At 43.9% G+C, this 275,701-nt stretch overlaps 6 protein-coding genes, 2 long non-coding RNA genes and 1 pseudogene across 13 annotated transcripts; 1 reads left to right on the top strand and 8 right to left on the bottom strand.

Moving 5' to 3' along the window:
* Window positions 1-5,310: 5,310 nt before the first annotated feature.
* Window positions 5,311-16,088, bottom strand: LOC120066064 (rho GDP-dissociation inhibitor 1-like). Its single transcript, XM_039017155.1, has 6 exons — window positions 15,998-16,088; window positions 10,235-10,426; window positions 9,442-9,525; window positions 8,516-8,592; window positions 7,479-7,542; window positions 5,311-6,120 (listed from the first exon to the last, which is right to left on the bottom strand). The coding sequence occupies exons 2-6, from the start codon at window positions 10,422-10,424 to the stop codon at window positions 5,921-5,923; spliced, it is 615 nt and encodes a 204-aa protein (XP_038873083.1). The 5' UTR covers window positions 10,425-10,426; window positions 15,998-16,088; the 3' UTR covers window positions 5,311-5,920.
* Window positions 16,089-17,080: 992 nt separating this feature from the next.
* LOC120066057 (THO complex subunit 4-like) lies at window positions 17,081-20,028 on the bottom strand. The gene is made up of 6 exons (XM_039017143.1): window positions 19,653-20,028; window positions 18,306-18,467; window positions 18,047-18,194; window positions 17,857-17,926; window positions 17,538-17,733; window positions 17,081-17,374 (listed from the first exon to the last, which is right to left on the bottom strand). Exons 1-6 carry the CDS (start codon window positions 19,884-19,886, stop codon window positions 17,360-17,362), a joined length of 825 nt encoding a protein of 274 aa, XP_038873071.1. The 5' UTR covers window positions 19,887-20,028; the 3' UTR covers window positions 17,081-17,359.
* A 462-nt stretch (window positions 20,029-20,490) lies between these two features.
* On the top strand, window positions 20,491-22,946 carry LOC120027417 (anaphase-promoting complex subunit 11-like). The gene is made up of 3 exons (XM_038972349.1): window positions 20,491-20,549; window positions 20,761-20,880; window positions 22,589-22,946. Exons 2-3 carry the CDS (start codon window positions 20,772-20,774, stop codon window positions 22,732-22,734), a joined length of 255 nt encoding a protein of 84 aa, XP_038828277.1. The 5' UTR covers window positions 20,491-20,549; window positions 20,761-20,771; the 3' UTR covers window positions 22,735-22,946.
* Window positions 22,947-24,064: 1,118 nt separating this feature from the next.
* Window positions 24,065-27,109, bottom strand: LOC120066048 (protein phosphatase 1 regulatory subunit 27-like). The gene is made up of 3 exons (XM_039017130.1): window positions 25,873-27,109; window positions 25,431-25,581; window positions 24,065-25,026 (listed from the first exon to the last, which is right to left on the bottom strand). Exons 1-3 carry the CDS (start codon window positions 26,102-26,104, stop codon window positions 24,897-24,899), a joined length of 513 nt encoding a protein of 170 aa, XP_038873058.1. The 5' UTR covers window positions 26,105-27,109; the 3' UTR covers window positions 24,065-24,896.
* Window positions 27,110-27,223: 114 nt separating this feature from the next.
* Window positions 27,224-41,883, bottom strand: LOC120066041 (protein disulfide-isomerase-like). The gene is made up of 11 exons (XM_039017117.1): window positions 41,567-41,883; window positions 39,363-39,569; window positions 37,379-37,512; window positions 36,932-37,069; window positions 35,324-35,428; window positions 34,901-35,026; window positions 34,425-34,625; window positions 33,649-33,769; window positions 32,535-32,716; window positions 31,141-31,257; window positions 27,224-28,865 (listed from the first exon to the last, which is right to left on the bottom strand). The coding sequence occupies exons 1-11, from the start codon at window positions 41,703-41,705 to the stop codon at window positions 28,797-28,799; spliced, it is 1,539 nt and encodes a 512-aa protein (XP_038873045.1). The 5' UTR covers window positions 41,706-41,883; the 3' UTR covers window positions 27,224-28,796.
* A 14,396-nt stretch (window positions 41,884-56,279) lies between these two features.
* On the bottom strand, window positions 56,280-59,439 carry LOC120027412. The gene is made up of 4 exons (XR_005473300.1): window positions 59,322-59,439; window positions 59,099-59,155; window positions 58,276-58,301; window positions 56,280-57,307 (listed from the first exon to the last, which is right to left on the bottom strand). It is a non-coding gene; the product is annotated as an uncharacterized LOC120027412 (long non-coding RNA).
* Window positions 59,440-60,969: 1,530 nt separating this feature from the next.
* Window positions 60,970-63,920, bottom strand: LOC120066036. Of its 2 annotated transcripts, none has more exons than XR_005478727.1 (2): window positions 62,867-63,920; window positions 60,970-61,714 (listed from the first exon to the last, which is right to left on the bottom strand). It is a non-coding gene; the product is annotated as an uncharacterized LOC120066036 (long non-coding RNA). The 2 variants fall into 2 exon arrangements; XR_005478726.1 differs by lacking the exon at window positions 62,867-63,920 and adding an exon at window positions 62,149-62,855.
* A 289-nt stretch (window positions 63,921-64,209) lies between these two features.
* On the bottom strand, window positions 64,210-67,332 carry LOC120022753 (annotated as a pseudogene).
* Window positions 67,333-70,002: 2,670 nt separating this feature from the next.
* On the bottom strand, window positions 70,003-265,045 carry LOC120066011 (regulatory-associated protein of mTOR-like). 5 transcript variants are annotated; one of them, XM_039017056.1, is made up of 36 exons: window positions 264,603-265,045; window positions 262,869-263,043; window positions 247,525-247,627; window positions 237,748-237,830; window positions 201,635-201,793; window positions 200,719-200,865; window positions 193,855-194,030; window positions 158,052-158,111; window positions 132,033-132,133; window positions 129,529-129,673; window positions 127,222-127,297; window positions 123,538-123,639; window positions 118,812-118,895; window positions 118,259-118,369; window positions 113,679-113,753; window positions 113,317-113,382; window positions 111,623-111,814; window positions 109,659-109,799; window positions 109,364-109,484; window positions 108,942-109,082; window positions 107,583-107,738; window positions 101,463-101,581; window positions 96,458-96,588; window positions 96,070-96,262; window positions 95,556-95,666; window positions 92,331-92,436; window positions 89,492-89,606; window positions 88,458-88,582; window positions 86,796-86,897; window positions 84,051-84,101; window positions 77,221-77,327; window positions 75,800-75,927; window positions 73,546-73,632; window positions 73,203-73,319; window positions 72,787-72,916; window positions 70,003-72,516 (listed from the first exon to the last, which is right to left on the bottom strand). In XM_039017056.1, the coding sequence occupies exons 2-36, from the start codon at window positions 263,034-263,036 to the stop codon at window positions 72,448-72,450; spliced, it is 4,098 nt and encodes a 1,365-aa protein (XP_038872984.1). In that variant the 5' UTR covers window positions 263,037-263,043; window positions 264,603-265,045; the 3' UTR covers window positions 70,003-72,447. The 5 variants fall into 5 exon arrangements, with proteins under 5 accessions (XP_038872984.1, XP_038872992.1, XP_038873001.1 ...); XM_039017064.1 differs by having other exon boundaries at window positions 96,458-96,561; XM_039017073.1 differs by lacking the exon at window positions 84,051-84,101.
* Window positions 265,046-275,701: the final 10,656 nt, after the last annotated feature.

Here is a 275,701-nt window from a genome sequence, read left to right as displayed (position 1 = left end):
TGACTGCACTGAACTTTTCAAGAGGAATCTTAGTAGGTAAAAAGAAAAAGTCAAGACCAAGATACATTAATAATTACATCACAATCAGTAATGACTAAACAGCTGAGTTCTGAGTTTCCTCTTTTTTCTGCAACACTTGCAAGTGTATCATTTTACAACACAGGTGTCAAACTCATTCCACGGGGGGCCGAGTGTCTGCGGGTTTTCGCTCCTCCCTTGTACTTGATTGATGAATTAACATCACTAATTAGTTAGGAACTCCCCACACCTGGTTGTCTAGGGCTTTATTGAAAGGAAAAACCAAAAACCTGCAGACACTAGGCCCTCCGTGGAATGAGTTTGACACCCCTGTTTTACAACATACAACCTATCCACTAGATCAAGGCTCTCCAACCCTGTTCCCAGAGAGCTACTGTCCTGTAGGTTTTCACTCCAACCCTAATCTAACGCACCTGATTCTAATTAGCTAGTTGATAAGCTCAATCAGGTTAGTTACAACTGGGGAAAACCTACAGGTGGGTAGCTTGGTCGGAGAGTCCTGCACTAGATCAATGTATCCACTTTCATAAAGTAGTCACATATCCACTATACAGCTTCACATGGAATAAAGCATATAGAGCTTAATTTTATAAAAAATGTTGCTTGAATGTGCTACCAAATCTAAGTTCTTAACTAAAGTAACTGTTAAAGGGATCATTTGAAATAAATAATGAATAACAAATAAACAGTTTCTTATAATACCCTTCGGTTCTTTCATTTATATCATGGTACTACTATGGTACTTTCACTTATTCCATGGAAATGTACCATGGTTTTAGCCTTGAAGTATGAGGGTCTACCATGGTACTGCACAAACTGTCAGAATTTCTGCACAAATTGTCAGAAACTGTCTCAGGGAAGCTCATCTGCGTGCTCGTCCTCACCAGGGTCTTGACATGACTGCGGTTCGGCGTCGTAACCGACTTGTGGGCCAATGCTCAGCTTCGATGGCCGCACGCTGGAGAAGTATACTCTTCATGGATGAATCCTGGTTTCAAATGTACCGGGCAGATGGCAGTCTGGGCTAGCAGTTTGCTCATGTCAACGTGGCGGTGGGGTTATGGAATAGGCAGGCATAAACTACGAACAGAGAAAACAATTGCATTTTATTGATGGAAATTTGAATGCACAGAGATACTGTGACAAGATCCTGAGGTCCACTGTTGTGCCATTCATCCTCAACCATCACCTCATGTTTCAGCATGATAACGCAGAGCCATGTCGCAAGGATCTTTACACAATTCCTGGAAGCTGAAATGGCCTGCATACTCATCAGAAATGTCACCCTGTGAGCATGTTTTGGGGTGCTCTGGATTGACGTGTACGACAGCATGTACCAGTTCCCGCCAATATCCAGTAACTTCACAAAGCCATTGAAGAGGCGTGGGACATCATTCCACAACATTCCACATGCTACAAGCAACAGCCTGATCAACTCTATGCGAAGGAGATATGTGGTCACACAGATACTGATACTCCCTACCTTTTTTTAATGGTATTTGTGACCAAGTCATGTGAAATCCATAGATTAGCACCTATTGCATTTATTTCAATTGACTGATTTCCTTATATGACTGATTTCCTTTTATTAAAATTGTTGCATGTTGTGTTCATATTTTTCATCCGCTATGGTCCATTTACACACGCTTAACTCAGGTCAGAATTGGGCCCTCTTTTTATTTGTATGTATGAATAACTAGGTGACTACTTTCAGCATTTACTTTGCATCATTTCGGTAAGACAGCTGTGTGTATGGCTCCATTCACATAGTACGGTTTATAATAGGTGAATTACCCTATCTATCTTGTAGCCTATATTCATTACTAAACCCCCCCCCCCCCCAAGAAACAAACCTGGCACCGGATCTGTAAAGAGGTGACTTAAGAGCCCAATCCTGGAGGGGCAAGATACCACAGTGGGGGAAAGTTGTAGAGATAGAGAGAGGTTGTTAGAGTCCAAGATTCTCTTTCCTATAGTTGGAGCCTCCCAGATGCCTCATTGATCCCCAAAGAGGCTCGTGACTTGGAATACTTGGTGTTCGAATGACAAGCAGTCTGCTGCCTTTAAATATATATATATATATATATAACCAGACAAAGGTGTTTGACTGTATATGGTGGGCATATTGGATTCCAAACATAGTTGAAGTACATAGAAATTGTCTTGAGTACAGGTCATAAGCACAGCACACAATTTTTTTTATTAATACATGTACATATAATGGTAATAAAACGACCATTTAATGGTAATGTGGCAGCCATATTGGATTTGGAGTCAAATCTAGGGGGACCCCCTAACGTAATTGCAAGAGTAGTGGCTAAACATATAAAATTCACAGAGGGACCTTTGACTGGAAATAAATTCCGTTTTCAGTGCCTGGCCACTATACATTTTTGTCAGACTGGACCATACAGAACTGAATGACAGTAAATTTGACATGGAAAGCTGTCGATTGAACAGCTACCAAAAAAGTGAAGTTTATTCATCATAAATATTCATGATTGACATGTCGCCCTATTGTATCTGTGTGCTTACAGGTCTATTTCCTACATGCTTTAAGATATCCTAATGCTCTTGATTTGTCTATGAAGAGCAGACAATTGATTACTTGTATACCAAATTTGAGCAATATCAGAGCTTGCAATTTTGGGTTACATGAGCTTAGGTGGCCCACTCCCCCTCCAGCCAGGCATTATTCTGCACTGTTTGAGTTAAGGGTGTCTGTCACCATATCTTTCAATTTAACCAATTTTGCAATTAGATTTTTGTATATAACCATCCATATATGGGAGACCTTAGAGACATGGAAAAACATGGTTGTGCTTAGTTATACCTCAGGTAGGGTTCTCTCAAAACCGTAAGCCTATTTTTGAAGATTGGCCACTAGCCTAAAAAGATCATGTGACTAGTAAAAATCTTTTGAGAAGTTGTCAAATGTGATTGCTGAATAGATCAATACTGGAAATAATGGTTTCACTTATTTTACCTACAAATCAACTTCGCTACTTTGAAAACCAGAGACACTCTGTACACAACAGGCCAAGTTGAGCAACATCTTTATTGTCCAAGAAGAGCAATCACAAATGATCAAATATTTATACAACCCCACCAGCATGCCAGCATCTTCATTGAAACTGTACAATGTGTGAAGGAATGTATGGGAAAGCATAAGATCATTCACAATATCTGAAACACTTTTACATCCATATGCTTAGGGTACAGTACATGTCAATTCCACTTTCTGATCCAAAATCCCTCCCTCTTAACATACTCAAACAGTATCCCGCATTTTCTGCTAGCACATCCTACTCTGTGCAAACGCTACAATTTTTCCATCAACGTCTCTTTTCGTCAATATGTCATTGGGCAAAGGCTGGGGCCTGACTGTGGAGGTGTACATCTTAACCCTACCAGCTCCTGTTCCTAATGAGAGCTGAAACACCGTCAATGTCTCCAGCAGCAGACGGTGAGTCATTCTCTACTCCTGTGCTTTCTCTGGTACTTGTCATCTCCTTTGACCTCCGACAGCAGGCTCTAAGTGTCGTAACAAAATGTGAGTGAGGGGGAGGAGGGAAATCGGACTTGGGATTGATGTACATTAAGGCAAAAAAAAATACAAAACCGTGGTCTTTCTTTTTCACACGACCAAAGTCGACAATAAGGCCTCATGGCTAAGGAACACAAGTGTGTTATCAATAATGATGACGTGGCCTGCTGGGGTGGGCAAGGAAAAAAACACATCGGTAAATTCTAGGTGGTGTATTCTATTCTCATTCTAACTACCATGTTAACTTGTGTTTACTAGCGGAGGTTGAGTTTAGACAAAACAAGCCAGGAGCAGCATGTGAGTAAACTTTACAGGGAGAATCACAACTAGCAAAGAGATTAAGATGGTGAACAGTTGATAGTACAATATGCCCTTGAGTGAGTCTACCTGATGGCAAGCACCACATGAAATACACAACATACAGCCCAAGTCATGCACCATCTGTTAGTGCACCACCATGATAACTGCGCAAGAGTAGTAAACTGATTATTGGTGAGTTAAACTGATTATTTTGATATTTCAGTATAAGGCAGCACTGGGGCTTACGCCCTTTTTTATCCAATGTTATAATACCTTTCACTTCCTTGGCCCTAGCCTCTGCCGAGTCCCCAAAACAGGAACTTCCAGTTTTTCAGGGGAAATGGACTTCCGCTTTTGGACGTTAACAAGGCGACACGCCACTTTAACGCCTCCTCCACAGACAACCAGCAGGCTGCGGACCTCGTAGGGTAAGAGTTGAATACCCCTTACGTAGGGGATCTAGTTTGTGTTTTTTTTTTTTTTTTTTTTTTTTTACACCTGCTACATTAGGTTACCTTGGCCCCAATCCCCATGTAAGAGAAAAGGGTTAATACATTTAAGGGGGGTGGGAGGAGCTGAAGTAAAGCAGCTCATTATTAATTCACTGTATGCTTAAAAGACATGCTCCAGAACTTTTCCCCCTATATTTACCCCCACTTGGGCAAGCCCCTTAGTAATTCAAGTTTCAGCCAATGAGCTTCTGCCCCTCACCAGTGACGGCTAGCAAGACGCACACACAGTAGAGCGAGAGAGCAATGACGTGGTGCACATATCTGCACATTTGTGACACGTGCAATTTTTGGGGACTACTTTTGGCTCGTGGGTGCTACTTTCAGAACTACTGGCAAAAAAGAATACAAAAGTTCAGGAGAATATCTTTAACAAGGCAGGTCTTGGTAAAAAAATTAAATAAAAAATAGCAAGGAGGCAAGCAAAGGAATGCTAAAAGGGGGCAGAACAAGATGGCGGGGAAGGAATGACCATAAAAGCTGATTAATATCAACAGTGACATGAACAAAGCCACAGTATACTAGTATTCATACAATTATATATATTAAAAAAAAGGCAAAATGAAAAGTTGATTGTACACTTGCTTTTCCACATGTACTTCTTACTGACAGGAAGACCATTTAGGGAGCAAAGGGGGGGTTTAATCTCTTCAAGCAGGACAAACCATGAGGGGTGGGGTTGGAGGATAGATCCTGCACAGTACAGCTATGAGAGACTTAAAAAGGTCCAATGCAGCCGTTTTTATATATCTATTCATTTCTGGGTAACAATTAAGTACCCTACTGTGATCTTAATTGAAAACAATGGTCAAAAATAAACAAAAAATTTATATATCTATTCATTTCTGGGTAACAATTAAGTACCTTACTGTGATTTTAATTGAAAACAATGGTCAAAAATAAACAAAAATAGCTTCTTAGCAGAGAGCAATTTCTCAAGCAAGAATTTGGCTAGGACTGTCTGGGAGTGGCCTCAGTGGGGAAGGGAAAACTAGCTGTTATTGGCAGAGAGGCCCGGAACAATTTTTATTGGTCTACTAACAAATTCACTGACTGGTGAAGTCACCAGGGGGCCAAAACTCCATCCCACCAAGGCAGTCTTTTCAAACAGCTCCAACACTGAAAGGGCATTATCATAATTCTAACAATATTACTCCAAACTCACAGCGTGGATACATATGTACATACAAAACACGGCAAAATCTCATTATTGACTGCACTGGGCCTTTAAGGTTGCATGGATGGCAGGTTGAGGACAGTGAATCAATTATGGTGGACTTTGTGCAACCAATGAAAGCAGAGGGGGGATGGACGGACAGAGGGGGCCGTTGCTTCTGCTGCTGCTACTAATGCAGACGGATAAATGGGGAGAAACGTGGGAGACGAGAGAGGGATGGAAAGGTCGGAATGAAGAGGAAGGGTCGGAATGAAGATTGAAGACATGAGGATGGAATGAAGTAGAAGAACATAAACTCATGGAGAAATGGGGACATGGTTGTGGGGTTTGGTTTTGAAGGCCTCTTTCTTAGTCTTTCCAGTCTTTCTTGATGTTGAGGTTCCACTCCCAGGAAAGGTGGTCGTGCTTATCGTCGTCGGTGAACTTGGACTTGATGTTGTAGGTGCCGCGGGCCAGCATGCCTTTAGGAGCCTCCTCCAGCGGGGTCAGGAAGTCGTACTCGTTCGGCCTCGGCCCATAGCTCCCCACCATGTAGTCTGACTTGTCAACTACAGAGACAGAGAGAAAAGAAGGGCTGTTTGAATCACCAGGGAGGACAAAAAAATACAGGGTGGTGTTCATTAGGCACAACAGAAAAGTGAATGAAACGAGTAACTAGTAACTACTATACTAGCTCTCTGGGAAGAAAGTTATCAATAAACAGGACTAATGAAAAACATGACTAATGACTGTTTTTCTCCAATTTATTGATTTTTTTTTGTACTTTTACCCCCTTTTCGTGATATCCAATTGGTAGTTACAGTCTTGCCCCATCGCTGCAACTCCCCTACGGACTCGGGAGAGGTGAAGGTCGAGAGCCATGCATCCTCCGAAACACGACCCTGCCAATCCGCACTGCTTCTTGACACAGCTCGCTTAACCCGGAAGCCAGCCGCACCAATGTGTCAGAGGACACACTGTCCAGCTGGGGATTGAAGTCAGCTTGCAGGTGCCCAGCCCACCACAAGGAGTCGCTAGAGCGCAATGGGATAAGGGAATCCCAGTCGGCCAAACCCTTCCCTAACAACACTGGGCCAATTTCGCGCCGCCTCATGGGTCTCCCGGTCACGGCCGGCTGTGACATAGCCTTGGATTGAACCCGGGTCTGTAATGACGCCTCAAGCACTGCTTAGCAGTGCCATAGACAGCTGTGCCACTCAGGAGGCCTGCTCTAATTTATTTTTAATCTATCGATTTCTCAATAAGCCTCACAAACACGACTCACTAATAAAGCAATTGACACAAGGCTGTTTTGTGCCTCAACTTGCATCCAGTTTCAAACAAACATATTTCACACCCTGCCCCTCTGCCTTTTTCTGCTCAGGAAAAATGTGAGATGAAAGCCTTAAAACTATTTCTCAATAATATCCCTATTGACAGTGTTGAGTCTGTTTTTCAGCCTTGACTTGTGCATCCGGTTTCAAACAATATCTCAATTTCAGTCCCTGGCCATTCTGCCTGTTTCTCTTGGCAGATTAAAAAGGGAAGGCAGTGTGTGGGCCGGGGCTGTCTGTCAACGTCATTAAACAATGGTAGTCTCCACAGGACTTAAGTGTTTACAGCTCTTCATTGAACTAATTCATTTAAACTGATTCCCTTATTGTCTAAAGAAACGGCGTTGATGTGGCATCATGCCACTTATCTCTTCAATTCTGCTAGGACCAACATTTGGAAACCATGACAATGTATCACCTAGTACATTCCCATAACAGAGAAATCTGCAGAAACTGATGGTGGTGGGAAACTTCAATGTTGATGTCAACATTCGCTTGAGTCTAGGGCATAATTTTCCACAGTTAGTATGGGAGGAAGGCCTGTGCGGTCAGGAGGGAACAAACAAGAGGGATAGGAAGCAGCAAGCACTCACTTCTCACTCCTTTCCTGTGGGTCTGCTGGACATACTTGAGTCCCGAAACAATCTCCTTGTTCACCTACAGAGAACGAGACATTGTTAGTGGCATGGAAAATCAATTTAGCTTATCGCAAGCTCATCTGACAGAAACAGGCCATTTAAAGACCTATGGAACCATGAAATCTGGGAAAAAAACAATACCTACAGGTAAGCCAAGTTCATTAACAGCACAATCTGAGTGTTTGATTTCTAGTGGGGGAGAAAAGTATAGTCACCACCTTGTTATGGGGAAAGTGAAAGGACAATACCTGGCCAGTTGAACAATAATGCATTCAACTGAAATGTGTCTTCTGCATTTAACTGATGGGGTCTTCATACAAAGAGCTTTCATTCACGTAAATTTAACTACATTGATTCTCTTTCGTTATATTTCAGGTCAATTCAATCAAATATAACAAAAAGAGAATCAATGTAGTTCAATTTAATTGTTTTGTGCAATATCTTACATATTGTACAGGTAACTGACAAAATAATGGAAGCACTTCAGTAAATGAGGGATATAAAGTATATTGAAAGCAGGTGCTTCCACACAGGTGTGGCGCCTGGTTTCAATAAGAAATTAACATCCCATCATGCTTCGAGTCTTGCATAAAAATGCTGGGCGGGCGATTATTTTGGCTACCATGGCTATGCCCCTATAGGATGACAATGCACCCCATCCACAGGCCACGAGTGGTCACTGAATGGTTTGATGAGCATGAAAACAATGTAAACTATATGCCATGGCTGTCTCAGTCACCAGATCTCAAACCAATTGAACACTTATGGGAGATTCAGGCGCGGCACCTGAGACAGCGTTTTCCTTCACCACCAACAAAACATAAAATGATGGAATTTCTCGTGGAAGATTGGTGTCGCATCCCTCCAACAGAGTTCCAGACATTTGTAGAATCTATGCCAAGGTGCATTGAAGCTGTTCTGCCTCGTGGTGGCCCAATGCCCTATTAAGACACTTTATGTTGGTGCTTCCTTTATTTTGGCTGTGCTCTCACTTTGAAGCTGATCTTTATTCTGTACTCCACTCCCTCCTTCAGGATAAAGGACTGCTTCTTAAAGGCCTCCAGATCTCCTGTTAGAAAGACAACGAGGGGAAAAAAACAGTAAGGTTTCTCCAACACACACACACACTAACTAGGGCATGCAGCAGGGGACTGCCATCCACAAGGCCCCAGTGTGGAGTGTGAAAGCAGGATGTCTTTAACAGTCATGTAGAGTCCTAGGCAGCTCTGACACCTCAGCGGGGGTCATTATCTCAGCCCAGCGGTGGCACTGCCTCATTAGCACACTTAATCAGGGGTTTTAATACTGCCTTCTAGCTGTGCTGCAGCACTCTCCCTCAACATCTAGCAGTGTAACACACTGGACTGGGGAAACAGAAGCAATACAGTATTCTCCTCTTTATTCCCCCCACGATGCATGCGTCGAACCAGTTTTTACCCGAGAATTTGCAATACGTGCTATACATGGAAAGACCATGAGGGAAGGCTTTGAAATGTTCAAAAGACAACCAATTTATTCCTATCCATTCACCGTTTAGTGCATGTTACCGCTGACACGAGCGGCTGTGTTATACTGTTCCCCAGGAACCCTTTCTCTGTGTTAGTTTATGACCAACCAGTCATCACTACAAGTACATACACGAACGAGTATGATGCACGCATTTTTTACTGGCACTGGCCTGCGTCATTCAGGATGACTCAGGTCATTCTGTTCAGCAGCACAAGGTCTCTTGCTCACCTCAAGAGAGTCAGGTGACAGTAGCAGGTCTTTTCTTTGAACACGGGCTAACAGATCAGTTTGTCAACGCCAGTTAGTTACACACTCGGAACCATTTCCCCCATGTTTTGAGACGCTCGTACGATAAGATGTCAATTTCTGGGGATTACAGTAAACAAAGTACTACAGTATTATAGCTCACCTTGCAGGTCCAGGGTCAGTGGGTTCGGGGCAGTCTCACACATCAGTGTCAACCGTGTCACCTGGACGTTGGGAACACTGGGATCTGTAACAAGACCAGACAAAGAACATCCATATGGATCACGTAACTGACCCACAGCAACCTTGACACAGTTACACCCTACTTACTTAACCATAGGTTTGCTGATATGTAATGTTTGTAAATGGTTGGTTTCAGACCTTTAAACTTTATAGGTCATTCGATGTGAAAATACATCACAAACATATTTTATAATCTGACATTTAGCACAAAGACATCACTTAAATGTATTTTTATATAATTCTGCATTTGTGTCTGAATGACAACTGAACTGAATACATCCAAGTAGGGATATATGTGAACTTCTGGCCCTTACCTAGGCTTCCATTTAAACATTACAACTTTTAATCGATTGTACAGACCAAGACTTCTTAGAGGCCCTTTTCTTAGAAGCAACATTTAGGAACGAGGACTGCATGTATACTATCAGTAATAACCAGCTGTCCAACGGTCTGCCCCAGATGAGAGCTGAAATCAGGACAGCTATCCATTATTTGGAAGGGCCCCAACATTAAAGAAACATTAGTTTATTCTGAGATAAACCCTGGGCATTACCTATAGCCTTTTCTCAGAGCTAAGCAGTGTCTTATTGACCCGTAAAGACACTAAGCAGGCACCAGGCAGACACGCATACAAACACACACACACACGTATTGAGAGAGAAATGACACACACACACACACACACACACACACACACACACACACACACTCACCAGCGACAGCAGCAGCGCCGGCTCCTAGCAGAACCTCCTTGTACTTCCGGAGGCTCTCGTCATCCTGGTCCAGCTCCTGGATCTCCTGCAGGGTCTTCTGGGCCGGGGGCTTGTAGTTGACCGTCTCGCCCACGTCGTTTTCCGCAGCGATGGCTGCTAGCTGCTCCGGAGTCAAATCGTCCTCAGCCATGTCTGTGGCGAGAGAGAGAGAGAGCGGGGAAGAGGAAGAAGAGGGAGAGAGAGGAGGAATGTTACGACCAAGATTATTGGCAAATAAATAGGTCCACTAATCGCTACTCCTCCCATGTGGCTTCTTCTCAGAGGATGTAGAATATTCTACTCAAATAAAAGGATGACAGCATCTCATCAATTACTATGAAATGCTGCTATGACATCACACAAGGCAACAAACAAAAAATCTGGGCACACTGAAACAGCGTCAGCACTGGTGGGAGACCATCACCATCGAATGAGGTCATGTGTGAAAAGTCGCATGACATGGGCCCCTAACACACACAAGATTGAGGTCAGAGGACCAGGGGCTGTGTTCCTTAGCATTGAGGGATAAATAAAGACCAATCAAACACAGTCAGTCTCTCACAACCATTGGTCTCCAGGGGCCTCTTAGCCTGACAAGCTCACACCAATCTACTTACACTGCCTGTCATGTGTTAAAGAATGAAAGGAAGACATCACTGTATCAAGTAAGTTCAACTACACTGACAGGTGTGGTCAAAACGATGTTGACATACAGAATTCACATGCCCCTAAAATAGACCACATGTAGGTTACATTCTTTAGATCAATGCAATCAATGAACATGGTCCTTAGATGTTGTTGTTGCCTGTTTGCCCCAGATCTGTAATGGCCAACTCCTAAGGTCATTGTAATGACAAAACTTATGTTTGGATCTGGGCCAACTTCCAGGCTTAATTTGTGGGGCTTTCCTCACGTAAAATCTGAATGAAACTGTTCTTGAAATTGCTTCTCAAAATTCAACCTGCCCATCTCTGTCCTTTGAACTCATGCCGACTTAATTTGATGCTAACTAAAACCGTTTGACAGCAAGCCTAATAGCATTCACAACAAACAAGATGGCCAATAAAATACACTCCAGATGCATCATCCCCATCCAGGGGTTATAATTGAAATGAGAGGCCTCTCCTCAATATACTCGAGTCACGACAACTGGAGGGGCTCACAAAAGCAGGAAGAGCTGTGTTTATGCCAAGAAGCGTCCAACATTCCCAATAAGGCGTTCTCTCCCACAATAGCCTAATCATGAATCCTCTGTCTGTGTCTGCCACTACTACTGCAGCGCCAGCGCTCGGAATGGAGCTTCAGTTCCATCAACGTCCATGTGTTTTTAGACTAATAAAGTTATTTTCCACTTGATGTTGGTGATCTATCATTCTTTGCTGGGGCTTGGGGGAGGGAAAGTATTTCAATGTTGGCATTTAGTCATAAGAGTTAAATGCACATCTGTATCCTTGTTAATCAAAGAGTGTAAGACTTAAAAATCTGACTAGCAGCCTGGTGTGGGACTTTGATTCGGAGGAAAATGGAGCAGGGAGAAAGAATGATGCAGTTCGTTTTGGAGTTTTGTATGGTGTACAGTGCATAGTACAAGTATTAGATAACGAATCACTCACTAAAGCCAATATACAGAGGAACAAAGACATAAGGACAAAAAGTACATCATAAAACAAAAGAAAAATAAATCGGAAATAAATAAGTACTGCTTCGTCAGGGTTTCCCGGCTTTTGGGAGATACATTTTTTTCTCTCGAAAAGCCAATGAATACAATTGGCACTGGCCAATTGTCCTGAAGGAGGAAATAGAATCCCATTGCAAAATAATGCTTTTTAGCCTATTCATTGATGGAAATACCAGTCATTTTAAATACATTTGACTGGCCATGCTTATCGGTCTATAGGTTAATTTACATAATTTAACTGAATTACATTTCCGTGTGTGTATATTTGTTATGCATCTCATTTATCACACTCGCACAGCATACAGCTACAGAGCCTTTAAGTGGAAAATCTGCAAGACAGCGTGAGAGCTGCCGATACAGCATCTCAAACAGCAAATGCATAAGCAATAGAAGGCAGGCTTCATCAGGGCTTCACACACCACTTTGCAATCAGCTGGAGGCAGTATGCATTTTGAAAACATATACTTCCTTTTTGGAGTCCTGAACGTTTTACTAAATATCTTACCATGCTTCAAAGTAGCCTAGTCAAAATCAGACCATATCCGTAAAGGCAATTATTGTATATCAACTTTCTATCACTGTCCAGTAGCCAAAGGCACAATCATTGTTATATTAGCAACCCATGCTAGTTGTTGCATATTAGATCTCCCCTCTTTCACATTTCTAACGGATATTTTCATCTCTGTCACATTTAACTGCTTGCTTTTGACAACGCTGATTACCCGCTAATTGCACTATGGAACGAACATTCACGCGTAGCCTACTGCCTTGTGCGCTGAAAAATCTGAAGAAATAATAGTTGATCGACTTTTTAAGGATAAATGTTCTTATCGGTTGCAACAGACTCATGGCTTTTTAACGTTTGTTTTATGTAGCCTAGGGCTACTGGTTGTATGAATTTGGGATCTATCGTCCCACAACTGTCCCAGAGTCTTATTGGAATAGGCTGTTTCTTTCTCAACAAGCTGAACAATAGAATAGGTCAACTTTTACACCATGGGGGATAGTAAATTAACATAGGCTAGTGATTTTGCTGTTCGTTACTCGTCTTATTGGCTGAGGAAACGTATATGCGGGCATCGGAATTAAGGAACATCGTTGCATTCTCGACTTGCATTTTCTGTTGAAATGAATTACCATAACCTAAACGGGATTTGTGTCTTACTGAGCACCGTGGGTGGACGCCCTAATTAGGTTACGCACCCGATGCATATGGGTCCAGTAAATCAAAATGCTGCCGGTCAAACGTCAGGCACACATTTTCCTAACGGAAACCTTGTGCTGAATTTAGAGTTGTTTCTAGTGTGTTTATGTGAGCTGGCCTCAAGAGTTTCACAGAAGCCCACCCTCCATGTGACAGCGACGTAGTTCCACCATTGACCTAATGCCAGTACTTTACCACCGCCCATATACAAGAGCCAAAGTGGCTAATGGGCCGGTACGACAGCAAGACAAACCGCCCGAGTCTGCAAGTATGATTCAGGCCTAATATGAAAGGCGTGTCATCTTATCTTGAAGACAGCGTGGAACCTTGACAGCAAACACTCCAACTAATTGGACGAATGCATTTTACTTTGGTAAAAAAAAAAAAGCCACAGAGATACCGTGACGAGATCCTGAGGCCCATTGTCGTGCCATTCATCTGCTGCCATCACCTCATGTTTCAGCATGATAATGCATAGCCCCATGTAGGAATGATCTGTACACAATTTCTGGAAGCTGAAATATATCCCAGTTCTTCCATGGCCTGCATATTTACCAGACATGTCACCCATTGAGCATGTTTGGGATGCTCTGGATCGACATTTACGACAGCGTGTCCAGCTCCTGCCAATATCCAGCAACTTCACACAGCCATTGAAGAGGAGTGGGACAACATTCCACAGGCAACAATCAACAGTCTGATCAACTCTACGCGAAGGAGATGTGTCAAACTGCATGAAGCAAATGATGGTCACACCAGATACTTACCGCCAATAAAAAGAAAAGATTAAGAAGGGCAAAAGAACACAGACACTGGACAGAGGAACTCCGCCTAGAAGGCCAGCATCCCGAAGTCGCCTCTTCACTGTTGACGTTGAGACTGGTGTTTTGCGGGCACTATTTGATGAAGCTGCAAGTTGAGGACTTGTGAGGGGTCTGTTTCTCAAACTAGACACTAATGTACTAGTGTTCTTGCTCGGTTGCGCACCGGGGCCTCCCACTCCCTTTTCTATTCTGGTTAGAGACAGTTTGCGCTGTTCTGTGAAGGGAGTAGTACACAGCATCTTCTTGGCAATAGCCTTCATTTCTCAGAACAAGAATAGACTGACGAGTTTCAGAAGAAAGATATTTGTTTCTTGCCATTTTGAGCCTGTAATCGAACCCACAAACGCTGATGCTCCAGATACTCAACTAGTCTAAAGGACAGTTTTATTGCTTCTTTAAATCAGGACAACAGTTTTCAGCTGTGCTAACATAATTGCAAAAGGGTTTTCTAATGATCAATTAACCTTTTAAAATGATAACCTTGGATTAGCTAGCACAACGTGCCATTGGAACATAGGAGTGATGGTTGCTGATAATGGGACTCTGTATGCCTATGTAGATAATCCATTAAAAATCTGTCGTTTACAGCTACAATAATCATTTCCAACATTACAATGTCTACATTGTATTTCTGATCAATTCGATGCTATTTTAATGGACAAAAAAAGAATTATGTAGAAAACAAGAACATTTCTAAGTGACCCCAAACTGTTGAACAGTAGTGTACGAGAGATTGTTTGTCAAGGGTTGATTATTAATTGACAAATAATGAGAATTTAAAGCAATTTCCAAGTAAATGCTAACTTTATGGATGCTCCATTTAATGAGCCGTGATGTTCCATCGTACAGGGCTTAATCAATGTTACCCTGGCTTCTATTCTGAAGGGTCCACTACACCCCGCCCAGTCTGAGAGGAAGATGTCAAATCTTTCCAAGCAGACAGGATGTGGTACTTAAAATTCAGGTCGACAGAAGACACAAATCTAACTACGCTAATGAATTTCCTTCATCACATTCACCAACTAGAATTTGCATCAGTAAACATCAACGGTTGAAATTGATTATAATTTAAATAATGACTAATAATTTATTCAAACTTGTGAACAAAATGTATTGTGCTCTGCACAGGTGCAGAACAGTCAGAACAGTCCCCTGTGCAATCACTGACAATACTCTACACAGCCACCAGCTGTAAAATTATAATTTGTGTTGCAATGAAACTGGGTATGCAGTGTGCACTACAGATCAATATAGTACGTAAATACAATTGTTATCTTATCAACATCGCGTTATGCACCTGAGTTACTTCCTGGAAGGGAAACAGCTAACAAAGAAATCTCATTTCCATTCTTTTGTTGTCTGTAGGTGGCTAGATAGCTTGAGCTTTAGCTTGCTGCAAAGAAAGACTGTCCGGTTACTGACAGGGACAGGTGCCGACTTGGGAGAATCCCAACGAATAGCTAAATAATTAGCTAAACATGTGTTAAACTATCTAAGAACAAAGGTTGCCTAATCGTCGAATTTAACACTGTTTCAGGCGACAAAGTAATCAAACGTCAGACAGCCAAATAGCTAGCTAATGTGTCAACTGGCTAACTAGTCTCTGACCGGCTAGACACTGCCGCAAGTCACCAAGCTGCACGAGGATTGCTAGCTGGCTAATTAGCAACATGGGTGTTGGACTCCCTAGCTACCTGCCACCCAATTAAACTAAACTATGCTACACATGTACTGTGCTTTTACATAATATTTTACTCTGCTGCAGTGGAACTTAACAGTAGACCAAGGTTTATTTCATGTTTCGTATGCTACAAATTGGCACTGTTGCAGCCAGGGTGTGAAGTATGTAGATACGTTGGCAGGCTAACGTTACCGTGGTTGGCATGCTAGCACAACTCAGCAAATTGCTCGCAAAGTTGGGAGGAAATGACACCAGATACAAATTAAGTCTAAAACATAATGAACCGTCATATGCTTGATTGTTAACTATTGTATAGGTTGTGAAAGCATGTCTTTACCGTTTTCCTGCTGTTTTTTCCCCAGGCGCTTGTAGAATAAGTGCTTCTGTCGCTCTTCTCTGTGCAAGTATGGCGAACAAGGAACGGCGCCGCCCCATACAACTCGTTTCCGGGAACTATGCCGCGGCGCGCACGCTCTATGCAGGTGGCGTGCAATTGCTGGTGACGCGCGCCCTGAATAGATTTTAGGTGGGGCTAGTTTGAAGTCTTGAACAAGTAGTGCTAGTGTATTTAACACTTCATTTGAATAGTTAAAATTATATATATATTTTTAGGTCAACTTATCCCCTTCCTTCATTGCTAACAGAATACTAATCAACTGGTCCATCTAGTTATTTGACCATTTCAAATACTAATCGAACAGGTCAGTGATGTTAGTTTGAAAATTAATGTAATACCTTACATTTTAGTAACCACAATAGTATGAAATGGTATTATTATACATTGTGTTTGACAATCTCACAAGTGTTGAGCATGTTATACATTTCTTTAGCTTTTTACAAGCATTTGATATAGCAGTACAGTGACCTACCATTGTAAATTCAATAATTTCCACACATCTTACATGATACACCTCGAGGTCTAAAAGCCAATTAATGCCTGAGGTGAAAATGTGGTCGGAGGCACCATGTGGATGGTGTGACATAATTGGAGCCTCCAGAGGCACGCTGCGGCCAAATTGAGCTCTGCACCACATCACAGTCCGCCTCAAATTTTGTAACAATGCAGAAGGCTCCATACAACTCCTAATTGACATGATTGTTTGACAGTTGAGGGCGGAAGGTCCTGTAAAAACCAACTCACTTCACAAGAGCTCTGCACCACAAAGCGCAAGTAGCATGAATGCCCCAACTTCTGCAGAGGCTGTATCACCACAAATGATGCACTGCCAATGCAGACATCATATTGACCATAGTGCCTCAGGCTTTTAGGACCGGTTTCCTGGGCACAGATAAAGCCTAGTCCAGGACTAACATAAGCTCTTTGGAGTATCTACACCAAAATAGTTTTAGCCCATGACTAAACTTAATGTGTGGGAAACCAGCCCATAGTGTTGTACAGACCTTCAACAAGAGGCAGATGCACTGGAACAGTTTGTTTTGTAGGTTTATTACAACTATGCACAAGGAGAAGGGGAGGCAAAGGACCAAAAAAAGTATAATACTCCCCCTCAAAAACCTACAATTGTCCCAAAACAGTACAAAAAGTGTTCATAATATTAAAAAAGGGAATAAAGCAAGATCCAGCCACACATTAAAATGATGCCAAAGAACAGTAAGTGTAAAAGATCTGGTCCATTTCAGGTCCACAATAACAAGCTTCAGATCCGACAGGATGATGAGGGGATTCAAATGAGTAATTCTAACTGGTCTCCATCTGCAATAAAAAGCAAGTGAAAATTAGGACCGTATTCCAGCTACAAAGATAAAGCCACTTGCATTGAATAATTTATATTTCTATACTTTCATACCGTTGTCAATGTAAATAAGATTTTTTTCTTAACTGACTTGCCTAGTTAAATTTAAAAAATAAGATGTACCTTAGCATTGTAAGCATCCAACTGGGCATCCAGCTCTTCAGCAGACAACTGCTGCGGTTTGCCTACACCACCACGTCCGCCTCTACCCCTGCCCCTGGAGCCTCTGCCGGCCCGCCTGTCTCCACCTCCCCGCCTGTCTGAGAAATTGGGGCGTCCAATTCTGTCTCTGTTGAATCCACCACTGCCTCCGTTTGAACTGCAAACAGATTCAAAGACAATCAATGAGCTACAACTGGTATTAACTAGATTTAAATAAAGAAATATATATATATCACATATCATACATGACAAAATAAAGAAAGCTTATAGAATCACATACCTCTGTGATGGTCTTCTCTGGTTATCGTCTCGAATTTGTGACGTGACATGCTGAATGCTCATGGCGCGGCCTGTGAGCAAAAGGAAAACAAGATTATGCATCTTTGTTCAGAAGAGTTCATCAATGACTACATTTCATGACAAACAAGCTTCAAAATAATAGCAATCAACTAATTCAAATTAAAACTCACCATCGAGTGGTACATTGTTGTACTGTTTCATGGCTTTGAGTGCATCAGCCCTCCTCTCAAAGTGGACGTCAGCGGTTCCCTGGCTGCGGCCAGACCGGTCATAGTGCACAGCCGCTTTCTTTAACGTACCGAATTCCGCAAACAACTCCTGGAAAAAACATAACACATTAAGAAACATGACCGGTACAATTCATGTTTAACGTCAAAACAGTTTGGCGTAAAGGCCAACATCTTTGTAGCGATTGACTGTAGAAATTACCTGGATATCAGCGTCAGAGACACCGAAGTCAAGGTTTGAGACAAGGAGCTTGCCGCCAGTCTCCACACCGCCACCTCCTGCTCCCCCACCACCACCACCAGCATTACTGCTGAAGCCACCTTCGAACATGTCGTGTTGCCATTTGTCCGGCAGCTCTCTGGGCTGTAAAGGTACAATGAGAAAAATGCAGCTGCTGACTTCTGGTTCCCCTGCTCCTGCTGATCAGACTGAGCACATTTGAGTCAGTTCCTTAGGCAGGCAGGGGAATCTTGCTTCATTACTACCATTAGACACATTGGTCTATGGTGGATTCATGGTCAGTGTAACAGCACACATGATTTAATAAAAACAATTATATTAATATAGGAAAGAACCAAAACTAAGCTAGTAGGACAGATGGCAGGACTTCCAACTCAAAATGGCTCCTGCCCTACAGGTGGTTTGAAGAATGTGTAGGTAATTAGAATGGCAGCGCAGGCAAAAAAACTGACTTGAGCGCGATGGCAAGGACAGCATCCAGATTCTGATTCAACTCCAAGTGTAGAAAAAGTCCATCCAAAGAAAAATCCTTGATTCAAAACGTGTTAAAGTCATTTTGACATGCTCCCTTAACCGACCATGGAAAGTTCAATAAAGTTCTTTGGGGTGTTGTGCTTTGCAGTCTGGGTCAAAATATGAAAGAAAAAAAAAAAAAAAAAAAAAACTCAGTTGACTGAACATCCATTTTGAGTGTCGCCATTTTGTTAGCTTCGTTGCATAAAACAGTCCAATTCTTGATAATTAGACAAATCTTGAACTTAATTTAAGGCCAACAATGCGCCAGTCGACAAATGAGATTAAGAATTTGTGGACTACTAAAAAACCCACGAGGTACACGTTAAACAGACCAAAAGTGAATATCTGGGGCAGCTCGCATTCACACTACAAACAAGTGTTAACTAGCTAGTTCATGAATGCGGATCAACTCCGTTTTGAAGTGGCCCACGAGGGTGAACATGTTAGCTAGCTAGTTAACGTTCACTCCCAGAAACGTAGGACATGACCAGTAACATTCAATAGTGCTGGCTAGTAACTGTTTGACCTGAAGCGGAGAAATGCAATGTAGACCATGGGCCCACAAACACGACTTTGTACGTCATTAAATGAATAAACGTTTGCGAACAGTGGTTTCTTCTTTGAGTTGTGCCCTATAGCGCACTTCCCGTTGATAATTCCACATCCATCAGCAACTTTGTGAACTACCTGGTACGTGTCGCAGCACATTTAACAAGATCAGCTAAATTATTTAACATTCGTCGTCGTCGCCTCTGCCATGCCTCCTTTTTCTGTGATCCTCCGTGTTCCTACCCTGCTGTATGGCGTGGGTCTGCTGTCACTTCGGTCTCCACTGAAGTTCTGTCGACTCCTCATGGGCCCGGATCCGCCGGTCCGGCCTCCAGAGCCAGCTCCACCGGGTCGGCCTCCACTCCCACCTCGACCCGATGATCCTCGGCTGCGGCCTCCACGATTTCCGCGGCCACCTCCGCCTTTCTTACTTTGTTGAATAATGTCATCCAAAGACATATCCATCTTATCAGCCATGGTGGCACTTGTCGTATTAGAGATCAACAAATAAATGGAAAATTTACTTTAAGAATGACGCTTTTGATAGCAAAATCTAGCCGCTTTCCTCGGTGCTGATCAATGACGAATAGCTAAAGTTTGAGTGACGTGAGTGGGCTTAAAATAATTGTAGTAAGTGACGTAAGTGTATTCTTACTACCATTTCCGTTCGATTTTGCGCTTCTTTCACCACCAATGTCCTCTCTGCTGCTGTCTAGTGCCTCTATCCAGCATTGCAATCACAAAGGTACCGTTGCAAATAAACCAAAGGAAAGTACGAGACAGGCTCCGGAGTGGCGCAGCGGTGCATCTCAGTGCTAGAGGCGTCACTACATACCCTGGTTCGATTCCAGGCTGTATCACAACCGGCCGTGATTGAGAGTCCCATAGGGCGGCGCAAAATTGGCCCAGCGTCGTACGGGTTAGGCCATCATTGTAATAAAGAATTTGTTCTTAACTGACTTGACTAGTTAAATAAAACAAATAAACATCTCTCTGGATGGCAGTATTGTACCTCTTTTGAAATACCTATTTTTATCCTCCACAGGCGTGGGTGGCGATATTTTCCCCGATTCGAGGATGTGACGTTAAATGTGTCGGAACTCTCAGGAAATGTTTTGTGTCTTCATTTTAAAATCGAAGGTAGGATTTTAGAATTGCAATACATTTGCCATGTTACTTACTAGCTAGTTATTACAAATGTCAACAGCGAAGTAACATCATGTGGTGCACCATCTTTCTAGACGAGCAAACATTAAATTAACTACTGTGTATAGCTAGCTAGCTACTAAGCTAACGTTAGTAGTTAGCTAGGTTAGCCACCTTGAACATTCATACAACGTGTGCCCATCAGGTACACGGGAGATGAAGGTTCAAATCAAGCAGTGGAACGGCGTGGCATCCTGGCTGTGGATGGCCAATGATGAGAACTGTGGGATCTGCAGAATGTCTTTTAATGGCTGCTGCCCAGATTGTGAGTTTATATAAAAAGCTGCTTACTAACTAACTACTGAGTTATTCGAAATGTCTCATCACCATTTGACTAACTCCCTGAAATGAATGTATGCACAAACTCAATATGCTTCTTAGTGCATGTACATTGCATTCGGGAAGTTTCCAGACCCCTTGACTTTATTCCATATTTTGGTAAATTACAGCCTTATTATAAAATGGATAAAAACATGTAAAAAAAAATCCTCTGCAATCTACACACAATACCCCATAATGACAAAGTGAAAACAGGAATAAAAAAACAAATGCCTTACTTACATAAGTATTCAGACCCTTTGCTATGAGACTTGACATTGAGCTCAGGTGTCCACCTGTGGTAAATTCAATTGATTGGACATGATTTGGAAAGGCACACACCTGTCTATATAAGGTCCCACAGTTGACAGTGCATGTCACAGCAAAAACCAAGCCATGAGGTCGAAGGAATTGTCCGTATAGCTCCGAGACAGGATTGTGTCAAGACAGATCTGGGGAAGGGTACCAAAAAATGTCTGCAGCATTGAACGTCCCCAAGAACACAGTGGACTCCATTCTTGAATGGAAAAAGTTTGGAACCATGAAGACTCTTCCTAGAGCTGGCCACCTGGCCAAACTCAGCAATCGGGGGAGAAGGGCCTTGGTCAGGGAGGTGACCAAGAACCCGATAGTCACTCTGACAGAGCTCTAGAGTTCTTCTGTGGAGACAGGAGAACCCTCCAGAAGGACAACCATTTCTGCAGCATTCCACCAGTCAGGCCTTTATGGTAGGGGCCAGACGGGAGCCACTCCTCAGTTAAAGGCACATGAGTTTGCCAAAAAGCACCTAAAGGACTCTCAGACCGCGGGAAACCAGATTCTCTGGTCAAATGAAACAAAGATTGAACTCTTTAGCCTGAATGCCAAGCGTCACGTCTGGAGGAAACCTGTCACCATCCATACTGTGAAGCATGGTGGTGGCAGCATCATGCGGTGGGGATGTTTTTCAGCGGCAGGGACTGGGAGACTAGTCAGGATCGAGGCAAATATGAACGTAGCAAAGTCCTTGATGAAAACCTGCTCCAGAGCGCTCAGGACATCAGACTGGGGCGAAGGTTCACCTTCCAACAGGACAACACAGGAGTGGGACAAATCTCTGAATGTCCTTGAGTGGCCCAGCCAGAACCCGGACTTGAACCCTATCGAACATCTCTGGAGAGACCTGAAAATAGCTGTGCAGCAATGCTCCCCATCCAACCTGACATCGCTTGAGAGGATCTGCAGAGAAGAATGGAGAAACTCCCCAAATACAGGTGTGCCAAGCTTGTAGCATCAAACCCAAGAAGACTCGGGGCTGTAATCGCCGCCAAAGGTGCTTCAACAAAGTACTGAGTAAAGGGTCTGAATACTTATGTCAATGTGATATTTCTGTTTTAATTTTTTTTATAAATTAGCAAAAATGTATAACCTGTTTTTGCCTTGTCATTACGGGGTATTGTGTGTAGATTGTAGAATACGGCTGTAATGTAACAATGTGGAAAAAGTCAAGGGGTCTGAATACTTTCCGAAGGCACTGTATGTCTATTGATGCCTTCATATCTCAACGGTTATGCATAAATTGTCCTTTGATATCACGACGTGTTCAACATTGTGACAGCATGGACACTTATCCTCTATTGAGGGGAGACCTTTCAGCAACAATGTCTACTTTCCAGGTAAGGTTCCTGGAGATGACTGCCCATTGGTCTGGGGCCAGTGCTCCCACTGCTTCCACATGCACTGCATCCTCAAATGGCTCAACTCCCAGCAGGTTCAGCAGCAGTGCCCCATGTGTCGGCAGGAGTGGAAGTTCAAAGAATGAGCTCATCCGGAGAACGTCCACTTGAATGCCCTTTCAAAGACTGAGACTGATGCGTCACAATCAGAGGATTGTAGTGTTTCGGGATACATATGCTTCTGTTTTTTGTTGTACATTTCCAGCTACTTTGTTTTTCTCTGAGGCTGTCAAAGTTTGTATTCTGTGGAGGGGTGTGTGAATAACAATGAGTGTGAATAAATGTGAATAGGATTTAATCTTGAGCTGCTACTGATTTACATTTAAATATCGTGGTTTTCTCAAACTCGGTATTTACATTGAATGAGTAACTCTCCTTAACAAGCTGACCAATGATTCATCAATGCAAATTCATTGAATTGGTATCGATAGCCCCTGAGATTTACAGTGTACAAAACTTTAGGAACACCTCTTTCCATGACAGACTGACCAATCCACTTCAATCAGTGTAGATGAAGGGGAGGAGACCGGTTAAAGAAGCCTTGAGACAATTGAGACATGGATTGTGTCTGCGTGCCATTGAGGGTGAATGGGCAAGAGGGTGCCAGGCGCACCGGTTTGAGCGTGTCAAGAACTGCAGCGCAGCTGAGTTTTTCACGCTCAGTAGTTTCCCGTGTATATCAAGAATGGTCCACCACCCAAAGGACATCCAGCCAACTTGACATAACTGGGAAGCATTGGAGTCAATGTAGGCCAGCATCCCTGTGGAACGCTTTCGACACCTTGTAGAGTCCATGCCTGACAAATTTAAGCATTTGAGGGCAAAAGAGGGTGCAACGCAATATTAGTAAGGTGTTCCTAATGTTTTGTACACTCAGTGTACATGTCCTATTGTTTTGACAGTCAGGACCACGCAGAACAAACCAAAAGTGGAGCCCCACCCGAAGTACATAGAAACTTCTCTCAAACCACTCAACAGTATCAGCTACATACAGCCCACTAATATGGTAGACGTGGTGTACGGGAAACTTCCACTCCTAATACTGATGGGTATTTTCTTGTGGCTAAAGCACAATCCTGACTTGGCTTTAGATTTCCTCAGCCGCCCTTTCCCAAACTCTACTTGTCTCTCTTAATCCATCAGAAACCAGCACCTCAGCCATTACTCATTGTGCAGAGGCATGGATAATCACCTTCCTGCAGAGAGCTGGTCCAATTAACAAGCATTAAGTTGATCCCCGGCCAGAGCCATCTTACTTGGAAAGCCTACCAGGAACTGTACCTTGCTTCAATGTTGGAAATGCTTCTCAGTCCACCAAGGTTGATTGGTTACTGTAGTTTGAAAAAGAATACATTTTCTTTCCCTTCAAACAGTTTTGTCAAGTTGATGAAGACCAAATAGATCACCAAGTTGTTTTTGTATGAAACGATTTTAATGAAAAAATTTATAAAAAGGCAATTATTTACAAAGCCGTGTAACCACAATTGATTGCACACGGTTTCAGTTACAAATGATTGTAAAAGGAATTGTGAACACAATTAACCATTCCAGTGGTGTTTGCAAAAGTATAGAGGTAAAGCGTTAGACTAACAACATTCATGTGGTACATTTTAGAGTACATACAGTATGCAGGGTACATATTCATGTGGTACATATGCAGGGTCTTTGTTTCAAATTGAAAAGTTGTATGATACAAATCTTGAACTATAAATGCTGTCAGTGGGTAGAGTTGACCTATCACATTGGTTTACTGCGCTGGGCAGTAAGCCCCAAATTCAGAGTGGCCCTACGAGTCAGAGGACAATGACAGATCCATGTTTCACAACTTCCAAAAAAGCTTTAACACATCAACTATAAAGTAATTAGAAAAACTCATTACCATACTGTTATCTAATTCATTTCAGTGCTGCGTTCACCCTCAATAAAAAAAAAAAAGTACAAAAGCTCAAACTTACTTCTGCACCTGCAAACAGCATTACAAAGCGATGCCTGCTGAGATTGCCTGGGAGGAGCCCCTTTCCAGCAACAGTTCAGTTCACTCTCAAAGGCAACCATCTACTGTTGGCTGGCCGCCTTCCTCCCACCAGACCAGATATGTCTCCAGGACGTCTACAAGAGAGGGAGGGCACAGAATGACGATGTTCTACCGATCTGCCCATTTCATTCCATTGTGGAGGGTCAACCGGGAGGCCTGGGCGAGGAAGGAGACTGAAGTTTCAGTGACGTTTTAAGGTTAGATGACGAGAGCTCAGTCGTCTTCCACACCAAGCAGCCCCTGCAGCTCACGAACCCCGGTGCACTCTGGGTCGATGAGATCGGCAGGTGTCTCCCCACACTCGTTCTCCGCCTGAGGGTCGGCGCCAATAGAAAGCAGGTACCTAGTGGGAGAAGCAGGGGGGGAAAAGCATTAGAGGAATGTGGCGGATCCTCAGCGTAGCTTGCTGCTACTGGCGTATGAGTGATACTCAAAATTCAGCCAAAGCGTGTTTTGGTTTGTCTTCCTTGCAAGCACTTGAAACTGTAAACCGGCAGTGTGAGCTGCGTCCTAGTAACATAAAAAATCTGAATCTTCCCCTATCCTGAAGTGCAGGGATGATGCATTGACATGGTATGGCCAGCAGCATAAATACGAGTTAGTCAGAGCATTCAAGGCTTCAAGTTGCTGTTAATAGTACATCAGCTGAAGTCCCACTTGTGCGAGACCACTGACCTATCTTAATGTGTGTGGATAAAAAACTAAAGCTAGTGACTAGATGTGGGTATGCTATGTGCGTTGACTCACTTTGCAATGTCAGGGAATCCGTCACTGCAGGCCATGTGGAGAGGTGTCCAGCCCTCCTCGTCTCTCTGGTGGACGTCTGCTCCGTGCTTCACCAGCAGCTTCACACACTCCAGGTTCCCAGAGAGGACAGCCTCATGGATCGCTGCCATACCTGCAGAGCAGTCAATGGGAATGGATGGCAAATAGCATCAGTACAGGTTCATTTTTAGGGACAATGAAGGGAACACTCAATGATCAGTTTATACTGAGGCATTATTCCATTACTGCATGTTCCACAGAGACAAGTCATTGCATCAATACTAGAGGGATTATAAATGACCAAGTCTTTGGAACTGTTACGCCCAGTTGAAATCTAACCAGAGTCTGAAGATACTTCTGATGCTTCAAGCTCTTGAATGGCTTAAAATGGTTTCCATGTTGTTCTGATTTCATGGTGACTCACCGGAGTGGTAGATGGTTTCCAAGCTGACCCTCCTCTTTCTGATGAAGAGTCCGATCCTGTCCAGCTCGCCCTGCCGGACGTAGTCCTGGAACACAATGTCGTTGGGGAAGTGGACGCTGCGAACTGGTTTGATCTGTGGAGGAGAGTGGGTGCAAGAAGTGCTGCTGGATTCCTTAGGGCCATAAGCCTTGATGCCCATGGACTGGCAGACTGGGTCCTGGTAGTACTTCATCCGTATGAAAGTGTTCAGGCTTGCTCAAAGAAAAAGAAAAATCTGTTGAAAATCTTCAAGCCTTTTTCAATGGTAAAATTATAAAGCAGAAGGCAGTGAAATTATTGAATTAAGATATGTCCTTCAAAAAAAAGGCCTTTCCTCTTCTGTCAACGTCTCTCGTGGTGCAGTGTCCTGTATGTTTCAGACAGCGGGGCAAGTCCTGTTCTGAAATCCAGGGCCTGCGTATAGACCTCTATATACTCTCTGCAGGGCTATTTTAGGTTCCGTCACCTGACAGGTCAAGTTCTAGAATTGGATGAGTGACCCTAAGAGGCGGGACACTCCTACCATCCTGTCACAAGCACTGGACGCAGCTCATAGTGCCAGTCATGACAGTAGCAGTAACCACAGCTTCTGTTTTCACCCACAGCCTATTAGACCCACTCCCCCCCCCCGCTTTTGAACTTGACCCCTCCAGCACCCAGATGCTCACCATTCAAGATGCATGACAGCCACTGGTCACGCACCACCGAAGGGGGAGAACCTTCTCGTAAACAGGACATAGAAGCCAATGCTAGGCATCGGGCCAAGTGTGTGTGTGGGGGGGGGGTCAAGTGTAATGACTGGGCTGTTGAAAATAGCAATGTTGATAAAGCGTTTCAATTAGACTTCGGCCAATGAGTCTGTCAGTCATATACTATGCATCCCTTTAACATTACAGAAGTGTAAATCAGTCAATTTGGCTTTAGTTTGGTTGTCGTGGGAAATCTAATGCAAGAGACTAATCCAGTAAGCATGACTTAAAAATTGGCACTTTTTCTTCATTGAATCATAGTTCCAGACAGGAGTACTTACTGTCCATGTGTTATAACCATTAGAAGCATTGGGCCCTAGTTACAGCCTATTTCAAATACATTTATTGGTTACATACGTTATTGCGGGTGTAGCGAAATACTTGTGGGAGCTAGAAGCACGGCTGCCCTATCTGTCAGCGCCATCTTAATAGCATAAGTACTATTTACTGGCATACATATGTTATCATGGTAGGCAATCCAGTTGAGATAGTCTCCCTTTAAAACTCCACAGTATTGATATATTGAAGCAATGTGCTAAAAAAGTGCAAGAATAAAAGCCAAGTTATTTTTCATATTTTTATTTATTTGGCCACCAGTTTTCACTTTTCCACGTCAAATTCAATGTGATGGAATGCGTTTGTTTCTAAGTCATTTCCCCCACCCCCTTGAACAGCTGCTGTTGAACCTCACCCCGGTCTGCCCTACTCAACCCTCCCATCCCAGCCAAACATCACAAAAACATTCACAACCTTGTCCCTGGACGTAAGAAGAAAAAAAAGCAGACTCACGCAATCACGCTTACACACCACCAGGCACACAAACATCTCCATGGGGACAAGAGCGTCAGTTAGAGCCAAAGCAAGAGGGATGGGGGCAGTACAGGTACGGTGGGGGTAGGGCTGTTGCACTGTTCCCCACCTCCCCAAAGACAACCAGGACAGAGACCGCTCTCAAGAGTCCCAAAACACAGTTCCTTTTAAGTATCCAACCCTTCCCACAGTAACCATGTGGAATCTGACGGCATAAACACAGTAGCCTGGTCTCAGATCTATTTGTGTCGTCTGGTCAAGACTATAGGAGTTGGCGAGACTGCACAAACAGATCTGGGTCCAGGCTATGAACACAGTGATACAAACAGAAACCGTCCTGGGCCTCCCCACAAATCCCAGGTTTAACAGAGTCAGAAGGCCAACTCTACCCCAGCTTAAAACTTTAGCTGGGCATTACTGGTATACACAGATTATTTAATGACAGATTTTTAAAAATATATATTGAATGAAAATACAATTAAATAAAACAAGCTAATTCCAAAGTATCTTTTTTCTTTCTTTAAAAAAAGTAAGTCAGTAGCCATGCTGAAATGAGGGAAACTGAACTGAAAAGCATGATTTGCAGACTTAGAGGGAATGAAGGCAGAGAGAGAGAAGAATACAGTGACCCTCAAGATTGGTCTCAGCTACAGATGCATATATTGCTTTCCAGGGGCCTCTGCTACATGGAACACATTGCTTCTTTATTTTGTTACTCTTTACAAAAAGACAATAGGATGGCCCCAAGTCCCCTGAGAGATCAGTCCATACATCCCACCATATAACACCTCTGGCCCTCAGAAAGCCTAGCAGAGGAACAAGAACATAAGCAACCCCCCCCCTCCCCCAATCCCAAAACTAAAAACCAGCTACACCACAAAACTGCACCATCCTCACTGCGGCAGACTGGGGGAAAGTAATTCGACAAGAAATGACAGGTACATAACCCAATTTGTGGATCCAACTGGATATGTCAAGCACAGTATCTTAATGCCATTTTTAACATTTTGGCAATCAACGCCATCGTTTGATTGATGTGGAACGTTGGTAATGAAAACAGCCATTAAGACCACGAGGTGCCGTTCTGCTCTGTTGAGTTCCCATGACAAGGGGACAGACGAGTCCATGTGGTCCAGCGGGAGGGAGAAAGGGGATAGAGGTTGTCGAGGTGGCTTCAGGAGGGGGGCTGGCCGAGGGTCCTGCACACATCTGCAGACTGACTGAGGAGCAGTTAAAGGAGAAGTATTAGTGTTCACAGAACAGGGGTGGAAGTGATGGTGGTTGGTTGGTAAAAGGGGTGGGGGTTCGTCTCTCCTTCGCCGGGTCTTATAACTCGTCATGGTCGCCACCGTCGGCGTCAGAATCACTGTCCTGTTCGTCCAGGTCTTCCATATCCTAGGAGGAGGAGAGAGGAGAGGGTCTTTAACACCTGCCTGGAGGAAGCCGCTCTCTGAGTCTGCCCTGACTGGGCATGCAGTTCTTGGGAGTAGAAAGCTTGGATGCTATACTGAACATTGTGGTGGGAGGATACTACGCAGCTCATTTTGTGTGGCTGTCCTGACAAACCATATATGCTCAAATTAAAAAATATGGGCAACATGACATGCTTGAAAGGTTGTTGGAGAAACATATGTACATTTGAAAACAACCTAAGTACAAGACATATGTGGGGCACTGAGGTTGAACTGAAATGCCCTTTCATCACTTTTGGCAGACTGCATGAACAAATACAGCATGGTAACCCAAACAGTATGTCATTAAAAATGAATAACACTTACTGTTTTTCTAACTTCGTATGTATATACTGCATTGTAGACAAGGCATATCCTATTTAACTAGTGCTGTACATATACTATTCTTCACATATCCATTTATCCAGCCATCTACACACAGTGTATTCAAACCCCTTTAACTATATTTTGTTACATTACAGCCTTACTCTAAAATTGATTAAATTGTTAGTTTTTTTCAACAAAGTACTGAGTAAAGGGTCTGAATACTTACATAAATGGGATTTCAGTTTATAAAAAAAAAAAAAAAATTGCAAACATATCTAAAAACCTGTTTTTTGCTTTGTCATTATGGGGGGGAAATTATGTAATCTATTTTAGAATAAGGCAGTGATACAAAATGTGGAAAAGTCAAGGGGTCTGAATACTTTCCGAATGCACTGCACATTCTATCCACGTTGTCTATACATCACACAAACACTTCGGACTCAGACATTGCTCATCCTAATATTTATAGATTCCTTAAATCCATTATTTTACCTTTTAGATGTGTGTATTGTTAGATATTACTGCACTGTTGGAGCTGGGAACAAGCATTTTACTACATTCGCAATAACATCTGTTAAATATGTGTATGCAACCCAAAGAAATTTGAAATGACAGTCTTGCAAAGAAGCAATTCAGTCACAGCTGCCGGGGGGAGGGATACTGTTGACTGAGGATGTGGGGGTGAGGAAGGTGGGGTTGAGGATATTGACTTGCACGTTCGGACATGAGGTCTGGTCCCAAGGGAGAGCCTGGTAAACAGCGGCGACAGCTGCAGTGGGCATTAGCGACCGCAGTCGGGGAATGGTCTGCAATTAGACTTCTGAGAAGGGGGTGTGGTAGGTGGGGTGTGTGGTAGTGGGATGAGGGCATTCAACTAGTTTGAGCTGGATCTCCAGTGGATGTTGGATGCAGGCCCTGGTCTTAGCACCCAGCTATGTGCCAGGGAAGGAGCGAAACCCCAACCGCATCTCAAAAAGCCACTAGGCTTTATTTTTATTTTTTAGAAGCATTAGATAGAGATTACTGGCTCTTGTCATTTGGCTTCAAAATGGAGAGAAAAATCCCATCATTCCCTTGTGCAAGAAGTCTTGGATGATGGCATCATAAGGAACATGATTCAATTTCTCAAAATATCTTACTCCGTTTCGTGCATTACTTCATACACCTGGGCATTAGGGAATATCCTGGTATAAATTCTATTAGTCAGAATTATTACAATCTCAGGTCAGGATTTTGAGTGGGTAAGGTTTGTCATCTCCATCATTGATGACATGGGCTGCTGGACTAATGACTGTCTCTGCCTTAATGGGTCATGTATTGAGCATGTCTGTCTGGCTGTCTGCTGTGCTTGAAGACTGAGTTCATGGAAGTCTTCGTCAGCTTGACCTACATCTCCACTAGACCCAGTGTCCTCCAGGTTGGATTGGAAAGTGAGATGGGGAAAGACACCAGACTTCAACACTGACAAATAAATACGTTTCTGGGGAGAATTCAATTGATCAGGATGCGTTGCACCAAAAGTTAAACCTCCAACATTGCTGCATTCTCCTGCCCTGTCCAGCAATGCATTACTCTTACTGGATAGGGGTTGGCTGTAATTCAAACGCATCATTTTTTTGACACTTTGAAAGCGGCCTTGAGCAACATTCACATTTCAGCGTGCACTTAGCATATGACCGTGTAAAAAATAAGTAATTGTGAAAAAGGTGGGCGTTTTCAGATCAAAACTGCAAGTAAAACGAATGGGCTTTGAAACGGTTTGCACGATTTCATTTTGACCGCATAGCAATGCCTTGCGGTTTAATGCAAATCTGTTATGCAAACATAATTGTAGTGTCTGCTTAAGCATGAAGACAAACCGTTTATCATACCAATCCAAGGCGTGTACTTACATCAATCCCCTCATCCTCCTCTCCTTCCTCTCCAGCCGGTGCTCCGCCATCCTTGCCTCCGCTCTCCAGGAACTTGGTGAAGCCCTCCAGTGTCCTCTCACCATTGTAGTCGACCACCTGCATGGAAGAAAATCCCATGCATCAAATTTCTATAGGGATTCAAATACAAATTGATCATTCTCCTCTGCTTTTCCATGAGAAGAAAATGCTCTAACCAAGCAAGACTGACTGCATGCACCACCAACTATCAAATGTGGCAAAATTGGAGCTTTAAAACCCCAAGAAAGTCCAGTGGTCCATTTGTCAAATAACTACTGAAATCTTATCCAAATGTCTAATTATTCAAATCAGCCTGTGGGGTCCCTCAACAACACGTGCTAATTTGAATCTGGAGCCAATAACCTTTCAGGCCTCCAGCCATGTTTAGATCTGTACCAATGAGCAGTCAAGAGGCGATACACAACTATTGATGGATGAGAGAAGGCCAAAGGTGAAATCTTAACCCTAACCACACTGGTAAACCTATTGCCTAACCTGAAATTAAAAAGCATTTTTTTTAATATAGCCAATTTTGACATTTCAGCTGGCCTATCTAATGGGAAATGCTCAGCTCTGCCTCCAAGACAAGACTCATGACAATAAATGCCAACCTGCTCTTTAAGAGCTGGGGTGAGGGTCTCAATAGGATCCCAAGAACGCGAGGGCATTATCGGGCAGCCATAAAAAGAGGGGTTGGGTAGAAGTGGTAAACACCACCACAATGGCAGAGTCACTCAGAGGGCCAGCAGGCTTGGGTTTCTGTGCGGCTGGCGCTGCTAAATCAACCCTCCTAGTGAGTGTGACAGCTACTTAACCTGATCATAATAACCGCACACCCACCTGTAATGCTGTGAAATGAAAGATGATATTTCAGTAGGGTGGATGGATGGGTGGGTGGCCAAAAGCCATGCTTCTGAGATGTTTACCGAAAGAGTCAAAGCCCAGAATGGTTGTGCTACTAACCGACGGGGGATTCAATATTTCTCTTGCGAGGGCTTGGTTTTCAAAAGTGAGACCCGTGCTCAAATGCCAGGCAATTTAACGCTGGCTATGTTGGGTAAATGAGCCAATTAAAAAAAAAAAAAAAATGGTAATGTTATCCAAAAGTGGAATTAGACCTTGCCAATTCCAAAATGGGGTTGTAGTGATGCAATAATCTCATCACATTTGGGTATATAGCAGAGCCCCTCCGTCTCACCTCAAACTCCATCCCCTAGAGTGGGACAGAGGAACTGACCAGCCGAGGACCATGTCAATGAAAACGCTGTCATGATATACATTTGGGAGTCAACTGCCAACAGTTACAAATGGCTGCTAACACTGACAGACATTCCACCTCTTTTCAGTAGACTTACCTTGTGCTCATCGCCTGCGGGGAAGAACTTGAGTGTGGGGAAGCTGTGTACTTTGACTGTCTCGATCTCGTTGGCTGTGGAGTCCATCTTGGCCACGACGATATCGGCGCTGTCCTGGTACTTCTCTCCCAGTTTGGTCCAGATGGGGTCAAGCTGTTTGCAGTGGCCGCACCAGGGTGCATCTGCAGTGGGGTGAGCAGAGGAGCAGTCAGGGATAAGAACATTTTCATGTCCCATACAAGCTCATTGATCATCACCTGAATGCTTAGGCTGGTTATTGTATTGCATGATGTTACTTTCCCTTCCATCTGTATCCACAGTAGAAGTATCACGACATTGCAACAGCATGAATTATAAATACTCACTGATGCAGATACACCTGCGTGGAAAACATAATGCACAGCTGTATCGGATCATTTATACAATGGAAAGTGACAGGAATAGGGGAATGGCTTGCCAACGGCTCATTAATTCAAGCCTGTGGGCTGTAGTTGCCGAGGTTGGCAGTTAGGTTTACGACAGCTGTGCCTCCCTACAATGCCATCCTGCCCCGGCAACCCAAACACTGGGACACTTCAAACATGCAGAGAGAGCATGGCACATGCGCCCCCAGCTAATCGCCCTCGCTCCCCTCAACCGGCTAGGAAATACCCTCCACAGTCGTACGAGAACCTGACTACCCCCCACGTCAGTGACCGTAAGCGACATTATATTAAAGCCCAGGGATGGAAAATTCCTCACTCTGGCTCACCACAACAGTGGAGGAAAGTTTAGTAGTTGTGAGCTATAAAATCTCCTCCCGGGACTAAATTTATCCCAATGTTTCCTTACTCAGTCTTGGGTTACACATCGATTCGTGTGGAGGGCTGATGGAATGATCTTAGGTCCCGGTCTCTTGTACATCTGCTGGGGCTTAGCGCAAAGGTGCAGGGCTAGGAGAAAGACTCCGGTTTCAGACTCAGGATAGCTTCCCACCTCCCGTCCTCCCTCCACGTGGGCGGTGTAATCAAAAGAGCGCACCTCAAAATATATCAGGGCCATCGACCTCTGAAAAGTGAGCCTGTCGACCACCTGGGGCTTACATATGGTATTGATGAGAGAGGGTAGTACTTACAAAACTCAACGAAGACGTTCTTTTTGGGGTCGAAGACGACCTCCTCAAAGTTCTTGCCGACCAGGACTCTGACAGGGTTCTTGTCCCAGTCTTCAGGGATGTCCTGGCTCATGAGGTGGGGCTGTGGGGGGGGGGGGGGGGAGACACGAAGAGGAGAGATTTACGATGGATTACATGACTTTTGCAAAACTAAGAATGAGCTGAATTATGTTAGTTCCAAACGAAGCAACACTTGATTCCCAAGTCATGAGGCAATCTCCTATAGAATGGGAATGATGCAAAACCTGCACAGGGCAGATACTCCCTCACACCACTAAAATAAATATAGAGTCTAACCAATACTTGCTAGTTCAGGTTTGTGATGCAGGCCCACAATTGGTTGTCTCCCTAAAAGTCCTAACAACTGGCACTAAACCTTATGACCTGACAATTGTCATTTGTAACACTTTCTGGCACAGCATGTTAGCCTACATCTGCACTTTCAAGCCACTGCCATTGACGCCCAGCCATCGAGGCATGACGACTGCACTGTAGTGACCTAACAGTAAGAGAGACTGGTTCATCAATGTCTACAGTAGGGCACGGCTGTTCTCACCGTCTAGGCTGGGCTGTGGCCTACTGTACTGAACTTATCAGCAGTCAGGGGGCACCCCAATGATCTAAAGCCCAGTAACAGCATAACCCTGTAATCTGAGTAACACTACGTCCTAAAACACACACACAGAGCATGTACACTTGGAAAGTCTGTAGTCGTTGTTAGGCCAACACACACACACCTTGAGTTTTCCCTCGGTGAAGAGTGTGCAGAAGGCGACGATGTTGTCGGCAGTGATGGCCTCGCTCTCGGGCCTGTACTTGGTCATTTCATCCTCCAGCGTGATGAGGCGGATGGCAGGACACTCCTCCTTCTTCAGCCCAAAGAACTCCAGGATGCGCTGGTTATCGTCCACCTCGCTGTCGATGAAGATGAACAGGATCTGGGGGAGGCGAGGAAGAGGATGAAATACGAGGCTTATGTATCTAGCTATTTAGTCTAGGTAGGTATTCTATGTACACGCCAGTACAGTCTCAATGGTACATACCGACACAGTGCTGCACATGCAGTAAATGACTTTAAAGGCGCTGGATAAAAAAAATAACTCCCTTTCTCATAATAAATAGATCAGGAATAACGAGCACACTGCCTTTACTGGAGATAAGGGACAATGAATGAAGGTCGTCACTTTGAATCCGTTCAGTCTGGTCCACCCACCTTGCCCTTGAATCCCTCTGATGCCTTCTTGAACTCGACCATTTTATCGTTGAAGTCGGCGGCAGTCTTGGGCACGAACATGAGGATGTGAGACTTGATTTCTCCTCCGAAGATCTTGGGGGCGGTCTGCAGAGAAAACAATGTCATGAAGCGCGAGTGTCATACACGGGGAACAGAGCTCAGGATATAAAACGCTTGTATTAAAGTTGTGGGAACGGCACTGAAGGTTCTCGCGACAGCCGTCATAGGGCCTTGGTGGGGATGAGGCTGTCGATAGATTCTGTAGCTTAGTGTGACAGAGGAGAGGGAGTTAATCTGGAGAAAGGAGTCTTTTCTGAGTGCTTGAGTGAGTGAGTCAGTGAGTGAGAGGATATTTGAGAGCACATCGGATTCAGTATCAGCGGTACGAAGCACGGCCAATACCTGTTCGGTAAACTCGATGACCAGGGGCAGCTGGTTGGCCTTGATGAAGGCCAGCAGGTCAGCCTTGCTCAGCTCTCCGTCAAAGGTGTTACGACCCTCATCGAACTGTAGAGGAGAAGAAAGAAGGAAACATTAGTTGGAAGCCAAACCCGTTAATACGTCACCAACTTTCCAGTTTAGTCCCATTTTATTATATTCTGCCTGTGAACTCCCCACAACCCAAACAGATTTACCAAACAAGCTCATTTGAATCCCTTTGGTAACACCAGCTGAAGGAATCAACGTTAGGCTAAATGGGGTTTTATTGAGTGTTAAGAATAGCAGTACAGTGCCGGTCGGCCCTTACTGGTACACAAAGGGAAAGTTGGGAGACCACAGGAGTGTGTGTGTCAAGGTTGAATTACACACACACAGAGAGAGAAAGCAGACAATAGTGGGGTAGTATGATGACTGATGAGCAGGGGGCTTACCGGGCGATAAGATGGAGGAATCCCATCTATGTCTCATTAGAGATGGAGGGTTAAGCCTTTAAAATGACAGGCAGAAATCTAATGAATTGCGACGTGTAAAGGCCTGCCGTTAAGCTGGCCCTCCCTGACCACTAAAGGGCAATGATATAAAAAAGTAGGATAAAAAAATATTCTCAGCAGATAGAGATGGAAACAGGTTGACAAGTGTGGTCTGGTCTACTCTTGTCCAGCCATGAAAATCCAAAGGCTTTTGGGTGGCATCTGTTTTCAAATGTCAGATGGAATCTTACTTCTGCTGAATAGGAGCCAAATCCTAACTTGAGATCTAACACACATTTACTCCCATAGACATCGGTGCCTTATTTCTCAAGTTTAATATTCAGCCATATGCCTCATACTGGAAGACTTTCAGACCATGTTTACAACTACTCAACCCAAACCCCCACTAGCGGCTGGCTTCTTTCCTTGTTGACCAGTGATGACTTATCAGGTGAAAGGAAGAATGTATTTGACATAACGTCTGATATCTATGAAAAGGCAGGAATGTGGCCATAACATGTCGCATAACAACTAATGGAAAGTCCATGTGGACTGTGACCTAGTTCAGCCCAGGTCCGTTTAATCTGACAAGATGTGGCTTGGCTTCGAAATACAGCTATCCAATTACCACATCTGGTCCTTTTAAGTATCATTGTCATTTGAGGGAGGGGAGAGGTTAAGACCATTACATGTCGGAGCCAAATTTAATGACCAGTTGACCTTCCATGTAAAATCTGAATGAAGAGGAATCCCTCATCTTGCTATTACCGGGGAAATGCTTGTTCAAATGAGTGTTCAAATTCCTTGCTCAAATTCCTCAGACAGAGACTTGAGTATGAAGGAAGAATCTCAGGGGGGCTATATCAAAGAAAATAGCTTGCCCCTTCTTTTGAACTGTAAAGCACTGCACTTTATTTTAGAGACCAGCCAATGAGACTAGCAGGGAAACCCTATGACCTAATACAGTGGCTGCCACTAACCCATCAGTGATCATCTAGGCATGTCTAGCTCGATGATCATGGTTACACCATGATCAGGGTAGTAATTTTGAAAGAGATGCGTGATTACGTCATAATGAATCTAAGTATTCGCTCCGTACCTTCTTGAAGAGGACCACGCCATCCTTGGACACCTCGAACTTGGAGAAGACGGCGTCGTTGGAGGTGATGCCGAACGGAACATCATCGACGGCCTCTGCAGCATTCAGGAAAGCCTTGGCTCCCTCAGACTCGACATCCTGGAAGACGAAGAGACGCTTAGCTTAGATGCCATCATACATGAACCGTAAGACTCATTAATGATTAACACATGCCCATCTACGCCTTAACTCATTTGAACTGTGAGAATGATTTGTATGTATTTTTATTGAAAATAAGCCAAACCCATTGATTAGTACTGAAAAAGTGTGAAACTAGCCGTCTAGTGGGAAATGGGACTTAGTTGGCACTAAACTTTCCTTCAAAGAATTCCTACAGATTGACCTTGTAGTAGCACAGTGACCTTGCGCAGCTAGGCCAGAGTAGTAGGTCAGAGGTCATCGTCTCACCTTGAAGAAACCGATGACTGCTACCTCGTTGTCGACGATCATGGACTCCACCTCGGCGACTTCCCCCAGGGTGGTGGCGGCTGGTCCAGTGCGCTTCCTCAGCCAGTTGACGATGTCATCAGCCTGTCTGCCAGCTGCAGGAAGGGAACAACAGTTCTAGTAAGTCACTATGGCAGCGTTCAAACATTAATAATGTATGAGATTGATTCCCTACTTCCATTGTTTATTGTACTGTAATGTATTCACTGAGCAGACAAGGTTGGCCATGGTAAACAATACAAGAGAATGGCAAGCCTGCCTTCATGTTTCCTAATCATGTACAGATCAGAGATGACGGCAAGGGCGGACGCAAGGTTGCATTTTGAATATTGGAACAGGGCCCAGGTCACATGAGCAGGGCTGGCTGAATAGAAACTAATGCTACGGGCCGCCACGGACAGATCAAACAATGCTTCAGGGTGAACAGGCAGAAAAGCAAATTTACTCTGCCACGACAGTGGTGTACTTGAGTAAACACAGCTACAAGTATTGCTACAATTATTCTACTTGAATAGTCGTTATGACGGACAAAGGACCATTTAAGACCTCTCATTTAATAAAGTATTTCTTAACTGATTTGGTCCCACCAGCCTTGTTACTGGCAGACAAAGGAAAAAGGTAGCTAGATTAGTTTGCCCCACCCGAGAAGACTTAAGCTCTCTAAGAACCAACGTGTCCCAATTAAGTGGACTGACTCATGATTAACCTGCACGTAATTCCAAAAAGAGCCAATGACGCAACAGCGGAGCAACACCGCTGAGTGACGCTGTAGCCAGGCCAGACAGACACAGCTGGAGAAGGGATACTGTGGCCTTGTGAGTGCTCTGCTTTTAGCCCAGAGAGAGCGAGTGCTGGAAGTTAGGGCTGTCTCCCCCACCCCCCTTAAAAAAGAAAAGAAAACGCAGCCAGTCAGTGAGCAAACGTGAGGAACTGCACATTGCCTGGCTGGGGGGATGGGAGGGAGAGAGCATGGATAGAATGTGTGGAGGAGGGAGGGGCCCCTTCATTTAGTCACAGTTATATGGGGAAGAGTGAATGGGCCATTGGCTAACACACACTTGGCTGATAAGGTCACATTACCAGCATAAGAAAAGGCAATACTTAGTGTCTGAGCCATCCTTCAGAAAATAATTATCTGATCATACACATGATCTATGCCTGATGATCATAACCGGACTACATGACACAGCTTATCACTTTGTTGGTAACAGTTCTCCCAGTCCCTGAGGTACTTAGGCATTGAGTAATTAGGTTGCTCCAGATTTAGTCGTTGAGATCAATAATTTACAATAGAATCATTTGGCAGTTGATAATCTTATTTGATATAATTGGTTATTTGAAAATCAAAAGAAATTTAGGGTAGAGCCTTGTCCAATTGACTTGAGAAAGTGAAAAACTGGGCTAAATTTGTAATGGCTATCCAAGTACACAGAAATAGCCCAGTTCTGCCTATGGACTCAGTCCACGATCATGTCAAGCGCAGTATATGGTGTAACTAGGGCTGTGACGATTATGGAATTTTAGGTAACGATTAATTGTCATGCAAAGACACGGTTGTCATAATTTAAATTTTTATAAAAATAAAAACTGTAGCTTATAGACCAATGCATTATAGGAAAATGAGTTAAAACATACCTAATGAAAACACAGCTTTCGTGAACCCCCCCAGTCTGAAAAGCAAATGGTTTTGACCGCTTGGAACTTTTGGAAATAAAGCTTCATCCCGCACGTGACATTCTGCTCATAAAATGATTAAACTTTACCCACTTCATGTAAAAATGAACTGCTATTGGGTGAACTACATCTCCTTAAATATGAAGTTGAACCCCATCCCTTCTCCTGAAATTAACGGGGTACGACGATTCTGATTAGTACTTTCTTTAGTTCACAGTTATACGACAATCGTGCCAGCCCTAGCTGTAACATACATCACTCCACTACTCACCAGAGTACTCTTTGGGCGACTCCTTGTCTCCCCCCTTGAAGAACTTGATGGTAGGGTACCCCCGGACACCATACTCCTGGGCCAGTTCTGCCTCCTCTGTGGCATCCACCTTGGCCAGGCGGATCTCTGAGCCCTCTGCCTTCAGCATGCTGGCAGCTTTGGCATACTCCGGGACCAGGGCCTTGCAGTGGCCACACCACGGGGCATCTGGAGCAAGAAGGAAATCGTAGAAATAGAATTAGACCACACAGCTTCAGAGCCGAGAGATTCACACCGACGGGTGAAGTAGATGCAAATACTGTAGTGACTCTGTTGATATACTACGTTAACATGTGAGTGTTGCTAGTTTGGGCCGAAGGGATGATTTCTAATTACTAAATAAACACTAATATTGGTACAATGTTTGTATGGAGGGAGACATTCGTATTTAGAATTTCCAGATAAGTGAGCAAAACATTTACTTACAGTAGGCTATTTAGAGGGCGTGGAAAAACCTAATCCGGCAAGTTAGTTTTCAATGAGCTTACTGAAACGACTAGTCTTGGGCTATAACTAAAATAGTGAAAATGTTGCCTGAGAAGAGGTGGATTTCTAATCTGACTTCTTATGGAGGACATAGAATGGCTTGTAAAGGTTCTGAATGTATGAACCCTATGAAAAAACCCATGAAAGTTTGAACAAACTTAACCCATTGACTGCCTGTGATGGTGTGACTAACGGGACTTGAGATGTCAAGATATCACCATAAGCTTGACAAGTCTATTAAGCTTGGTTTTAGGTTCAAAGACCAAAGGATATTTCCTCAAATTATAAAACAGTCCTACAGCAATTACTTTAACTAAATATTATGTTTATCATAGTTTCAAAACTTAAATAAAAATGAATTGGTGCGTTTTCATTGCAGTGTTTCTTAGTTTCAGTGGAGAAAACCCCCAAGTTCCATCAGCCAGGAGAGTTAAACAAAAGTTGAACAGATGATTGAACTTTGAAGTACACGTCAACTGAGCATCTCATCTAACCCTTCAGGTCCAGCCAGTCCGTGAGACACGTGAGCGAACCGTTTTTAGCCCTCCCCCACGTCGCTCATTGGAATGTCCGAGTCGTGGAGTTCTCCGATTGGTCTGTAGGCTTGTCAGCTAAAAGTTCAGAATAGCTCAGAGTTTGACAGTTGTAGCAGGACCGGCCTGCTGGTAACATAAACACTATTTATTAAAGAAACCCATTGCACTTAAGAAAAAGTGGAAACAACCAAGTTCATAAGCATTTAACAAATGTGTCGCAAAACCACTGCAGCAATTTATGTGAATGTCAGTAAACGTACATCAAAACTCAAAGCTCCTAACTGAAACCGGAGTAGAAAGTCTGCATGACCAGGAAACGATATCTAGCAATTGAAACTCAAGTGGTGAATGAATCAAACCATACACGTCACTCTTACAACTAATGGAGTCTGCTTGATGTATTCACACGACTGAATGGTGTCATCACTCAAGAGATGCTTTGCATGCACTGTTGCACATCTAAATCGTGCATGAAGTATTCTCGAGGGTACACAGAAGCACAAGCCATCCTTTGTAAGCTAAACAAACAATAAGCTGTAGTCACGTTTATAAACTTCTAGATCTATGAAACAACCAAGGCTGGTAAAGAAACCGGCACTTTCACCAACAAGAGAGGTCAGACGAATGTGACTCTCGGTTTTTTATTTATCAGTCCTGTGACGGCTAGATCGGGATTCACTGAATGTTCAATTTACCTGTGTGCCAGGTACACTAGCTAGATAGTTAGCTAAATGCAACAAAGTCCCGTACTAGTAAGGTTAATCAAATGTGCAGTAACTAGTTACCTAGTTAACGTCACTAGTTACAGTTAGCTAGCTGGGAATGACATTGCCTCAGATTCCTTCAAAACATGTAACGTTACTACTTGAAATTCAACGGCCAACAGTGCAATCAACAGTTAATGTATGAGACAGGCCTAACGTTAGTTAGTGAAATTGGTCGCTAACGTTTGCCCAGATAACAAATCAGGAACGCTAGCTAGAAGACGTTGGTATGCCATTCCACCTTCGCCGTAACTGAAGTGAAGCTGATAACACAGCGGCAAGCGAACTCCGCTAGCTAGCATAGATGCGTGAACAAATTAGCAGGCAAGCAAACAAGTTATGTTGTCTAAGCCTTTATATGATCAGGTAGTTTACTTACAGAATTCAACTAGGATGTTTGGGTGAGCTTTCAAAGCCTCCTCGAAATTACTTTTCTTCAGCACCAGAACATCATCTTCTTCGCCGATATCAGCCCGGCTTAAAACCGCCAGTGTGCATAGTAGGAACAACTTCAACATAGTTGCTGTAGACTGCGGTTTCTTACAGAGAATGTGTTCGTGCTACACGTGAATGGGCTACCGACTGAAAGTGGTGTATTTATGTATTTTATCGTCTTACAGTTAGAACTGTATCTTGTATGTTGTGTCTACCGCTACTAACGTCGTGGCATTACGCGCAGGAACCAGAAGGGTCAGCCGTAGTGCGCAGGCGCATTTATCAGCTTGAAAGCTGCTCGTGTTGAATTGTGACTGGACCACAGCTGAAGGTACCTGGAAGTGAATCCAATTTGTCAATGGATGTGTATTGAAATCGATTGCATTTCTTTGCGGTCACATTCCTGCTGATATTTCTGAATATGTTAACACAAATAACTAAAATGCCTTAGAATGAAGGCTTAAGGTTTTATGTAGAAAAGGTGTTGAAACAGTATAATATTCATGAGAGGAGATGGCAGATGGAATGGCGAATGATACCTTGCCGGTTATTAAAGACTGCAGTACATTTGTTTTCAGTTTGCATATTGTTTTGATATTCGGAGTTTGCTCGACAATACCTCTTCGACATAAGGTTCTAGGATGATTATGGTGATAGAGAGCAAGGTACAGAATTTATTCCTTCAATGGGGAAATATTAAGGGCGCTATATGGTCAATTCGTCATCTGCATTCGCAATGCAGCATTTACGGTGATACGGCCTCTGCAAAAGTCAGGACATTCATACTTCTTGCGCTTTGCAGAGCAGCATGGAGCTGTTGTGAAGGAAGTAGTCAAGGAAGTGATTTTGTCTTTATTCAGGACTTCCCGCCCCCACCTACAGTCAACCAATCATGTCAATGCTTGCCTTTGGAGGCTCCGAATTGCGTCTCACCCTCCACAACCACATTTTTCAGATCAAGCATAAATTGGCTTTAAGAATGCCATGAACTCGACATAGGCTGTATCCCCTTAATAATGCAGATGTCAGGTTGAGCATGGAGCGCCTTTAAGGGGCCGTCTTAAAACTGCAATCAGCCAAACTTGGTGTTTACAGAAACACTTAATTGTCTCAAATGATCTAGAGATCTTAGTTCCCCCCCACAACAATTAGATTTTTTAATGATTTTACATTAATATTTCTTGTGATAGGTCTAAATTTCAATAGCTCACTGTCCATATGAGCTATAGATCTAGACAAATGTGGTTGGTTCCTTGGCACCCCCCCCCCCCAATGTTCCCCCCCTTTGATTTCCAAAATTATATTTATCATTAGAATTGTACATTTTTTATCTAACTGATTTCACATTCATATTTCCTGTGATGTCTAATTTTCAGTACCTTCCTATCCATATGAGCTACAAGTCTACAGACAAGTTCCTTGACCTTTCTTATCAATGGTACACTTACAATAAATATTCATGCCCTTGGTCCTACTGGAAATATTTTTTTCAGATTACCGCTTTGGTTACTAAGTCACAAACAGATCTACTTTTATGTCCAGATGGTTCTGAAATCTAACTGAAAATACTCTCTGATTCAGAGGGGTTGGGTTAAATGCGGAAGACACATTTCAGTTGAATGCATTCAGTTGTACAACTGACTAGGGTATCCCCTTTCCCTTTCCAATATTATACATATTTAAAGTCACCAGTTTATTAGGTACACCCATCTAGTACTGGGTCTGACACCCTTTTGCCACTAGAACAGCCTGAATTATTCAGGAGATTCTACAAGATGTCATGTTCCAGTCTACGTTTTTCCACTCCTCAATTGTCTGGTGTTGGTGATCGTGTGCCCACTGGAGCCACTTCTTGTTTTTAGCTGACAGGAGTGGAACCCGGTGTGGTCGTCTGCTGCAATAGCCCATCCGTGGCAAGGATCAACGAGTTGTGCGTTCTGAGATGCCACACCACTGTTGTACTGCACTGTTATGTCTGTTTGTGGCCTGCCTGTTAGCTTACTCATTAATTGCCATTCTCCTTCGACCTCTCGCATCAACAAACTGTTTTCGCCCACAGGACTGCCGATGACTGGTTTGTCGGTAAACCCTAGACACCGTCGTGCGAGAAAAGCACAGGAGGGCAGCCGTTTCTGAGATACTGGAACCGGCGCGCCTGGCACCGATGATCATACCACACTCAGAGTCGCTTAGGTCACTTGTTTTGCCCATTCTAATGTTCAATTGAACAGTAACTGAATGCCTTGATGCCTGTCTGCCTGCTTTATATATCAAGTTACGTCCACGTGACTCACTGTCTGTAGGAACGATCCATTTGTGAACAGGTGGTGTACCTAATAAACTGTCCGGTGAGTGTATAGCGAATGCTAAAAGATTTGGGGAAATTTTCTTTGTATTCAAATCAAATCAAGTTTATTTTATATAGCCCTTCGTACATCAGCTAATATCTCGAAGTGCTGTACAGAAACCCAGCCTAAAACCCCAAACAGCAAGCAATGCAGGTGTAGAAGCACGGTGGCTAGGAAAAACTCCCTAGAAAGGCCAAAACCTAGGAAGAAACCTAGAGAGGAACCAGGCTATGAGGGGTGGCCAGTCCTCTTCTGGCTGTGCCGGGTGGAGATTATAACAGAACATGGCCAAGATGTTCAAAATGTTCATAAGTGACAAGCATGGTCAAATAATAATCATGAATAAATGTCAGTTGGCTTTTCATAGCCGATCATTAAGAGTTGAAAACAGCAGGTCTGGGACAGGTAGGGGTTCCATAACCGCAGGCAGAACAGTTGAAACGGGAATAGCAGCAAGGCCAGGTGGACTGGGGACAGCAAGGAGTCATCATGCCCGGTGGTCCTAGGGCTCAGGTTCTCAGAGAGAGAGAAAGAAAGAGAGAAGGAGAGAATTAGAGAGAGCATACTTAAATTCACACAGGACACTGGATAAGACAGGAGAAGTACTCCAGATATAACCAACTGACCCTAGCCCCCCGACACATAAACTACTGCAGCATAAATACTGGAGGCTGAGACAGGAGGGGTCAGGAGACACTGTGGCCCCATCCGATGATACCCCCGGACAGGGCCAAACAGGAAGGATATAACCCCACCCACTTTGCCAAAGCACAGCCCCCGCACCACTAGAGGGATATCTTCAACCACCAACTTACAATCCTGAGACAAGGCCGAGTATAGCCCACAAAGATCTCCACCACAGCACAAACCAAGGGGGTGCGCCAACCCAGACAGGAAGATCACGTCAGTAACTCAACCCACTCAAGTGACGCACCCCTCCTAGGGACGGCATGAAAGAGCACCAGTAAGCCAGTGACTCAGCCCCTGTAATAGGGTTAGAGGCAGAGAATCCCAGTGGAGAGAGGGGAACCGGCCAGGCAGAGACAGCAAGGGCGGTTCGTTGCTCCAGAGCCTTTCCGTTCACCTTCACACTCCTGGGCCAGACTACACTCAATCATATGACCTACTGAAGAGATAAGTCTTCAGTAAAGACTTAAAGGTTGAGACCGAGTCTGCGTCTCTCACATGGGTAGGCAGACCGTTCCATAAAAATGGAGATCTATAGGAGAAAGCCCTGCCTCCAGCTGTTTGCTTAGAAATTCTAGGGACAATTAGGAGGCCTGCGTCTTGTGACCGTAGCGTACGTGTAGGTATGTACGGCAGGACCAACTCGGAAAGATAGGTAGGAGCAAGCCCATGTAATGCTTTATAGGTTAACAGTAAAACCTTGAAATCAGCCTTTGCCTTAACAGGAAGCCAGTGTAGGGAAGCTAGCACTGGAGTAATATGATCAAATTTCTTGGTTCTAGTCAGGATTCTAGCAGCCGTATTTAGCACTAACTGAAGTTTATTTAGTGCTTTATCCAGGTAGCCGGAAAGTAGAGCATTGCAGTAGTCTAACCTAGAAGTAACAAATGCATGGATTCATTTTTCTGCATCATTTTTGGACAGAAAATTTCTGATTTTTGCAATGTTACGTAGATCGAGGTCCTTCACAGTTTTGGCAAGTGTCGAGGTCCTTCACAGTTTTATTTGAGACGACACTGCCCTTGCCTTTGAATGAGGACTCGACACTTGCCAGTTCACCTATTATGTGGTCCGAGTACTTTTTGCATTCACATTGCTACTTTTACTAAAGAACCAAGATCTTTTTCCAACATTTACTCAATGCACTCTGGGTTTTTACAAAGTGCAGGACAAGCCATTCCATCAGAACGTGTTATCGGACAGCTAAATATGCCTACAAATAACTAATAAATCACATTTAGTTAAAAGATGACATAATAATTGTAATCAGAAGATACTATTAAAGTAAATATTATCAGTAACAGAATAAATCCAATGTAGGCTGCTGGCCCTTTAAGAGACATTTTGTACCCTATGTTGTGATTCTCACCAAATACCTCATCTTCTCACACTATTGAAACCCCACAATTGAATAAACAGCTTATGAAGCTGTTCAGCCTATCGATCACATATTTCAAACAAAATCTGAACTAAAAACTCCACACATATTTTGACATTTCTGTTCATCCTTAACAATCACTACTCAATATCCAAAAACAGCACACGTTTTTTTCGGGCAAACCTGTATTATGGCAGGGGAAACGGTGTTGCAGTAGTGTGTGGTGCGGGAATAATGAAAAGCGAACATAGGGAGCTTTGTATTCACATTGCTCTAAAAAAGGTAACCAGAACAGTTAGCTTCAGGGGCTCATTTGGAGTGTTTACACTGCACCAAAAACATTATGTAAACTGCACAGAGTACACAAAAAATGGCTGAAAGGGACCAAGTGTAGAAACACCCTTAGACCATTCCTCCATACATAACCTTTCCATATCCTTGATATCCTTCATCTGCGCTTCAATTCAAACCACAAGTTTTCAATGAGGTTCAAGTCCGGAGACTGAGATGGCCATTGCAAAATGTTTATTTTGTGGTCAATTTACCATATATTTGTGGATATTTTTTTGTGTGCTTGGGGTTATTGTCTTGCTGGAAGATCCACTTCCGGCCAAGTTTCAGCCTCCTGGCAGAGGCAACCAGGTTTTTGACTAAAATGTCCCAGTACTTGGCAAAGTTAATGATGCCGTTGACCTTAACAAGGACCCCAGGACCAGTGGAAGCTAAATAGCCCCAAAATATCAAAGATCCACACTAAATTTTACAGTAGGTAGGAGGTACTTTTCTGACCATAGCACCAGTTCCAATTCAAGTGCCAATGCCGTTTAGCATACTCCAGCCGGTGCTATGGTCCGATGACATAAAATAGAGCTCTTTGGTCACACACACCAGTGATTACCTCATACCTACTGTAAAATATGGTAGTGGATCTTTGATGTTATGGGGCTACTTTGCTTCCACTGGTCCTGGGACTCTTGCTGAAGGGGTTACTGCACATGCTGATTTGGTCTCATTTTTTGGCTTGCTCCTCAAGAAATCCTGGCGGCCATGACCAGTGGTGTAGTGCAATTAAAACATGTAACCTTTATTTAACTAGTCAAATCAGTTAAGAATAAATTCTTATTTACAATGACGGCCTACATCCGCCAAACCCGGACGATGCTGGGCCAGTTGTGCGCCGCCCTTTGGGACTCCCAATCACGGCCAGTTGTGATACAGCCCGGAATCGAACCAGGGTGTCTGCAGTGACGCATGCCTCTATCACTGAGATGCAGTGCCTTAGACCACTGCGCCACTCGGGAGCCTAAATGAGAGCAATATATTTTTTTAGGACCTCATAATTCCTCAAAGTTTGTATTGACAGATGTGGCCTATTGAATATCGTTGTAGAATAGGCATAAAATGCATCCTCCAATCGCAATGTCTGCCTATGCACACACAGGCCTATTATCTCAAGAAAATGTTCAGTTTTTAATACCCTCAAACACCAAGTTAGGCATACAGTGGCAAGAAAAAGTATGGGAACCCTTTGAAATTACCTGTATTTCTGCATAAATTTGATCTTCATCTAAGTCGCAACAATAGACAAACTCAGTGTGCTTAAACTAATAACACACAAATTATTGTATTTTTCTTGTCTTATTGAATACATAATTTAAACATTCACAGTGTAGCTAATTGGAGTCAGGAGTCAAATCAAAGACACGAGATTGGAGATTTTGGTTTGAGCTGCCCTTGCTCATAAAAAAATCACAAAATTTGAGTTGGCTATTCACAAGAAGCATTGCCTGATGTGAACCATGCCTCGAACAAAAGAGATCTCAGAAGACTTAAAATTAAGAATTGTTGTCTTCCCTAAAGCTGGAAAGGGTTACAAAAGTAACCTCAACCCGATTGAGATGCTGTGGCATGACCTCAAGAGAGCGGTTCACACCAGACATCCCAAGAATATTGTGGAACTGAAACAGTTTTGTATAGAGAAATGGTCCAAAATTCCTCCTGACCGTGTGCAGGTCTGATCCGCAACTACAGAAAACGTTTGGTTGAGGTTACTGTTGCCAAAGGAGGGCCAACCGGTTATTAAATCCAAGGGTTCATGTAACAGTATAACTTTAGACCGTCCCCTCGCCCCGACCCGGGCACGAACCAGGGACCCTCTGCACACATCAACAACTGACACCCACAAAGTGTCGTTACCCATCGCTCCACAAAGGCCGCGGCCCTTGCAGAGCAAGGGGAACCACTACTTCAAGGTCTCAAAGCGAGTGACGTAACCGATTGAAACGCTATTAGCGCGGACCACCGCTAACTAGCTAGCCATTTCACATCCGTTACACTCACCCCCCTTTCGACCTCCTCCTTTTCCGCAGCAACCAGTGATCCGGGTCAACAGCATCAATGTAACAGTTTAACTTTATGGCGTCCCCTCGCCCCGACCCGGGCGCGAACCAGGGACCCTCTGCACACATCAACAACGGTCGACCACGAAGCATCGTTACCCATCGCTCCACAAAGGCCGCGGCTCTTGCAGAGCAAGGGGAACCACTACTTCAAGGTCTCAAAGCGAGTGATGTAACCGATTGAAACGCTATTAGCGCGGACCACCGCTAACTAGCTAGCCATTTCACATCCGTTACATTCACATACTTTTCCCAACCTGCACTGTGAATGTTTACACCGTGTGTTCAATAAAGACATGAAAAGTAATTGTTTGTGTGCTATTAGTTTAAGCAGACTGTGCTTGTCTATTGTTGTGGCTTAGATGAAGATCAGATAACATTTTATGACCAATTCATGCTGAAATCCAGGTAATTCTAAAGGGTCCTCATACTTTTTCTTCCCACTGTACCTCATTTCAAAATAGTCCAAGAATAATTCTTCCCGTTTTACCGGTGAAAATGTCCAAACTGCATGCCAATCATTTGATCTCAATCAGTTTCATGGGAATATGCATTTAGATCTTCTTGAATTACTGTTTCATCAGCAAATTAAAGCAGATAGTGTTGAACTATAAGCCTTTCTTGCAGGCCTATTGTCAAAGCATTTTTCCTGCATAGTAGTGTGCGCTGCTCAGTTTTGGCCACATGAGGAAAAACGTGACTATTCAGTTTCAGACAAGAAATGACTGAGGTGTTTTTGGTGTAACATATTCGTTTTATTTAAACTTTATTTAACTAGGCAAGTCAGTTAAGAACAAATTCTTATTTACAATGACGGCCTACCAAAAGGGAAAAGGCCTCCTGTGGGGACTAAAAATAAATACAATATAAATATAGGACAAAACACACATCACAACAAGAGAGACAGCACTACACAAAGCGAGACCTAAGACGACAACATAGCAAGGCATCAACACATGACAACACAGCATGGTAGCAACACTACATGACAACATGGTAGCAGCACAAAACATGGTACAAACATTGTTGAGCACAGACAACAGCACAAAGGGCAAGAAGGTAGAGACAACAATACATCACACAAAGCAGCCACAACTGTCAGTAAGAGTATCCATGATTGAGTCTTTGAATGAAGAGACTGAGATAAAACTGTCCAGTTTGAGTGTTTGTTGCAGCTCGTTCCAGTCGCTAGCTGCAGCGAACTGAAAAGAGGAGCGACATTTATGTGTGTGCTTTGAGGACATTTAACAGAATGTGACTAGCAGAACGGGTGTTGTATGTGGAGGATGAGAGCTGCAGTAGATATCTCAGATAGGGGGGAGTGAGGCCTAAGAGGGTAAAGTTAGATCAAAGCTGAATCAATGTCTCACAAGATCACATAATGATTAATAAGTATTTGACATAACAGAACTGTATATAATATCATATACTGTAATATAGTAGGCCTATCTGGGACGGCAGGTAGCCTAGTAGTTAGAGCGTTGGGCCAGTAACCGGAAGGTTGCTAGATCGAATCCCCAAACTGACAAGGTAAAAACCTGAACAGGGCAGTTCTGTTCCTAGGCCTTCGTTATAAATAAGAATTTGTTCTTAACTGACTTGCCTTGTTAAATAAAGGTTAAATAAATTAAATTAGCACCATTGTGAGAAGTGAATCTATTTCTAATAATAATAAGTGATGAGCAGACTATTAGGAGTAGGCAACAGACACATATCTAGATGAGGGTTATTTTAAGCGATTTGAGCACCCTTCGAATTGCGGCACTGAAAGGACAGCACCCTAACCAAGTGGTCACATACTCTACTGTTCTGGGTTCCACTGGCAAGAGGGGTCCATGCATAGCCGCGGGAAGTAGGGGCGCTGAAGCACCCCCTGAGAAATATATATATATATTTTAATTTTAATTAAATTTTTCACAAAAGTTGTGCACTGGGCCTTCAATATTCATGTATTAGCAGACTGATATAGCCATCTACAGTGATGACATAGCACCCCCAAATTACTTTCCGAGGCTATGGGTCCGTGGAGTTTAATGAACATCAAGGCCTACACCCGGTGATTTTATTTTCTTATATTTTTGTTGTTGTACTTTTACTCCTTTTTCACCCCAATTTTGTGATATCCAATTGGTAGTTACAGTCTTGTCCCATCACTGCAACTCCCCTATGGACTCGGGAGAGAGCCATGTGAGAGCCATGCGTCCTCCAAAACACGACCCTGCCAAGCCGCACTGCTTCTTGACACACTGCTCGCTTAAGTCAGCCGCACCAATGTGTCGGAGGAAACACCGTACAGCTGGCGACCGAAGTCAGCTTGCAGGCACCCGGCCCACCCCAAGGAGTCGCTGGGAAACGGGCGCGATGGGAAAAGGAAATCCCGGCCTGCCAAACCCTCTCCTAACCTGGACGACGCTGGGCCAATTGGGCGCCACCTCATGGCTCTCCTGGTCACGGCCGGCTGTGACACAGCCTGGGACACTCGGGAGGCCCACACGCGGTGAATTTGGAACCTAGATCTTGCTGGTGTGATAAGGTTCACGCGGTGTATCAGTTTGTTTCTGTAGCACTCTGACAGTAGGGTTAAAGTGCATCGTACATGAGCCCTAAATCCATAAAGTGTTTTGAGGACAGCCATTCTAGCAACCCCTGGTATATTTTTATGTCTGCGGCTGTTCTTATTACATTGGATTTGGCCCGCTCAAAGTGCAAGCCTCCGACCTCTGCACACACGCCTACAGTTATTCATCATTCGCGCCACCACCAGAGAGAAGAGAAGGAAGAAACCACCATTTACCTACCTAGAGGCTGCTTTTGCCTACATATGTATTTCGTTTGTCATTCTACCATAGAGTATTTATGGTAATTAAATATCATTTATTTAGAATTGATCAGAATACATTTTACAGCAACATCCCTGGCCATGACAGAAGCCAAACATGAGTTGGATTGGGGGTGTGGTTTGATGTGGGTGTTTCATGGTTGTGTCCATGGTACCACCAAGACACAGCCATCTGCCGGAACCTTGCCCGCAGGTGTTTTCCCCCACTCAGTCAAACAAACAAACCTCCTGCAGGTTGAATTCCGGAAGAGGCTTTGAATAGGTCAGTAGCTTACAGAGTAATATGAGAATAATGCAATTGCTGAATTTATGTAGATATTCTAAACTAAGTGTTTTGATAACTTTCAAACATAGTAACAGGTCCATGTAAAATAAACAACCTTTTACATCAGGGGTGTCAAACTCATTCTACGGAGGGCAGTGCCTGCGGGTTTGAGTTTTTTCCTTTCAATTAAGACTTTCACAACCAGGTGAGGGGAGTTCCTCAATCAAGTACAAGGGTGGAGCGAAAACCCGCAGACACTTGGCCCTCCAAGGAATGAGCTTGACACCTGCTTTACATAATACCATAGAAGCGGTGTTCTGCTAATATAACAATGTGCACATTTCACCTTTCATTGTTATTCCCAGCCAATACAGACAATGTGCCTATCGGCATTTTGTCTGGTGGTAATGGGGCTACTTTGGCAAACAGAGAGGTCATACCTTCCTGTGTGGTGTGTCCCCTATCAGTAATTCCCTGATCCTGATGCAGAATAACAGGGTTTCTTCCTCCCCATTCCATAATAAAAAAAGACAATACAAGTAAAAGTTTTGTCAAGTAAAATGTTTATGCCGAGTGCCAGGTCTCTCTCCATTCAGAGACATCAGTATCAAGGCCGTAGGGACCTCATCACATCATCTTGCAAGTCCCCATGTGCTGGCTCCATACATGTTTCTGTGAACACATACACACAGTCAATGTTCTATTACCAATGGAAGCTAGGGATGGGTGATATCTGACACACAAACATATACTATGTTGAAGTTTGAACAGGTCATTCTAAACCTACCTAATTCTGTTCTCCCCATTGACGACCATTGGAAAGCAGGCACGAGGTGAGGTCTTTGCCAGCGCCCCATTGATGGGCATAGTAGCATAGATCAGCTCCTGTCCTCTGAAACCTGGCCACAAGTGGGTCTTCCAGCAAGACAATAACCCCAAGCACACATCAAAATCCACAAATATATGGTAACTTCACCAGAAAATCTCTATTTTTGCAATGGCCGGCTCAGTCTCCTGTGGTTTGAATTGAAGAGGGCAGTCCATACACGCAGACGAAGGATATCAAGGATCTAGAAAAATTCTATATGGAGGAAAGGTCTATTGGGAAATAGCCATGACAACTGGTTAATCAACGTATTCAGTGCAGCGTCAGCATAGTGATAACCATGAATAGGAAAAAAGAATTATGATGTGTGCTGATGGCTCCTTATTTGGGATGAGCTAGCTCCTGTGACCTAACCGTCGCAGACTTTGTACAGTATTTCCTGAACACGTCACACAACACTTACTCATACCAGGTTGGTATTATGGCCAGCAATGTTGTAATTAATTAAACTCAACACTGTCAGTTTCAATTTCATGAATTGAAAATAATAATGAACATTTTTCTAATTCATACATGGTGTTTCCATTCAGTAACCCTGACATTTGATGTTATACAGTACAATATAAAATGAGGTAACAAATAATATAGTATTATATTGTTTACATTTACGGTAAGCTAGCATAAAACCTTTTACACAATTTTTGATACTGTCATTGTAAACCTGTTTCTTAGACTTCAAATCAAAGTTTACTTGTTGTCTACACAGATTTGCAGATGGTACAGCAGGTGCAGCGAAATGCTTGTGTTTCTAGCTCCAACAGTGCAGTAATACAAAAAATAATACACACGTAATTTTCTTTAAATTAAGAAATATCAGAACGAACAATGTCAGAGACCAGAATAAGAATATAGAGCATATATAATGGTGTGTATAGACAATATGGACAGTATATGAATAGATAATTGACCCTGTATAGCTTCTTACTTTTTTGTTCTTATTTCCTATTTTTGTGTTTTTGTTCTACCTTATGTTATTTTTAGTGCTACATCATATTGATTACTGCATTGCTGGGTTTGGTGCTTGCAAGAAAGGCATTTCACTGTACTTGTGCACGTGACATTCAAACTTGAAAAGCTGTACACAGCAGTAGCTATATAGGTTGCGTGTTCCGAGATGTGTCTCCTCGTCCATAGTAGGCTATTATAATTGAAATGTTTTATTTAACTGATTTTGGATGAATATTTCCCGTGATAGGTCAAATGTTCTATATCTACAGACAAGTGCTGTGTGCTCCTTGACCTCTCTTATCAAAGGGACACCTTTTATTTATTTTTTATTCCTCACCTTTGATTTTCGACAAATACACTACTCTACACTGAGCCTTTTAGACCTAAATTGTCTTGTGATCTTTTAGGCATGAATGTGACAGTGTGCTGGTGATGACTAACAGAACCTCTGCAGCTAATTGGCTATGTATCATCCTTGAGTGCACTAGAAGCCGGTCACAGTATTGGTCAATACTGAAACACTGATGACATACATACTCTACAACCGAGTCAGTCATAAACTGTGCATTTTCAGCATATATTTAATAAAGATGGCTTAGGGCAAATAAAGCTTACACAAAGTCCATTTTAACAGCTGAGCTGCATAAAGGCCAATAGACCAGATAAGGACGAGCAAACAATCTAACTGCCAGCATACCAGTGACAAACTGGTATTCTTTCTCTGCCCTATGGGCAAGAGCAGACAGGGCACTTCTTTCAGACAGGTTTCAGCCTATGTTAAGTTCTTGTATTCATTGCTATTGCCCAGAATTTTATTTTGAACCCAGATGACAATACTTTTCATCACCCTTTCAAAGAAATAACGTGCATGGATCTAAGAGGTGTGATTCACACCTTAGTTACAGTGCACGATAGGCCATTTAATTGCATTCCCGTGCTTCCTTTCAGATAATAGAATTCTTAAATGTTTGGCACCATAATGCTGTTTACATAGATGTGTTTTCCTTCCAAACACAGACAGATAACACAAATTCACAACTTTTCTGCTTATGTACAAATACTAGTAGGTGTCATGACTAACATCGCATTAAAGGGTGCCAGCTCTTCTCACAGTCATCTAATCTGTCACACGATTGGCTGATGAACTGATTTGACAGTTGCTCCGCTCACACTCGGTTTGTCCACACCATCTCAACTACTGTCATGCGAGTTAATTATTTTCCGCGCTGTTTTCACAGTCAGTCCAATCTACTTCCATTAATATAAACACACTAAGTACTAAGTCGGCTACTCTGTAATGACAGATAGACAAAACAAATATACAGGTTTCTCTCCACACCCAATCACCACATGCCCGTATTAGCAACACTCACAGTGCCTGCAGGGCAGGAACAATAGTATTGGGCGTGAAGGGTGGCAGGATGTTTATCTATTGTTTTATTTTATCTGTAAGTCAATATGCAAATTATATTTCAAATAGAAGGATGTATGAGCACTAACTGTTACCCTGGTCCCCGACATTTCATTAGGCCAATGATGCTATATGTTTGAGCTATAAAACAATGCTATTTGGCTACATAAGTTATATTACTATCATATTATAGGCTACTCTCATCTTGTCTGATCCAGCAAAACATATTATTCCACTTCCCAATCTAGATGTGAAAAATGGTGCGCACAAATTAACCGAATTTATTCATCCAAAAGCACAGCGTCATGATTCCATTAACACAGGCCAACAATCGAAGCACTCAAGCGATGTTACGGCCATTCCGGTAATTTCCTTTAATTAGTCTTTAACAGGCTTCTGACCACGATATATATATATGTGAGTGAGTGAGTGAGTGGGTGTGAGAGTGTGAGAGAGAGAGAACTGGGGACATTATGTAAATGGCCCTTAGATCGAAGAGAGTTTATTTGTGGTTGTCATGCCAATCCTGCCATTACAGTTCCACAATGGCCTTGAGGTTATCAAAGAGAGGAAATGACCATTTAGATAGATAATTGACGGTAGGTTCTGTTGTCGAGACAACGAGAGATGATTACGAGGGTATGTCTCGGTGTTAGCTGACATGTTCGTAAACAACGCAGGATAGACATTATGCACCATACTCGAGGAAGCAACACTCAGTGGAGGGAGGGCTACGAAGACGTCACAGTTGTATGAACGCGTTTTTAAGGTGTGAAAATTGTGTTTATCTGTTTCTAAGAAGACAGTTAGTTACTCTGCAAGTGCTCTAAGTTTAAGATGGCATAGGCCTACATTTATTATAGTTTCACAAAAACAACCAAATAGGATTCTCCTCTCCAAAATAAACAAAAACAGAATCAGGGTTATGTATTTGAAACGCGTCTCAGAGTAGGAGTGATGTCTGATCTAGGATCAGTTATAGCTTTTTTAAATCATAATAAATAACATTATGGACACCCTAGATCAGCACTACTAAGCTGAGAATTGGAGATATGTGCTCTTATCGCTCTTATGATTCAAAACTATCTGACACATACTACTTTTAGTCACAAGATGGCGGAACCCACACAACAATAACTCCCCACAGCGAATGTCTGTGTGGAGGATAAGGCAGCAGTAACTTTCTTGTATACGCGTCACTGTATTTTTAAGAGGATGCTGCCCTCTACTGGCCATGCTGAATATTACAACAATCATAGACCACTATATTAGATATTGGTTACTTTTTTATTTAACCTTTATTTAACTAGGCAAGTCAGTTGAGAACAAATTCTTATTTCCAATGACGTCCTACCCCAGCCAAACCCTAACCCGGATGACGCTGGGCCAATTGTGAGCCGCCCTATTGGACTCCCAATCACAGCCGGTTGTGATACAGCCTGGAATCGAACCAGGGTCTGTAGTGATGCCTCTAGCACTGACATGCAGTGCCTTAGACTGCTGCGCCATTCGGGAGCCCTTACAATGGTGTTGTAATTTACAGGACGATTGTAACCATTCTCTATTACTATAACGTATTGCATAACACACCGTAATAACGTAACATACGATACTCAAAGTTTAGAAAGATAGATTTTTAAATATTTTTTCATAACATTACCTTGACTTTACTTGGATAATTTTGTGTGTTAGAAAAACAGTAACTGCAGTAAGAAGGTAATTTATAACCATGTACAATTCTGTATGTCTGAGTCACTTCAGGCCTGACACTGTTCTCCCTCCAACTTTCGACACACTTGGACACAGCCTGTCAGGATGTGACATCACAAACACCATATACCATCAGGCTGAGCAGCTGGTGACAGGCAGATCCTCTGTTTACATTCACTCTTTTTCCCCCATAGTTATTGCCATAGTGTGATTCAGGGATGGCCCTACAGGAGTGTGCCCTGGTTTGGGTGTGGACCCAGTCTAGTGACAGTAGGGAGGTTATCAGCCCACTCACACTGCCCTGCAACGGAAGTCTGAAAGGGGGATTTTTTTAGCCATCATGACGTAGCATAACTGTCATGCTGTCCATTTAGGAGATCAAAGAGAACTGCGTTGGAGGGAGGGGCCAGGCTAACTGAACTCTGTACCAACCTCTATGGTTATGAGACACGATGAAAAGGTAAACAAAGATAAGAGTCTACAAGGTATGATAGAACTATACAGCAAGTCCTAATTAGGATTTGTGATTTTACTTGGCTATAAAATTATGCAAAATATCTACAGCTTACATGAGTCAACAATTTTCCTTGTAGGGAAAAGGTACAGAATACAAGAACAATATGAAAATAAGGACTGTGGTTAAGGTCGGGGGCAGAGGTGGGGAGAATTTAGTTTGTGGTCCTAGTGTGAGGGGTCGCGAGGGATCAGAGGTAACCTTTACTCCAGGTCATGGTGGTCCTGGTGATTGACCTCCAGCATGTCCTGGTTGACCTCCGGTTTGGTCACCGTTGAGATAGGCGTACTCCACTGAACCCTGCTGAGACAACAGAGATCCATCTCACTGAATATTGACACACTGCACTGCTCAACAGTGTCAATTATGTAAACACGGTCACAACCAAAGTCAACAGCGTAACTAACCTCAATACCATCACACACAGAAAAGTCTACACCGTAACGCAACCCAAATCAAAACTATTACAGCACAACTCTATACCATCACATTGGAACACAATCCGATTTTCTCAAGGCAGGCGAAAAATCCATCCGCAACTGTTGAAAGTGGTCCTCACAGAATACTACACCGTATTTCACCAAGGCTTCACAGAATACGAAACGATATTTCTCCAGGGGTAGCTGCACACATTCAAAATCACACAATGAAATGCCTTTATTGCTAAAAACCACCTCACCACAATCTTGGCTGCTCCTCCTTTTCCATCAAGGAGTGAATTAAGTTTAGACCATGTCATATCCTGACTCATTATGTCAAATTCCCCTTCAAAACAGATAACCCGGCCTTAGTCCCAAGTAAGAGAAAACAGTGTGGACTGTAAGGAGCTGTCTGTAAATCACTGATGTGTCTTGGTGAGTAGCCAGAGGAGGACAGTGTGGTGGTTGAGGTTGAGCTGTGCATGGAGGTATAATTTGACTGGGCCTTTTGGCTGCTGATCTCACTGGGAAGGAAGCCCTAGCCCAAATTCCCTTTGTTCTTGCCTGGAAACTCTGACCACAGCTTCCCTCTCCTGCACAGGGAAATTACTAGTACCCAAGAGCCTCAGCCCACAGAGTGACTGGGGCTGGTTGGGAAAGGGAAGGAGGGAGGGAGGGAAGGAGAAGGTGTGCCCTGTGGCCTTGATTATGTCACTCCTCACCCTTTTTTGTCGGCTGGAGGAAAGGTCAGTTGCTGTTACTGAGTGTGTTAGCCGTGTGCGTTTGTTTTCACAGTGCCTCAGTCACAGACAGTAAAATGTAAGACACGGAGCCTCAAACTGTACTTACATAGTCATAATGGTCACCAGGTGCACCTGGGAAAACAAGACACAGGATCAGGGAAGAAGGACAACCTCTAGTCCATTACAGAGATGACATAGTGTATAACCTGTGTCTCTGTGTGTGTACTCTTTCATTTGATAAAGGAATGAGGGACTCCCATTATGTGTATTGTTTCTCATCCCAGCACCAGTATTTTCAAGTTCAGGATGTGCATATCACCCTCCCTTTCCTCTTTCATTAGACCACATTCGGAGGGCATTGAATAACAATCATTCTCTGAATGTATTCATCATGATGACTCATTTGACAGTTATGACGCCCAGGCCTAGTTGCTGACTCATTGGTTCCCTTGAAGCAGAGCCCCTTTTTTTTATCACAGCAGGGGTATAACTATGCCAAAAAGCAACAAGTGCAGTCCCTGCCCTCTTCCTAAACACTCACCCTTATCCTAAACACGCACCCTTATCCTAAACACACACCCTTATCCTAAACACTCACCAATTCACCAGAGATGAGAGTTACAAACAAAAGGTATGTTACGGGTTTTATGTTAAATTTGGGTTGATAAAAGGTACATTTCCACATGGACTGCTTCACTGACAAATTCAAATTGGATGGTGTCTAAAAACAGGAACTTCCTGCTAACAGCAAGAGGAAATAGTCACCTTCAAACAGGTCTGGATACAATAATGAATACCTCACCTTCTACCTCCTTTTACTCACTGCTGGTGGATGAGGTGAGTTATCCCTATGGCAACATCAAGTGTTTTGAGACCTAGTTTAAAGCACTTTATAAATGTAACCCATATTTACAAGGCGTTGGGCTCACCGGATGGGGAGTTCTGGACTTTACTGCACACCGATTCGGTGCCTTTTCTCAGGGGAACTGCAAAACATAGAAACAAAATAATGTAACAATGTTTATTACATAATTGTAATATGTTTAATTGTTACATAATTGTACCACTTAAACATTGCTCATGGGCACACACACATTAGATAACCATCATCACATATCCCCTTCATTACAACTGTTTGTAACGAACATTTACTTGTTAGTCTCTTAGCAGATACTCCATCTCTTGGCAAATCATTGTACTGGATACTTAAGGACAGGGGAGTAACCTTCACTGGGGATGGAGAGGGGGGGCATGTCCCCCCACCCCCCACATTCTGAAACAAAAGGAGGCAAAGGTGTGCTTTAGGACCATGTGGACGTCTCCGAGCGGTCGCATAGGCTGTTTAGTGTTTATCCAACTGGATAATAATAAAATAAATATTATGTCCCCCCCACTTCTAAAACCAAAGTTGCGCCCCTGCTTAACGATAAGCTCAACCAACTGCCATAGCAAACCCATGGGGGCCAACAGAGTATACTAATCGAGGGGGGTTGGTACCATAGAGAGTAGCCTGGCAATTAGTTCAGCCCTTCCTGTTTATTCGCCAGAAGATGTTTCTGGAAGCCTGATCGCCATGGTTATCACACAGGTTACTGTGGAGACGGCTTAATTGTGGCCAATTAGACCCCCCCCAGGGAAATGGCACTGAGTCTTATAAGCTGAAATAATGATGGCAAAGCAAACTCGTCTGTGATGATTCGGTATGAGTGCAGGTACAGAATGAGAGAGGGAAGAGGTAGAGAAAGAGCTATGAGAGGGAGGGAGAAAAGGGGAGCAAGATAAAGGGAATATGAGGGAGAGATAGCCGGAGTGAAAAACTGGTGTGTGTGTAGTCACCTCTGGCAGGGTCCACAGGTTGACAGTGTACCACTTCAGTGTACTCCACATCAGGCTCATTATTAGACACTGCACTGCTCTCCCCATCATAGGCGATAAGCAGTAATAAGGGAGTACTAACTAACTCTCATAGTAGTGGATGTGAGTTTCTCTTTCAAACAATCCCCTGGCCTTGTACACAGATAATAGCTAACATTCGCCAAAGCAAGCTAGCTACTGATAGTGTAACCCTAGTAACAGTACAGATGAAAAATGATCAGGCCTACTGTACATCTTACTGTAGAAATTGTTGAAAACTAGTCTAGGTTGGAACTGTTGCTGTTAAAATACAATAATAATTGTTATTCTTATCTGGAATAAACTGATTGAAGCAAGATGTTTTTTGGGGCAAACACACCGTTCTGGGTGTAAAATAAAATGCAAATTAATTACTTAAAAATCATACAATGTGATTTTCTGGATTTTTTTTTTGATTCCGTCTCTCACAGATGAAGTGTACCTAGGATAAAATTTACAGACCTCTACATGCTTTGTAAGTAGGAAAACCTGCAAAATCAGCAGTGTATCAAATACTTCTTCTCCCCACTGTATGTTTTTAATGGGGGAAAATAAACATTAATACATATTTATATGGATATTTAATTTAATTCTTATTTGTTTTAGTCTATATTGCATTTGTTTTAGGCATAAGGGCAATGAAATGTACGTATAGTTGCATATTTTCCTAATCTTGGGTCCCAGGAAAACATAGATTTTCTCATTTGGGTCCCAGGCTGAAGAAGTAAGAGCCCCTGATCTACTCTACTGATTTGAAGTGGATCATAGCTTTCACCATGATTCACCTGGTCAGTCTATGTCACAGAAAGAACAGGTGGTAAAATTTGGTATACTCAGTGTAGCTATACAGCATTATAGACATTCATTGGTATCTCATAAAACAAAATTTGCGCTATTGACACATTGCTAAAAAAACAGTTTTATTGTAGAAGTGCCTCTTTAAAATCAATCAATTAACCAAACCCAAAATATATACACACATTTCTATTGATAGACTAGTGTACTGTACATACAGAATCAGATCTATACATTTAGACACGCACACATTGTTTTTGGACAAACAGACTATTAGACAAATGGGCTAGTTCCATCATTCGATAGACATGCAGTCAGACAGGCAGACAGACACAATGAGGTGAGAACACAGGACAAAGACAGTATGTTGATAATGACAGGAAAGTACAGCTCTTCCAGACAGCAGCAGGAGAGGAGAGGGAGCAATGGGGCCAGTTCAACTGTCTGTCACTGGGACTGATGTTGACAACAAGCCCCTTGGTGTCAGCCATATTGTGTCCACTACACCTGTACCTTCTGAAATTACATCTAAAACACATAACAAAGTAGTAGTATTTTCTCATAGGAACACATTTTGGCCATTTTTCCCTCTCTAAAATGTCTGTGGGGATTTTGTTTTTTTGAGCCATTGTTCCAATTGTTATCCTTGGTTTTCATCCCATATATTCCTTTATTCAACCAAGTGGTGCAAAATGTTTGTTCTTTTTTGTCTCAAACCAAAAAAGTCCCTCCCTCTGTGGGGTTTCTCTACACTGTTGCTGGGAGACTGTTGCTGATGCAAGCAGGAAGTGATGCCACACTATCTCGCGTCCCATTGGTCGCTCTCCCCTCCATGCCGTCAAAGGGTGGCGCTGCGTCTGTAATAAGATGATATGGCCACTCAACACCTGACACAATCACTACTGAACACAGCTGCCCTGTAGCCAGCTACATCCTGCAAACCACTGCAGAATCTGCACATCTAATGAGGCATGTTTGCTGAAGTAAAACATCAAATTGTTAAGACCTGTATCGATTTGTATATAAGGAACTAAGCAACTTTTCCCGTCTAAACACGCACGCGCACACACACACACACTCACACACACACACACACCAAGCTTCTCTGCCATGTCCTCTCTCTCATGCATTCTAAGTTGCACAGGATGTCTACAGCTGGACGGTAAGACAATACATTTTTGTTCCTCTAACAGGAAAATATGAGAGGAGATGCAGAGAGTTAAGAAGTCACCTAAGGTCACCTCAGAGACCCCTACATGCACACCGTATGGGTGTCATGGTATGGACTGACCTTAGGATGACGACTTCTGACACCAACATGCTACAAGCAGCTAGCATGCTAACGGCTAGCATGAAATGGAACACATGAATGGGGGGTGAGACAGACGGTGGCAGTTGAATGTCGGTTATGGTTCGAAGCATGACGATAGGTCAAGATGGAACACACAGGAGAGAGTAGGAAAACGGGCTCCCTTCGGGTGGGTTATAAACCTCCATAGTGCTGTGGGTAAGACTCACTGTTAGAGTCATCGGATTTAGGGCTCGAAGGATTTCTGAGAAATGGTGAACATAAAGTCAACGTTGGCAGTGACACAACAGGAGATCATTTCTTAATTCTAGGACCCTTAAAGCTTATTAAAGGGACAATCAAAGGTTGTTCAATTTTTTTCAGATCACACCTAAAATGAAATGGTGCTTATCGTTCACATTTATTTGGGAATGAGGCATATAGCCGGATCTACATAACAGATACCATGGGACATGGTTGAATCTCGTCAATAGACCACTTTCAAGATCTGAAAACATCTGACAAACTTTTCATTTTGGAGTGAACTATCCCTTTAAGGCCCTTTGGCTGTGCTGTATGTGGCAACATGGTGCTAAGCACTGACCAAAAACCATTGGCGCCAGCTAATGCTATCATCCTAGATAGCCACTATCACAGAAAACTACTTAGGAAATAGGCAAGCCAACTCACACTGACAGTTCAGTTGCGTTCTCTCTCTTACCTATACAATAAGAAGAAGGGGATGAGAGAGAGAAGAGGTTGTTCATTCATAGTCAGACACCAGCAAAGGCCTGTGTTGCTGGGGGACTGTAGGTCTCTCTACCTCTCTTGGAATTGTAGCGCAGCACACAGGCGAGGACCAGGACAGCCATCACTAGCAGACAGCAGGCCACGATCAAACATTTCTTCCACATTGCCATCTTCACTGTAGAGAGATAGAGGAAGGGAGGAAGAGTGGGAGAGGTAGGGAGAGAGATGCAGGGAGAGGTAGGCAGGGTGTTTGTGAGAGGAAAGGGTAAAGGTTGAAAGACAGTTAGGGTGGGTGGAGATGAGGACAGAGTGGAGAGAGGGGACAGAGAAGGATGGTTGAAAGAGAGAGAGAAAGTCAATCTTAAAGTTCAGAGTCAAATGTCCATCTGCTTCCTCCTCTTGGGGTCTGAACTTAAGTGTCCCCTTCATTCCCCCTCTCCTCCTCATCCCCCTATCTTCTGCCTTGACACTGTAGCTGCCGTAGTGCGAATATGGGGGGAAGCAGGCTGGGTCTAATTGCTCTGGCTGATGAGTGCTAGCCATGTCGTGCTGAGGAGTCACAACCCATGGGAGGTTATTGCGTTGCCACTAGCATCCGGATTGACTGTGCTCTCGCGTTAGCCGTCGGCACTAACCACACCACAGGACATAGAGGGCAGAGTGGCTACGGGCCAAGGTTAGCTTAGCGGCGGGGAATTTAGCGTGGCTCATGCTAATCAACGCCACAGCAGAGGAGCTCATTGGGGTTCGTTAATAGTGGGTCAGATAACCTTGCTGGCAGGCACTGGGGTGGAGGGATCAGATCAGATGGAAGTAAACTTGTCAGATGTCACTGAAGCAGCCCCTGAACAGTCTTGTGAGAAGAGCAAAACTGTCGATGCTGGTCCAAAGAGGAGGGTCTTTCGTTTCTACACAAGTGGTACTGTGAACGCAAACTAATCTAGACTGGTGCATCCAGTACGAGCAGTAAACAAATGTGTGTCTATGGTGGAGTGTGTGGACTCCCGCTGTGTGTGCTGTTTGCCTGTCTCTCAACCTATTGTGATAAGTACAGCAGGGCCTTGCTCTATCTTCTCAGAGTGTGTGTGTGTGTGTGTGTGTGTGTGTGTGTGTGTGTGTGTGTGTGTGTGTAACTCTCCCCATCTATGGTGACAGGCTGACTCTGGACCATGGTAGTGTAGTTGAAGGCCTTGCAGTAGTAGGTGCCACTGTGCTCATTCCCCACTCCCTTGATCCGGTGGGACGCACTGGGTTGGGTTGAGGTGGTGAACAGCGGCTGGACGTTCCCACTTCGGTACCACTTAAAGGTGACGGGCGGGGAACCTTCCACCCCACAGATCAGGTACATCTCATCTCCCTCTGCGACCCCCGACAGGTCTGGGGTGATGATGAGTCCTGGATTGGATAGAGGCACTGGGAGAGGGGTATTTCTGATGATTAAATAAGAAGTGTGCAATAATGCTACAATCCAATGAAGCATGAATGTGCTTAATGTTGTATACCATTCCACACTTTAACAGGCTCAGCTATGAATGCAGTGTTTGTTGCTGACCAACGTGTCGACTTTGGGGTTGTTCTGTGCCTCGCATTTATAGTCCTGTGTGTCGCTGTAGTGCTGGACGGTGATAGGGAAGATGGCCTGATGGTGTGGCTGCTGCACGGTGGTCGAGTTAACCTCAGAATACTTCTTCCACAAGGTGTAGTCGATGGGTAGGCTGCCTCGGTCTGAGTGACAGCGCACCTGGAAGGGCTTTCCCACGATCACTCTGCCAATGGCCGTTATCTCCGGTTTACTGTCAAGAACTGGGGAATGAATAGAACAAGGAAAGTGACTGAAATTACAAAATGGACTGTTAATGTGGAGAGGTTACCTTCCAATGACATCAACATTACTTAGCAGCTACACGCATAGCTACACTTAGCGGCTACACGCATAGCTACACTTAGCGGCTACACGTATGACTACACTTAGCGGCTACACGTATGACTACACTTAGCGGCTACACGTATGACTACACTTAGCGGCTACACGTATGACTACACTTAGCGGCTACACGTATGACTACACTTAGCGGCTACACGTATGACTACACTTAGCGGCTACACGTATGACTACACTTAGCAGCTACACGTATGACTACACTTAGCAGCTACACGTATGACTACACTTAGCAGCTACACGTATGACTACACTTAGCAGCTACACGTATGACTACACTTAGCAGCTACACGTATGACTACACTTAGCAGCTACACGTATGACTACACTTAGCAGCTACACGTATGACTACACTTAGCAGCTACACGTATGACTACACTTAGCAGCTACACGTATGACTACACTTAGCAGCTACACGTATGACTACACTTAGCAGCTACACGTATGACTACACTTAGCAGCTACACGTATGACTACACTTAGCAGCTACACGTATGACTACACTTCGACTCAAAGGTTGTATCTGAGTCAAGAATGCCATTTAAAACAGGTGTTCACCTAAAAAAGCTATTTCCCACATTAACATTTTTGATTGGAGTTCCCCTTTAATATCATATTGTTGTGACAGATACTGCATCAATACATGTTCTCAGCATATCCTTATGAATATCCTTATTTTACCAGGTAAGTTGACTGAGAACACATTCTCATTTACAGCAACAACCTGGGGAATAGTTCATAGGAGAGGAGATGAATGAAACAATTGGAAGCTGGGGATGATTAGATGGCCATGATGGTATGAGGGTCAGATTGGTAATTTAGCCAGAACACTGCGGTTAACACCCCTACTCTTATGATAAGTGCCATGGGATCTTTAATGACCACAGAGAGTCAGGACACCCGTTTAACGTCCCATCTGAAAGATGGCACCCTACACAGGGCAATGTCCCCAATCACTGCCCTGGGGCATTGGGATATTTTTTTTAGACCAGAGGAAAGAGTGCCTCCTACTGTCCCTCAAACACCACTTCCAGCAGCATCTGGTCTCATATTCCAGGGACCGATCAGGACCAACCCTGCTTAGCTTTAGAGGCAAACCAGCAGTGAGATGTAGAGTGTTATGCTGCTGGTGATTAACTAAATGAATTTATTCAAAGACAAGCGAGATTGACTTACTTTGGGTCACACATAAAAGCCTTATGGGCTATAGTCGTACCTTTTGCTTGGACAGGCAGCGTTGCACTGTACTTGGAGATCATCCTGGCGTCTGCTTTACATGAGTAATTCCCATTCGTGCTCCGTACCCCTACGGCGACATATATACCATTGAAGCTGCCTGGCGTCAGTGTGTAATTGTCCTTGTAAATGGAGTATTTCACATCCGAAGCGCTGATTCTGTCAGAGGAGTAGTTGATTCTCTTGCAGGTTGACGTGACTTTTCAAACACCTCTGTCAGATACATGGTCAGAACTGGCTGGGAAAACAGTTCTGTTTGGTGGATTAAAAAAAACATTGATTACTCAACACTCTTGGAGGCTGAGTACATGTAAGAACATTCACGAGGAATGTTGTGACGAACATTGATAAGGTAATAGATGTGAATAGGGTTGCCCAGGTTTTTTCAGAGATCCTGGTTGGAGGATTCTGGATTTCCTGTTTATTCGCTCCTGATTCCAGGAAACTTCCAACCAGGATTTCTGGAAAACCTAGGAATTTAACGGAAAGTTCTCCAGAATTTAACCCTAGCCTGGACTTGGTTATACACTGATAGAACAGATAATAGCTTTTTTGATAAGCTTTTTTCAACACCACATTCTACCGTACATTTCAGATTCCTTGAAAATCCATTCACTCACCTGTAATCGTTCACGTTTTCCATTGCTTGCTTGACAACATTTCCATCTCCAAACTGGACTCAAACTCCCCAGAGTGCTCGGCCAGGGCTCTCATGCTGTGGTTGGCTTTACTTTGACCAGTACTCAGCAGAATCAGTCCCTCCCTTGCTCAGGTAGACTTTGAGCCCGGAGCTGTTACCAATGACACTGCAGATGTCCAGATTTTCCCCTTCGATGATCATTGATCCGTGTGGTCGGACAGAGATTACAGGTGTGATGAACAGCTCTGGAGGACAAAACGAGGAAAATTGGTCTGGAAGCTGAAGGTTGAAACCAAGAGACTTTTCCCCAGACACATTCTATTAAGTTTCAGACATGGTTAAAATGATTAGAGATGAATTGAGATTGAGAACAACAGTAGGGTCCTGGACTAAAAAGGTATTTCAACTGAGAATCTCCACTGAATGTGTGTTTCAGTCCAAGACTAGGTTTAACCTGTGTCTTGGAAACCTGCCCTAGATGTTCACCGCCATGTTCTGTTTTTGGGCTCCACTCACCTTTTACAGTGACCACCACATTGCTGCTGGCAGTGGACGGGACCGAGTCTGGCAGCAGTATGACCCTCTAGTCACAGTGTAGCTTTTGAACGCCAGCGTTGTTGAATCACAGCCTAGTCTCCACCTGGTTGGTCATAATAATACAACAATGTTAACTAGAAAAGCAAACGTGTGTGCTTGCTACTTGAAGTATTGATGTTTGTGAAATAAGTTGTAGTGGGGGTAAAAAAATATTGGGTGTGCTTGCTAAGGTTAACACACAAGGTTGACTTTGACCTTCTCCTCAAAGGTCCTTGGAGTCCTTGTAGAAGTAGAAGACGATAGCGCCGGACTTCTCGGGGGCCTTACACCAAACGGTCACCTCCTCTCCCTCGCTGAACACACGCTTGTCGACGCTGAGGACTGGCGTCTGCAGGCCTGGATGGACACGAGTACGAGTGAAAGCACGTGGTCACACAGATAAAAATCACATGCCATAGACAGAGTTATGCTTAACTTGCAAGCTTTTCAGTCCACAACAGAGAAGAGTTGACAGAGTACTAACCTGTCACAGTCAGTTTCTCAGAGTTGGTGCTTGGCTCCTTGCCCTGTATGTTCACCTTGCATTCGTACTTCCCAGTGTTGGCCACTCTGGCCATGCGCAGAGAGTAGAGGAGGTCCTCTGTGGTGGTGCTGCTCTTCGTGTACACCATGGTGTTGTACTTGTAGATGGTGTATTCACGGTTCAGGAACCCAGAGCTGCTAACTAAGGCCTGGCAGCGTACCGTCACGTTGGTACCTTGGGAGACAGCGTTGCTGGGCTCGAGAGACGGGGTGACACTTCGGATTGTGAACACTGGAGAAAGAACTCAACGTCAATGCTCCGACTGATCAAACGCTCTGTATAACAAAAGTTCTAGAAAACCAGCCTTTATTTAGTGAATTCACACTTGGTAGTGGCATTAATCTTTTCACTGTTTTGGAATGTTCTCTTTCTGGGCTGTGTGTGTAGTCATAGACACTGCTCAGCATGGTTAGGGTGCAGTAGGAAGGAGCCAACCTTTGCCCCCCCAAGTGTCTGGGCCTCTACAGGTACTATGGGGTAACATGGAGTGGGGCACCCTTGCTTTTGTGCTCAGGAGAACCTGTTTCCTGAGGGTAGGATATCACATTGTGCTCGTTCGTTACAGTTTACACCGTCGTAAATCCCAGCATGCCCTTCAAAGCTGTCAAACTACTGTTAGCTTAAGCTCCTAGTTACGATTGTTTGTTTTAACTTCTACTGAGCTACCTACCGCCAGACATATTATACCTTATTGGATGAACTTATTAGAGGAAAATAAACAGTTTGACTATGATATACCACTCTTACCTTTGTACCAATATGAAATAAAAAATAATATTAAAATGTATGCACTCACTACTGTAAATCGGCTCTGGTTAAGAGCATCTGCTAAATGACAAAAATGTAAATGTACATTTCTTAAGGGCAGGGTAAGTTACTTTCAAAATGTAATCCGTTATGGTTACTAGTTACCTGTCCAAAATTGTAAAAAGTAACTACATTTTTGGATTACCATAACTAACGTGATCGTATTACTTACTTTCGGATTACTTTCCCTTTAAGAGGCATTTGAAGACAAAAAGGATACATCAAACGCATTTGGTATGTCATCATAGTGGTCTCTGACTCGCTCAGGTTGAATAAACTTGCATTTTATTCAATGCCGACTTGAATGTCATTGAGAAAACAGAAAGGTGTCCTTGTATTTTTTCACTTAAGAACCAGCAAACTCTTTATACCCCCTTAAGCAGGGTTGGGGACTAACTGATTACATGTAATTTGATTACAAAACAAACTAATATTTTACACTACCAACAAAATTATTATAATCAGATTACTTTACAATTTTTGCCTGATATCCAACTGGACAAGACAGTGTGAGACTGGACTTATCTTAGCTCCTGCCCTGGCTCCAGTTAAGGTAAACTTATCTGTACTTCCAGACCAGTAGGATTCTATTCCATGTCTAAACTCAGATAGGGGGCTGCTAGTTGGCAAGTATCATTGGTTGTTATCAATTAAACTGTCTCTCTTTATACTGAGGCTTTGTTGACATTTAACCATAGACAAACCAATGTCACGGCAAACAGAGAAACAGTTAACAAAGGCCTTCTATTCAATGCGTCTCGCTGAAGTGTTACAGATTGTACGATAGACATGTGAAGGTCATTTCCTATTGAGCCGAGATATGCAGCATTTATGGTGAACGCAGTGTCCGCTAAAGTAGAAAAATTGCCATATAATATCAATCGCTCTGTAACTTCCACGATACGGATTGGATAGAGCCCTAAATCTGCTTTTATTCAGAACATTCACGAAATACCAAACAAAGAATAAATATAAGGATTCCGAATGAAAAACTAAAACAAAATGTAGCAAGCAGCACCTTGAATATCAGGCTTAATTAAGTCCATGAAAAATATTTGAATCATCTCCTTGCTATGAAATTATACCAGGACTGATTTTCACATCACAGACACTCACTCCTCAGGGGATTCTTTTTGAAGCGGTCTGGTGAGAAGGATAATATGCCTGATGAAAAAAGTGTACTTTAAAAAAAATGTTTTTAATTCCAGATCAATCGATATGGTAATGATGACATGAATATTGTGACGCAATAGTAGATACATTTGTCTTACACAATACATGTAGAACTTCATAATGAGAGCACGAACATTAACACAAACATGAAAACACACACCAAAAACAAAAAAACACCAGGAAAACCAGCGCTGTTGTGTATTTGGTTTATTTTACTGACTTCATCTCCTGTCCTATAAACTAGTCAGCAAAGCAGTCTTCCGTCACAGAGAAACACCCGATTGCTTTCATTTCTCCTAAGTATTCAAAGTTTATTTTTGTTTCCATATCTAAAATGTTAAAACTCAAAGCAGGATATCTAGAGATGTGATTCTGAGCATGGCTGAGGTGTCAGGGGTTTTGCTGTAGGTGTCAGTGAAAGCAGTGGAGGCTGCAGTACCTCCTCCGTACCCTAGAGGGTGAGCTACTGAGCGTAGTGGGGCTTGGTTATGACCGCGAGTGCAGCCGCTTCTACAGAATGCATGGCATGTGTTACCGGTTACCCTGCCCGGTTCAGTCCACAGGCAAAGCATTATTGTCCATTCCTTTCTAGGGTGATAGCCAAGCTGAGGACTTGAGGCAAAAAGGTGAGGGTAGGGGGGAGTACTGTATGAGGAGAGACACCGTGTGGGTGAGAGCGTCTGTGAAAGGGGGAGAAACAGTCCTCTCCCATCTCTCCATCCCACTGAGGTCCAAGGCAAACAAACACCAGCAAATAAAAAAAAAAAATTACAAAAAACTGAGCAAAAAAAAAGTTACGAAAAACAGGAAGGTAATACAGAACAAACCAAAAAAGCGACCCCTAATAGAGGCACATTAATGGCGATACCGCACTTGGAGCGAGTGTTGACCAGAGGTGTAACCCTTGTTAAAAAAAAGGCACCTCAGGACTCACTGAACTGATTTTGACCTTCTTAGTTCGTCACATCAAGAGTAACAGCAGACCTTATGGCAGTCAAACCTCCGTGAGTCTACCATGCAGAGACGTCGTGGTATTATGTGGCTCATGAGGTACCTGAGCTAGTGTTGGAGGTTGACAGGAGGAGCTGTGGCTTTTGACAAGGACACTGAACTGAAGAAGTGCTATGGATCGTTACTGTGTATTTACCAGTGGTGTACAAGTCTGAAGTCACTCTTGTTTTTCGACCCAACTTCTCTATCCCAATCTTCTTGAAACTCCCTTTCTGCTAAAGAAACCAAACACGGCTGGCACATAAAACCAAGGTTAAAAGAAAAAAACTCAAATAGAAGAAAATTGCCGCAGAATATTCTCCAAAAAGGGTAACGGATAGCAGGGTGGAGGTTGGTAGTTGGCACACAGGGGAAAGGGCTGCCTAGGGCTGGTGTGTGTGTTTCTGGGGACAGTCCATACACAGTTTATAAAGTCCTCATAAGCCTGTGTGCGAGGATGCAGCAAAGTAGCAGCAGAACCCCATTCCCTCTTCCCCATTGGTGTCAATGGGGACGAGGGGATGCAGTGGGCGCTGTGTTTCTTCTCGTCCAGCCTCGGGGTGCTTCTGGCTGGGGTTAGGTCTGTAGGAAAGACTGGGGATGGGCATGGGTCAAGCGGGCCTCAGCCAGAGCTCTGGAACTGATACTTCAGGCTCCACAGGCGGGTATGGCTCAGCTGATGAGTGGAGCTGGAGCAGCAGAAGCTTGGAGGCTGTAGAGAGCTCCTAGCTAATTCATTATTGCTTTGCAGGTAGGGCAGACAAGTAGCATCAGTCTTGGGATTAGAGCTGAGCAGTAGTCACCCATTGCGCTATGGACATGGGGTCAGCCTTTGGACATAGGACAATGGAGATGAATGGCTTGGTTGGTGAGGTTGGTGAGTTTAGCACAATTGGGTGAGGGTGCATGGATACAAGGTCTGGTTAGTCCTACAGTATAGCATGGTAGTGGACATCTGTATGGGCATCGGTTTGTGTCCAAGGCTGTGGGCCCACTTTGGGCTCATCTGTGCTCTGTTCTACATTTCACTTTCTCTCACACCAGACGTGCTCCGTCTGTCAAAGTGCCTGGCCGTTTCAGAGGAAGCGCCTGTAGTCCACCATCTTGTACGCGAACAGTGAGAGAAAGTCTATTAGCTACAGCGGGGGGGGGGGGGGGGCTTTTAATAAGGGTCGTGCGGGCGTCCGTGAGCCACGCCTTTCATGTCCAGAGTCGTGTGTGAGAGAGGGAATTGTCCATCTCTCGATAGCCTCTTGACCCCGATGCATAGAGGTCATAGAAAGGTAATGTAGAGGTCATTCCGAGTTCATTCAGGTAGCGACACCGCCTGTCTCCCCCAGCCAAGGCTGGAACCTTTAAAATAGACCTATTATTCATCTCTGTATACACGCAATTAAATATACACGCTCCTCAGCACTGCCAAGTCTACAATCAATAGCTTCATAATAAGAATATGAATAAAACGATCAATAATAATCAGATAAGTCAACATCATAACACGAGTTTGTCAGCAGCCATCACTATAGAACATTCAGGGGTGGTAACAATTGCATATGTACATTAGAAGTAATTTACATCCTGGCTCCGAGGGTGAGAGGTCAGGGGTCAAAGGTAAAGTTCGGGGGGGGGGGGGTTAACGCCGAGGGGTTATCTGAGCCTCTTCTCCGCTGAGTAGATGGACATGTAGTAGTCGTTACTGCCCACCGCCAGGTGGGGCTGTTGGGACACAGGGAGAGAGAAAGAGAAAGAATATAATGGACTCCTAAAGACAGGTGTAAAAACATTCATTTCCCAAACCATTTAGTGTAATTAGGTGTGATGAAAAGACAGGTTTTGCAGAGTATAGTTTAATAGACATAGGGATAACTCCTTGTACCCACGCAACTTATTCACTTTAATGCATTATTCACCCAAATCGTAGTTCCCATGTTACGTTATCCAGTTGAGATTCAGACTACTATGAAGAGAGTAAGAATGGCATAGTACCCAGTAGGGATGGAAGGCTAAACAGCTGATAGCCCCGATCCTTTGGCCCATGAAACCGTCATAATACTTGATGTTGCTGATCACGTCACCGTTGGAGTTGTACACGGCTATGAACTGGTTCATCGATCCACTGGGAGAGGATGGAGAGAACGAGAGAATGAAGGAAAGAGTGAGAAATTAGTTTCATAGCTGCTATACCAAATGTAGCAAACGTTGAAATCGTCAGACTGTCCCCCACCTTTATCCGTTGATATAGTATTGACCACATTTAATTCCTCAAAGTGAGTTTAGACCATAGAGTTTGATAGAGGGTTAAAAAAATGGGTTATATCCATCTGGAGTCCTCTATCAAACTCTATGGTTTAGACCAATTATGAAGGCCCTTTCTGCCACGTGCCGTAAACCTGTGAACCCACCAGGCAAACAGGTTGGCCTGCGGATGGATGTCCAGCGCCGTTAACCCCTTCACCGTCTGCAGCACGTTCACAGAGTCCGGCGACCGCAGCTCGAAGAACCGCACGTCTCCATCGACACTGGGGAGGAGGATGAAGGAGTCCAAACAGTACATGACATGTCATCACATCCATTTAGATCTACAGGAAGTAGGGCCGCTGGTCTTGGACCGAGCCACAGACAGCGAGGGAACTAGAGCGTGTGAGAGAGTCAAGAATAGTAGATTGACCAAATCTGGACACCCGACCGTCACAGAAATAATCCATCCATCAACCAACCGTTCAATCACTCATCAACGAGCACTACCTGACACTAATGATTCTGCCGTCCGTCTGCTTCTGCAGGTGGGCCTTGACCACCCAGGACGAGTGTTCCCGGTACGTCATCACACGACTGTGGGGAGACACAGAGGAAAAGCATCATCAACTTCAGTCCACCCACAACCATGTTGTTGTTCACAGGAGAGACAGAGGCAGATGTGAAAAGTAAGCGGCGTGAGTGGATGGACATCAACACAGTTCATCAACATGCAAGACGCCACACAGTGTAAAAGTGACCGGTGTATGAGAATTTAAAGCAGTGCCGTTGTGTTGAACAGAGTCTAAGTTATCAATCAATCAAATGTATTTATAAAGCCCTTTTTACATCAGCAGATGTCACAAAGTACTATACAGAAACCCAGCCTAAAACCCCAAACAGTAAGCAAGGCTGTATTGTGTGTATATGGCCACTGGGTGTCACCATAAGTACATGGGTATAAGCACTATTGGACAACCCATCTCCATGGTAACAGCATCCTTGAGTGACAAGACACTGTGATTGAAGATTGAGGAGGAAGTTGCCCCTAAGCACAGATCTAGGCTCTAGATGACCTAACCTCAAATCCCAGCTTTAAGAAGCAGAAAACAAACCTGACTCTGGGCCAGCAGTAAGAAGCAATCAGAAAGCCAAAGTGAGGACCAAAACCTATCCCTGTTCCCTTGGCGAAAATAGTTACAAACTCTGTAAGAGTGTGCATGATTGTGTGTTCGCCTGAGTGTGTATGCGATGCGTGTGTTTGCTTAGACCTCTACTGGTTTTAAAGGAGAGCACAAAGGGAAAGGGTTCTACAGTCTCAGTGCCTGAGGGGAAGCTCTTAAATGAACATTAGTTAAAGATTTATGGGACACTACGGCTTAATTGCCCTGTTTTCTCTTTGGGGTGAACTAAAATAATGTTTGGCTGGGGGGGGGGGGGGGGGGGGCATTTGAAGATGCGCACGACCGTGTAGACACAGGATGTGGCAGGAGAGCTGGGAGCTCCCAGGTGAGAATACAGCAGAAATCAGTGATATGAGTCTTCAAATAAACAGCCAGTTAATTAGGTACACCACCCCGTTCATGAAACTAGATCGCTCCTACAGACAGTCAGTCAACGTGGCTGTGACTCGCTGTATAAAGAAGGCAGACAGGCATCAAGGCATTCAGTTACAGTTCAGTTGAACATCAGAATGGGGAAAAACGAGTGACCTAAGCGACTCTAAGCATGTTATGATCGTCGGTGCCAGACGCTCCTGTATCTCAGAAACGGCCGCCTTCCTGGGCTTTTCACGCACAACAGTGTCTAGGGTTTACTGAGAATGGTGCGTCAAACAAAAAACATCCATTCTGTGGCAGTCCTGTGGGCGAAAACAGCCTGTTGATGAGAGAGTTCGAATGAGAATGGCAAGAATCGTGCAAGCTAACAGGCGGGCCACAAACAGACAAATAAATAATGGCGCAGTACAGCAGTGGTGTGCCAAACAGCATCTCAGAACGCACAACTCGTCAATCCTTGTCACGGATGGGCTATTGCAGCAGACGACCACACCGGGTTCCACTCCTATCAGCTAAAAACAAGAAGAAGTGGCTCCAGTGAGAACGTGATCACCAACACTGGACAATCGAGGAGTGGAAAAACATTGCCTGGAGCATGACAGCAAGTTCAGTTTACTTGAGTGGCCTGCGTAGTCCCCAGACCTCAACCCAATACAGCATCAGAACGTACCGATGTCCAATCTGCGTGTGGAGCGTTTTACGACGTCTTGGAAAATGCCCCGAAGAATTTAGGTTGTTTTGGAGGCAAAGGAGAGTCCAACCCAGTACTAGATTGGTGTACCTAATAAACTGTCCGGTAAGTGTATATGAGATGACGTAAAAAAAAAAACTTTTTTTTTTTAACCTATTTTGCTTTGCACATACGATTTTACATTGTGTCTGATGATAATTAAGGGGATAAAATATATCTGATGCTAATGAGAGTTTCATAAAACATTAAGACACAGAGCTTCTCTTTGTGCTACTGGGAATAAGAAACCCTATGATTAGTAAAGAATTAGGAAGATTAGAAGCCCATTCACGTTAACCTCAAGTCACATTTTAGACAGAATAATGTGACGAGGTACGTGTGCGTGCAGGGATGACTCATTGTTGAAGCCTTTATGAAAGTCAAGGTGTGGAGGCAGCATTAAAAGTGTGTGTCTGCATTTGGGTGAGCACACGAGCGTGTGTGCGTTTGCGTGTGTGCGCGTGAGACAACTCACCACTCGTTGGCACCCATTCTCCTGTCATAGAGGCGGACCGAGCCGTCGCCCAGCCCCGCTGCGATGAGAGACCGCTGTGAGTCACATGATAGGCAAGTCACACAGCTGTCTGCCCCCGTTGGGATGTCCTGGTAGACACACACACACACACACACAATTATTTCAAGCAATGTGGAGGGAAAAAAACGTAATTACATAGTCGTTGCCGTGACATAACGAACGTTGTGGTTGTCACGGCGCTCATTAAACATTGAGTAACTGGCTAACAACTCGATCAATCACGTCTACAGCTGACTGATGGAGAATGCCGTCTGGGCTCTGCCGTCAATACAGCCAGAGACAGGGCAGGGCTCGCATACTTCCCATACTACTGTCTCTCAAATAAAGGGTTAACAGGTTGAATGGAAATACAACCGATAATGTTGAGCCAGGTGCTGAATACCAGGATGCATACGGTGCCTTCAGAAAGTATTCATACCCCTGGCCATATTTCGCATTTTGTTATGTTACAGCCTGAATTCAAAATGGATTAAATATATTTTTTTCTCACCCATTACTCTGTACAGGCTTCCTTCTTTTCACTTTCATTTAGGTTAGTATTGTGGAGTAACTACAATGTTGTTGATCCATTCTCAGTTTTCTCCTATTACAACTAACTGTTTTAAAGTCACCATTGGACTCACGGTGAAATCCCTGTGCGGTTTCCTTCCTCTCCGGCAACTGAGTTAGGAAGTTAGCCTGTATCTTTGTAGTGACTGGGTTTATTGATACACCATCCAAAGTGTAATTAATAATTTCACCATAATCAAAGGGATAGGTCTGCTTTGTTTTTTTTACCCACCTACCAATAGGTGCCCTTCTTCGTGAGGCATTGGAAGACTTCCCTGGTCTTTGTGGTTGAATATGTGTTTGAAATTCACTGCTCGACTGATAATTGTATGTGTGGGGTACAGAGATAACGCAGTCATTCAAAAATCATGTAAAACACTATTATTGCACAGAGTCGATGCAACTTATTATTTGACTTGAGCACATTTGTACTCCTGAACTTATTTAGGCTTGCCACAACAAAGGGCAAGCCTAAATAAGTTGAATCAAGACAAATTTGTAAAAAATTCAAAAAAACATCCACTTTGACATTGGCTAGTGACACAAAATCTCAATTTAAATGCATTTTAAATTCAGGACGTCACCAATTTTTTTTTAAAAAGTCAAGGGGTGTGAATACTTTCTGAAGTATGTAAACCGACATGCAAGAAAGAAGGGGAAAGTACCCACAGTTCCACAGATTGTCATAATGCTCCCAATGGACCTATTGGTCAAAACTTGTAGAAAGGATTTGAGAATTGTCACCTGAGAAATCATGGATGTGCAGAGGCATTGATAAACAGGTTAGTTATGTTCAGTGTGTTTCTCTTCACCTGGACCTTCATCTCCCTCTCCGTGTCCCAGATCCTGATGACCCTCACGTCTCCAGATGTCATCAGTAGCCCCGTCTCCTGCTCCCAGTCCACCACCATGCCTGCACCTAAGAGAGGACGCTGGTTAGTAACACACACAGACAGAAAGATACAAGGGAACACACATAGGCGGAAACCCAGCTGTCAATGCCTGGGACTCGGGGGCATGATCTACCAGCTGAGCATGGGTTCTGGTAGCATCTGCCAAAAGTTCTGACACACTCAGACTGGCGGATGTAAACAGGAAACACACCATCTGAGTCAATTGTGGGTCTAATGAAGGGTCACTGTCATCAGCCGTCAGGATATCACTAATACCCTAGGGTGCTAGGGGTCGATTTGGAAGTGGACAAAAGCCTTTGAAACGGTTGCCAACCCTGTGACTCACAACAGGCTGAGGTTAAAAGACCCACTCCTCTAGGGCTGCGCACGATTGGCCCAGCGTCGTCCAGGTTAGGGAAGAGTTTGGCGGTGGGGGGGGTGCGGGCGCTTTACTTGGCTCATTGCACGCTATCGTCTCCTTGTGGCAGGCCGGGCGCCTGCAGGCTGACCTTGGTCGTCAGGTGAACGGTGTTTCCTCCGACACATTGGTGCGGCTGGCTTTCGGGGTTAGCAGGCGGGTGTTAAGGAGCGCGGTTTGGTGGGTCAGGTTTCGGAGGACGCATGACTCGACCTTCACCTCCCGAGCCCGTTGGGGAGTTTCAGCGATGAGACAAGATCAAAATTGGGAGGGGAAAAATGGGGGTCAAAAAACAAACAAACAAAAAGACCAACTCCTCTACCAGATGTTACTACTGGCAGGCTGCAGTGACAGGGTGTCACACCCAGAGAGAGAGAGAGACAGAGAGATTAGAGAGAGAAAGACAGAGAGAGATTAGAGAGAAAGATGTCCCGTTGACAATTTGGTTCTTATTATTTTCATATTGTAAATATCCAAAGTAAGCTTTAGTTACACCATGCCAATTAAGCAAATTGAATTGAATTGAAAGAAAGACAGAGAGAGAGAGAGAAAGAGATTAGAGAGAAAGAGAAAGACAGAGATTAGAGAGAGAGAGATTAGAGCGAGAGAAAGACAGCGAGAGAGAGAGAAAGACAGCGAGAGAAAGACAGCGAGAGAGAGAGATGAGAGAGAACGAGAGAGAAAGACAGAGATTGGCGAGAGAGAAATTGGAGAGAAAGACAGCGAGAGAGAGATGAGAGAGAGAAAGACAGAGATGAGAGAGAAAAACAGATTAGAGAGATGAGAGAGAGCGAGAGATTAGAGAGAAAGACAGAGAGAGAGAAAGCCAGCGAGAGAGATTAGAGAGAGCGAGAGAGATTAGAGAGAAAGACGGCGAGAGATTAGAGAGAGAATAAAACAGAGAGAGAGATTAGAAAGAGAGAGAAAGACAGAGATAGGTTAGAGAAAGAGATTAGCGCGAGAGAGAGAGCGAAAGTTAGAGATAAAGACAGCGAGAGGTTAGAGAGATGAGAGAGAGACAGCGAGAGAGAGAGAATAAGACAGAGAGCGAGATTAGAAAGAGAAAGACAGATTAGAGAGAAAGAGATTAGCGAGAGAGCGAAAGAGAGAGTAGAGAGAAAGAAAGAGAGATTAGAGAGATAGAAAGACAGAGAGAAAGACAGATTAGAGAGAGAGAGAAAGACAGATTAGAGAAAGATCAGCGAGAGCGAAAGAGAGATTAGAGAGAGCGAGAGAGAAAGATAGAGAGCGAGAGAGAAAGAGAGCGAGAGAACGCGAGAGATTAGAGAAAGCGCGAGAAGCCCTCGGCAACTCCATATGCTGCTACTGAGAGTGGGAGTCACAGAGCTAAACTGTAGTCGCGTCTCAACCGTACTTGATAAATCGCTCTGTGACACCTGGCAGAGGGCCGGGGGCGTAGCCTAACCTTGAGGCTAAGCCCCAGCGTGGCTAGCTCCGGCGTCACAGCTACGCGGGCTGTTAGCTAGCTCTGGCGTCACAGCTACGCGGGCTGTTAGCGAGCTCTGGCGTCACAGCTACGCGGGCTGTTAGCTAGCTCTGGCTCACATGCAGACGCGTGGGGGAACACTTCAGAGTGTACTCAGCCATGCACAGAGCTGGGACCCTCACACACACACGAACATCTGTGATTCCCCCGTTACACACACACACAGAAACAACATTCAAACAGACGCGTGCACACAAACAGAACGACTGGCCCCATTCAGAGACCAGAGACTGAGGGAGATGAGGAGGCATTCCTTTGAAGTCTGGAGCTCTGTGTTAGTGAGAAATTCCGATCTCATGTTGATGAGGAGAGAGGGAGAGGAAGAGAGTGCAGCAGAGAAACCCTAATCTTGTGTATTATAACTTTAACTATTCCAGGCAGATAGTACTAAAGTCAATGCTCACAAGCAAGGGTTGGAAATCCCAAAAATTTCCAATCGTTTCGTTCTTAACAGAAGCACCATTTTTTTTTGCTCAGGACAATAAGAGAACAAAATGGTCCACCCCATCTCTCATTCTTCCCATCCCATCTTTTTTCTTCTCCCACTCCTCTCTTTTTTCTTCACTCCCTCCATACAGTTCATCCCGAACCAACTCCAATCAAAAACATTTCTCAGGCGTTTAAAGATTTCCTTTGCTTCAGGTCACATCAGGGTCAATGCATTGAGTTCTTACACAGACTCAAAATGTTACTAGTCAACTTCCCTAAAATGAGAGAATCAGCAGCATAACCAGGGATCTTAGAAGTCCACACAAAACAATAGCGACATTATACACTGCTCAAAAAAATAAAGGGAACACTTAAACAACACAATGTAACTCCAAGTCAATCACACTTCTGTGAAATCAAACTGTCCACTTAGGAAGCAACACTGATTGACAATAAATTTCACATGCTGTTGTGCAAATGGAATAGACAAAAGGTGGAAATTATAGGCAATTAGCAAGACACCCCCAATAAAGGAGTGGATCTGCAGGTGGTGACCACAGACCACTTCTCAGTTCCTATGCTTCCTGGCTGATGTTTTGGTCACTTTTGAATGCTGGCGGTTCGCTCACTCTAGTGGTAGCATGAGATGGAGTCTACAACCCACACAAGTGGCTCAGGTAGTGCAGCTCATCCAGGATGGCACATCAATGCGAGGTGTGGCAAGAAGGTTTGCTGTGTCTGTCAGCGTAGTGTCCAGAGCATGGAGGCGCTACCAGGAGACAGGCCAGTACATCAGGAGATGTGGAGGAGGCCGTAGGAGGGCAACAACCCAGCAGCAGGACCGCTACCTCCGCCTTTGAGCAGGAGGAGCAATGCCAGAGCCCTGCAAAATGACCTCCAGCAGGCCACAAATGTGCATGTGTCTGCTCAAATGGTCAGAAACAGACTCCATGAGGGTGGTATGAGGGCCCGACGTCCACAGGTGGGGGTTGTGCTTACAGCCCAACACCGTGCAGGACGTTTGGCATTTGTCAGAGAACACCAAGATTGGCAAATTCGCCACTGGCGCCCTGTGCTCTTCACAGATTAAAGCAGGTTCACACTGAGCACATGAGCACATGTGACAGACGTGACAGAGTCTGGAGACGCTGTGGAGAACGTTCTGCTGCCTGCAACATCCTCCAGCATGACCGGTTTGGCGGTGGGTCAGTCATGGTGTGGGGTGGCATTTCTTTGTGGGGCCGCACAGCGCTCCATGTGCTCGCCAGAGGTAGCCTGACTGCCATTAGGTACCGAGATGAGATCCTCAGAGCCCTTGTGAGACCATATGCTGACACATGCACATTTGTGGCCTGCTGGAGGTCATTTTGCAGGGCTCTGGCATTGCTCCTCCTGCTCAAAGGCGGAGGTAGCGGTCCTGCTGCTGGGTTGTTGCCCTCCTACGGCCTCCTCCACGTCTCCTGATGTACTGGCCTGTCTCCTGGTAGCGCCTCCATGCTCTGGACACTACGCTGACAGACACAGCAAACCTTCTTGCCACAGCTCGCATTGATGTGACATCCTGGATGAGCTGCACTACCTGAGCCACTTGTGTGGGTTGTAGACTCCATCTCATGCTACCACTAGAGTGAGCGAACCGCCAGCATTCAAAAGTGACCAAAACATCAGCCAGGAAGCATAGGAACTGAGAAGTGGTCTGTGGTCACCACCTGCAGAATCACTCCTTTATTGGGGGTGTCTTGCTAATTGCCTATAATTTCCACCTTTTGTCTATTCCATTTGCACAACAGCATGTGAAATTTATTGTCAATCAGTGTTGCTTCCTAAGTGGACAGTTTGATTTCACAGAAGTGTGATTGACTTGGAGTTACATTGTGTTGTTTAAGTGTTCCCTTTATTTTTTTGAGCAGTGTAGATGGAGATGCCTGACTGAGGGAGTGGATGTGAGGTAGTGCTGGAGGCCCATTGTTCTCCTTAATAACGACTACAAAGGCGGCTAATGATTTAGTTAGCATTAGCATACTGCATAATGGAATGGATATTCGGGGCTGCCTGTGCGTGGGTGTTGCTGGTGCGTATAGGTGCTAGCTGCTAGCGCAATTAGGTTATCCCTATAGCTAGCGTTCGCATAAACTAGCGTTAGCGGTCTCCAGTGGCTACGATAGCCCCATTCATTCCACTATTCATTCTGCCCCTGGCTCTCTTCCCTAATACCCTTCTCTCTATAGCTCTCCTTACATATCCCTCAGTCTCACTTTATATTCCCATCACTCATTATTTCTCTCTAGGAGACCAGCACTGCCTCTGCATTCTCATTCCACACCATTATCACCTGTTGATGGACTGGCTCTCACACACGCCGCAGTTTATTAAAGACTGCGCCCCGACTTCAACTTCCCTCTCTCTCTTTGATTCCCTTAAATCGTGTTTGCTTTGAAAGTGTCCTCCAGGACCCCGGTGATGGAATTAACTAGGACTACGCTGCACAAGCCTGTAGTTAACGATGAGGGCGTCACCATGGATGGGGTTGATTTGATGGACACGGACACCGGTAGTTTATGAGGCTTCTGGCGCTAGGCTACTTGACCTGTGAGCTGTCGAGAGATATAAAACTCTAGAGTGGAGCCTGTATTTAACCTGTATTACAGGCTAAGGGAGTCTGAGTATTAGAGCAGTGATGACTAAAAACCTTGGCACAGTTATTTTGGTTGGGTCCTGAGTCGCTGAGACATCTGAGCCTTCTCTCATATTCAGTCTCTGTTTTAGTTTGTCCCCCTCTGTATGTTCCTCTCCTAGTCTCTCTCTCTGTCTAGCTGTCCGCCCCCCTCTGTTCCTCTCTCTCTGTGTACGTATCCTCTTTTAGTCCTACATCTCCCAGCCACTAGCTCCCAGAGGCCTTTTTAACAAGCCTCCAGCCATCCAGCGTATGTGGAGTAGGACAGCCCCAGGACTGCCCTACTTTCACTCAAACTTCCCCAGTCTAGTCAGAGAAAAAGAAAACTTCCTCAAGCTGCTGCAGGAGAATGAGAGTGAGAGTTGAGGGGAGTGATAGACGAGAGAGAATGAGAGAGAGAGAATGAGAGTTGAGGGGAGTGATAGACGAGAGAGAATGAGAGAGAGAGAATGAGAGTTGAGGGGAGTGATAGACGAGAGAGAGAGAGAGAGAGAGAGAGAGAGAGAGAGAGAGAGAGAGAGAGAGAGAGAGAGAGAGAGAGAGAGAGAGAGAGAGAGAAAGAGAGAGGGGGGAGAGCGCAAGATGTTATAAACGACATTTGCATGAAAACTTAATTAGGTCTGCGCTCTGTCTGTGTGGACGGGAAGTCGATGTGGGTCTCCCTCTCCGGAATGCTAAACAAACACTAATGATAACTCCATAGGGTGTAATGAGGGCTGAGAGGGAGACGGCGCTGCTCCACAACAGATAGAAAATAAACAGCACCCAAACAGGCAGGCAGGCTCTCTCTCCCCCCCTCTCCCCCCTCTCTCATATCTCTCATCTCTCTCGGTCAATCCATCACTTTCTCTCGCCTCTCTTTCTCTCCCTATCCCTTCCATCTCTCTCTCTACCCTCCTTCCCAATCTCTAGTCTTCTCTCTGACACACATTACATGCTAATTCAGCTGCAGAGGAAAAACCCAAGTCTGGATGAAGACAGTTTTAAGGCCCCTTGCTTGGCTGTGGAGGGAACTAATCATTGGTACTGTAGAGTCTGGAGTAAGGGCCTCAGGGCTAGAGGAAGGAGGTCCATTATTTCTACTATCAACATCCCACATTACCAGCAGGCCTCTAATCATACACTGTAGATGATTGAGGATGCCGTGAAAAATAATATAACGGGTGCCGTGTTGACAGTTGTAAGACTAATGGGGGTTCCCTGATTAGTGCACTACTCCCACTGGAACTCCTGTAATTCCAACCCTGCAACGATACTGAGCCGATAGACCCAGAAACGACACGTTCACATCGGAGTTGAAGCATTGCTCTAACTACGTCGACACAAACTGTTTTTATTATCATTTATTCATCAGGGTAAAACAAGTAACCAATTCATATAAACTAAAATGACAAATCTGAGTTTTTAATATATTAAAATATATATTAATATATTAATATATTTGTGAAAGCTTACAGTTAAAACTAGAGAGTTGTCTGGGCAGAGTTTGTCCCCCTCCATGTCTATTTTGTACATGACCACTGGTAGGAAGACACGGTACCAGCTTTGTCCTGTGGAGAGAGGGTTACTGACGAAAGGGAGGCCGGGGGGTGAGGAAGCATCATCGAATGGAGGGATGGACGGGTCAGGTTACAGGAGGAAGTAGTAGCGCAGGGGCAGACTGCTGGAGTTTGTGCAGCATACTGAGTCAGACGAGAGGAAAAGACGACGGCAGCACTCACCTCCCTGTCCCTTACTCCTGTCAAGACAGATGGAGACCCGCCTGGCCAGACCTGCGAGGGGAGGAGCAGAAAGGAGGAGGCAGGGAGATGGGGGAGGGAGAGTCAGAAGCACATCAGCCCCAGCACCTCACACTGTTAGCAAGTACCCCCGCATGCATGGACACACACACACTCACTCTCTGACGCATACATGCAGTCTCGCACACGCACGCTCTCTGTGTATTTGTTTGTGTGAGTCTGACTCCCACACAGACAGACACACAGACAGATAGACACATAAGCGCACACAGCCACACACACAATGAGCAGCGGAAGAACAAGGCTGCAGTTTCCCCAGCATGACATCTTCCAAATGAATACCGCTGATACGCCCCGATCAAAAACTAAGAGATATTCCACTACTCAACTACTGGCTGTGCATTTAAAAACAGGCTCCAGATAGCTACACTCCATCTTAAATCATATATGCACCCTACGGCCTTGGCCAAAAGTAGTGCACTATATAGGGAATAGGGTTCCATTTGGGAGGCAGGGCATATCTCATCTAAAAGCCTAGAGGGCAGAGGAGTCTAAATCCCTTGTACCACAGGGAAGACGAGTGTGTGTGCGCACCTCGTTGAATGCGTGTGTGTACGTACACATGTATGTATACCAAGTGTACAAAACATTAGGAACACCTTCCAAATATTGCGTTTCAGTCCCTTTTACCCTCAGAACAGCCTAAATTCATCAGAGCATGGACTCTACAAGGTGTCAAAAGCATTCCACAGTTGTGTCAAGTTGGCTGGATGTCCTTTGGGTGGTGGACCATTCTTGATACACACAGGAAACTGTTGAGTGTGAAAAACCCAGCAGCATTGCAGTTCTTGACACACTCAAACCAGTGCGCTTGGCACCTACAACCATACCCCGTTCAAAGGCACTTATATCATTTGGTTTTGCCCATTCACCCTCCGAATGACACACACACAATCCATGTCTCAATTCTCTCAAGGTTTAAAAATCCTTCTTTAACCTGACTCCTCCCCTTCATCTACACTAATTGAAGTGGATTTAACAAGTGACATCAATAAGGGATCATAGCTTTCATCTGGATTCACCTGGTCAGTCTATGTCGTGGAAAGAGCATGTTTTGTACACAGTTTATAACTGCATATAGCATAGTGATACAATTAACACCAACTATTACAGCGTAGGGGAGCTGGCAGCCTTGTTCTGCTAGAGGAAGATGAACATAAAACCAACCAAAGTCAACATAGCAGCAAAGTAGCAAGACAGAGTTGGAGGATCTCAATGAAATTAGACAAAATGAGGAGGAATTGCACCCGACAAGTCGTTACTGGATGGAGGGGAGAGCGCGTGTTATGGAGATAGGGGAGATTTGGAATGTGTGTGTGTGCTTCTGAAGCAGTTACAATCGGTGCCAACAATGATCTCACGATGGCATCTGTTCATTTGAAGTGCGCTAGCTGTATCAACGCAAGCTTGAGCTGTGCAGACCATCTCTAGCCCCTCGACCTCCAAGTTGAAGTGGTGGGTAGTTACCCTGATAAATCCTGATCGCTGAATACCTTGTTGTTGACTGTGATATCTGCCCTACTCTGAAATCTTCAGGGATGTGTGTGTGTATGACAGCTCTCCCTGTGACGCTAGTTAACTGTGTCACCTCTCAGCAGGCACCCTGAGCAGGGACGCTGCTCATCTTTGTTAAGGTGGGACACACACAGCTGGTGGTCCGCTGTACTGTCAGTCAGAGCACACATACACTCATTAGAATAGAATGAGTGTGTCTCATTCCATGATTCTACACAGGGCTGTCAGAGCTAACATCCTGCTAGCTAGCTCCCTTGCCTGTCCTCCTTCACACCCAGCACAGATAGTAATTGAAAGTGATTCAGCTATGTATTGAATGTCATACAACAGCACATCCTTGACCTGTATGTACTCACACACTTTTCTTCTACTGTACATTTTAGTTACACTGTTTATACTCACCGCATATTTATTTATATACTGGATTCCTGACTCACTCTTAATATATCTAGTGCTGTACATAGCATTCTTCGTATATCTGGTGTAAATCCATCCGGTGTACATACGTATAGATTGCATTTGGATTACTGTTACAGCGCTTTTTGGGTTGTTAATTAGATTCATCCCGACGTGTATTCATTTCTTTCTTTCTTTACCTTTTACTGCATTGTTAGGAGCTAGTAACCATAAGCATTTCACGGCACCCGCTATAACATCTGCTAAACTGTGTATGCGACCAATAAGCGTTGATTTGATACAATCTCAAATGAATGAATGAATTCAGTATGAAGTAGCCAATTTCCTGCACCTGCCATCCATAAGCATAGCCTATAGTTCTCTGAACGGTCACACGCCAGAGAAGTACAGGAGAGGAACATAGACAAGCAATTGGCAGATGTAGAGTGGGAAATATGCGGGGGTTGGAGAGTTGGTGGAAAGGGGACGTGGGGAGATGGTGGTCTGAATTCGAGCGGGTGGGGAGGAGGGGGGACTTGAATGATTGTGGACACTAGAACTAGTTGGATTGAGGGTTTGGGGTAGAGGGGTGGATGGGAATGGGGTAAAAGTTGTATTGTGTGGTGGTGGTGGGACGGGGGGAGGTAAAACTGAAGCCGACGGGGAGGTACACTGAGGGTCTAGGCTGATAAACGGAGGGGGTCTAGAGGGGGTAAATAGTGTGGTCTTTACTGTGGGCGCTGGAGGAGGGCTGACCTCGGGTGGTGGGGAGCATGTCGGACAGGCCCTGCCACGCCGTCACCATCTCGGGGTTCCGCTGGTCCGCAAAGTTCTTCCAGATACGCAGCGCCCCGTCATCTAGAGGGAGGGAGGGGGAGAGAGGATGGTTGGAGAAAGAAAGGAAGGGGGGTGACAGAGAAGGAAGGAAAAGTAAAGAGAAAAAAACAGATATCATACAAGGTTAGAGGTCACAAACAACTTCCACATTTACACTTGCAGAAACACGTCCCCCCCTCTGTGCCCATGAGAGACAACGCGTGTGCACATGGATTAACATTAACCGCTACGGCCTCGAGCGCGTCCGTGACCTAAGAGTGCTGAAAGAACACAACAGGAGCACAGTCTATGGCAGTATCCCAAACGGCACCCTATTCCCTACATAGTGCACTACTTTTGACCAGAGCCCTATGGGTGCACTATACAGGGAATAGGGTGCTATTTGGGAGGCATCCTATCCCTTAACATGCGTCTCTGAACAAATCTCTGAACAAAAGAGATAACGGACAAGTTCTTACGTCGGGTCGACACAAAGCAACTTTCAAGCAATTTGACCTCGTCTCTAAAGCCTCCAGCTTTACAAACTCATATGTACAATACAACGTGCTTGTGCCTCTCCTACAAGCCTGGTACCTTCCCACTGCTTTCAAGCCTACACACACAAATATAATACCATGCTCCCTGCCACTCATTGTACAAAGGCACCGCAAACTAAACTGAAACTAAGTTCAAGGTCGTGTTAACAGGGTCTTGTTTCTCTAGTCCTCCTGAACAGACTGCCAAAGAATCCCAGAACATTCAGTATTGAACCACTTATGTACACTCCTTTCTTCCTAGAAGTAATGACTGATCACGCTCGATCCTTCACGTCAAGGTAGGGAAGAACTTCAAATACGGATGTATTTTGAAAGTATTCAGACAGGGCTGCAAACCAGGGTGAATGAATGACAATGTTTAAAATGACAGACAAAACCACATGACTGTATATGACTTTGGAGCCGCAAAGCATTTTAACACAGCCCTGCGATAATTGGTTTCACATGAGAAATAAAGTGAACAGAATGGCGCTCTCCAGCAATTCAACATAATGCTGCCGACTTAATTCCTTTTAGAATTATTTAAGAGTGCATTTTTCACCCAGGGAACAATGTGTGCGTGCGCGTTCCTGTCTGAGGATGTGAGTCAGGCATTTGAGGCTTGCTTATTAAGACTTCAATGTCCAGGAGAGAGAAAACATGCACATTTATTTACTGCAAAATGATGGTGTCCTTGAATTGAGGCAATTAGGGTCTATTTAGTTTCTGCATTTAGTTCGATTGGGTGATGCTGAAGTGATTGACTGTTTGGGAGTTTGTTCTATTTTTTTTACGTGTGTGTGCTTGCATATGTTTGTGCAAGATAATTGAGTCTGGGTGTGTGTGCGTATTTTTGAGATGATCGCATGTATGTGTATTTATATTATACTTTATCCAGAGCAACTTAAAGGAGCAATTCGGGTTAAGTGCCTTGCTCAAGGGCACGGCGGCAGATTTTCGGCTCGGTGATTCAAACCGGCAACTTTTTGGTTACTGGCCCAACACTCTTTAACCGCTAGGCTACCTGCCTGTGTGTACAGTGTATAGGTGTGTGTGTGTGTCTGACCTGTAGCAGTGAGCAGCAGGGAGTAGTCATGTCCGTTGAGGTACTCCATAGCTGTGATGCGGGTGTAGCGAGGGTTCCCGTTGTAGAAATAGTCCAACCTCTCCGCCTTCTCCCAGTCCCAGAAACTACAGAACACACATACACTTCAGTCACTTCCAGCACTTGTCACTTCCAGCCACTTCCAGCCACTTCCAGCCACTTCCGCCACTTCCGCCACTTCCAGCCACTTCCAGCCACTTCCAGCCACTTCCAGCCACTTCCAGCCACTTCCAGCCACTTCCAGCCACTTCCAGCCACTTCCAGCACTTCCAGCCACTTCCAGCACTTCAGCCACTTCCAGCACTTCAGCCACTTCCAGCACTTCAGCCACTTCCAGCACTTCAGCCACTTCCAGCACTTCAGCCACTTCCAGCACTTCAGCCACTTCCAGCACTTCAGCCACTTCCAGCACTTCAGCCACTTCCAGCACTTCAGCCACTTCAGCCACTTCAGCCACTTCCAGCACTTCCAGCACTTCAGCCACTTCCAGCACTTCAGCCACTTCCAGCACTTCAGCCACTTCCAGCACTTCAGCCACTTCCAGCACTTCAGCCACTTCCAGCACTTCAGCCACTTCCAGCACTATATATCAAACCAGTGTAGCACTGCCAGCTATGTCTCTATGTGTGTCACTGGACTGTCATGGCCCTGATAGGGGACAGACTTTTCTCAGGGCTGCCACTACAGCATGTGTCTGAATGACCTGGTTCTGATGACTTTCAACTCTTTTCACAGAGATGAACACAAATAACCCACACCATATGGCTTGTTTCCACATATCCAGTCCTCTCAGATCAGCAAACAAACACAGTCAATGGACACATCTCGAATGGCTTTCTATTTCTCATATACTGCAGTGCTCCTTGTGTGAATAGTTTCTGAAGGCGCTGTTTGTCTCTGGCCAAAGTAAAGCATTATGTGCAGGGACAGAATCATATGAGACAGTCAATAATGTGCTTCAAATATAGCTGAGGCGTTGAGCATAAGTCTCTCACCAGATGCTGTCTTTGTCTGCCACGGCGATGCAGGGGTTGAAGGGGTGGAACTTGACCACGGAGGGAACGCCAGGGTTACGGTTGATGAAGATCTGGTCGTCCAGACGTGTCACGCCTAGAGGGGGAGGAGACACCGAGCACTATCAGTCACCTGTCACCTGACACCAGTCACCTGACACCAGTCACCTGACACCAGTCACCTGACACCAGTCACCTGACACCAGTCACCTGACACCAGTCACCAGACACCTGACACCAGGCACCTGACACCTGACACCAGTCACCTGACACCAGTCACCTGACACCAGTCACCTGACACCAGTCACCTGACACCAGTCACCTGACACCAGTCACCAGTCACCAGTCACCTGACACCTGACACCTGACACCAGTCACCAGTCACCAGTCACCAGTCACCTGACACCAGTCACCTGACACCAGTCACCTGACACCAGTCACCAGTCACCAGTCACCAGTCACCAGTCACCAGTCACCAGTCCAAAAAACACAATCCATATATATTATTTGGCTTCATCAATTTATGAAAATAAGTCAAGCGGTCTATATTTATATGGGCGTGTGACTGTGGTATCACGACAGTAAAGATATGTTTGGATGAAAACCCTCTTGTAACTCCCATAAAGACTGGAACATTTGATAGTGAGAGCCCTATTCAATAGTCCTTACAGTCGCATTACAATCCTTGTCTAAAGGTCTAGCTCTCGCTACGTAGCCATGACAACCATCACTTGTGTCGTTAAGGTGTCCTTCGGCTATCTGGGATTTCTCTAAGTGGACCACCAGGAATTTCAGAGAAGAAATACTAATTGAAAAATGTTTCATAAAGTCGTAACAAAAGAAATATTGGAAGAAAATGTTTTTAATCTAGCCTAGCGAGACCTTGGCAAGACCTTCGCCTCTGTACTTGTTGATCAAAAGCTGAAAAGGTGTTCATTAAAAGCTAGTCTTGTCTGTGTCGTTTTCTCTACCATGCAAAATTCAATACCGCGAGCGGTAAACCTTGTATTGTTGCTTTCAGCAAACTCATCACGTAATTTCATCACAAATAATACAGAAGAAAACAGACTTCAATCAGTTTTCCATGTCTCTGTTCCCCGGCTCTCTTCTTTCCTGTCTCTGTTCCCCGGCTCTCTTCTTTCCTGTCTCTGTTCCCCGGCTCTCTTCTTTCCTGTCTCTGTTCCCCGGCTCTCTTCTTTCCTGTCTCTGTTCCCCGGCTCTCTTCTTTCCTGTCTCTGTTCCCCGGCTCTCTTCTTTCCTGTCTCTGTTCCCCGGCTCTCTTCTTTCCTGTCTCTGTTCCCCGGCTCTCTTCTTTCCTGTCTCTGTTCCCCGGCTCTCTTCTTTCCTGTCTCTGTTCCCCGGCTCTCTTCTTTCCTGTCTCTGTTCCCCGGCTCTCTTCTTTCCTGTCTCTGTTCCCCGGCTCTCTTCTTTCCTGTCTCTGTTCCCCAGCTCTCTTCTTTCCTGTCTCTGTTCCCCGGCTCTCTTCTTTCCTGTCTCTGTTCCCCGGCTCTCTTCTTTCCTGTCTTTGTTGTCCTCCCTCTATTTTCTCCCCCACTTTCATCCCTATCATTTTTACTCCTCTGTTTCTTTACTCTCCTTTCTCACTCCCTCAGTCTCACTCTCCACCCTCCTACTCCTCCCTCTATTCTTTGTCACCCTCTAACCTGTCGTTCTCTCTCGCACTCTAACGTACCCATCCCTCCCTCTCTCTTTTCTCGGTCTGTCCATCTCCCAAGAGGCAGGAGAATGAATGAGGGCAGCCCTGATCTTTTAGTCTCTCAACTTTAGAGGATGGCAGAAAGGGATGGTTAAAAGGGGAGAGAGAGATGCATGCGTATGTGAGCCTCAGCTCTGACGCCAATGGACTCGTGAGCGCACGTGTGTGTGTGTGTGTGTGTGTGTGTGTGTGTGTGTGTGTGTGTGTGTGTGTGTTGTAGGAGCTGGCAGTGACGTGGGAGTGTTAGCCATTCTGTTTGAGCGGGCTCTTGACTTCACAGGGGGAGCTGTGCTGAAGCCTGGGGTCTTTAATGTGTGTGTATCATGTGTAGTGTGTGTATAATGTGTATAGTGTGTGTATAATGTGTGTGTGGGTCAGAGAGACCAGTCTGGCAGAGCTTTTGGAACGAGGGGGGTTTCCAATAGATCCTCGCTCCCCCTCTAGCCTCATATGCATACTCACGTTCCCCTCACTGGTGTGTGTTTCACTCTTCAAATATCCCCCTACCACGGTATGCCACGGTATGCCACGGTATGCCACGGTATGTGTGACCAAGTGCAGGAGCACATTTGTTTTTCTTCTATACTGTGGTGACAGCAAATCTACAACAGTGACAGCAAATCTACATAGTGTTTGTGTGTATTTATGTGTAGCTATACATAGTGTTTGTGTGTATTTATGAGTAGCAATACATAGTGTGTGTGTATTTATGAGTAGCAATACATAGTGTTTGTGTGTAGCTATACATAGTGTTTGTGTGTATTTATGTGGAGCTATACATAGTGTTTGTGTGTATTTATGTGTAGCTATACATAGTGTTTGTGTGTATTTATGTGTAGCTATACATAGTGTTTGTGTGTATTTATGAGTAGCTATACATAGTGTGTGTGTGTGTATTTATGAGTAGCTATACATAGTGTGTGTGTGTGTATTTATGTGTAGCTATACATAGTGTGTGTGTGTGTATTTATGTGTAGCTATACATAGTGTTTGTGTGTATTTATGAGTAGCTATACATAGTGTTTGTGTGTATTTATGTGTAGCTATACATAGTGTGTGTGTGTGTATTTATGAGTAGCTATACATAGTGTGTGTGTGCGTCACCTCTCTGCGTGATGCGTTGACTCTGTTTTCGAACGCGGGCGTTCCTCAGGAACCTCCACTCCCTCTCTTTCCTCACCTGGCTCTCCACATCATGCTCTTCTGGAATCTAGAGAGAGAGAGAGAGAGAGAAATACAGAGAGAGACATGTTTTATTTCTATTAGATTGAATAGGGTGGAAGCATGTCTAAACTGGAAGTGATTACAGAGCTAAGAGAAGAAGACACTTGCTTCCCTTCCTCTCTCTCTCCTCCAGTCATACTCCTTCATGGTATAAAGACAAGAGCTTTGTGCTACTGGGCTAAATGAAGAGGGTTGCTTCTCAGGCTGCTAAGTGTTCTCTCCCACGTTTCAACACTCCCTTATCCTCTTCCTGCCTATCTAACACTCTCTTATCTCACCCTCTCCTCTCCTTCTGTCATCCCATTCTTTGGAATGATGGGTTAATGAGTTAAATGAAGAGGATCCCCTCTTAGGCTCCAACTGTTAAAAGCTATATCCTTGCTTGTCCTCTCATCTCTCCTCCTCCCTCTCCATCCATCGCCTCTCTTTGAGGGCTGCCTCTCAGGCTGCGCTGAGGGGTTTTCTCCTCCCTCACACTCTCATACCCCCATCTTTCTCTCCATCCATTCATCCCTCTATTTCTGAGGGCTGCCTCTCAGGCTGTGTTGATGGTTTTCTCCATCCCTCAGTCCCTGACAGGGAGAGAATCATTAGTGAACATCAATGGCGGTCCTCTGGTGTAACTGCAGAGGGCAATGAAGGGATTGAGTTTGAGTGTTTTGGTGTGTGTACATGTGCGTGTGCGTCTGTGCATGCGTGCATTTCTCTGTAGATGTGTGTTTCTAAGTGGATGTGTGTGCATGTGCGTTTCTGTGCGAGCACACATTTCTATGTAAATGTGTGTGTGTGTGTGCATGTCCCTGTGTGTATAGCTGTAACCATTAGCATTATGGACAGGGCTGGTAATGTACAGAGAAAGACTGTAATGGAGTGTAATGGTGGAGTGTTGTGAGGCCAGAGTGTTGCTGCTTATTAAGTACATGCCCCACCAGGCTCCCTGCTCTGCCCTCTGAATACTTAACACTAACAGAGCAGCCACACACTGACTGTATCCCAAACGGCACCCTATTCCCTACGCAGTGCCCTACTTTTGACCATGGCCCATAGTGCGTTTAATAGGGAATAGGGAGCCATTTCGGACACAGCTATTGACTACTACTGCAGCTGCTAACTAACGCATGTGGATTCATATGCTGTGGTAATCACCACCAAGCACTCACAGTGACAAAACATAGAGGGGTGGAGGGAGGGACAGATGGAGGGGGGTGGAGCGAGATAGGGAGAAAAAAAGGAATGGAAGGGGGGAAGGGAGGGTGGAGAGAGAAAGAGTAGAAGGGTAGAGAGAAAGAGAGTAGAAAGGGGAGATAAAGAGAGTAGAAGGGTGGAGAGAAAGAGAGTAGAAGCGGGAGAGAAAGAGTAGAAGGGTGGAGAGAAAGAGTAGAAGGGTGGAGAGAAAGAGTAGAAGGGTAAAGAGAAAGAGTAGAAGGGTAAAGAGAAAGAGAGTAGAAGCGGGAGAGAAAGACTAGAAGGGTGGAGAGAAAGAGAGTAGAAGCGGGAGAGAAAGAGTGGAAGGGTGGAGATAAAGAGAGTAGAAGCGGGAGAGAAAGAGTGGAAGGGTGGAGATAAAGAGAGAAGAAAGGTGGAGAGAAAGAGTAGAAGGGTGGAGATAAAGAGAGTAGAAGCGGGAGATAAAGAGTAGAAGGGTGGAGATAAAGAGTAGAAGGGTGGAGATAAAGAGAGTAGAAGCGGGAGATAAAGAGTAGAAGGGTGGAGATAAAGAGAGTAGAAGGGTGGAGAGAAAGAGTGATTAAGTAAAGGACTCAAGGGAATAGTGTGTGCAAGTCACTGTTTGCTAGTACATCTCTACAGTGCTAAGACATTAAGGCCTGCCTCAGTCAGCGCTGATGAGTGTGTGTGTGTGTGTGTGTGTGTGTGTGTGTGTGTGTGTGTGTGTGTGTGTGTGTGTGCGTGTGTGTGTGCGTGTGTGTCTCAAGGTGAGAGGCTGTCATGATGCTGGGTCTCAGCTTGGGCTGCAGGATATGGGCAAATAATCTAATTGGCATGACAACGAATGAAAAAAGCCAGGTAGAGTAGAAGTTGTTGCGACAGAGTAGGAACCAAAGTGTTGGTCAGTTTCCCAGGGGACTCTTATTACAGTTGAATGCTAACATTCATGGTTTTAAAAAAAATGCAGCCTCTTGCGATATGGATATCTCAGCCACTAATGTGGGACATTACACACTGACTGTACAATGACCCTGGCTGACAAAGGACGGAAACACACACACACACACACACACACACACACACACACACACACACAAAAGGTGTAATGGTTATATACACACACACACCTCGGTCTGCTGACACATTGATATGATAACCTGTGTACAGACTTTTAGACACAACGGCTCTTTATGGGAGCGTTCCAGAAATTGCAAACACAGCTTTCTCATTTGTACTTCTGCAAAGTGCATACCTCTCCCTCTCTCCTCCCGCTCTCATTTTTCTCTCTCATCCGTCTCATCTCACCCCATCACCCCTTGTATTTCTTTCCTTCTATACCATATCCCCACTTTGTTCCTCCCTCTCTATCTCCTGTTTCTCAAGCCACTTCTCTCCTTCTCTCTTATCCACCTAGTGTCTCTCTCCATCCTTTTCTCTCTCACCTCCAGACCAGCGTCAGTTTGGCAAAGTCAAGACGAGCTGACAACGTTACTTTTTCTCTTTCTTCTTTCAGAGGATGGAGAGATGAAAGGCGGGTTTAAGAAAGTGTTGGAGGGAGTTTGCGGTTCCCCTAACGGCATTGCCAAGGTGCGTGTGTGTGAGAATGGGAGTGTGTGTGAGGACACAGCGTGTGTGTGTGTGTGTGCGCAAGTTTGTGTGTCGGAGTGAGTGAGTGTATGGAGACAGCCATACACATGACTCAGCTGCTTCCTCTGACCATCAAAGGAAGGTCAGGTGCTGTAACAGCCTAAACAGCTTCCTTGAACAGGTACTGAGACACACTACAGTAGTGTGTGCGTGCGTGTGTGTGTGTGTGTGTGTGTGTGTGTGTGTGTGTGTGTGTGTGTGTGTGTGTGTTTTTAAGAGAGACGCGAGAGAGAGAGAGAGTGTGAGAGAAAGAGGGATGAAAATAGAAGTGCAAGAAGTGTAGTACAGTACCTTCATAACAGGCTGAGCAAAGTACTTGGCGCTCCAGTCACACAGCCCTGTAGACAGGTTGGCATTCATGTAGGCCTTGTGACCTCCTGGGTCATCTGCATCATCCCCGGCCTGACACACACGCAGATAATTACAAAATATTCACATTTTAACACAGTAACACTAATACACACCACCACACTCTCAGAATTCAGTATGAAAGATAATCCAAAAATAAGTGTCTGGGAGTTCTTTCATAATGAATCAAACAGACTAAATTGACTAAAATTAAGCGTCTTAAGCAAGTTGGATAAAAACATTTCTCCAGAAGCCTTAATTGAGCAATTGAGGTAATTAGCATAAAAGTCTTGTTTAAATGGGATTTCTTCTCAACTACCACGTCTTCCTTTACTATAGACTTCGGAAGTTAGTTAAGGAAAGTTGCTATCCCTCAACATTTTTTTAGGTTATTTCTTATGTTTCTCCTTAATCTCAACCAGAAATGAGATTCTAGAAAACGAAGATGTCAGGGTACCTGTTCAGAGCCGGAGGGCCCCTTGTCGAACATCTTGCGCGTGCGGGGGAACTGGTGGGAGTGGGGGGCCTGTCCGCCCAGCGTGGGGGTGTAGGGGGGTCGCGTGGGGGGCTGTTCTCCTCCGCGTGTCGGGGGTTTGGGCACCTCGTTGGTCAGACTGGAGCTGCTGGCACTGGGCATGGGGGGAGAACCACTGGGGGAAGAGGCAGATATGGGGGGAGAGGGAGGTTAGTGTAGGGGGCAGGAGAGCATTGGTGAGAAAATGAGGATGGTGGACGTAAAGTGGTGTGTGTGTTTGTGTGTCTGCTACACCAATAATCCTGGTAGGGTTAAGAATATGAAGATTGTGTATAATATGAGTTGAGCGTGTGTGTCCGTATATCCTCACCCTGCCTGGTGGATGTGTGCCCCCTTGCTGGTGGGGCTGGCAGGGGCCGACTGGGTGAGAGAGCCAGAGTCCAGGATCCTCTGGGGCCGAGCGTTCATAGTGGCCTGGGGAGACAGAGACAGAGACAGGGCCTGAGAGACCGGCGACAGGAGGAGAAGAGAGATGGAGGGAAAAGAGAGAGCAGGAGTACAAAAAGTGAGGAATGATAATAGCCATTTAGAGCCTAATGTAATATCAAACACAAGTAGGCTAAAAACATACTTCATAAGGAAACCTACTGTACTGTGTTCTGTGACTCGAGCAGTTGGGTGAACTTCGACTGTATTTCAACATATTACCCTTTGATAAATGATCTATCCAACAACACCAGTAACAGCAAGGCACCTTGAAATCCTCCCGGTACTGCACCCATCAATAACAGAATCAACGCCAGTATACACTGTAACAGCTATTCACCAGAGAAGAGTAAAACTCAATAAGGGAAACCTGATGAATAACAGTGAGTTGTTTACAAAAGCCAGAGCAGAGAGAAAAACCTGGTTGGCTTTCGGAGAGCCAGTTAACACCAGCAAACACATTCTACCGTCTGGAATTGCCTTTTGATTAGATTTCTATGCTAATTGCCAGTAGTAGTGTGTGTGTGTGTGTGTGTGTGTGTGTCTGTGTGTGTTTTGGGTTTAAGAGTTTGTAACTACTATACGTGTGTGTGTGTGGGTTGCGGCAGCATCAATTACTAGTGTTTGCAGGCGAGCGCTTCATTAAAACAAAGCATAGAAATGACAGTCGTTACGGATGGGCTTGCCACTAATCTGAGAGGCTTCACAAACTGCAGTAGTAAAAGATGAATTAGGTGGGAGAAACCAAGCAATTCTCACAACACCACCACAACAAATACACTGCAATGTTCGTACTGCTAGTTACCTCACAAACTCAGAAAGCATTTTGACAAAAATCTCTTAACACACAAACAGACACCATCACATCGAGAGAGCGCTGAGAAGCAGTACTTCTTCTCACACTGGGAGTCTTCGCTAAGTGTTAAATCGACACGCTCACATCAACTAAGGAACAATGGAGATAGCTTTCCCTCTCTACAAAGAGAGTCCAGATATCATTATTAAACAACACAGCAAGAGGAAGAGGAGGAGAGAGAATAGCAAAAGGAGGAAGATGTGAAACTTGTCATTTTATCACAATCAGTAAGAGCTGGTGAAGTCAGTCTGACAGTGTAAGAAATTGAATAACCGGTATGTCATTTCCCATGCAACATACACAGTCATCAGGATTATTGCATGGTAGACAATAGGTTATCGTTACCCCACAGACTAAGCTTCCTTTATGCAAAACATACAATTGTTGAGTAATTGCGTCCCATAATTGTATGGTATAAAGTGCTTGGTTCGAACCGGCGCGTTCCACCATTGGTGCATAGTCATCATCGACGCATGGAAAACAACATGCGTATCGTTCTCCAATAGGCAACGTTTCCCAGCATAATGAACGCAGAACATTACATACAATTGTTACGTAATTGTGTCCCATAATTGCATGGCATTAAGTGCCTGGCTGGTTCAAACCAACTCGTTCCACCACCAGTGCGTACATAGTCATCTTCGCCATAGACAACGCTTCCTAACGTAATGTATGCAAAAACATGACATATTGTTGCATAATTGTATTCTGTTGAGTTCTTCGTTCGAACAGACGCGTCCAGTTCCGCCACTGGTGCACTTAACGGAGACGCCAATGCGGTGCTGTGGAACATCCTGTCACCCCCCCTACTTACTTACTTCCCTTACTTATTCATCACTTCCTAAAGCCATGCTAACAAAATACACAAAGCAAGAGAGATACTGAAGAGTATATAAACCCTGTTATCACAACGGGCTTCCCGGCGGGCCAGGAGACCTGAAACCCAACTGCTTCTGCAGCAGACAAATTAACAGCATCTAGGTCGCAAATGGCACCCTATTCCCTATTTAGTGCACTACTGGGCCTTGGTGAAAAGTAGTGCACTGTGTAGGGCACCATTTGGGATGCACCCAGCCAGCCAGCCAGTATCTCTACACTTGTGAGTGTTGAATTATTCAAAGGGGCGATTTAAATGTTCTGTGGGCGCACACAAGTACAGAACACCTCCCTGATCAACAATAATAGCCCCATGAAGCAGCCTCAAAGTGAGGTGTGATTGGTTGGAAGGGGATGTGGTCTGATGCAAGAAGCAATCTGATTGATGGAGGCAGTACCGAGGGGGAGGGATTGTGGAAGTGAGAGCAGTGATTTTCTGCTGAGTAAGGCAGTAAGGCCCAGAGATTGTGGGTTGGTCATGATCTCATGCAGTGGGTTTTAGAGCTTTGTCTACCAGTGTCTCCCCGAATGTGCAAGAGACATTCATCAAGCCTGGTCCCAGATCAGTTTGTGCTCTCTTGCTAACTCGTACTGTTGGTCTGTAGGAGTTGGCACAAGAGAAAACCAAAAAGGGGCATTCACTAGGAACCAAACAGAAGCAAATGGGCTGAAACGGGAAGGGACCTACCTGAACATGTGCAATAGTATCATCACAAAGTATGGACCACATACAAAAAAATAACCAGTTAACCTTTAGGCTTAAACCTCTTAAGGGGCGGCAGGTAGCCTAGTGGTTAGAGTGTTGGGCCAGTAACCGAAAGGTTGCTGGATCGAATCCCAGAGCTGACAAGGTAAAAATCTGTCATTCTGCCCCTGAGCAAGGCAGTTAACCCACTGTTCCCCGAGCGCCGAAGATGCGGATGTCGATAAAGGCAGCCCTCCGCACCTCTCTGATTCAGAGGGGGTTGGGTTAAATGCGGAAGACACATTTCAGTTGAAGGCATTCAGTTGTACCCTTTCCCCCCCATAAAAAATGCATTAAAATGTTAATTTAGAGAACAAAGAAGCTGCATGTGTTTCACACTTCCATCCTCCTTGGCACCTGGCAACTACACGCTAAAAATCCTAATTAAAACACAATTGGATTTGCTCGGTTGGACACTTAAACCAATGAGAGCATTTCTCTGCTTGTCAAGGGAAGGCTGTCGAGAGCTCTGGCTTTAACAGACGTGGGTTGCACCAACCTGTTACACACTCCAGTCAATATTGCGTTTAGCGCGAGACACTGAATACCTGGATTGACACTTGTTTTTAAGTGTGTGTGTGAAGATGTGGGTCGACCCTCTTTGTTCTTTCCTTTGAAGTGTTGCCAGGCTGAAGAGTGTGTGAGGACTAGGTAAGTGACTAGTAGATAATTACGGCATCCGTGTGAGATGGGCTTTTTCTTGTTGAGGGGAGTAAGGTTGAGGTTTCACGTTTTATTAGTCGCATGAACAGGATACACATTGTATACAGCGTCCAATGAAATGCTGACTTGCAGGTTCTTTCTCGACAACGCAACCATACGAAGAAATGACGATAAGAATATGAACATAAAGTCAGTGGCTCAGTGGAATAGAATGTGTTGCGTAAGCATAATACAGGAAGGCACAATTTACAGTCCAATGTTTGTTTGTGTCTAACATCACAGACACAGTTTAAGTCTTCTCCATCTCATTGCTTGTTCATGAACTTTCTTTTCACCAGGTAAGTTGTTAGAGAAAACCAACTCTACGGCAACAATCATTTACAGGTTAAATCAGTCAATTTGAACCTGGGGTAGAATGTATTGTGAGGGAGCGATGTAGGAAAGAAAACCTTTGGGAGATGAAACACCACTGCAATAGAGAGATGATAGTTCCTCCCAAGCTCATCTACAGATGGATCAAAAGAGCAGGAAACAACAGAGAGAGAGAGAGAGAGTTGCATCCCAAATGGCACCCTATTCCCTACGTTAGTGCACTACTTCAATATGAGGTCATTTTGGGACACATTCAGAGATTCACAGGGATTTCCACCTGGGCTTCCCCCTGTTTCTGTCTCAGAGAAGAGTTGCACAGGACTGTGGATTGTGTTGAGGAGAAAGAGTGAGTACACCGGAGAGGATACATTTACAAGCCACGATGTTATCATGGTCAAATGACCTTTCCTGAGACTGCAGCAGTGGCCCATATTGTATATTTAAAAAAATACTGCGGCATCATACATTAGTCTATTGCAATGTTTCATACATTAGAGTCTGTTGCAGTGCCTCATACATTAGAGTCTATTGCAATGTAATATCTAATAAGTCCTGTTGTTTTTTACGTGGCTTCAGTGGGGAGCCCTAAAGCTGAGATGAACAGCTCTGGGGATTGCGAAGAACTGAGACTGCAGCAGTGGCCCATAATGTATATTTCAAAAAATACTGCGGCATCATACATTAGAGTCTATTGAAATGTTTCATACATTATTCTCTTGCAATGTTCCATACATTATTCTATTGCAGTGTTCCATACATTAAATTCTATTGCAGTGTTTCATACATTAGATTCTGTTGCAGTGTTTCATACATTAGAGTCTGTTGCAGTGCCTCATACATTAGAGTCTGTTGCAGTGCCTCATACATTAGAGTCTGTTGCAGTGCCTCATACATTAGAGTCTGTTGCAGTGCCTCATACATTAGAGTCTGTTGCAATGTAATATCTAATAAGTCCTGTTGTTTTTTTACGGAGCTTCAGTGGGGAGCCCTAAAGCTGAGATGAACAGCTCTGGGGACTACGAGGAACTGATGGTGTCAGCAGCAGGAAATACAAGGGGGCTCTCTCCAGCGCGAGGGGCCAACAGTGGTTATTACACCTTAAGTAACGGCAGGCTTCTCCTCTCTGCAGTGGCAGGCCTGGGGGAGTCGTTTCGCCTTAATTGCATTTGCACAAAAGTAATGGTCTCGAGGTGGGGAAAATGCCAGGGAAGAGGGAGAGTGTATGTGAGAGAGTGTGTGTGTGTGTGTGTGTGTGTGTGTAAGAACAAGAGTGTGTGTGTATGAAACTACATGACCTTTTCAACGCATAAAACACACCTAAAGAAAACCAAACAGACACACAGCAGAAGGAGAGAGAACAGTGTGTATGTTTAGTACCTTGTAGGCGATGCTGTTGAGGACCTTCATGGCCAAGTCGGACACCTCTGGGAACGGGTCGGCCGCCAGGTGCAGGAGAACCCTCCAGATCTGTGTGTAAACGCTGTTGAACGACACCCCTGCAACGACACACAGCATGATTAACCATATACATAGTTATCCAACATTCACAGACGTGACTTACCGTTAATACACACAGGCACACAGCATCAATTACCATCAATACACACACACACACTGAATTACCATTTCACATAATGACCCAACACAGTGTGAACACCATCAATATACATTAGCGAACATCTACATTCTGTCTCCCATTCTCAACAAGCACGTAAACACAGCATGATTAGCATCAATATTTGATTAGCAACCATCAATAAGAGAGCCAACCTTCTCACCATCTCATTTTCTCACGTACGCACACAGCATGATTTCCATAAACACTCAACAACCTCTCTCTCTCTCGCACAAACACAACATGCTTAGCGATCACACTCAACCACTGAATTCTCCATCATCATCATCATCATCATCATCGCATACAAACGCTAACATCCAATTGATGCTAATCACCTGTCATCTAACGTCCAAAAACATCCACACTGACTGGCCGTTGTCTCACTTCTCCTTCACTCAGTCATCTGCTGAGGTGCTAGAGCCAACATGGCCGCCGTGTCAGGTAATGCAACTCATTAATCAACACACACAATGAAGGCAGCTGGCTTCTGCACCACTGCTGATTGTGAGAGGAACATGACTGCCAACTGTCATCATCATGCAGGATATGAATGAGCAAGTGCTCTGCTATTGTCTTTTATACCTACCGAGGGCGACAGGTCTGTGTGTGTTTGTGAATGAGAGAAAGTGTGTATGTTCACTTTGGCGATTATTCCCTCCCTTCCCACCCAGGACTATCTCCCCCCTCCAACTTTTATTTATCAATTTTCTTTCTCCTGTCGCTCTCTGCGGTGTCATCCCTCATTCCAAGTTGTCACTCAACCTGACAGAACACTGCAGTGCCGCTGAGCTGCATTTGAGAGAGACGGTCACTCACCGGGCTTGGCCACGAAGGCGCTGTCAACATCAGTTTGTTTTGCTCCGGGCCTAAACCTGCCTGTCACCTTTCTCTTTGTATTAGGAGTGCCCCCCTCTTCTTCTAGTTCATTATTCTGGCACATTGACTCTCACTTTGCAAGGAACACAGCACTCCCTCTCTCTAGTTTCCATGCTCTCTCCCTCTGTCTGATGCAATCTTCTGTTCGTCTCGACGGCCGGCAGTGAAGGTATCCAGCTGTTAATGCCCTTCTCCCTTTCCCCAGCACTTCACACTTGTAGACAGAGAACAGAATGAAAAGTGTCCTTAGGGAGTTGTCACTCTATACTGAGGGTAAGACAGGACACACTCACCCCCCTCCAGAGGCTGTAGAATGAGGGACGGGTGAGGGGAGGCGTGGCAGGCTATCACAAACTGTTGCGGCTAACCAGTGCATTTCATAGAGAAAATGCGTGGAGGCACATGTCGCAGCAAAAATTGTGAGCTCTGGTTAATAGTACTGCAGTAGATTGTAGTGTGGGCCGAGAGGGGGGTGAGAGCGGGGAGAGACAGGAAAGAGTACATGCGAGAGAGATAGCAAGGGGGGTAAGCAAGAGCGGAAGCATGAGAAAGAGAGAGAAAGAGAGCACGGGGAAAGAGGGAGTGAGAAAGTAAGCAAGCAATCAGGAAAGAGAGAGAGAGCAAGGGAAAAAGCGAGTGTGTGTAAGTGAGAGCGGGTGAGCGAGGTAAAGAGGTGATTAGGTTCTAGCCCGGGGGCATGAATGTGATTAGGTGCTGCGGTAAACAGCCCTGGTGATGAATGTGAAATACTGTTTCCCCTCCATTTAAACAGGGAAATACTTCAGTTTTCACTGGCATAGACACATTATCACCACAGCACCCTACACAGTTCAACATGAGAGTGTGACTAAAGATCATTCCCAGGCTGAATTGTGTTCCGCAAGGCCTGGTATGAGGACCTTTGCAACATCTGCACAATTTTACAACCATGTTAAATCCTAAACGATATTTCTCACTACAACAGCTACATTTGGAGCTTCCCCTGGCAGTATTCCAACAAGACAGAAAAATATGTCTCAAAGGTCATCTGTTAATGCATATTTAACACCCAATCCAATATAAGTCTTGGTCAGCCTCTGTAAGCTACGGTATATAACCCATTTCCTTCATTCAAACACGAGCATCTTAAATGCACTGACACAGGGAGAAGCTGAGCCAAGTTCTTGCTGTGGCCAAACAAATGTCAGGGAGGATATCAGAGCGCCTCAGAGTAGGTAGGTGTGCTCTGGGTGGTATTTTGCTGTGTAAGATATTTTCCTTTTTATTTTTAAGGCCAGATTCACTAAGCGTTTCCAACTGTTATTTTCTGGTGGGAATAGAATCTCCTGTTTCTGTAGCGTGAGGCAGCTTGCTGTACAAGTACACTCCCTGGACAGGACGCTAGTCTCGCTCAGGGCCTTAAAGAGGTAGCTCACCCAAAATTCAAAGTTGTAAGTCCATATTCTGTGCCATCTGTTGTGTTGATTTGGGAGTGAACTGTCCCTTTACGAAGAGCACTTCTATCAACAACCAGGTATTGCCCAATCAATTATATATTGAATGTGACTGACCAGTATTAGCTAACACAACCCAATTGGCTAGGCTCCCAAACAAGTAACATATCTAAATGTTTAGGCATCGAGTCAGCACTATGCTAAACCTTCTATGGTACAGCCCCATGGTGTTTGTTTATGCATGCCATGTCATGAGCTGCTAGCTGGGTCAGAATCAAGCACATAGGGAGGTAAGGACAATGGAAATAGAATGACTAAACCTATTCTATGGTACGATGCTAAACTGGACACAGCATAGTGGGCGAGGTGCCAATTTCATACTCAACCTGTTTAGAATGAATCAGACACCTTGATGGTGTTAGAGACCCCAGTGCAGCTTGGGAAGGTTTTAGATAGAAGCTGAATGAATGCTAAACGCACCGGTTAAAAGGGTAGCGACAGAAACGTCTACCAGAATGTGAATTCTTTATTTTATATACAAAAATATATTTGATATGCATTTCCTGGTAGTTTATTCGTCAGACTTGGTAAAGCGCATGCCACTGTGTCCTGAAAAGACCCATAGATGTGGCTGTGTTGGACTTGGCCAATCAGAGCTTCCTGTGGGAGTTGATTAATACCGGATTATTTGATGCATCTGAGTTAACGCAGCAGCGGTGTGTTCCCATGGGTCAGTGGTGCACTGGAGGGATTTATGGAAGTGGGGAAGCGTGTGTAGTGTACTTAGTACTCGTCTCACGCCACCCCCGTGTGTGTGTGTGTGCGTTGTAGCCGTGTCCTCATATTTTGGAGCAGTTTTTCCCAACTTTGGTCCTCCTGTACCCCAAACAGTACACATTTTCATTGTAGCCCAGACAACACACCTGACTCAACTTGTCAACTAATCATCAGGCCCTTAATGAGTTGAATCAGGCGAGTTTGACCGGGGCTACAACAAAAATATGTACTTTTGGGGGGGCTGGAGTTGGGAACCACTGTTTTGGAGTACTTTGTCAAATACAAGGGCAGTTGGTGTGTGAAGTGGGCATTTCTCAAACTGGCAACAGAAAGTAGGGAATCCCCATCTCTCTCCCCCTCTCTCCTTCGTGTTGTTGGTGAGTTAATGCTTTTTCTCCACACACACAAACTGAGTGTCAGGACGCATCAAGGCCTCTGCCAATCACCACAGCATAGGGGAAACAGAGCGGGGCCAGCCCTCAGTGAAACCAGGAAAAGCACTCAGTCTTTTGGAGCCAGGGGCACCCTCGTGAGTTGAACAGTAGAGGATGGCAGGTTGAGAACAAGTCATACCTACGGGTAAGAGGGAATTGAAGCAGGAGAAAGTATAGGAAGGCAGGGCTCCAGACTGCGACCGCTTAGTCGCATTTTGACTTGGCTGTGCAAGTAAAAAAATGTATTGGTTGCATCGGCACGAGCTGAACATTCATTACAAGGTCAACTCACTCAAGTTTCAAAACGTCCTATTTTTCTGGCGGCTAAATCCATGATTTGAACAAACAGTAGAGTGCATTATCCTCAAGATTCCTGTAATGAAAGTGTCTGCACAGCCCCTGTAACTGTTTTGCTGGTGCCTGCTGTGACGCGCGACGAACCACACGCTCTCCCACGGAAAAAATGGGTTCTGATTGTTTAACATTTAAAAATCCAACTGTGGGAAAAACACAGAGTTGGAAACAACAACTGTTGAAGAGAGGATGTTCTCAGCTTTCTGGGGTATACTCTTTATATTGAGGTCAATAGCAAATACTTTACAACCAAGATATTTTATACTGAACAAAAATATAATCTCAACATGTAAAGTGTAAAAGATCCCAGAAAAGTTCCATACACACAAAAAGCTTATGTCTCTCAAATGTTGTGCACACATTTGTTTACATTCCTCTTAGTGAGTATTTCTCCTTTGCCAAGATAATCCATCCACCTGACAGGTGTGGCATATCAAGAAGCTGATTAAACAGCATGATCATTACACAGGTGCACCTTGTGCTGGGGACAATAAAAGGCCACTAAAATGGGAAGTTTTGTCACACAACACAATGCCATAGATGTCTCAGGTTTTGAGATAGCGTGCAATTGGCATGCTGACTGCAGGAATATCCACCAGAGCTGTTCCCAGATAATTTAATGTTCATTTCTCTACCATAAGCCACCTCCAACGTTGTTTTAGAGAATTTGGCAGTACGTCCAACCAGCCTCACAACCGCAGACCACGTGTAACCACGCCAGCCCAGGACCTCCACATCCTGCTTTTTTCACCTGCGGGATCGACTTAAACCAGCCACCCAGATAGTGGATGAAATGTAGGAGTATTTCTGTCTGTAATAAAGCCCTTTTTGGGGGAAAAACTCATTCTGATTGGCTGGGCCTGGCTCCCAAGTGGGTGGGCCTATGCACTCCCAGGTGGGCCTATGCACTCATGTGAAATCCATAGATTAGGGCCTAATGAATTTATTTTAATTGAGTGATTTCCTTATATGAACTAACTCAGTAAAATAGTTGAAATTGCAATCTAGCTAATCTAGTTTCTTGAGTTTTAGCCCCAAATAAATTTGCCTTTGATATTAATGCAAAAAAAGATTTAGGCAAATTAATCTCTATTGAACAAAAGAAGTCAGAACATTCTGGAGCCCTATTTTAACAGTAACATATAAGGTGATTACTATTTCTGTTCTATTGCTTGAAGCCTTGGAAAGGAATGGTGCGACCAAATCATGGGCTTGTTCCACCAACTTAAAAAGAGAGTGTCACCAGTGCCACCAGACTAAATGTTAGTCTGGAGCCCTGAAAGGGGCGAATTGTAACTTCCACTTAAGTAAAATGTTTACTTTGTCTCCCATTGACATCAATACACGACTAAGTGAACATTTGACTTAAGTGGTAGTTACTACAACCCCTTACTACTGAGAGGAACAAGAGGTGATTTGGAATAAAGGAGAGGAGTAGAACTAAGATTAGGGTGGTAAGGGTAGTTAGTGTAGGTCAGTGGTAAGGGTAGTGTAAGCTCAGTGGTAAGGGTAGTGTAAGCTCAGTAGTAAGGGTAGTGTAGGCTCAGTGGTAAGGGTAGTGTAAGCTCAGTAGTAAGGGTAGTGTAAGCTCAGTAGTAAGGGTAGTGTAAGCTCAGTAGTAAGGGTAGTGTAAGCTCAGTGGTAAGGGTAGTGTAAGCTCAGTGGTAAGGGTAGTGTAGCTCAGTGGTAAGGGTAGTGTAGCTCAGTGGTAAGGGTAGTGTAGGTCAGTAGTAAGGGTAGTGTAGGTCAGTAGTAAGGGTAGTGTAGCTCAGTGGTAAGGGTAGTGTAGGTCAGTAGTAAGGGTAGTGTAGCTCAGTGGTAAGGGTAGTGTAGGTCAGTAGTAAGGGTAGTGTAGCTCAGTGGTAAGGGTAGTGTAGGTCAGTAGTAAGGGTAGTGTAGCTCAGTGGTAAGGGTAGTGTAGGTCAGTAGTAAGGGTAGTGTAGGTCAGTAGTAAGGGTAGTGTAAGCTCAGTAGTAAGGGTAGTGTAGGTTAGTAGTTTTCCTACCTATGAGGGAGTTGAGGGAAGAGTAGGAGGAGACTCGTCTCATCTTGTCGATGGTCTCAAAGGAGAGGATGTACTCGTCGTTGTCAGGGCTACCCAGGGTGCTGCTGGCACTGCTGCTGGTGCTCAGGTTACCTGGAGAGAACGCCACCGGACCACCTAGACATACAAATGACAGAATAGTAGTTACACAACAGAATCACTATACCCTGAAATATACTATATTATACCACAATAATTATATGCTGAAATATACTAAATGATACCAGAATAAATATACCCTGAAATATACCACATGATACCAGAATAACAATACTCTGAAATATACCATATTATACCAGAATAATTATACCACATCATACCAGAATAACTATACCCTGAAATATACCATATTATACCAGAATAACTATACCCTGAAATATACCATATTAATTATACCCCGAAATATACCATATTATACCAGAATAACTATACCCTGAAATATCCCACATTATACCAGAATAACAATACCCTGAAATATCCCACATTATACCAGAATAACTATACCCTGAAATATCCCACATTATACCAGAATAACTATACCCTGAAATATCCCACATTATACCAGAATAACAAAACCATGAAATATACCATATTATACCTGAATAAATTATACCTGAATAATAATACCCTGAAATGTACCATATTATACCAGAATAACTATACCTTGAAGTATGGAACAGTATCAAATGGAGCGTGAAAATAAAGTACTTGTTCTGCTCTGATTTGTCATGGTTGTTGGTGACAAGCACCGCTGCCAGTTAGAATGAGTGGACGATGTGGATTCAGAGAGGCTGTAAGCGGTAAGCTAACATGCTAGCGGCTAGTATTACTCAGCATGGCTATATTGCCTTTTGGCTTCAGCAAGAATGAGCTGACACCTGAGTCAGTCAGTACAGCGGGGGCTGAGAGAGGGTCAAGAGTGTAATCCTCCATTAATGCTGTGGGTGTATGATGGACATAGGCTCTCAAAACTGTGTGTGTGTGTTTTGTGTGCGCAAGCAGAGCAAGACAGCCGCCCCCCCCCCACACACACACACGCGTCAGCGTGGTAAGCCCGAGGATAATTATATTCTCTGTTGTGACTTTGCCATCATGACTATGATGACGATTCTTCAAATCCCCTCAAGTAATTCTTTGGGAAAGAAGAGAGGCAGTCAGAGGGAAGAGAAAAGTCTATACCCTTCAGTCGCTTTCTTTCTCTCCATCTCCCTCCTACACAGTATATAACCACATTTATCTCTCCATATCCTTTCCACGTCTCTTTTTTCAGTTCTCTCTCTCGCCAGCCTCAATGTCATCCTCTCCGTCTCTCTCTCCTACCCTCTTCGTTGAGGTTGAGGTTCTGCAGGCTCTTGTTGAGGTTGCGTGCGGTGGTGGCAGCTCTGATGTTGGTGTAGGAGTTGACTGAACGCAGCCGCGGGATGGCCGGGCTGTCGCGCACTGGAGTCAGGTTACAGGGCTCTGTACACAGGGGAAGGTCAATTAAACCATTCATTTGGCACTAAATGGAATACAGTAGCGACACTACAGTCAATATGAGAATAGGTAATAAAGGTCATTTTAAATATTGATGTGCTCTATCAAAACATGCTGCATATTTCATTCAAACTCCCTCAGATCCCCATTTCACATGTACAGTAGTTAGTCTCTGGGACAAGTCTGATGAATGATCAATGACTTCCTATTGTAATGATTATGACAGAGGTTGGAAGTGTGTGTATGTGGTGTGTGTGTGTGTGTACCTAAGGTGTTGGCAGGTGAGGGTACAGTGTAGTTCTTCTCCTCCTCCATGAACTGCAGGGCCACGGTGCAGAAGTTACTCTCGTACTGAACCACCAGGTGACTCAGCGCCACCACCAGCTCCTGAAGAACACACCGCCACCACACAGTCAACCAGAACCCAACGCACACACGGTCAAAACCTAGTCAACCACAGCAAAAGACCTAACACAGTCCATCGCCCACGGTAAAAATCAGTCAACGACCTCAGCAAGAACATTGGAAATAGTGAGGTGAGAAGTGTGTGTACGGGCCCACCTTGCGGACCACAGGGCTGCCGTCGTTGATGAGCTGTGCCAGCATCATGGCCACGTTGTGGTCGATGGTCGTAGAGTGGTCCGTCCGCTCGGCTGAGTTCCCCACAAACGTCCCCAGGGCAAACACCGCCGCACAGCGCACCTGAGGAGACCGGGGATAGTTTGGTACCAAGAGAACTCACTCCCTAATCACTTCCTGGTTGGATTCAGACCAAGTCATTGGTCAGTCATTGGTTAGATTGCTTTGGTGCTGCTTTTTAAAAAGGGGAATCAATACTAATACCCACTCCTTAATCCTCTCATTTCTAATGCAGCCATATTTACTGAGAAGATCAATGGTGTCTGAAAATAATAATTTACCATTGGTCACGCAATACCGCCCATCACACTAATTGACTGTGTACGCTAAATAACAATAACTCCTATTTCTAAATTGTTATCAATAATCGCCCCAAGAAGCCACAAAGGAAGTGCAGGTCCACATAATCTATTGTTTATTCTCAAAGTATCTCTCAGGGCAGTGCCTGTCATACGCAAAACTAACTCAAACCTGGCCCAGTGTGTGTGTATATTGCAGAGAGTAAATATGCATCTCCTCTTGAGAAATCCCCCCAACAGGCCTCAGCTGAAAATTCATTAAAAACTCTCACCGTAGTCACTGATCTACATTCCTCAGTCTGCCTCTCTCTGTTCTCTCCAGTCTCTATCTCACTCTATCCATCTCTCTCACTCTCTGTCTGCATTATATGGAGTACTTGACACACACACACCTTCATTTTAAAGAGAGGAACTGGGCCCAGATTCACCAAACACTTCTTACGCAAAAACTTAAGCTTCTTAAGAAAAAAACAAGTTCATAAGACTTGTAAGTGCAATTCCTCAACATCTTAAGATTTCATGATATTCTTACTAGCTTCTCAAATATCTTCTAACAAGTCTTCTTAAGATGCTTGTTGCTAGGCAACCGTTTTCGCTAGCTATCTAGCTAGCAATGGCAATCATGTTATCATATTTTCTACTGAGATTACTGTTCTAAAACATGTCCTTGGGTTTAAATAATCAATACAGAAACTTTCAGATTAAGTTTCTGCGAATAAAACATGTTCAATTGCGTTCATGAGTTTCTTCTCTCACTGCCCTGAGTTTAAGACAAGGGTTTGGCTATCTTGGAATTAACAACATCTCCAATAACTTTATGTTCAAGAATATAATTTCTTCTTAACTTCTTGCTTAAGGAGAAACATAAGAAATAGCGCAAGAACATTTCCAAGAACCTTTGAGGAATAGCAACTTTGCTTAACATTTTTCTTAAGTCTAGTTAAGGACAAAATGGCAGTTAAGAAGAAATACATTTTTATATTGTGGTTTGTGTGTGTGTGTGCGCTCAAATACCCAATTCTCTTCAGGCATTGTGAGTGTGTACATAAGGTTGTGTGAGATCAATGTGTGTGTGTGTGTGTGTGTGTGTGTGTGTCTACACCAGAGTGGATGTGGACCCTGGTCTCACCACTCAGCCACAGCAGCTGCCTGGCCTCTAGAGAGAGGTTGCCCTGCTAGGCTGCTGGCAACAGATGTTCCCTGTCCCAGTGTGTGTGTGTGTGCCCTGCATGTCACCCATGTGAGGTGGGCGAAATACAGCGCAAACTGACTTCACTGTCCCTCAGGTCCTCAAAATCCTAAAGGAGCCACTGAACCCTCAATCTGCTAGGTGTGACACACACACAGCCACAGAGTGTATGTCCCAAAGGTGTGTGTGTACATCTGAAAGGTGTGTGTGTGTGTACATCTGAAAGGTGTGTATGTGTGTACGTCCCAAAGGTGTGTATGTGTGTACGTCCCAAAGGTGTGTATGTGTGTACGTCCCAAAGGTGTGTATGTGTGTACGTCCCAAAGGTGTGTATGTGTGTACGTCCCAAAGGTGTGTATGTGTGTACGTCCCAAAGGTGTGTGTTCCTTCCCTCTCACCTCAGGTATGGGGTCGGACAGCAGGCTGTAGAGCTTCTCGTGGGCACTGTCCCTGACACCACACCAGCGGGCCGAGTCAAAGTTCTGCCAGATGCGTCCCAGGCAGATGGCCACCCACTGACGGAGCAGGGGATGAGGGTCAGAGAGCTGCTCCAGGCAGATGGCTATCAGGTTCCCCTGCAGACAAGCCTCCTGGGGGGGGGGGGGGGGGGGGGTTGAGGAGGAGGAGAAAGGAGTTGGATGGCAGGCAGGGAGGAGAGAAAGAGTGTTAGAGGGGCCATGTCAGTAATTCACACGCGCACATCCAAGGCCTTTATGACTTGGCTTTAGGCTGAGCTTCCCATCTGGAAGTGTATGGGCAAACCCAACAGGGAACTAACCTCTACCTCCCACTGTGAACCTGAAGGGTCGACGTCCAATGCTTGCCTGTTAAGAGTTCGTCACCTTTTATGTGGGGTTGTATTGGTTCCTGTGGCTATGAAAAGCCACCATTTGAAAGCCTATAACTATTTTGGCAGACTCTCTGCCTTGTGGCAGTATCAAACCATTCTCCATCAGACAACTAGAGTAGTACAGGGATTCAGTGTACAAGTTGTAACGTGATCACACCGGAGCTGAACCCTACCAGTAGGAGTACCATCACTCCTAACCCCTGAAGTTTAGGCCACGTGTTCCAACCAATCCAACAAATGGAAGGAATGATGAAGTGCTTGTTGAAAGGAAGGCAGAGAGGTAGAAATACAAGGCGGCGAGAACTTTGAACGAGCGGCACGTCTCTGTAATGTTGGAGCTCATCTATTATTAACACAGAGCCAATGGGAGATGGAGAACATTAAGTAAACAGAGAGAGAGGAGGGAGGGGGAGAGAGAGAGAGGAGTGTGCAAAAGATATGAAGAGCAAGATTAATAGATAGATAGAAAGACAGAGAGAGCGAGAGAGAGACCTAGCGACAGAGAGACACCGAACGCGCGAGAGCGAGCGACAGAGAGCGCGCAGGCGAGAGAGCGAGCGACAGAGAGCGCGCAGGCGAGAGCGAGCGACAGAGAGCGCACAGGCGAGAGCGAGCGACAGAGAGCGCACAGGCGAGAGCGAGCGCGCAGGCGAGAGCGAGCGACAGAGAGCGCGCAGGCGAGAGCGACCGACAGAGAGCGCGCAGGCGAGAGCGACCGACAGAGAGCGCAGGCGAGAGCGACCGACAGAGAGCACGCAGGCGAGAGCGACCGAGAGGTGCGCAAGCGACAGGAGAGCGCTGCGTGCGAGAACGACAGACACAGAGAGAGAGCAAAAGTGAGAGAGACAGGGACCGGGACCGAGACACAGGGACCGACAGAAAGAGAGGGGGGTTTGTAAGGCTATGTGGATCTATGATAGACTCAATAAACACCAAAAACCACGTAAAGAGGTCTGGAGCGTTTTCTGGGAATAGAGGAGTTTACGGTGACAGTCGCCATGATAAAGTGTTGTCAGGAGAGAGAGAGAGAGAGCAGAATGGGAGTAAATGTTGAAAATATGACTGATTATCTACTGAGAGTTGGGGAGAATTAAGAAGTGTGTCTGTTGAAGGGTTTTAATCAATGTGGGGCTTGCTTTATAATAGCGTCACCTTTAAAGGGATTTCTTCATCGAATCATTTACCACATTCTCCCCTAAAATCTCTCCTGTGTCCCCTTTCTCTCACAAGACACACACACACCTGGCCTGTGGTGTAGCTGTTGACAATCACAGCCAGGATAAAGACAGCCATGGTGCGGTGCTCAGCCTGAAACAGAAAACACAAGAAACACAGTCAACTGCCATGTATCAACTCAGTTCACCAACACCTCATTCATTACTGGGAGCTATGGATCACAGCACACAACATGTTTGAGTAGGTAGAAGTCACCACTAACCACTGATACAGGGTCAGATATATTCTCATCTATAATGGAAAAGGTTATGATCGGCGGTAAGGGCAATCTGATTCTAGATCTATGGTTAAGGGTAACATCTGTGTCGCACCCACAGGTGCCTTGTGGCGCTTTCGGTTTTCTCATGCTCTGATTGGGTGATACTCACAGGCATGTAGGGGTCGGCCAGGACAGACAGGAAGTACTTGTGTCCGTTGTCCTTTACCAGGTCTGCCTGACACGACTAGAGAGAGCGAGAGAGAGAGAAACAATCCAGTACGTCAGTCTAGTCATCTTGTCATTAATCTGCTGTTATTACACGAGTGATGAACAAAACACGACTCAGACACTTCACTGACAACAGTCTCCTGCCATCCTTACAGTAGAATCAACTCAGTCTAAATAATATATTTATTCTATTTAGGTAGATTACTTTATTGTGCTCCTTGAGGAAGTGTCATATGTTGCAGCGCGACAAATATGCAACTACTCAACATAATATTTATAACCAAGGTTAAAGACAAAGCCTAGACATTATTGAATAACGCAACTCAATACATGAGTCACACTACTAATCTGACAGAGGGAAAAAAAAGACTTCTCTTCCTGTCCTTTCATCTCAAAGTCCTTTGATTATTCTTAACCATTGACTAACACCGTGATGACTACTCGGGAGTCTGGATGCTAAAGAATCACTAGAATACTACAGACTGTCCTACTACATTAGGGTTATACGGTAAGTTCTACCATGTAAGTAAAAAGGCAATATGCTTTGTGTAAGTGAGTTTTAGGGCGGCCATTTGATTCAACAGCTAAAATGTGCCAAAAGGACAATGTTCTTTCTGTTACAGATAACCTACGAAGCGAGTGTGTGTGTATACTATAAACATGGCTATCACGTACTTATGGCATGGCCTCTATGAACATTACCCAATATTGATATCCAATATCTAGCTAAATACTTCTGTTGGTTGAGGAATCAGTAAAATAAGTAGCACAAATCAAATCTTATTGGTTACACACGCATGGTTAGCAGATGTTAATGCGAGTGTAGCGAAATGCTTGTGCTTCTAGTTCCGACAGTGAAGCGATATCTAACATGTAATATCCAACAATTTCACACCTACCACCTAATACACACACATCTAAGTAAAAGAATGGAATTAAGAATATATAAATATTTGGACAAGCAATAGAGAGGCATAGACCAAGACACAGTAGAATAGAATACAGTATATACATAGATGAGTAATGCAAGATATGTAAACATTATTAAAGTGGCATTATTAAAGTGGCCAACGATTTCAAGCCTGTATGTAGGCAGCCGCCTTTCACAACTCAATCTCCTGATGATGATTACTCTACATTAACGTCAACTAACGTTAAACTGATCGACTGACATTAACTGACTGAATGGGTTCATTTTCTGCTTTTATCTGGGACTGTAATTGACTTCATGGCAATCATGTCTCTGTACAGCTACACAAAGCTGATCCATGTGACAGATACGACTTGACTGTCCCTATATAGACACATATCAACTATTCTGTAGGGAGAGTGAAATTGGTTTAAAATAAAGTGCAATAATTAAAATGTAGCTTGCTATGATGGTAGGAGTCTGGTATGGTTTGGTTATTGTAATGGTGTACAGTGAGTGTGTGTGGTATGCACGTGTAGATACAGTTGAAGTCGGAAGTTTACATACACCTTAGCCAAATACATTTAAACTCAGTTTTTCCACAATTCCTGACATTTAATCCTAGTAGGTCTTAGGTCAGTTAGGATCACCACTTTATTTTAAGAATGTGAAATGTCAAGATAATAGTAGAGTGAATTATTTATTACAGCTTTTATTTCTTTCATCACATTGCCAGTGGGTAAGAAGTTTACAAACACTCACTTAGTATTTGGTAGCATTGCCTTTAAATTGTTTAACTTGGGTCAAATGTTTTGGGTAGCCTTCCACAAGCTACCCACAATAAGTTGGGTGAATTTTGCCCCATTCCTCCTGACAGAGCTGGTGTAACTGAGTCAGGTTTGTAGGCCTCCTTGCTCGCACACGCTTTTTCAGTTCTGCCCACACATTTTCTATAGGATTGAGGTCAGAGCTTTGTGATGGCCACTCCAATACCTTGAATTTGTTGTCCTTAAGCCATTTTGCCACAACTTTGGAAGTATGCTTGGGGACATTGTCCATTTGGAAGACCCATTTGCGACCAAGCTTTAACTTCCTGACTGATGTCTTGAGATGTTGCTTCAATATATCCACATCATTTTCTTTCCTCATGATGCCATCTATCTTGTGAAGCGCACCAGTCCCTCTTGCAGCAAAGCACCCCCACAACATGATGCTGCCACCCCTGTGCTTCACGGTTGGGATGGTGTTCTTCGGCTTGCAAGCCTCCCCCTTTTTCCTCCAAACATAACGATGGTTATTATGGCCAAACTGTTCTATTTTTGTTTCATCAGACCAGATGACATTTCTCCAAAAAGTACAATCTTTGTCCCCATGTGCAGTTGCAAACCGTAGTCTGGCTTTTTTATGGCGGTTTTGGAGCAGTGGTTTCTTCCTTGCTGAGCGGCCTTTCAGGTTATGTCGATATAGGACTCGTTCGTTTTACAGTGGATATAGATACTTTTGTACCCATTTCCTCCAGCATCTTCACAAAGTCCTTTGCTGTTGTTCTGGGATTGATCTGCACTTTTCGCACCAAAGTACGTTCATCTCTAGGAGACAGAACGCGTCTCCTTCCTGAGCGGTATGACGGCTGCGTGGTCCCATGGTATTTATACTTGCGTACTATTTGTTTGTACAGATGAACGCGGTACCTTCAGGCGTTTGGAAATTGACCCCAGAGATGAACCAGACTTGAGGAGGTCTTGGCTGATTTCTTTAAATTTTCCCATGATGTCAAGCAAAGAGGCACTGAGTTTGAAGGTAGGCCTTGAAATACATCCACAGGTACACCTCCAATTGACTCAAATGATATCAATTAGCCTATCAGAAGCTTCTAAAGCCATGACATTCTCTGGAATTTTCCAAGCTGTTTAAAAGGCACAGTCAACTTAGTGTATGTAAACTTCTGACCCACCGGAATTGTGATACAGTGAATAATAAGTGAAACAATCTGTCTGTAAATAATTGTTGGAAAAATGACTTGTGTCATGCACAAAGTAAATGTCCTAACCGACTTGCCAAAACTATAGTTTAACTTTATGGCTGCAGTGGCAGTATTGAGTAGCTTGGATGAAAGGTGCACAGAGGTGCCCAGAGTAAACGGCCTGCTCCTCAGTCATAGTTGCATATTATTATTAGTATTGGATAGAAAACACTCTGAAGTTTCTAAAACTGTTTGAATTATGTCTGTGAGTATAACAGAACTCATATGGCAGGCAAAAACCTGAGAAGTTCCACTTCCTGTTTGAATTTTTTCTGAGGGTGGCAGATTTTCAACCAAGCTCTCATTGAAATTACAGCGAGATATGGATGAGTTTTCACTTCCTACGGCTTCCACTAGATGTCAACAGTCAATAGAACTTTGTCTGATGACTCTAATGTGAAGGGGGGCCGAAGGAGACAGGAATGATTCACCACTGCCACGAGCTGACCATGCTTTGACCACGCGCGTTCACGTGATAGGCAGCTCCGTTCCATCTCTCAACTGATGTCAATGTAATTCTCCGGTTGGAACGTTATTCAAGATGTATGTTAACAACATTCTTAAGATTGATTCAATACATCGTTTGACATGTTTCTACTGACTTATGGAACTTTTGGACATTTCGTCACGTTATAGTGGACGCGCTTTGTGACTTTGGAATTGTTTACCAAACGCGCTAACCAAAGTAGCTAATTGGACATAAATAACGGACATTATCGAACAAATCAAGCATTTATTGTGGACCTGGGATTCCTGGGAATGCATTCTGATGAATATCATCAAAGCTAAGGAAACATTTACCATGTATTTTCTGGTTTCTGTTGACTCCAACATGGCGGCTAATTTTACTAATGTTCTGAGCGCCGTCTCAGATTATTGCATGGTTTGCTTTTTCCGTAAAGTTTTTTTGAAATCTGACACAGCGGTTGCATTAAGGAGAGGTATATCTATAATTCCATGTGTATAACTTGTATTATCATCTACATTTATGAGTATTTCTGTTGAAATGATGTGGCTATACACTATCACTGGATGTTGTTGGAACTAGTGAATGTAACGCGCCAATGTAAACTCTGATTATTTTTATATAAATATGAACTTTATCAAACAAAACATGCATGTATTGTGTAACATGAAGTCCTATGAGTGTCATCTGATGAAGATCATCAAAGGTTAGTGATTAATTTTAGCTATATTTCTGCTTTTTGTGAAAGCTATCTTTCGCTGGAAAAATGGCTGTGCTTATTGTGGTTTGGTGTGACCTAACATAATCGTTTGTAATGCTTTCGCTGAAAAGCATATTTGAAATCGGACACTTTGGTGGGATTAACAACAAGATTACCTTTAAAATGGTATAAGACACATGTATGTCTGAGGAATTTTAATTATGCTTTTTTGAATTTGGCGCCCTGCACTTTCACTGGCTGTTGTCATATCGATCCCGTTAGCGGGATTGCAGCCATATGAAGTTAACAAGAAATTTGTGGAGTGGTTGAAAAACGAGTTTTAATGACTCCAACCTAAGTGTATGTAAACTTCCGACTTCAACTGTATATGCTAGTGTGTATGTATGTGTGTTACTACTCACGCTGTCCACAGCCAGGATCTTAGCCCAGATGAAGACCAGCAGGGGTCGGAGCTCCCGCGCAGAGCTCTGTAGCAGCTTCAACACGTAGGGGAAGATCCCTACTGAGAGGGCCTGGACACACACAAGAGATATTATTCACTTTAAAGTTCCTACCCAAAGAAATCAGAACTGGCTTTAACTATTGTGTCTTTCTAGCAACACCTCTATAATAATGAAAAGACTCAGAGGCCCCTAAGGCCCTAAATCTGTGTCTATTTATTTTAAAATAAATATACCAAATATACCTTCCCTAATTGGAGTAAACTAATGGACGACAACACTTAGGCTTCTACTTCCAGCTTATACATACAGTACTATATACATTTTAAAGACACAGTATATTTTACATGAGTTATCTTATTTTTTGTGTCTAGTAGATGATATAGATTGTTTCAGACCTGACAGTAGATGAGAGCTTGTATATCTACAATAATCATCTATCTGTGCTAGCTAAACTTGTATTTTGGCTCTGTGTTTGTGTATTGGTAGACAAGAATGCTGCATAGTTTCTCACCAGACTGACAGCCCAGGGCCCCAGGTCCAGGAAGCGGCCAAGCAGGTCCAGCGCTCTCAGCCTGTGAACCTGACTCAAGAGGACCTGAAAGAGACCAGGGAGGGGGCAGAGGTCAATACCGTGGCGTGTTCAACGTGTTTAGTGGCATCGTGAGCAAATGGAAAGCGGGAGAGGTGGAACAGGTGGCTTACACCACTCACCAATATGCTGGCACTGGCAGTTGTTTGTCTCTCTCTCCGTATGTGTGTGTGTGTGTGTGTGTGTGTGAGAGAGTTTTGGCTGCTTCAGGTGTACATACCATATTAGCATAAGAGGTCTGTCTGTAATGAGGTGAATATGAATACATGTGTATTGGTGTGTTCCCGTCAGTGGAGGCTGGTGGGAGGAGCTATAAGAGGATGGGCTCATTATAATGGCTGTAATGGAATCAATGGAACGGTATCAAACATCTAGAAACCGCTTGACTCCGTTCCATTGATTCCATTCCAGCCATTACAATGAGCCCATCCTCCTATTGCTCCTCCCACCAGCCTCCACTGCAGTATATGACATTGCATTTGTGTGCATGTGGGTGGGGTGTAATGTTAACAGATTGTGCGTGTTTTTGGCACCACCAAGTCCGGACGTTGGCGTGTCCCCATGCGACCGTGTGCCGTGGGCGCGAGGACATGCGAGCACAGGGGGGGGAGTGGATTCCACACGGCCCACCCCCCCGATCAACTCATACACACTGCTATTTCTAGCATAGTTTTGTGTATTATTAGAGCAGTGTGACCTCAACCCAGCAGCTGTGAGCGAACGCAGGAGGAGACCGGGGTTGGACCGTGCCAGGGCTACCCCTCAACCCTTCAGGGGAACGTGTGAGAAAGGAGAGCCTGGGAATTTGTGGTCTGTCTGTTATACAAGAGGAGGAATATTCAGCAATTGAAGAGCGGTTGGAAGCGGAGGGATGAAAAAGTATACTTCTGAACGATGGGATTATATAAACAGCCACTAATGACACACACAGAATAGCAAAGTCGATCATCAATCTTGTCCCAACTGCTGAGACAAGTGACAGTGACAAATCAGAATCAGTGGGCACACGCACACACACATACATACACACACACGACTAAAGCGAACAGACCAAGACCAGCTCAAATGACAGGAAAACGAAAGAGCATTTTACTCTCTCATAGCGTGTGGGTGATCATCAGTAACACGTGTTACAAGTCATCAGGGTGTGAGTCAACCAGTACAGATGTTCAATCTGCAGCCACCCACTGATTCACTAGACTGTCGTAATAAAGAGGCGTTCTCTCTTTCTGACCCCTCCCCTCTATTACTCATTTTCCCAAAGCTCCTCTTCAATAGATCACACATAATCACCCGCTATATCTCGGAGAACGCAATGTCACAGCTTTATAAATTAGAGATCAACGTAAGATGGTCTGTTCTTACGTGGGTGTAAGAGCTTACGCAGGTGTGTACAACGCTCTACATGCGCACACCCACACAAATCACACACGCTCCGCCCCCACCCATCAAAAAAAGAAACCCCCTCCACACTATCCCTCCCCGATGGTTCTCCCAGACAGTCTCCTGGTTTTTTAATTTGCCTTTCTTTCCCCAGTGGACGTGTGAGGGAAAGCTGCAGCTCACAGCTCTGCTGAGTCAGGGGGAAATGATCACGCTGAGTACAGCACCGAGCCGTACAGCATAGGGGCTAGGCCAGCACAACAACACATGGGGCTACTGCTGCTGTGAAGTGCCACTTTAAAGAAAACACAGCCTGACTTTAAGGGGGTTAGAGAGAGAGAGTGAGGGAAGGCGAGAAAGAGCAGCGAGAACCAGAGAGAGAGAGCAAAAGAGGGGGAGTGCCTGGAGGAGCTAGCGAGGCAGATAAATGCATTATTTGTGCAGTTAGAGAGCAGGCCATGATTTAACTGAGCCAGGCTTACAGAGAGCATGCAACTGCTTGACATTTAAAGGGTAACTCCGCCACGCCACTTTAAACATTTGGAATGTTATTATAATTGTTTTGTTTTTTGGCAGTGGCCACGATTTAGCAGCGGTGGCTTAATACATATAGGGTAATTACTGGGGGAAACTAAATGTTCCCAAACAGATTGAAACGTGTGGGCATGTGGGAAACGTGTGGGCATTGAAACGTGTGGGAAATGTGGGCATAGCCTCTAGTTGTTTTAACGGAATAGCCTAAATGTTTAGCCAGCTCAAATTTACTTAAATTTAAGTTTACAAAGAGGTGTAGTTTTAAAAAATATTTTATTTTTATGTATCCATTCAGGTTCACAGTGCGGACGGAACCAAGGTTCCCATATCGAACAGTTTGAAAACCCATACGTGTACCGTTACACCCCTATTATGAAGTATTTAGTGATGTCCTACACAGTTTAGTGTCATTTTATGACTTCATGTCTATTGACTTCTCTGTGATGTTTTCAAGTAGATGACTGAGATGACGAATACATTTCATGAAATCATATTCAGCTTTCTATATGACCGTCTGTAGTTTTCTGATCATATTGGAACTTCCTGCTGTATGTTGCTCTGGTTATCTGTGTCTCATAACATCTAGAAAAACTTGAAATGGACACTCAAATCTACAATGACATTTAGTCAGCTTATGACAATACTTTTCTGTTGTTCAAAGGCTCAAACTCCCATGATTCCATTCGGCAAAACCACTCCCACCGTCAACGATGAAGTTGCAGCTCCAAAGCGTTGTTTCCTATTAAACACAGCCCACCAAACGCTGCGGAGCTAGGACAACCGCAAGTCGCAAATGGGCAAAAGGAGTCACTCGCACAAGATGGAATTCCACTCTGGGAATGGTGAAGCGTGTCCACAGAAACCAACAACCACTGTGAGATGCTCTGGCACAGCTGAACTGGAGAAACTGCAGAAGCTGGAGGCACTACTGGAGCCCTGCAGGTAATCTGTGTGTGTGTGTGTGTGTGAGAGTGAATTGTGTGTGTGTGAGTGAATTGTGTGTGTGTGAGTGAGAGCGAGAGAAAGTGTGATAGAGAGTATGTGTCTGTGTGAATTAGGGAATATGTCTGTGTATGACAAGTCTCTCATAATTGACTGAAGTGATTGTGTTATCTTCCACTGCAGGTACAAGACTGACTGTCTGGTAGGAGAGAAGTACATTTCCTGCTCAGTGGTGTAGCCTGTCTTGTGCCATTTCCTCTGGGTGATGGAGAGCTCCGATGATGACCCTGCCTACGTGGTAAGATTCAAGCTGACATTCACAACAGACCTGGAGAAACGCAAGGAAAACACCAACCTCACATGGCCACAGCACTAACCCGAGGTTTAAGGACCTGAAGTGCCTTCCCAGACGTGAGAGGGGTGAGGTGTGGGCTTTGGTCAGCAACTTGCTGAAGGAAGAGAGGCCTGCACAGCAACCTGGTGAAGCAACACAGTCAGAGCCACCAAAGAAGAAAGCTGCCCTCTTGTTGAGTTCTTCTGAGTCTGATGAAGAGGAGGAGTCCATTGAAAAATGTGTGGCGCGTTACAAAGCATCAGCATGGAGGACTGTCCACTACAGTGGTGGTCACAGCATGCAGGGGCACACCAGTTGGCCTGCACTGAACGAAGGTCCCTGGCAACGCCTGCCACATCAGTCCCTCGTGAGAGGTTGTTTTCACTCTCTGGGCATATCGTACAGAAGAAGAGAGTAGCTTTATCATCTCAAAATGTCAACAGGCTTGTTTGTCTCTTAGCAACTGGCTCAGTGAAAGGAAATAGGAGGATGACTGAAGTGTATGGTCACAGGTTTATGTTCTGTGGAATTCATGGCATTGTGGGACAAGTTTATGCTGTTTGTTCTTCGTATCCATAGGGCAAGTTATTTTTTCTTATAGCCAATCAGTAATTGGGAGAACAATAATTTTGAATGGCTAAAGCTTTAACTGTGTGTGTGTGTGTGTGTGTGTGTGTGTGTGTGTGTGTGTGTGTGTGTGTGTGTGTGTGTGTGTGTGTGTGTGTGTGTGGCGCCTACTGGGAGCATTAGTAAGTTACAGGAATTTTGTATTGCTTAACTTGTTTATGTTGAATATGCCATTAAGAAAATTCTGATACAGAATATTTTTTGTGTTTCAGTCTCTACACACCTACAACTCAATACACAGCTTTTGTTTTTAAATGGAAAAATCTTTATTTAGCACCAAATTTGAGCAAATACAACATTTGAAATTAATCGCGATTAACTACAGAATTTAATGTGATTAATTGCAATTCATGATTTTAATCGTTTGACAGCCCTAGTCGAAATGTTGATATCTTTAGTCCATGTCATTACGAATCACATACAATGAATCAGATTGTTCTCTACAATATTATAACCTTAATATGCTTACTGATTAAATAAGAACATTAGTTTGTTGGAACCGTTGCTAGTTTATATCTTCCATATTTCGGCGTTGGGAGGTGGTAAGATTAGGAGGCGTTTCCACACTCCGGACCAATCAAATTCAACTCGATACCCTTGTTATTCTCATCTCCAGATCCGTGACTTTCTATTCCTCGAAACCCAGTCAATCAACGTTGAAAGGGGATGTTGCTATGGCGATTTAAAGGGAAAGATTCCGAAAACTGAAAGATGTTTTTCGGGTAGGGTAGATATTTTATGCCCGTTGGTGTGTGTGTGTGTGTGTGTGTGTGTGTGTGTGTGTGTGTGTGTGTGTGTGTGTGTGTGTGTGTGTATATGTTTGTGCACCTGCAATACGATGGGGAGCTGTTCGGGGGGGTTCCTGTTCTCCACTCCCATGGTGAGCCACACCTGGAACGCTGTCAGCTGCTCTGCAAAGAACGGACTGTGCTATTGGGATGAAACAAATACAATCATTTTAATACAGCTATGATGAATATACATCTAAATACATACAGTACATAGCTGATACTGAGCTCAATCACAGAGTACATACACTATATATACAAAAGTATGTGAACACCCCTTCAAATGAGTGGATTCGGCTTTTTCAGCCACACCCATTACTGATAGGTATATAAAATCGAGCACACAGCCATGCAATCTCCATAGACAAACAGTGGCAGTAGAATGGACTTACTGAAGAGCTCAGTGACTTTCAAATGTGGCACCATCATAGGATGCCACCTTTCCAACAAGTCAGTTCGTCGAATTTCTGCCCTGCTAGAGCTGGCCAGATCAAGTGTAAGTACTGTTATTGTGAAGTGGAAAAGTCTAGGCGCAACAGCTCTGCCGCAAAGTGGTAGGCCACACAAGCTGTCCCTGGTTGCAACACTCACTACCGAGTTCCAAACGGACTCTGGAAGCAACGTCAGCACAAGAACTGTTCGTCGGCAGCTTCATGAAATGGGTTTCCATGGCCGATCAGCCGCACACAAGCCAAAGATCACCATGCGCAATGCCAAGCGTCGGCTGGACTGGTGTAAACCTCGCCGCCATTGGACTCTGGAGCAGTGGAAACATGTTCTCTGGAGTGATGAATTACGCTTCACCATCTGGCACGCCAACGGACAAATCTGGTTTTGGCGAATGCCAAGAGAATTTGACCTCCCCTGATGCATAGTGTCAACGGTAAAGTTTAGTGGAGGAGGAATAATGGTCTGGGGCTGTATTTCATGGTTTGGCCTAGGCCCCTTAATTAATTAATTCCAGCGAAGGGAAATCTTAACGCTGCAGCATTCAATTACATTCTAGACTATTCGGTGCGTCCAACTTTGTGGCAACAGTTTGGGGAAGGCCCTTTCCTGTTTCAGCATGACAATGCCCCTGTGCACAAAGCAAGGTCCATACAGAAATGGTTTGTCGAGATTGGTGTGGAAGAACTTGAATGGCCTGCACAGAGCCCTGACTTCAACCCCATCAAACACCTTTGGGATGAATTGGAACTGCGACTGCGAGCAAGGCCTAATTGCCCAACCTAACTAATACTCTTGTGGCTGAATGGAAGCAAGTGCCCACAGCAATGTTCCCACATCTAGTGGAAAACCTTCCCAGAAGAGTGGACGCTGTTATAGCTGCAAAGGGGAGACCAACTTCATATTAATGCCCATGATTTTGAAATGAGATGTTCGACGAGCAAGTGTCCACATACTTTTGGTCACGCAGTGCATCTTGACCGGCATACAAACACAGCTGTGACCTCTCAAACACACAACTCAACAATAGCATTATCCATTTAATAGTTTGATCTAGAACACCATTCTCTAACACACACAAATTAGGCTTAATGCATCGATAATGAACTGTACACACAATACCATACATCTCATTGTAGAACGAGCTTTGTAACAATGTTTGTTTATTTAGGTTGTGTGTGTAAGTTATATAAGCATGTGCATGGCAACTCAGCACGTCGATGTCTACAACGCAACACGCAGACACTAATCTTAACACAATCTGTAGCACACAGTAAACATGAAACGAATGCAGCACACCTCTGTCTCACCCCCCCCCCCCAACTGAACAGAGCCAAATCTTACACCGATCTGTCTATTACATAACACCCTTACATAAGGAAGCTTCTATTGTAGCCTTGACTACCAGCTGCAGTAGTGTGTGAGAACATGTGTCACTTCATTATGTACCACCCCTCTCTTCCCTGCTTCCCTTCAGCCCCACATAGAGCAGGGCTGTCATGACGATGTGTCTGCCGCTATTAACTGCGCCATGACCAGTTTCATCATCTTCGTCCCATTAATATAGCAGAGGGAATTACAACAGAGACTCTCCCGCTGCCGAGAGCAGAGGGAAATATTACCACTGGTTGAGGAAGTGAATTTGTGAATAATCAAAGCACCACCGCGATGCTCTCTCACACACTCAAACACGAGGAACGAACACTCGCGCACACACACAAACAAACTAACAGACAGAGGGTTTCTCTAAACTCTGAAGAGCGAGACAGAGAGGGTGAACGAGTCTCTTATCTCTCAAAAGGCAGACGGAGAGAGGGGGGAACATTTGTAGAGGACCCAGGTGGGTCAATTATAGTGCCATTAAGCATGCGGGGGTGAAGGAAGAGAGGGAAGAGAATGGAGAGAGAGAGAGAGAGGGAAGAGGGATGGTCTCTCAGAAGTGGTAGAGAAGAGGCACACCTCAACAGGCCAGGTGGAGAACTGATATGACTCGGAGGTAGGGAGTCACGCTCTGTAGAGATTCATTCAACTTTTTGCATACAAACTTTTGCAATGGCAGTGCATTGCTCTCTGCTTGATATGGTGTCTGAAATTAATTTCACCGCTACGTTTTGCGAGGAGAGACGGAGGAAGAGAGAGACAAGGAAAGAGGGAAAAAGACAGGGGTGGCAAACTAATTTAGCCGGCGGGCTGCATTCGGTCTTCACCGGGGTCCGGAGGGCTGCACTGGGCCATGGGCCGTATGTCTGACACCCCCGGAGTAAGAGTTCCAGGGAGAGTGGGAAATAAATTGAGGGAGTTCAAGTAAAGACGGCATAGATAGAGTGCGGAAAAGAGAGATGGAGAGTTCAGAAGATGACAGTAGACTGCTTAAGGAGCCCTTACACAACCCCTGGTAATAATCTGATGTTGTCACAATCGGCTTTTCTATCCCTGCCTGGCCCAGGGTTTTCCTCCAGAGAGATTGGGAATTCAATATTACAATCGCGGTGGATTATTACACCATAACGGGATGCTAAACTTTTGTAGCTCGTCTGGACAGACCGATTTCTACAGGGAGCTGCAACAATGCATCATTAATGACCATCTCAATCTCTATATTTTTGTAGAAAAGCACAGAGGATGGCGGTATATGGCAGGGCAGCATGTATTGTACTACACCATTCATACCACCCAAACTGACCCCAAAGATGATGCGTTAGCACTGACTATCACAGTGGGAAACTTTCAAGTGCGTGTGATGAAAATATCTTATAATGAATGATTGAGTTGCACTGACTGGACAAGTAGCCCCAGACGGGTTTAACAGGATGGAGTGATACACTGACCACAGCTACTATCACTGCTATTGACTCAGTGACACGTGGGTGTTTGTGATGTATCAGTGGAAATAAAATGGTATTTTAACTCATAGAAGTGCCAGGGTCAAAGTAACCAGGGTAAATACAATGAAAGTGAAAGAACTGAAAGCGTCAGACACTGAAGTGACAGACAGCCATCCGTCAGCTAGTGGGGTTATTTCTCAGTGAGGTGTCAAACACACAGAAATTGTATCCACAGCATACAGGGCGATATATCTTAGCGCCTGAGGGCTATTCAAATGAAGGGGAAAAAGCCTTCGGCAGTGTGGCCCCGCAGGACCTTGGTGAAGACAGAATTTGGACACCAGGCAAAATGAGTTTGAGACCCCTGACAGACAGACAGACACACACACGCCATGACTAAGTCCCAAAGCTAGAGGAACCCGCACTGATAAATGGAAAAAACACACACTCACCCTGAAGGCGGTGCCCTCCTCAATGATGGTGGGCAGCTGAGAGAGACAGATGTCCACAGCCAGGTCCCATGCCTGCCTGTAGAGGAACGATGCACACACACACACTAGGCATCAACAACCCAAATGTCCAACACACACACACACAGACAGTCCTAGAGAGGGCAGCATTGAGGCTTTGATCCATCCCAAACTTTGTTCTACCTGGTCATCATGTTGAATTCACACTGTTACATAACACACATCAAACCCCCTTTACTGCTGCACTCTCACACCAACCCCCCTTCCCCTCTTCCCCCCCCTCTTCCCCTATCCACCAACTCCTCTTCCTCCCTATTTACTCTGAGGCAGCACTTGGGGTCTGCAGCTAAGGGATTTGTCCTCTGGTTAGAAAGTGCATGCAGGAATTGAGCATTTGGTTGACGAATGCAACAATACGCAGCGTTACAGATTTGTTCCAGTCATTGAACGCAACTAAGAACACTGCCTTTGCCTATTCCATCCAGGTAATAGAGGAATCCAAGATAAATGACTAGAATACAATTCTCTATGGAGAAAGATATTTCCCTAGTCAAAGATTCCTAGATGCTAGTTATAATCTATGTAGAATACAAATAATAATATCCTTCACACAACACAGTGTGCACTCAATATTCATATCAGGTATAAATATCTGTAATCCCAGTGCATGAATATATCAAATATATGAAACATCTGGAATCAGTCGAAACAAGCAGACAAACATTTGTTTGGCGACAACAACAAAAAACATGTCACTCTTGTTGTTAGTATCAGTTTGGGAAGTGAGTGAAAAGTGACATGAAACGTGATTGGGATTTGATAGGAGTGAGGGGTGTGTGATGGCCGCAGGTAGCCTAGCGGTTAAGAGCGCTGGGCCAGTAACCCAAAGGTCACTGGTTCGAATCCCCGAGCCGTCGTTCAGAACTCTGACGCAGTTGTCAAGTCAACACATCTGTCATTGCTGCTGTGAACCGCATCACAAGAGCGATGACAAAGAAAATATGTATAAAACATTGACATCATTGATGCAACTTCAATGTTGCTTGAGATGATTTTACCGCATCCAGCGTTTCAAAGAGCTGTCAGTCAAGGTGAGCTCATGAATAATAAACTCCCCGCCCACAAAGCCTGTCTTTTCAAACTTTCTGAGATAAAAAGTACTTTTTCGCAGATTTCTATCCAAAACAAATATTATGGGTGATATTGTAGTCATTCAAAAGGCTATTTTACATGGAAATCAGAATGTCAGGTCGGGACCTTGGGAACTTTAAGTGTGTATGAGGGAATTTGTATCTAGTTGCTGACACTGCTATAGCTTCTACCTGCAGCAGAGCTTCATGCAGCCATAGCGCCATAGACCCCCATCACACTCATGCACACCTGTCCCCAGCCAATTTATATCCTAATAATAGCCCACTAATAAAGACAACATGAGCATTTTAATAACACTTGCTGATTGTGTATGGCCACCATCATCAATCAAAATATTTCCCCAAACCCTCACTATTTCTCTCCACCTCCACACTTACGTATTCTCCTACACTTTCTATTAGTCTCTCTTCCTTCTTTACTGCCATCTAGCTACCTCAACATTTCCTATCAGTCTCTCTCCCCAACTCATTCTTCCTTCCTTCTTTACTGCCATCTAGCTACCTCAACATTTCCTATCAGTCTCTCTCCTCCACTCTTTCTTCCTTCCTTCTTTACTGCCATCTAGCTACCTCAACATTTCCTATCAGTCTCTCTCCTCCACTCTTTCTTCCTTCCTTCTTTACTGCCATCTAGCTACCTCAACATTTCCTATCAGTCTCTCTCCTCCACTCTCTTCCTTCCTTATTTACTGCCATCTAGCTACCTCAACACTTCCTATCAGTCTCTCTCCTCCACTCTTTCTTACCACCCCTTGTTGTCCTTTGACCTCCCCCTTCTCCTCCCTCCACATTCTCTCTCTCGCTCTGTGCTTCCTTTCTTGCTGGCTCAAGCATCTCTTTAGAGCTGTGATGGGGTGTAGTAACAAAGGGAAAGTGCACCCCAGATTATTCAGTGCTATTTAATGTCTTCTCAAGAAGAGATAATGGAGGCAATAAGAGAGGAAAACAGGCGATCACTCACTCAAGAGGCTTTCAGCAAAAACACTCTCCCCCAACTAATGCTTTTAGCAACTGATGGTGGAAAAACACACAAAAGGATTTTGCAGACAGTTTAACATGAATTTAATGAATGGACAGACCGATACGATTTAATAGAAAAGGCCAACAGAGAGAGTGTGTGTGTGTGTGTCTGTCTTACCACATGGCGTGCATGTATGTAGGTGGCAGGCGCGGACTGCTGACAGGGGTGCAGTTGTATGACCTCATTATCCTCTCTGCCAACAGGAAGTTGCGGAATAAACTGGCCACCAACAGGTCCTGACGAAAGAGCTTCTGGAACAGATCTAGAGAGAGGGAGGATGAGTAAGAGGAGAGAAAAAAGGAAGAACGGACATGAAGGAATGGAAAGAAAGAAAGCGATAGGGGGCAAGGGAGCATGGTCGATGGAAAATAAGACAGCATCAAAGAAAGAGAGAGAAAGGGGAGAAAAAGAGAGATGTACAGTGCATTCGGAAAGTATTCAGACCCCTTGACTTTTTCCACTGTTACATTACAGCCTTATTCTAAAATGGATTCAATATTTTTTTCTCCCTCAATCTACCCACAATAACAGAGCAAAAAAAGGTTTTATAATTTAGCGAATTTATTACAAATATAACTTAAATATTTACATAAGTATTCAGACCCTTTACTCAGTACTTTGTTGAATCATTTTTGGCAGCGATTACAGTCTCGAGTCTTCTTCAGTAAAATGCTACAAGCTTGGCACAACTGTATTTGGGGAGTTTCTCCCATTCTTCTCTGCAGATCCTCTCAAGCTCTGTCAGGTTGGATGGGGAAAGTTGCTGCACAGCTATTTTCAGGTCTCTCCAGAGATGTTCGATCGGGTTCAAGTCCGGGCTCTGGCTGGCTCCAGACGTGACGCTTGGCATTCAGGCCAAAGAGTCCAATCTTGGTTCTCATGGTCAGAGTCCTCAAGGACATTCAGAGACTTGTCCCAAAGCCACTCCTGCGTTGTCTTGGCTGTTTGCTTAGGGTCATTGTCCTGTTGGAAGGTGAACTTTCACCCCAGTCTGAGGTCCTGAGCGCTCTGGAGCAGGTTTTCATCTAGTATCTCGCTATACTTTTCTCCATTCATCTTTCCCTCAATCCTGACTAGTCTCCAAGACCCTGCCACTGAAAAACATCCCATCAGCATGATGGTGCCAGGTTTCCTCCAGACGTGACGCTTGGCATTCAGGCCAAAGAGTCCAATCTTGGTTCTCATGGTCAGAGTCCTTTAGGTGCCTTTTGGCAAACTCCAAGCAGGCTGTCATGTGCCTTTTACTGAGGAGTGGCTTCCGTCTGGCCACTCTACCATAAAGGCCTGATTGGTGGAGTGCTGCAGAGATAGTTGTCTTTCTGGAAGGTTCTCCCATCTCCACAGAGGAACTCAGGAGCTCTGTCAGAGTGACCATCGAGTTCTTGGTCACCTCCCTGACATAGGCCCTTCTCCGCCGATTACGCAGTTTTCCTGTGCGGCAAGCTCTAGGAAGAGTCTTGGTGGTTCCAAACTACTTCCATTTAAGAATGATGGAGGCCACACTATTCTTGGGGGACCTTCAATGCTGCAGACATTTTCTGGTACCCTTCCCCAGATCTGTGCATCGACACAATCTTGTCTCGGACCTCCACGGACAATTCCTTCGAACTCATGGCTTGGTTTTGCTCTGACATGCACTATCATATGTGGGACATTATATAGACAGGTGTGTGCCTTTCCAAATCATGTCTAATCAATTGAATTTACTACAGGTGGAATCCAATCAAGTTGTAGAAATATCAAGGATGATCAATGGAAACAGGATGCACCTGGGCTCAATTTCAAGACTCATATGAGAGTCACTTAAGTAAATAAGGTATGTTTATTTTTAATACACTAGCAACAATTTCTAAAAACCTGTTTTCATTTTGTCATTATGGGGTATATTGTGTAGATTGATGAGAAAATAATTGAATCCATTTTAGAATAAGGCTGTAACATAACAAAATGTGGAAAAGTCAAGGGATCAATGCTTTCCGAATGCCCTGTAGGTGTACATGTATTGTGCATTGAATGCACTGTAGGTGTGTATGTATGTATTGTGTGTGTGTATTGAATGTGGACAGAAACGCAGAGTGGAGTAGCAGCGCCAGATAGATCAAGGCAGGGGGCGGTAGTGACATTTTCAACTCGTATTATTAATTCATGCATTATCTCATTTAGTTTAATTGGGCCAGGTTTCTCCAGTGTTTATCCCCAACTAATGATAATAATTGGTGTGTGTGTGTGTGTGTGTGTGTATGTGTGAGAGGGAGTGAGTCTGTCTGTGCATAAGTGTTTTGATTGTGGTGTGATTCGAGTGTGCGTGTTCACGTGCTTTTGTGTGCGAGTATGTCTGTGTGAGCGTAGTTTGTGAGAGTGAGGTGTGTGGTGAGGTGGATTAGGTGTGCCGTGCCTTCATGAAGGAGATTCACTGTGATGGAGGCTGATTAATGACTGGCAGTGCCGTATGGTTTCTGGGGTTTATCAGCCCATTACCACTGTTCTCCTCTCACATGAGTGTTTGTGTGCGAGTGACTTTCTACTTGTCTGGGCAGCCACAGGGGTATGAGTGTGTGCGGATGCATATATGCTCCCAAACTCGTGTGTGTGTGTGTGTGTGTGTGTGTGTGTGTGTGTACCTCTGGGCAGCACGTTCCAGGCGATAGTGTCAGTGATAGCAGTGAAGATCCAGTTGAGCTCTCCCAGTGGGGTACGTCTGTCATTCAGTCTCCCAGGTATCCTACACAACACCATAGGTTTGTCAGTAATATTAACATACTGGTAACTGTCAAAATAAAGGAAATCCCAACGTAGTGTCTTATGGCGTTGGGCCACCATGAGTCAGAACAGCGTCAATGCACCTTGGCATAGATTCTACAAGTATCTGGAACTCTGTTGGAGGAATGCGACCATAGAAATAAAGCAGTGTTCTATTTATATATACGGATGCAACACGATTCTTCCGCAAGAAAATTCATTTGGTGTTTTGTTGATGGTGGTGGAAAACGCTGTCTCAGGCACCGCTCAAGAATCTCCCATAAGTGTTAAACTGGGTTGAGATCTGGTGACAGAGATGGCCATGGCATCATACATCGTTTTCATGCTCATCAAACCGTTCAGTGAACACTCGTGCCCTGCTGAAGGGGGCATTGTCATCCTATGGAGGCATAGCCATGGTAACCAAAATAATGGCCTGCCCAGCATTTTTATACATTTGTAAATGTCTTAAGTCAGGAACCAAACCTGTGTGGAAGCACCTGTTTTTAATATACTTTGTATCCCTCATTTACTCAAGTGTTTCCAATATTTTGGCAGTTACCTGTATATTCCATATAAAATACACTGAGCGCACAAAACATTAAGAACACCTTCCTAATATTGCGTTGCACCCCCCTTTGCCTTCAGAACAGCCTAAATACGTCAGGGCATGGACTCTACAAGGTGTTGGACGCGTTCCACAGGGATGCTGGCCCATGTTGACTCCAATGCTTCCCACAGTTGTGTTAAGTTGGCTGGATGTCCTTTGGGTGGTGGACCATTCTTGATACACACAGGAAACTGTTGTATGAAAAACCCAGCAGCAATGCAGTTCTTGACAAACCGGTGCACCTGGCACCTACAACCATACCCCGTTCAAAGACACCGCAATCTTTTGTCTTGCCCATTCACTCTCTGAATGGCACACATTCACAACCCATATCTCAATTGTCTCAAGGCTTAGTCATCCTTCTTTAACCTGTCTCCTCCCCTTCATCTACACTGATTGAAGTGGATTTAACAAGTGACATCAGTAAGGGACCATAGCTTTCACCTGGTCAGTCTATGTCATGGAAGGAGCAGGTGTTCCTAATATTTTGTACACTCAGTGTTCAATATCTATAATACATCCATTACATCCGTCTAATTAACATAGAGCTATTCATGTCAGTGTCATCAAACTATATTAACACTTTAAAACTATCTGTCATTAGACTTGATGGGAAAGCACCGCAGAATGTATACACATATAAAGCACTAAAATAGTGCACTATATAGTAGTGCTAAGCGATTAACCCAAATTTCGATTATTAAAAAAAAAATTAAACAAGTAATTGACTGGCGTCCGTTCAATGACTTGAATTCCATTTTGTTGTGTTTTTTTTTTCTGAACTCGATGTGCAGTTTGTAGAGATTAATCACATCAAGTCTGAACTGTGTGATGTAGTAGGGAGTTGTATTTTCCAACAGGCCAATCTTCCATACTGAACAAAAATATAAGCGTAACATGAAACAATTTCAAATTTTTTACTGCGTTACAGTTCAAAATAAGGATATTAATCAATTAAAATTAATTAGGCCCAAATCAATGGATTTCACATGACTGGGAAAACAGATGTTGGTTACAGATAGCTTTTTTTTTTTTTTTAAGCTATGGGCGTGGATCAGAAAACTAGTCAGTATCTGGTGTGACCACCATTTGCCTCATGAAGCGCAACATCACCTTCTCATAGAGTTGATCAGTCTGTTGATTGTGGCCTGTGGAATGTTGTCCCAATCCTCTTTAATGGCCGTGCAAAGTTACTGGATATTGGCAGGAACAGGAATACGCTGTCGTATAGGTCGATCCAGAGCATCCCAAACATGCTCAATGGGTAACTGGGTTATTTTCAGCTTCCAGGAATTGAGTACAGAACCTTGCGACATGGGGCCGTGCATTTTCATTCTGAAACATGTGATCGCTGCGGATGAATGGCATGACAATTGGCCTCAGGATCTCAAATTACCATTGATAAAATGAAATTGTGTTCGTTGTCCGTAGCTTATGCCTGCCCATACCATAACTCCACCGCCACCATGGAGCACTCAGATCACAACATTGACATCAGCAAACCACTTGCCCACACAACGCCATACACGTGTTCTGCGGTTGTGAGGCCGGTTGGACGTACTGCCAAATTCTCTAAAACGACTTCGGAGGCAGCTTAGAGAAATGAACATGACATTTTCTGGCAACAGCTCTGGTGGACATTCCTGCAGTCAGCTTGCCAATTGAACACTCCCTCAAAACTTGACACATCTGTGGCATTGTGTTGTGTGACAAAACTGCACAATTTAGTGGCCTTTTGTCTACAGCACAAGGTGCACCTGTGTAATGATCATGCTGTTTAATCGGCTTCTTGATATGCCACACCTGTCACATGGATGGATTATCTTGGCAAAGGAGAAATGCTCACTAACAGGGATGTAAACAAAATTGTGCACAATTTGAGAGAAATAAGCTTTTTGTGCGTATGGAACATTTCTGGGATGTTTTATTTCAGCTCATGAAACCAACACTTTACATGTTGCGTTTATATTTTTATTCAGTGTACATTGTTTAGCACAGAAAACATGGAAATTAACTACAATGACCATAATCCGTTACGCGCCCGCTTAAACTTGTGTGGTCTGCGCGGAGCAAGACGGAGACTGTCGTCTTGCGCACGCGAGAGAGAGAGAGAGGAGGCTAAAGACTAGCTAGCAGAGTGTAGTACTGAACTAAAGGGAGAGACACTAATGGCTACTGGACTGGAGGGAGAGAGGGAGCAACGGGGTTAACACTAGAACTACTGTAGGCCAACTGCCACTCACATTTGATTTAGCTCCTTCCCTGATTTTTCCGAAATGTTTGTATTTTACACTGCTCATTTGTCAGAATTTGAAATCACCAACAGAAAAATATTTGCCGCCTTTACCAGTTTTTTCCCACACCTATTCCAAACTTAACCTGCCAAGACAATGTGCTGTAGAACATTGGTATCCACCCAGGTGCTAATGCGACTCTCTCCTCACTAAATGAATGACAAATGGATGAATGGGCGATAATTGTGCACCTTACTTCACAATTAAATTCAAATTAGGCCTAACTGAATGATGAGGGTGAAGATGTTGATTTAATTTAGAAAGACAATAGTGTAATGATGAGTTGGTGTTATGCCTATTTATCAGCAGCAAATCACCTAGGGGGCTGATACCGTTCTCTTTTAAGTTTTACTTTGTGAACATAAGCTGTTAAGGAACTGTTTTATTTACTATAAGGGAAACTAAAACATGCTACATGGTGCAGCAGGCCTTCAGAATAATGCAAAACATATCCTTGACTCTATCAAAGTTGATGAGCGGGAAACAACAATGCCAGTCAGCCTGTCCAGCCGGCCCATCGAAACTACACCTAAACTATACCCAAACTAATTTCACACAGATTAAGAGATAGACTACAGAAAAGATTCAATTGACAATAATCTGATGAGTGACAATATTAGGCCTATCAGTTGGCAAACTGTACATGCAGGGAAAGGAGCATCACTTTATCATATCCTCCTCCAGAGTCGCAAGTAAAACATTCACATTTCTAAATACTATCAGAAAGAGCATATTCTGCAGTTTCTATTACACTTACCTTTGTCAAATAACTCTCATAATTCAAGAGGTGCAGCTCTATTTCCAAACGTCACTTTTTCCAAGAACATCCCTGCTGTCCATGAATTCAGCACATTACCAATTACGCGGCAGCATTGCTATGCCTACTACGTAAAAACGAGTAACATAATACAATTAAAATATGCTATTCTGTCATCAATGGGCAATATAAACCAGATAGAAACTGATAATGGTGCATGTGACTTGAATGAACTGATTGATGAGGGTGATTGAATTGATCTGAATGATGAGGGTGAAGAGGATGATTCAATTTAGAACTATATTGTAATTTTGATGAAGAATTGTGGGCAGTCTATTTTATTATGAAAGGCTGCAAATGGTTTATCATTTCCCCTCTATGAGAGTCAAATTAGACACCGAGTACAACATACAGTGTGTAGTTCACAATGGCAAGCCGAAACAAATGAATGGACGCACTAACAGTATTGCAAATGCTGCAGAATTTAGGTGAGTTCGAGTTGGATGGAGGATCATATATTGAGCTTGAAATCGACATTGCTGATGAAGAGTCTTCATCTGATTCAGATGTTGACTTCCGCCTCCGATGCCTGAGCTTCGCCACAGTAAAAACTCAGAGCCAACAGACGGCGAGACAGGAGTCTGGGAGGGACGGCACGGCGAGGCAGGAGTCTGGGAGGGACGGCACGGCGAGGCAGGAGTCTGGGAGGGACGGCACGGCGAGGCAGGAGTCTGGGGGGGACGGCACGGCGAGGCAGGAGTCTGGGGGGGACGGCACGGCGAGGCAGGAGTCTGGGGGGGACGGCACGGCGAGGCAGGAGTCTGGGGGGGACGGAACGGCGAGGCAGGAGTCTGGGGGGGACGGCACGGCGAGGCAGGAGTCTGGGGGGGACGGCACGGCGAGGCAGGAGTCTGGGAGGGACGGCGAGGCAGGAGTCTGGGAGGGACGGCACGGTGAGGCAGGAGTCTGGGAGGGGCACGGCGAGGCAGGAGTCTGGGAGGGACGGCACGGCGAGGCAGGAGTCTGGGAGGGACGGCACGGCGAGGCAGGAGTCTGGGAGGGACGGCACGGCGAGGCAGGAGTCTGGGAGGGACGGCACGGCGAGGCAGGAGTCTGGGAGGGACGGCACGGCGAGGCAGGAGTCTGGGAGGGACGGCACGGCGAGACAGGAGTCTGGGAGGGACGGCACGGTTTGGGTAGAAAAGGGATTTTATGTGACATGCAGATGTTGCCGCACATCAGAGATGGTACTGTTGCTCATGCACATAGAAAAGGAAACAGTAGGTGGGACATGTATATGGATGAACTAAGCATTTATTCAACTCTTGTACGTTCGCGGGGCGTACAGCGGACAGAGCATGATGTGGAGTCCTTTTGGTCTGATCGGTATGGGGCGGACTTTTTCAAACTAATTACACTGGGCTGGATGCCGCACACTGATTACACTGGGCTGGATGCCGCACACTGATTACACTGGGCTGGATGCCGCACACTGATTACACTGGGCTGGATGCCGCACACTGATTACACTGGGCTGGATGCCGCACACTGATTACACTGGGCTGGATGCCGCACACTGATTACACTGGGCTGGATGCCGCACACTGATTACACTGGGCTGGATGCCGCACACTGATTACACTGGGCTGGATGGTGTCCAATACTGAGGTGATACTGCGGCAGGTGCACATGAAGCAAGGCCCATGAAAACTGTGTGCAGTGCAACCAATTTGTTTGTGAGGATTGCTCACACAAAGCCCCGAAGCTGTGCGCTGACTGTGGACCCCCCCAAAAAAGAAGAGGAAATTGATTAATGCGTAACGACACTCGCATAAGGGCACAATACAGTGTCCGATATAAAAACAGTAATTTGTTGATTGTATCTTGTCATGAATATATTTCCACATATATTTATTTATGCAATTCACCCTTTACAATTGCTGATGCACTGGTGACTGTTTAGGAATACAGCAAATATTCTATTTTTACTTGACTTAATTACTATAACTCTATTACTAATCAAATCTACAAATTAAGTTGATCAAATGGATTACACTGAATATTTCTTCACGCAATTAATCATTTACAATAGCTTATGCACTATTTATCAAGCATGTTTGCGCACCTTACAGGCTGATATGCATCTGATGCATATGCCAAAGAGTATGCCCGGCAACATTCTCTAGCGGGTACTGATAGGCTGAAAGGCCAGGCGGTTCTACCAATACAAACTTTGCCGGTAATCTAGATTAGGATCCATCTTCCCCTTGTGCCCTAAACAATAGCCTACACTAGTTAGTTCCCTGATGGCACTAGTTGGTCAGAACTTGGTCCCCAGATAGGACTTCCTGTTGATGTCAAATAAGGAGTTTCCTCTTGCCCAGTCATCACAATGTCATCTATCCTTATTTCAATAAATCAATTACAATTGTATTTATTACAGATTTTGTTGTTGATGTTTTCATCTTGTCTCTAGGCTGTCAGGAAAGTGGTGTCCCCAGAATGTGGTGCCAGAACAGGTGTCCCCAGTAGGTAGCGTGTGTGTGTGTGGCCTAGTCTGTGGGGCGACAGGTAGCCTAGCGGTTAAGAGCGTTGGGCAAGTAAAGGTTGCTGGTTCGAATCCCTGAGGCGACTACGTGGGAAAATTGGTCTTATTTGCCCTTGAGCAAGGCACCTTAACCCTAATTGCTCCTGTAAGTCGCTCTGGATAATAGCATCTGCTAAATGAACAAAATGTAAAACAATGTACAGTATGTGTGTGTGTGGTCTAATGATGACTCCTAACAGCCCCAGTGTGTGTAGTGTAGATCAATAGAGGCATGGCTGTGTTGATGGTGATGTGTTGACCGGGCCACCGCCCCCCCCATGACGCTTTATGACCCCCTCAGTGGGGGAGAGGAGTACAAGGAGGAACGGGGACAAATGGCTTCCCCCATCTCCCTGGGTATATCCTGAGACACACGGAGAAAGCACACACACATACTAAAGAAAGCTCACACACACACAGTGCCCAGAGTGAACGCTGAGGGGCTGCACTGAACCAACAAGGTATCGCTCATGTGAAAGAGCAGTGTGTCACAACATCAAAGAGACACCATTTCTCTTTCCCATTCAGAGCTCCTAAACCCCACAGGAGCTCACCCACCTCTCCCATTCATCTGGCCAAACATACATTAGCAGTCAGTACAGACAACACACACCCTCTCAGCTAAATGTATTAGAACGGAGGAAAAAGAGGACTACATGTTTCTGCCATAACCTTGACTCCGTTCGACTGGGGGCACTGGTGAGCAGCGACATGTAAAGACATGTTTTCTCAGGGTTCCTGCTTGAGGTAAACAATTTATTATCAATAATTCCCTCCCAGTATTATTCACTAACACGCCGACATGATTTCCAGAGCTTGTTTGGCTTGGGGAGAGACCTCTGAAGGACAAACAATACAACCTATAACATCCCATTACTGTTTAGATGAAAGGCTGGTGGCCCACTGAGTACTGGGTGTTCCGGTCAACAATGATTGGCAACACCATGAAGCACCAAAGAGGAAACATTACGCATTCCGGACAGGACAACCTGTGTACCAGAAAAGTGGCGAGGTAAATTGGTTTCCCTCTTTGTTCAAGGATTAAGAGGGGATACAGAGGTAATGAATGGATGGATGGACGGATATCCTGGTCAAAGTATAATATCCCTTGCCAACCCGAATTGTTACCCGTCATACAAGTGTTTTCCATTTATTAATGGATTAGTTTTCATTTATTTATTTCCCAGAAGGTAGAGTGCGCCAGTGTCACTGCTGAGTTTCCAAGTATTTCAGGTGACTATGTCACGTGAAATAATGACCCATAAGCCAAGTGACTAGGCATGATGAGCACAGCCCTACCCTACTCAGAGACCGAGCAGGGGGCTAGACTAGCACCGCACCCCTCCAGGGGGTCTGGGAGACACAGTATCAATAGGCTGCGGGATTGGAATTGGAATCCATGCTCAAAGCTCATAGGGTTCCCATGTTATTCCCATCATTCCCATGCAGTAGGAAAACAGTTCAGGGGAGATGAAAAGAAAAAAGACCTGTGTTTCTTGATAAGAAAGGATCATCCTTGATCAGGAGGCGGGGCTTGGCGGTGTGAAGTCAAAAGAGAAAATAAACAAATTCCATTATATTGCATCTGCGTGAAGTAGAGTATTAGTCATGATAACTGACATGGTTTAGAATCGTGACTCGAAATCTCTTATCTAAGATCCTTTTGCAATAAGTGTGTGTATGTAGGAGTGTGTGGGTGTGTAGGAGGGAGAGAAGAAGTAAATCATGTAATTACTGGTTGGTCCACGTTCTTTGCAGTGACTTAGTCTTATGTAATGGGGGTCGGCTGTCTATATGTAACGTCTTGGCCCTCTGAGCAGAAAGTGTGTGTGTGTGTGTGTGTGTGCGCGCGTGCGCGTCTCCATTATGGCCGGTTAACACTGAACACACGGAGGGAGTCATGGCCATGTGCTGACTGAGTCACAAACTCAGCTGGGAGGTAAATGTCACCATCTCCTGGGGCCCAGTGCTGAAACACACACCGGTGCACCTGGCACCTACAACCATACCCCGTTCAAAGACACCGCAATCTTTTGTCTTGCCCATTCACTCTCTGAATGGCACACATTCACAACCCATATCTCAATTGTCTCAAGGCTTAGTCATCCTTCTTTAACCTGTCTCCTCCCCTTCATCTACACTGATTGAAGTGGATTTAACAAGTGACATCAGTAAGGGACCATAGCTTTCACCTGGTCAGTCTATGTCATGGAAGGAGCAGGTGTTCCTAATATTTTGTACACTCAGTGTTCAATATCTATAATACATCCATTACATCCGTCTAATTAACATAGAGCTATTCATGTCAGTGTCATCAAACTATATTAACACTTTAAAACTATCTGTCATTAGACTTGATGGGAAAGCACCGCAGAATGTATACACATATAAAGCACTAAAATAGTGCACTATATAGTAGTGCTAAGCGATTAACCCAAATTTCGATTATTAAAAACAAGTAATTGACTGGCGTCCGTTCAATGACTTGAATTCCATTTTGTTGTGTTTTTTTTCTTCTGAACTCGATGTGCAGTTTGTAGAGATTAATCACATCAAGTCTGAACTGTGTGATGTAGTAGGGAGTTGTATTTTCCAACAGGCCAATCTTCCATACTGAACAAAAATATAAGCGTAACATGAAACAATTTCAAATTTTTTACTGCGTTACAGTTCAAAATAAGGATATTAATCAATTAAAATTAATTAGGCCCAAATCAATGGATTTCACATGACTGGGAAAACAGATGTTGTTGGTTACAGATAGCTTTTTTTTTTTTTTTAAGCTATGGGCGTGGATCAGAAAACTAGTCAGTATCTGGTGTGACCACCATTTGCCTCATGAAGCGCAACATCACCTTCTCATAGAGTTGATCAGTCTGTTGATTGTGGCCTGTGGAATGTTGTCGCAATCCTCTTTAATGGCCGTGCAAAGTTACTGGATATTGGCAGGAACAGGAATACGCTGTCGTATAGGTCGATCCAGAGCATCCCAAACATGCTCAATGGGTAACTGGGTTATTTTCAGCTTCCAGGAATTGAGTACAGAACCTTGCGACATGGGGCCGTGCATTTTCATTCTGAAACATGTGATCGCTGCGGATGAATGGCATGACAATTGGCCTCAGGATCTCAAATTACCATTGATAAAATGAAATTGTGTTCGTTGTCCGTAGCTTATGCCTGCCCATACCATAACTCCACCGCCACCATGGAGCACTCAGATCACAACATTGACATCAGCAAACCACTTGCCCACACAACGCCATACACGTGTTCTGCGGTTGTGAGGCCGGTTGGACGTACTGCCAAATTCTCTAAAACGACTTCGGAGGCAGCTTAGAGAAATGAACATGACATTTTCTGGCAACAGCTCTGGTGGACATTCCTGCAGTCAGCTTGCCAATTGAACACTCCCTCAAAACTTGACACATCTGTGGCATTGTGTTGTGTGACAAAACTGCACAATTTAGTGGCCTTTTGTCTACAGCACAAGGTGCACCTGTGTAATGATCATGCTGTTTAATCGGCTTCTTGATATGCCACACCTGTCACATGGATGGATTATCTTGGCAAAGGAGAAATGCTCACTAACAGGGATGTAAACAAAATTGTGCACAATTTGAGAGAAATAAGCTTTTTGTGCGTATGGAACATTTCTGGGATGTTTTATTTCAGCTCATGAAACCAACACTTTACATGTTGCGTTTATATTTTTATTCAGTGTACATTGTTTAGCACAGAAAACATGGAAATTAACTACAATGACCATAATCCGTTACGCGCCCGCTTAAACTTGTGTGGTCTGCGCGGAGCAAGACGGAGACTGTCGTCTTGCGCACGCGAGAGAGAGAGAGAGGAGGCTAAAGACTAGCTAGCAGAGTGTAGTACTGAACTAAAGGGAGAGACACTAATGGCTACTGGACTGGAGGGAGAGAGGGAGCAACGGGGTTAACACTAGAACTACTGTAGGCCAACTGCCACTCACATTTGATTTAGCTCCTTCCCTGATTTTTCCGAAATGTTTGTATTTTACACTGCTCATTTGTCAGAATTTGAAATCACCAACAGAAAAATATTTGCCGCCTTTACCAGTTTTTTCCCACACCTATTCCAAACTTAACCTGCCAAGACAATGTGCTGTAGAACATTGGTATCCACCCAGGTGCTAATGCGACTCTCTCCTCACTAAATGAATGACAAATGGATGAATGGGCGATAATTGTGCACCTTACTTCACAATTAAATTCAAATTAGGCCTAACTGAATGATGAGGGTGAAGATGTTGATTTAATTTAGAAAGACAATAGTGTAATGATGAGTTGGTGTTATGCCTATTTATCAGCAGCAAATCACCTAGGGGGCTGATACCGTTCTCTTTTAAGTTTTACTTTGTGAACATAAGCTGTTAAGGAACTGTTTTATTTACTATAAGGGAAACTAAAACATGCTACATGGTGCAGCAGGCCTTCAGAATAATGCAAAACATATCCTTGACTCTATCAAAGTTGATGAGCGGGAAACAACAATGCCAGTCAGCCTGTCCAGCCGGCCCATCGAAACTACACCTAAACTATACCCAAACTAATTTCACACAGATTAAGAGATAGACTACAGAAAAGATTCAATTGACAATAATCTGATGAGTGACAATATTAGGCCTATCAGTTGGCAAACTGTACATGCAGGGAAAGGAGCATCACTTTATCATATCCTCCTCCAGAGTCGCAAGTAAAACATTCACATTTCTAAATACTATCAGAAAGAGCATATTCTGCAGTTTCTATTACACTTACCTTTGTCAAATAACTCTCATAATTCAAGAGGTGCAGCTCTATTTCCAAACGTCACTTTTTCCAAGAACATCCCTGCTGTCCATGAATTCAGCACATTACCAATTACGCGGCAGCATTGCTATGCCTACTACGTAAAAACGAGTAACATAATACAATTAAAATATGCTATTCTGTCATCAATGGGCAATATAAACCAGATAGAAACTGATAATGGTGCATGTGACTTGAATGAACTGATTGATGAGGGTGATTGAATTGATCTGAATGATGAGGGTGAAGAGGATGATTCAATTTAGAACTATATTGTAATTTTGATGAAGAATTGTGGGCAGTCTATTTTATTATGAAAGGCTGCAAATGGTTTATCATTTCCCCTCTATGAGAGTCAAATTAGACACCGAGTACAACATACAGTGTGTAGTTCACAATGGCAAGCCGAAACAAATGAATGGACGCACTAACAGTATTGCAAATGCTGCAGAATTTAGGTGAGTTCGAGTTGGATGGAGGATCATATATTGAGCTTGAAATCGACATTGCTGATGAAGAGTCTTCATCTGATTCAGATGTTGACTTCCGCCTCCGATGCCTGAGCTTCGCCACAGTAAAAACTCAGAGCCAACAGACGGCGAGACAGGAGTCTGGGAGGGACGGCACGGCGAGGCAGGAGTCTGGGAGGGACGGCACGGCGAGGCAGGAGTCTGGGGGGGACGGCACGGCGAGGCAGGAGTCTGGGGGGGACGGCACGGCGAGGCAGGAGTCTGGGGGGGACGGAACGGCGAGGCAGGAGTCTGGGGGGGACGGCACGGCGAGGCAGGAGTCTGGGGGGGACGGCACGGCGAGGCAGGAGTCTGGGAGGGACGGCGAGGCAGGAGTCTGGGAGGGACGGCACGGTGAGGCAGGAGTCTGGGAGGGGCACGGCGAGGCAGGAGTCTGGGAGGGACGGCACGGCGAGGCAGGAGTCTGGGAGGGACGGCACGGCGAGGCAGGAGTCTGGGAGGGACGGCACGGCGAGGCAGGAGTCTGGGAGGGACGGCACGGCGAGGCAGGAGTCTGGGAGGGACGGCACGGCGAGGCAGGAGTCTGGGAGGGACGGCACGGCGAGACAGGAGTCTGGGAGGGACGGCACGGCACGGTTTGGGTAGAAAAGGGATTTTATGTGACATGCAGATGTTGCCGCACATCAGAGATGGTACTGTTGCTCATGCACATAGAAAAGGAAACAGTAGGTGGGACATGTATATGGATGAACTAAGCATTTATTCAACTCTTGTACGTTCGCGGGGCGTACAGCGGACAGAGCATGATGTGGAGTCCTTTTGGTCTGATCGGTATGGGGCGGACTTTTTCAAACTGATTACACTGGGCTGGATGCCGCACACTGATTACACTGGGCTGGATGCCGCACACTGATTACACTGGGCTGGATGCCGCACACTGATTACACTGGGCTGGATGCCGCACACTGATTACACTGGGCTGGATGCCGCACACTGATTACACTGGGCTGGATGCCGCACACTGATTACACTGGGCTGGATGCCGCACACTGATTACACTGGGCTGGATGCCGCACACTGATTACACTGGGCTGGATGCCGCACACTGATTACACTGGGCTGGATGGTGTCCAATACTGAGGTGATACTGCGGCAGGTGCACATGAAGCAAGGCCCATGAAAACTGTGTGCAGTGCAACCAATTTGTTTGTGAGGATTGCTCACACAAAGCCCCGAAGCTGTGCGCTGACTGTGGACCCCCCCAAAAAAGAAGAGGAAATTGATTAATGCGTAACGACACTCGCATAAGGGCACAATACAGTGTCCGATATAAAAACAGTAATTTGTTGATTGTATCTTGTCATGAATATATTTCCACATATATTTATTTATGCAATTCACCCTTTACAATTGCTGATGCACTGGTGACTGTTTAGGAATACAGCAAATATTCTATTTTTACTTGACTTAATTACTATAACTCTATTACTAATCAAATCTACAAATTAAGTTGATCAAATGGATTACACTGAATATTTCTTCACGCAATTAATCATTTACAATAGCTTATGCACTATTTATCAAGCATGTTTGCGCACCTTACAGGCTGATATGCATCTGATGCATATGCCAAAGAGTATGCCCGGCAACATTCTCTAGCGGGTACTGATAGGCTGAAAGGCCAGGCGGTTCTACCAATACAAACTTTGCCGGTAATCTAGATTAGGATCCATCTTCCCCTTGTGCCCTAAACAATAGCCTACACTAGTTAGTTCCCTGATGGCACTAGTTGGTCAGAACTTGGTCCCCAGATAGGACTTCCTGTTGATGTCAAATAAGGAGTTTCCTCTTGCCCAGTCATCACAATGTCATCTATCCTTATTTCAATAAATCAATTACAATTGTATTTATTACAGATTTTGTTGTTGATGTTTTCATCTTGTCTCTAGGCTGTCAGGAAAGTGGTGTCCCCAGAATGTGGTGCCAGAACAGGTGTCCCCAGTAGGTAGCGTGTGTGTGTGTGGCCTAGTCTGTGGGGCGACAGGTAGCCTAGCGGTTAAGAGCGTTGGGCAAGTAAAGGTTGCTGGTTCGAATCCCTGAGGCGACTACGTGGGAAAATTGGTCTTATTTGCCCTTGAGCAAGGCACCTTAACCCTAATTGCTCCTGTAAGTCGCTCTGGATAATAGCATCTGCTAAATGAACAAAATGTAAAACAATGTACAGTATGTGTGTGTGTGGTCTAATGATGACTCCTAACAGCCCCAGTGTGTGTAGTGTAGATCAATAGAGGCATGGCTGTGTTGATGGTGATGTGTTGACCGGGCCACCGCCCCCCCCATGACGCTTTATGACCCCCTCAGTGGGGGAGAGGAGTACAAGGAGGAACGGGGACAAATGGCTTCCCCCATCTCCCTGGGTATATCCTGAGACACACGGAGAAAGCACACACACATACTAAAGAAAGCTCACACACACACAGTGCCCAGAGTGAACGCTGAGGGGCTGCACTGAACCAACAAGGTATCGCTCATGTGAAAGAGCAGTGTGTCACAACATCAAAGAGACACCATTTCTCTTTCCCATTCAGAGCTCCTAAACCCCACAGGAGCTCACCCACCTCTCCCATTCATCTGGCCAAACATACATTAGCAGTCAGTACAGACAACACACACCCTCTCAGCTAAATGTATTAGAACGGAGGAAAAAGAGGACTACATGTTTCTGCCATAACCTTGACTCCGTTCGACTGGGGGCACTGGTGAGCAGCGACATGTAAAGACATGTTTTCTCAGGGTTCCTGCTTGAGGTAAACAATTTATTATCAATAATTCCCTCCCAGTATTATTCACTAACACGCCGACATGATTTCCAGAGCTTGTTTGGCTTGGGGAGAGACCTCTGAAGGACAAACAATACAACCTATAACATCCCATTACTGTTTAGATGAAAGGCTGGTGGCCCACTGAGTACTGGGTGTTCCGGTCAACAATGATTGGCAACACCATGAAGCACCAAAGAGGAAACATTACGCATTCCGGACAGGACAACCTGTGTACCAGAAAAGTGGCGAGGTAAATTGGTTTCCCTCTTTGTTCAAGGATTAAGAGGGGATACAGAGGTAATGAATGGATGGATGGACGGATATCCTGGTCAAAGTATAATATCCCTTGCCAACCCGAATTGTTACCCGTCATACAAGTGTTTTCCATTTATTAATGGATTAGTTTTCATTTATTTATTTCCCAGAAGGTAGAGTGCGCCAGTGTCACTGCTGAGTTTCCAAGTATTTCAGGTGACTATGTCACGTGAAATAATGACCCATAAGCCAAGTGACTAGGCATGATGAGCACAGCCCTACCCTACTCAGAGACCGAGCAGGGGGCTAGACTAGCACCGCACCCCTCCAGGGGGTCTGGGAGACACAGTATCAATAGGCTGCGGGATTGGAATTGGAATCCATGCTCAAAGCTCATAGGGTTCCCATGTTATTCCCATCATTCCCATGCAGTAGGAAAACAGTTCAGGGGAGATGAAAAGAAAAAAGACCTGTGTTTCTTGATAAGAAAGGATCATCCTTGATCAGGAGGCGGGGCTTGGCGGTGTGAAGTCAAAAGAGAAAATAAACAAATTCCATTATATTGCATCTGCGTGAAGTAGAGTATTAGTCATGATAACTGACATGGTTTAGAATCGTGACTCGAAATCTCTTATCTAAGATCCTTTTGCAATAAGTGTGTGTATGTAGGAGTGTGTGGGTGTGTAGGAGGGAGAGAAGAAGTAAATCATGTAATTACTGGTTGGTCCACGTTCTTTGCAGTGACTTAGTCTTATGTAATGGGGGTCGGCTGTCTATATGTAACGTCTTGGCCCTCTGAGCAGAAAGTGTGTGTGTGTGTGTGTGTGTGTGCGCGCGTGCGCGTCTCCATTATGGCCGGTTAACACTGAACACACGGAGGGAGTCATGGCCATGTGCTGACTGAGTCACAAACTCAGCTGGGAGGTAAATGTCACCATCTCCTGGGGCCCAGTGCTGAAACACACACCGGTGCACCTGGCACCTACAACCATACCCCGTTCAAAGACACCGCAATCTTTTGTCTTGCCCATTCACTCTCTGAATGGCACACATTCACAACCCATATCTCAATTGTCTCAAGGCTTAGTCATCCTTCTTTAACCTGTCTCCTCCCCTTCATCTACACTGATTGAAGTGGATTTAACAAGTGACATCAGTAAGGGACCATAGCTTTCACCTGGTCAGTCTATGTCATGGAAGGAGCAGGTGTTCCTAATATTTTGTACACTCAGTGTTCAATATCTATAATACATCCATTACATCCGTCTAATTAACATAGAGCTATTCATGTCAGTGTCATCAAACTATATTAACACTTTAAAACTATCTGTCATTAGACTTGATGGGAAAGCACCGCAGAATGTATACACATATAAAGCACTAAAATAGTGCACTATATAGTAGTGCTAAGCGATTAACCCAAATTTCGATTATTAAAAACAAGTAATTGACTGGCGTCCGTTCAATGACTTGAATTCCATTTTGTTGTGTTTTTTTTCTTCTGAACTCGATGTGCAGTTTGTAGAGATTAATCACATCAAGTCTGAACTGTGTGATGTAGTAGGGAGTTGTATTTTCCAACAGGCCAATCTTCCATACTGAACAAAAATATAAGCGTAACATGAAACAATTTCAAATTTTTTACTGCGTTACAGTTCAAAATAAGGATATTAATCAATTAAAATTAATTAGGCCCAAATCAATGGATTTCACATGACTGGGAAAACAGATGTTGTTGGTTACAGATAGCTTTTTTTTTTTTTTTAAGCTATGGGCGTGGATCAGAAAACTAGTCAGTATCTGGTGTGACCACCATTTGCCTCATGAAGCGCAACATCACCTTCTCATAGAGTTGATCAGTCTGTTGATTGTGGCCTGTGGAATGTTGTCGCAATCCTCTTTAATGGCCGTGCAAAGTTACTGGATATTGGCAGGAACAGGAATACGCTGTCGTATAGGTCGATCCAGAGCATCCCAAACATGCTCAATGGGTAACTGGGTTATTTTCAGCTTCCAGGAATTGAGTACAGAACCTTGCGACATGGGGCCGTGCATTTTCATTCTGAAACATGTGATCGCTGCGGATGAATGGCATGACAATTGGCCTCAGGATCTCAAATTACCATTGATAAAATGAAATTGTGTTCGTTGTCCGTAGCTTATGCCTGCCCATACCATAACTCCACCGCCACCATGGAGCACTCAGATCACAACATTGACATCAGCAAACCACTTGCCCACACAACGCCATACACGTGTTCTGCGGTTGTGAGGCCGGTTGGACGTACTGCCAAATTCTCTAAAACGACTTCGGAGGCAGCTTAGAGAAATGAACATGACATTTTCTGGCAACAGCTCTGGTGGACATTCCTGCAGTCAGCTTGCCAATTGAACACTCCCTCAAAACTTGACACATCTGTGGCATTGTGTTGTGTGACAAAACTGCACAATTTAGTGGCCTTTTGTCTACAGCACAAGGTGCACCTGTGTAATGATCATGCTGTTTAATCGGCTTCTTGATATGCCACACCTGTCACATGGATGGATTATCTTGGCAAAGGAGAAATGCTCACTAACAGGGATGTAAACAAAATTGTGCACAATTTGAGAGAAATAAGCTTTTTGTGCGTATGGAACATTTCTGGGATGTTTTATTTCAGCTCATGAAACCAACACTTTACATGTTGCGTTTATATTTTTATTCAGTGTACATTGTTTAGCACAGAAAACATGGAAATTAACTACAATGACCATAATCCGTTACGCGCCCGCTTAAACTTGTGTGGTCTGCGCGGAGCAAGACGGAGACTGTCGTCTTGCGCACGCGAGAGAGAGAGAGAGGAGGCTAAAGACTAGCTAGCAGAGTGTAGTACTGAACTAAAGGGAGAGACACTAATGGCTACTGGACTGGAGGGAGAGAGGGAGCAACGGGGTTAACACTAGAACTACTGTAGGCCAACTGCCACTCACATTTGATTTAGCTCCTTCCCTGATTTTTCCGAAATGTTTGTATTTTACACTGCTCATTTGTCAGAATTTGAAATCACCAACAGAAAAATATTTGCCGCCTTTACCAGTTTTTTCCCACACCTATTCCAAACTTAACCTGCCAAGACAATGTGCTGTAGAACATTGGTATCCACCCAGGTGCTAATGCGACTCTCTCCTCACTAAATGAATGACAAATGGATGAATGGGCGATAATTGTGCACCTTACTTCACAATTAAATTCAAATTAGGCCTAACTGAATGATGAGGGTGAAGATGTTGATTTAATTTAGAAAGACAATAGTGTAATGATGAGTTGGTGTTATGCCTATTTATCAGCAGCAAATCACCTAGGGGGCTGATACCGTTCTCTTTTAAGTTTTACTTTGTGAACATAAGCTGTTAAGGAACTGTTTTATTTACTATAAGGGAAACTAAAACATGCTACATGGTGCAGCAGGCCTTCAGAATAATGCAAAACATATCCTTGACTCTATCAAAGTTGATGAGCGGGAAACAACAATGCCAGTCAGCCTGTCCAGCCGGCCCATCGAAACTACACCTAAACTATACCCAAACTAATTTCACACAGATTAAGAGATAGACTACAGAAAAGATTCAATTGACAATAATCTGATGAGTGACAATATTAGGCCTATCAGTTGGCAAACTGTACATGCAGGGAAAGGAGCATCACTTTATCATATCCTCCTCCAGAGTCGCAAGTAAAACATTCACATTTCTAAATACTATCAGAAAGAGCATATTCTGCAGTTTCTATTACACTTACCTTTGTCAAATAACTCTCATAATTCAAGAGGTGCAGCTCTATTTCCAAACGTCACTTTTTCCAAGAACATCCCTGCTGTCCATGAATTCAGCACATTACCAATTACGCGGCAGCATTGCTATGCCTACTATGTAAAAACGAGTAACATAATACAATTAAAATATGCTATTCTGTCATCAATGGGCAATATAAACCAGATAGAAACTGATAATGGTGCATGTGACTTGAATGAACTGATTGATGAGGGTGATTGAATTGATCTGAATGATGAGGGTGAAGAGGATGATTCAATTTAGAACTATATTGTAATTTTGATGAAGAATTGTGGGCAGTCTATTTTATTATGAAAGGCTGCAAATGGTTTATCATTTCCCCTCTATGAGAGTCAAATTAGACACCGAGTACAACATACAGTGTGTAGTTCACAATGGCAAGCCGAAACAAATGAATGGACGCACTAACAGTATTGCAAATGCTGCAGAATTTAGGTGAGTTCGAGTTGGATGGAGGATCATATATTGAGCTTGAAATCGACATTGCTGATGAAGAGTCTTCATCTGATTCAGATGTTGACTTCCGCCTCCGATGCCTGAGCTTCGCCACAGTAAAAACTCAGAGCCAACAGACGGCGAGACAGGAGTCTGGGAGGGACGGCACGGCGAGGCAGGAGTCTGGGAGGGACGGCACGGCGAGGCAGGAGTCTGGGAGGGACGGCACGGCGAGGCAGGAGTCTGGGGGGGACGGCACGGCGAGGCAGGAGTCTGGGGGGGACGGCACGGCGAGGCAGGAGTCTGGGGGGGACGGAACGGCGAGGCAGGAGTCTGGGGGGGACGGCACGGCGAGGCAGGAGTCTGGGGGGGACGGCACGGCGAGGCAGGAGTCTGGGAGGGACGGCGAGGCAGGAGTCTGGGAGGGACGGCACGGTGAGGCAGGAGTCTGGGAGGGGCACGGCGAGGCAGGAGTCTGGGAGGGACGGCACGGCGAGGCAGGAGTCTGGGAGGGACGGCACGGCGAGGCAGGAGTCTGGGAGGGACGGCACGGCGAGGCAGGAGTCTGGGAGGGACGGCACGGCGAGGCAGGAGTCTGGGAGGGACGGCACGGCGAGGCAGGAGTCTGGGAGGGACGGCACGGCGAGACAGGAGTCTGGGAGGGACGGCACGGCACGGTTTGGGTAGAAAAGGGATTTTATGTGACATGCAGATGTTGCCGCACATCAGAGATGGTACTGTTGCTCATGCACATAGAAAAGGAAACAGTAGGTGGGACATGTATATGGATGAACTAAGCATTTATTCAACTCTTGTACGTTCGCGGGGCGTACAGCGGACAGAGCATGATGTGGAGTCCTTTTGGTCTGATCGGTATGGGGCGGACTTTTTCAAACTGATTACACTGGGCTGGATGCCGCACACTGATTACACTGGGCTGGATGCCGCACACTGATTACACTGGGCTGGATGCCGCACACTGATTACACTGGGCTGGATGCCGCACACTGATTACACTGGGCTGGATGCCGCACACTGATTACACTGGGCTGGATGCCGCACACTGATTACACTGGGCTGGATGCCGCACACTGATTACACTGGGCTGGATGCCGCACACTGATTACACTGGGCTGGATGCCGCAAACTGATTACACTGGGCTGGATGCCGCACACTGATTACACTGGGCTGGATGCCGCACACTGATTACACTGGGCTGGATGCCGCACACTGATTACACTGGGCTGGATGCCGCACACTGATTACACTGGGCTGGATGGTGTCCAATACTGAGGTGATACTGCGGCAGGTGCACATGAAGCAAGGCCCATGAAAACTGTGTGCAGTGCAACCAATTTGTTTGTGAGGATTGCTCACACAAAGCCCCGAAGCTGTGCGCTGACTGTGGACCCCCCCAAAAAAGAAGAGGAAATTGATTAATGCGTAACGACACTCGCATAAGGGCACAATACAGTGTCCGATATAAAAACAGTAATTTGTTGATTGTATCTTGTCATGAATATATTTCCACATATATTTATTTATGCAATTCACCCTTTACAATTGCTGATGCACTGGTGACTGTTTAGGAATACAGCAAATATTCTATTTTTACTTGACTTAATTACTATAACTCTATTACTAATCAAATCTACAAATTAAGTTGATCAAATGGATTACACTGAATATTTCTTCACGCAATTAATCATTTACAATAGCTTATGCACTATTTATCAAGCATGTTTGCGCACCTTACAGGCTGATATGCATCTGATGCATATGCCAAAGAGTATGCCCGGCAACATTCTCTAGCGGGTACTGATAGGCTGAAAGGCCAGGCAGTTCTACCAATACAAACTTTGCCGGTAATCTAGATTAGGATCCATCTTCCCCTTGTGCCCTAAACAATAGCCTACACTAGTTAGTTCCCTGATGGCACTAGTTGGTCAGAACTTGGTCCCCAGATAGGACTTCCTGTTGATGTCAAATATGGAGTTTCCTCTTGCCCAGTCATCACAATGTCATCTATCCTTATTTCAATAAATCAATTACAATTGTATTTATTACAGATTTTGTTGTTGATGTTTTCATCTTGTCTCTAGGCTGTCAGGAAAGTGGTGTCCCCAGAATGTGGTGCCAGAACAGGTGTCCCCAGTAGGTAGCGTGTGTGTGTGTGGCCTAGTCTGTGGGGCGACAGGTAGCCTAGCGGTTAAGAGCGTTGGGCAAGTAAAGGTTGCTGGTTCGAATCCCTGAGGCGACTATGTGGGAAAATTGGTCTTATTTGCCCTTGAGCAAGGCACCTTAACCCTAATTGCTCCTGTAAGTCGCTCTGGATAATAGCATCTGCTAAATGAACAAAATGTAAAACAATGTACAGTATGTGTGTGTGTGGTCTAATGATGACTCCTAACAGCCCCAGTGTGTGTAGTGTAGATCAATAGAGGCATGGCTGTGTTGATGGTGATGTGTTGACCGGGCCACCGCCCCCCCCATGACGCTTTATGACCCCCTCAGTGGGGGAGAGGAGTACAAGGAGGAACGGGGACAAATGGCTTCCCCCATCTCCCTGGGTATATCCTGAGACACACGGAGAAAGCACACACACATACTAAAGAAAGCTCACACACACACAGTGCCCAGAGTGAACGCTGAGGGGCTGCACTGAACCAACAAGGTATCGCTCATGTGAAAGAGCAGTGTGTCACAACATCAAAGAGACACCATTTCTCTTTCCCATTCAGAGCTCCTAAACCCCACAGGAGCTCACCCACCTCTCCCATTCATCTGGCCAAACATACATTAGCAGTCAGTACAGACAACACACACCCTCTCAGCTAAATGTATTAGAACGGAGGAAAAAGAGGACTACATGTTTCTGCCATAACCTTGACTCCGTTCGACTGGGGGCACTGGTGAGCAGCGACATGTAAAGACATGTTTTCTCAGGGTTCCTGCTTGAGGTAAACAATTTATTATCAATAATTCCCTCCCAGTATTATTCACTAACACGCCGACATGATTTCCAGAGCTTGTTTGGCTTGGGGAGAGACCTCTGAAGGACAAACAATACAACCTATAACATCCCATTACTGTTTAGATGAAAGGCTGGTGGCCCACTGAGTACTGGGTGTTCCGGTCAACAATGATTGGCAACACCATGAAGCACCAAAGAGGAAACATTACGCATTCCGGACAGGACAACCTGTGTACCAGAAAAGTGGCGAGGTAAATTGGTTTCCCTCTTTGTTCAAGGATTAAGAGGGGATACAGAGGTAATGAATGGATGGATGGACGGATATCCTGGTCAAAGTATAATATCCCTTGCCAACCCGAATTGTTACCCGTCATACAAGTGTTTTCCATTTATTAATGGATTAGTTTTCATTTATTTATTTCCCAGAAGGTAGAGTGCGCCAGTGTCACTGCTGAGTTTCCAAGTATTTCAGGTGACTATGTCACGTGAAATAATGACCCATAAGCCAAGTGACTAGGCATGATGAGCACAGCCCTACCCTACTCAGAGACCGAGCAGGGGGCTAGACTAGCACCGCACCCCTCCAGGGGGTCTGGGAGACACAGTATCAATAGGCTGCGGGATTGGAATTGGAATCCATGCTCAAAGCTCATAGGGTTCCCATGTTATTCCCATCATTCCCATGCAGTAGGAAAACAGTTCAGGGGAGATGAAAAGAAAAAAGACCTGTGTTTCTTGATAAGAAAGGATCATCCTTGATCAGGAGGCGGGGCTTGGCGGTGTGAAGTCAAAAGAGAAAATAAACAAATTCCATTATATTGCATCTGCGTGAAGTAGAGTATTAGTCATGATAACTGACATGGTTTAGAATCGTGACTCGAAATCTCTTATCTAAGATCCTTTTGCAATAAGTGTGTGTATGTAGGAGTATGTGGGTGTGTAGGAGGGAGAGAAGAAGTAAATCATGTAATTACTGGTTGGTCCAAGTTCTTTGCAGTGACTTAGTCTTATGTAATGGGGGTCGGCTGTCTATATGTAACGTCTTGGCCCTCTGAGCAGAAAGTGTGTGTGTGTGTGTGTGCGCGCGTGCGCGTCTCCATTATGGCCGGTTAACACTGAACACACGGAGGGAGTCATGGCCATGTGCTGACTGAGTCACAAACTCAGCTGGGAGGTAAATGTCACCATCTCCTGGGGCCCAGTGCTGAAACACACACTGGCACAGCTCAGCCTTCCGGAAGCTAACGCTTCAGCACCACTCCTTGTTGCAGCTGTCTAAAACCCCGGGCCTGGAGAACCACACAGGGTGTCTTCAGGGTTTTGTTCCAACTCAGCACTAATACACCTGGGGCCTGTTCAGGAGGTTGCAACGTTATAGCGTTCAGATATAATTAGATTTTTTTGGGGGGGGGAGTAACCAGTAACCATTTTAGAGACTGCCACCAAAACTAGCTGTGTTTAAAGTTCCAGACAGAGGTAAATGAGAAGGTCCTTTAAATGAGTGTTGTGACAAGGTATGAACTCTGCTATGGACAGGTTCTTATGAGACCCAACAGAACTGACCTGGGAAGGTGTTGGGTGATTCTGTAGGAACGGCTATAGTACATTATGAATTAGCGCTTCCGTTGCTGCACTGGACTCCAGTACTTAGTAGGTGAAGCCCAACTGTGAGGTGATTTTTAACTAGTACACCACTCAAAGCTCTGAAATACCACCCAAATCGATTTCTTTTTGGTCTGCATCTGGGTCAGATCTGAACGTCGTCACTTAAAACACACTCCGAAGGGAAGCCTTTCCCAGCACGAACTTTGACGCAAACTGATTACACTGGGTCGGCTGGTGTCCAACTCTCTGAGGCGATACTGAACGAATCCACTGCGGACTACACTCTACACATTCAGTTGAGACGAGGTCTCCCAAAAACATCCTCACACTTGCAAAGCTCTCAAACGCGACCTACATTTTGATTTCTTTTGGGTCTGTATCAAGACGGAATGCCGTCACTTTAAAACACTAGGAAGGTAGCTCCGTTTCCAGAGGGGAGCCTTTTCCCAGCACAACCTCAACCGCTGACGCAAACCCACGATAAGACTGACGCTCGTATGAGCCTCCTGACGTGCCTTTACATGTCTTCTCGCCGCAGCCCTCCAGTCCAGTGAGAGATGTAAGGAGGGAGAAGTGTCAAAGCTGTCAAAACCGACCCGTGATGTACTGATATGGTAGAAGGAGAATAAAAGGAGAGACAAAGAGATGCAAAGTAAGAGAGTGAGATCTCACTCTGATTGTTAGTTGAAAGGCTGTCTCTTCCACCTGGTTATTTCTCAAGCAGTTTTTATCCTCCACAGAGGCATCTCCATATGTCAGAGAGTAAGCGAGAGGAAGAGAAGGAAAGAGAACGCTACAGAGAAGGTGGGAAGAGAGCGAGAGAGTTAGACATGATGCCAAAGGGAGAGAGAGAGCCAGATAGTGAGCAAGAGAGAAGGAAGGATGAGAGTACCTTATCCACCTGAAGAGAGAGACACTTCTTGTATCCTCTCCTTTGGAACAGGGGATTGTTTGAAAAAGGAACAGGCTGCGGTTCGGCAGAGGTACCTGAGGAGTTATGGTGCACAGGGGAGGCAACTCTTGAGTTTGGATCCAATCTTAAACTCACTTCCAGTCTTGGAGAGGGGCAGAGTAGGCAGAGAGAAGAGTGAAACGTGACTATCTGGAGAAGGGCAGAGTAGGCAGAGAGAGGAGTGAAACGTGACTATCTGGTGGGGAAGAGTAGGCAGAGAGAGGAGTGAAACGTGACTATCTGGTGGGGAAGAGTAGGCAGAGAGAGGAGAGAAACGTGACTATCTGGAGAATGGCAGAGTAGGCAGAAAGAGGAGTGAAACGTGACTATCTGGAGAAGGGCAGAGTAGGCAGAGAGAGGAGTGAAACGTGACTATCTGGTGGGGAAGAGTAGGCAGAGAGAGGAGTGAAACGTGACTATCTGGAGAAGGGCAGAGTAGGCAGAGAGAGGAGTGAAATGTGACTATCTGGTGGGGAAGAGTAGGCAGAGAGAGGAGTGAAATGTGACTATCTGGTGGGGAAGAGTAGGCAGAGAGAGGAGTGAAACGTGACTATCTGGTGGGGAAGAGTAGGCAGAGAGAGGAGTGAAACGTGACTATCTGGAGAGGGGTAGAGTAGGCAGAGAGAGGAGTGAAACGTGACTATCTGGAGAGGGGTAGAGTAGGCAGAGAGAGTAGTGAAACGTGACTATCTGGTGGGGAAGAGTAGGCAGAGAGAGGAGTGAAACGTGACTATCTGCGTCACACTGGAAAGAGTTCTACTAGATGAACTTTGAGCCCCCGACGTGCACACACTCACGTGCACACACTCACGTTCAGTGAGTGTGCACCATGACACCCTCAGCCTCTACTAGCCCTTAGCCAAACACACTAATTAACCTCTAGAGGACTAGACTCGTGTGTGTGTGTGTGTGTGTGTGTGTGTGTGTGTGTGTGTGTGTGTGTGTGTGTGTGTGTGTGTGTGTGTCCATTTTGGCCTGGTTAACACTGAGGGAATCATGGCCATGTGCTGACTGAGTCACAATTAGCTGGAGGCAAAGTCATGTGTGCGTTTACACGCCAGCATGTGTGTTTGGGAGGGAAAGCGAGAACGTCTGTCTGAGTCAGACAAAGACTAGGCAAGAGGGCCAAATCTAAAGTATCGAAAAGTTTGTATCTGTCTTGTTTTCCTGTTATGTGAGCGTGTTAACGTAGTCTCTCTGTGTAGTTGGTGTAGAGGGAGCTCTAGGTGCTGTAAGCTGCCTTTTATGTTCTCAAAACGAGTGGAATTGCATCTGTACGTCCTTTTATCTGGCATACTTGTATTACTCACAACAAGAACATACTCAAATCCACCTATAAAAAAACAAACAGATCTTTACAAAATAAAAAGTAGGGCTTTAAATTGGTCCAAACTACACTACTCGCTGAAAGAACAAAAGAAGAAAAGCAATATAAAGTTTAGAAAGCAGAAATGAAAGCGGGAGAGTAGCCACAGCGGTACTTACTTCTCAATGAGGTCCAATGTCACCCCTGGCACCAGCTTGGCACTTTTCTGCATGCAAAACCTGGGGGCACAAACAGAGATCCAGTCCAATCAGGGCAGCAAGAAAGCAAACAAAAGTGCTATATAAATGTTTCCGGTCTTAATTCATCTGTAAACCGCTGAACTTGTGCATACAGTATGTGTGGAAGCATTGCCGTGTCAACCACAAAGAAATATGTTTGTTTTCACAGTGAAAAAAAAGTTTGATATCACAGGAACAATTAGTAACTTTCAATTACATAGCATAATGTCTTTGAACTAGAGAGGTTTAGGCGAGGGTCAGGTCACAAAGGGATACACGCAGGTCTATTTAGACCGCACTGTGACTCCCACAGTGAAGAGGGTATTATCGTGCTTGGACAGGCCCGGGCTGGTAGCAGGTCCAGTGCGTTCCCAGCAGGGTGATGTTTAAAGGTAGAGGAGAGGCACGATATAGCACTGCTGAGGCAGCAACTATAGCAGCTGGGTTGAGATCTCAGATGGGGCTTAGTCATTATTATCAAGGGGAACACAGGTGTGTGTCTGTGGTGGGGAGTGGGGGTGTGTGTATTCTGTGAGCGTGCACTCGTGCGCGCATGCGTTACACAAATCCAACGTTTGAATTATACAGAACCTCGCCACCAGCTGTCCAGCACACGTGTTCTCATCTGGACATTCAAGCACGTACCCAGACAAAGTGCAAACTAACACCGTGTAACAACTCCCCACAACAAACCTCAGGTGGCCATTACATTCAGATCTCCCACTGTGTTTGTTGTGGTAATGAACTTTTAGGACAGAGGTCAAAGTGGCACACGAGTCTTCTCAAACAGGACATGGAACATGAAGAGACAAGGCCATGTAGACAGAATGAGAGATAGAGAAGCAGGAGAGTGTTCCCAAAACACAGGAGGAGAGGAGACTTTGATCCACAGCCAAAACAAACAGAGAAGAGATGGAGAAGGGTGTCAGAGGACATACTGTCCTAGAGAGAGAAGTGGAGCAGAGAGAACCGTGTGACTGTCTGTGCGTACGTGCTTGGGAGAGAGCGAGAGAACGAGAGAGAGTGAGGAAGAGTGTGTGTGTGGGGTCTTGTGTGCGCGACGGCTACCTCTCGGTGGGATCCCAAACTAGGTCGTAGAGGGAGGAGCGGAGCTTCTCTGTTGGTCCCCTTGGAGCCGACTGTCTGCTACAGCTCATTACATCCCCCAATCAGTCCTCCCCAGACTCCCTCTGTCTCCATCTTTCCCTCTATGCGGCTCTCTCCTTCAATTCCAATCTCTGTCCTTCGGTCTCTCTCGCTCCCTCTCCCCTATCATTGTGAATGTGCATGTCTCCCAACTCCCTCAGTCTGCCCTCCACTCCCCCTCTCCATTTTACACGTCTCCCAACCCCAAGTCCTCATCGTCTACCAAGTTTCCAATTCTCTATATCCCCCTATTTTTTGGCTCTCTTTCACCGTCTGCTTCGCTTCTCCTGTCCTTTTCTCCTTCTATCCTCTAATTCTTTCCCTCTTTCCGCTCCATCCTTTCCCTCTTCCCGCTCCATCCTTTCCCTCTTCCCGCTCCATCCTTTCCCTCTTCCCGCTCCATCCTTTCCCTCTTCCGTCTTCCCGCTCCATCCTTTCCCTCTTCCCGCTCCATCCTTTCTCTCTTCTGTCTTCCCGCTCCATCCTTTCCCTTGCTCTCCCTCGTTGATACACTGACATTAGCAGCAATAATTAACAAAACACTAATTAGCTGACTGTTGGCTCCTTGCTATTGCTGTATAATATACTGCTAAAATAAAGGAAACCCCAACATAAAGTGTCTTAAGACCCCTCTTTCAAAGTCACTGATATCTCTTCTTCTAGCCATGGTAGCCAAAATAATGGGCAACTGGGCATTTTATGACATGACCCTAAGAATGATATGTTAATTGCTTAATTAACGCAGGAATTCCATCTGTGTGGAAGCCTGCTTTCAATATACTTTATATCCCCCATTTACTCAAGTGTTTCCTTTATTTTGGCAGTTACCTGTATATAATGTTCTGCTCTGATTCCCTAAGCTGTGGATTCCTCTTAATGTTTGAGATCTACACTATTAGAAGCTAAGTGGTTATTCAGGCAGAGAAACAGTCACAGTAGGTTCAGGGCTTATGTCTCAAGGATGTTCAAGGCATAACCTATCTTTATTCATTTCTATGGTTCGAGGGCAGTGCCGTATATGTATCATGTATATTAATGGATCTGGTTCAAGGCACTCGGGTTTCAAAAGGTCTACGCATTGCTATAGAACTTATAAAACGCAGAGATGCATTCAGGACGGCGATGTGTTTTAGCACAGGGCCTTCAAGGTAGTCTGAGGTCGTTAAAGTATGATGTATTATGAAGTTTTATGGGGTAAAACTTCTTCCTGTACCCATTACATTCCTGTTTAGGTCTGTTGAAACAAAGCTGAATGTACAGTAGTCCAAAGGGAAATAGAACGAGGTTAAGCAATGCTTTGCTTCCCATTGTGATGTCACCACAGACAAGGACAAAGAGCATAGAGTACAGTTCCATTTCCCATATTGAGTCCACGCTCCAGAGATTGTACAGGAAGTGTGTGTGTGTGTTACACCCTCACATGTTTCCTCCTTCCCCCTATAGGCTAAGGAGATGTGAGGACAGAGAATGAGTTGTTTTAGCTTTAAACGAGTGCAAAACATTGGTGTGTATCAAGGGATATCTTGGTAAACGAAAGGAATGTAAGACTGGATAATGAGGCTCCGTGATGATGCATTTTCATTCAGAATTTATCAGCGTTTTGCCTTTTGAAGGTGTACCGTCATGCAAAGCATCATAGATAATGAGAAGAAGGTACTTGAGGTTACTGAAAAGGCTGTCCCAAGTTTTCAAGAGGGAAGCTAAGGTCTCGCGTGCACACACACACATTTGTGTGCTTTCTTTTTCTGTTATGTGTGTGTGTGTGACTGAGTATGTTGGTGTGTGCTTGCGTGAGACCTTAGCTTCCTTAGCTAAAACACACACACAATGCCCAGGGGGTGGGGTTGGCATGAGTAGAGTGTGCGGAAGCACCAAAGTTCCAGGATATTGAGGCAGTCACCTGTCAAGGAGTTGGCAGCAGAACAGGAGTCCTGTTTAAAGATTCAGCAGGAAGACGGTGCTTCTCAGCTCCTCACAGTCACACGAGGCTGGCTCCTAACTATCTGATACACATGCTGAGTCCCTCAAGAATCACTATCCTCATTTCCTTTCCTTATTTAACCCTCTTCTCCCCTTCTTTCCAAGCTCATCAGATCTTTCTAATCCTTTCTTCTCCTCTCCTCATTTCCTCCCTCCCTCCCTCCCTCTCTCCTTTCCCTTTCTTTTTATCCCCTCTTGTTCCATCCTTTCCTCTCTTCTCACATCTCTGCTCTTCTCCTTTCCCCCTCTGTTACCATAGCCACCCTCTATCTGAACATCGGGGAGATCCCTTGAAGCCAGTGCTCTATCAGTGATGATTTTCTGCTCTAGTGAGCAAGGAAACCCTCTTTCTGCCTCTCTCACTCTTCCTATATTTTTTTTCTCTTCTCACCTCCCTCTTTCATTCTCTTCCCTCTGTGCTTTTTTGTGTGTTGCAGGTTTGGAATCTGAGGTAAGCCATCACGTCTTAGTGAGCCTGCAGCGCTGAATGCGATTAGCTAAGGAGAGAGGCACATGCCTCTTTCAGCATGGAAGGGGGAAAGAGAGAGGCAGAGTCTCTAAAGTTCACTGAAGTCTCGAGACAGGGCTGATAATGGATATTTCTAGCATTGGAAATCATTCTTTGTTATGACCCATCTAATACCTTTACTCCAAGACTATCAAATCCTTAAGCAATTTGAGACTTGGCTATAGAAACATTATCTACCGTTATATTACTTCATCATTAACCTTTATTTTATTTTTTTAAAGTTAAATGAGCCAATTGGGAACAAAGGATTAGGTGGCCATGATAATATTAGATGTTGGGTTTGAAATTTATCCAAGACAATATACCTGCAACAAATGCCAAGAGACGTATAATGAAAGGGAAACGGAAAACGTACCACTGAGACCCCAGTTTAATGTCTCAATCAAAGAATGAAAATTACAAAGAAAAGTGAATTATATGCCTATCAAATGTCTTCCTACCCCAATGGTATTATTGTACGCCAATGCATCGCACTCACTATAATGGATCCTTTGAGCATGAAAAGATAATTGACAAAGTTCACAGAATAAGAGATCAGATAATGCAGTGGTCTTTCAGTACCGATCTCTTCCTGATTGGTAGCCCTTTCCCGTATATGGGTAAAAAAATAGCAGATTTTGTAATTGATAAGCGCCTAAATTGGAACGCAGTGGCTGTACTGTAACATGCTATAAATGACGTCAGAGCTCAGGTTCTATGCTTCACAGCGCTGTATGGTATTTGAATGACAGCTGTTAGAAACTATGCAGAAATTGCACCGCCATTTCCTGGTTGCAAAACTTCAAATGGTTCACCTCATTGCAGTTTACGTGACAAAACAAGCATGTGTAGTGTAGATAATCATTGTACCACTAATAAACCACTGAAATATATTTTCCATAACCAAAAATATTGTATTTTCTTTCAGCTGTTTGAAGCTGGCTTACAAAACCGAAAGTAAAGGACAAAAATGTAACTTTAAAATTGGAAGCATAGAAATAGCGCACATAGATCTACCGCTTATTGGTCTTGCTTTCAATGAGAATGACAGATCTATAACACACATTTCTATGTAAATTTGGTCGGCTCACCCAAAGTTGCATATTGCAGCTCTCTCCCAAGCAAATTTCCTGCAATTCTATGCATTTTGCCATGGCTAATGCTGTGTTATTTTGCTCAAACATAACAAAACCAACACTGCTAAATTCATTGTTCGGTGAATGTTCAATTCTCCCTGACTGTCTAGCTTGGTAATTGTTAGTTCTCAAAGATTATATTATTTTAAAATATATAGGTCCATTATCTTTGACATACTTTATACCTGGTTTTTGTCTTTCCCTTCTTTTGACCCAGAAATATTTGTGTTGCAAACTATTAAATTAAGTTATTGTTATTGAGTTCTAAAGTGTCAAAATGTCCTTCAGTGTAACTTCAGGTAAAAATTCTAATGACAAAAGTGTTTTAAAAATATAAATGAACACCCATGGCATAATTGTGTTAGTGTTTGCAACAATATATAGAATGGGAGCGACATACTGAATCTAAAAATGATTTAATAACTTGAATAACTTTTGTCCGGACTTCTGCGCTTCATCAATATCATTCAGTATAACAAAGGTAAAAAGCATATCACATGATGGTAATCTCTGAAATATTTGATGATCTCACCTTTTCACCATCTAGTAACCTTGGTAACAAAAATGCATGTTCTTCAGCACAACACAGAAAACATACTTTTAATGTTATTTTTATAAAAGGCTATATGGTTACTTTATATAAGTGGCCAAGGAACTGCCTGTTAAATATGTTTATGTATGAAATCCATATCACGCTTTTGTCCTTCAGCACAACAAAAGGTTCATGTTATACCACAATGTCACCCGTTATGCTGAATGACAGTAGCTTTGTTATCCCATGTTTTCACTAGTTTACAACATTTAATCATGCAATTCAAATTTACTTGTATGAATGCAGAATATTATCATTTTAAAGTATTTCAAGGTACATTATCTTTATACTGTTGTCTAATAAGGAGAGGGCTGCACGGCACAGACTAAATACTAACGCAGATCCAGTTGCTATGGAGGAAAGACAAGCCAGAAGAAAAGCAAGGTATTGTTTTCATGGTTTCAAGCTACTGTCAGCAACAGAATAGGATATAATAGGAAATAAAGCTGGGTGAATAACACTTATGAACATTAAGTTGTACAATTACACTGTAGTTAATGTTTTATTGCACTGCAGTTAAGGTATAACCGATGGATTATATTAGTTAATATAATATTACACAAACAATTATGGATTAAAAATGGATAATGAATTATATTAGTTAATAGCTGGGGAACTTTATGAAAAATCGAGACTGTACAAGTTTGAATTGAAGTAGTTTGATGGGCATTTTATGTAGCTATTTTGTGTAAGTATCTTGAAATTGCATTTGTCTACCTGCATTGAATGGAAATGTACCTGCATTGAATAGAAATTGACCAGTTAGTGTAGCAATGCATAATTACATAAATTATCATGTAATAATTGTGTAATAATGCAACGTAAAGTGTTGCCGCAGGATCAAATTATAGTAATGTGATTATTATTAACATTAGCAATGAAAAAGTAACAAAACATGTTTGAGAAAGGCAGAGGGAGTGGATTTAACGTTTAAACTTTGATTAAGTATTATCATTGTATAGCCTACCATTAAGAGACTACTAATAACATTTAATGGATGTGAATCCTATTCTGTGCCAGTGTCATAACTATTACATTTTAGTTTTTTAGCTATCAGAGAAGGAGGTCACTCCTCATCATCCACCGATCCATACAATGACACACTCTGATGCTGGAAAAAAAGGGGGAAATTTTGATTAAATCAGAGGCGGCGCCGTGAAAACAATCAAACAAATGAATGTGGTGATGAACTTAACTCCAGTATCCACGGAAGGAAACTATTTTGAGCAGCCCCCTGAACAACTTGTACAAGTACAACATGAACCTGCACCTCCAGAGCTGGAGCAACCATCTGAGTCCTGGACTCCAGAACTAGAGCAATCCCTTGAGCCTCAATCTCAAACACTGGATCAACCACATGCTTCCTCCACTCCAGAAAAAAGTGAAAAGGGTATCAAAGCATTGCAATATAACTTTGAGAAAGATATCCAGTGTTTCGTGATGACTAAGCAAAACTACAGTTTTTTGCACAATGTTTATGGAATGCTTTTTAATGAATGCTTTGTTTGGAATGTTCAATGCTGATTTAATCCTACGTGAATTAAATTGTACTTCATGTGTCAGTTAAACTATGTTGCATAGTAAAACCCATGTTCTTTATGTGTGTGGCGTATGGGTCCACACACACACATATGGAAGATATCTAAGTTCAGCTAGCCTGCACATTTTAAACATCTTATCCTGTTTTACACAGTTTTATAACTTAAAAAATAGCTAAAAGAAAAATCCTATTGCTGCTATTGATAATAGTTCATAGGATCATTAGTGTTATTGCTGAAGGAATCACATTTAATAAAAATTTGTGGGCCGTAGTGATAAGTATCATTCAGGGTAACTAAATTGTCATACAGTATAACACCAGTATTTTATATTAAAATACAATAACTGTTTTGCTGACACAGAGAGACAAAAACAAATCTCAAAGGATGAAGTGAAAGATATTTAAATAGGTTTTTGGAAAAAATTCAGTGTAAGGCAGGACGTTTTTGTAAAAAACATTCAACAAATTTTGAGTTGTTGTGACCCGTGACACATCAAATATGTGGTATTCAAAATAAAATAATGTCATTTTTTCTGGGTAGTTATATTTCTGCCAGTCTATGCATGGATATATAACCTTGTGATTATGTAAAATGGGCATACATATCTTTATTATTTATTTAAACACTTAGTGTTACACTGAATTACATTTTACTAGGGTACATTCATATGAATCACAATAAAAATGAATTATTGGCTTTATTCTTGAATATAACTAATATAAGGGCATAGGTGACACTCCAATGAAAATAAAAAAGCTTTTTAGGGCATTGTAATTGACGTTTTAATTTTTGTTACTTTGACAACTTTATACGTCTTTGACATACATACATATACACACACACATACACTTTTACACATTCACACATACATATATACACACACATACAGTTGAAGTCGAAAGTTTACATGCACATTAGCCAAATACATTTAAACTCAGTTTTTCACAAATCCTGACATTTAATCCTAGTACAAACTCCCTGTCTTAGGTCAGTTAGGATCACCTCTTTATTTTAAGAATGTGAATTGTCAGAATAATTTATTTCAGCTTTTATTTCTTTCATCACATTCCCAGTGCGCCAGAAGTTTACATACTCTCAATTAGTATTTGGTAGCATTGCCTTTAAATTGTTTAACTTCGGTCAAACGTTTCTGGTAGCCTTCCACAAGCTTCCCACAATAAGTTGGGTGAATTTTGGCCCATTCCTCCTGACAGAGCTGGTGTAACTGAGTCAGGTGTGTAGGCCTCCTTGCTCGCACAAGCTTTTTCAGTTCTGCCCACACATTTTCTATACGATTGAGGTCAGGGCTTTGTGATGGCCACTCCAATACCTTGACTTTGTTGTCCTTAAGCCATTTTGCCACAACTTTGGAAGTATGCTTGGGGTCATTTGCGACCAAGCTTTAACTTCCTGACTGATGTCTTGAGATGTTGCTTCAATATATCCACAATTTTCATCCCTCATGATGCCATCTATCTTGTGAAGCGCACCAGTCCCTCTTGCAGCAAAGTACCCACACAACATGACGCTGCCACCCCCGTGCTTCACGGTTGGGATGGTGTTCTTTGGCTTGCAAGCCTCCCCCTTTATCCTCCAAACATAACGATGGTCATTATGACAAAACAGTTCTATTTTTGTTTCATCAGACCAGAGGACATTTCTCCAAAAAGTACGATCTTTATCCCCATGTGCAGTTGCAAACCGTAGTCTGGCTTTTTTATGGCGGTTTTGGAGCAGTGGCTTCTTCCTTGCTGAGTGGCCTAGTTATGTCGATATAGGACTCGTTTTTACTGTGGATATAGATACATTTGTACCGGTTTCCTCCAGCATCTTCACAAGGTCCTTTGCTGCTGTTCTGGGATTGATTTGCACTTTTCGCACCAAAGTATGTTCATCAATAGGAGACAAAATGTGTTTCCTTCCTGAGCGGTATGACGGCTGCGTGGTCCCATGGTGTTTATACTTGCGTACTATTGTTTGGTCTACAATTTCTTTTCTGAGGTCTTGGCTGATTTCTTTTGATTTTCCCATGATGTCAAGCAAAGAGGCACTGAGTTTGAAGGTAGGCCTTGAAATACATCCACAGGTACACCTCCAATTGACTCAAACTATGTCAATTAGCCTATCAGAAGCTTCTAAAGCCATGACATCATCTTCTGGAATTTTCCAAGCTGTTTAAATGCAGTCAACTTGGTGTATGTAAACTTCTGACCCACTGGAATTGTGATACAGTGAATTATAAGTGAAATAATCTGTCTGTAAACAATTGTTGGAAAAATTACTTATGTCATGCACAAAGTAGATGTCCTAACCGACTTGCCAAAACTATAGTTTAACAACATATTTGTCGAGTGGTTGAAAAACGAGTTTTAATGACTCCAGCCTAAGCGTATGTAACTTCTGACTTCAACTCTACATACAAATCATTATTATTATTTTTTTTTCACTGTTTGGAATTAGGTAGCCGGAGGTGCTGGTGTAACCGACAATGTTATCTGAATTTGATATGCTGCTTAAATGAATTGACACCCATATCAGCTAAAAATGGAACGTCATGTTTTGGTCATGAAGAAAAAGCGAATATCTCGCAGCTTTTTTACCAGTAACCTGGAATCACTAGTTAGTCTTCAGAAAGTACTCATACCCCTTGATTTATTCCACATCCTGAATTCAAAATTGGTTAAATATATTTTTTTCCACCCATCTACAAACAATACCCCATAATGACAGTCAAATATTATTTTGTGAGGGGGCAATTTATTGTGAAATAAATATGGAAATATCTCATTTACATAAGTATTCACACCAGAGTCAATACTTTGTAGAAGCATCTTTAGCACCGATTATAGCTTTCTTTTTGGGTAAGTCTCTAAGAACTTTGCACACCTGGATTGTACCATATTTGCCAATACATTTTTTTTTTTTTTTTACAATTCTTTCAAGTTTATTCTTGATCATTGCTAGACAGCCATTTTCAAGTCTTGCCATAGATTTTCAAGCTGATTTAAGTCAAATCTGTAACTAAGCCACTCAGGAAGATTCAATGTCGTCTAACTCCAGTGTAGATTTGGCCTTGTGTTATAGGTTTTGTTCTGCTTAAAGGTGAATTCATCTCCCAGTGTCTGTTGGAAAGCAGACAGAACCAGGTTCCCGTCTAGGATTTTGCCTGTGCTGAAAGCTGTATTTCGCAAATTTTTATTCTTCAAAAGGCACTCACACATCTGAGCAATCTTTTTTGCAGGTGCATGGCAACAGTTGAACAAGATGAAGGTAAAAGGAAACCGCACACTGCTCTTGATAGTATCACTGATATTTAATTAGCTTACGTATCGGCCTCACGGCCTTCGTCAGAGCTTTTCTGAAAAAGAAAAAAAAATTGCATTCTTATGTAGACCTCGCCCCACCCACATCCGTTCCACGCATCGAAAGGGGTTGGAGGCGAAGGAAAAACAATTAAATGCTACCAAATATAACAATATGCATTTCATAAATATTACAAAAGTGTATAAATAAGACGTATTAAACACGTCTGTAAAACCCCAATGAGGACATAGCAAGTTCTCATTAATCATTGGGTAAATCGTACAAAAAACATCAGAGTAATCTTAAATAGGGACATAATTCATGTTCAAATTCACAACATAACATACATAGGCATTTCATCATTAAGTCCTTTAGGAAATAATGTCTGGAGGGTGAAAATCCCAAAACATTCTCTTTTAATATCACCTCCCCTGTCTGATATCTTAACTTTCTCTATGCCACAAAATCTAAAAAGGTAGAAATGTCATGCTTTAGGTCATTAAAATGTACTGCGACTGTCTTTTCTCCTGATTGAGCTTTTATGTTCACTAATTCTCTGTTTGAGAGAACGAGAGGTTTTACCGACATAGCCGAGCCCACATGGACATTTAATTATGTAAATAACATTGGTGGTGGAGCACGTAATAATGTCATTTATTTGTAACTATTATCTTCACTCTGCACTCTGAAATCTTGTAAGTATACCCAAGAAGGAAGACGTACCAAGTATACAATGGATCCGCTAGGAGAGATCAACTCACTTACCACGCATTGTGCGAGTACCCTTTCATTCACACAAGAAGACGCCAACAAGATTCTTTTCCCAACCTCCAACATGGACAACCCAGTTCCGCACTCGACTGTCGGACTTAAAATCCGACTCCGAGAGAAAGAAACTCGTTTGTTCCTGCATGGCACCACTCTTAGCGAGTATTGGCACAATAAGCGCATTCCAAGAGGACTGAGAATACAGAAAGAGCCTACAATAGGGAAAAACGACAAAACTTTCATTCAGCAATGGGGTGAAATACTCAAATGATCTTTAGATTTAATGCTATTAATCGTTGAACATGTGTCGAAGGAAGTAAAAGAAGTTGAAGTTAAGATTAGCGAACATGAGGTTATAATGAAGGACATTCTAGGCCCAAATTTCTCATCCATAGACGACACGATCAACCAGTCCATTGGGAAATACAGAGACTTTCTACAAGCAACAAAGATCAAGAACTATCAGCGAGACACAGAGGACTACCAGCTCAACCAAGTGTACACATGGGAAGGCCCAAGGACAGGAGCACAGAGAGGCCGACGTAGGGACGCACCACTGATCGGGGGACCAGATAAGCAGCAGCGGGAGGACATGGAAACTTGGACACAGAGGCATCCACCGAGAGCGAATTCCCTACAGACAGTGACTCCAGCTACCATGGCACACAGTCGGTTTTTCTAGCCCGGAAGCAACACAAGGCTCCACGAAAGAAAATAAATGATGTAGGAGAGGCAAGCGGTCGAAGAGGAGACCAGGAACACAGGCCGTGGACACGGAGCTACAGCGGGACGCGGTAATTAACCTCTCCAAAAAATACCTTACTGACGCTCAAGTCTCAGTCTGTACCTACATGTACAGATAAACCACTCGATACGAAAGTAGATCTGTTTAAATTCTTTCGCAAGATTAAACTTAAGCATGTGTTTTCGCAAACCACTGTTTCGGGCCTAGAAACACATCAAAGAACTCGTTCCCATTTTAAGCCCAAAAGCAAATTCTGTCCCATGGTTAACAACTCCTCGATTAATACCTGTTGTAGGTTAGTCGAACAAGAAGCCATGTCAGTAAATACGAGACAAACAAACCACATTCAGAAGAATCTCACTAGAACAGAAGAACAGTCACTTAATGAATTAATGAAAGATTCATCTTTGGTTATTATACCTGCAGATAAGGGGGGTGCTGTGGTTGTTTTAGACTATGAAAAATATAAAGAAGAAATTCAGAGACAACTCAGCAATGAACGTTTCTACAGAAAACAGTGTTGATCCCACACAGGTGTTCCAAAGGGATATATGCTCTAATCTGTAGCAAGCCCTATTAAACCACCTCATCTCAAAACCTGAATATGAATATCTTTGCAGCAAATGTGTCATACGTCCATGCCTGTACATTTTACCGAAATTACACAAATCTAAAACACAAGGCAATTATCCAGGCAGACCAGTGGTTGCAGGAATAAGCTCAATGCTAGAGCCATTGTCGAACTTTGTAGACTCTTTTATTAAAACTCATGGGCAAGCATTGTCATCATATGTAAAAGACTATAGACTGTAAAAGACTATAGACTTCAAGATCTCACCAATAGCGGGTTTAACATAAGACTGTAATTTGGTCACATTAGATGTCGAGAGTCTATATACCAGCATTCCCCATGGGGGGGGGGGGCTGGCAGCCCTAGCTCACTATTTGGACAGAGACACTAACAAATATCCACCAACAAACTTTAATCTATAGCTGGCTGAATATGTTTTGGCGTTTAACTATTTTAGGTTTGATGATGAATACTACCTCCAAACGAAATGGAACATCGATGGGCTCCACATTCGCTCCGAGCTATGCTAACCTCTATATAGCTCTTTTTGAAGAAAGTTTTGTTAATAATGAAAACGATAAAGTCCTGAAGTGGTATCGAGATATTGACAACATTTTTTGCATATGGGAAGGAATGGAAAAAGAGCTGTCAGACTTTATTGCACTACTCAATGACATTGACCCCAATCTCAAATTCACTATTTAATGTGACATTCAACGTGTTCATTACCTCGATATGTGGATTGAGAAATCAAATGGAACCCTGTTTAGAGGTCTGTATAGAAAAGAAACGGACATAAATACTCTATTACAGGGGGACAACTTTTATCCTGAGCCATTAAAAAGAGGACTTCCAAGAAGCCAGTTTTTCAGACTGCGACATATATATCGACATATATATCTACTCCACAGAGGACCATCTAGAGAAAGCAGAGGAGATGCGCATTAGGTTTCTAAGAAGATGCTTTTCGCCACAATGTGTGGCTGAAGCTCTTAATTTGGCATTGGGGAAAAACACGAGATGAACTGCTACAAAAAAAGACCCACTAAAGCTAAAGAACACTTCGTAATGTTCACAACCACATATACTTTGAATTCGCGAAAAGTGGGAGATGTGGTCAAGAAACACTGGCATATTTTATCATCGGACCCAGCTTTGCCGGCTGAATTTAAATATCCACCACGTATTGTGTATAGGAGAGGTCGCAATTTACACGATAAATTGGTTCATGCCAACTGCCAGCCACAAAAGAAAATCAGCCAGGCTCTTTTACGCCCTCTTCCAAATGGTAGCTATAAATGCAGAGGATGCGCACAGTGCAACAATATGATGAAGTGTGAATATTTCTGCCACCCACACACAGGAAAACGGTTCCAAATAAACAACATTATTACGTGTTCCACCACCCATGTTATTTACATTATTAAATGTCCATGTGGGCTCTGCTTTGTCGGTAAAACCTCTCGTTCTGTCAAACAGAGAATTAGTGAACATAAAAGTTCAATCAGGAGAAAAGACAGGGATTATCCAGTCGCAGTACATTTTAATGACCTAAAGCATGACATTGCTACCTTTTTAGATTTTGTGGCATAGAGAAAGTTAAGATATCAGACAGGGGAGGTGATATTAAAAGAGAATGTTTTGGGATTTTCACCCTCCAGACATTATTTCCTAAAGGACTTAATGATGAAATGCCTATGTATGTTATGTTGTGAATTTGAACATGAATTATGTCCCTATTTAAGATTACTCTGATGTTTTTCGTACGATTTACCCAATGATTAATGAGAACTTGCTATGTCCTCATTGTGGTTTTAGAGACGTGTTTAATACATCTTATTTATACACTTTTGTAATATTTATGAAATGCATATTGTTATATTTGGTAGCACTTAATTGTTTTTCCTTCGCCTCCAACCCCTTTCGATGCGTGGAACGGATGTGGGTGGGGCGAGGTCTACATAAGGGTGCTAATTTTGTTTAAATTCACAAAAGCTCTGACGAAGGCCGTGAGGCCGATACGTAAGCTTATTAAATATCAGTGATACTATCAAGAGCAGTGTGCGGTTTCCTTTCTCCATCATCTTGTTTCTTTTTATCCTAAAAAAAACTCCCTAGTCCTTGTCGATGACAAGCATACCCATAACATGATGCAGCCACCACCATGCTTGAAAATGAGGCCTAATTGCCCAACATCAGTGCCTGACCTCACTAATGCTCGTGGCTGAATAGAAGTCCCTGCAGCAATATTCCAACATCTAGTGGAAAGCCTTCCCAGTAGAGTGGAGGCTGTTATAGCAGCAACGGGGGCGACCAACTCCATATTAATGCCCATGATTTTGGAATGAGATGTTCGACGAGCAGGTGTCCATATACTTTTGGTCATGTAGTGTAGGCTATATCCTCTTTCAAAACGTAGCACGTGTTGATGTCATCATTCTTGCTGCTTCCACACACACACACACACACGAGATCAGGTGTGCGTGTGGTCTCAATTTAATAGAGTAGGCAATAGCCTATGCACGGGCGGAGAAGCACGGGGCAGTTATCTTTCCAAGGAAATGTACCTCCTAAATATGATTAGGCCATAGTTTACTACATTGCGTAGAAATAAATATTGATCATCCATATTTCTGTCTGAAAATCTTCACACTCCTGAAAGGTAGGCTATAAAAATAGCTCAAGAGAAAGTGTAAGTCTCCAACTCCGCTCACTTCAACTACATCTATCATATTGGCTGATACAACCCAGTAATACAGAGAGACGAATATAAAATGGGCCATGTGAGAATCTCTGGTAATTTAACCTATTTAAGTTATATTTGCGCATTTGATATTGCCTATAGGGCGCAAAATTAATGGGACCATGGCTGGCAAGTGAGCTGTGTCACATACGCCTACAATAACTGGTTTGGGACCAGTTCTTGCCGTATCAGGTGGCAGTCGGACAGAAAGCCAGCAGGTAAGGTATGTAATGCTGCAGGTGTGGAGGGGGTAGCGGGATGAAGAAATCCGTCCCGTGTAGATCCCTACCATGGAGTACCTTTGAATACTTTGAGACTACCTCAGAATGCCTTGAAGACCCTAGGCTAAAACGCACTGCTGTTTTGAATATAACTCTGCGTTTTATCAATTCTATTGCTGTTGTCACCAACCAAATCGACTAGTCGATCTTCAAGGAATTCCTAGTCGATCACCAAAAATTTCGGCAGAAAAGCCAACGATAAACCCTTGTCAGAGTTTCAAAACCGTCGTCTCGGCGCGAGACGACCGTTACGCTCGACGAGGTGTTTCTGTGCTTATCTAGCCAACGTCACCATGACATAGGAGAAGCAGTCACTGAGAAATACACTTGATTGAACATGTGAGGTTACACAATGCTTTGCTTCCCCAATGTGAAGTCACAGAGACAGACAACAGCTGCATTTACATTATACTCAGTGTGTGTTACACCCTCCTCACATGTTTCCTCCTTCCCCCTATTGACTAAGGAGATGTGAGGACAGAGAGAATGAGTTGTTAGTTTGCTGACACATTTTCATTCAGAATTGATCAGTGATGTGCCTTTTGAAGGTGTACTGTCACTCACAACATCATAGATAATGACAAGAAGCTACTAGAGGTGACAGGAAAGGCTGTCTCAGTTTCCAGGAGGGAAGGGCTCACACACACACAAATGTGTGCTTTCTTTTTCTGTTATATATATGTGTGTGTGTGTGTGTGTGTGTGTGTGTGTGTGTGTGTGTGTGTTTGCATCTGTGAGAACTTCGCTTCCTTAGCAAAAAACACACACGATGCCCAGGTGGCATGATATTGAGGCAGTCTTGCTTAAAGATTTAGCAGGAAGATTGTGCTTCTCAGCTCCTCATTGTCACACGAGGCCATGACTAGCTCCTAACCATCTGATAAGCATGCCGAGTCCCTCAAGAATCACTATCCTCATTTCCTTTCCTTTCCTTATTTAACCCTCTTCTCCCCTTCTTTCCAAGCTCATCAGATCTTTCTCACCTTTCTTTCTTCTCCTCTCCAAATTTCTCCACTCCTTCCCTCCCTCACACCTTTCCCTTTCTTTTTATCCCCTCTTGTTCCATCCTTTCCTCTCACCATCTCTGCTCCTTTCCCCCTCCATAACCATAGCCACACTATATCTGAACATCGAGGAAATCCCTTGAAGACAGTGCTCTATCAGTAATGATTTTCTGCTCTGGTGAGCAAGGAATCTCTCTCCCTCTATATTCGTACTCACCATCTCATCCCCATCTTTCATTATCTTCCCTCTGTGCATTTTATGCAGGTTTGGAAGCCGAGGTAAGCCTGTCTTAGTGAGCTTTCGCATCTGTTTTTCTCACAGCGGCGCTGAATGCAAATAGCTAAGGGGAGAGGCACATGTCTTTCAGCATGGAAGGGAGCGAGAGAGAGAGGCAGATTTCACTGAAGTCTCGAGACAGGGCTGATAATGGATATTTCTAGCATTGGAAATCATTCTTTGTTATGACCAATCTAATACCTTTACTCCAAGACTATCAAATCCTTAAGCAATAAGACTTGGCTATAGAAACATTATCTACATTTTATTTTTCCCAGATAAGTTGGGTGGCCCAATTGGGAAATAAGGATTAGGTGGCCATGATAATATAACATGTTGGGTTTGAAATTTACATAAGACACAATATACTTGCAACAAATACCAAGAGCTGTGTAGTGACCACATAGAACACAGTTTAATGTCTCAACCAAAGAATGAGTATTGCTACTTTTTTGGAATGATATGCCTATTAATGTCCTTGTTCCCCAATGGTATTATTATACGCCAATGCATCCCACTGTAATGGATCTTTTTTTATTTAACCTTTATTTAACTATGCAAGTCAGTTAAGAACAAATTCTTATTTACAATGACGGCCAACCCTGGCCAAACAAGGACAATGCTGGGCCAATTGTGCGCCGCCCTATGGGACTCCCAATCACAGCCGGATGTGATGCAGCCTGGATTCGAACCAGGGACTGCAGTGACGCCTTTTGCACTGAGATGCAGTGCCTTGCACCACTCGGGAGCCCTGAGCATGAAAAGATAGTTGAAAAGGAAATGGCTACTCCAATCTTACACTTTTTATCAGAAACTGACATTTGAAGTACCCATTAGCCGAAACCTCATCCTTAGAAAAAAACATATGCGAGGAACAAATGCCTGTCTATACAGCATGTGAGACATTGCCGAGTTCTTGCCAATACTTTCGATTTGTACTAGAATTGCTATGACACATACCGCAAAACTTCAATTAATAGCCTGGGCTTTTGTTTGCTTAAATCACTGACCAAAGCAAGCGCTCATTAGAGACAGGCGTCTATTTCTTTAATGCACAAAGCTTTTTCTCATTTGCATAGTTAATTGTTTAATTCCAGCATTTACTTCCAAAATATTAATCCATTTCTTAATTTCCTGCATGAATGTGTTATCATTTACACACAGTCACATTTCTTATGCCTCTATAAAAACAAAAAGACACTTTTCCTTGACAGAATAATTATTATTCTCTGACTGCATTTTCCATCGTTCTTACCTTCTCTACTAGAGGACATGTCACAGAACAATTGCTTATTTTTTTTATACATTTCCAACATTTCTAAAAAATATATATTTTTGCTTTGTCATAATGGGGTATTGTGTATAGATTGTTTTTTTCCCGTGATCAATAAGCAATTTTAGAATAAGGCTGTAACAAAATGTGGAAAAGTCAAGGGGTCTGAATACTTTCCGAATGCACTGTAAATGAGTTGATCTGTTCTGAAAGATATGTTGAGGAAGTTAATAAATACCACTTTGATGTCATTAGGGGTGTGAATGTTTAAATATTAAAACCTTTAAAGGAAATTGGGATCATAAAAAAATATATTAATTTGAAATATACTTTTTACTAAATTAAAAATCACATTACAGCTTGCTCGCCTGCTCTTCATCTTCACGAGTGATGCGTTCAGTATTCAGTCTTGCATATAGAATATCCTAGCCTATTCATTAATGATGTGCCTTATTTTACTGAAGTCGCAAGACATTACAAGCCAAGAAATGTAAAAAAAACAGCATTCTGTAGCGAGATACAGCTTTTGATTGCTGATAGACAGGCCTAGTGCATGGTTCTGACTCAGTCTGCCTGGTGCCCGACCTGCCTATACTGTTCCCCTCCCCTCTCTCTGTGTCCCTCGCTAGCTTGCTATGAAAGATACAAATGTATGTGTTACCGGAAGTGCGACAACTAAGTCTACTCGGTTTCAAAAATACTGAATCTCAGGAGTCGTTTCCTAGTGGAAGATGTGTTTTCTTTCTACTAAATGTCTTGGCAAGTCACGTTATTTAACACATTTAACAGTACTTTTTAAGAGAGTGTGATCTGCGCGCAGGCAGCGTACAGACAGCTCAGAGATTATTTCATTGACAGTTCTGGTTGCCTAGTGATGGTCCATCTTCAGAAGCCGTATTCCTTTACAGTGGCATTCCTTTACTAGTAAACTGTACATTCATTGGCACTTCAAAACTATCTCCAGAGATGCATTCGTGTCGGCATTTAAAAAGCTATAGTGTGCCCTTACAGATAAACAAACACGCCATAGATGAGCTGCTTTAAAAGGGTATATGACTACAGTAGATATAACTTCATTACCTGACCCTAGCGGTCATTAATACCTAATAGGTATTATTATTCTGCATTGTGAGTTGATGTGATATTTTTCTTATTGTTTGAATGGAACATTTTTTTTTTTTTTTTTTTTAAATGTTAGTTTAAACGGTAAGCAACACTTTAAATTTGTCACATCCCTAGATGTCATACAAGCAAACCACACACCAAATGTGCACTGCATATTTCTATGTGAAAACGTGTATCATTTACAGTATCAACATTTAGATATTTTAGTCAGATGTTACTATGGAATGCTAAAGTATAATTACAAGTGTCAAAGGCTTTTATTTCAATTACATGCAGTTGATGCAAAGAGTCAATATTTGCAGTGTTGACCCTTCTTCTTCAAGACCTCTGCAATCCGCCCTGGCATGTTGTCGATTAACTTCTGGGCCACATCCTGACTGATGGCAGCCCATTCTTGCATAAATGCTTGGAGTTTGTCAGAATGTGGGTTTTTGTTTGTCCACCCGCCTCTTGAGGATTGACCACTAGTTCTCAATGGGATTAAGTTCTGGGGAGTTTCCTGGACATGGACCCAAAATATCGATGTTTTGTTCCCCGGCTCATTTAGTTAACTCTTTTGCCTTATGGCAAGGTGCTCCATCATGCTGGAAAAGGCATTGTTCGTCACCAAACTGTTCCTGGATGGTTGGGAGAAGTTGCTCTCGGAGGATGTGTTGGTACCATTCTTTATTCATGGCTGTGTTCTTAGGCAAAATTGTGAATGAGCCCACTCCCTTGGCTGAGAAGCAACCCCACACATGAATGGTCTCAGGATGCTTTACTGTTGGCATGACACAGGACTGATGGTAGCACTCACCTTGTCTTCTCCGGACAAGCTTTTTTCCGGATGCCCCAAACAATCGGAAAGGGGATTCATCAGAGAAAATGACTTTACCCCAGTTCTCAGCAGTCCAATCCCTGTACCTTTTGCAGAATATCAGTCTGTCCCTGATGTTTTTCCTGGAGAGAAGTGGCTTCTTTGCTGCCCTTCTTGACACCAGGCCATCCTCCAAAAGTCTTCACCTCACTGTGCATGCAGATGCACTCACACGTGCCTGCTGCCATTCCTGAGCAAGCTCTGTACTGGTGGTGACTCGATCCCGCAGCTGAATCAACTTTAGGAGACGGTCCGGGCGCTTGCTGGACTTTCTTGGGCGCCCTGAAGCCTTCTTCACAACAATTGAACCGCAGTTCTTGATGATCCGATAAATGGCTGGCAGCAATCTTACTGGCAGCAATATCCTTGCCTGTGAAGCCCTTTTTGTTCAAAGCAATGATGACGGCACGTGTTTCCTTGCAGGTAACCATGTTTGACAGAGGAAGAACAATGATTCCAAGCACCACCCTCCTTTTGAAGCTTCCAGTCTGTTATTCAAACTCAATCAGCATGACAGAGTGATCTCCAGCCTTGTCCTCGTCAACACTCAAACCTGTGTTAACGAGAGAATCACTGACATGATGTCAGCTGGTCCTTTTCTGGCAGGGCTGAAATGCAGTGGAAATGTTTTTGGGGGAATCAGTTCATTTGCGTGGCAAGAGGGACTTTATAATTAATTGCAATTCATCTAATCACTCTTCATAATATTCTGGAGTATATGCAAATTGCCATCATACAAACTGAGGCAGCAGACTTTGTATATTTGTGTCATTCTCAAAACTTTAGGCCACGACTGTATATTATAATAACCAAATATAGCCTATTAACAGCTGAATAGAGAGAAAGCATGCCAACTGTGCCAGTGAGAGAAATGTTTAACCTTAAACCCTGCACACACACATACATGCATGCCTGTGTATATGTGCGCGCACTTGCTTACGTTTGTGCGAGTGCGTGCATGTGAGACCTTCCTTAGTGAAAACACACACGATGCCCAGGTGGCAGGGTTGGCATGAGGAGTGTGGTCGGAAGCACCAACGTTCCAGGAGATTGAGGCAGTGACCTGCCAAGGAGCAGCAGAACAGGAGTGTCCTTTAAAGATTCAGCAGGAAGATGGAGCTACTCAGCTACAGTCACACGAGGCCATATGATGCTCCCAACTATCTGATAAGCAAATGGCCACTGGAAGGGTTTCTCCCTGTTCCGCTGACAAGTATTTATTTTCCGCTCATACACAAGTAATAAAGGCCTAGCGCACTAAGTTGGATAAAATATATATATACAAACACACATTTTTCTGCAGCACCCTCAGCACCCCTACTTCTAGCGGCTATGGATAAGCATGCTGAGTCCCTCAAGCATAACAATCCTCCTTCACCTTTCCTTATTTTAATCTCTATCTGCCTCTCTCTGGCCTCTCTCTCTCTCTCGCTCTCTGCCTCTCTCTCTCTGCCTCTCTCTCTCTGCCTCTCTCTCTCTGCCTCTCTCTCTGCCTCTCTCTCTGCCTCTCTCTCTGCCTCTCTCTCTGCCTCTCTCTCTGCCTCTCTCTCTCTCTCTCTCTCTGCCTCTCTCTCTCTCTGCCTCTCTCTCTCTCTGCCTCTCTCTCTCTGCCTCTCTCTCTCTCTGCCTCTCTCTCTCTCTCTGCCTCTCTCTCTGCCTCTCTCTCTGCCTCTCTCTCTCTGCCTCTCTCTCTCTCTCTCTGCCTCTCTCTCTCTCTCTGCCTCTCTCTCTCTCTGCCTCTCTCTCTCTCTGCCTCTCTCTCTCTCTGCCTCTCTCTCTCTCTGCCTCTCTCTCTCTCTGCCTCTCTCTCTCTCTGCCTCTCTCTCTCTCTGCCTCTCTCTCTCTCTGCCTCTCTCTCTCTCTGCCTCTCTCTCTCTCTCTCTGCCTCTCTCTCTCTCTCTCTGCCTCTCTCTCTCTCTCTCTGCCTCTCTCTCTCTCTCTCTGCCTCTCTCTCTCTCTCTGCCTCTCTCTCTCTCTCTGCCTCTCTCTCTCTCTCTGCCTCTCTCTCTCTCTCTGCCTCTCTCTCTCTCTCTGCCTCTCTCTCTCTCTGCCTCTCTCAATTTCAATTCAATTCAAGGGGCTTTATTGGCATGGGAAACATGTGTTAACATTGCCAAAGCAAGTGAGGTAGATATTATACAAAAGTGAAATAAACAATACAAATTAACAGTAAACATTACACATACAGAAGTTTCAAAACAATAAAGACATTACAAATGTTATATTATATATATACAGTGTTGTAACAATGTACAAATGGTTAAAGCACACAAGTTAAAATAAATAAGCATACATATGGGTTGTATTTACAATGGTGTTTGTTCTTCACTGGTTGCCCTTTTCTTGTGGCAACAGGTCACAAATCTTGCTGCTGTGATGGCACACTGTGGAATTTCTCCCAGTAGATATGGGAGTTTATCAAAATTGGATTTGTTTTCAAATTCTTTGTGGATCTGTGTAATCTGAGGGAAATATGTCTCTCTAATATGGTCATACATTGGGCAGGAGGTTAGGAAGTGCAGCTCAGTTTCCACCTCATTTTGTGGGCAGTGTGCACATAGCCTGTCTTCTCTTGAGAGCCATGTCTGCCTACGGCGGCCTTTCTCAATAGCAAGGCTATGCTCACTGAGTCTGTACATAGTCAAAGCTTTCCTTAAGTTTGGGTCAGTCACAGTGGTCAGGTATTCTGCCACTGTGTACTCTCTGTTTAGGGCCAAATAGCATTCTAGTTTGCTCTGTTTTTTTGTTAATTCTTTCCAATGTGTCAAGTAATTATCTTTTTGTTTTCTCATGATTTGGTTGGGTCTAATTGTGCTGTTGTCCTGGGGCTCTGTGGGGTGTGTTTGTGTTTGTGAACCCTAGGACCAGCTTGCTTAGGGGACTCTTCTCCAGGTTCATCTCTCTGTAGGTGATGGCTTTGTTATGGAAGGTTTGGGAATCGCTTCCTTTTAGGTGGTTGTAGAATTTAACGGCTCTTTTCTGGATTTTGATAATTAGTGGGTATCGGCCTAATTCTGCTCTGCATGCATTATTTGGTGTTCTACGTTGTACACGGAGGATATTTTTGCAGAATTCTGCATGCAGAGTCTCAATTTGGTGTTTGTCCCATTTTGTGAAATCTTGGTTGGTGAGCGGACCCCAGACCTCACAACCATAAAGGGCAATGGGCTCTATGACTGATTCAAGTATTTTTAGCCAGATCCTAATTAGTATGTTGAAATTTATGTTCCTTTTGATGGCATAGAAGGCCCTTCTTGCCTTGTCTCTCAGATCGTTCACAGCTTTGTGGAAGTTACCTGTGGTGCTGATGTTTAGGCCGAGGTATGTATAGTTTTTTGTGTGCTCTAGGGCAACGGTGTCTAGATGGAATTTGTGGTCCTGGTGACTGGACCTTTTTTGGAACACCATTATTTTGGTCTTACTGAGATTTACTGTCAGGGCCCAGGTCTGACAGAATCTGTGCAGAAGATTTAGGTGCTGCTGTAGGCCCTCCTTGGTTGGTGACAGAAGCACCAGATCATCAGCAAACAGTAGACATTTGACTTCGGATTCTAGTAGGGTGAGACCGGGTGCTGCAGACTGTTCTAGTGCCCGCGCCAATTCGTTGATATATATGTTGAAGAGGGTGGGGCTTAAGCTGCATCCCTGTCTCACCCCACGACCCTGTGTGAAGAAATGTGTGTGTTTTTTGCCAATTTTAACCGCACACTTGTTGTTTGTGTACATGGATTTTATAATGTCGTATGTTTTACCCCCAACACCACTTTCCATCAATTTGTATAGCAGACCCTCATGCCAAATTGAGTCGAAGGCTTTTTTGAAATCAACAAAGCATGAGAAGACTTTGCCTTTGTTTTGGTTTGTTTGGTTGTCAATTAGGGTGTGTAGGGTGAATACATGGTCTGTTGTACGGTAATTTGGTAAAAAGCCAATTTGACATTTGCTCAGTACATTGTTTTCATTGAGGAAATGTACGAGTCTGCTGTTAATGATAATGCAGAGGATTTTCCCAAGGTTACTGTTGACGCATATTCCACGGTAGTTATTGGGGTCAAATTTGTCTCCACTTTTGTGGATTGGGGTGATCAGTCCTTGGTTCCAAATATTGGGGAAGATGCCAGAGCTAAGGACGATGTTAAAGAGTTTTAGTATAGCCAATTGGAATTTGTTGTCTGTATATTTGATCATTTCATTAAGGATACCATCAACACCACAGGCCTTTTTGGGTTGGAGGGTTTTTATTTTGTCCTGTAACTCATTCAAGGTAATTGGAGAATCCAGTGGGTTCTGGTAGTCTTTAATAGTTGATTCTAGGATTTGTATTTGATCATGTATATGTTTTTGCTCTTTATTCTTTGTTATAGAGCCAAAAAGATTGGAGAAGTGGTTTACCCATACATCTCCATTTTGGATAGATAATTCTTCGTGTTGTTGTTTGTTTAGTGTTTTCCAATTTTCCCAGAATTGGTTAGAGTCTATGGCGTCTTCAATTACATTGAGCTGATTTCTGACGTGTTGTTCCTTCTTTTTCCGTAGTGTATTTCTGTATTGTTTTAGTGATTCACCATAGTGAAGGCGTAGACTCAGGTTTTCCGGGTCTCTATGTTTTTGGTTGGACAGGTTTCTCAATTTATTTCTTAGATTTTTGCATTCTTTATCAAACCATTTGTCATTGTTGTTCATTTTCTTCGGTTTTCTATTTGAGATTTTTAGATTTGATAGGGAAGCTGAGAGGTCAAATATACTGTTAAGATTTTCTACTGCCAAGTTTACACCTTCACTATTGCAGTGGAACATTTTACCCAGGAAGTTGTCTAAAAGGGATTGAATTTGCTGTTGCCTAATTGTTTTTTGGTAGGTTTCCAAACTGCATTCCTTCCATCTATAGCATTTCTTAATGTTACTCAGTTCCTTTGGCTTTGATGCCTCATGATTGAGTATTGCTCTGTTCAAGTAGACTGTGATTTTGCTGTGGTCTGATAGGGGTGTCAGTCTCTCTCTCTCTGCCTCTCTCTCTCTCTGCCTCTCTCTCTCTCTGCCTCTCTCTCTCTCTGCCTCTCTCTCTCTCTGCCTCTCTCTCTCTCTGCCTCTCTCTCTCTCTGCCTCTTTCCCTGCCTCTTTCCCTGCCTTATACCTTTTCCTTTCTTTATCCCCTCTTTTCCACACTTCTCCTTTCCCCCCTCCATCACCTCAGCCTCCCCCCGCATCGGGGAAATCAGAAATTATTTTCTTGCTCTGGTAAGCAAGGAAGCCCTCTCTCACTCTTCCTATATTCATTTTTTTCTCTCCCACTCACCGCCCCCCTCCCTCTTTCGTTCACTTTCCTCCATGCAATTTTTTTTGCAGGTTTGGAAGCAGAGGCCTTGGCGTCTTCGTGAGCCTTCGTCTGTTTTTTTCACTCCGGGCGGAATGCAATTAGCTAAGGAGAGAAGCACGTCTCTTTCAGCATGGAAGGGAGACAGGGCGAGAGTGAGGGAGAGAAAGAGTGCCAGAGAGCGAAAGAGGCAGATTTCACTGCAGTCTCGAGACAGGGCTGATAATAGATATTTCTAGCATTGGAAAACATCTGCTATGACCCATCCAATGATGTTCACTCTAAGACTATCAAATCCTTAAGCAATAAGACTTGGCTATAGAAACATTATCTACCGTTATATTACTTCATCATTAACCTTTATTTTTACCACAAATTGAGTGGTCAAATGAGTCAATTGGGAACAAAGGATTAGGTGGCCATGATAATATTAGATGTTGGGTTTGAAATTTAGCCAAGACACAATATTCTTGCAACAAATGCCAAGAGATGTATAATGAAAGGGAAACGGAAAACCTACCACTGAGACCTCAGTTTAATGTCTCAACCAAAAGAATGAGAGTTGACACTTTTTGGGAATTATATGCCTATAAAATGTCCTTCCCCAATGGTAATATTGTACGCTAATGCATCCCACTATAACGGATCCTTGAAGCATGAAAAGACAGTTGATAAAGAAGAGGAAATGGCTACTCACTTTCCTCAGAAACTGCCATTTGAAGTATCCATTAGCATTTACTTCATCCTTTGATAGAAAAACCATGAGAGTGACGTGTGTCTGTACGTCATGTGTGCACATCTGAGACCTTGCCAATACTTTCGATTTGTACTAGAACAGTGCCAAACGCTAAGATGCATATCCCCTCAAACTACAACACTAGGGCATAAGGAGAGCGGGTGTGCTGGGTATTGTAGTTCACAGGATAAGAGATCAGATTCTGCAGTGGTTTTTCATTACCAATCTATACCTGATTGTCCAGAAATTGCCGTTTTAAAAGTCATTACTATTTATGACACTACAGAGACCTCATTAAAACTGAAGGTCAAAATAGGGGCCCCTTAGGGCTCTGGTCTAAAGCAGTCCACTATATAGGGAATAGGGTGCCATTTGGGATACAGCGTAAGTATTATGTTGACCTTCAGTAGAAATAAAATAACGGAGAAATGGGGAAAATTTAAATCCATGGTGTTTATGACAAAAATAATGACTTTTTAAAATGTCCTATGAGTATATCTTGAAGTATGCCCGTCCTCCTCACCCACATATCTCAGCATCATCTGTCAACGATATTTACAAAGGGCTCGCAACCTGCTAAAGCCTTTATGATGTTAGAATCTGGCAAACAGTGCTTTGCAAATACAATGTCTACTCTGAAATACTTCACAAACTGGCATGACCTTGTCATTTCTAAGGAGTCAAATGGAGAATGGCAACTATTCTATCAATTGGACATTGTGACAACCATTTTGGATCGAGGAACTCCAGTTCCATATGAGGGCTTGACATGATTTTTTTTTAGCCATTTATCTTTCGGACAAGTTTGACAGAAAGCTCAAATCACTTGTGGCCGTCCCCACCCCCCCTCCTCCTAACACCACGGGACAAAAAGGTGACTGAAAATTGTGTTGTTTGATGCAAGGAACCACGTCCCTAAATAATATTCACTATTACAGTATCATTGGTATTGACAATGAAAGGCTGCTTCTCTCTGATCCCATGTACTATAAAGTCTCTCCTGCCGTTGTGGCCTTGAGCAAGGCACTTAGCCCACCACAAAGTACAATACTGCACTAATAGGCCACTGTATAAAACACATGTGGGCCGTCAACCCTCCATCTGGAGACCTACTGGGTGGCACGCTTTTGATCCAGCCCTGCACAAACACACCAGAGTCAGACTACCGAGGTCTTGTTGAGCAGGTGATTTTCAAAAAAGTATTTATTTATTTTTACCACACAATCGGTTATGTTCGAGCAGGGCTAAATCTAAAGCCTGCGCTCCTGGGGGATGGTTGGCCACCCAGTACAATTACAACCAAATACTTTCTAAAATAATTCCCTCAATGAAGCAGGGATCAAATGGCTAAGGAAGGCGAGGTAGCTAAGATGTTAATCTATTTGTAAGCTTAAAATATTCAGTGTTCAGGGGAGATCTTGGCAGCATAGAAGTTACTTGTCAATAAGGCCATTCTAAGAATATTTGTTTTACTTTTTCAGAATTACATGGCCAGTATTGAACAGAGGACAATCCTAACCAATTTTGAGCGCGTGAGAGACGTAGGGGTTTTCAACCAGAGTACGCAGCATTGGTTTCATCAACTGTGAACCCGTATGACCTGCGTGTCGGTCATTTGCGGTTATTCACAGGTGCCTGTAGAAAGTTATTTTAAGACATGGGACATGACAATGACATTAATACACACCGATACCTAAATAGTTAACTAGCGAATTTAAAACATATTGTGTAGTTTGGCTGGTTATGTAGTTAGTCTGTTGTATATCATTGTTTTACAAGCAGCACAAATCTGTCCCTCCCCCTCCCTCCCCGGCAACAGCCCACTGACAAACGCAGGTGACGCACACGCCATGACTTTTCCAGGATTTATTGCTGACCAAAGAATTTGCTATAACTAGGCAAATAACTCACTAACTAGCAACGAATATCAACAAATGTGCACTCGCGGCTAGTGTCGCTTTGATCTCAAAAATGCATTTGGCAACTGCATGATTGAAAGACTGTCTATGCAGGCCTATAATAATTACACTCTGATGTGTTCTGCAGAGATTGGGAGGACAGCGTGTATCAAATTGCATCCGGAGGACACTGATCCAATTCTGATCGGAGTAGCCTCATTTTTGATAGTGATTTTTGGGTGATTTTGTCAATTCCAACAACTTAAATATATATTTTCTTGTCTGCCATTTTTTTTTTTTTTACTTGCCTGAACAAGCACTGTCCCTTTTCAGCAGACAAACGCTTGTTTCAAATAAACGCTGGGTCTAAATTAATTGTTTACGAGGTTACCATGGACACAGCACTGATATTCCCATGGTCATGTGCATTAAACTTTATTATTTTTTATCTGTCATCAACGCAAGCCATGGCACAACCAAATTCATAGAGCAAAATACCGGCGAGGCAACAGCCAGGCATTTTGGAATTGATCCAAAACGAGTGCGAGAATGGCAAGTCAAAAAGTCAAAGTTCAAGGGCGAGACTGTGCGGTGGATCAGAAGAGGGCGAGACTGCGCGGTGGATCAGAAGAGGGCGAGACTGCGCGGTGGATCAGAAGAGGGCGAGACTGCGCGGTGGATCAGAAGAGGGCGAGACTGCGCGGTGGATCAGAAGAGGGCGAGACTGCGCGGTGGATCAGAAGAGGGCGAGACTGCGCGGTGGATCAGAAGAGGGCGAGACTGCGAGGTGGATCAGAAGAGGGCGAGACTGCGAGGTGGAGAGAGGAAAAAGAAAAGGAAAAAGACAGGCTCTAATAAACGCTGGTTGTGATCAGTGATGGAAGCAAATAAATGCCTGGTCTATTAATTGAAGTTATGGTATTCATAGACATTCAACCTGACATGAAAGGGCCTGGCCTGCATGTTGCCACTCCTAGAGAGCTTTCATCCAGCAGAGTTCCTCCCCCACCCAAATGCAGATGCCTCTTTGCCTGCCCCCCCCTCCCTGCTCCATGGCTTCCCTCTGTGCAGAGGTCACCACAGTACAGTACCCCTTCCATATTAAAAATGACAAGGCACAGAAAGAGAACAAAGAAAAGCTCCTGATGGACAATCCAGAGACACTATTTGCTGACTGCTATACAAATGGGAACGTAAGCAACCTAATCTTCCACACAGACCATCCCTGGGCATGGCACACAGCTATAAGAGCACACTACCCTGCTTTTAAGAGAGAGGGTATTGGCAGAGGGTGGAAAATCAGAATAGTGGAAAATGAGGACCGAGACTGAGACACCCTCTGTCAACCTGTACAAGAATGGAACAGTGGTGTTGCAGGGCAGCGTCATACACTTCCAAAAGGACAGAATCACAGCGAGGGCATGGCAGGAGAAGCTTTCTCTGGGTGACGACTCCACCCACCTTGAGCGAGTCTGATCACACCTCTTCAAACTGTCCTGCAGACAAGGATAGTCACACTGTACCCCCCCAGCACTTAACACACCCAGGTCCCACAACTGCACTGCTCCTCCATCACAGAGGGATACACTCACTGAGCCGGAGAGAGACATGGTGGTGCTCAGGGAGAGAGCTAGTCCACACTCTCCAGATAGCACAGACACACAAAACAGACCAGCACAACACCACCCCCCCTACAGTACCCAGAGGGCTGAAGGTGGAGATGGACTGCTGTCTCAGAGAGCTGGCTGCACTCTGGTCTGAGGTGAGAGACCCGAAGGAGGAGAGAGAGGAACACATGGCACAGCACTGCAGGAGGTGGGAAAGCAGAGGTGTTTTGGAAACTTTTCCAAAACACCAAGTGGCTATAATCTGGTATCCGAACACTCGGCGTGCCCTGGAGTTGCTGTCAGAGGACCAACTAGGGTCACCCAGCCACATTATAATAGAGACAGGCACAAACAAACAGAGCCCAGCAGGAAAGGGTGGCCACAGCACTCAGAGTGATTGGAAAAGCCTTTTCCACTTTCCCCCACCCAAGTGGTTATCTCCACCCTGCTACCAGGAAAATACTTTTACCCTGCCACCATACAGTGGGTGAACGCAAGCATTACCTGTGACTGTGCCTCAAAACCAAAATGTTTGCCTGGCTCACCACTCCACCTTGGACTTGAACAGCCTTTATGACCAGTTCCACCTCTACAAGGCAGCAGTCTCCACCTTTGCCAGGACCCTGAAGGACGTCACCCCCAACCACAGCAACAGCACCTCACACAGGAGCAACTGAGAAACTGACACCCCACCCAGACCAGCAAGACCCCCCTCCCACCGGAGAACCTGCGCCAAGAGGATCCACACCAAGAGGACCTACACCCAGACCACAGCACCACCAGTTACATCCCCACCCCAACCAGTCAACTCCCCAAACAAACTCTAGGCACACCCTATATAGCCCCCCCCAGATCAGTCTTCTGCCCCCCCCCCCCCATGCCCCCAGCAAGTACCTCAACATGACAGCCACACATATGCCCAGGCCGTGAGCAGAGCAACAGGCCCAACCCCCACTAAAACACCCCCCCCCCCCCCCCCCCCCAAGCCCCATCCTGCAACCTAAGAGGTATGTATCAGATGCTCAACATGCTCTGCTCACACTTGCTGTAATGGTCCAGGCCAAAACCACAGGAAAACAACAATACACTGGAACACAAAGCGTTTACTATCTCATCCTGGAATAAACAAGGTCTGAGGTCATCTGCCTTTGGCCTAAAGAGCAGGAACCCAGACTTCATCAAATACATTGTCATCCTACAAGGAACATGGTATAGAGGAAACGGACCCAATGGTTGCACTCTAGCTTACAGAGAGCTGGTAGTCCCATCCACCAAACTACAAGATGTTAAACAGGGAAGAGACTCAGGGGGTATGTTAATTTGGTATAGAGCAGACCTAACCCACTAATAAATTAGTCAAAACAGGAACATTTTACATCTGGCTAGAAATGAATAAGGAAATTATGAAAAAATGTCCTCGTGTGCTGCCTATATCCCCCCACTAGAATCCCCATACCTTAACGATGACAGCTTCTCCATCCTAGAGGGGGAGATCAACCATTTCCATGCCCAGGGACAGACCTAAATGCCAGAACTGGACAAGAACCTGACACTCTTAGCACATAGGGGGACAAACGTCTACCTGGAGGTGACAGCATTCCCACCCAAATATGCCCCCCTAGACACAACTGTGACAAAACAACCAACAAAAACAGGTCACAACTCCTGCAGCTCCGTCTCACCCTGGGTCTGTACATAGTCAACGGTAGGCTTCGAGGGGACTCTTACGGTAGGTACACCTACAGCTCATCCCTTGGCAGTAGTACTGTAGATTACTTCATCACTGACCTCAACCCAGAGTCTCTCAGAGCGTTCACAGTCAGCCCACTGACACCCCTATCAGATCACAGCAAAATCACAGTCTACTAGAACAGAGCAATAACCAAACCATGAGGCATCAAAGCCAAAGGAACTGCATAATATTAAGAAATTCGACAACTACCTAAAAGGAAGCGATTCTCAAACCTTCCATAACAAAAAGGCATCACCTACAGAGAGATGAACCTGGAGAAGAGTCCCCTAAGCAAGCTGGTCTTGGGGCTCTGCTCACAAACACAAATAGAGCCCCAAGGCAGCAACACAATTAGACCCATTAGACCTAAACAAAAAGATAATTACTTGACACATTGGAAAGAATTAACAAAAAAACCTGAGCAAACTAGAATTCTAATTGGCCCTAAACAGAGTACACAGTGGCAGAATACTTGCCCACTGACTGACCCAAAATGAAGGAAAGCTTTGACTATGTACAGACTCAGTGCGCAAATCCTTGCTGTTGAGAAAGGCCGCCACAAAATTAGGTGGAAACTGAGCTGCACTTCCTAACCCCTTCTTATGCCAAATGACCATGTTAGAGACACATATTTCCCTCAGATTACACAAACCCACAAATAATCCCAAAACAAATCCAATTTTGATAAACTCCCATATCTATTGGGTTAAATACCACGGTATGCAATCACAGCAGCAGTTGCCACAAGGTCAACCAGTGAAGAACAAACACTATTGTAAATATAACCCATATTATGTTTATTTTCCCTTTTTTAACTATTTGCGGTCGACCGATTAATCGGCATGGCCGATATCAAGTTTTCATAACAATCGGTAATCGGCATTTTTGTATGCCAATTATGGCCGATTACATTGGACTCCACGAGGAGACTGCGTGGCAGGCTGACTACCTGTTACGGGAGTGCAAGGAGCCAAGGTAAGTTGTTAGTTTTTTATAAGAAAAGTTTAATGCTAGCTATCAATCTTCACTAGTTAACTACACATGGTTGTTGATATTACTAGTTTATCTAGCTTGTCCTGCGTTGCATATAATCAATGCTGTGCCTGTTAATTTATCATCGAATCACAGCCTACTTCGCCAAACGGGTGATGATTTAACAAGCACAATCGCGAAAAAAGCACTGTCGTTGCACCAATGTGTACCTGACCATAAACATCAATGCCTTTTTTAAAATCAAAACACACAAGAAAAAATGTTTTAACCTGCATATTTAGTTAATATTGCCTGCTAACATGAATTTCTTTTAACTAGGGAAATTGTGTCACTTCTCTTGCGTTCTGTGCAAGCAGAGTCGGGGTATATGCAGCAGTTTGGGCCATCTGGCTCGTTGAACTGTGTGAAGACCACTTCTTCCTAACAAAGACCGTAATTTGCCAGAATTTTACATAATTATGACATAACATGGAAGGTTGTGCAATGTAACAGCAATATTTAGACTTAGGGTTGCCGCCCGTTCGATAAAATACAGAACGGTTCCATATTTCACTGAAAGAATAAACGTTTTGTTTTCGAAATGATAGTTTCCGGATTTTAACATATTAATGTTATTAACCTAAGGCTCGTAATTCTGTGTTTATTATGTTATAATTAAGTCTATGATTTGATAGAGCAGTCTGACTGAGCGGTGGTAGGCAGCAGCAGGATCGTAAGCATTCATTCAAACAGCACTATCCTGCGTTTGCCAGCAGCTCTTCAATGTGCTTCAAGCATTGCACTGTTTATGACTTCAAGCCTATCAACTCCCGAGATTAGGCTGGCATAGTGCCTATAAGAACATCCAACAGTCAAAGGTATATGAAATACAAATGGTATAGAGAGAAATTGTCCTGTAATAACTACAACCTAAAACTTCTTAACTGGGAATATTGAAGACTCATGTTAAAAGGAACCACCAGCTTTCATATTGTAATGAAACTGCAGGGAGCAGGTCTCGAACGCTCGACCTTCTAGCCCGAAGTCCAGCGCGCTATCGACTGTGCCGCAAAAGCATGCTCGTGCGGCAGAGTCGATATCCGCGCTTATAAACCAAGGGTCGTTACAATATGTTCTCATGTTCTGAGCAAGAAACTTAGATGTTAGCTTTTTTACATGGTACATATTGCACTTTGACTTTCTTCTCCAACACTGTTTTTGCATTATTTAAACCAAATTGAACAGGTTTCATTATTTATTTGAGACTAAATTGATTTTATTTATGTATTATATTAAGTTAAAATAAGTGTTCATTCAGTATTGTTGTAATTGTCATCATTACAAATATACACTGCTCAAAAAAATAAAGGGAACACTAAAATAACACATCCTAGATCTGAATGAATGAAATATTCTTATTAAATACTTTTTTCTTTACATAGTTGAATGTGCTGACAACAAAATCACACTAAAATGATCAATGGAAATCAAATTTATCAACCCATGGAGGTCTGGATTTGGAGTCACACTCAAAATTAAAGTGGAAAACCACACTACAGGCTGATCCAACTTTGATGTAATGTCCTTAAAACAAGTCAAAATGAGGCTCAGTAGTGTGTGTGGCCTCCACGTGACTGTATGACCTCCCTACAACGCCTGGGCATGCTCCTGATGAGGTGGCGGATGGTCTCCTGAGGGATCTCCTCCCAGACCTGGACTAAAGCATCCGCCAACTCCTGGACAGTCTGTGGTGCAACGTGGCGTTGGTGGATGGAGCGAGACATGATGTCCCAGATGTGCTCAATTGGATTCAGGTCTGGGGAACGGGCGGGCCAGTCCATAGCATCAATGCCTTCCTCTTGCAGGAACTGCTGACACACTCCAGCCACATGAGGTCTAGCATTGTCTTGCATTAGGAGGAACCCAGGGCCAACCGCACCAGCATATGGTCTCACAAGGGGTCTGAGGATCTCATCTCGGTACCTAATGGCAGTCAGGCTACCTCTGGCGAGCCCATGGAGGGCTGTGCGGCCCCCCAAAGAAATGCCACCCCACACCATGACTGACCCACCGCCAAACCGGTCATGCTGGAGGATGTTGCAGGCAGCAGAACGTTCTCCACGGCGTCTCCAGACTGTCACATGTGCTCAGTGTGAACCTGCTTTCATCTGTGAAGAGCACAGGGCGCCAGTGGCGAATTTGCCCATCTTGGTGTTCTCTGGCAAATGCCAAACGTCCTGCACGGTGTTGGGCTGTAAGCACAACCCCCACCTGTGGACGTCGGGCCCTCCTACCACCCTCATGGAGTCTGTTTCTGACCGTTTGAGCAGACACATGCACATTTGTGGCCTCCTGGAGGTCATTTTGCAGGGCTCTGGCAGTGCTCCTCCTTGCACAAAGGCGGAGGTAGCGGTCCTGCTGCTGGGTTGTTGCCCTCCTACGGCCTCCTCCACGACTCCTGATGTACTGGCTTGTCTCCTGGTAGCGCCTCCATGCTCTGGACACTACGCTGACAGACACAGCAAACCTTCTAGCCACAGCTCGCATTGATGTGCCATCCTGGATGAGCTGCACTACCTGAGCCACTTGTGTGGGTTGTAGACTCCGTCTCATGCTACCACTAGAGTGAAAGCACCGCCAGCATTCAAAAGTGACCAAAACATCAGCCAGGAAGCATAGGAACTGAGAAGTGGTCTGTGGTCACCACCTGCAGAACCACTCCTTTATTGGGGGTGTCTTGCTAATTGCCTATAATTTCCACCTGTTGTCTATTCCATTTGCACAACAGCATGTGAAATTTATCACAGGGGATCTTTAGAGGTGATGAAATCACCTTTGGTTGGTAAGCAAGACCTCCGTCAGTGTGATCTACATGCTAAATCGGCTGTACCACACAGACAGACAGCACTAGAGGCAGCAGAAAACAACACTAGGGAACATGGAACGATATCCAATTATATAGTATTATGTCAAATGAAGGCTATGCCGATGTATTCCCCCGAAGTACAGTATGTTCAAATATGTTCAAAACTAATGACGCATCAATGCTTTAGAGAGCAGGGATGTCAACGGTTGGATTCTGGGTCAACTTTGAACATTGAGATATTAAAGACATGATGGATCAGACGCATAGTATATAAAGGAGTGAGAAGTTAATGGTTCTCTGTAGTAAGACAACTAAGCTTGGAATGTGCTGAGTGCAGGGTAAACAAATCGCATGTGACAGTACTGATAAGGGGAGAAACCGTTGAAGGCTCATATCACTTAGTTCCCTGCTTAGCAAGAAGGATGCAATGTTTAGAGATACGGAGGAGACTGGGGTATGAATACCACCACGGGGGAAGCCATGTCTTTTGTCTGAATACAGCTGTGTCGATCCTTTGGGAAGAATTCAACTTGGTTAAGCTTCTCTAGTGTCCGTGAGTTATTTACTCTGAAAAATTACAACCTAACACTACTAATGACCATACTTTTGTGGAAATTATATATCTAAATCGTTTTCATTTGGCATACTAATATCAATATCATTGGATATAATTGAACAAGGAAAGTACGCCATTTAGACAGGGTGTCTGAGAATAAGGAGTTTTAAGTTGGAGTGATCCAACTTTTGGCTGGTCCACTGTGGCTCTTACCAGCGCAGGGCGATCTTGATGGGCGTGGTGAGGCAGGAGGTGAAGAGGTCAGCGGGGAGGTCAGGGTTCATGGGCAGTAGCTCTGAGGCCTCGCAGGCAGCCAGCTGGATACAGTTCTTCATGGAGGGGGGGAGAGGCATCTGGGCCAGGGGGTGGTTAGGGTTAATGGCTGCCACCTGGAAGAGGACAAAAAGACTTGGATTGGAGATGAGGCTAATAGAGCGACAGGCTATACAGAGACACAGGTCAAACAGATAAGCTGCACAGACGGACACACCGATTTCATGCTATCCCCGTCTGAATGAAATACAAATAGTTTTTATTAAAAAAAAGAAAAAAGGTATAGACAAACAGAGAACACCAGGGAATAATAGAAAAATAGAGAAAATATGTAATACCGAACTCTCGCACTTACCTTTTTCCCTCTTACTGGCTCTGACTTTGCTGATAGCTACTTTATTGAGGAGAAATGTACTTACTATGATGTGATATGTGGTCGTCCCACCTAGCCATCTTAAGATGGATGCACTAACTAAGTCGCTCTGGATAAGAGCGTCTGCTAAATGACTCAAATGTAAATAAAGTCAGAGAGAAAAGAGAGGTGAAAGAGAAATAACAGTCGACAAAGAACAAGATGACAGAACAAGAGAGAAGGGAAAACCAACCACAGATGGTAACACCGAGCAAGAGAAAGAGGACCAGATAAAAGACCAAGAACAGAACCAACAGAAAATAGGAGACAGATAACAGGCCAGAGGGATGTGCAGGTCAGAGAAAGGGAGTGAAAACCTTTAGGTTATTGGATCCTCTCACTGCTCCGCTATCATCCGGTAATGAGATGTGGAAGAGAGCTTTTGAAGTTCAGGGCGGCGGCCGTGTTCGACAGCACAGTGTACTCTGAACAAACAGCCTCTGGAGCAGATATTGGCTAATGTGATATTATCATTCTGGGGAACCAGACCGCCTGTACAATGCCTTGAATACAAAGGTGTGAGAGACATTGTGTGGAATGCACAGGTGTTTATGCCTGAGTGCATGTGTGCACGCGCGTCTACTCCTGTATGGGTGTATAGATCCACCCAGACCTGGTTTAAGGTCAGCCTGCCTCTAGGCAGTTTGTGGAGGTGAGCTCCACATTTCATTTGATGACCTCGGAGCGCTCCCTTCCCCTCCTTATCCAAGGCTGTGTACCATGGACTCCCTGGGCTTATAAATACTTCAGACTTATGACTGAAGCGCTTGTACTTTCGAGCTTCAAATGTGTGAGTTCTGCCATAATTCTACAATTCTGGTGCAGCCTAAATCTCCCAATGACTAACAATACGCGACGTACGGCCGAGTTTCAGGCAAGGATCTGGAGATTTGATCCGGCCCTTGGGGGTAGTTTTGTACTGATGGCATAGCTGATGCATATGATGGAAGGGTGGAATACAATTTAAAGCACTTTGTCCGTCTAGCCTTATGATAGCAAGCGTCACGGTAGATGGATGGTACCGCGTGTTGAAGAGTGGGACTCTTCATTGCACCCAGGAGACTGAGATTTACCTACCACTCCTAGTGCCATCCCATCCGTCAGAGAAGAGGGAAATTCTGCTTTAAGTGTTAAAACCACTTCCTGTTTTTCAAAAACATCACTGTGTCAAGCTGCCTATAACTGCTATGCAGGGAGGAAGTGAAAGATCTTCTCCAAAGTGTCAACCCAAACACTTAGATACAGTGCAGTAGACCAGGGACACATGCCCAGTCGATCAGACACAGAACTTCTGCTCTCTGTCCTCACATCTCCTTAGTCTATAGGGAGAAAAGGGAACGTGGGACGCACACAATGCACTCAAAGACAAGTGTCACACACAGCACACACAATCTGGGAAATGTGAGGTGAAAAAAAGCGCAATTCTCCCCACAGTCAACTCCGCAACATCTGATGTGAGGCATGGTAAACCTAGGCTTACTAACGCCACTTAGGGCAGAGTGCAGACGATGGAAGGCTGGTCATATTTTACTAAGGGCTAGCTGGTAGACACACACACACACCACTCTGAAATGCAACCAGACAGACAGACCAGCATTTTCTCCATATTTTCCCCCTTGGTGAGGTGCAAATACAACATTCCAAAACTTTCACTTGAAATCAACAGAGGCATGAAAAGTCTCTCAGTTCAGGGTGCAACAGAGCCATGGGCAGAAGAGCCGCTCCACCTAAACAACAGAGATACACTGAAACAACAAACAACCTCAAAACTACATGATGAGACAGCATGAGTCCTCCCAGTTCTAGAAACACACCGGGAATAAGTCACTTCTAATCAGTAGAACCACAGTGAAACCCCTTATGGATATAGAGCCTTCCTCTCTAATTGTAGCGTGTTATAATGAGGAGACTCCAGAGAAAGGAAACTAAATGTAGGACCTGCAGCTAGCTAACATCTCAGTGTGAGATCCATGTGTCTTCATTGCTTTTTAGGTCCACACATAAATACCACTATTAAACCTACAGCTCTGCTCAGACCTGTCTGGATAAATAGGGACGTGTGTGCGCTTGCGTATGTACACTGTGCATGTCAGTGTCTCGTACGATTACATCTTCTCTGTCACGTCTTAATGATGAAATGGGGAATGTTACACTAACCAACGCAACATGTATATTTGAACTAGTCCATAATGCATGATGATGGATCAACGATGGTGGAACAATATTGTTACACAAGTCATTTGGGATATTGGGATACAATACACCTTATGGTAAATACCACATTACTGCCGAAACCTGGCTGCTTTCGGTAATTAACATATTAGCATATCGTAATCTCAGAAATTTGCATTACAATCAGCATGGAAGGATTTTATTTTCATCACACTGGGTATGGGATTTTTTTTTACTGACACTAATTCACAGAACTAATTGTACTGTATGGGGAGCGGGGTGTACACACACACACACAGCAAGGAGTCAACAAACACAGCCTTTACAATACACACATGCACAGACACACACAGGAGTGTGCATTGGCTGAGAACAGATATACCAACAGACAAATGCACAACAATCCGACTCCTTCCGCCAAAAAGAAAGAGCACGGACACACAAACAATGCAGTGAGCATCATATTGCTGACTCCATACAGTAAGTTCTGAAATATTTAGCAGGAAGTGGACTGCTCATAACAGAGCACTCAGACACCACACCCCTGACTGAAGGTTGCGTGCGTGTGTGTGTGCGAGTGAGTGAGCGAGTGAGCGAGAGAACACCTCCCCCTCCTTCCCAGTAAAAAAAATACATTTAAAAAATGCCCCTGTTGGGATCAAGTCTGTCCCTGTGTGTGTGTGTGTGTGTGTGTGTGTGTGTGTGTGTGTGTGTGTGTGTGTGTGTGTGTGTGTGTGTGTGTGTGTGTGTGTGTGTGTGTGTGTGTGTGTGTGTGTGAATACATGCATATAAGAAGGGTTGTGTGCGTGTGAGAAGGCGTGGGCGTGAACTAGGGCCACCCTCTTTGTGCACTCTGCTGCAGAGCGTTATGCTGTAGCGGAAACAGGGATGGAGAGGAGGTGGAGAGCACAGGGACTCCCTGCCTGGGTACTATCATGCATCTTTAATAGTCTTCCGGAACTACCTCCCTCCCTCTGTCTCTCCACCTCTCTCCTTCCTCTCTTTCCCTACCTCCCTCCTCATCCTATTTCAATATTCCTCTTTCATCTATCCATCTCGCCCTTTCCTCTCCCTCCCGACTACCATTCATCTTTCCATCCCCGACCTCCAACTCTCTCTCGTTCTCCATCACTCCCCCCAATCCCTCTTCCTGTTGCTGTGCAGGCGGGGGAGAGGTGCACCAAGGTGTAAAGTGGAGCCATTTTGCCTTAGGCCAGCGGTACGATGTTATTTAACTTGGCCTAGTACTAACACAGAGGGCTATGAAGCTGAAAGCAGTGTGGTCTAACACAGTAGTAACCCCAACTGTTCTGTTCTGTGACCCAGAAAAACAACATTTTCAATACAAACTGACTGAAGACATCAGCCGTAAACTGACCCACTAAAAAGGACCCACTCCAAACACAAAGCATAAATGCCTTTTGCATATCGGCACATTCTTTTCTGATGAATAAGGTTTGTTTAAAATATCACGTTTACTTTCGACCAAGACACATACTTAGGTTATGCCACATTAAATTCCAATGTATCACATGGCCCATGTTGTTATATGGCACATTTTAAATAGTTTGTTCACAAACTCACTGGTCAGTGGCTACAACCTTACACTTGAGTGGATAGCTAGGCTAGCATGGAGTTTCTCAACAGTTCCAGCTGGCTGGAGCTAAGAGCTTTACCCCATAGTGACCCAAAGAGAACCCAGAGTGGTCAATTATACCAACACTTTTAACAGCTGAGGAACGAAGGCTACTCTCTATCCCTCTCCATCTCGCTCTAGACCTCTGTTGATCCATCTCTCCATCCCTCTCACTTTTTCGCTCTTCCTTCCCCGCTCCCTCTCTCCCGCACTGACAGATTTAAGTGTTATTGATGGGCCGCTGGGCCTTCTCTCGCTCCTTCCTCTATCTGGGCCGTGACCCCTGCTATCTCAGCCTGGTAAGAGTTGGACACATAGGGAGCAGGGCAGAGGGAGCCTGAATGGACGGATGGGGAGAAAAGGAGAAAAGATGTGTTGCTGGTATTGAACTTAGCGTGACTTTATGGTGAAGGACGAATCTCCTCTCAGTATCTGTCTTTTTCTCAGCCTCTCTAGACTGCATTGTAACACTTTTTTTTGTCCATCGCCTCGCTGCCATCCCTTCCTCTCCCACTTCTCTTTTCCCCACTTCCTCCCCCTTTCTATTGCTCGCCCTCTTCTCCACCTCTCTGCCCCCTTTCTCTACATCTACATTCTGCCCCCTTTCTCTACATCTCAACCCTCCGTGTCCTTCTCTCGCTCATCCTCTTTCTTTCTGCTGTATTCAATATAATCTGAAGTGCGTTCAAACTCCTCCATGAATAATTGAACTGCGTGTTGTCAATTCACTTGAGATGCCACGGCCAGGAAGAAGAAAACAGGGGAATAAAGGGGATGGAGGGATGGTAGGGAGGGGGAGAGGAGATCCTGACCAAATCAAAACACTATCATTAATTCATTTAGCTCCAGCTGCTTATTCGCTGGCAATGATCACAGAGAGGAGATTGTGAAACGCTTCTTTCATTCAAAAGAATTAGCTGGCTTGCCATTCGGAATTCAAGGCACATTATACACACACATACCTTGGTCTCGCTGGGAGAGTGGTTGTGTGTGTGTATGGGGGAACTGTGTGTGTGTGTACGTCTGTGTGTGTATACAGAGCATTCAAAGTATTCAGACTCCTTGACTTTCCGATATTTTGTTACGTTACAGCCTTATTCTAAAACCGAATTAATAGTTTTTTCCCCCCTCAATCTACACACACACACAAAAATTGTGCACATTTATTTTTATAAATGAAATACATTTACATAAATATTCAGACCCTTTACTCAGTACTTTGTTGAAGCACCTTCGGCAGCGATTACAGCCTCGAATCATCTTGGGTACGACACTAAAAGCTTGGCACACGTGTATTTGGGGAGTTTCTCCCATTCTTCTCTGCAGATCCTTTCAAGCTCTGTCAGGTTGGGTGGGGTGGTGTCGCTGCACAGCTATTTTCAGGTCACTCCCGAGTTGTTCGATCGGGTTCAAGTCCGGGATCTGGCTGGGCCACTCTAGGACATTGAGACTTGTCCCGAAGCCACTCCTGCGTTGTCTTGGCTGTTTGCTTAGGGTTGTTTTCCTGTTGGAAAGTGAACCTTCACCCCATTCTGAGGTCCTGAGTGCTCTGGAGCAGGTTTATCATCAAGGATCTCTGTATTTAAAAAAATATATAATGTTTCCCTCGATCCTGACTAGTCCCAGTACCTGCCATTGAAAAACATCCTCACAGCATGATGCTGCCAACACCATACTTCACCGTAGGGATGGTGCCAGATCTCCTCCAGACGTGAAGCTTGGCATTCAGACTAAAGAATTCAATCTTGGTTTCATCAGACCAGAGAATCTTGTTTCTCATGGTCTGAGAGTCCTTTAGGTGCCTTTTGGCAAACTCCAAGCGGGCTGTCATGTGTCTTTTACTGAGGAGTGGCTTCCATCTGGCCACTACCATAAAGGCCTGATTGGTAGATTGCTGCAGAGATGGTTGTACTTCTGGAAGGTTCTTCCATTTCCACAGAGGAACTCTGGTGCTCTGTCAGTATGACCATCGGTTTCTTGGTCACCTCCCTGACCAAGGCCCTTCTCCCCTGATTGCTCAGTTTGGCAGGACGGCCAGCTCTAGGAAGAGTCTTGGTGGTTCCAAACGTCTTCCATTTAAGAAAGATAAAGGCCACTGTGTTCTTGGGGACCTTGAATGCTGCAGACATTTTTTGGTACCCTTCCCCAGATCTGTGCCTCGACACAATCCTGTCTCGGAGCTCTACGGACAATTCCTTCGACCTCATGGCTTGGTTTTTGCTCTGACATGCACTGTCAACTGTGGGACCTTTATATAGACAGGCGTGTCCAATCAATTGAATTTACCACAGGTGGACTCCAATCAAGTTGTAGAAACATCTCAAAGGTGATCAATGGAAACAGGATGCACCTGAGCTCAATTTCGAGTCTCATGGCAAAGGGTATGAATACTTATGTAAATGTATACATTTGCAAATATTTCTAAAAACCTGTTTTCGCTTTGTCACTATGGGGTATTGTGTGTAGATTCATGAGGAAAAATGTATGTTTTATCCATTTTAGAATAAGACTGCAACGTAACAAAACGTGGGAAAAGTCCAGGCCTCAATACTTTCCGAATGCAGTGTACATCTCTGCCACCCACCTCCAACTCCTGCTCTCTCTGCAGGGCGAACTGTTTGAAAGACTTGACGATGATGCCAGCGTTGGAGCAGTCGTAAACGAAGATGGAGGGGCTGCCCATCCACGTCTGGAGGTCGTACACAGACAGAGGGATGTACTGGGTGTAGTTCTACAGGACAGACAGGATGGGGGTTATTAAACATTTTGGTAGACAACATTAGATGCCATGTTATAGCCACCTACACGCCAGCAAATAGAAATGTTCTCTGTACTACTAGCAATTATTTGTTCAACCTTGTCCAAAATGAGTTTAAGATGTTGCCAGATCCTTCAATCCTCTTTCAATACTAACATTGAAAGAAAGAGGGGGAGATTTGGTTTTAACTGTACATCTGCGTTCCAATTCACTTTTTGGATTGGATGTGGGGAAGCAATGAAAGTCCTGGTGCTGTTTCTGACTACTATACTGGGAGATACTCTGTGGTGGTGGTTTTAGGAGGTGGACCAGAGGGATCAATGGGGCCTTGGCACACCGTAGCAGACAGTAGGCAGCAGGGCTTGTTTTATAGGAGTCATCATTAAGGGGAATAAAGAGAGGAAGAGGAGAGGAGGAGAGGCTCTGGGGTGTACTGGGGAGAGGCATCGCCCAAACCAAGACAGGAGCAGTGTGTCTTTTAGAGTGGGTGCTTCCTTGTGTGAGTTGTCCATAAAATAATGTATTTCTGTAACTATTTTGGTTGTTGGTGAGGGGTGTGTGTGTGTGGGATAACTTGTTTAAGTCTAATATCAGTGGAGCCAATGGACCTGTTAGTGTGTGTTTGTGTTCATGTGTATTCAACGATTGGACTTTATTTGTGAGTCTTAGTGTGATTGTAGAGGCAGAAGTGGAAGTCATCATTGGATATATATATATTTCTGCATGTGTGTGTTTCTCTCACCTTGTTGAAGACCCAGATCTCTCCGTTGACGGTGGGTCGGGGGACCCCGTGTCCATTGTAGTGGAAGAGGACACGCTCCTCCTTGGCGTTGCGTCTCAGGGACGTACACAGCTTCTTCACCTCGTCTACGGTGGGGTCCAGACTCTGCTTGTAACGTGCCTGAGCGAGAGAGAGAGAAACCGAGAGAAAGAGTGAGAAAGAGTGGAAGAGCGTTAACATCATTTGATATTGTGTTCTGTTATCACGCTGCTACAACTATCTGCCCCTCATTTGATCTGACAACATGCCTTCGATGAGAGGAGAGAGAGAAGGAAAGAGACGCATTTCAGTTTGAGAGTGTGGACAGACACATACACCATAGTTTAAAGTGTATCGATTAATAGACGGACGCGAGTGTAGAAATATGAAAAGGGGGTGAAACAAGAAGCAGGCCAAACACACACAGGTCTTTCCAATTCAACTCCCTCCTCTTTCATTCATCATTAAACAACTTTGGAGAAACAGAGAGCATGTGGATTGACCGTCCTTCCAGGCCAATGCCTCGAGGACTAGAAATAACTAGATACAACTGAATAGCGCTGCTGAAAGTAGGTTAGGGCTATGGGCGATGTCTTTTTGGTTCTATTTGAATAATATTTTTCTATGAGAAAGGAGGTGTATTTGCGTCATTGCTATCCTACCTGGGGAGAATAGAATAGGCTATTGTGCTTGCTGTAATAGGTTTCAGTGGCATATTTAAATAATGCTCCTGCTGCCTTTAATTAGGGAAACAGGCCTCGAGGTCATTTAGCAATGAGAGCAGAGTGGGACAATGGCCTGCTTTGTGTGTACACGTCGTCATACAAAAATAGACTGTCCGCATCCTGTACAATGGATTAAAGTGAGTAATAAGAAATCAATAGGTTTTTTTTTTTTTTTTTTTGTGCCTCAACTATGTTTTACCTCAAGCGTCCTTTAGGAAGTTTTTCTTGGTAAGCCGCACATTATTACATCAACCTAGTACAAACCCGTTCCCATTCAACCTAGTACGAACCCGTTCCCATTCAACCTAGTACGAACCCGTTCCCATTCAACCTAGTACGAACCCGTTCCCATTCAACCTAGTACGAACCCGTTCCCATTCAACCTAGTACGAACCCGTTCCCATTCAACCTAGTACGAACCCGTTCCCATTCAACCTAGTACGAACCCGTTCCCATTCAACCTAGTACGAACCCGTTCCCATTCAACCTAGTACGAACCCGTTCCCATTCAACCTAGTACGAACCCGTTCCCATTCAACCTAGTACGAACCCGTTCCCATTCAACCTAGTACGAACCCGTTCCCATTCAACCTAGTACGAACCCGTTCCCATTCAACCTAGTACGAACCCGTTCCCATTCAACCTAGTACGAACCCGTTCCCATTCAACCTAGTACGAACCCGTTCCCATTCAACCTAGTACGAACCCGTTCCCATTCAACCTAGTACGAACCCGTTCCCATTCAACCTAGTACGAACCCGTTCCCATTCAACCTAGTACGAACCCGTTCCCATTCAACCTAGTACGAACCCGTTCCCATTCAACCTAGTACGAACCCGTTCCCATTCAACCTAGTACGAACCCGTTCCCATTCAACCTAGTACGAACCCGTTCCCATTCAACCTAGTACGAACCCGTTCCCATTCAACCTAGTACGAACCCGTTCCCATTCAACCTAGTACGAACCCGTTCCCATTCAACCTAGTACGAACCCGTTCCCATTCAACCTAGTACGAACCAGTTCCCATTCAACCTAGTATGAACCAGTTCCCATTCAACCTAGTATGAACCAGTTCCCATTCAACCTAGTATGAACCAGTTCCCATTCAACCTAGAATGAACCAGTTCCCATTCAACCTAGTATGAACCAACTAACTTTTTTAATACATCAGTTCCCATTCAAGGACTTCAGCATTTAACCCACACAATCATTAGAAACACCAAGCTAATTAGCAATGAACCAATCAGTCCAATATGTATTTGTATTCAACGACGTCATCCAGTCTCCTCATTCGGCTTCAGAACACAGTGAGAATGCCTTGAAAGCTAAAGTTGCTGATTGAGTTTGGTGCAATCAGATAGGACTGCAGTCTGAACACTGCCTGGCGGATAGACACTCAACGATCCAATGTTAGTCCTTATGAGATTAAGTGTTATCAGCAGCTGCTAATTGTGTTAGAGTTGGGATTTCACAATCGGATGTACACTGAAATGTGAGTGGGGAGAGATGGGGCGGTAACTTGATCAGTTTAGGCTGACTAAACTTTCTTCAAGCGAGTGTGTTCGATGGAGAGAGAAAAGAAGAGGAAGAGAAGGAGAGAGAAAAGGAGAGGAAGAGGGAGAGAAGGAGAGAGAAAGGAAGAAAGGAGAGAAAGTGAGAGAGTGAAAGCGCTTGTGTACATGTGCCCATCACACACTCAACTGCTGTTCCCAATCTTTACCTGAAGGGGGAGCCCTGGTACCCCACTGGGACTCTCCTTGCAGGTAAGTCAATACTCCCAGGAAGTCCTCCTCCCATCTCTCCTCTATCCTCCATCTCTCTGCCTCTGCAGCTAGCTCCCAATGCCCAGCAGTGTCTGAGCAGTCCCATTGGCACTGAGCTGGGAATTTGATGTGCGTCTGCCCTTTCAGTTTCTGTCCGTCTCTGTTTAGTTGGCTTTATCGAGGTGTCCATGTATTGATCCATCACTCCTTACAAAAAAATCTGACTGACTCCATTGGTGCATGAAGTGGTTCTGTTGTTTCTGTCAATGTCAGGACAGATATGGTGCCTGGCGCACGTCAACCTGAACCGAGTTAAACCCTGCCCTGTCTGCTTCAAGGAACAGGTACCAGGGAAGGATACAGATAACCAAGAACACGAAAAGACAGACTCTTACAATCTCAGACATACTGATACCGTAAGCTACTCAAATACTCGCTCTCTCACACACACACACATTTTCCACTGATGGTGGACCTGTGGGACTCGGGATAATCCCTGTACTAGAACAAGGAAAAGCAGAGAGCGTAACCAACCTCTCATCCCTGATCTGCTCCATAACAATAAGAGCATATGTCCCAAATGACACCCTATTCCCTATGTAGTGCACTACCTTTGACCAGAGCAAGCTCCAAAGTGGTGCACGACATACAGAATAGGGTGCCATTTGAGACGCCACATCATTAACACACTAAACCTTTCCTAAAGCCATCTCAACACTGAGGGGTGCAGGACGGTAAGCCCACGAGGACATTAGAGACTAAACTCACTCTGATTACAAAGGAAAAGATGGATGGTATTACCAGCCTTGCATAAATGTTGTGTAACAAAAATATGTGACACAGAAAGATGAGATTGAGAATGAGGAGATACTACTACAGGCAGATTGTAAGCTTGGTCACCAGTCTGATAGTTTTTTACCAGAAAGACTGAAAGCTGATAATCTAACAGACTGAAGTTGCAGATCAAAAAGCATGTATGCAAAATAAAACTATTTGCAAAATCAAATTGTACTTTTTACATTTCTTTCTAAAAGCTCTAAAGAACAAGCAAGGATAGACAATGTCTGAAGACAGTTTGTATAGTTGACAGCAGCAGTGGCACCCCGACTTGTCGTCAATGAACGCAAATCTGTTGAGTGCTGTGCCTTTTCCTGTCATCGGGAAGGGCTATGTTAACATTTCAGCACAAATACTGGGATTGTTTGGCTGAGAAGGAGAACCACAAATCTAATAGGCAGAGAGAGAGGAAAGAAGAGAGAGAGAGTAAGAGAAATAGAGTCATTTCTCAAGCACTGTATCATCTTCCTGCTTTCAGCTGCTCAGATCAATACCGCTGAGGAGAAATGATGCCAATGGTTTGATGGTGCGCGCGCACACAATGAGCAGGCCTGTATTTCTGTTCACTTTCGTTGCATGTTCACAAACACACACACACCCTTTCCTAGATCTGTCAGTGATGACGTGTGTTGGTGCGAAGTCAGCCAGGGGCTCCTTTACTTTGGGTCAATTGTCTTCCAATTCACACCTCAGGAAATTGAAGAGACCCTTATGTCACTCCTGTTAATAGACACCCAGTCAGACACATTCTAGTCACAGTAAAGGCTATAGGCGACCATATAAAAAGCCATTCTATTTCTATGGAGGGTACTGTCCTTGCCAGACTGAGTAACATGATGCAAGTGTCATGACAGAATCATATCACCTTGTAAAATGATTTTAAAGAGATTCTCCGGTACTTTTGTATACTTATTTTGCCAGTAGTTCTGAAAGTAGTGCTCACGAGCCAAAAGTGGTCCCCGAAAATTGAGACATACGTACAGATACATTTTGTGTAGAGGTCAACCGATTAATCGGAATGGCCGATTAATTAGGGCCGATTTCAAGTTTTCATAACAATCGGAAATCGGTATTTTTGGACACCGATTTGGCAACAAAAAAAAATTACACCTTTATTTAATCTTTATTTAACTAGGCAAGTCAGTTTAGAACACATTCTTAGTTTCAATGACGGCCTAGGAACGGTGGGTTAACTGCCTCGTTCAGGGGCAGAACGACAGATTTATACCTTGTCAGCTCGGGGATTTGATCTTGCAACCTTACAGTTAACTAGTCCAACGCTCTAACCACCTGATTACATTGCTCTCCACGAGGAGCCTGCCTGTTACGCGAATGCAGTAGAAGCCAAGGTAAGTTGCTAGCTAGCATTAAACTTATCTTATAAAAAAACAATCAATCATAATCACAAGTTAACTACACATGGTTGATGATATTACTAGTTTATCTAGCGTGTCCTGCGTTGCATATAATCGATGCGGTGCGTATCGTTGCTCCAATGTGTACCTAACCATAAACATCAATGCCTTTCTTAAAATCAATACACAGAAGTATATATTTTTAAACCTGTATTAACCAGGTGAAATTGTGTCACTTCTCTTGCGTTCATTGCACGCAGAGTCAGGGTATATGCAACAGTTTGGGCCGCCTGGCTCGTTGCGAACTAATTTGCCAGAATTTTACGTAATTATGACATAACATTGAAGGTTGTGCAATGTAACAGGAATATTTAGACTTATGGATGCCACCCATTAGATAAAATACGGAACGGTTCCGTATTTCCCTGAAAGAATAAACGTCTTGTTTTCGAGATGATAGTTTCCAGATTCGACCATATTAATGACCTATGGCTCGTATTTCTGTGTGTTATTTTGTTATAACTAAGTCTATGATTTGATAGAGCAGTCTGACTGAGCGGTGGTAGGCAGCAGCAGGCTCGTAAGCATTCATTCAAACAGCACTTTCCTGCGTTTTGCCAGAAGCTCTTCGCTGTACTTCAAGCCTATCAACTCCCGAGATTAGGCTTGTGTAACCGATGTGAAATGGCTAGCTAGTTAGCGGGGTGCGCGCTAATAGCGTTTCAAACGTCACTCGCTCTGAGACTTGGAGTGGTTGTGTTCCCCTTGCTCTGCATGGGTAACGCTGCTTCGAGGGTGGCTGTTGTCGTTGTGTTCCTGGTTCGAGCCCAGGTAGGAGCGAGGAGAGGGATGGAAGCTATACTGTTACACTGGCAATACTAAAGTGCCTATAAGAACATCCAATAGTCAAAGGTTCATGAAATACAAATGGTATAGAGAGAAATAGTCCTATAATAACTACAACCTAAAACTTCTTACCTGGGAATATTGAAGTCTCGTGTTAAAAGGAACCACCAGCTTTCATATGTTCTCATGATCTGAGCAAGGAACTTAAACGTTAGCTTTCTTACATGGCACATATTGCACTTTTACTTTCTTCTCCAACACTTTGTTTTTGCATAATTTAAACATGTTTCATTATATATTTGAGGCTAAATTGATTGTATTGATGTATTATATTAAGTTAAAATAAGTGTTAATTCAGTATTGTTGCAATTGTCATTATTACCAATAAAAATGTATATATTTTTTTTAAACCCAAATTTTTTTTTTATATTTTTTTTTTATTATTATTTTTATATATATATATATATATATATATATATATATATATATATATATATATATATATATATATATATATATATATATATATATATATATATATATATATTTTAAATCGGCCATTAATCGGTATCGGCTTTTTTTGGTCCTCCAATAAATCGGCATCGGCGTTGAAAAATCATAATCGGTCGACCTCTAATTTTGTGCACAACTTTTTACTCGCTCTCTCTTTGCTGTCTGTGCATCTTGCTAGCTGTCACTCAAATAGTGAAGGAACCTCATTGGCTGGAACTCGAATTGTTAGGGGGCTGGCCCACGTTGGGGAAAATGTAGTGAAAATGGCGCAGCACAGATTTCAGTAAACAGTCGCTTTCAAACTAGGGATTTTGTGTCTAATTGAGGTAAGACAATAGTTCTCTTCATAGATAATGCATGAATGAACTACACATTGGCACATCCAGCCCAAAGTGAGAGATATAAAAATACTTACTAGTCACCAAAGTTCCGGATCACATCTTTAATACAGAGTGAGCTGTAAATAGCGAGGGGGACTAGAATTGCTTTTTACAGTTTTTTTATTAAAAGGAATCAGTTTTCCTTGTCATATCAGTCATTGCATCCCTTTAGAGAGCTATTTATAACTTGCAAGAAATGCCCAGATCAACCAGCCCATGTCAGCTAACGTTTTTAGTAAGGTTTTTTAGCCCACAGATTGTTATGTTGGAGTCACTCAAATATCACATTAATACACAGACATGGCTAAATGTATAGAATTGCAAGAAAATAAGCTTTAAAGCTGCAGAATTCTCTCTCCACCAACAAGCGGGGTGTGAACAGTGTCATGAACAGTGCTTGTGCCCATTGAAATAGGTGTGGATCACTGGATGTTCCCCAATACTGGAAGGGAGGCCTGAGTGAAAAAGTTTGGGAACCCCTGTGTTTGACTATAATGTGTAAGAAGAAGAAAAGATAAATCATTCAACTGTTCATGAACCAGCGCAAGGCCAGCACTGAGTAATGACAGGTTTAGGATGACACAGATGACGCATCACTTCCTCGTTAGTATGGGTAAGTGGACAGACAGTTGATCTGGCGTCACCTTTCTTTCCTTGTTGTCAGACACCCTGGGGGCTGTAATCTGCAGCTGCACAGTCCTGTGTGTGTGTGTGTGTGCACGTCCACTCGGATGAAAAGGAAAGATAACAGGTCGCTAGGATCCACAGACTTACCCTGCAGCCCTTTGAACTCAAGTCAATCTAGTGAGCAAACACTGGGCTTTGCCTGTAATGCATTTCAGACACAGGGCCCAATTCCCTAGAGTAAACAGACACACAGGCAATTTGTGAGGGTCCATTTCTGTGTCAGTTGCAATGTGTAGTGGGGGAAGATAGTTCAAAGTGTGTATAGTGTGTTGGCCCAAAAATAATTGATGTAATAAAATGATTTTGTTGTTTGTGTGGGTAGGTGTGGGATAGCCTGTCTAAGCAGACTGATCCATTGTGGAGGCTGTGGGAATGGCACCGCCTGTCACTAAGACATGTGCTACTGAAATTGTATATGGATATATTATGTAAGAGCAATGGTGGAACACTAATACAAAAGATATTATAACAAATGAGCTTTCTCCCGCGTTAGATAGCAGTTTCTGTCCGCGGTTCAGAAACACATCAGTGCGCTGTTGAATTGACGCCTTTTCCTAGAACATGTTGCTATGTGCATAATAGCAAAGTTAACCAGCATATTGCAGCAGAGTTAGGAGATGAGCAAACAGCCCTTGCCTTAATTGTCTAAGAAAAGCGAGGAGAGGAAACCAACTTAATTAGCTCTATAAATCAATAGCCTAACTTTCATAAATCATCCAACCATCTACAGTACCAGTCAAAAATGTGGACACACCTACTCATTCAAGGGTTTTTCTTTTACCCTTTTTTCCTACCCAATTTCATGGTATCCAATTGGTTGTTAGTCTTGTCCCATCGCTGCAACTCCCCTACGGACTCGGGAGAGGCGAAGGTCGAGAGCCGTGCGTCCTCCGAAACACGACACAGCCAAGCCCCACTGCTTCTTGACACAATGTCCGCTTAACCCGGAAGCCAGCCGAACCAATGTGTCGAAGGAAACACCGTACACCTGGCCACCATTTCACCGTGTATGCGCCCGTCCCGCCACAGGAGTCGCTAGAGCGCGATGAGACACGGACGACGCTGAGACGGACGACGCTGGGCCAATTGTGCGCCTCCTCGGCTGCGACAGAGCCTGGACTCGAACCAGGATCTCTAGTGGCACAGCTAGTACTGAGATGCAGTGCCTTAGACCACTACACCACTTAATGTGTGCTGCTTGTGGTGTTACAGACTGGGATGATCGGGAGCTGATGTAGTAGTGGTGGCCAGCAGAATGAGCTGTGTAAACCTCCGTCCCCCAGAGGTGTGTCAGCCACAGGGGCCCACAAGCCACCATGTAATCAGCACATAACTCTGTTTGCAGTGTACACTATGCAGCTAGCCCCGTTAGCACCACATAACTCTGCTGTTTTGCTGTGAAGGCCAGCATCACATAACTCTACCATGGCCACTGGGCTAAATACAACTAGACGCTACCATATATCTCTACCTTCACCGTTGTATGCTATAAAGCTAGCGCCTCAGGACCATGACGCTACAGCTAAGCCCTATGGCATCACATAACTCTACCTCAGACACGAGGACACAAATAACCCATAGCCAGCTCCAGTCTAAATACAGCTAGTTGGACCAGGAAGCCATTTGAGAGTTTTGGTACATAGCTCCAGTGAACAGCTTCAGAACAGAGGTCCAGTAAAGCGCTCTCTTCGTACGGGCTCAGCTGTCAGCTGCCCAATCCACCTCTTTTCTCTTGTTCTCCTCTAATCGACTCTGATCCCAATTTCCAGCTACAGCCGCTGGAATTACAATGGGAATTGATTGAGGAGGGGTTGGAGTGGCAGCAATGCCAGAGTCCATTCCTAAAGACCGAGTCTGGCAGAGGCTTGGGGACTTCCGGTGTGTGTTGGGGGATTGAAGTGGGAATTCTGTCCGGATACACCAGGAAGAGAGAGGAGAAACATGGGGTGTGGTTAGGGGAAGAAGAGAGAGTTGTGTTTCAGTGTAAAATTTAGAATGTGGGGCGAACAAGGGGGAATGAGGACACACACTGACACTAATCTGAGTGTGTGTAACTAATCCACCTCCACTCAGAAATAGCCTCTAATGCAGGGGTCTACCGGGCACACCGGTCGGTCGGTCGGTCGGTAGGTAGCGCACACACACACCTACCTCTTAGGTTATTTCAGTCACAAAGCGGATGTTTGTGATAGAACCCCTCCCCCTGGTTATGGTAAATGATGGGTCAGAAAACACACACAGACGTAACATTCACACACACACAAACAAACAAACAGGGGTGTGATATGTGAGCCTGTAGAGGTATCCAGGTCAGGTGTCTCCTGGCTACTTCAGATCTTTCCATCTGATTTAGGGTCCATTGATCAGGTCATAAAATATGTCTCCTTCTGCTCCTCAGGGATCACTGGGTTATTATAAAGGTCCTGATCAATAAAGCCTCAAATGAGGGGAAGATACCCTACAGGTTTTGTAGTCCAGTGAGTGTTTACTGGAAAGGTGTGTTTTCAGAAGTGTAGTTCTAGTGTGCGTCTGTGTATGTCAGTGAGTGAGTGCAGTGAATGGAAGAGAGCCAGTGGTTACCGTATTTTACTATATATACACCGGTATTGATGCGCGGACCAGTTTGGGGTTTTACTTTACCTATAACAGTACTTCAAAGTTTGGTTTGTTAAATGTGTTACGCCACTCTGCCGCGTGTAATGTCCGTTTTTATAATTTACTCCGTTTGCTACTTGAGTCGTCTCTCTCCTTCGACACATACCAAACCCTGTACCATGTCACTCAAGGAGAGCAGTTGCAGATGCAACAAGATGTTGATGACAATGCTGCTTTACACTTTGTTTCTTTCTATATTTGTACTATTAGTTTGTGTCTGTGTACGTGTATGTCAGTGAGTGAGTGCAGTGAATGGAAGAGAGCCAGTGGTTACTGTATTTTACTATATACGGTATATATTAGCGTTCTATATTTGTACTATTAGTTTGTGTATCTTACTGTCTGCAAACAGCTAGCTAGTTTTGTCTTTTCTTAGCAAGTTGTGGTTCAAAGAAATCACGCCGCTAATGCTAATCGCTAGTTAGTTGACTAGTTAGCTAGCTAAATGTACTGGGTCAGAGCAAATGTAGCTAGCTAATACAGCCTGCTACCAGTGCTGGTGAAGGCCTAGATCGGCATGTTGTTTGTGCAACGATATATCATCAATCAGAGAGGAACAAGCAAAGCATGAATATTTTAGCTACATCAAAGCTATATCAAGTAAGAGAAAACATTTAATGTAAAATTTAATTAGAGTCCACTGAGAAACACTGACCAACACTTTGGTTCAAACCCTGTCACAATAACACCTCTCTGGCTTTTTCATTTGCTGTAATGCTGTATTCAATTTGGCCAATATATTCCAACTTTTGGTTGAAGTTGAATTGAACAGTATAAAACACTCAGAATGGAGAAGGCCTCATTAAAAACACTTAGAATGTATGTGTTGCCACACTAGGGTCATGCACTACTCATAAAGCATATCATTAGTAAAAAAAATCTCAAAAGCAGTCAAATATGTGAACAATATTGAGTTCATGTCACCCAGCCCTACCAGTGACTAGCTATGAGCTAAATCAAATGTAACACCTCCACACTTCCAGGAACACGGTTAGGATTTCCTCTTAATGGAAGCGCGCACATTCGTGTATGTGGGTATGTGAGTGGAAGTGGTTGTTAAAGTGTTCTCCTCTCTAGAGCGCGTGTGAAGAGTTGGCTAAGTTGAGTGTGTACAGTGTTTGTTACGTTTGGTGTATGGGTCGGTGTGTGCTTGTGCGTCTACTGACTGGGGCGGCTAATGAGGGCACTGTGGAGCAGTACAGCTGGCACCTCAACCTGAAGAACAGGGTTCTGGGCCAAATCACTGCTATGCTATACTTGTACACACACACACACACACCCCGCCCCCTCTCTTATTTGCAGACATCATCTGACATACAGCCAGCCGGTTCTACTACAGAATAGAATGCACATTACAATGCCATCAGCTTTGTTTGCACACAAATAGTAAAGTGGGTGAGTGTGTATGCAGGTGTGCATGTGTGTGAGTGCAATTATACTCAGTATGCACTTTGCAGTCTCAATGTTAGACACAGCCCCTAGGTGAGTAGTATAGCCATCAGCAGAGCCATTTAAAATTAAATGATGCCTCTAATTGTAATGCCTAGAAACTGCTTAGTGAATAGTGTGTGTGTGTGTGTGTCAGGTGAGCTCTGTGTACACCCAAGTGTGTGTCAATGACTGAATGTCCAACTCCCTTGCGCTAAACACACACGTCCACCCCCGCATTCCTTGGGCTAGCTGCATTGGTAAACGGCAGAGAGCGTTCGCCTGCCCTCCCGCCCCATTCCAGGAAAAGCAGGAAAAGGAAAGAATAGCCTGAATCTCCTAGAAGTGGTATCTACCCTGCTGATATAGAGACAGACATGGTGACAGATATCTTGAGATTGATACCAAGGACAAAAGTTCCGTATGAGGCTAAACTCACCAAATTACATTTAATTCACCTTACAGACATTACATCTAATTCAGAGAAACTAAAGATTGCATTATTACACTTAAGTTCCACGAGGTTCAAAAGAAGAAGCTTAAAATAGCAGTGTAAGATGCTCTTGCCATGTGATGGGGACAGTGAGCAGGCAGACCTAATCACATTACAAGTTACAACACATTGCCACAGTGGTTCTGTTTTTAGGCCCCCAGTAAGATACACCATGACGGGATCATCTCTGTCTGTCTACATCTCACCAGCGTGTCCGCCTCTCGTGTGTGTACCTTTTCCTCTCCTCTACCTGCCTGCTCTTTCTCCCTCTCTGGGACATGGTGTCAGTGCTGCATGCTTCAGTAATATTTACCCATTAATGAAGTCTGGGGCAGAGCGATTGTGTGTCTGGAACAGAGTCCCTTAAGCTCAGCCTGCTGTCCTCAGACCTCCGAAATAGGGCCAATACAGGGCAAGGTATGCATCATTCATTCTTCATCTACACACATGAAAAATATGCCTGTAGAGAGGAGAGAAGGGATGGACAGAAAGCTAGTAAAAAGGTAGGAGAGGGTGAGAGAAACTTGGTGGGGAGAGTAAGACAGGAGAGAAAATAGGAAGATATGGTGGGGGAGAGGGGGAGCTGGCTCCAGAGGAAAGCAGATGCAGTCTAGGTGGTACAGGATGGAGGGATGAACCCTCTATTAAAGAAGACGATGAGGAGAGTGGTATTGGGTTGCAGGTCAAGAAATAAACCAGTAATGGAAAATGGAAAGGTAGGCTCAACCTTCAGAGAAGGTCGGGTTTCAAAAACCAAAATGGTATTTCTGTTGCAAAGCAATGTTCAAAGCAAACCACTTGACCTTAACTTCCTATGTGACTAAATGAGATGCAATTCATTTAAATGGAAACCACTGCATGAATGGGTTAACTAGGCTAACAGATTAATATAATGTCAAAAGATTAAAGTAGGTTAAAGTAGGCTCAAGTGGACCAACTCAGTCTAACACTTAGATAACCAATCTATACTGAACAAAAATATAAAAACGCAACATGTAAAGCATTGGTCCCATTATTACATTTAAGTCATTTAGCAGACGCTCTTATCCAGAGCGACTTACAAGTACATACATTCATACTTTTTTTTGGTTCTTTTTTTTTTGTACTTATTCATGAGCTGAAATAAAAGAACCCTGAAATTTTCCATATGCACAAAAACAAATTTCTCCTTTGCCAAGATAATCCATCCACCTGATAGGTGGGGCATATCAAGAAGCTGATTAAACAGCATGATATTACACAGGTGCACCTTGTACTGGGGGACAATAAAAGGCCACTCTAAAATGTGCAGTTTTGTCACATAACAGTTTTGAGGGAGTGTGCAATTGGCATGCTGACTGCATGAAAGTCCACGATAGCTGTTGCCAGAGAATTGAATGTTAATTTCTCTACCATAGAGAATTTTGCAGTACGTCCAACCGGACTAAAAACCGCAGACCACACCAGCCCAGGACCTCCACATGCGGGATCGTCTGAGACCAGCCACCCGGACAGCTGATGAAACTGGCGTTTTTCTGTCTGTAATAAAGCCCTTTTGTGGGGGAAACTCATTCTGATTGGCTGGGCCTTGCTCCCCACTGAGTCCCTGCCCAGTCATGTGAAATCCATAGATTATGGCCTAATGAATTCATTTCAATTGACACATTTCCTTATATGAACTGTAAAATCTTAAATTGTTGCATGTTGCGTTTATATTTTTGTCAAGTATATTTAAATGAAAACCACTGCATCATGATCATGAATGGATTAACAAGGCTGAAGAAGGCTCAAGTTGACCATCCAGAAAGAGGGCCAAGGGCCAACTACATAAGGAGCATGAGTGTCTACCACCTAATGGTCCGAATCCCTGTCATACCATGGACTGTACATAGGTTGCCTTCCTAACGATACGCGTGCTTACTACAGAGATAACCTACTCATCTATCCTGCCCTAGTAGCTATCGGTCTTCATTAGGCTGGCTTTAGTCACAGAGTGGCTGTGATGAATGGCTTCCTCTCTACTAGGCTACCTGGCTCCAGAGAGAGAGAGTCAGTGTTCCAAATGGGACCCTGTTCCCTTTCTAGTGCACTACTTTTGACCAGGGCTCATAGGGCTCTGGTCAAAAGTATTGCACTTCATAGGGAATAGGTCGTCATTTGGGACACACACGGAGAGTAGACAAGCTCAACACCTTCAGTCTGCCTCTTTCCGTCTCTTCCTCCATCTCGCTCTCTCCGTTTCCCCTCAATCTCCCTGCATCTGTCCTGCTTGGTTCAGACTGCAGGCTCAAATCACTTGTGTCCAAAAAGCAATTTACAAGTGATCAAATGGCATTCATGTGTGTTCAGACAGCAGTCATTTGCTGACTGACACGTCTACCGCTAGTTGTTAAAGTAATGACAGGTGTCTGTGCAGTGGTGTTGGCTGATTGGCGGTGGTGCTTCCCATCACTCAGAAGTTGTGCAGCTAGCTAAGGTGATAGTGCCTGCCATGGAAGTTTCCCAGTCACGTTAAAGGACGATCCAACTTTCAAAATGAATCCTTTTTGGCTAGCCCCAACAGTCAACAACCGAGCTAGCTGTTTAGCTTGTAGGCACACTCACCAATGCTTTTGTAACCAATTAACAAGTTAGTTAGCTAGCAAATGTTGTCAAATTTTCAACAGAGTAGCTAGCAAGCGACAAGATATTCCAGTAGATGACTCAGTAGATGAGGCTTATGAGCGAAAACATCTGCGCTATGCCGATCTAGCTGCCGAAGCACGGCATCATGGCTGGAACACAGAAGTCCGACCAGTGGAGGTGGGCTGCAGAGGTTTTGTGGCAACATCTACAACCAGACTGCTTAGAGACCTGGGAATTAAGGGCCAGAGCTCGGCAATCAAAGCTGTATCAGAGGCGGCAGAAGGCAGCAGTCAATGGCTCTGGATGAAGAGGAAAGACCCCAGCTGGGCCCCGAAGTGAGAGGGCCAGGAGGTATGCAGTCAACAATGCTTGACTCAGGGAGGAGGACGCCCCTGCCATGCATAGTCCCATGGGATGTTGGCTATCAACAACAAGGCAACTCCTATGACTAATTGGGAATGGGACGCAAGCGTAGGATTGATCACCCTGTCGCTGGCCGCCTTTGGGGAGGGTGTATAGTGTGAAAGGCCGAAACACCCTAGGAACCAAAAGGTACACTACTGACGATGCGCTCCCCAAATTTCACCAGGCTCACTGTTCATGAACTCTTGGAAGTGCTTGCACAAAGTATAGTAACATCTCATCCTGTGTTCATGGAATCCAAATAACAGAAGAAAATAAAATAAAACACTTGATGGCAAATAAATCTAATTTGACCGTTCAGACAAGTGGATGGCCAGGAATCAGATTTCTATCTGATTTACAACCACTTATAGAGGTGGTTTAAAACTGATTTGAAAATATCAGATTCTATGTGCTTTTTGGCTGCTCAAACTACAGGAAAAATATCAGATGTCAGATTTGAGTCACTTCAAACTGCCCGAGTGTGAACAAGGCTTTATTACCTCTCCTCTTTCTCTCCGCCCCCACTCTTTTCCTGTCTTATTTCCCAGCACAGCAGGTAGTTTAAAAAGATCGTAACAGAGGTACAGAGGCAGTCTGCCTTGCCAGAGCTTTAATTGTAGCAGTCCTGTCAAGAGACACAGCTGGTCAGATGGTTAGTCAGTCCCATTCAGAGGATGAATCGGAACCTTCCCAATGGTTTCTGTCACAGTTTGGTGGGAAGGAGAGGTGGACACAGCCAGGTAAGAGGTGATGGGAACAGCCACAAGTTCACACAACTTCACCCAGTCTTCCCATGCTTCTACAATCTGCACAAAGACACTTACCACCCTCTGAAGCTGGTACCAGAGTACGTCTCTGTATGTGCGGAACCTGTGTGTGCGGAACCATTTTTATTTTGCCGACTTTCTCGATCTTCCCTACTTTTCACACACACCCCTTCTCCCTCTAGCCATCCTTTCTCTCTCTATTTAAATCTCTGCTGATTAACTGAAGGGAAACTTCACAGAGAACAGAGTATTGTGAGAAGACTTAATTTAGAATGCAAGGCCTAGTTAGAGAACTAAAGATGGTCTTAAGACGCATGAAGTTGAATTAATATGACAAACTAGGGAGTCCAAGGAAAGGTCGCAAATGATCGAGTGCACTACCACAAACACCAAAAGAGATTTGGAAGCTCAGCTCATACAAAGTGATGTCCAGTCAGCCAGTACAGAAACGGCGTACCTCTTCTTCTCCTCCTCCCTGTTTCTTTCTCGACACCCAGCTGCCCCTTGCTCTGTCCTGCCTATTGATTCACAGTGCCCAGGCCCAGCCCTGCCACGCTCCAGTCAGTGTCCTGAGCCCACCTCGGCTAGCACACACACAGACCTCTCCTTTCCTCTTACATGTGGCCACCGAAGCCTTCAGTGACAGGGGATTATGGTCACCCACACACACCTCCGCCACGCTCCCACATATTGCCCTGTGTACGACGGCCACCGAAGCCTTCAGTGACAGGGAACAAAACAGTTCCCCGTCTGACCAGAGGACAGAAACAGTTTGAGGAGACAGACTGAATCCTAAGCAGTGCAGCGACAGCGCGCTGACGTGTGAGATTATGTGAGTCATGAACAAAGAGTGAATCCTCAGCGGTTTGTGTGTAAATCACACCTGCCACGTCACAAACGTGCGTGTTAGATTCGTCTGAGACCTTTCACAGGACAGACACTCCCTCTAGTACTTTTATTACTACCCCACCGTGGGGTTCACTGAGGGCTCAGATGGAATCATGCTTCACGTTTTAATTAAAGCCCTGCGTGAAGCTTCCGAGAGGAGACCAAAGATGGAACGAGAGAGAAAGAAGCTCTAATGATCAGCTATAAGGCTGCAGTCCCATTTCCCTGTAGCAGTGAAAAGCAGATAATCCCGTGTGGCTTTCTCAACTACTAATTGTGTCACAGGCTCACAGCATGGAAGGCAGTGAAAAGAGTGAGAAAAGTAGAGCGCGAAAGCCTGACACACAGTCCTCAGAATCTGAAGATAATCTACCAATTCTGAGACCTGGGTCTGCGGGTTTCTAGTCTCTTTACTTTTTGTCACTCTTATCGACGCACATCAACTGTTAGTCTGAGGGGTGTGTGAAGAACAGAAGGATACGTTGCAACCTCATTGTAAAACACGCACGGAGGCACGGATGGACACACACACACAGCTCCGCATAATAGACAGTGAGAAGGAGAGTCACGCTGCACCCAAGGGGCATGCTGCTGCAGAAGGAAGGATGCTGTAGCTAAGTACGCAGCTTTGAGGAGGGCAGGCAGGACCAGACATGAACCTCCTTAGATCAGCTCTAACACAAGGCCAAGGCCAGACGCTCACATCCCTACATTACAATAGGATCAGTCTTAACAGTGTGATCAAATACAGGGTGTTTTAAAACGCACCTTTGAATCAAACACACCCGGGTGTTTCTCAAAATGCTAAATTGGAGCACGGGAGGGTCGGCGTTTGAGTCCAAATCAAAGTTTGCGAAACGGAGGGAACTTCTCTAATGCGTACCCGAATGCGCAGGAATATTAAAAAAAATATATATATATATATATTTTTAATCAATCAATGGTGGCCATTATTTTCACTGTAGTGAGTGAAAATACACATTTCGGAAATTTAAATGTTACCTATTCACATCTCAAATGTTAAACTACAATATTTTAACTTGATACTTTAATAAATACATGCCGTGTTCATTTTGGCATGTTTACCTGCCTACAACACCCACTGTAGTGCCGCGTAGATCACAAGCCCATATTAAGTCAATAGTGTTAACTGGCTAGCTACTGATTATAGCTAGGTAGATACCCACGAAGAATTGGCATTGCTGTACCTTGCATAACAGTAGTTTTAGGTCATTTTCTGGTTAGCTACATTATTACAATTCACATACGCTGTATCTAGCTGAGAGTTATGAAGTAAAACGTTTGCTGTATGTATATATCTTGTTTCGTCTCTATTGTTGCCATTGTCCTGGCTGGAAGAAGGTTCAGTGAATTGGGAGGTGTAGCGTGAGGTAACACAGTAGGGGAAGTGCAAGTGCTTCTCAAATGTTTTGTGCTCCACACTCTCGTCCTCACAAGAAAGTAGTCAAGAGAACATCCTTGGGGGAATGCACTGGGAGCATGGATGTGTGGAGCACGGTAGTAATGCATATTGAAAAATGCACACAGATCTCAATGACTCAATACATTTGCCGGTGGCAAAGAGAACGGCAAGGACAAGACTGGGTGGCAGGTAGCTTCGCGGTGAAGAACGCTGGGCCAGAAACGTGTCGCTGGTTCAAATCCCTGAGGCGACTAGGTAAAAAGTATGTCGATGTACCTTTGAGAAAGGCACTTATATTCAACCTAATTGCTGCTGCCAGTAGCTCTGGATAAGAGCGTCGGCTAAATGAAGCAATAAAAGCCATTTCGACAGCCTAAAAATCCTATACAAGAGGGGAGCTTTTTGTACTATTCAACATTCATTTCCCAGAAATCTGTCAAACTGGCAGTTACAATGTCATCGAGCTGTAACTGAATTGTCGACACATAAAACCAGTGTCTTTCTGACACTTTGGAATAAAGAGCACAGAAGTAAAGGCAACCAAGTGGAACTCTTAGAACAAGCCCTGTGAGAAAGTGGCTTATTCAGACATCCACTAGCCGAACCTTCAGACAGGAGACAAGGGACCATTAGCTAGGGGATGGACTCACACACACACACACACTAGGGATCCCTTAGAACGGAAGTCCCCACAGTCGCTAATTGGGGGAGAGCGGAAAAGCCAAGGTCCCCAGGTTCAAAAGCAATCAAAGCACCAAATGGAAGGAGGAGCTGGTTGAGTGACAGATGTGTGGATGGAAAATGTGTGTGAAATAAGAATGTGTGTGTGCGCAAATGACAAAGTGCATGTGTTTGATGAAGACTGCTGATTGAGTAGTCGTGCAGAGGTATACCAAGCTATGCGTATGCCTCGTGCTCTTCACTTTACTTTGACAACCCAGAGCAGGAGAACGTAGATGGATATTTAGGATTCGGTCACAGGATAATTGGAATATGACACTTAATATGCACTGGGAGCTCGTCTGAAAAACGAGGCATTCTAGAAGCTCTCTGTTCCTTGACAAAAGACAAGGGAATAGACTGATTCTCTACATTATCAGAACATCGAACAAGTGCACTGATCCAAGACCTAGGTTGTGCATTCTCGTACAGTAAACAAAGGCGGCAAAATCTGGAGGGTAGAATACATGCATCTAGTAATCGACGGCAACACAAACTAAGACCAAACGGTAAAACAGCTTGGCTCACACGTAACCCTTTATGTTACGGTACACATGCAACTTTGCAGATAGCCAATAAAGAAGCCTCGACTGAACAGAAAAACCTTCAGACCTGTCTAGACAAACTCTTCGGGCATTGTGAGAGCCTACATCTTATGATGAAACCTGGCTGACTGACTGGATAGAGAAGATCGTTTTGTACAATGTCAACAGAAGCCTCGTCATTCAGCAGTACTGTAGCTTGACTGTAAAGCATCTTAGTTGTGCACCTCAATTAAATCTAGAATCGGCTTCCTATTTCGCAAAAAAGCCTTCTTCACTCATGCTGCCAAACATACCCTCGTAAAAAACTGACTATCCTACCGATCCTTGACTTCGGCGATGTCATTTACAAAAAAGCCTCCAACACTCTAATCAGCAAACTGGATGTAGTCTATCACAGTGCCATCCGTTGTCACCAAAGCCCCATATACTACCCAACACTGCGACCTGTATGCTCTCGTTGGCTGGCCCTCGCAACATATTCGTCGCCAAACCCACTGGCTCCAGGTCATCTAAGTCTTTGCTAGGTAAAGCCCCGCCTTGTGTCAGCTCACTGGTCACCATAGCAACACCCACCTGTAGCACGCGCTCCAGCAGGTATATTTCACTGGTCATCCCCAAAGCCAACTCTTCCTTTGGCCGCCTTTCCTGTCAGTTCTCTGCTGCCAATGACTGGAACAAATTGCAAAAATCACTGAAGCTGGAGTCTTATCTCCCTGACTAACTTTAAGCATCAGCTGTCAGAGTACCTGTACACAGCCTATCTGTAAATAGCACACCCAACTACCTCATCCCCATATTTTTATTTATCCTCTTGCTCTTTTGCACGCCAGTATCTATACTTGCACATCATCTGCACATCTATCACTCCAGTGTTAATGCTAAATTGTAATTATTTCGCCTCTATGGCCTATTTATTGCCTTACCTCCCTACATTTACACACGTACACAGTACATAGATTTTTCTATTGTGTTATTGACTGTACGTTTGTTTATGTGTAACTCTGTGTTGTTTTTGTTGCACTGCTTTGCTTTATCTTGGCCAGGTCGCAGTTGTAAATGAGAACTTGTTCTCAACTGGCCTACCTGGTTAAAAAAAGGTGAAATAAATAAATAAATTCAACAGCCCTTCAAACCACCCCTACATTTGACTTGATCCTTCTTGAATACTGAATGGACATCATGATGTTACAGACTGGGGTAACGTGGGATATTGAAGGTTGCCTAGTACAATGTAAAAAAATAAAAATAAAGAGGCCTAGTCATTCAGCAGTAGCTTGACTGTAAAGCATCAATAACAATGTCCCTTGGAGGATGAAGTAATTGGTTTTAATTGTGTTTATTTTTCTTGCTCGTCAATGGATCAGTAGGAGGACATCAGCGTCTGTTAGCACCGTGATCCTCAGCAATACAAATACAATATAAACAATGTAGCGACTAGCGCTCCCGGACACACCGACATCGGCGGAAGACTCACAGCTATTGAAAAAACTGGAGTGTGTGTGTGTGTGTGTAGCTATTCAAACAGCTCCATGTCGTAATTAAAGTGAGTCATGAGTGTGTGCGCACACACGTTGCTGTGTTTACCATGGGCTCCGGGCGCCAGTGACATGTGGATAAGCCCAGATGCTCACTCAGATTGCGGCGGCCGTCGCAGCCAAAACCTCAAGGACATCCAATGAGGAGCTGTCAAAAAGCCTTGTCGATGGAGAGAGCGGAGAGTGGAATCCGAAGGCGGATAAACTCATTCCTGTATAGATAAACTATTCTTTGTGTAAACAAACATCGGTTTTCTGAAAAGAGAAGACAAGGGCTTTTGTAATCTTCAGACACAGTGAATAGGCTGAGGGGACATGAAAGTGTGAGTTTGACTCATGCTATAGAATAGTGTATGGGGAAAATGTAAAGGCCTTTACAGAAACGTCTGTGCAGACGTGTTCGATTATATTTTATAACTGATGCTCTGAACTGTTGTGCGATTCATGATGGCATCGGTGTCGAAGAAAGGAATCGTGACTCTGTGGAAATATTCTGCAAAGCTTTCAACTGAGCTGAGAAGCATGCCATTTGTTTCTGTACAGGACTTGAAATGAGGACCTTGAGTTGAATGTCACACATCAGTATTAACGGCAACTTCTTGCTCACGTCAGGTAAGACTTATATCGAAGTACAGATTAAGGATAAATTTGCCCTATTCAAATTCTTAGAATCTATTGAAAAGGTGCTACACCTTGCATTTCTCCCCTGTGGAAGCTAGGTGAATCGCAACAGCACTAGGCTGCATTCAAAATAAATCTTCCCCTCCCCTGCATCCCATTTCCCTGTAACATGGCGGAGACTTGGGCTTGAGCCTTTTACTTTCGGTTTTGGTCCACCAGCTTCAAACTGCTGTAAAAACTATATTTTTTGTTATTGAGAAGATTTCACAGTGATTTAGATGGTACAATGATGCCCTACACTATTCAGTCCTTTTTTTCCTCAGAAACTGAAACTGAGCGAACAGTGTAGAAATTTCGCAACCAGGAAATGACAGATGGATTTCTACATTAGCCACTGGACCCGATTTCCACTAGATAAACACAGCCAAAGTCAAAACAGCTTTCCCATTTTGACAAAAGATGCCATTCCGACAGGAGAAAACATTAGGCGAAAATCACAATCACAACTTTTTCAGGCAAGTAATACTGTGAAATACTATCATTCCACTGTTACTGGAGATATATTGTGGATATTGTCTGAAAATAACACGCAAAAATTCTTAACAATCCTACGTGTAGCGCTTTAACCAAAACAGACCAATGCTTGCATTTTAAGAGGCTGGTTTAGAAGCAGTGTACACAGACTTAGCCTAAGTGTAGTGAGGGCTGTGGTGGAATTATTGTAATCAAAAAGAGAGACTTTTCGATTTCTTCAAAACAATCCAACTTTATTATTTAATTAATGCAGTAATGGAGCTGGTCGGTAACCACCCCTGGAGGTGATCACTGAGAACTCAACCAGCTGGTTTGAGCCACAGCATTTTACAGCAAAGTCCATCCTCCTTCAGTCTACATGACAAACAACAGATGTATGGAATGGGTCACAAGGTTAAGATTTATATGAAAGATACTTATAATTCACAGCAGACAGCATCTGCTGTAAAAACAGTTGTGTAGACCCCCGAGGTCTGGCCCTGGGGTCATCTCTCCCTGGTACCTTATTTAAAGAACAAAAACATTAACTCCTGCTCTGGAATGCGGTATCAGCCAAAGACATCGTACATCTTCCAGAGGCCCATCCTCAGTAGAACACAGATGAGCGTTACAACAACCCCTTATTCTGTTGCATAAAACAACCATTTGATGCAATTACAGCATTATAACATAATCTTGCAATTTTCCTCTCATAGGGCCAGACTTCGAACAGCTCAGGACAGGCATGTTTGGCACAGCTCACAGTTCAGTATATGACTTATCACAGAAGTAGTCAGGGAAAGTTAATCCACTTGGTTGTAGTGGGTCAGAGGCCTACAAGCCCTTACATGTTACTCACTCACGGGTCAAGAGCTTACACACAAGTACAACTAACAACAGACACGACATGTTTTGACACACAACACGCACTGAACAGTGAACACAGATAGGAAGAGAAGATGAACACGTGAAAATTAGAACCAATAGCCCAGTAAAACATGCATATGGGAACCCAAACAACTGTTTCAGAGAAAATTGATTATGGAAATGTAATGATTCCAGTAAGCAAAAGTCCTTCAAACCCAAAACGAGACCCCATCTAGCTCTGAGAGTATCAGATGGCATGATGGTAAAACCCTCATTAGTGTAGCAGGGGTGGTAATTCCAGTAAACATGACAACAGCTTTCCAAACAACATGTAGTCGAATGCACAAACACTCTATATAAAGCCCTGCCACACACCAAATTAATCCACGTTTTTAGATCACACAAAAATCCCATGTATTACTAATGCCCAATACAGACACTCACGATGCATGCTTCCATACGGTGTATAGTGAAGACACAGCAGAGATGAGCTACAGGAGCAAACATTTTAAGTAAGAGCTATATTCTGGAGGCTGGAGCTGCATACAAATTGGAGGCAGTTGGAGAGAAAAGATAGATGGCCAAGACGAATAGGGGGCAAGTGGGAATCAAAAGGCAGTCCAAGTGAAATTGGTAGTGTGGGACTGGCACATTGGGAGGCTAGGAATTGGAGGCTTAAAAGATGGAACACAACCCAATTCGTAGTTGCAGCCCAGCTAAGCAGACAGATAGGCCTAGAGTAGGATACTACAGAGAATCAGGGGAAAAGCCAAGTGCATGGGTAGAGTGGGCCAGACAGACATAGTTTGACATTACGAACAGTGGAGGGCGTTGAAAAGTTGCGAGACTACCAAATTGTTAGCATTTGCCTAGAGATAGTACTAACAGGCAACTCTATGCATAAAGTAGCTACATGTTCATGCCTTTTCGAGGCAGACAGAGTTGAAGCGAGGGCTGAGGACTGAGGGTGCCGAGAGGAATGGAGAGGCTGATGGCCAGGTAGAGAGGAGAGTGGGAGGAGAGGGGGCAGCAGAGAGAGGCTTGGAAACGAGAGGCGTTGAGACTTGGAGAGTGGTGGTGAACGGTGGAGGACTTTGGCCTTTCTACAGATTCTGTGTCTCAGCTCTTCAGTCTGAATGGGATGGGAAAAGGCCAAACGGGACAATGCTAGTTTTAGCCGTCATCCTTCCAATGCATGACTCACATTAACTTGCATAAATGTACGTAAATAATTAGCCTACACTACAAAGGTGATATAAGCACATTGCCTGCGGCAAACAATAACATTGTGTTAAGGCTTGATCGTGTCCACATACTAGTTCAGATCAAATGGCCAATGGCTGTTGCGCACCGCACATCACCACCAATCTGAGTAACCAAATCTCAAACAATTTAATTGTTTGAAACTTGGATATTTTACTTCATATTATGAGGCAGGTCTTACCTTGCTTCAAATTAGCTTAGACAAAATCTGACCATAGAAACATTGAATTATTTTATAAACACTTCCTCATGTGCAATTGAAAGCAGCATTTCTCTACTGTTCTCTTAGTTTTCAAATCAGGTGCTCATTAGAACAGTGCTTTCCCGCTACTTGCATTGTGGAACATTTGTACGTATTGCTGTGTGTGCATTGCTGTGAGTATAATGTGAAGAAATAGTTTATTAACATTAAGCTTAAAGTTCTGATCTGTTCCATCAGCCTCGTTGTGTTAACATTTTCAGATAAAACCGTGGTTGTACAGTGCATTCGGAAAATATTCAGACCCCTTCCCTTTTTAAACATTTTGTTACATTACAGACCTTATTCTAAAGTAGATTAAATTAAATGTTTTCAATCTACACACAATAGCCCATAATGACAAAGTGAACAGCTTTTCATAAAGAAATACCTAATTTACACAAGTATTCAGACCCTTTGCTATGAGACTCGAAATTGAGCTAAGGTGCATCCTGTTTCCATTCATCAGCCTTGAAACGTTTCTTCAACTTGATTGGACTCCACCTGTGGTAAATTCAATTGATTGGACATGATTCGAAAAGGCACACGCCTGTCTATATAAAGGTACCACAGTTGACAGTGCATGTCAGAGCAAAAATCAAGCCATGAGGTCGAAGAAATTTCCCGTAGAGCGCCGAGACAGGATTGTGTCGAGGCACAGATCTGGGGAAGGGTACAAAAACATCTCTGCAGCATTGAAGGTCCCCTCCATTATTCTTAAAAGGGAAGAAGTTTAGAACTGCCTGCCCGGGCCCAAACTGGGCAATCGGGGGAGAAGGGCCTTGGTCAGGGAGGTGACCAAGAACCCGATGACCATACTGACAGAGCTCCAGATTTCCTCTGTGGAGATGGGAGAACCTTCCAGAAGCATAACCATCTCTGCAGCACTCCACCAATCAGGCCTTTATGGTAGTGACCAGACAGAAGCCACTCCTCAGTAAAAGGCACGACAGCCCGCTTGGAGTTTGCCAAAATGCACCTAAAGACTCTCAGACCATGAGAAACAAGATTCCTTGGTCTGATGAAACCAAGATTGAACTCTTTGGCCTGAATGCCAAGTGTCACATCTGGAGGAAATCTGGCACCATCCCTACGATGAAGCATGGTGGAAGCATCATGCTGTGGGGATGTTTTTCAGCGGCAGGGACAGGGAGACAAGTCAGGATCGAGAGAAAGATGAACAGAGCAAAGTACATAGCGATCCTTGATGCTCCAGAGCGCGCAGGACCTCAGACTGGGATGAAGGTTCACCTTCCAACAGGACAACGAACCTGAGCACACAGCCAAGACAACGTAGGAGTGGCTTCGGGACAAGTCTTTGAATGTCCTTGAGTGGCCCAGCCAGAGCCAGGACTTGAACCCGATCGAACATCTCTAGAGAGACCTTAACTTGTTTGGGCTTGGGTCCTTGTTTCAGAATTTCTGCCTGACTGACGTGCCCAAAGTAAACTGCCTGTTACTCAGGCCCAGATGCCAGGATATTCATATAATTGGTACCATTGGATAGAAAACACTTTGACATTTGTAGAAATGTTAAAATAATGTATGAGACTATAACACAAATGATATGGTAGGAGAAAATCCAACCGGAAATGATTTATTTTTGAGATGCCATGCTCTTACAAATGGAAAGCTATGGGTCCTATGCAATTTCAGCTCCCAGATTGCAATTCTTATGGCTTCCACTAGATGTCAACAGTCTTTGTTAAAAGTTTCAGGCCAAGTTTCTTCCAACCGAAGAAGAGTTTGGAGTTTTGGTACTGGGCGTCACAGTTGGAAATCAGTCTGTGGGCGCGTGACGAAGAGGACGCGCACTTGCTAATTTTACTTTTCTATTGAACATACTTCTTTCCGTATGAAATATTATAGTTTAATTACATTTTAGGGTACCTGAGGATCATATAAAAACGTAGTTTGACTTGTTTTAACAAAGTTTAGCCAGAGCTTTTTGGATTCCTTTGTCTGCATGTTGAACTCAAATCGATGGTGCCAACTTACTTTTTGGGATATAAAGAAGGAGTTTATCTAACAAAAGAACCAAGCATGTTGTAGCTGGGACCCTTTGGATTGCTAATCAGAGGAAGATTTCCAAAAAGTAAGTGATTATTTAAATCGCTATTTGAGGTTTTATGAAGCCTGTGCTGGTTGAAAAATATGTTGATCTGGGGCGTCCTCAAACAATCACATGGCATGCTTTCGCTGTAAAGCCTATTGTAAATCAGACAATGAAGTTAGATTAACAAGAATTTAAGCTTTTAACCGATATAAGACACTTGTATGTACCTAGATGTTTAATATCCATAATTTTTACGATTATTTATTTGAATTGCGCGCCCTCCAATTTCACTGGAAATTGTCAACAGGTGACGGGAAGCCTAGCCCTATGAAGTTTTTTTAAATAGCTGTGCAGCGATGCTCCCCATCCAACCGAACTTGAGGATCTTACGAGAAGAATGGGAGAAACTTCCCAAATACAGGTGTGCCAAGCTTGTAGCGTCATACCCAAGACTCGATGCTGTAATCACTGCCAAAGGTGCTTCAACAAAGTACTGAGTACAGGGTCTGAATACTTATGTAAATGTAATATTTCAGTTTTTTATTTGTAAAACATTTGCAAGTCTAAAAACCTGTTTTTGCTTTGTCATTATGGGGTATTGTGTGTAGATTGAGGGGGTAAAAATGATTTAATCAATTTTAGAATAAGCCTGTTACGTAAAATGTGGGAAAATTCAAGGGGTTTGAATACTTTCCAAATGCACTGTATTAACTTTAGATCCATCGTCCCAGAACTGTCCCAGTCAGTTTTGAACATTGACAGACATATTTTTTTATTTTTCCTGGGACGACGGGACGCCCTTAATTTCAAGTTAGGCCTGGCACAATTACGGTATAAGCGTGTATCCAACGGTTATGTGTAACCGGAGTGAAATTGCTAGCTAGTTAGCGGGGTGCGCGCTAGAAGCGTTTCAAATTGGTGACGTCACTCGCTCAGACCTTGAAGTAGTGGGTTCCCTTGCTCTGCAAGGGCCGCGGCTTTTGTGGAGCGATAGGTAATGATGCTTCGAGGGTGTCAGTTGTTGATGTGTGCAGAGGGTCCCTGGTTCGAGCCCAGGTATGGGCGATGAGAGAGACAGAACCAAAACTGTTACATGTGGATTAAATTAAAAAAACATTAAAAAAACAAAAATATATACACCCACAGGCCAGTTTAAGGTACACCACTCCAGTCATGAAAATGGATCGCGCCTACAGACAGTGAGTCACGAGGCCATGGCTTTCTATATAAAGCAGGCAGACAGGCATGCAGTTAGTGTTCGATTGAATGTTAGAATGGGCAAAACAAGTGACCTAAGCGAATGAGCTTAAACCTGTTTTTGCTTTGTCATTATGGGGTATTGTGTGTAGATTGCTTAGGGAAAAAAATATTTTATACATTTTAGAATAAGGCTGTAACTTAACAAAATGTGGAAAAAGGTCAAGGGGTCTGAATACTTTCTGAAGGCACTGGAGAGTATGTATGTATAGTTGAAGTCAGAAGTTTACATACACTTAGGTTGGAGTCATTAAAACTCGTTTTTCAACCACTCCACAAATTTCTTGTTAACAAACTATAGTTTTGGCAAGTCGGTTAGGACATCTACTTTGTGCATGACACAAGTAAATTTTCCAGCAATTGTTTACAGACAGATTATTTCACTATCACAATTCCAGTGGGTCAGAAGTTTACATACAGTTTGGAATATTCCCGAAAATGATGTCATGGCTTTACAAGCTTCTGATTTCAAAGCCTACCTTCAAACTCAGTGCCTCTGTTTGACATGGGAATATCAAAAGAAATCAACCAAGACCTCAGGGGGAAAAATGTAGACCTCCACAAAGTCTGGTTCATCCTTGGGAGCAATTTCCAAATGCCTGAAGGTACCATGTTCATCTGTACAAACAATAGTACGCAAGAATAAACAGCATGGGACCACGCAGCCGTCATACCGCTCAGGAAGGAGACGCGTTGTCTCCTACAGATGAACGTACTTTGGTGCGAAAAGTGCAAATCAATCCCAGAACAACAGCAAAGGGCATTGTGAAGATGCTGGAGGAAACAGGTACAAAAGTATCTATATCCACATAACCTGAAAGGCCGCTCAGCAAGGAAGATGCCACTGCTCCAAAACCGCCATAAAAAAGCCAGACTACGGTTTGCAACTGCACATGGGGACAAAGATCATACTTTTTGGAGAAATGTCCTCTGGTCTGATGAAACACAAATAGAACTGTTTGGCCTTAATGACCATCGTTATGTTTGGAGGAAAAAGGGGGGAGGCTTGCAAGCCAAAGAACACCATCCCAACCGTGAAGCACGGGGGTGGCAGCATCATGTTGTGGGGGTGCTTTGTTGCAGGAGGGACTGGTGCACTTCACAAAATAGATGGCATCATGAGGAGGAAAATTATGTGGATATATTGAAGCAACATCAAGACATCAGTCAGGAAGTTAAAGCTTGGTCGCAAATGGGTCTTCCAAATGGACAATGTCCCCAAGCATACTTCCAAAGTTGTGGCAAAATGGCTTAAGGACAACACAGTCAAGGTATTGGAGTGACCATCAGAAAGCCCTGACCTCAATCCTATAGAAAATGTGTGGGCAGAACTGAAAAAACGTGTGCGAGCAAGGAGGCCTACAAACCTGACTCAGTTACACCAGTTCTGTCAGGAGGAATGGGCCAAAATTCACCTTATTGTGGGAAGCTTATGGAAGGCTACCTGAAACATTTGACCCAAGTTAAACAATTTAAAGGCAATGCTACCAAATACTAATTGAGTGTATGTAAATAAAAAGAATGTTAAAGACTACAGAAGGGTTGCAAAAAATGTATATATTTTTTTTGCTATTTGAACAGTTATTACGGTGACTGCAGTCATTTGGCAGGCTAATTAGAGTCATCCAAAATTCCATGACCGTCACAGTCCTATTCAAGCCTTGCCTAACACACAAATCATAGTTTTGCAAACGCAAAGTTAGAGCCCAGACAGATCCATCCACAGTCATTTACACATAGATAGAATAACTGTAGATTTAGTTAAGTGCAGGAAGTGAAGCAGCATTCATTTCTTTCTGTCCCTAGTCCCATCCTGTCTTCCTGTGGGTCTCTTCTCCTGCTCTGTAGTCTGTATCCTCTCTATGGCTGGGCTCCAATGGGTCTTGCCAAATGACACACACAAGACAAACACGGGATCGCTCACACACGCACACGGCCGGCGTATTTTAATAATAGCGCTACACTGCCCATTTGTCCCTGAACATTGCTGACACAGAAACATGACTGGAGCAGCAGCTGAGAGATGAGTCACAAACTGTGGAGAGCAGCATGACACAGCTAACAATCATTACACAAACACACACTTACCATCTTCTGCCTACCACACACACGCACAAAATCAGGCGGTGGACGCACACAAACTCACTCATACCTATAACCCCCCCCTTTGCCAGTTCTGTCATATAAATCTGTAATAACCCAATCCACATTAATTTGTTCTGTCAAACTATTCGCCCTGTTCATAACTTTTATGACATGGAGCGAGCAGTCTGAAACCCCTCCCACACAGTCAAACATAGACTGCAATGGTGTCACACAACCCTCACTCACTCTGCTTACTGAGATGATGTGAGGTCTGACTAACACAATTGTCACTCACGGTCAAGTCTCACATGACACGATCTCCATCTCACGCCTGCCTACACAGGAGAATACACTGCAACTCCCTCTCAATCATTATTAACAGGCAATAAAATCAAGACATCGACCACCATATGTCTAATGTATTTGCTCAAGGCTATTGACCAGTCCAACAGTACACAGAAAAATCTATGCTCCGTCTCTTCAATGTCGGCCCTGGAGGGCCCAAACACTTCCGGTTTTCTTCCTCTCCTTCTAATCAGGGACTTATTCAGACCTGGGAGACCAGGTGAGTGCAATTAACTACTAGGTAGGAACAAAAAAACAGAATTGTACAGCTGTGTGTATCTAGAAAGGTACAACACCCAAAGGACATCCAGCCAACTTGACAACTGTGGGAAGCATTGGAGTCAACATGGGCCAGAATCCAGGTGGAACGCTTGACACCTTGTAGAGTCCATGCCCCGACGAATTTAAGCTGTTCTGAGGGCAAAAAGGGGTGCAACTCAAAGTTTACATTTCAAAAGTGGATCAATGTACTGTACTAGAACATACTTGATCTGCACTAAACGTTCGCGACCACCACCAGATCGTCTATAGATCTCTAGTCGTCTTTCCTATGATATTTATGAAGGTGATCAGCAGGCAGAGAGCTGATCGATACTGCTCTGATCTGGTTCCTCTCTCTCCCATAGGGATCCCATTGCCTTGACCGGTGCCTCAGCTCATTACCACGTTGTTTATAGAGACGATCTATGGATCGGCCACTGACCAAGGGAAGTAGACAACCATACATCTTCCTGTGTGCCAAATGGTCCACCCCCACCCCGATCCAGAGAGGCTGGTAGGAAATCTCCACATGTTATATGCTAGTTTCCCCTAGCTTGAATAGTTTGTGATGTCCTGCCTAAAGGGGTAGGCAAATCATTGAGCATTGGGAGAGGGAACGCCATCTCTGCATGTGAAGATGTGAATTTCACTTTGTTCTGAAAATATTAGCATTCCAAATTTTAACTCCTCTCTGTCTTTGGCCAGACGATCATCCACACCATAAACTATGGAATGTGAGTTAGACTGTCAAGATCACGTGAGCTCAGTCACCCAACACTTCGTCCCTTTCGCGCTCTGTTCTCTCTCTCCCGCTGAGATCTCAATACAGCCCGGGTAATAAAAGAGAATCTAAAACCCAATCAGGAGCAGTGTTTTAGAACACTGATAAATAATGCAGAAGGCGTTCTACTGGACAGCAGGGACTCAGATCTACAGCCAGTGCAGTGCTCGCAGAAAAAAAACAGCTCAAAGATAGAAAGTGAGAAAGTTACGGGGGAGACAGATGGGGAGTTAGAGAAAGGGTGAGAGAGAGCAGAAGAGACTAATGCAGGCATGCAGAGAAGTCATACCAGCTCTGCTCAGCCAGTCTTCTCTGCCACAGGGCTGTTAAAAAGGTAATGGCATTCTGACAATGTTGCTGCTTTTAAAAACAGGAGCTTTCATCTCAACCAGTGGAGAGGAGAGGGGAGAATCTCCACTATGACATGTGGCACAAATCAACAATTCTAACCAACTGTCTCGTGAGAAAGAGGGAGAAAAGGGGGAAGAGGAATGCATGATATGAAAGAGGGTGAGAAAGTACCATGGGAAAAAAGAAAGGAACATGAAAGAGACAGGAAGGGTAGGAATAAGGCAAACGGGGACAGAAAGACAGAATAGATGAATACATGAAACTGAATGCGGTGCTAGTTCTCAGTTGAATCGACATCCACAGTATAACAGAACTGGTAACTCCTTTAAGTCAAGAGAAGACTGGTGAGCAAACCACAAGTGAGCAATTGTAATCTGTGCACTGACTAATCTGTCATGTTTTACCCTTCAAAGCCAAGAGTTAAGCAACGCCTGGCAGTTGTTATGCAAGCTGTCACATTTTGACGGCAATACAACGTTGATACAACATGTAGGCTACATCATTATCGATCTCATAGGAGTCGTGCAACGCCAGCACAAATCGAGCTAGCTCCAGCAGCAACCGCCTACTATGCACATAGCTGTGGGAGTTTGGGTAGTTGCACTTCTCCCTTCTCTGCCATTAGCGGTGGTTGGTTTGTGTACAGCAGTGAAGAAGAAATAATAAAATATTAACGAGGGCCCATTAGGAAGCGGAGAGTGGGTTAGCTAGGTGAGGATGAGCTCTAGAGGAGAGGAGACTAGAAGAGCAATGCACCCATTGAACCCAATCAGAGGCAGAGCAGAGGCCCAACAGTGGGTTATAGTGTGGAGGCGAGATATTGAGCAGAACTTTGAAGATGATTAGACGAGATGCGATGAAAGTGTCAATCCCAGTTCACCACAGATCGTCGTCTTTGTGTGTCACGTGTGAGTGGGCTTGTGAGCATGTGTATATTTGTCTGTACGTATGCGTCACAGGAAGTTGGTGGCACCTTAATTGGGGAGGACGGGACCGTGGTAATGGCTGGAGCAGAATGGTATTGAATACATCAAAACAAATGGTTTGATGCCATTCCATTCGCGCCGTTCAAGCCATTATTATGGGCTGCCCTCCCCTGAGCAGCCTCCACTGATATGCGTGTGTATCTCTGTGCAAAGTATTGAATAGGAAAGGAATAGCATATAGGTAGGACATGTACAGGTATAGAAACTGCCAACGGTTTTGGCCCAGGCCTCCCAGCGTCTGTGAGTGTCTATTTTGGGCCTGTGTATCAGTCAGCGTGGGCTGGCGGGGTGATGGATCATGATGAGATTAGCCCGTTGTCCCTCTGCAGCGCCGCCGTGCCAGGAGTCTGGTGTCACTTTCACTCAGACTCTTTATCAATAATGAGCAACTGGCAGCATGCTTCGCTAGCACTAGGTCAGGCTATGCTAGGCTATGCTGCTCTTGGATATGCCATGATAGCCAAGGGGACCAAATAGGCCTAAAGTACACCATTACAGCCATTACGAAGTATCGTAGTTTAACATGTTGGGCTAAATTAGCAATGTAACGCTACGCTAGGCTAATGTAATACCCAAGCAAGGGTTTAACACACAGCCATGAATGTATAGCTAAATAGATAGATACACTGGTGGGACATATGTGGCTAAATCTGTTACAGTGCACTAGCTACATCCCAAGGGAACCAGAGACAAAAATAGGCCACGTGAATAATTTACAGTACAGAGGGACAATGTGCCATAGCTGGGCATGCTACGGACTCCAAGCCAGGAAATAGTGTATAGTCCCTAACACAGTAGTCCATCAAACCATGCTCTTGTCCAACTGTAACACTCCCTGAGAGAGCGACAGAGTAAAGACTGGGCTCTGGGCAGCAGCCAGGTCAGTATTTTGCCTTCTCTCAGTGTTCTGTGACAGTGGCCAGGAGGGTCAATGAGAGAGTGGAGGAGCAAACAGAGAAAGAGACATGATGACAGGTTAGGCTGGCACTGCCAACACTGGAGAAAGTCCCTCCAAACATGGGCAGTACAGGCACTGGGCTTGGAAGCAACTGATTAAGTACCAACGAGGTGGCCATTCTAGTTTTCAGAACACGGGAAGGAAGACCGTTGATTCTGTGCAACAGGGTTGTACTCACATTGTGGTTCAGGTCATCTGTGTCATCGAAAGTGAAGACAATTAGTTACAATGGCTACATGTACAGTTGAAGTCAGAAGTTTACACACACCTTAGCCAAATACATTTAAACTCAGTTTTTTACAATTCCTGACATTTAATCCTATTAAAAATTCCCTGTCTTAGGTCAGTTAGGATCACCACTTTATTTTAAGAATGTGAAATGTCAGAATAATAGTAGAGAATTATTTATTTCAGCTTTTATTTCTTTAAAAAAATATATGTAAATTATTTGCAACCCTTCTGTAGTCTAACATTCTTTTTAATTTACATACACTCAATTATTATTTGGTAGCATTGCCTTTAAATTGTTTAACTTGGGTCAAATGTTTCAGGTAGCCTTCCACAAGGTTCCCACAATAAGTTGGGTGAATTTTGGCCCATTCCTTCTTACAGAGCTGGTGTAACTGAGCCATTTTGCCACAACTTTGGAAGTATGCTTGGGGTCATTGTCCATTTGGAAGACCCATTTGAGACCAAGCTTTAACTTCCTGACTGATGTCTTGAGATGTTGCTTCAATATATCCACATAATTTTCCTTCCTCATGGATGCCATCTATTTTGTGAAGTGCACCAGTCCCTCCTGCAGCAAAGCACCCCCACAACATGATGCTGCCACCCCATTGCTTCACGGTTGGGATGGTTTTCTTCAGCTTGCAAGCATCCCCCTTTCTCCTCCAAACATAACAATGGTCATTATGGCCAAACTGTTATATTTGTGTTTCATCAGACCAGAGGACATTTCTCCATGTGCAGTTGCAAACCGTAGTCTGGCTTTTTTATGGCGGTTTTTGAGCAGTGGCTTCTTCCTTGCTGAGGAGCCTTTCAGGTTATGTCGATATAGGACTTGTTTTACTGTGGATATAGATACTTTTGTACCGGTTTCCTCCAGCATCTTCACAAGGTCCTTTGCTGTTGTTCTGGGATTGATTTGCCCTTTTCGCATCAAAGTACATTCATCTGTAGGAGACAGAACGCGTCTCCTTCCTGAGCGGTATGACGGCTGCGTGGTCCCATGGTGTTAATACTTGCGTACTATTGTTTGTACAGATGAACATGGTACCCTCAGGCGTTTAGAAAATGCGCCCAAGGATGAACCAGATTTGTGGAGGTCCACAATTTTTTTTCTGTGGTCTTGGCTGATTTCTTTTGATTTTCCCATGATATCAAACAAAGAGGCACTGAGTTTGAAGGTAGGCCTTGAAATACATCCACAGGTGCACCTCCAATTGACTCAAACTATGTCAATTAGCCTATCAGAGGTTTCTAAAGCCATGACATCATTCTCTGGAATTTCCCAAGGTGTTTAAAAAGGCACAATCAACTTAGTGTATGTAAACTTCTGACCCACTGGAATTGTGATACAGTGAACTATAAGTGAAATAATCTGTAAACAATTGCTGGGAAAATTACTTTTGTCATGCACAAATTAGATGTCCTAACCGACTCGCCAAAACTATAGTTTGTTAACAAGAAATTTGTGGAGTGGTTGAAAAACGAGTTTTAATGACTCCAACCTAAGTGTGTGTAAACTTCCGACTTCAACTGTAAATGATACATCTAAATATACAAGATACAGTATGTAAAGCACAAGGTTATTTTAGGTCCAATTTCATTTTCAAGAACAAACAGTGGTTTTCACATGAACCCAGAGTCAGAGTGTGACAGGTAAGAGGGTAAGTTCAGCTCAGTGCTGGTATTATTCGTTACAGCATACAGAGAGGTCTGTGGCTCAGAAGTGGTCTCAGGTCTGTGGCCTAGCAGTAGGCATAAGTCCTGAGGCTGAAAGAGACTGAATGTTTTCACACTCCCCCGCTCCTTCTCTCCTCCTCTCTCCCACCATTTGGTTCTGACCTCTGGCTCACTCAGCCCACACTCAGCTGGTCTGTTTCACTATCTCCTTCTCCTTTCTACTTACTGTCCTTCCCACGCTCAAATCTCCTTTCCATTCCATACTTCTCACATACTCATAGTCTCTGTGCCCCCCTGTGTCAGTGGGTGTTTAGGAGATGAGGGTAGCCCCAGCCAGGTGTGGGTAGCCCCAGCTATCTGCTCCAGCTCTGAGCTCTTGGCCACAGACAGGTTACAGACATGAGGAGAGGCCCTTGCTCACCGCTGGGGAAGGATAGCGGCAGCCGCCAGTACACACGCTCGCTCTCACATACACCAACTTTGAACTCACATGCACACTGTACACAGAGTGCCAGTACACTCCATACACACACAATATCGTGACCATACTAAGTTTGCTGTAAGTGTCTAACATATCAACACTAAGGGCACTAAGTTATGGGCTTACACAGCCAACGCAACTTCACTTTAATGACACCACAAACACACAACTCCACTTCAGAGAGAACAGATCCCACTTCTCAGCGAGCCCATACCGACACTGAAAACAGGGACGCACACGTGGGGGGTGGGACGGTGTGTGTCGTGGGGGGTGGGACGGTGTGTGTAGTGGGGCGATGTGTGTAGTGGGGGGTGGGACGGTGTGTGTGTGTGTGTGTGAGAGAGAGAGAGTTGGTATGTGTTGGTGTGTTTAAGCGAGTTTGCTTACGTGCACGCGTGGGACACATAGCTCCAAGCCATATAGGAGCCTGTCTAGAGACTAGCGAGACAGTGATCCACAACACAGTACGTACAGGTACAGACTGGTGTGTGTGGGTGGTGGGTCACTGAGGTGGGAGAGGAGGGAGAACATGGGGGCCATGTGAACTCACTCACCCGGGGCTGCCAGTTCTCGTACTGCTTCTGCAGGTTGGCTCCGATGGTCTCCAGGGCTTTCTGTGGACTCATGGACAGAGGGTCTGGAGGAGAGGAAACACAGACACCTCATTATCATAGACAGACAACACTAGACTTGGGTACAACCAGCACAGCAAAACATAGGGTGAAATGTTCTGTCCACAAAACATTAGTGAAATGCAGAAAAATGACCACATTACTCATAATTCTTGACCTGATATTTATCTAGAAGCATTGCTTTTACACTGTTCATGAAATGGGAAGGTAAAAGTCATGTAGATCCAAAGTAACACAGAGATCAGATAGATCCCAATAGTGCCATCACAATGAAGCAGAAATTCAGCTGAGACAGTTAACCCAATAGAGAACCAGTATCACAATCCCTCGCCATTTGTTTAGTAGGGCTATTTCTCTTATCAAATTAAACTACATAAGACGGAGAAATCTCCCCAGCGCTTCGGATTGAAATATTGACAAGAAGGAATCAATTGTATAAAGCATAGGGCATATTATAGATTCTGAGATATCAAATTCTGCCCACAACGCAGACAATAACATTATTGATTTTGAAATTACCGGATGTATTGACAATATGCATATTTCAGGGACAGACAATTGTTTTGGAGAAAAGTATATTTATTGATAGATGATACATTTCCAGTAGCCAGCAAGTTAAGGAAATAATACATGTATATTGTGCAGTATAATGCAACTGCAGTGAGCAAATGTAAGATGACCCTAAAGTGGGATGACTCATTCATTTCTCTTCAGATGGGATCTGTAAAATTAAGGAAGGGGGAAGAGGGTGGGGTGAGGAGGAAGAGGTGAGGAGGAAGAGGGTGGGGTGAGGAGTGTCAGAGAAGAAGAATGATAGCTAATGATTGTGCATTTAGGGTTATTCTACACAGATATCTTAAAATAAACCATGATCTGATGATTGACAGTTTCATTGTAGACTTACTGAGGACAATGCAAACAGGAGCAGCCTGTCAGAAGTCTCTGCTTTTTTGAATGTGTTAAATGGCTCCCTTCATAAAACGCTACCATTGAACGGTCTTGAGTTTTTCAACAGAGTTTCATGTGGTTTAGGTTTGTCAAACAATCTGTGGAGGCGTATTGTTGAATTATTACTGTCATTTTGCCTGTCTGGTTTCTTCTCAGTCTTATATAGTGTTATGAGATTACTTACAAAACTTGGATGTAGGTTCTGGGCAATAGGGTCATAATATTATATCACTATATTTTTCTCATTTCTAAGACAGTATGACTGTATTTAATGTTTTGGAATAACAAAAGCTCTAAATATGCTTCACGAGTAGTGCATGATCCTAGGGTGGCAACAAATACACTCCAAGTGGTTTTAAATGGAGCCCTTTCTTTTCTGATTTTGTTGCATTTTCATACATTTCTGAATTTACACAATGTAAAACATTCGTTTTTACTTTGTATGGTTCTGTTTTGTGAAAAGGTCACATTTCCTTTATCAGAATAATTATTATTCTCTAACCAGGTTTCCATCCAACCTTTTTATGCGAGTTAAGTACATGTCGGATAAAAAAGATTCACGACAGGCCTGATGGAAACAGCAAATGTCGGTAAACTTTCCAAATGTCGACAAAACATAAATAGACAAGGTGGGATCTTATTGTCTGTAAAAATGAACAATGCGAGAAATGGTGGTGGAAACGCTTTTATGTGCAAATATTGATATAATAACCATCATATCAAAGTAAATTTGGAGTCACGCGATGACATGTGTGGTCCTTCCACTAGGCTACAGATGAAATGAGTATTGATGAACTTCACAGGGTGGTGAAAACGCAAGGTGCTGAGGTTGATGCTCCTTACCAATAAATATCGAGCGTCTTATTCTGGTGACATGATCATCAATGCTGCAGGTAGATAAATAAAAACAAATCTTGCTCTTTTGTCCATAAAAACCTTGTAATGTAGGCTTAGACACTAGGCTATACCGGTGCCGAAAAACTCCCCCCTGCCAGAACCCCCCCCCTTTCGCGTGAACACGCACACACCCAATTCTTTATTGCTGCAACTTCCTTGATAGTTGAGATACCTGATCACGTTAGGCTGTGTTTCAATAGATTTTTTATGTCGGTTTCATTGCGGGGGAGGCACTTGTAATGTCTGCAGACTTCGGGTTGGCTATTTGTTTCAAGTGTATTAGTCTATAAATAAATATCTTTGCCAAATCTCGTCATCTCTCCCATATCGTATTCGACTAGCAGTTGTTCTGAAATGTTTAATGCTTGCCTACGTTTTACTCCCTCTGTTTAATATAACACACATACATTAATTATTCATTTTGGTTGCCTATCCTCACATGAAATTTGTTCTATAGAAAGTATTTGACTCTGATGTGGGCCACAGAACGTATATGACTCTAGCCACAAAATTAAGGAAATTAGAAGGGGGGGGTTCGGCAAGGCTATTTTCTTGCCTGCTACCGCAAGAACTGGTCCAAAACCCAACCGCAGTCCCGCAATGCTATTTTAAGCATATGTGACGCAGATCACTTGCCAGCCATGGTCCCCGCAAGGCAATATCAAATGCACAAAAATTACATGTGAAATAGGTGTAATTTCCAGAGATTTCCATTCTCACATGGCCCTTATATTGTATTACTGGGCTGTATCAGCCAATATGCTAGATGTTGTTTGAAGAGAGCAGAGTTGGAGAGACTTGCACTTCCTCTTGAGCTATTTTTATAGCCTACCTTTTAGGAGTGGGAAGATTTTATTATCCGCCGCCATTGTTGCAACCCCTATTACTAGTCTGTTCAACCTCTCATATCGTCCGAGATTCCGAAAGATTGGAAAGCTGCCGCGGTCATCCCCCTCTTCAAAGGGGGAGACACTAGACCCAAACTGTTACAGACCTATATCATCCTGCCCTGCCATTCTAAAGACTTCAAAAGCCAAGTTAACAAACAGATCACTGACCATTTCGAATCCCAACATATCTTCTCCGCAGTGCAATCCGCTTACCGAGCTGGTCACGGGTGCACCTCAGCCACGCTCAAGATACTAAATGATATAACAGCCATCGATAAAAGACAGTACTGTGCAGCCGTCTTAATCGACCTGGCCAAGGCATTCGACTCTGTCAATCTCCACATTCTTATAGGCAGACTCAACAGCCTTGGTTTCTCAAATGACTGCCTCGCCAACCACTTCTCAGATAGTGTGTAAAATCGGAGGGCCTGTTGTCCGGACCTCTGGCAGTCTATGGGGGTGCCACAGGGTTCAATTCTCAGGCCGACTCTTTCCTCTGTAAATATCAATGATGTCGCTCTTGCTGCGGGTGATTCCTTGATTCAACTCTCCGCAGATGACACCATTCTGTATACAGCTGGCCCTTCTTTGGACACTTAACAAACCTCCAGATGCGCTTCAATGCCATACAACACTCCTTCCGTGGCCTCCAACTGCTCTTAAACACTAGTAAAACTAAATGCATGCTCTTCAACCGATCACTGCCCGCACCCGCCCGCCTAGCATCACTACTCTGGACGGTTCTGACTTAGAATATGTGAACTACAAATACCTAGGTGTCTGGCTAGACTGTAAACTCTCCTTCCAAACTCATATTAAGCATCTCCAATCCAAAATTAAATCTAGAAGAATTGGCTTCCTATTTCGCAACAAAGCCTCCTTCACTCACGCTGCCAAACAATACCCTCGTAAAACTGACAATCCTACCGATCCCCGACTTCGGCGATGTCATTTACAAAATAGCCTCCAACACTCTACTCAGCAAACTGGATGCAGTCTATCACAGTGCCATCCGTTATGTCACCAAAGCCCCATATACCACCCACCACTGCGACCTGTATGCGCTCGTCGGCTGGCCCTCGCTACATATTCGTCGCCAGACCCACTGCTCCAGGTCATCTATAAGTCTTTGCTAGGTAAAACTCCGCCTTCTCAGCTCACTGGTCACCGTAGCACACGCTCCAGCAGGTATATCTCACTGGTCATCCCCAAAGCCAACACCACCTTTCCTTCCAGTTCTCTGCTGCCAATTACTGGAAAGAATTCCAAAAATCACTGAAGCTGGAGTCCTATATCTCCCTCACTAACTTTAAGCATCAGCTATTTGAGCAGCTTACCGATCCCTGCAGCTGTACACAGCCCATCTGTAAATAGCCCACCCAACTACCTACCTCATCCCCATATTGTTTTTATTAACTTTTTGCACACCAGTATTTCTATTTGCACACTCATCTGCACATCTATCACTTCAGTGTTAATTTGCTAAATTGTAATTACCTCGCTACTATGGTCTATTTATTGCCTTACCTCCTTACTTCATTTGCACACACGGTATATAGATTTTTCTATTGTGTATGACTGTACTTTTGTTTATCCTGTGTGTAACTTGTTTTTGTAAATGAGAACTTGTTCTCAACTGACCTACCTGGTTAAACAAAGGTGAAAAAAGAAAATCGACATTTAAAAAATTTTGAAATATGGATGATCAATATTCTAGACAATGTAGTAAACTATAGCCTAATCATAGGCCTATTTAGGAAGTACATTTCCTTGGAAAGATAACTGCCCCGTGCTTGTCATCCCATGCATAGGCTATAGCCTACTATTTAAATGAGACCACACGGCACCTGATCTCACAGGTATGGCTACTGAATTGGAAGCAGCAAGAATGATGACCGCGACACTTGCTAGGTTTTGCGTAGCCCTATAGGATGTAGCCTATCTTTAGGAGAACGGTTTGCAGGCAGAGACAAATAAACAGGTAATAAATACTTATTGAAAATGAAAAAGGCGCAAGCATAGTATGATGATTTAATGTGTTGATTGCACTTCGACTCACGTTGGTTGAGAGCCCTCCACTTCTTTCCATTATCAATATGTATTTAGATACTGCATTAAACTACAGTCTAATCATATTTAAGTTAATTTCATATTCAATTTAACCGCCACGTGATTCTCAGCGCATGTAGCCAGCCTACTCTATCAATGAGACCACAAATACTATGCACCGTTGAACTCTCATGCCCAACTAGGAGAGGTAGGCTACTGAAGTTGAAGCAGAAAATTCTGAGTGTGTGAATAATGCGAAAAAGATGTGCTGTTAATACAATAAGTAGACTAACGCATACAAAGCAGAAAGAGTCCCGTTTCCAAATAATCTGTGGGACAACAAAAAATACCACCCACAGCATGAAAAATGCCAACCGCGCTGCAATGATCTCTGTCGGGACCCGCAGGAATGCAGCCCTCTAGTGCAGTCAGTACACAACACTATGCTCGACATGTCTTAGCAGGATCAGATGGTGACATGGGCCTCAAAATGGTCAGACAGCCAGGGAAGACCAGTCTATGGAACTATGGAATTTTGCAGTATATTAACAATATCAGTGAATGATACAAAGTTCCATCTTGAATTGATGGGTAGACCTACAGTAGCTACATGACAGCAGTTCAACATTAAAGCTACAGTCTGGGATCAGGGAATAATGGTCATTTCAATTATTGAACAATACATTCTATTCTTAGATAATATCATGTAGATATGTACACCAAGGTAATTCTTTGTCATCCCTCATTTTTAGGACGATCAGATGGTGACAGGGATCTCAGCATGCAGCCAGGGAAGACCAGTCTGACACAGGAGAGGAACATTTCTGCAGATACAACCCTTTATTCTCTCTATGCAGCAAACACTGGACAAGCCAGATGCTATTTTAAGGCAGTCTGACGAACATCCAAAATTGATTTCCAAACTGTATCAAGGGTTGGAGGCATTTTCCGATGACACAACACATGTAAAACAAAAATGTGAGGAAGACCTGGTAGAAGATATTGATGATATGAACATGACTGGGCATTCCTCATCATCTCAGACATAAATTACTACAGTTTAAGAACATACTATATGCCACTGAAACTGAATTACATGCACTCAGAAATGTAATTCCACTGCTGGAGGTGTAAAACACAAAAGGGGAAATTTGCATGTTACAGTGCATTCGGAAAGTCTTCAGACCCCTTGAATTCTTCCACATTGTTACGTTACAGCCTTATTCTAAAATGGATGACATTTTTTTTCTCTCTCCCTAACCAATACACAAAACCTACACAATACCCCATAATGACAAAGCAAAAAACAGGTTTGTAGACATTTCTGTAAATGTATATTTTTAGAAAATCACATTTACATATGTATTCAGACCCTTTACATATGTATTCAGTACTTTGATGAAGCACCTTTGGCAGCGAGTACAGACGGAAGCCACTCTTCAGTAAAAGGCACATGACAGCCTGCTTGGAGTTTTCCAAAAGGACCTAAAGGACTCTGACCATGAGAAACGAGATTATCTGGTCTGATGAAAGCAAGATTGAACTCTTTGGCCTGAATGCCAAGCATCATGTCTGGCACCATCCCTACGGTGAAGCACGGTGGTGGCAGCATCATGCTGTGGGGATGTTTTTCAGTGGCAGGGACCGGGAAACTAGTCAGGATCGAGGGAAAGATGAACGGAGCAAAGTACAGAGAAATTATTGATGAAAACCTGCTCCAGAGCGCTCAGGACTTCAGACTGGGGTGAAAGTTCACCTTCCAACAGGACAACGTCTTAAGCACACAGCCAAGACAACGCAGGAGTGGCTTCGGGACAAGTCCCTGAATGTCCTTGAGTGGCCCAGCCAGAGCCCGGGATTGAACTAGATCAAACCTCTGGAGAGACCTTAAAATAGCTGTGCAGCGACGCTCCTCATCCAACCTTGACAGAGCTTGAGAGGATCTGCAGAGAAGAATGGGAGAAACTCCCCAAATACAGGTGTGCCAAGCATGTAGCATCATACCAAAGAAGACTCAAGGCTGTGTGGCCACTCCACCATAAAGGCCTGATTTGTGGATTGCTGCAGAGATGGTTGTACTTCTGGAAGGTTCTCCCATCTCCACAGAGGAACTCTGGAGCTCTGTCAGAGTGACCATCGGTTTCTTGGTCACCTCCCTGACCAAGGCCCTTCTCCCCCTTTTGCTCAGTTTGGCCAGGCGGCCAGCTCTAGGAAGAGTCACGGTGGTTCCAAATGTCATCCCTTTGAGAATGATGGAAGCCACTGTTCTTGGGGACCTTCAATGCTGCAGAAATGTTTTGGTACCCTTCCCCAGATCTGTGCAGCAACAAAAGTCGTCTCGGAGCTCTACGGAAAATTCCTTCGACCTTTCCAAATCATGCCCAATCAATTGAATTCACCACAGGTGGACTCCAATCAAGTTGTAGAAACATCTCAAGGACGATCAACGGAAACAGGATGCACCTGAGCTCAATTTGAAGTTTCATATCAAAAGGGTCTGAAACCTTATTTGCATACGTTATGTACTTTTTAAAATATATATAAACTAGCAAACATTTCTAAAAATCTGTTTTCGCTTTGTGATTATGGGGTATTGTGTGTAGATTCTTGAAGAAAACATCTTATTTAATCCATTTTAGAATAAGGCTGTAATGTAACAAAATGTGAAGGGGTCTGAATACTTTCTGAATGCACTGTATGGTCTTGTGAAGGTTGGCTGAATTCTGGCAAAGAGTATGTTCTTTTATCTCAGCATGTGTCAAGTTATGTATCACTAGATGTGATATATTACAAGACTAAGGGTATACTGAACAACTTTTACAAGGTCTGGATGCCTTATATGGAATACAGCACGACTAAAGCAGTTTGTATTGAAAACATGCCCACCTCAGGGGAGATACCTATTTAGGCAATCACAGGTTGCCGTCCTGTGAGTTGTCACTCTGTCCTTGGCCTAACACACCCGAAACCAACACAATGTTTCACTAAGATCCTAAAACTGAGTGGGGTGTGACTGAACGGGGAGGAAATTGTGTTGGGAGAGTTGAGTTATTGACTAGACCGGTGGGGGTCGGGGGTGCAGGCGGCTCAGGCTGGCTGAAATTTGCTAAAGTGGATGTCTTAATAAAAGACATCAAAAGCCTTTGTATTTTAGTCACGAGTTGCTCATTTGTTAGGCTATTGGTTAAAGGTGCAACACAATATTTATTATTGAATTACCTTTGATTTAGTTCAGTCTTATTAATCACTTACCTAGCTCTAAATAGAGACGGCACATTGGATTGTGTAAAAATACAGGAAATTAGCTTTAGATGCCCGCCCCTCTTCTAAAATCAAAGTAGCCCCTGGAGTATTATATTAAAGTGAAACAATGTGTCTGTTTGCTGCTTTTCATTAAATCATGCATAGCTGATCTTTATATGGCCTAAAACCAATGTGTTCATACGGGCAGAATATTAGGCTATAGCATACTGAACTTTCATCAGTCATGAAATTAGAACATTCCATGAAACAAAATGACCTTGGTAAAAGGCCGACATTTGGACGTTTCAATTAAAAATGACTGTGACGTGACTATAAAAATGTAAACATTGTGATTTTAGAGACAAAGTAACAGCCTATGATTAGGCTCAGAGGAAGAGCCAAACAATTGCCAAGGACTCCAGCCACCCTCATCATAGACTGTTCTCTCTGCTACCGTACTATATATACACAGACTAAAGATCTACCCGAGATTCAACTTTAAGGCAAGGGCATCTTTTAAAACTATTTTAATACTCACCTCATGTCTTGACAATATGAATGAGAAAGTAGTCCATTTTGTTTTGAAATCAGTAGTGGTCCAGCTCTCCCATTGTTCCCATTTTCAATTTTTTAAAATATGCTTGAGAGATTCACAAGACTATAACATTAGAATGTTGTAAAGTGCTGCCCTAACCTGGCCAGCGAGGAATAATAATAGGCACAAACTTAAGAACACTATTTTAATATTTTATTAACTTCTCACCAAGACAGGCAGACAGACAAACAGTACAAATAGGCTATACATTGCACAAGAATAATATAGGCTATTTTAAGTGAATGAATGCAAATGTATGCTGTTAATGAACAATAACTAGGCCCAATCTATCAACTACCAGATCTGAATAAATGGGTTGGATGGATGGCTTTGATTTTCCAGCAATCGAATTGCAAATCGTTCATATGCTAATAATATAAATATTCTGCTAAAAGGATCTTGCACTGCTACCCTCAGCATTCATTATTCTTGGAGGTCAGAACAAGCAACAGGGACGTCACCAGAGATTCATAACCAGGGGCTCAGCCCTGAAAACCAGGGACTGACGGGGTACCGGCAAATCATTGTATTTGTGGGTCTGAGAAAACGACCCATGTCTTTAATGCAAGAGTGGATGAATACACAGATAGTAAACCTGCAATAGGAGCAGGAAATTCTAGCCCACCAACTTTCCAGGGGCACTCACTTATCCAAAGTCCTGGTGATGTCCCTGACAAGCAATGGAAACCGAATTTATCCTCTTCGTGCTTCCCAAAAATATCCTGGCGCATGAAGGCTACAGCTACAGGCGGAAATGACACACTGCAAATAAGCCCTTCGGGAAGTGCATCGAATATGATGTTTTTGAATGCTGAGGTCGCATAATGCTCACTGACGGGGTTATCTCCAAGTTATACTGGATACGCGGTTCTTTCAGCGCCCGGAACATCAATTAGGAGCTCAGGACATACTTTCAAGGCAACATGGGTTGGGGAGAAGGTTGGACACATTAGAAGAAAGCCAATGTTTCCTATAGGTATGTCTTGTTTAATATAATGGCTTTATCATTCTTAATTATTTATGTGTGTTTTGAGTATGGAATAGGTTATGCAAGTGTGTGTGTTTGTGTGTTCTTACCGATCCAGCACTCCAGTCTGGCGCAGGGTGACGTCTTGACCACGTCAGGAGGGTCCACCCCCACGTTGAGACACAACACCAGGGCCACACTCACTGTCTTCATCTGGGGGGGAGACAGAGAAGTCAATACACATGCCTCTGCACACACACTTTATTTGGATTATATCTCATATAAACACATGCACTCATATACAGAGTGAAGAGACACCCTGTTTATTTACATTATTTGTGTGAAGGACGTTCGCATTTCATAGAGAGGCTCAGACTCTTGACTCCTCATACACGCACTACACGGCTCTGAGGCAGGCATCTGACAACAATGTCAGCCTCTTGATTGTCCTTCAATTTAATATCAGATGTGCATTTTTTCCTTTCAAGACGATTCGAAACGTATCGAGGGGCAATGTAGCCTACGTTTTTTGTTCTCCCACTTTCCTCTAGTAATAATTAACTTTCCTCTGGTAGTTGACTTTTATTCCGGTAAAACATCATTTTCAACAGCGCATAGATAACAATAACCTAGCAAATGACATTGGTTGTCACTCTACTAATAACATAATATCACACAAGCCATTTTAGCATTTGAATGCTGAAGATGCCGTGCAGATGTGCAAGATCAGGAACAGGCGGCCTACCTGGCGAAGCTGGGCATGGTGCTCAGTTTGACTAGGCTACTGATATTGCCTTGGGTTGTTTGGCATGCAAAATGACTCACAGATACAGGCTTAGTTCCACACTGAAGGAGTGGACGCATCAGTTGTCCCAATAGGAGGGTATTTTCGGAAGGTAGAAAGAATGTAATATGAGCCATAAATAAAGTGAAACGGCGATTGAATCGATTTTCTGGCAGATGCATGCTACATTTTTCTTCAAACAATCATCTTTAATTAATATCGATTAATTATTGCAATAATGAGACCGTCAGCCCACCAGTCTTGAATGACTGTTAGGCTGAGAGTCTAGCCTTTACAGACGATGCACAGTTTTTATATAGCTGATACCAAGATTGCTTAGTCAGTCACTTCTAACCTTCCCATAAGGCACCTTGGTTATCTACACAGGATGGTCTTTCAGTTTCCCAGATGCCAGGAAGATGAGACAATGTGGCATTGTTCTTAACTCTTCCAGGCTCTCTCTATCTCGAGTCACACACACACACACACACACACACACACACACACACACACCACATCTTGTCTAAGGAATGCTAGCTTTTAAGTTATAATCACCAACACAAATCAATTGTCAGCTTCAAGCTATCTCTAGTAGAACCCATGTCCTCAACACCCAGACTAGCTGCAGGGTGCTAGAGTGGAGACCATAAAACACAGCATTAGCAGGACAGAAATATCTTACTGTTCGTTAAGTAAATAATTGTTACATAGCCAACAAATAAGGTGAATACGTAATTTTTCCCTCACAGGTCCAATGCATATAGTTGAATTGTTACATCCCTATCCAGCACCATATTTTACAGTAGGGATGAGCTATTTCTCCATATGAATTGTTCTTTCAAAGGCTAAACCCACCGGTGGTGACCTTTATTTTTGTGTCATATGACCATAGCACCGGTGCCAATCTAAGTGCCAATGCCATTTAGCAAACTCCAGACATTGCTATGGTCAGATGACATGGAAATGGAGCTCTTTGGCCACGCACACCATTGGTGGGTTTGGCCTTCTATTTGTACACACACGAGCTCCCGCAGGCGTCGGACACGGCGAAACGTCAGCCCCTTGTTTGTCCTTCAAATATTGGGAAAAAGTGCTCCTGCATTTATTTTGTATTTTTCATTACTTGAGGTGTCCTGGGGTAAGATCGTTTTTTTGGACAGCCATACACACTATTTTGACCTTGCCCTCTGGCATGGATGGATCCATTGGCAGGTCTGTATAGTTGGCATAGCCTGAAGTGACTTTGCAATTCTGAACCACTCAGTGCTGCTGACCTGATCTGGAGTGAAGCGCCATGTTGTCTATCAGCAAGACTGAGGCTGGGTCCCACACTATGCCAAGACTAGACTATAGAGAACACACCAAAAGGGTTCTGCTTGGAGAGGAGGGAAGAACTTAACAAACTTCTCTTAGAAGTCTGTAGACTGTCACGACTCCGATACAAGTCACGATTCAGTGTTCATGTGCTTTCTGTAATAAAAATAGATATATTTTTTATTTTTTTTAAAGCAGTCACAACTCTGTATATAAACCTTGCCCAGATATCGCTTAATGATACATCAGAAAGAAAGATCACATTTACAGGTGATTGATTTGTCTCCCAAGGACTTTCCAAGAAAGGTCTATTGAAGTGTATTTAATTGAATGTGTGCCTGGATAACTGAAGTTAATGGAACTCTGTAGCTGACGAACAGAAAGGCCGAAGCTCATTGCAGACAGAAGGGTATTGAATTCAATATGTGCCTGATCTATGGTGGTTAGCAGAGTTCTGTAGCTACTGCTCCTACCAGGCAATTTACTGTAGCCCAGGGGGACAGGAAACAGGGTCAGGTAAACATGTGCACCTGAACACAGATTGATCCATTGGGGCACACATGGACATACACAAACAGAGAGAGAGAACAGATAGGGCAGTCTGAAACCCTGCACTGATTTTTACTTGAGGAGCTCCTACCCTTGTGTTACTAGCCTTGTGCATATTTTCTCAACGCCTGAGTAATAGTCAATGAGCAAGCTCACGTCAGTGACCACGTTTACATGCACATAGTATTCTGAATAATAGCCCAATCCCGATTAAGGTATTACTTGAGGATAAGCCGTTTACATGCAGCTTTGACATTCCACTCACTAGTATCCCTGTATCATAGAATATAAATAATATTCCTAATTTGCCCCGGGACGTCAGTTTTAAATTTTTTGACAGGGGATGCGGGACAACAACAAAAGTTGAGCCTCATTTAGATATTTTTTCTGCTCATCATTTCTGACATTAAGTAGGTTATTTGTTAGTCAACTTGTCTAAAATTACAAATATGCAGCTTCTCTTGTCATTACTTGATGCTCTAGAATACTAAATAAATCCTTGCTCACCAGAATGTCAGAAAATTATAGAATGAATACATACATCTAGTTGACATATGTAAAGTTCTTTCATTTCTGCTTTCTCTCACGGCGCGAAAACGTTTAGGGACCAGGGAGAATTTCCATGTAAAATTTCCCAATGACATCAACCAGTAAGATGTATTTTGTTAAATACATCCCCCCAAAAAAGGAAGGTTTAAGGTTCTGAATGAAAAGACGGATTTCCTGGACGTTTTGATCATTCAGCAGACGCTGTTATCCAGACTGACTGACAGTCAGTGCATTCAACTAAGGTAGATAAACAACATATTAGTCATAGAAAGAAACATATCTGTAACCGTTACTGAGAATGTTGTTGAAGTGGTCTGTTGGTTGGACTCCTTTCAAAGTCGCTGCCAATTTAAAAGCTTTTGAAAAACAAACTTAAGTGCATGGGACAGATGGGAGCAACAATACATATTCTGTTGCAATCTTTAGTTGGCGCCTCTTTCCTTTCCTATATTGAATAGATTTAAAATGCATTATTGTGATAGAATGCGTAATACATTGAGAATGTATGTGCAGTTGAAATTTGGGTGTAGAATTAATTACCAAAAAAAGATGTCCTTTCAACAAATGTAAATGACGTCTTTTCAACTTTCATTCAGAATCAAAAATGTACCTGATTTCAACGTCAGGAAAAGACGTCCTTTCATCATCCTGGAAATTTCTATGACAATTTCAACTGCACATACTTTCTCAACGAAGCATTAGATCAAAATAATCATTTTTCACTGAAGATCGCAACACAGAATCGAACAAGATTGTTTTTAGGTCAGGGACAGCCCTAACACACACACACAAAGCAGAGACGGGAGTAGAGGTCAAGATACAGGAGACAATAAAAGATGCAGGTAGGTCTCAGATGGATCTCACACAAGTGCAGGAGGAGCTTGCGGAGTAAGCAAAGCTGAGAGGGGGAAAGAAACTCATGGCATTTCCCACAACATTGTGGTTACAACTCTAATCAAACCCATAGGAGTGTGGATGTGAATCCCATCTCTGTCCCATAGGATCCCTCACTAATAGAGGCCATACTTTCACTACACTAACCTCCGGTAGGCATGACTGCTTTCTTATACATTGACCCCAGTGGGGATAAGTCAGTTGGGACGTGCCATTTAAAGATACTATAGCTGAAATGACAACACACCTGGGTGAATTTTCAGCCCAGCGTCAAATAATCTACAAAAGCTGCATCCCATTGGGCTCTGGTCAAAAGTAGTGTACTCAATAGGGAATAGGGTGCCATTTCGGACGCACACAGTCTACAGTATGCAGGTTTTACACCTATCCCTGGAAAAAAGTTAATGTGTTGAATTTCTTGGGGAGATGGCAAATATCTTTCCTATTTTTACAAACAATAGTTATGGCCGCAATTGATAAGGAGTGCCCTAACTGACTGACTTGAAAACAGCTGTAAGCATTTGTGACTGCAATTATTCTTCCAGTGTCTTTGCGTTGTTTGTTCAAACTGAAGATGGCATAGCTACCTACAAAAGCACCCACACGGTTTACAGTCAAGCACCAAAAGCAGGTCCTGGCTTTCAAACTGTCTACCAATACCCATCCACACACACACACACCCAACCACAAATCATCACCTGTAGATCAGTTTTAGAGGTGAGGTACGTTCATGCCAGACGTTCTGTCCTGACTTGGCGTTGTTCAGCACCCCACTAATTCACCAGCAACATTACTGCAGCCTGGCACGGGAAACTAAGGTAATTACCATCACAATAAAACAACCCTAATGAAATGATTTGTTTCCCAACGACATCATATGCGAGCGACTAATAAAACACTGAAATTAGCATGAAAAAAATAAATAAAAAGAATTGAGACAAATGGGGAGGTAGAATCTCTGTCGGATTCATAATAGGATAATGTGGCATTTAGGTTTGACAGCAGCCAGATGTTGGCTCCCATTGATTGAATCCCATTCATTTCTCACTTCAGTGGAAAAGTCTATTGTCCCCCTATTGATGTCATACATTCCAACTGGAGGAGACACAAGCGCTGCAACCCTATGGGTCCTGGTCAAAAGTAGTGCACTATACATGAAATAGGGTGCCAATTGGGACAAATCCAAGATGCTTGCCTTGTGCAGAGAAACATGTTTGGCTTGTGACAGGTTCTTTAATATTCTAGTGGTTTGGTAGGCAGTTATTTTGCGGCGGTTTTTAGCCACCGAAATAATGAAATGACTATTGGATTTGGGTAAGCTCATTAAGTATCAGAGGGCTACAAGCCAGCACAGAAACCACAAATGAAAGGAATCGGGACTAGAATCTGTACGTGTTGCAGCAAGCTCAGTACAAAAAAGTGTGATGCTTTAATACACTTTTGAAGCTTTTCTGTGTTTAAAAATATAGAAGATAAACACTGAACAGGGGGAGAAAAGGGAGGGACAAAGGGAATGAAAAGGTGGAGGCTAAGTCTTGCCCCCCTGGGGAGAGGCTCTGATCCTCCATAACAATGGTCTCCTTCTGAAAAGGGTGGTCCTCCATAATTGTTAACATTAATCTGAAGGAAAGCCTAAACAAAATTACATTTTAATACACGTCTCCTGGACCTCATGGATTTCCAATAATCCCATAAATCCTGTTCGGAGCAGCGCAGAGGGGGAGAGAGAGATAACAGGGGAGGAGTAGGGTGAAAGCTGAAGCGGACTTTGGTTCAATCTGTTTTTTTGGACTTGTTCACAATGCTCACTATCATACAGGTGAATGGCACCGGTACTTAACTATTGGTCAAGGATAGCCAAATGGAAAACACAGAGAAACTTCAAGACAGATTCCAAGGGTTTGTGATAATGAACGTTTATCAGAGTGTGACTGTGCCCTAATGTGTGTCCTGCTGGCGATAAAGTGAGTGGCCCAAGCTGATGCTGCAATCTCCAAGGCCATCCAGCCTGCTAGGCCTTGCCCTGGCACGGGGGAGATCGATGCCCCCTCTGTTTAAATAGCCTTAATTTATAGCAGGCCTAGCAAATGGAATAGTCACTGGCCATTGATCCGTATGGGCCGAGGTGCTGGATCGGAGGAAGGGAGGGGATGGCTCAAAGTTCCCTGGAGTCCCATGCATGATTATTCATGAGAGGGGGAGTTACCAAACCCAATTACCAGTTTAAAAAGACAACACACTTTGTGTGCGTGCACACACACACACACACACACACACACACACTCAGGTCTCAAACACACACAACAATAGTGTTCACCAAAGACCACAGCAGCTGCTGATATCGATAGAGTTCCTATAGAGGTAATGTTGTAGTCAAAACGTGAGCAATAGGACTACAACAAATACAGCGTAGAAATGACATCCAACTGCTCATCTCCGCATTCATGTGTCCTTCTGATACAGATCTGAATTTGAGCCCAAAGGCACTCCACATTCAGGCCAGAGGCACTCCACATTCACGCCAGAGGCACTCCACATTCACGCCAGAGGCACTCCACATTCACGCCAGAGGCACTCCACATTCACGCCAGAGGCACTCCACATTCACGCCAGAGGCACTCCACATTCACGTCAGAGGCACTCCACATTCACGTCAAAGACTATCTACAGTACCTGGATCAGACTGCTATTCAGCCTGGATTTACTGCTCTCCTGAAGAAGATTCACTGGTTATCATGGCGATTATATAGTCATTTTGCATGGTGAACCGAGATATTTTTAAAGGATGAAAATAATGGCAAAGACGGAGGAAGCCAGCCCAGCAGAAAGCTAAGTAATGCAATTAGTCGGCTTGATATTGCAGTGTGTTTTTGAGGATGTGTGGAAATCATTGTTGGAAAGCCAGTACTTTAGAGTAAGCAGAGGTGGTTGGTTCATTGAAGCGCTCATCTGCATTGATTTCAAATGACTAGCTCCGATTTTGACAGAACCCAGATATCCTTTTTAGAGGTCAATGGTCGCATGTCTAATTGGCCTAGTTAATTTCCTGTGTGCAGTTAATTAATTCATGATGGATTACTGATTAAGACCAAAAAAACATTCTAAATAGCACACCTGCCTCATTTCGCTCCTGCTACAATGGTGTGGACGTCAATTTAGTATTGATTTATTGTATTGTAAGATGGGATAATTATATTCCTCTCTCTCCATCTCGTGCCACGTGTGTGTGACCATGTGTGCGGCCTCCGCGTCCCTCTAACGAGGAACTGAGACAGGACAGGGGTGCGGTCTCGCGTGCTGAATCAACAACTGTGTGGGCACATGGGTCAGGGATCATCTGATACACAGACAGACATCAGGCCTCACCATCACATGTCATTGGTGGAACATCTCTTATGAACGGTGCCATGGAGAAAGAGCTCGGAAATGAAGACAGTGTTTTGAAGTCAAGCTTACCCGCTTAACCACAACACAGTGATATCATAAACACAGACGACGACTGATATTCTTTCCTAAACATACCATGGAGGTCAGGCCATGCAGCTGAGCAGGGTTGGCTCTTTCTGGGGGGGGGGGGGGGGGGCATGGCAAATCTCATAACTTGCTTCCTGGAAACATTTGAAATGGGCATCCCTTCTAGGTTTTCATATCTGAGGAATGTATCAAATGTTCTGCTTTTATCCACAGCAGTCCCTGGACTATTAGGATAGAAAACGGAAGAGATGAAGTGCATCTCTCTGGTGGGTCTAGGTCGGACCTCTTGTACTAGCCTTTCTAGACAGACGGGTTGCCTCCCACAACGTAGGCCTATCAATGTTCTGGCTTACATGTCTAATTATACATCAGTTTGGCATAGAGGAAAGGGCGGAGTTGGGACATCCTGCTTTCCTACATCACTGCCTTATCCACTTGTTACCATAGCGTTAAACATCACCAGGACACTAAATAGTATCTAGGAAGATGGAGATCATAGAGGTTATTTTTAATGAGTGCATTTCGCAAGTGGCTAGTTTGCGTCAACCACCACAATGGTTTCGCCTGCAAACTTTGGTTTTGAATTACAACATTCTGGCATGTCTGCCTTGTGATTTGTTGGGAGAGTCAGTCTGAAGAGAAACATCCAGATTTTATTTTCTTTTGGAAGTTATGGCAATCTGCCATTAATCCCAGACTTAGTGCTGTTGCTCTTAGCTCTGGGTTTCCGATACTACTCTTATACAAGCCATACTGATGTTTAACTCCAGGGGCCACATCTAGAGAAGGGTTTCCTAAACTTGGTCCTGTGGGCCCCACTAGGTGTTTGCCATAGCACTACACAGCTGTTTCAAATGATCAAATGTTGATGAGGAGTTGGTTATTTAAATGAGCTGTGTAGTGCTAAGGCAAAAACGTTCACCCAGAGGGGGCCCCAGGACCGAGTTTGGGAAACCCTGGTCTAGAGCGTCACATCAGGGTCAAGCCCTGTACATGGCATAGCTCCTCAAATGGATCTACTATTGTGTGCTTATGTATTGGACACGGATATGAACAAGAGTCTCCTCTCTCTGGTTTAGTAGATTCAAGTCTGGCTGTTCTGTACAGGGCACTATCCGACCTGGTTTACTCTATCTAGCCTCTCTCTGTCGCTCCAGTGAGCCACTGCTCATCCACTAACAGCTCACTCTATAGTCCCAGTTCAGGCAGGGGGTGAGCGAGCCATAAACATCTAATAAGGAACCGTTGGGGTTCTCCTCAATGAGTCAGGTCTACTAACCGTGTACTTTGGGGTTAGGGTTGGTTTGTCTCGCACTGCTCCATGTCACAGCGCCTCAATGTCATTCAGTGTTACAATGTATCCTTTCAGAGGACTCTAGACCATCCTCTATCCCTGACAAGGACATCTATAGGACAGAGGAAAACCCATGACTATTTTGGGGTACCATAATTAACATAGCTCTCCCATAAAGCCCAATACCACAAACACAGCCATATAGCACACAGAAACAGCCATAGACCAACCCAACAGGGAGGCAGAGTTTGTGGGATTCGTAGCAGCAACTAGGCCGACCATGATAGAGTTTCTGCAGGCCTATCCTGCATCGGAATCATTCACGAACTTGCACTATACTAGCAGGTGTACACACACACACACAAGCCGCTTTGCTTCATGAGCGCACCACACACATCGACATGGTCACAACTCAATTACAGACATCTCCACAGGGACCGGACTCCACCTTGACCAATGGGCCTTGTAATTGGGCAGCCTGCCACCTGTCATCCTGAGATAGCCCAACAGTGTCTGTAGTGTAGTAGCTAGCTGGCCATGATCCTGCTGATTTCCCACGATGCAGCACATCATTTACGGGCCACTTGATAGCCCCATCACAACACACTCCTCTCAACAGCTTTAACTCTTAAAATACACAACCAATGGAGACCCTAGTACCACCCCTAACATTTTCATCCATCACTGTCAATCTACAGCGCCCTCCTGAATTGTTATTTATCCAACCTTTATTTAACTAGGCAAGTCAGTTAAGAACAAATTCTTATTTACAATGGCCTAGGAACAGTGGATTAACTGCCTTGTTCAGGGGAAGAACGACAGATTTTCACCTTGTCAGCTCGGGGATTCGATCTAGCATCCTCTAAGTTACTGACCACTAGGCTACCTGCCGCCCCAACCCGCAACCTTGGAGTCAAAATAGTGGCCCGTAAATTATGTGCTGCATCGTGGGAAATCAGCAGGATCATGGCCAGCTAGCTATCAGGACCATGATTGGCACCCTAGGTAAATATGAACAAAAATGGCTGTGAAAAAATGTAAATGTTGTTTATCAGCTTGATCTTACTCAAAATATCATATGAATCTAACCTTTAATTGAGTTAAAATTGTTCAAAGAAAAATCATCAATAAATAATTATTTTATTTAAAAATATACGTCACAGTTATTGGCACCCCTAAAAATTCTTATGAACAAAATCTAATTGATGTATATTCCGATTAAGATATTACTTTTTAAAGTTAAATGTGAATCTTTGGGAACTTGTGTTCATCCATGAGTTCCTGTTTCACTGGGGTATAATTATGAGGTGACACAGGCTAAACTCACTTACGTCATCCATCAACATCAGAAAGGCCAAAGACAAATTAAACGAAACAAAAAGGGTTTTGACCTTCACAAATCAGGCAAAGGCTATAAAAAGATAGCTACACCTGTAAAAATACGCATAGCCACTATTAGGGCAATAACTAAGAAATGTTTAACAACTGGAGCTGTGATGAACCTGCCTGGAAGAAGACGCAAGTGTATTTTGCCCCCAATGCACAGTGAGAGGGATGGCTCAAGAGGAATTGTTTTTGCCCAAGGACCGCAGTTAGAGAATTGCAAAAGTTGGTTACATCAAGTCTCCAAAGCTACAATTAAAATCACTACCTATATGCCAACAAGTTATTTGGAAGGGTGGCCAGAAGAAAGACTCTGCTGTCACCAACCCACAAACGGAAGCCCCTGGAGTTTGCTAAATGTCATTGGAACCAGGTTTGATTGAAACTATGTTCTATGGTCTGATGAGACTAAAATAGAGCTTTTTGGCAACAAACACCAGAGCTGGGTTTGGCGTAAAAAGAGCTCTGCAGAAAATAACCTAATCCCCACTGTGAAGTATGGTTGTGGAGCTGTGATGTTGTGGTGCTGTTTTACTTCCAAAGGCCCTGGGAACCTTGTTGGGATACCTGGCATCATGGACTCCAAGTACCAGGAGATTTTAGGTCAAAACCTGGGTGGCTGTTGGATCTTCCAGCAGGACAACGATCCAAAGCATCAAGCAAAAAAAAAATTGTTCACTGACTATAGAATCAAGCTTTTGCAATGGCCATCCCAGTCCCCTGACCTAAACGAAATTGAAAACCTGTGGGGTGAGCTGAAGAGGAGAGTCCACAAGCGAGGACCAAGGACTCTGAAAGATCTGGAGAGTTTCTCTATGGAGGAATGGTCTCAAATCCCTTCCTGTGTTCTCCCACCTCATCAAACATTATAGGAGACGACTCCATACTGTTATCTTGGAAAAGGGAGGGTGCACAAAGTACTAAACGCAGGAGTGCCAATAATTGTGAGATGCATGTTTTTGAATAAAATCATTATTTCTTGCTGACGATTTATTTCTTTGAACAATTTTAACTCAAAAGGTTAGACTGATATGATATTTTGAGTGTCAGATCAAGCAGATAAACAATGACATTTATTCACGGCATTTTTTGTTCATATTTACATAGGGTTCCAATAATTCAGGAGGGCACTGTAGATCACCCTGTAGTAAATAACAGTAGGCCAGGGACCATTAAGCAGATTCTTTTTCTTGAGCGGATGGTCAGAACATAATTACAAATCATTTGTAGACAGCATATTGACCGTAATCCCAAAGATATTTGAATAAAACTATTTCAAACCTTGCTTACATTAGCATAGGATCACATATAGTTATATTATGTGTGGGAATACTTTGGAACAGATTATTATTTCTTTTTTAATTACAGTATTGTGTCCAACAATAAAAATAAAATAAAAATGTTTTGCAAAAATTCTAATAAAAAAATGTCAATCACCCATGGGGGAGGCCGCCAGCTGGGGAACCCTGACACACACAATCAAAACGGGTAGAGTAATTAAATGAATTGATGCAAAACAATGTATTCTTTGTAGAACATAAACTAGCCTAAATTATTTAGGCATATTTTCTAGCAGTGTTAGAGAAAGAATGTCCCTTTGTCTTACCCCAAAGAATCTCTCCTGTTTTGGAATTAATATATGAATTAAATGTTTATGGTTACAATATAATTCAGCGCCTGAAGCACAGTGTAGAAGCCTAATTTCTATGTCATATTAGCAAAAGTGTGTTAATGTCATTTGGGTGAATGTCTTGCCAATAGGGATACTAAGTCACCCGGCGAAGCGTATTGCAATGTGACACTTCGCATTATTGCCGCCATAGCTCTCCATAACAGACTCTATGAAACAATCAGGTAGCTAGTGCTGCAGGGATCTAACAGCACTTTTCATATAAGCCCTGGCAGGTGTAATAGAAACACAGAATTCCAACTGTCACCATTTACTAGAGAAAAACATTAAAATTCCACTGTCAAAGCACCTAGGGTTGGCCTGAAGCAGAGTTATAATGAATTTCTACAAATGGGGAACAATATAGACGGAGGCTAACCTTAACAAGGTTGAATGTGGAAGTCTCGCTGTAGAACGAATTGTCTCTACTAAAGCAGTAGACCGTGATGATGGTAATGTTATAGCAAGATGTTCCTGCCATACAGATTGCAAGAGATTGTTGATATACCGATTCCATTGCACAGGATGTATGAGTTGATATATAACAACGACTTTGTCTATATCAGCTAAAACTATTGTACAGAATTCTTGCCACCAACAAAATATTTAGGGCATACAATCATCGCAGATCTGTAGATTTTGTTGTGAGGATATAGAATCAATAGACCATTTGTTCTGGTATTGCCCTTATGTAGCCTATTTCGAGTCTCAGGTTCAGGAATGGCTGAAAAAAAATAACATTCATCTAAAACTTGCCTTAGAAATAGCATTGTTGGTAGATCTGGATAGACCCGGTCAGTCAATTACTAATATACTCTTAGTAAAAGTATTTTTCTTCAATTCGCAATGTGCAGATTCTATTCAATAGATTCAAATTGTATGTTAAACATCACAGCATAATTGAAAGACATATGGCACATAGAAATCCGAAGAGGATGGCCAGCAGAGATAGGAAGGACAGACTGAGGGAAACTGAAGGTTGGAACGTGGAACTGGAGACAAGTGGGAGAGGAGTTGCTGGGCGGGGGACAGAATGACGGCCAAAAATAAAAAGTACAAAATAAAAAGTCAAAATAAACAAAAAAAAGGCAGTTTGAATGACACTGAGGGGCAACGCTGTTACATCCATTGACTGTTTGCCTGAGGCTGAGGCCGAGGACGCACAGGTGCTTGCATGTACAGTACCAGTCAAAAGATTGGACACACCTACCCATTTAAGGGTTTTTCTTTATTCTTACTATTTTCTACATTGTAGAATAATAGTGAAGACATCAAAACTATGAAATAACACATATGGAATCATGTAGTAACCAAAAGTGTTAAACAAATACAAATATACATGCATTTTATATTTGAGATTCTTCAAATAGCCACCCTTTGCCTTGATGACAGCTTTGCACACACTTGGCATTCTCTCAACCAGCTTCATGAGGTAGTCACCTGGAACGCATTTCAATTAACAGATGTGCTTTGTTAAAAGTTGATTTGTGAAATTTCCTTCTTAATGCATTTGAGACAATCAGCTGTGATGTGACACGGTAGGGGTGGTATACAGAAGATAGCCCTATTTGGTAAAAGACAAAGTCCATATTACAGCTCACTTTAAGCTTACTTTAAGACATGATGGTCAGTCAATACGGTACATTTCAAGAACTTTGAAAGTTTCTTCAAGTGCAGTCGCAAAAACCATCAAGCGCTATGATGAAACTGGCTCTAATGAGGACCGCCACAGGAATGGAAGACCCAGAGTTACCTTTGCTGCAGAGGATAAGTCCATTACAGTTACCGGACTCAGAAAATGCAACCTAAATAAATGCTCCAGAGTTCAAGTAACAGACACATGTCAACATCAATTGTTCAGAGGAGACTACGTGAATCAGGCCTTCATGGTCTAATTGCTGCAAAGAAACCTCTACTAAAGGACACCAATAAGAAGAGACTCGCTTGGGCCTAGAAACACGACCAATGAAGACCAACCAAATTAATTTATTTGTAATAATGACAATTACAACAATACTGAAAGAACACTTATTTTAAATTAATATAATACATCAATAAAAATCTATTTAGCCTCAAATAAATAATGAAACATGTTCAATTTGGTTTAAATAATGCAAAACCAAAGTGTTGGAGAAGAAAGTAAAAGTGCAATATGTGCCATGTAAAAAAGCTAACGTTTAAGTTCCTTGCTCAGAACATGAGAACATATGAAAGCTGGTGGTTCCTTTTAACATGAGACTTCAATATTCCAAGGTAAGAGGTTTTAGGTTGTAGTTAATATAGTATTTATAGGACTATTTCTCTCGATACCATTTGTATTCCATATACCTTTGACTATTGGATGTTCTTATAGGCACTTTAGTATTGCCAGTGTAACAGTATAGCTTCCGTCCCTCTCCTCGCTCCTAACTGGGCTCGAACGAGGAACACATCGACAACAGCCACCCTCGAAGCAGCGTTACCCATGCAGAGCAAGGGGAACAACTACTCCAAGTCTCAGAGCGAGTGACGTTTGAAACGCTATTAGCGCGCACCCCGCTAACTAGCTAGCCATTTCACATCGGTTACACCAGCCTAATCTCGGGAGTTGATAGGCTTGTAGTCATAAATAGCGCATGAAGCATTGCGAAGAGCTGCTGGCAAACGCACGAAAGTGCTGTTTGAATGAATGCTTATGAGCCTGCTGCTGCCTACCATCGCTCAGTCAGACTGCTCTATCAAATATCAAATCATAGACTTAATTATAACATAACACACAGAAATACGAGCCTTTGGTCATTAATATGGTCGAATTCGGAAACTATCATTTCGAAAACAAAACGTTTATTATTATCGCAAATACCCTGACTCTGCGTGCAATGAACGCAAGAGAAGTGACACAATTTCACCTGGTTAATATTGCCTGCTAACCTGGATTTCTTTTAGCTAAATATGCAGGTTTAAAAATATATACTTCTGTGTATTGATTTTAAGAAAGGCATTGATGTTTATGGTTAGGTACACGTTGGAGCAACGACAGTTATTTTTCTGCGAATGCGAACCGCATCGATTATATGCAACGCAGGACACGCTAGATAAACTAGTAATATCATCAACCATGTGTCGTTAACTAGTGATTATGATTGATTGTTTTTTATAAGATAAGTTTAATGCTAGCTAGCAACTTACCTTGGCTTCTTACTGCATTCGCGTAACAGGCAGGCTCCTCGTGGAGTGCAATAAGAGGCAGGTGGTTAGAGCGTTGGACTAGTTAACTGTAAGTTTGCAAGATTGAATCTCTGAGCTGACAAGGTAAAAATCTGTTGTTCTGCCCCTGAACAAGGCAGTTAAACCCACCGTTCCTAGGCCGTCATTGAAAATAAGAATGTGTTCTTAACTGACTTGCCTAGTTAAATAAAGGTGTAAAAAAAGAATCGGTGTCCAAAAATACCGATTTCCGATTATGAAAACTTGAAATCGGCCCTAATTAATCGGCCAGTCCGATTAATCGGTCGACCTCTACTTGGGACAACGGGTGCAACGGTACCATAAGGACGTCTCTTACCCTGTCCTTCATCCTCCAGCTCTGGGCCAGGGCCTTGGAGCCCTCGATCTTCTCTGAGTGGCGTTTCTTCATGAAGGCCAGCGGCAGGTTCCAGTCGCTCATGTCCGCCTCCTCCTCCTCAGCCAGACACACGGCCGGCGAGTGCAGCAGTTCCGAGTCCATTTTCATCAGGGCCCTGAGAGAGAGATGGAGAGGAGGTCAGGTTGAGGTCAATGTTAAAAAAGGTTTCTTCATTCAATAATAGGATATAGCTGTACAGTATGTTTTTGTGTAACATTGAGGAATATGATAAATATTTAACATGCAATCTATTGTTGACCCAAACTATTCAACCATTTTAAGCTCTGCTTCCTAATGACTGGGACAGTTTGGGCAGCATTGGGTTAGCCATAGACCAGCTCACAATACCAGTCAGATGAGGAGCAGCTCTGGGTTAAAAACTACCACCACCTAGCTTTGGGACTCAACATCAGAAGTCTGTATTGATTGGACTCCCTGAGTTGTTAATCGTTCTGGTGGGTGGCAATGTTAAATAACCCTACCACAATATAGCTGCCCACACCAAAAAAAGCATTTCCTGTCAACAAAGGCATTTGTATAATCTCAAGGAGCTCTACTTACCAGACGTAAAGTGAAATGTGACCCTAGATATCAAATAAACGTCTGAATCCAACTTGTCTGAACCGCACCATATTCCAGCTGTGTAGACAGCACCATATTCCAGCTGTGTAGACAGCAGTAGATTTCGTGCTCGGAAGTCTCCCTTGAACTGCATGGCCTAATAGCTTCCTGCTGTCTAACTCAACATGAATATGGTGCTGTTCAGGCTAAAGTTGGATTCAGACGTTTATTTGATAGCGAGGGAGACATTTAACTTTACATCTGGTAAGTACAGTTTCTCGAGATTATACATATGCCTTTGTTAACAGGAAACGTTTTTTTGGTGGTTGGGTTATTTTCTGTTGCCAGCCACAATTCAGGGAGTCCAACCAATACACAGACTCCGGATGTTGTGTCCGTCCCAAAGCTAAACCACCACCAATAAATACCATGGACAATAATAATCAGCAATCTCACATCCCTAAACCCCATTCACCACAGGTGGCCCTGGTGAGTGGGATATGAACTCAACAGCGTTAGCTTCAAAACAAAGTACAACCATGCAAGACTCGTTTGTCATGATGTGCTGTAGTGAGCATATTATCGTTCTAATACGTACATAACTAGTAGTTACTGTATTTGCATTCGACACGGTTAACATTTGCTGTGTAAAAAGGTTTAACTCTGACAATGACGTCTCACCAGTGAATTCCCTTTAAATTAACTTAGCCGTCAAATGGTAGATAATATGCAGAATGGACTGGCTAACTTACATGGAAATGCTATTTTCTAACGGGATAGTACATATTGCAGAATGATACATAACATAATTGGAAATCGGTAGAACGTTATCAAACTGCAGAGGTTGAACCATGCTCGCGCGTGGCTGTTCTAGAGTTCGGGGTCGAGTTTGACAGGTTAGCTTGTGGCTAACTAGCAGACCCTTAGCCGACAACTAGCTAGTATTGTTATCACAGGTTTGTACTTCATGCTTGTAAAACTGCACGTGCTTCATGTTACTTGTGGAATTGCAAGCTACAGTAGTTAGATACACGTTTTAGAAAATAATGACTGGCAAGTGAAGCAAATGTGCAGAAATTGCCTTTTTCACAGGGTGGCGTGCAGCGTACAGACCTTGGCACGGTAGAATCCTCTTCGATACGGGGTGGGAAACCTTTCCGTCTCCTGACTATTATAGACGCGGTCGCACAGATAATTCTTGAAAGAAAATTGTACGGTAGCGTCCACAATTTGTAAACAATGTCGAACCCGACAGGTCCAAGTTCGACCGGTATGTGTTTGCAGGGAAATCTGCGGTTTCTCTCCCCACGGCTGCTCTTTGCTATGGGAAGGGGCTCGAGACGAGGCCCATCTTCACACGGACACTCTGCCACAACCACGCCACGCGCTGTCAGGCTCGAGCTGTCAATGACGCTTGTCGTATGGTCTTCTGACACAAACGTGTGTCGACGTGGCAAGTGTTGTAAACTAGTTGCCGTGAAATTAACAAACAATTCCAACTATTTCTCCAGAGACAACCGTTCAGCACTTCTGCAAGGGCGCCGCCATCTTGGGAAAGACCCACAATGCACTGTAGCACCCAGGCCTGGACTGAAGATGTCATTAAAAACGTCATCATGGTCAGTGAATGTCCCTTTCATCAAAATAAAAGTTAAATAGTCAAGTCAAGTCCTAAATATTCCATACAGTTATGTTGTGATGTCTCAATGCGATCCAAAAAGATACGTTTATTATTGCATTCTGTACATTTTGAGAGACTCATGTTGTTGAAAATCTTACTTTTTATTAAGCTTGCCCCACTATAGTAATATCTCATACTACATAGGCCTACCATGATAGTGCAAGTAGTGCCTTATCCCAAGATCACTGCGCAATTATAGACTACATCATGTTTTAAAGTGAAATCTTTCAAGATAGTGTATTATAATCCAAACAAACATAAAATACCTTAAATGGGCAATAACAAAGCACCCTCCCGCCCCTAATTCGGTAAAAAGCTAGAAGATGGAGCTGGAGAAATGTAATCACTCTCAAATTCATAGACAGGACTGACCAACACTAGGACTGACCATCCATGATATCAGAATGATAGTTTTAACCATATTTTGAGGCTATATAGTGTTTGTTTACATTTACTTTGTTTACAAACATTGGAGTAAAACAAGCTTATATTTTGGATCCTAATCGGGTAAAACAGTTGAACTAAGCTAATGAGGCATGTATAAGTTATATTCACCAAAGAATCAGTGGGTACATATAATTAATTCCAAAAATGGATGAAGCAACTGCAGATTGCCTCTTCAAACATTTAAAATGTACTTCTTTAAAGTATAACATTCAAAGGTTGCCCTTTCTTACCTAATTAGATTTTCTCTAGAAAAGAAGCACATGCAATTCTTTAGCCAGAGAAAAGTAATGGGGGAGGGGACGCAGGGTGGTGCTCAAAGACATTTCCAGCATATTTTTGGTTGTCTGTTGTTACATTCCTTCTGACCAGATTTTTACCTCGGGGTTACTCGGCCGCAAGAATGTTTGCTGAATTGCACCTTGCAATTCTCACTGCCTGTTTCCACCGAACAAGTGAATTCACACAGAAAGCAGCTGCCTCTTTATTTTCCCTAGTATCCACTGCTGTCTGCCTTTTGTGCTCATTCCTCACTCAGTGGGTGTTTAAGGTTTTAGAAGAAACACTGGAGAGAAAAAAAAACACATCCATCTGTCCCTGTGACAAAAATGAAACCCACTTTCTGTTTACTCTCTACTAAGAGATTGAAAAAGTTCATCCATCATGTAGAGGAGGTGATTACAGCAACAAATTACTCCAAAGAGAAGCCGTGTCGAGATACAATGCATTCGGAAAGTAGTCAGAGCCCTTGACTTTTCCCACATTTTGTTACTTTACAGCCTTATTCTAAAATTGATTAAATAGTTTTTTTTTCTTCATCGGTATACACACAATACCCCATAATGACAAAGCAAAAACAGGTTTTTAGAAATGTTTGCAAATAAACTGAAATATCACATTTACATAAGTATTCAGACCCTTTACTCAGTACTTTGTTGAAGCACCTTTGGCAGCGTTTACAGCCTCAAGTCTTTTTCGGTATGACGCTACAAGCTTGGCAAACCTGTATTTGGGGAGTTTCTCCCATTCTTCTCCGCAGATCAGCTCAAGCTCGGTCAGGTTGGATGGGGAGCATCGCTGGACAGCTATTTTCAGGTCTCTACAGAGATGTTTGATCGAGTTCAAGTCCAGGCTATGGATGGATGGGTGGGCTCAAGGACAAAATAATACAAATTAACACAATAAAATAACAATAACGAGGCTACAGTATATACAGGGGGTAACGGTACCGAATCAATGTGCGGGGGTACATGTTAATGGAGGTAATTTGTACATGTAGGTAGGGGTAAAGTGACTATGCATAGATAATAAACAGCGAGTAGCAAAATGGGGGGGTGGGGTCCGGGTGGCCAAATGATTAATTGTTCAACAGTCTTATGGCTTGGGGGTAGAAGCTGTTAAGGAGCCTTTTGGTCCTAAACCGGTACCGCTTGCCGTGCGGTAGCAGAGAGAAGAGTCTGACTTGGGTGAATGGAGTCTTGCACAATTTTTGGGGCTTTCCTCTGACACCGCCTAGTATATAGGTCCTGGATGGCAGGAAGCTTGGCCACAGTGATGTACTGGGCCGTACACACTACCCTCTGTAGCGCCTTACTGTCACATGCCGGAGCAGTTACTATACCAGGTGCTGATGCAACCGGTCAGGATGCTCTCGATGGTGCAGCTGTAGAACGTTTTGAGGATCTCGGGAACCTTGACAAATCTTTTCAATCTCCTGAGGGGAAATGGTTTTGTCGTGCCCTCTTCACAACTGTCTATGTGTGCTTGGACCATGATAGTTCATTGGTGATGTGGACACCAAGGAACTTGAAACTCTCGACCCACTCCACTACAGCCCCGTCGGTGTTAATGGGGGCCTGTTCGGCCCTGCCTTTTCCTGTGGTCCACGATCAGTTCCTTTGTCATGCTCACATTGAGGGAGAGGTTGTTGTCCTAGCACCACACTGCCAGGTCTCTGACCTCCTCCCTATAGGCTGTCTCATTGTTGTCAGTGATCAGGCCTACCACTGTTGTGTCGTCAGCAAACTTAATGATGGTGTTGGAGTCGTGTTTGGCCACGCAGTTGTGAGTGAACAGGGAGTACAGGAGGGGACTAAGCACGCACCCCTGAGGGGCCCCAGTGTTGAGGATCAGCGTGGCAAATGTGTTGTTGCCTATCCTTACCACCTGGGGGTGGCCCGTCAGGAAGTCCAGGATCACGTTGCAGAGGCAGGTGTTTAGTCCCAGGGTCTTTAGCTTAGTGATGAGCTTTGAGGGCACTATGGTGTTGAATGCTGAGCTGTAGTCAATGAACAGCATTCTCACATAGGTGTTCCTTTTGTCCAGGTGGGAAAGGGGAATGTGGAGTGCAATTGAGATTGCGTCATCTGTGGATCTGTTGGGGCGGTATGCGAATTGGAGTGAGTCTAGGGTTTCCGGGATGATGCTGTTGATGTGAGCTATGACCAGCCTTTCAAAACACTTCATGGCTACCGACGTGAGTGCTATGGGGCGGTAATCATTATGGTGGCCTGCTTGAAATATTTAGGTATTACAGGCTCTGTCAGGGAGAGGTTGAAAATGTCAGTGAAGACACTTGCCAGTTGGTAATCCGTCTGGCCCCGTGGCTTTGTGAATGTTGACCTGTTTAAAGGTCTTGCTCACATCGGCTGCCGAGAGCGTTATCACACAGTTGTCCAGAACAGCTGGTGCTCTCATGCATCTTTCAGTGTTGCTTGCCTCAAAGCGAGCATAAAAGGCATTTAGCTCATCTGGTAGGTTCGCGTCACTGTGCAGCTCGCGGCTGGGTTTCACTTTGTAGTCCGTAATAGTTTTCAAGATCTGCCACATCCGATGAGCATCAGAGCCGGGGGAGTAGGATTCAATTTTAATCCTGAATTGATGCTTTGCCTGTTTGATGGTTTGTGGGTGTAGCGGGAATTCTTATAAGTGTCCGGACTAGTGTCCCGCTCCTTGAAAGCGGCAGCTCTAGCCTTTAGCTCGATGGGGATGTTGCTTGTAATCCATGGCTTCTGGTTGGGATATGTACGTACGTCACTGTGGGGACGACGTCGTCGATGCACTTATTGATGAAGCCGATGACTGAGGTGGTATACTCCTCAATGCCATTGGATGAATCCCGGAACATACTCCAGTCTGTGCTAGCAAAACAGTCCTGTAGCGCAGCATCTGCGTCATCTGACCACTTCTGTATTGAGCGAGTCACAGGTACTTCCTGCTTTATCTTTTGCTTGGAATCAGGAGGATATAATTATGGTCAGATTTTCCAAATGTAGGGTGAGGGAGAGCTTTGTATGCATCTCTGTGTGTGGAGTAAAGGTGGTCTAGATTTTTTCCCCCTCTGGTTGCACATGTGGCATGCTGGTAGAAATTGGTTAAAACGTCAATCTTTGCCTGCATTAAAGTCCCCGGCCACTAGGAGCGCTGCTTTTGGATGAGCATTTTCTTCTTTGCTTTTGGCATTATACAGCTCGTTGAGTGCGGTATTAGTTCCAGCATCGGTTTGTGGTGGTAAATAGACGGCTACGAATAATATATACTTGTCCCGAAACCACTCCTGCATTGTTTTGTCTGTGTGCTTAGGGCCGTTGTCCTGTTGGAAAGTGAACCTTCGCCCCCGTCTGAGGTCCTGAGCGCTTTGGAGCAGGTTTTAATCAAGGATCTCTCTGTACTTTGCTCCGTTCATTATTCCCTCGGTTTTGACTAGTCTCCCAATCCCTGCCGCTGAAAAACATCCCCACAGTATGATGTTGCCACCATCATGCTTCACCATAGGGATGGTGCCAGGTTTCCTCCAGAAGTGACGCTTGAAATCCAGGCCAAAGAGTTCAAACTTGGTTTCATCACACCAGAGAATCTTGTTTCTCATGGTCTGAGAGTGCTTTAGGTGCCTTTTGGCAAACTCCAAGCGGGCTGTCATGTGCTTTTTTACTGAGGAGTGGCTTCTGTCTGGCCACTTTACCATATATGCCTGATTGGTGACGTGCTGCAGAGATTGTTGTCCTTCTGGAAGGTTCTCCCATCTTCACAGAGGAACTCAGGAGCTCTGTCAGAGTGACCATCGAGTTCTTGGTCACCTCCCTGACATAGGCCCTTCTGCCCCGATTACACAGTTTGCCTGGGCGGAAAACTCTAGGAAGAGTCTTGGTGGTTCCAAACTTCTTCCATTCAAGAATGATGCAGGCCAATGTGTTCTTGAGGACCTTCAATGCAGCAGAAATGTTATGGTACCCTTCCCCAGATTTGTGTCTCGACACAATGCTGTCTCGGCGCACTAGGACAATTCCTTCGACATGGCTTGGTTTTTGCTCTGACATGCACTGTCAACTGTGGGACTTTATATAGACAGGTGTGTGACTTTCCAAATCATGTCCAATCAATTGAATTTTACCACAGGTCAAGTTGTGGAAATCAAGTTGTAGAAACATCTCAAGGATGATCAATGGAAACAGGATGCACTTGAGCTACATTTAGAGTCTCATGGCAAAGGGTCTGAATACTAATGTAAATAAGGTATCTGTTTTTTGCAAAATAAAAAATAATAATAATAATAATTAATTGCTTTCTCATTATTGGGTATTTTGTGTAGATTGATGAGGAAAAGAATTTATTTAATACATTTTAGAATAAGGCTGTAATGTAACAAAATTTGGCAAAAGTCACGGTGTCTGAATACTTTCCGAATGGCCTGTATACATTAAATTCTGTATCTCCACAAGGTTTAAACGAAGACTTAGATTTCACCTCCTTCCTATAAGCCACATTTAGACTGTTATAGGCTACAAGAACACTGTCCATATCCATTTTTGCATATAGTTTATGAGTTGACCCCACATATATATATGAACGGCTGTGCCTGATGTCTTTTGTGGTGGGCTATCACATTAATTGATATGATCTATTCAGGTGAGCGGACACCTGGGGTGGTTGATTCGTGAGTTGCCCCTCGTCCCCCCTCCCATACCCTATAATTATGTATTTCTTTGTGACTCATTTGTATACAGGTAGACCAGAAAAGCCACATCCCTGATTGGCAGATGAGTGGCAACCCTGATTAGAAGCACTTGATGCTCATCGGTTGTTCTTTACGAATTCTGTTTTGAATTAAAGAAATGTGCACCTACACACTGAAGAAGGCTGTGAAGCCTGAAACATCTGTGTATGTATGCTATCCCTGATGCAGTGAAAATTATTTAAAAATCGAATAATAGAGTAAGCTTCATGCAACATCTTTTTAAGTGCAAACCCATGACACCTTTTTGTTTGTCTGAATTCGCGGGTTTTACGCACCAGCCGAGCTTCTGGGAGAACACAGTGGCTCTCTTTTGATTAGTTACTCTCTAGTAAGACAAATGGGATGTTGTGAAGCACTTGGAGAATGACATTATTTCATATTTAAGGACTTTTAATTGCTGTCATCAAAAGACACAGAAAGGTTCTTTACTACTGTGTTGTATTGCAACGGAAAATGAAAATCATTCTTTCTTAATGGACAAGAGAACCCTTCCTGTTTCCATCCATTTTCTTGGTTGGTTCATAGGAGACAGGACATAGGAGATGCAATGGAGATGAGCTATGGTAGATGGGAAGTAGAGGCTCTTCCAATGTCTCAGTCACCTCCCTGTTAAATCAGACAAAAATATCACTCTCTCATCCTCTTGGTGATGAGCACACCACAATACAGCTCAGATCATATATATGCACCACCACAAGGCGGTCATCTCAGCTCATCATCAAGCATGAAAACAGTATGGCAGATGGACAGTCGGATTTTCTCCCTCTCACTGCATTGGCCAGTGCAGTAATCAATATGCTGGCAATTTGGGTTAGCCAGCAGCAACACTATGGTACAGCAATCTAGAGACTTGTAAGAAACTCATAACTGTATCAGGCTGAATCTATCCCTCCTGTCTCAGTGTCCAGTGTGAATGAGAAACCAATTCAATCTCTAAAGAGTGTAATGGAGGTTGAGACCCTGGGATAGGCGGGAGGGGAGGGGAAGATTAGTCACACACACTGACACACATCCTCTCTCTCTCTCTCTCACACACACACACACACAGACAAACACAGCATTCTCCTCCCAGATTGGGAGCATGGTGACAAGGTGATCAACGGGGCTCAATCCGGAAACTGGAGCTGTTCCCAGAGCCAAATCAGACAAGGGTGAAGAAAAGCCAACGTGTCACCTCCCTGAGGACTGATTACAACAAGGCTGGCAAGACGACAGAGCCAAAGAACCATGCAAGAAGAGAGAGAGCAGAGAATGGCAGAGAGAGATAGAGAGATGGATCGGAGAGGTTTCCAATCGGATGTGGAGAGGTTTGTTTTACCAGGAAGCTTGTATATAATAATCATGTGATCCTCTAAGTGGACGATAATAGTGTGTCCTCTCAGACGGGAAACTGGAGACGGAAGAGCCGTAATGAGGCATTAACTCGCCCCACCCAGTTCTTCTCAGTCACATAAAGGTACATACTGTATGGGCGACATTATGGGGATCAGAGTTCAAATCATGGTTTCCTGACTCAGCATGATTTTTTTTATGCATGTACGAACCATTGGTGTCTTAAATCACAACACAGCTAAAGCCACCATTACAAGTCATGCAGCATCTCATTTCACCTTATTTGAAGAAGTTAAGGAATTAAAGAAAGGTTGCACATTAAACTTTGTTTGGGAGGACGAAACAACACCAGCTTCTGGGTCCAGTTTTAATTATGCATGTTGGTGCCGTTCGTCTGCCAAGCTCACAGACCATCAATAAAAACAGAGGAGCCATGATTAATGCTTTGCATTCTTGAGCATTGATATCATCGTCATCAGTATTTTCTCCAAGTGCGACCATTTTCCCTGACAGTCTCGCGCCAGCTTCGGGGCTCATAACTCACATTAAAGGTTGATATCGCCTTAAATCAAATGCAAAGTTTCCATCTCAAAACTTCAAACTATAATGGTCGCTGTGTTCTTACGGGGTCTTCATCAGAGTTTGTCCTCAAAAGAGACAACAAAGCATCGCTTTCTGAAGTGAATTACACTGAGATCTCTCGCTTTCTCTCCCTCTTTATCTCTCTCTCTCCATTGAGGTGGGAGGTTAAATAAGGTTAGAGTGAGGTACGACTGAAAAGGTAGCGTTAACATTCTCACAACGCTTGAAGTGACAAAGACCATCAGAGTCGCTGCTGTGAGACCATGATATAAATGACAGCACAGAAACCTGATCTTTTTTATAACCAAAGAAAGACCAATACCAATAATTAGCTTTGAGAGATACGCTGATAGCCCTAACATGAATGTAATTCCACCATCATCTGTAATGGCCTCAACAGAAACATTCATCAATAACCGCTGAGACAGGTGTCCATTAATTCATGATCAACAACGCAGCTATCACAGATCACACTCCCAGATCACACTCCCAGACGCAGTCTCGTTTACGCCTGATCAATGTGTTAATATGAGATGATCTACCAATCAATGGGAGTGTGGGACCAGGAGAATGCTCCATTGTGTGTGTGTGTGTGTGTGTCCTCACAAGGATAGTAAAACAATAAATATTAGGCTTTGGGGTTAGGGTTACACTTAGGGTTAGAATTAGGGTCAGGGGTTAGGCATTTGGGGTTAAGGTTGGGTTAAGGTTAGGGAAAATAGGATTTTGAATGGGAATCAATTGTTCGGTCCCCACAAGGATAGTAAAACAAACATGTGTGTGTATGTGCGTGTGTGTGTGTCAGATGAATGGGTGTGAAACACACGCCCCATAGATTACCTTTCACTTATCATCACGAGGTTACTCAAGCCTTTCGATGGAAAGGATTTGATGATGAATGGAGGATTTTAAAGAGCTGGTGGGAGTGAGAGAAAGAGGAGGAGAGGAGGGGGAGAAAGGAGGGCAGGCTGACCTTGAGTTGAAGAGCACTTCAATGGTTGTGAAGTCATTTGTCATTTGACAAAAGGAGGAGAAGGTCCTAGAGGGGATTTTGGTACCTCAGGTTATAATGGGGTGATGTCACCATTGCTGAGCCAAAGGTCTATTTTTAGGTGCGTGCGCACACACACGCCCACGCACAAACACACACATTTGAAGCCAGTGGATGAGCAGGCAGCCTATTCTCAGGTTTCATTCCCACTAGACAGGAGGACAGCCAGCCACGTGTTCGCACTCATTCACAGAAGGTCCCCGACGATACCCACCCTGTGAACATGAGGACCCATTTACCGCAGAGAAACAGCTGCTGCTCCTCCACTCTCACACGCACACTTTCGCATAAACTCTTTCTCCCTCTCACACACAAATACGTACGTCACACACACACTCACACACACTGAAGAGGTGTGGGCAGCCGAGAGAGGTTTGTCCTTAGGTGTTAATCAGTACAGGCACCTTCAACCAGAAAAGGTTCAATGTTCTGAGCACAAGGTCATGGTAAGACATAATTGCCTCCTGTGTAATAGACTTATAATTGAGTTGTGTCATCATTTTGAGGGTTATAATCGAGTTAAACATAAAATGACTGGATTCAGTCCATGATATTGTAAAAAATATATTCAAAATGCATTTGATATGGCTGGGTGGGTGTGTTAAATCCAGCCAAATTGAGACAAATTTGAATCAGCATCTCTGAAATTGAGCTGACAGGCATTTACCTGCAGTGGCGTGTACTCATGGATGCCAAGGGAAGTCAGGCTTCCCCAAGAAAAAAAGAAAAAAACATTGAATAATATATATTTTGTCTCTCAGTGTTTCATAATTTGCCTTCAATTCGCAAGAGGCTGAATGTATATCACCGGAGAAAGCATCCGAGTGAGCGCAACAGCGCCCCTCTGTCTCTGTATGTGAAGCCCATCTACCTGATGCTGTCTGGTCAAAAATAATATGATATTGTTGCCGCCCGTAGTATTGAATACGAGGGAAGCCAGCGAGCATTTGGCCTCCCTTGATAAAAAATAAATACAAATAATAGCCGGTCAGCATTGAGCTAAACTGAGTGAGCTCAACTGTGAATGGTCCTGGTGCACCAAAAAAAGGGAAGTCAGTTTAGATTTGACTTCACACCAATCACAACACACCAAAAGTAATTTACAGAAATAAATGTATTGTTGCAACTAGTTGTGTTGTCTTCCGGTGGCTAGCTAGCTAAAATTGTCCCTTTCTTAAATTAACCATGGATGGACATAGGGATTTAGACTTGTGGTTTTACTTTATTCTCCATACTGGCCATTGATTATAATGCCGAATCTGATCCAATCATAAATTCATACATTGTGCCCCTGGCCTGAAAGGATGGCAGTTCAACATGTAGCTAGATGTAATAAGCTAATGTTAACTAACTGGTCTGGCATTTTAGCCAGGTAGTCTGGGATGACAAAAACTCAAAGTGTTTACTGTATGACAGAGTCATAGACTGTTTAGGCAACATGAAAGAGGAGGTTGGCATTGGTGTTTCTTTTCAAGTAGGGTGAGCTAATGGGGTTTCTACTTGCACGCACACACACAAACTGGACTTCACCAGACAGAGCTTGCTCTCCGGTTTTGTGATGAAAGAGGTGTGGTTGAATTTATTCTGCCACCGTGTCTTCTTATTGTCTCGGCCTTAGGCCTATATATCACAGTCGCAAGGCATATGAACTAACAGGTTGTAGAGCAAACACAATTATCACAACACATAGGTTGCAATATAGCATTATTTTCCTGGCTTGTCTTCCCCAGTGAGTTTACCCACGCAGCGCTACTGTTTACCTGAGTGAAACGACAGCGGCATGATGGAGTACGCACTTCATCTGATAACAATCGAGCTTAATGTGATGCGTGTACAGAAAAGCCACTCCCATGAGTTGTCAGCGCTGTCTGCATACTGTAGTGTTACGCCTCATGTCCACCAGAGGCATCAAACTCATTGCGTTCAGGCAGAAGTCATTCATTGTCAATGGAGCATTCCGCAACGCTACGCTGGGGGGCACCGCACTAGGCTGCGGTGCGTTCTGTGTACCGCATGCGTTCAATATTTTCAACTCCTGCGTTACTTTAAAGTGCGGTGGTACAAACAGAAGCACAGTCACAGACTCCAACTAGCTAGCTTTTAGCTAG

Source organism: Salvelinus namaycush, chromosome 2 (genome assembly GCF_016432855.1).
Source record: "Salvelinus namaycush isolate Seneca chromosome 2, SaNama_1.0, whole genome shotgun sequence".
Classification (NCBI taxonomy): Eukaryota; Metazoa; Chordata; class Actinopteri; order Salmoniformes; family Salmonidae; genus Salvelinus; species Salvelinus namaycush.
The sequence above is the reverse complement of the archived record's forward strand: the minus strand, read 5'-3'. Positions and strand labels throughout refer to the sequence as shown.

Bases quoted from the DNA above. Each gene is read 5' to 3' on its own strand.
- LOC120066064 (XM_039017155.1), bottom strand. From the start codon at position 10,424: ATGGCTGAGGACGATTTGACTCCGGAGCAGCTAGCAGCCATCGCTGCG. The intron at 7,543-8,515 runs GTGAGAGCACAG...CGTTCTCTGTAG, and splicing joins GAATAAAGATCAGCTTCAAA to GTGAACAAGGAGATTGTTTC. The intron at 6,121-7,478 runs GTGAGTGCTTGC...CTGTCTCTGTAG, and splicing joins CCACAGGAAAGGAGTGAGAA to TTGACAAGTCAGACTACATG.
- LOC120066057 (XM_039017143.1), bottom strand. From the start codon at position 19,886: ATGGCTGATAAGATGGATATGTCTTTGGATGACATTATTCAACAAAGT. The intron at 18,468-19,652 runs GTAGGAACACGG...GTACCTTTACAG, and splicing joins GACCCACGCCATACAGCAGG to CCCAGAGAGCTGCCGGACAA. The intron at 17,734-17,856 runs GTATGTGATTCT...ATCTGTTTGCAG, and splicing joins CAGAGAAGACCATCACAGAG to TTCAAACGGAGGCAGTGGTG.
- LOC120027417 (XM_038972349.1), top strand. From the start codon at position 20,772: ATGAAGGTTCAAATCAAGCAGTGGAACGGCGTGGCATCCTGGCTGTGG. The intron at 20,881-22,588 runs GTGAGTTTATAT...TCTACTTTCCAG, and splicing joins TAATGGCTGCTGCCCAGATT to GTAAGGTTCCTGGAGATGAC.
- LOC120066048 (XM_039017130.1), bottom strand. From the start codon at position 26,104: ATGAAGTACTACCAGGACCCAGTCTGCCAGTCCATGGGCATCAAGGCT. The intron at 25,582-25,872 runs GTGAGTCACCAT...ACTGCTCTGCAG, and splicing joins GGAAACCATCTACCACTCCG to GTATGGCAGCGATCCATGAG. The intron at 25,027-25,430 runs GTGAGTCAACGC...TTCTCCCACTAG, and splicing joins GGATTCCCTGACATTGCAAA to GTACCTGCTTTCTATTGGCG.
- LOC120066041 (XM_039017117.1), bottom strand. From the start codon at position 41,705: ATGTTGAAGTTGTTCCTACTATGCACACTGGCGGTTTTAAGCCGGGCT. The intron at 31,258-32,534 runs GTAAGTCTACTG...TCTTCCATGCAG, and splicing joins CCGCAGGCGATGAGCACAAG to GTGGTCGACTACAATGGTGA. The intron at 28,866-31,140 runs GTAAGTACACGC...TCCTCCTCCTAG, and splicing joins AGGAGGATGAGGGGATTGAT to GATATGGAAGACCTGGACGA.
- LOC120066011 (XM_039017056.1), bottom strand. From the start codon at position 263,036: ATGAAAATGGACTCGGAACTGCTGCACTCGCCGGCCGTGTGTCTGGCT. The intron at 109,083-109,363 runs GTACACACACAC...CCCTGTGTACAG, and splicing joins CTCACCTGCCAACACCTTAG to AGCCCTGTAACCTGACTCCA. The intron at 92,437-95,555 runs GTACTGTACTAC...CTCTCTCTCTAG, and splicing joins TTGCTCAGCCTGTTATGAAG to ATTCCAGAAGAGCATGATGT.